This window comes from Podarcis pityusensis, assembly GCF_964106645.2.
Source record: "Podarcis pityusensis genome assembly, chromosome: 6".
NCBI classification, from domain to species: Eukaryota; Metazoa; Chordata; class Lepidosauria; order Squamata; family Lacertidae; genus Podarcis; species Podarcis pityusensis.
The window spans coordinates 59,343,340-59,631,697 of record NC_138030.1 but is presented as its reverse complement, the minus strand read 5'-3'; the positions used below and the strand labels follow the sequence as shown (position 1 = coordinate 59,631,697).

The following is a 288,358-nucleotide window of genomic DNA, read 5'->3' as shown; positions in this document are numbered from 1 at the left end:
TCAGAGGCAGCCTGGATGAAAACAACACTGATTTCTCCCAAAACGTTCCCCTTAAACTGCCTCTCCTAGATAATTAAAGTTATGGGATATGGGGTGGTGGTGCTTTTATTACTCTGCTGAATTTTTCTTCTGGCTATCATGCTTAGGGTGCAAACAAAGGAATTAGGGAATTAATGCCAGGCCAGGCATTCTAATAATTGTGTAATACGGGACACCTGCCTACTAAGAATGTTGCTGATGTCAGGAAGCCAAGTCAATAGGCCAAATCATTCTCTTCTCTCCCCTCCTATGTTATTAACCTTTTGTCTGCAAGTGCAACCTAGGCCTGCCTTTTTGTTCAGGCCATTGTGGAATATCTGTTCCACTGAACAAAATGCTGATTTGTTCTCGTAGTTATAGCACATGCACACTTGAATGGCATCTTTTCAGTCTAAAAGTATCCGGCACCTTTTCTGCAAAGATTGGTATCTCACACAAAGTTGTTGCTTGTTAAATATTGGTCAAGAGAACAGGACGTTCCCCAGTTCTTTTGCTTGCGTGAAAGCAATAAAAAACAATAGTCTCATCAAAACAAGACTGAAGACGCACGCTACATGTTGTCACATGAAATTACAGGCTTCCTTGATTAGATCTGCAACATCTCATTTGGAAGAAATATGCTTAGTTCAATGATGGGGTGGGTGGGGAAACAGGGTTAAGGAAGTGGGAGAGCTTCCTTAAAAGCAATAGGGAAGGACCAGTCTTATATGGAATGCAAGGTGGACAGTCAACAGACTATATCATGCGAGAGTGCAGTTGCACACTTACTATGGAATCACTTATGTCTTCCTAGAGTGATTCATCCCTTTAAAGGACAGATTGCAAGGTGTATATAGAAAACTAGTTGCAGTATCAGGTCTGTTGGAATCATCCAGCATATTGATTAAGCTGCATTTATTTTGTAAGTAAAGGTAAAGGGACCCCTGACCATTAGGTCCAGTAGTGGCCGACTCTGGGGTTGCGGCACTCATCTCGCTTTATTGGCCGAGGGAGCTGGCGTACAGCTTCTGGGTCATGTGGCCAGCATGACTAAGCCACTTCTGGCGAACCAGAGCAGTGCACGGAAATGCCGTTTACCTTCCCACCAGAGTGGTACCTAATTATCTACTTGCACTTTGATGTGCCTTCGAACTGCTAGGTTGGCAGGAGCAGGGACTGAGCAATGGGAGCTCACCCCATTGCGGGGATTTGAACCACCGACCTTCTGATCGGCAAGCCCTAGGCTTTGTGGTTTAACCCACAGCGCCACCCGTGTACCATACCCCAAAAGTAGCAGTAGGGGACCTGTGGCTTCCGCATTCTGGTTGACTGCAACTCCCATTGCTATTTGCCATACTGCCTGGTGCCAATGGGTAGTGGAGTTCAACAATATCTAGGGGGCTGGGGCACAGGTTAGCTGCCTGTGCCCCAAACAAAAGGTTCTGGACACGTTATAGCCTAGGAATCTAGTGACCATAATGCATTCGCTTCAGTATACACTTTGGGAGGGGGCTAGCCTAGACAATTGGAGGGTGCAAGTGGGTCTTTCCTGCTGACAGGAGCAAAGCCCCAGTGCTTCCAGATCCTCACTGAATTCCTGATGTCCTACGGGCAGACTAAAGGTGACAATATGGGACTTCCGGGTTAGCCCCTCTGGCAATGGCGGAATTCCTCTGATCGGGAGGAATCCGCTCCGTGAAAATCAGGGTCTGGCCGCCACGGCGAAGGCGGAGACCCACTAAAAACCACAGGCGGGAGAAGCTTGTGGACATGGGATTCGGCTGGCACCTTTTGCGCCTCCCCTACTCGCGGGGAAACCCGGTTTCGGGGATCCGGAGCGACGTGGGATGAGTGGCGCGGTGCTTCGAATCGACTGCTTCTTTCATGGAGTGAAGCCGCATTGCTGTTGCAGGAGAGCGCTGACTTTTTCCTGTGGACAATTTGATCTTAAAACAACTACCCGTGAGTAGAATGGAAAATTGGATTTTTAAACGTCTTAATTTGGCATCGAAACGGGGAGGTTTCAAACAGGAAGTCCGCCTTCCCCTTTTGTAAATAGATTGAAGCAAAGAGGCTGCAAGCTAAAGCCTTGGAAAGTCTCTCATAAAGGATTAAACTTCCATCGGTTAAATCATCAAACCCCCCTTGGAAGCAGGAGAAGAGGGGGGAAATTTAAGATCGCGTAAGCCTGCAGGAGAGAGTGAAGAAAGTCAAATTACCACCGCTCTGAACCTGGAAACGGGCTGCTAGTAAGATTGAAGTTTTGGATATGCTCATTGACAGTGAATAGATCGTCTGCTGACAGTAAGTTAAAGAAGAGAAATACATTGTTTCCATTGTCTCCTTCTGCGTTTAAAAAGGAGTAAAAGTAACTGAAAATTGAAACTAACCTTATTGTTTGAACTGTGCTTAAAAGGATTGATACAAATAGAAATTGTTTCCCCCTAGAGGAAGCCTTTGAAATTGTTACAAGAGCTGAGCTGGGGGAATTTCCACCTGCAAGATAAAACTGTGAGAATCTGGGATTGACCTTGAACCGTTAAGAATGTTGACAGAAGAAGCCTTAGTGGTTGCATTTTGTAAGATTAATGATTCACTGGAACAGCTTCATAAGAAGACGGATGCGAGCACTATAAAAATTGATAACTTGGAACAAAAAGTGACTAATTTGGCACAAAAAGTCAATATTAATACAGAAATTATTCAGGAATCGATACAGGGATCTATTTTGACATGGCAAATTGAGGAGAAGGTGGGGGAGAAAGTTTTTGCTGTGGAACCTAAAGTGGCACAAGTGGGGAGGGAGAGAGTCCCAGCCTTACAGTTGCAATTTGATGATTATAAGTTGATGCCTTTCAAGACTGAATTTAGAGAAAGTCAGACTTTTAGGATTGGAGCCCCGCTTGGACTGGAGAAAGAAAGTTGGATAGATCCCCTCATGCAGGGGTTTATTTACCTTTGGGACCTGGACTTGGGTCAGGAGGAGACTGGAGTTGTGGGGACTGCCAGACTTGGAGGAACTTTGAAACACGACTGGAAATATCTTTTGAATTTCAGTTCTAACTATGGAGATTTGGCTGACTTGTTGAGAAGGAATAAAAACATTGCTAGATGGGAATTTCCCGGAGATCTACTTTTCAGCATCAAAGGAAGGAAAATAAGAACAAGATCAGGAGAAGACAAAGTAAAGTGCATGTATAAATATGAAGAAGACTTGCAGAAGGGACCTGGAAAAGAGTTAAGAGCCTCGGACAGAAGATCACCAGGTTGATGGGCTATATGGAATTGACGGAAATGACTGGCAGAACCCGAGACCAGGGAGAAGAGACGGTGGAAGAATATTAGAAAAAGTTTAAAATCTATATATGGAAATAATGTAAAATTAATGAGTGTTAGAAAAATGTTGGAAGGGAATTATACGGCTTTAGTAGAAATATTTTAAGGAATTAAGTATAAATAAGTATTATAGTATTAATGGAAAATAAGGTTAAAATATGTTAAGATAATTACATGACAGAAAATAGAGAAAGATGGAAAGGATTTGCTGAAACAATTAATAGAAATGGAATACAAAAAGGGAGGTCGATGAAACAAGGGAATGAAAGAGAGGATATTGAGATGGTATGATGTGTGTTTTTTGAATTGTTTTTGCTTTTGTTTTGTTTAATGTGTTAATGTTAATGTTGCGTTCTGTATTGTATTGTTTTCTCTTTTGCTTTTCTTCTTCTTTTCTTTTTTCTTTTCTTCTTTTTGTAAGGTTTAAAAGCAATAAATATTATTTTTTTAAAAATAAAATAAAGGTGACAATATGGACAAGCAGTGCAAAATAACAACAATGTATCACAAGTGCTACAGGAAAACATATAAATAGGAAGAAAAAGCCTAACACTTAGTCTCATATAACAGATGCTCATTCCAATTTAATTCTGGCCACTAAACACCAACCCCAAAAGGGAATTCATGTAGTGCTCTGGGTGGTGCCTGAGCTTGATGGAGTATCCTAGAAGACTGCCAAGAACACCTGACAATCTAGCATCATGTTACATTGATGCAATATCAAATATGATGTTGTTTGGCCATTTTTAGACACTGTAATGGGCATAAGGGGAAGAAGCAACTCCTTGGGTGCTCAAGTTGCTGGAGCCTAGTGGGTATCTTCAGCTACCATAGTCAGTATCTTCAGCTGTGCCCAGGAGACAACAGGAAGCCAGATAAGACCTTGTAGTGCTAGTATTACAAGCTTCCATTTGCATACACACCTGCCAATTCCGCTGAAACCAACAAGGCTTACCATATGTCCACAGAACTGTGAGGGAGTGGAGTGTTCCAGAATAACAACGTTTATGTGTGATATCCAGAGAACTTTGGTTTTGTGGTGGCATATGATCTAAACAATAAAAATATGAACATAAATCAGTAAACTCAGGCACAAGCAGGCTTTAAAATTTCAACAAAACAGAGAATGGATACGGTCACTCTCCCACATCTTTCTCTCCACAGAAGTAATTCCTCAGGGCAATCAAGGCAGTTTCAGTCCCAAGACCAGGCCTAAGTCCAAACTGAGATGGATCTAGAAAGCAGAATTACAACTAAACTAGTTTTTAAGCCTACAGCCTACAAAGATATTCGTGACAAGAATTGCTGGAGAGAGAGAGAATATGTGCATATGTAGTAGAGAGGATGATCTAGAGCAAAAATTAGAAGCAGAATAGCTATGGTGAAACAAACATTTTATAAAAAAGAAACACCTGTTAGCAGGAGGAGTAAGTATACCTCTGAAAAAGAAATTTATTTTAAAAACATATGGAGTACAGTTCTGTATGGATGTGAAGCATGGGATATAGATAATATGGAAGAATGGAAATGAGAGGCATTTGAAATGTGGTATTTGAGAAGAATGCGTGGAGGTAGTTGGATAAAAAGGAAAAGAAAAAAAAGAAAAACTGGATTGAATAGGAAAGGGATAAGGGCTGGTGTAAAGTGTGAGGAAGATGCTATTAAGGATAATAGGACACATTCTGAGAAATGGAAGGATAGTCAAGATATAACTGAAGAGCAGTTGGAATGAAAAAGAAGAGCTTGGTCTAATAACATAGAGAAAATTAAAGGGACAAAACGAGGCAGAAACACGCAGGTGTGAAGAGGCTGACAGAGATGAGTGGAGAGTTGGCACGTGCAAGAGGGAGGAGTATTAATAATTGTGTATCTGATGTCTCTGTTGCCATTTTTGACGAAAAAATAAATAAATGTTTTGTCACTGGATTGTCAGAGCACACGTTTCTTGAGAATACGTGTGTAATCCCCAGGGATCCAATTTGTAAACCAATAAGGAGACAATCCAAACTCTGGCCACTGACCAAAAGGGCTCACAGTGGCCAGAGCAGAAGGTGGGAGGGGCAGAACAACGTGATCAGACTCGGAAGGGCCTGATACTGTCATGTAACAGCAGTGAGACCACATCACAATCCAACTAATAGCCCATGCATTTAACCCCTACACTGTCTCTGCTTTCAAAATTCTGAGCAGCTCCCAATGCATCATTAATTCCCTTCCTGGGGTTTGGTGTGATTTCTTATGCCCGAGTTTTGGTTTTTTCCCCCAAGGAACTACGGGAAGTTAAAACTTAATAAATTCCATGTGTCTCTTTTTTAAAACCTCAACCCATGCTATCTTGTTTGCTGTTGTGTCACCACACAGTGGATTGAGTAATTTCTGACAGCAGGTTGGCCAACTGCTCAGAGGCAGCCTTTGAGAAACCATCTCCTACATTTTGGCTTCTGCTCTGCTGACATCTGTTGCAGAAAGGGAGTTCACCACACCCTCGTGTCAGTATGCAAACACTTGGATCCCAGGAGAAAGCTAATAAAGGGAGGGACTGCAGCATTTTGAGACCCATTTCTAAAAAGATAATTAAGTCTCAAGGTCAACAAGGGGGTGGGGGGAGACCACAACCCAACATAGAGAGTTAGCCAGTCTTGGTGATTTAAATGGGACTTGAGCTGCAGTCCTACACCTATTCAATTGGATTGACTTCAGAGTAGACATATACAATGGTACCTCGGGGCGACTTCCGGGGTGGCGCCATCGGCAATGGCGGACTCCGTCTGAACTGGAGGGACTAGCTCTGCGTGAAACGGGTCCTTTCTGCTACGGCGAAGCGGTGACCCTGTTAAAAATCACAGGCGGATGAAGCCTGTGACCGTGGGACTTGGCGGGCACCCTTAGCGCCCCCCCAACCCACAAAGGAACCCACTAACGGGCTCCGAAGTGAAGAGGGGGAAGTGGCGCGGTGCTGTGAGTCAACTGCTATTTCCGTGGAGTGAAGCCGCATAGCCGTTGCCGGAGAGCGCTGCCTTTTTCCTGGGACAATTTGGCTTCTAAAATAAGCACCCGTGAGTACTTAAACTTTGAACAATTGGACTTTAAATAAGGACTTGCGAGCAGAAAGGAATTGGACTTAAAGATTTATTTCAATTTGGTACTGAAACGGGAAGGTCTAAACAGGAAGTCAGCCTTCCGTTTCTTTGTAGACAGAATAAAGCAAAGACAATGTAAACTAGAGCTTAGAAAATCGCTTCTAAAGGATTGGCTTTCATCATTTAAAATTGTCGAACCCCCCTTCGGCAGCAGGAGAAGAAGGGGGATCTTTTTTTGGACTGTTTAAACCTGCAGAAGTGAGTTTAAAGTAAAGTAACTTTCCACCGTCCTGATCCTGGAGCGGGGTGTCAGGACTGACGTTTGAAGCTCATTGACCAGAGACAAACGTTTTTGACAGATAGTTAAAAGAAGAGAAACATAGTGATTCCACTGTTTCCTTTCGCACTTTAAAGGAACAAATATTGACCAAATATCTCAAAAAGGATACTCTGTTGCAAGAACAAATAGAAGTTCTCCCCCTAGAGGGAGACTGTGAAATTGTAACTAATTCTAGGGAGCTTGCAGCTGTCACAGATTACAATCGTGGGAATGGACTTGTGACCTTGTAGGACAATGTATTCAGAGGCTCTGTTGTGTGCTCTCTCTAAAATAAGTGCCCTACTGGGACACTTAAGTGAGAAGATGGATTTGATGACTAATGCAGTCAGAATTTTTGAACAGGCAGTGGGAAACTATGTGGAGCCCACCCAGGAATCAGATCAGGAGTGCGTCCTGACAGAGCAGATGAGAGAAGAGGATGTTGCTGAATCTTGGGCGCCAGAGATGGAGGGAGCTGCGGCCTTGCAGGAACATGAGCTTTTGGATTTGACAAATGAACTTGGAAAAAGCCAGATTTGGAAAGATAAAGTTTGGATTGGTTTGGAAATGGGGGGTTGGATAGACCCCCCTCATGCAGGGATGTTTGGACTTTCCGAGTCTGGCAATGGGCCAGGAGATGTTTGGAGCTGTGGGGGCTCTCAATTTTGGAGGGATTCTGAAACATGTTTTTAAATACTACATGGAACTGAGTCTGGACTATGGAAAAGGGGCTGATTTGTTGAAAAGGGTCAAAAACATCACCAAGCTGGAGTTCCCATGATTGAAGGGAAAATATGAAGAAGAGCTGCGGAAGGGACATGGAAGTGACTTAAGGGTTACCAGGTTAATGCGCTAGATAGATGGGGAAAAAGGACTGACAAAACCCGGGACCAGGAGGAAGGGACGCTGGATGAAGATTGGATTGTTTTTATTTCTTTTTTTCTTATTACCAGGGTTGTTTTTATAAAATGGATGAATGTTAGAAAAATGTTGGAACGAAATTACTTGGCTCTAGTAAAAATGTTTAAAGAATTAGGTAAGAATATTATGGTTGTGAGAAGTTGGTAAAAATAAGATTTAAGTTTAAGTTTTAAGGTTTTTTATAAGATAAGATGAAAATAGATTAAGGTAATGTAAAGACAGAATATTATGAAATATGGAAAGGATTTGCTGCAATAATTATTAACTAGGATACAAAAAAAAGGGAGGAGGAGGAGGTCAAAGAAAGAAGGTAATGAGAGTTGAGGATTTGAGAATGATGGATTTATTTTTGTCTGCGGTGTATTTTTGTTTTTTGAATTTGTATTGTTGGATGTGGTTTGTTTTTTCTTTGTTTTTTCTTTTTCTTTTTCTGCTTTGTTTTTTCTTTGTAATTCAAAAATTTTTCAATAAATATAATTTTAAAAAAAAATACAATGGTACCTCGGGTTAAGAACTTAATTCGTTCTGGAGGTCCGTTCTTAACCTGAAACTGTTCTTAACCTGAAGCACCACTTTAGCTAATGGGGCCTCCCACTGCCACTGCACCGCCGCTGCACAATTTCTGTTCTCATCCTGAAGCAAAGTTCTTAACCCGAGGTATTATTTCTCAATTAGCGGAGTCTGTAACCTGAAGCGTATGTAACCCGAGGTACCACTGTATAGAGTTGCACTGTTGAATGCTTGTAACTTAATTGAAGTTGCTGAACATAATATACCATGGGAAACCAAAATAGTTCAAAAGCAGTTGGCCCATGACTTATATACGCTTCCATGAGTAGGGATTGTGTCAACATCTATGTCTTGCAAACATTGTTGACACTGTGGAGCTACAGTATAGAGTAAGGAGAGTAGCGGAGGGACATGGGGGAAACAGGGCTTCACCTTTTCAACAGCTGCATTGCAAGCAGAAAAAACATCACAGCTGCTTTAAGCCTAGAGATGCAGTAACAGGAAAACTTTGCCTGTTGAATTTATGCATATCATTTTACCCTTAAAGTTTAACTCCCATTGAGGAAGAAGGAAAGAGGAGGGAGTTGGAAACCATAAGCAGTGGTAAGCAATACCAATTCCACTATGGTTAATTAAATAAAAGGCAATATTCCTTTTGTTTTGTTTAAAATCCTTGACTCATGTCATAGCTGACTTGTATTTAATCCCAGCCACCCTGCCATGCTCAAGCTCACTCTTAAATCTTCCTGGAAGCAGGAAAGAGGCAACAATAAACCTGAAAGCTTTAATACTGTAACAGCAGGTAAGCTGGCAGATCATCATTAAAACTTATCAGTCGTGTCCCTCTGACTGCATTGTCAAGCTGTAAATTCACTCTGGATGTAAAGCATGTGCCTGCTGGTATATGCCTGAGGGGGTTCTGGGAATTAACTCTGCTCTCAAAAACTATTCCAGTTATTCATGTGACTCAGCTGCTGAAATCAGGATCCTTTTGTGGTCACATGGCGGCATGCTGATTCAGTCTCTGCTAGAGCAGCATGGGATATAGGAAAGAGACACCTCATCAAAGAAAAAGCCACTTTCTCTGTTCGTATTAAAAGGAAATCATTTCTGGTTAGGGATCTTTTAAAGAAGAAAAGCCACAGCACCGTCGATTTGGCAGCATGAACGCTCCAGGTTGTACAGATAGAGGTAAATATTGTTTTATGTTTTCTGGAGGAGGAAGAACTCCACAAATATAGATTCGTTTCTCAGCAGCTTCTGTGCTGTATTCTCCCCTCCCTATCTATTAAAGACATGGCAGGAGGATGGAAGCACCAAGCACACTCGCTGCCCACCTGAGGGTTGGTACTCTGTGCTGGATGCATCCTCCTCAGATGGCTCTGAGGATTGCCTCTGCTGACTATGCAGCCTTTTTATAAAGGGCACAGCCTTCCTCAACCTGGTGCCCTCCAAATGTTTTGGAATACATCTCCTATCTGCTCAAGCCAGTGCTTGGGTCCGCCAGGTTGCTGAAGGCTGCTGCAAAGCACCGGTCCAATCAAGGCAGGGGAGCCGATCTCATGCTCTGATTGGTTCCAACACTCTAACCACTATGCCACTCTGCCTCTCCCCACCACATTAGTTGCCTTAGTTTTGCTGACCCAGCTCTGGATTCTGCTAGGCAAGGCCCGCTAACAGCTCCCTAGCTCTTACCAGTCAGCCCCTCCTGGACAGCTGTTCCAGACCTCCGATTCAGACCCTGCTCTGATTTATGGTGACCTCTCATCTGTGTATGGTTAGCAGTAGTGGACATTCCTGGAAAACAGTCTTAACAAGTAAACTGCACCAAGGTGCAGTAAGGATCAGGGTTGACATTTCCTCTGCTGATGACCTGTCACCAGAACCACTGGTTCAAGCCTAGTGACATATTCCATGCCTAATTAGTGAGGTCTCAAGCTCCACTCCCCAATTTTTTCTTGCTGGAAATCCTAGCTGTCTGTCACAAGCTAGAGAAGATTCCTGTATTTATAGTGAATGAGGGCAGCAGAGTCTTTGTGGAAAAGAAGCGTACGAATAGGTTGAATGTTGTAAAGTGTGTGCGCACACTCATGTTTAGAGACTGGGGCTGCATACTCACCATACAGCTAAAGCACATTACCCTCCAAGAAAAGAATCTTGGGAACAGCAGTTTACCTATCATAGCACTACAATTCCCAGCACCCTTAAACTACAGCTCCCAGGATTTTTGTGGGGTATACTTTAAATGTATGGTGTATGCAGAGCAGTAGAATATTACTGTCATAGTTTTATTTTATTTTTTTTAATTTTATACCAACTATTCTTCTAAGGAATTCTATGGGATCAGTCAACCAGGGTTCCTTGTACATTTCAATATTTATCTGAAACGGCCGAGTGACATGATATGGTGACTTGGCATGCGATGCTGTCAATACAGCAACTGCATACGGGCTCATTACCCCAAAACCAAGTGAAGAACAGAGTTTAGCCTGGTATCATTACTGCACGCTAATAGCAGCAACAGAGTCCAACTCAGCCAGGGTTATTCTGAAGGAGGAGAATAGTGGAAGAAAGCAAACCTTCTTAGACCATTCCCTAAATGCAAATCTGTAAAAAAAAAAAGGAAAGAAAAAGCAAGCATATAAGTACAATAGACATTTCAATTGCTCTGGAATATGCATTTGTATTAAAAAGCCACGAGGTACTGGAGAATTTAAGACATGCCAAAAAATCCTTGCCTGGGAAAATTAGGGGATTTCCATTCCTGCTGAAAAATGCAATGAGTGAAAGCTTTGAACTTCAGAAGGAGGGAAGTCCTTGAAAGGCAAGGGATGTCCAGATTTCTGAAAGAGGGGGCCTTTCATTATTAAAGCTACTGATAAATGTATCAGGAAAAGTGGGGGAGGGCTCTAGGTAAATATTAACTGTATATTAATTATTAAACCAGAAAGTAAATAGAAACCCTCTTAACCAACGAGAGAGAGAGAAGTTTTAAAAATACCCACTGCTGAATGCTCTGAAGGAGAAGGAAAATCCCTAGAGGGAAAACAATAATTGTTTTTGACCTTCCACAGTTAAGGAGGCATTGGTAAAGCCTAGACATAAACACAACCTGACAACCGTGAGCTCCAATGAAATTTAGAACTAGACGGAAATGGGATAAGCAAATTCCTTTTTGTTCATGACCCTTGTGTTGCTTTCTTTTCTGCTTCCACCCACCCCCTCCAGCCACTGCCCCCCCCGGCAGAATGACACATCAGAATCCCTCTTGTGCCCCATAAATCACTCTCGAGACAGCACCAGCCTTTGAAATGCTGCCTTGCATTACACTCTGATTGCCCAGACAAGCCACATGAGCCCTGCCTCTGTCTACTTTGGAACTGCAATGTTAGAAGCAGCACAGGCAAGCCAGCTTCAACGTGCAATAAAGGAAGCCGCGTGGTTCCTTTATTGCTGGATTTAGCACGATGTGTAGTCTCTGAATGCAGGAGCAGTAGTCACCATTTCTGGAACAAGAATCATAGAATCATAGAAATGTAGAGTTGCAAGGGACCACAAGGGTCATCTAGTCCAACCCCCTGCAATGCAGGAATCTTTTGCCCAACATGGAACTCAAACCCATGACCCTGAGATTAAGAGGCTCATGCTCTACAGAGTGAGCTATCCCAGAACAAAATGTGCTTTAATTCTGGTAGCACAAATTAGTGATGCCCCCCTCCCCAAGTATCACAAATATAGCAAATAATAAACTTGCTTTTATCCAACTGTATTTTTAACCAAAGAGCATCCTTTCCAATGGCCTCCTGCAGTTCCTCTGGACAACATCCCGCCTCTTGTCTGCGAGAGTCTTGATAGCACAAGGATGGAAGACTGAGGAAATCCCAACTAAAGAATCATGGCAAGGGAAACTGATGGACTATGCTGAACTGGCAAAATTGACAATAAGCTACAGGACAAGGACAACTGTGACTTCAAAGAGGAATGGGAACCCTTTACAAAGTATTTGAAGATGCAACAAAGTGAATTGGACTCCTTGGCAGGTTTTGAATAAACACTCACAAACGTTTTATTGACAATAATCAGTTAGACAATTTAAGGATTTATACAATTTTATAACATGCAGAGAATAGCATTTACAGAGAAACCAGAGATTGGAACTGAGGGAAGTCAGGGGGGTGGGATGGGGGGGGGTTTCATGGGAGGGTGGGGGGAGGGAGAAAAATGGGGGGAAATTAAGGATATGTTTTCAGATAATATGTTTTGTTTAAATTCCTGATAAAAATTAAAACAAAAACAAAAAACATCCTGCCTCTTGTTTCAGATTGCTTGGCGGACAGAGCATCTACACTGATGTCCATGGCTCCTCATATGCTTCTCACCACTTGAACATGTCAATAGTCACCGTTGCTCAGCCATGTTTTGAGGGCCTGCTGCCATCTGTTTTGCTAGACCACCATCGAAAAATTGCATCTAACTACTTGCTAATCGCATTTGCATCATACTTTTAAAGCACTATTATACCTCACAAAGAATCATTGGGAATCAGAAGTGGGTTGAGTGCTGATGTATTTAGGTCCTGATTGTGAGCTTTCCATAGGCATCTGGCTGGGCATTGTGAGAATGGGATGTTGGACTCGATGGGCCTTTGGTCTGATTTCCTTATGTCCTTTATCCATTCCTAAACAGGCAACTCTAGCCATAAAAACTATAGCTTGGGGGAAATTCCTTTCCCAGATTTGACCAGATATGACCATTGAACCACACATAAACTAGGGGAACGTCTTATCAGTTGATTAAAAGCTTGAAATTCATCACACATGAGAACATGTGGAAGAAAGAAAAATTCCTGACATGTGCAAATAAGACAGATGGTAGTGACCATGTGGTAACCAGAATGTTGTGTTGTATTCAGCATTGTCTACTGTCTAATACTTGCTCACAACATCATATATATATTATGGGCTAATCCTGAAACCCAAAGAAGCATGAATAGTAAATAGCTAAGTCCACATTAGTTGTGAGCATCTGACAAGGTCAGAATTCAGCCAATTTTGTTTTTCTGGGTTGACCAACCAATCAAAATAGGTTTGGCTGGTTTTGAGCAATTCTCAAAGTGGTGTCTTCTCAGACCACGACCACAAGCAAGTACTAGATGTATGTAAATAGTGAACTCAAAAGGTGTATCATTATGCCTTCTGCATTTGACTGATTTGCTGTTTCAGAATTGGCTAGATATTTCAAAAATAGTTAGAAAATGGTTCCAGTGGTAGATGAACCACCAACACCAGCCAATAGATGCTGTCCCTAACTAACTTTTTTGGAGTATCAGCTGACTAGGGGAGACCACTAAATTTTCCCCTAGCTGCAGCACTGCATTTTCTAACCTTTCCTTGGACAGAAGAAGGTAATTTGTGCTAAATGCTGTGTTAAATACACTTTCAAACAGTCCTTAGGGCATTATAGCCTATCTATTTATGAACTTGCAATAGCAAGTGCAGTCTGAGCCACTGCACATATCTGAACTGTGGGGTTTAGGATACCTGAAAGACCCTAACCAGCCCCCTAAATGAGTGCCTTTTGGAAAAGCTTCTGTTTGTAGTTCTACTCCAGATAACCTAGCAATGGCTAGAATTGTCACATTGAGATGACAATGTGAAAACAGAAATGATGCCCCCAATTTCTTGGTATCTAAAAGCAAATACAGTGGATAAAATTATAGCATGTACGTCTAAGGAAATCATTTTATTTGCAAGGAAGGTTTGTTTAGGAGGGATTAAGAAACGTTTCGCGCTGAAATGGAAAAGAAAGAAAAGATAGCTCAAGAGACTTAGTCCTGAAGACTCCAGCTTATAACTTGAATGTTTAGACAGCACTATTTGTTTATCTGTTGGGAGGCAACACTTGGTTTTGGCAGCGAACTTTCAACAGGTACCATCAAGGTGTCCTATAAATAGAATACGAACAATAGGTGTCTAAAAAATTCTGGGGAAGAAAAACCAAGATAAGAGTCATGAGCAAATAAAGCCTTTTCCCCATAAAGCAATGCTGAAAATAAACAAACCAACCTTTTCCATAAAAAAGCATGAACATTTTGCACCGCCATTAATTGTAAAGCAAATCTTAATAACTCTATGTCACAAGTCATTATGCCTCTTAAAAAGAACAAATAGTATCCTGCACCATGTCTCAAAACAGCCACTACTTCCAAATCTGTGGGAGGAAAGAAAAATAACCTTTTGAAAACAGAAGGAATGTGGAAACAGTCAGCTTGTCAGAACAGTCCTACACACTGCTCTGCTGTTCACTTCATTAGCTATGGAGGATAATCTGAAAAGCACACAAAATAGTTATGAAACTGCCACCACCACCCCTTGAAACTAAGGGACAAAAGTGATGCGATGTTGTTCATGCAACAAGCACCTGTGCTGTTTGAAAAATAAATAGTTGCCCAGAAGGGGTGGGGCAGGAGAGGAAGAAGACGGATTGCGACCCCAGGACTTTAACTCTTTGTCTCTATCTGCAGTTCTGATGAGCCTGGGAATTCCTTATAGCAGGGCAACATTTCTAAATCTGGAGAAAGAGATGGCTACCCGTATTTTTCGCTCTATAAGACGCACCAGACCACAAGACGCACCTAGTTTTTGGAGGAGGAAAACAAGAAAAAATATATTCTGAATCTCAGAAGCCAGAACAGCAAGAGGGATCGCTAAGCAGTGAAAGCAGCAATCCCTCTTGCTGTTCTGGCTTCTGGGATAGTTGCGCAGCCTGCATTCGCTCCATAAGACGCACACACATTTCCCCTTACTTTTTAGGAGGGGGGAAAATACGGTAATTGCCTCATGATTGTTATTTTCCGAGGCTGGGCTAAAAATATTAATCCAGCATAGAGGTTTTGGGACACTTCACTTTCTTAGTCTGTGGGCCATGCCTGATTTGTAAACTGACACATATTTCTGAACATGTTCAATGCTGATTGCCCCACTACCAGATGCACAACAGAATATTGCATTTTGTGAAGTCATCTGGGGATATAGCCCAGACTTCTGGACAGGCTTTGCATGTTCCCCTGAAGAAGTGTGCATGCAAACGAGAGCTCATACCAGTAACAAACTTAGTTGGTCTCTAAGGAAGGATTTTTTTTATTTTGTTTCAACTACGGCAGACCAACACTGCTACCCCCTGGAAATAGTCATTGTCTTGGTGTTTGTTGAACAGAGGCATTCTGGGAAGGAGAACTGCATGTCCCACTCTTGCCACCCTGGACTCCTTTGGGTCAGGACAGCAATAAAATGAATATGGTCTACATAAATGCATTCAGCAGATGTTGCATTACTCCTCTTTTAAAGAGGTGTCTACAGTCCATCTAATTCAGCGATGGCCAAACTTGGCCCTCCAGCTGTTTAGGAACTGCAACACCCTTCATCCCAAGCTAACAGGACCAGTGGTCAGGGATGGTGGGAATTGTAGTCCCAAAACAGCTGGAGGGCCAAGTTTGGCTATCACTGATCTAATTCCTCTTTTTCAATAGGAGACCCCCCCCCCCCCCTTTTGGGCATTCCACCTGCTAAGCATGAAGGAAAATGCAAAGATTAGATGTCAGCTTTACTAAAAGTGCAGGTTGTTTTTGGGTTCTTTAAGACTGCTGCAGCCTCCTAAAATTGGGCGTGTCCTTTTAATAGCAAGAGATACACAAGGAGTTTGTTTTGGCATACTGTACTACCAAGGAAGAAAGCCAAGACAGCTGAAAGCTAATGTGGTTTAAAATACTACGCATCAGTAAGAACACTGAGGACATTTCTCATTGGTCAGTTTTAAATACAATTGTTTAGGATCTTCTCTCAGGGTTGTACATCTATTGTAGGGAAATTGCGTCTTCCCTTCATTGAGCACCCTATACTTTGCACCTGGGAAAATGTGGTTTTTGTCTTGATAAAAGTGTGCATATTCTTCTGCTGTAAAAACAATGGTGAGAGTGGCTTACATCATGTTGAAACAATCAACAAAATAGATAATAAAAACCAGCCATAAAACCAGGGACAGGTCAGCTCAATTTAAAAAAGAGGCGAAGAAACCCAACAGGATAAAAGCATGCTAAAAGAAAAACGTCTTGGCCAAGCAGCAGAAGGCAAGAAGACAGTGGATCACACCAATCTTTCTAGTTAGGGAGTTCCATAACTTAGTTGTGGCCATCAAGAAGACTCTCTCCCATGGACCGGCAAGTTGCATCTCCTTTAAAGCAGAATGTGGCGACAAGGTGGGCTTTTCTAGGATATTGCACCTATCTTGGAGTACTTGAATTGGCATCCAGTTTGTTTCTGGGACAATTCTGAGTGCTGGGTGTGACTTTTAAATGAGGCATTTGCCTCATTTGTTGCCTGAACTAAAGGAGAGGATGGTACATCTACTTCACATCAATGGGTCTGGCTGGACTAGCTATGGAATTTTTATTCAACATGGGCAATGGGGTAGCTTCCTCCACGGCACTTGAGGGCAACACGCTAGCTCAGGGGGAAGGGCTGTAACTCAATGTTGGAGCATCTGCTTTGTATCCAGAGGCCCTAAATTCAATCCCTGGCATCTCTAGTTGAGGGTGGGAGAGACTCCCACCTAAAACCATGGAGAGTCATGGTCAATCGGTGTAGACAGTGCTGAGCTAGATGGCCAAGGGTGTGACAGTAATCCAATCGATTTGTAACTGTCACATCATTGCTAGTGCTGAGAGATAGCTCAGTTGGTGGCTCAGCTTCCATCTCTACCTATGAGTCAGGGCTCTCTATATTGGGCAATGGTAGATGTGGCGTCATAAGGCCTGGTAGTCCTGGTTTTGCTTTACTGCTACCTGACCCCACCTGTTCCTCTGTAGGGTCCCCCTTTGTAGAGGTCCACATCCTCCTCTGACCTGAGTAGACCATGGATCCAGAGCTGGTTTTTATATGTGACATATGTTTGGCCACAATCCAAAACAAAGTCAATTCTGCTGAAATCAATGGGGAGATGGTTGCAGCCTTACTCTGTGTTTGGATTGTGGCCTTTGCTTTTATCACATACAGCTGGAGTGTAAGTGAAGATCATTTACCAGTGAGCATCTGGGAGACGTGCTAGATCGCTGGAAATTATTTATTTATTTCCTTGAGACATTTCTCTGACACCCTGGGCTTGCAACAATTTTAAATCACTATGTCATGAAAAATACAAGGGCAGAGACCACACATAAAATGTGACCTTTGCTGCAGAAACTTAGCAGCAAAACAATAATAAAGTTACTAACTAGCAACAGACATCCAGAGAGGAGGGCCATCCATCTCCCATGGGACAAGGTGTTCCACAATATTGGCCCAGCCACTGAAAAGGGCCTATTGTTGCTATTAACTGTGCAGTGGGAAGCAGACAAAATCGTGTGGGAGGAGGCAATCCGCCGGGTATCCTGGACTTTAAAGATAAATCACAAATACTTTAGATTCTGCCAGAACAAAATTGGCAGCCAGTGCAGATGGTGCAGGATAGGTGAATTATGGTCCCGTGGGCATACACCCACCCATCATTGCCCTTGCAGCTGCATTCTTGTTCAACTGTCGCAACTTTATTAATATGGTTCTCCAGTTTGATCAACATTATCAAAGCCAACTTTTTATGGAGTAGAATATTTCAGCACAGCTGATCTGAAAGGAGAAGTGCTGTTCAGCTGTTCTTCTTGCACTGCTCTGTTTTTGTTTCGTTATGTTGGCATTGGTCAGCTTGTTACACTATGAAGCTGCAAAATGAGTAACAAACAGCTCTTTTAGGCCCCTTTTAAAGAAATACTCTGTTTCCATCAATGAGGACCAATATTCATTGAGTTACAAAAGACCATACAGTGGTACCTCGGATTACATACGCTTCAGGTTACATACGCTTCAGGTTACACACTCCACTAAGCCAGAAATAGTGCTTCAGGTTAAGAACTTTGTTTTAGGATAATAACAGAAATCGTGCTCCTGCAGCGCGGTGGCAGCAGGAGGCCCCATTAGCTAAAGTGGTGCTTCAGGTTAAGAACAGTTTCAGGTTAAGTATGGACCTCCAGAATGAATTAAGTACTTAACCCGAGGTATCACTGTATAGGAGGTAAAATAGCCATTCATAGATGTGCTCTCTGGCCCAGGAACTATTCCATTTCCCATTCCTGGAACTCAGGCTGAAGGCATCTCATCTGGAAGCCTCCAGAGTTCATGTAATTGCTAGTGTTGAATAGCAGAGCTGAAACAGCCAGTGTACAGCAAGCATGGCTAGGCATGAAGAAATTCATGTCCAGAATCCACACTGGCTTTAACTGAGTGAACAGGCTGGTCCCCATTCTTGATTAAATCCCCACTCCCATTTCCATTGGCTTATTCCAGGCTTGCCTTCAGGTTTGTGGGAGGCCTGAAAATAGTAAGTGGGTATCAGCATCCCAGATGTCATTCTTTCAAGTATAGATATTAATACAGAAAAGTGGGCTTTTTCTTTGTAGATTTTGCATGATCAAGCTGTCTTGTTATACTGAATGGTGACAGAGTGCTGTTTACCAAGGTCTGGAAAATACTAATTTTATATAAGAAATCTTCTAGCATATGATAGTGGTCTTGTGGAACAGAAATATTTACAAGATCACTTAAACCTGCAAAATATCATGTGGGAAGGAACTGTATAGTGACCTTTTCTATATCAAAAATAACTGCATAAATTGAACCTCCATGGAACCTTTTTTTAATTTTGGTCTGAGCAACCTTCTGCATTTTTCTTTCAGGCTTTAAAAATTCATTTTGTCTCTCTGTTGGTTCTTAGCTTGATGTTCTTGCCTGCTACTTTGATTTTTCTGTTTTAATAGGATTGATGTTTTTGTATCTATTGATGTTAGCCACCTTTTATGCCTTTCGGGAAAGAAAAAAACTTTCTAACAAAGCAGTCATGAGAATAGATACATTAAGGAAATTTAGAACAATACAGTGGTACCTCGCAAGATGAATGCCTCGCAAGACAAAAAACTCACTAGACGAAAGGGTTTTTTGTTTTTTGAGCTGCTTCGCAAGACAATTTTCCCTATGGGCTTGCTTCACAAGACGGAAACGTCTTGCAAGTTTGTTTCCTTTTTCTTAACACCGTTAATACAGTTGCGACTTGACTTCGAGGAGCAACTCATAAAACGCGGTGTGGTAGCCTTTTTTGAGGTTTTTAAAGACTTTGGTGATTTTTGAAGCTTTTCCAAAACTTTCCCGACACCGTGCTTCGCAAGACGAAAAAATCACAAGGCGACAAAACTCGCAGAACGAAGTAATTTCGTCTTGCGAGGCACCACTGTATATAAAGCATTATCCTTTAAAACTATAAAACTACAATTTAATTAATAAAAAGTAACATACAACATAGTAAAAACCATAAAACCACAGTCAAAGATAAAACAGTACCAAAACTGATTAATTCTTAAATTATGGGAAAGAGGCAGGGAACAGGTAAGCTTAAAGGGTTAGGATGGTGGAGCCTGTCAAATCAAATGTGGAGTTCCACACATATGGAGTCAGTGCCACAAAAATCTGTCTCTCTTCTGCCTAATTATTCTCAGAATCAGAAACTTCCAAGTAGGGCCTTGGAAGCAGATCTCAAAGCAGGCAGATATGGCTGAAGGTGGTCCTCCCGGTATCCAGGTTCAAAACTATTTAGATGTTTAAAGGTCAGCAGGATCCAGAAATGTACGGTCCACCAAGGCAACTGGATAATACAGGTGACACATGTTCCAGGAAGCACCCAGATGGCTGCATTTTGCAGCAGGTGTTGTTTCCAAATTGTCTTTAGAAGCAGCTCAATGTGGAGATCCATGTCCAGCCTGGATGACACTAGTGTATGTATAGCTGACTCAAGGTCTGCCTTCTCCAGATAGAGCCAAAGATCTCTTCCTCCAGGCCCAGGAAAACATGGAACCTTCAGAAGTTATAGTTGGGCAAATCATCACGGAGCTTGAGAAGACATGAAAAGAGTGAACCTGGATCACAACTTCCAGCCCAGGAGCTGAGTTTTAAACAAAGGGCAAAGGACAATGTCCACCCTCCCCATGAGAAATCATAATTGATCATGAATCTGAAGTGAGACCTCCAGATTTGTTTCATATATAGCTTACCTCTTTTTGGTTTTTTTTTAAGGTTGTGATCCATACCCAAGTACTTGGCCCCCTTGAATTCAGCTGAAAGTACTTCTGAATAGATATGTGTATGATTGCACTGTTAGTAATTTCCCCCAAACATTAGAATTTGTCTTTGGCTTTTTAACCTAGAATGGTAGTGACTGCATCAGAAAAGCATGGAGGGCTAGTCCCTGTGCCCCCATCACTTGTGTTTTTAATGCATGAAATGTTTCACCTGAACCCCCATGAAGTCTGCATTCTGTTGCGAAAAAGTTTCACTATTTGTGTGTGTCAGCCCTGATGAGTGCTGAATTTCTGTGACATTTCTCCCTACCATTATTCAAGAAGCCATGAGAAAAGAAACTGATTTTGGAATTTATCAAAGGGGAAAGAACATTTCTGTGAAAATATAATGGGTTGTTGAGGTACCTACTTTACTTATGGGGTGGCCAAGGGATATTCAGCCTGTCATTATGCACATCATCTTACTGGTGGTTTGCATTCTTCAGCCTTCCTGGGTGCCCACACTTGAGTCAGAACCCAGTGGATTATATTGTAAGGTAAACTCCTCCCATGGGGCTTTTCCAGATGGGGAAGCAGCCAGGGAGGTTGTGGGGTGCTGGGGAAATGCTCACTTTAAAAAAAAAAAAGCAGACACAGACCACCCATGGCCACCTCACAGTGATATTGTAAGCTCAAAACCTTGCACTTTGAGAAATTCTAAAGACATTCTAACGTGCTCCAAGAATGAGGCAGAAAAATGGAAGCCTCTTTCACAGAGTGAGGGGGGGGGGACTTTCAAGAAACTGAAAAACAGATTTCCTCACAGCTCTAAATTCTACACAGATCTCCTCAAGTTTCATTCTCCACATGCACCCCATGTAACCCTCAGCAAGGCCAAGAAACATCCTCAGTGTTTTGAGGTGTCTGCAAAGGGTTTGACATTGCTCTGTTGCCACTTATCACCTTCAAAGTCCATAGGGGGTGGTGAAAGGTTTTCATTATGCCATGGACAGTTTGCCTTTTGAATCTGAACTCAGATGAAGCCTGTTATTTTGACGGTTTCCTTGGCAGCAACACATTCTCCTTTTGGGGTGTGGTGTGGTGGAATAGCCTGCACATCTGTCTACTCCTCACAAAGTTTGTACTCGAAACAGTAAGGCCACACAGCGAATGTGGAGCATCTGGCTCTGGCAGGCCCCAGCTATCATACCTTACTGCCAAAACACACAGATCTGCTGTCTATGTTTAGGAAAATCATTTGGTGTTTCCCTCTTTGATTGTGTTTTCCCCACGATGTTCTGAACCGCAATGACAAGGGAGGATCTGGTACAATGAAAAGCAAAGGGCAGGGCAAGTGAGAGGAGCGGGCTTGAAAGAGTGGTAATTTCAGGTTCAAGGGAAGAGGGTGGAGAATGTTTCTCGTGGCAGCGTCCAGCTGGCATAAAATGGGTCATCTGAATTGCACAGTAGAAGCACAAACAACTAGGAATGTATGAAGCTGTATTTGACAGGCAGCTGCTCTTGAAGGCCTCAGACCGTTGGGGACTGGTCCATTAGGGCAAATGGGGTGCTGCCCCAACAGCCTCTGCCTGCCTGCCTGCCTAGTTATATAATCAGTCCAGGGGAATGGCACCACCAATCAGCGTCCACCTCCTTTGTCTCTGTGTTGCACTGGTACAACTTAGTTGGGAGGAGGATGGGGACAATATTAGAATTTGTTGTCTCTATCATTGGTTCTGGATTCACATACTGTTGGTCTTCCTGCCTTCTGCCTTACTTGTCTCAATAGGCATCAGCTGCCACTGCTTCAGAGAGGGGCTTTATCAATTACAGTGATACCTCGGGTTACATACGCTTCAGGTTACATACGCTTCAGGTTACAGACTCTGCCCACCCAGAAATATTACCTCGGGTTAAGAACTTTGCTTCAGGATGAGAACAGAAATTGTGCAGTAGCGGTGCAGTGGCAGAAGGAGGCCCCATTAGCTAAAGTGGTACCTCAGGTTAAGAACAGTTTCAGGTTAAGAACAGACCTCCAGAGCGAATTAAATACTTAACCTGAGGTACCACTGTACTTGATCTTTTTAACTGGAAATGGCAGGGGTGTAGGACCTTGTGAATACAAAATCTCTGCCACTGATTTATGGCCCTTATCAGACTGCCATAGGGCATTCTTTATGGCAGACCATAAGTAGTGGAACTGTGTTTTCACAGAGGTGCATCTGGCATAATCCTGAGATGGGGAATCTATGGCCCTCTGATATCGTTGGACTCCAACTCCCATCAGCCCTAGCCAGCATGGCTGATGGTCAGGGTACTCAATAGCCCAGAAAAGTCTGGAGGATACCAAGATTTTGTGGACTACTCTTCATCAGATGCAGCCCAAAAGAATTCCTCCTCCATGAATTGTTTCAAGAATATATACAGGCTCTGCTATCCAAAAGTTTGTTATACGAAACATTCACTTATCCAAATACGAGGAATCAGTACCCAAACCCATCTATACACACCACAGATTCAGGTATCCTAACTGCTGGACCTGTGTGTAGTGCTGTAAACAAATAAGCAGCATTTAACAAAAGCCTTAGGTTTGTTTGTTTGTTTTTTGTTCTGTTGGTCTGCAGCAACCATTTTGCCAGAAACCATGGTGGGTGAGAGGGAGGGGAGAGACTGGGCAAAGATGGGAGGAATTTTCTTCCTTCCTTATTTGCATCTTGCAAGGTTCCAGAGGATTTTAACTTCTTTTTTGTCATTTTGGGGTCAACATTCAATGGTCAGCATCACATCGGAAATTTTCCCATAGGTCTCAATGGAAATTGTCAACTCATTGCACAAACACTCACTGAACAGGCAGTTTCCATAGAACATATTGTGTTTGGATAGTGGGACCTGACTGTATTTTGCAAGAAACTGTTTAAAAACCATTTTCACAAGTGCAGGACTAGCGCAAGACATTGCTACCTGAAAGAGCAATCAGAGATCAGGCCAGAGTATTCCTACAGTGTCCCAGGATGCTGGGCTCGTCTCTTGGATTGTGTCTTTACATTTCTTAGGTGATTCCGGGGGCAATCTTCCAAGTGTCACACCACTTCCTTGGCACTCCTCATAATATTGTTGATATTTAGCTGTAATTGACTCTAGAATCCTTTTAGAACTGAAGTGCGGAAATACGGTAAGTGACTCGTGCTGCCTCAACTGAACACTTCAGTTGCTTGGGTAATGGGGCCAGGCCTGCACTGGGCTTAAACCTGGAATTTAATAGCGTAAACCTAATGTAAAGTACATTAGATTTCAGTTCTTTGCTCTGTACCACATTCACAATGTGGGGTAGTGGTTAGGGCTTGGGAGATCATAGTTCAAATCCTGATTCAGACATGAAACTCCCTAGGCGTCCTTGGCCTAGTCACTATCTTTCAACCTAACCTCCCTCGCAAGGTAAAATTGAGAGTGGGAGAACCACTTTGAACTGAATAAGCGACATTTGTATGTGGCTCAAATTAAGATGTGAGAAGTGCAAAAGGCTGTTTAGTGTTGCTTGTGGAAACAATCTTAAGTTACAGCAATATCACAACAGTTGTGATGATGAAGAGTTTAAAAAAAAAAAGAAAAAGCCAGCCAGGCCACTCTCTTCCCCTTTAAAGGGCAAGACACTCATTTTAAAAGAATGGACGTTCTTCCAAAACTAGATTCAGTGTTGCTTTGCCATGCTCAGAAGGAAGGCAGAAAGAAGATGCTGTCCATTGCCTTCTGTAGCTTTTGCCAAAAACGCTTTCTCACTTGTAGGAACACAACATGGTCTTCAGCAAGAACTCTCTTGGAGTTCTTCTAATTATAAAGCACAGGTAACAAAAATAATACTATGTGACTTTAAGCACTGGAATATTATGAGTAATGAGAGCTGCCTGAATGAACAATTCTTTGAGAATTTCTGTTTCAGAGGATGCCATAATTAGTTATTTTTTTAGGAATGCAATTTCATCCTGTTACTCATTCTTTATGAATGATTCACCTTGCTCTTGATCTGCTATAGAACTGCTGGATAAATTGCCCCAGAAACCCCCTTCTTCCATTTCTTGCCTCAGATATGGCACCACAGATAATGCAGTGTTCCACAGTTGCCAATTATAATGTACAAACCAGGATCTTGGGAACACGAGTGACGGCTACTATACAAGCTAATCACCACTTAATTAGCAGCTAATGTATCTTTCTGGTGAAAAAAAACCCAGCTTATTTTTTTGAAGCTTCACCAGTTTAAACAGAATATAGTCATTTTAATTATTTATGAAGCTGCCACAAACTTTTTAATGGGGTGGAGAGCGAAAGCAACTGATACTCTATGGGTTTAAGACACTTATCTCGTTATTACTTTCACAGATTAAAAAAAAAAAATTATTCCCAGCTACATCAGCCAAACATACAAAATAATATAGAACAGAAAGTAGGGTATAGCAGTCAGAGTATTAAAAAATTCAGTGCTCGCACCCATATTTCCCAAGCTGGTGTGGATGGTGAATGCTGAGCTGAAGCATAGGAAATAAATATAAAATGGTATAAAAGCATATTGGATCCTCCATCCATCCCCACCCCCCGAAACATGCAGTTTATGTGCAATCCCCCCCCCCCAATAGCCAAAGTCTGTAAATTCTTATACCACAAAGACAAATGTGGATTTTTTTCAAGGACAATTCTTTCCAATATTGTTTATTTCACTCTCAAAAATAACATCTCTAAGTTTTTGTGTAAGATTTAGAAAGCATTTAAATGAGAGGAGCTTTATATTCAATCTGGGTGGGAAATACAGTGAAGTGGAGATGGCTCAATTTATTATTTGCAGATTTTGTATGAATCTGCTTTCATAATCATATTGCAGTAACAACAGTTTGCTTTCATGTGCTCAGTTTTCACTTACAAGTATTGCGCAGGCATTGGTAACTTCGCAAAACCCATCCAAAGGATTAAGAGAATGAAAGTAAGAACTAAAGATCAATGACTGCAGTCACTGAATACCTCTGAGGTTGACCGCAAAGTAACCAAATTTTGATGGGCTCTATGGAAAAAAGTGATTTTCAGAATTATTGTCAAGATTAAGTTGAGAGCCTTAAACTCCCAATCTGTCTCAACTGCTTGCCTAAAAGCACTGGCAATTCCAGACACTACCAGACATTTCTAGTAAAACATAAAAGGGGTTTGTGCATTGCTTGGAGCAAAAACATCAACAATCAGAGGCAACAAGAAAAAATGAAATCGTTGCTTAAATATTTTCCATTCCTCAGCTGTCTCGTGTGAGAGGGATAAAGGACACAGCCCTCAAATGTTCCATCATACCTTCACACAGCATATTTCTCTCCTAGTTCTGTGTGTCGTCTTCTCCATGGAATTCCCAAAATCAGTAGAGCAATTTAGACCAGATATTAGAACACACATAGATATACAACAAGCTTACATGGCTTTTTGAGCTCAGGACCACTCTCTCTTCCATGAAAACCATAGATTTCCCAGGCTCAAAACCTCAGAAATCCTCTGCCTTTCTCTACTGTTCCCTGGCACAACTGGTCACTGTCCTTTCATGTCCCAGTTTAGACATTCCCTGTCAGCAGGCTTGAAGGGTGCAATGAAGCACCTCCAGCGTGCAACTCAGACACACTGCCTTGCATTCTCCCTGCCCACCTTGTCTTTACATATTGGGACACACAGGTACTGGACAATGTTCTCCAAGCCTTGGTTAGATAGACACATATGAACAGTGACTGGGGGCAGCTGAAGCCAGTAGAAAATTGCTGGGAAGCAGATTTGCAGGATGAGAACAGGTAACAGACACAGTGTCTAAAACCAGACCCAGGACCTAGCAAACCATGGACAGCTCCAAGGGTAGAAGACACTACCTCCTTTCCTAGCTTTGTAAGACCTCCTTCTGCCCAAGAGTTCTGTTATCCACTCCTTCCCACCAGGCTGATCAGGAAGACCTATTTGAAGGAAACTGAACTTGGCTTGGCTTCCTGTCCACTTGGTGAGCATGTGTAGCTTAGTGATAGAGCACATTATTTGCATACAGAAGGTTCACCGCCCACCTCCAGTGCCTCCCTGCTAATGATGTGTCTTTCCCTTCTAGGGAAGCCTCTTGAGAAATACCTGGCTCCAAGCTGGCTCCAACTCCACCCCATATCCAGGGACACAGTGGCTTCACCATAAATTTCACAGAGCCAGCCTCTACAAGTAGCTCCTTGTTTACCCAGTACTGACACTCAAGGTGTAAACCACATGGATAGAAATCTTCCCTCTGCTCTTTAAAAGGAGAGTGCAGAGGGCATGTCAAGTGTTGGACTGATGTCTGAGATATGCCTGGCCATGTCCCGTTTTACTCTGCCATGCTTCACCTGTTTGTAACCGGTAGACTCATGTTAGGATGTTGTAGTGCAGGCTTCCTCAAACTCGACCCTCCAGATGCTTTGAGACTACAATTCCCACCATCCCTGACCACTGGTCCTGCTAACTAGGGATCACGGGAGTTGTAGGCCAAAAACATCTAGAGGGCTGAGTTTAAGGAAGCCTGCTATAGCGATTTGCTCAATAAACCTTTCAAAACTTCTTTTTTATAATATAATTTTTTATTAGTTTTTTTATCATTTTCAACAGTAATTAAACATACTTTTACATCTTATTCAAATTTTTGACTTCCATCAATCCTGTCTGAAAATTTTCCAATCTAATCTCTCAGTATGCATTTCTTATCGTCCCTATTACATTTCAAACTCATTTTATACTTTTTATACTTTTTATACTTTGTAACACTTCGTATATTTCTCCTTACAAAACTTCTTGTAATCCTACTAGTGTAATTTGTTGATTACAGTTGCTCTTCAAATAATTCATATACTTCTTCCAATCTTCTGTAAATCTCTGGTCCCAGAGATTTAAAGCTTTCAAAACTTCTAGATGTGGTATTGAGTACATGTCCAAGTCCAAAGAGGAAAGCCAGGACAATGATAATTCATGATTTTCTTGCTGTATGACAAAGCCATAAAGCCATAAAGTCAACTGAGAGTTAGGGCAATGCTTCCTGAATTCACGTTACACTCATGCGAATAACCAACTGAATGTGCTTGCCTATTACAAGTAAGGGCCAGAGGATTCAGTATTTCCCCCCTAATCTGGTACTATTTTTTATATTCTTATTGCAGTTTTTAAAAAAATCATTAGTAATGGGTGATTTCTTTTTATAATCATTGCACCATGGAAACATTCTGAGAGAAAAAAATAACGACTCTAGTTTTGCAGTGTGCTATATTACCGATCTTAAGATGTGACCCTATTTCACACTTACCGGAGAGTTAGTCCCATTGACTTCAATACCACTTACTTCTGAGTTGACTGTCTATAACTCTCTTTGTAGGAGCATAGTGGGCCCTCTGAAGTTCCTGCTTCAGAGAGACCCTCTCTAGCAGCTTACAAGACCATATGTTGGAGCATATACAGCTGTCATTCTCAGCACCACTGGTCTGCTGAAGTATTCATACCACACATGACAGCCTTGACATATTAACTATTATATTGTAAATTACTCTGGGATGCCTCGTGGGAAGTGATTCATAAATGAAATTGCTAACAACAACAACAGAAATAATAATAAATCTTTTTTTAACAGGAAAAGGTTTCAGTGAGTAAAAAAGGAATGACAGCAGTCAGGAAGAAGGTCAGCATGAGACTTTTGTGCAGACCGACTTCAGGAATAGTTGCTAGCATCTCTTGAAATATGTACAGTTTTTGCTTGTGGGTGTTTTGTAGAGGACTGAGCAAAACCAGACCAACCCTGCCAGTTTGGAAGAAGCAGCCTTTGTTATGGAAGCCCATCTGGAACAGGAGCAACCCTTATCCATAAACATAAAACAGAATGTTCCGGCAGCAGAGAAACTTGTACCATGGGAAGAAAGTGGCTTCTTGGCCATTGAAAAAATCCGATCAGCAACTTCCTCTTCCACTGCAGAGAATGAAACCTGCCCTGTCAGATGCCAACCAAGCTGCTGCTTGTTTTGTTGTGCACGTTGCTAAGCAACAAGGCTGTTTTTGCTTATTTGCCTCCCTTGGGCTGTTTCACAACACTTAGTAACATATGCTGCTCCCCTCCTTTTTTTCCCTTCCCCCCTGCACATCTGGTTTGGATTTTTGGATTTTTAGTACACTTTTTGCACAGTGGGCTATTAGCTTTCCAATCCATCATCTGGGCAATCTGCAACAGATAAACCACCCCAGCCACCCCAAGGGAATTCTTCCAGGACAGCACATTCAAATTTGACAGGAAGTTGCAGCGCATGTCACAAAAAGCTGCTCCTCCCCAGTCAACAAAGCCAAGAAAGCAGAGCAGGCTTAGAGCCTGTGATTCTACTGCTAGCCTCTATTACTACTACTTCTACCACTGTAGACTCTCAAGACAGGTTTTCTTGGGTACATTAAATTAATCAGGCTTGGGAAGCAACTAAATTAATAATTGTTGTCAAGCTAGGAAAACCCACACAGCCACAGCTGTAGTGGGAATCAGGGGAATTGCCTCCCACTAGGAAACCTGGTCACTGGCTTTTGTCTCCATGCACTGGAATAATCAGAAAGGGCACGTGCCAAAGCATGAGAGCCTGTGCTTACATACTGCAAAAGCATTCCCCAGTACCTCTTCGTGGGATTCTCCTTACCCTGTTAGCACAACAGAAGGCCTGGGATGCCATATCTTGCAATCAGAGCCTCCTAGAATCCTGGCAAGGAGTGAGCCCATCCAAAACACCACAGCAAGTGACACCATGCTAGAACACAGCTTTCATTTTAGAAGCAGCAACTATTCCGTCCACATGGCAAGGCAGAAAATCTTGAGACACTGTCTGATTACTGGTAAGTTTCAGAAAACAAAGAGAAGGAGAGAGGGAGAACAAGAATATTTGGTGCTACAGAAGGAAACAGTAATAGGTTTTTCATTGCTATACTAGCACACTGTTGCTATACTAGCACAACTTGGTAGCCCCAAGTAGCCTATAAGCTTCATTCTGCTTTATATAACATCAAACCATAGCACAACCTTTCCGAATTCTTCTCCAAAATGCATTTCAAATAACTAGATTTCAGTCGTGTACATCGTGTAGTTCCATTCCACATGTTAAGCTTTCTAGTTACATACCTACTTTGCAAGAGCTGCAGGAACAGTAGTGGCTCAGGCAGGCAAGTGGGTGAGACCAGGGAGGTGGGCATGCACAAAAGTGGGCACCCACCCCTTTACTACCACTGAGAGAAGGAGAGAGGGAGGGAGGGGAGGGAAGAGAGACATGGGGAACCAGTAGGCAGCAGAGCTGAATACCCATCCAGGATGTTGCCTCAGGAATACAGCATTTGAAGGCTTTACTAGAGTCTTTACTGTATGAAAGTTGAATTCTGAATGTACTTCTATTCCATCCATGAGCCAAGATGCGTGTTTTGAACTTCAGATGGTGTAAAATGAAAGGCTTGGCTTCCCCTGGGAAGTAGATAGCAAACAGTGTTCAAACAAGTTTCCAGCTTTCAGCCATACCTGTTGTCCATACATACCTCTGGGCATTCCCCTCCGGTATCCAACCAGGTCTGTCTGAAGTTTGAAAGGTATGTTGTTGGCACAAAGCAACAACAACAACAACAAAAGTTTTCACCAAGGGTAGCTAACTACCGTATTTTTTGCTCTATAAGACTCACTTTTTCCCTCCTAAAAAGTAAGGGGAAATGTGTGTGCGTCTTATGGAGCGAATGCAAGCTGCGCAGCCATCCCAGAAGCCAGAACAGCAAGAGGGATTGCTGCTTTCACTGTACAGCGATCCCTCTTGCTGTTCTGGCTTCTGAGATTCAGAATATTTTTTTCCTTGTTTTCCTCCTCCGAAAACTAGGTGCGTCTTGTGGTCTGGTGCGTCTTATAGAGCGAAAAATACGGTAATTGCTAGGTCTGAAAAGAGCAAAGCTGGCACTCACTACAACGGTAAACAATAATATTGCTGTGATTGTGAACCGTAAGCTGTCAAGCAGAGCAAATAAAAGTTAGGTACACTTTTCACTTCCTTTCAAAATAACTAAGGATATCACCTCCCCACCCCAACCCCCCAAAATAGTTTTCAATAGGTCATTTAGGCTGCAAACAGATACATTTTCAGAATGTTTTACCCCCTACTGCTTTGGGGGATTTAGCCACAGTCTTCCTCCAACAGCTGCATAACCAGGCAAACATAATGAGAGAGAATGGGAGAGTGGGAAAGTGTGTGTGTGTGTTGCTTTGGTTGTTGTAGTTTGGATGCAAGGAGAGATGAGTACATGGAACAGGGCCTATTTTCTTACTTGCAAAAATTTTACATGGCAGTCGATGTTAGTTCTAGTTCTGGAAAGGTGAAACTGCAATCTCTTCATTGGAAATATTTTCGAAAATGACCAAATAAGAAAACTTTTTAAAATAGTGGGTCATTGGTATGCAGGAAACCAAACAAACTTGGCTTGTTTCCATCTCTTATCTTTTTAAGAACCACAAACCATGTGCACATGTGTTCATCCTTCACTTTACTTTACAAAACACCCTTTAAAAAAGTTTCAAAGCTTTAAAAAAGCAAAAGTAAGTTTGTTGCTTGGTTCTACTGATGTCATAGTTTAGCTATCCAATAGATGCATTCTTCAGCCATGTCATCTCCCCTTCTCTCCCCCTTCCCCAGTCATTTCCTTGAAGGAAGGAGGGAGATATGTAGCTCAGTGGTGGAGCATTTGGCTTGCAAGCAGTGGGCTCCAGGTTCAATCCTCACCATCTCCAGATAAGGCTGGGAATATTCCCTTTCTGAAACCCTGGAGAGCTGCTGCCTGTCAGTGTAGACAATACTGATCAGGATGGTCCAGTGGGTCTGAATCACAGCTTGCTATGTTCCCTCTGAAAAGGAGAACTGGCTTTGCTCAGACAATGAGAATATGCAAAATTCGTTTAGTCTGCAGGATAGGCAAAAAAAAAAAAAAAAAAAGGTTCTTGGTTGCGGATAGAAAATGGCATTAATCAAGGTGTCCCTAGGTTCTAACTGAGCAGAAGTATTATTGCATAAAGATACAATGCAAAAGCACAAAATACACAATAAAAACAAGACCAATACACGATAAAAACAAGACCAACAACAACAACCCCACAAACCAACAAGCCCCTCCCCCAGGTGGAAAGTTTCATGCAACTTCTGGGAATAATCTAAGAGGCGGATGTTCTGGGAAAGACTTGACCTGTGCCACAAATTCACGGAGACTTCTGTTATGACAAAGTAGGTATTGTTGTCACCCATTCCAAGAAGAGTGGAAAAGATGGGCACAGTATATGGCATCTCATGGCCCTGGACTAAGCTGTGCTTGTCTTGCATTTCCCAGGGCTTCCAATGCATGGATGAAACATGGAATGAATCTGCTCTGCCAAGACTCCACGGTAGATTATTGAACCTGGAATGGATTTCACAACCCACTTTGAGCTTCATTACTTCATAAAATCACTAGATTTGCTATTATGAAGCCAATAGTACTTCACAGTGTTGCAAAACACCTTTACAAACCTTTCTTTCTTTCTTTCTTTCTTTCTTTCTTTCTTTCTTTCTTTCTTTCTTTCTAGTTAGAACTTCCTTGTGACCCAGAAAATTTTATTTTCTTATCATACCTAGGGTTGCCGTCCATATCTAGGGGTTTTTTGGGGGGGGTGGGGGCAAAATTGTTGACCCCAGATGCATCTGCAACCCACATCTCCACAGCAGTAGGTTCCCTGACTTATTGACCACGTTCAGTCAAGGACCTTCGCATGATTACTTTTCTCTGTTCATAGAAAGATCTTCACAAAATATGTTGCTGAGGTTGCCCTCAGGAATCTTTGTAACTAGCCAGCCCCAGCAACTCAAAACCTAGGCCAGACCATGGTTAAGAAACAAACAACATATATTTACAGGGTTTTGGGTGGAATAGAATAACTGATCATTTTTTCATCAGTTTGCCACCAGACATGGGATTAAACTAAGAAAAACCTGACTCTGGTTGGCACATTGAACCAAAATAAAGAAACAATAAGTTCCCCCAGATTTCCTTGCCCAGAAGTATCAACAGCAGCATTTTTTTAATATTAAAAAAATCATTTTCAAGAAGATTTTACACTTGTAACAAAGAGCAGCAATTCTCTTTTCTTCAGTGCATGTTGATGTAGCAATCTCACACTCAAACTGCAGTCTTGAGCTCATTGCATACACACTATACCTTTGAAACACATGCAAAACACATATTCACGCTCAAAGAATTTTGAGCATTCTGTAGATTAATCCCCAGCAACTCTAAACAAAGAAGGGAGCCTTTATGAATCGTAAAGGCTAGTTCCTATCTTGGCTTATTAGAGTGGTAGCCAACATGGTACTGTCCAGATGTTGTGGACTACAACTTCCATGAGCTCCAACTAGCCTGGTCAATGGGTAGGGATGATAGGATATGGAGACCACAGATAAAGGGAAGGGAAGGGACCCCTGGACAGTTAAGTCCAGTTGAATTTGACCATGGGGTGTGGGGCTCATCTCCACTTTCAGGCCAAGAGACCCAGTGTTTGCCTGCAGACAGATTTTCCAGATCATATGGCCGGCATGACTAAACTGCTTCTTGTGCAATGGGACACCGTGACAGAAGCTGGAGCGCACAGAAATGCCTTTTACCTTCCCACCACAGTGGTACCTATTTATCTACTCATGCTGGCATGCTTTCAAACTGCTAGGTTGGCAGGAGCTGGGAGAAAGCAACGGGAGCTTACCTAGTCACACGGATTTGAACTACCAACCTACAGAGGTTGTAGTTCACAACATCTGGAGAGCATCATGTTGACTACCTCTGGCTTATCAAGCTATGATTTTCCAAATTATGCCTTTGCCAAATAAGCATTACATATTACTAGAAGCATTTTATATTCTGAGTCTAGATTCACTTTTGCCTTAAATGCACAAATTGTGGTGAAGTGGCAGTCAGAAGACCAGGTCCTTCAGATTTTTAAAGAACAAGTGGGTGCCTAGTCTACTCCAAAGGCCCAGCCTGCCATTTAGTCACAGATTGATGTGTTCCTACTGAAGATGCATAAAGAAGGTTCTGGGAGAGACCTGGGTTAAGCAAAAATCCTTAACATTCCTCTGTCATCTCTCTCTTTCTCCCTGGCTGTAAATAATAAAAGCAGCCCACATTTCAAACACCCTTGAGTGTCATGCCTCTCCTCTCTTCTTTTGTTTTTTCTAGAGGTGTGGCGATTCCTTTTTCTCCCCACCCTCTGTCAGCAATTCCCTTCCACACCCCAGAAAGAAAGAAAGAATCCCTGCCCAGAATGCCGTCCCTCCTGGTGGAGTGAGCTCACTGTGAATTTTCCATTCAGCACAGCACTTCTTGACTGTTTACCAAGACTCTCCTTCCAAAGGGTTATTTTAAGCTCCTCATTCATTTCTTCTTTAACCTATTCTTAGTCCCATTTCCTTCAGAAACCATTCAAATTGAGGTTTAGGCCTGGTTATGGCACAGAAACTGCTCTGGTCGCCCTGTAAGATGACCTCTGTCAAGAGAGAGAGAAGGGAAACATGTCCCTGTTAATTCTTCTCGACCTCTCAGCGGATTTTGATACCATCGACCATGGTATCCTTCTGGAGCAACTGTCCAAACTAGGGGTGGGTGGCACTGCTTTACGGTGGCTCCAGTCGTACTTGGATGGCCGTTCCCAGAAGATGTTGTTTGGAGAATGCTTTTCAGCCCTGTGGAACCTTCACTGTGGGGTTCCACAGGGCTCAATCCTATCCGCTATGTTGTTTAACATCTACATGAAACTGCTGGGTGGGGTTATCCAGAGGTTTGGAGTATATTACCAGCAGTATACTGATGAAACTCAGCTCTATTTCTCCTTTACATCTGCTGGGGAGACAGTGGAAGTGTCTTGCCTCGGTAATGGACTGGATGAGAGACAACAAACTGAAACTCAATCCAGATAATACTGAGGCACTGTTAGTGGGTGGTTCCCTAGATTGGATGGGAGGGAGATCGCCTGCTCTTCATGGGGTTACACTTGGGGGGTGTTATTGGGTTGTTGTTTTTATTTTGATTATGTATTTTGTGGTTTTATATTTTGATTTTATTCTGTGAACTGCCCTGAGACCTCCGGGTATAGGGTGGTATATAAATTCAAATAATAATAATAATAATAATAATAATAATAATAATAATAATAGATACATGGTCTTGCAGAAGCCAAATATCTAGATGTTTAGCATTTAGAGAACAGAAGGTATTAGCAGTGCTTTTCTTCTAGAAAGAGAGGTGCTGGTACTCACCATGAAGTTATTACAGTAAGTGCCACATTTTTAACCAGTGCTTTTCTTCTAGGGAAAAAAGGTGCCAGTACTGCGTACCCTGAGTACCCCCAGGGGGGAAAGCGCTGGGTCTTAGAAAAATTGCAAAGTGAGAAATACTGGGAATGATTCAGCCACCTTTGCTAGGAGGGTGGTCACAGTATGCTCTACTCATGATTTCTACCTGACTTGACTCCTTCTCCTGGGACAGGGTAGCATGAATGGCACTTAGGTAGGCTAGGCTGTTCCCTTTGGACAGCACAGGGCTCCTCTAGCTATTGAAGAACAAAGATGGGATTTGAAGAAACTTTGATTTCCAATAACGATTTAGGTCTTGTGCTCTAGGAAAGAGGCGGCTCCCACCGATGCTGAACTTCTCTTCCTGGAGAGCACAACTCTGTCTGCAATTATTTATAGAACACCCCAAAGACAAAGAATGAAAATGAGACATTTATATTCCATCAAGTGTCTGTTTCTTTAAATATAGCTTTTACATAATGTATGCAATACCAAAATCATTCAAGTGCAATACAGGATGTCTCAAAGTTCCTTCTCTTCCTAGATAGCACACAAGGAGACTCCCTCAAGAACTTGCTGGTTGGTGGCCAGTGACAGCATGGATTTTTCCTTCGCTGACCAACTTGCAAGTGGAAGACTCCACTGGCAACATTTCCACATTTCATCCTGTGCAATTGCAAGCAGAACCACACGTGTCTAAAGGACCACCTGCCCCATATGAATGTAGGATGCTAAGGCTAGCTAAGGACCTTCTCTGGTCACCCCCTTCTTCAGATACCATGCAGAAGACAACTGGAGGAAAGGCTTCTCAGTCGGCAAACAGAATACTCTCCATGGACAAAGTTGTCTGGCACAGTTTAGAGCTGGCCCTCCCATTAAGCAAAATGAGGAAACCACCTCAGGGAGCATATGTCAGGGGACGGTGATGGAAGCTCCCAACCATTCTCTTCTGTTGGAGGTCAGAGGTGTGTGTGCCATGTCTTGCACCACCTAAACCATCTGGCTTTCCTCAGGTGCAGAGGAGGATGCTAGTCCAAAGCCAATATTGAAGGAAGATACAATTGCCAAGCCAGCTGACCTCTCTATATGGAACAGGGGTAGAGAGGGGATGCCATCTTCACTTCACCTAAAGCAATATAATGTCTTGGACCAGTCCTGAGAATTGTATATCGTGTCAGTCACAAACCTTTTTATTTCCCCAAACATTTCAAAATATTTATTAGACTTAGTGTAGAAATCATTATATGATTTTATGGTGCTGCTGTTTTAATAACATTCATCATGTTTTGGTCTGTTGTCATCTTAAATTCAAGTGGCAAGCCAATTAAGAAGCAGAGAAATGGAAAGGGAATACTCTCCCCAGGGAAATGTGCCTGGCACCATCACAACCAGTTTTTAGGTGCCAGGTGAAGACAGTTTTGTTTCCCCAGGTGGATAAGTTAGGCTCTGCAGTAGGACTTGCTCTTCTTATTGCACTGTTGGGTGAACATTTTCGGAATTTTATATTCTGTGTTGTCTATAATTAATTATTTTTGCCTTGCTGTTAAGTAGCTTTGAGATTTCTTTTTAAACAAATGCAGGTGGTGGTTATGATGATGGCAGAGAAAGAGTTAGATCCCAATTCATGCACTTTTCAGGCATCCAACATGCATGTAAGGCAGTCACTCCACATAAAAGGCTTGCCACTTTAGGTGCAAGTCTGATTTATGCAATTCTTTCCCCTCAAAAGAAACAAGGTGGAGATAGCTGACAAAACAGGGTTATGGGGGTGGAGGGCTTCTGCATGAGTCACCTATGTTATGTTAAATGCATGGAGAATGGGGTACAGGTCCACTTCCTCACCCAAGAATTTGCATCATCGCCAAGAAAGAAAATAACAGGCCCCAGAGATGGGCAAGGGAAGAAGGAAGATGTGGGGGAGGTAGACCTGCCAAGGCTAGTGGGCCCCACCATGCTTAGCCTTGATTCCTCCAAGCCTACTTGCCTTTTTATTTTCAGCCCGTCCAGGGGGTGTCTCCCATTGCCTGCTTTCTCCTTTAGTCTCAGTGTTGACCTTGTAGATCTCAGAAGGGAGAAGGGCAGCAGCAGCAACAGCAAAAAGAATTAGTTGACTCTGCTTGTCACTGGCTCCTTGTCTCCCTCCCCGCCTCCATTTTTGTCCTAGTAGTCCCGGTGGGTTTAGAAATGTATACTAAGACTCATTTCCAGCAGGAATCCAAGGCAGCTAACAAATCAAGAAAAACGAAAAAAGGTCATAAAAACCACCGTATAAACATCATAATGTACTCTAGCAAGCACACACATGTACACGAAACCAAAGGCTGCCCAGGACACAGCCTCAACTCCGGATCTGGGAATCTACTTTCAAAGATGAGAGGAGGAAAACACACACTTCTGCCCAAGGCAACTTACAAACCTCTTGAATGACACATGAGCCCAACAAACGGCACCATGTTGCCCACTCTGTGCCTCCCGTTTTCCTGGGCTGACACAACAACGGCAACACTTTTCAGGAAATAAAAAACATGCCTACACCCAAAGCTTCAGCAGCAAACTCTGCTTTTCAGAACACACTGTACTCTATTCAGTGTGACCACAACAGGAACCGGAGCCAACGATCTGAGCTGGAACTGTGGCATGTGGGATGCCAATTTGGGATGCACGTGTCTGGGGAATGCACATGTATGCATAATATTTCTGGATCAAGCAGTCTTTCCAGCCAGGATCATAATAAGACCTTGGATGGTGTTTGATTCAAGCAGAAAACTACAAGGCAATAAATATAGGTTTTGTGTAACTAATGGGATTAGACTCTGCCTTGTTTCCCCAGGTCCCAGATTTTTCCTAAGCAGAATCTCAACGCAACACGGCTTCAATCTCCTGAAAGCACAGTGTTGCGGAAATGCATAAAAATCAGGGATGTACTGAAAAGGTCCTCTAGTCCTAGCCTTTGTATACCAATATAGCCCAAGGAGGTTAACCAATTTAACCTATTACAGTGGGACCTCGTTCTGGAGGTCCGTTCTTAACCTGAAACTCTTCTTAACCTGAGGTACCACTTTAGCTAATGGGGCCTTCCTCTGCCGCTGCACCGCTGCCACACGATTTCTGTTCTCATCCTGAAGCAAAGTTCTTAACCCGAGGTACTATTTCTGGGTTAGCAGAGTCTGTAACCTGAAGCATCTGTAACCTGAAGTGTCTGTAACCCGAGGTACCACTGTAATATACAAAATGTAATAGGCAACAAAGCAAAGAGTGACTGGTAAAGCAGAACTGGTGTGGTCACTGCTGAACTGAGATCTGAATTCAAATTGCCCTTCAGAACCCTCAGTTGCCGTTTCTCAGGTGGTTCACAAAAAACAAAGTAGCAATCAAAATTAAATAGAAGCGATTTCAATTATGACTAGCAATTCATTCCAGTAAATGAAAGCAATTTAAAATTACAGATGATCTATGTAACAGCCATCAGTCCAATAATAATAATAATTGTGGGAGACAAAGATGAATCTCCAAAAAAAGTTACAATGAGACTATTTATTTATTTAAAGCAAGGATGCTGAACCAAGGGTCTATGGTGCCTGCCAAACTGTTCTTGATGGCCTGCCAACCTACAGTCACAATTAATCAACAGTGGTGTTGAAATCAGTGGCAGTGGAAAAATTGGCATCTGTTCCCCCTTGTGCACTGTGTCCCTGCATGCAGGTCAGAGCAGTCAAAACAGGAAGGAGCACTCTGATCTGCCCTGTTGTTTCCTGGACCATCCTGAGAAACTTTGGAGCTGATTGGAACACTCCTTTCTTCCTCTGGAGCCCTCAGACATATTCACAATGGCAGCACCCAAGGGGAAACAGAAGACTCTGTGAAGAGGGTGGGGGAATAGGGCAGTGAGAAGCTATCAAAAGGGAGGAGACAAAAAGGTAACTTGTCCCCCTCTACGTCCTGGTACAGCAGTGGGGAGGGAGGAGTTGTCAAGTATCTGTGTGTGTGTGTGTGTGTGTGTGTTTGCCCAACACTGACATGCTGTTGGGCAAACAGTGAATCCAGACCCTGGGCCAAGTAGGTTCTCCATCCTTGATTTCAATGTTCATTTAGTCCACCTTTTAGCCAGAGACTTACTAGGTGGCTCACAAAATGTGAAACTGTTCATAACAGATTGGATGGACATCAGATAGGAGATAACAGTAAGACACAAATACAGCAGCAGCAAAAACAGCAGTGCAGCGATCAAATGACAATGTAAACAGGAATCAAGAAGACTAGAGACAGAAGAGCACAATTCAAAAACAACAAAACTAACAGCAGCAAGAAAAGAAACGAAAGAAATGAAATGAAATGAAAAGCTCAGAGTCAGTGCCAGATACCAGTAATTATTCTTTGGGAGAGCTTTCTTCCAGGGCATCGCCACTAAACAGTATCCGGTAACACTACCTTCTTCACTTCTGGAAATGGCACTAGAGAAGGTCCTCTGGTCTTAATGGAGGGACAGGCCATATGGGGACAGTTGTTCCCCAGAGAAATTGTGGTGGACAGTTCCAAGCTGTCTCAGAGAACTTGATTCATGCCAAGCAGAGACTAAGTTACAGACATTTGCTCACAATGATCCAACTAATCATAGTCAACCAAACAGAGGTTTTGAACATTGGAATATTAGCCCAGCCAACATTTAACGAAGGAAAAGATCACTGGGGCCAGGTTTTTGTGTTTCAAGGTGCACAACGTATTTGCACTGCTGACTTTCATACCGGTTTCCTATTCCGTCCTTGCTCCATATTAGTTATTCCTATGCGCACAAGGGAAACACAAGCTCCAGGCCAAATGAATCAAATCGGAGTCCAAGGGAGGGCTCTGTTCATTCCAAAATCCAAGTGGCCTGAAAAGGAAAGAAAAGTCAATTGCCAAGCTTGGCGGTATAAACCAAAACACATCTCTAGCCACTGGAATTGATTATATGCGCATGAAAAGCAGTGATATGTAACATTCTCCTAACCATCAGGAACTGATGCCACAGTGTGTACACACTGATTTGGCATCTGCTTGACCTTTTCTGATTGAGAGGGAGGAAGAGAAATGCCAATAGGCATTTCAATATAAAAATATTTGACCCAAAATTTGGGGGAAAGTTTAGCAATGTATACAAAAGAGCAAATATTTTTACACACAATAGCCAGATTCTATGCATGCTTTCAAATATGAAAACCCAACTAGCTCCACAAGACTTACTCCCAAGTAAGTGCTTGCAGGACTGCAGCCATGGAAAGTGCCATAAGAGATGTGTGTTAGGGAGTGATACTGTTATGAGTCTGCTATGGTTTCACCGACAAGCATGAAATATTGTTGAATCTCAGCCCCAGACCTTAGTGTTCTCCTGCAGCTTGAGACGCATGCAAGGTGCACCTCTGCCTTCCAACATTTTACATGGCAAGCAAGGCGCACCTGCCATCCCAGAGATACTGTGGGGTAAAACAAATTCAGGTAACTCTCAGGCAAAGTGTGTGGAATTTGACAGAGCAATAATAAAGGGGGGAAAAAGGTGGGGACAAATATATCCAGTTTGGCCTGAGAGAAAATTCCTGCTTCAGACTGGGGAGTGGTTAAATAATCCTGAAAATGAAACCAACACCCACTTCTTAAGCATAAAATAAAAATAGCTTCTAAGCAGCCTGGAACCAGTTTCTTTCATCCAATAGACCACCACAATTTGTAGCAGACAGTGAGACGGAGGAATTCTTAAAAGTTGCGGTGGATTTTTCTTCATCCATTGCTTTTGAGGATGTGTGCAGCAGACGGTCACTTTTGCTTTCAACTCAAAATTAGAAGTTAAATTGTACAGAACTGTAAAATAAAAATATTTTAAGGTGATGTCCATTTACTTCCATTTTTACCTTGGCCACTACTCTCATAACCCGACAGAATTCCAGCACACAGGGTGTGAATTTTTCTTTGCAAATATTGCAGATAGTATGCCTGACATTTGGAGGGGGTGGGGGGAGGGAGTCCACTAACAAACACGTATAGCACAAAAAACCACAATGGCATCATATTGGTTTCTGAAAGATCTTCCTTACTTCCTGTGCCCGCTTTTGCTAGTTTTGATGAAGTCCCACTTGTCATCCCAGTGCTTGCTTTCCACCTCCTGATTGCATTGACCATCTGTTCCAACCATTTCCAAGATACAGACTCGTTGCCCGGAGCATATTTATTCACTATCAATCAAGTATAGATGTAATTATTACAAACTGTTCTTTCAACAATCATGACTTTTTGTTTTCTCTTGACTCATGTTTCATCTCCCTTTGGAGTTCTTCTATTTGACATTAGCAGTCTTACAGTTTTTCTTCACAGCATCATCTCTACACCCAGCAAACCTACAAAGTCAAGATCTTGATTTTCTTAATCATCCAAAGGTGGGAAAATGACAGCCCACCAAGCTATATCCAGTTTGTGGGAGCTTTACACCACCTGGCTCCTAATTCACCTAGTTTGCTCCTGGCCATCTTTTCAGTGGATAAAGGACCCAAGTTGTTTCCTCTTCAGCTTCATTCCCACCACCTTTTAAAGCTAGCCCAGGAAACTGCACAAGAAGCCTTTGCACAAGAAGTTTTTGCACTAGGCTGACACTATCATTGCTGTCTCTGCGACAGAAGTAGATGCTGCCAATACAGAATCAATCACAGCCAGGTGACTGCCCCTTGGTCTGCTCTGGAAGTCAATCCAGGCTGGAAACCACCCCAGCCAGCTGGTTTATGATTTTTCCCCAGTGCAGAGGTTGGGCCCTTTGCCATACAATTTGCATATCAGATGTAGCCTTCAGGCTGAGAAGTTGGCCTGTTCTTCAATTAGTACGCTTTCGCAATGCAGAAAGAAACATTTCCATAGATTGTGTAGTGAAAAATTAACGATTGCCCATAACTTGAAGTCAACGTGCACCAAGCGTTAATGATTGGCACTTCGTTAACACAGCTGATTAACAAAACACTTTATACTGCAAGTGTCTTCAGCTACAGCGGAATACCTTCCTTTTTGCACAGTCTTTTTTTATGGCTACATAGTATTTCAAACATAACCTTTCACGTAACCCACCATACATAGTAAACTCTTGTACTCTGTATATAAAATAAGCTGCCCAAGTAGACTCATTTTAAAAAGTGATTTCTCCACAGTACCTATGACAATTATCACCACCAGTGATTCAGCCAGGTCAGTGAGATCCAGGAGAAGGCTCAGTGCAAACACAGCTCTTCAGAGAAAATGGAAACCAGTCATTGACTTAGCCTGTGTTCCTAAGTCTCAAGACCCACTAGCTTTTGTGTCTTAACTGGATTCATCTTCGTTTGGTGTATGCCTTCCAAGATTGGGAAATTTTGCCACTCTAGATACATGTTATAGAATTCAGCACAATGGGGTTCTTAATGACACACTTTTGGTCTAAGTTGGGAAATGTGAAACAAATTTTAAGTAAGCAAATTTTAGCATAGATCTATTCCAAAAACCAGTTTTCCATGGCATAAGTTAGACCTCAGCCAGTGGCAGGACTGAGAGACTTAATCAAAATTTGGCACTGAAATGTGTTGCTAACTTGGATTTATTTTGAGTGGTAGGAAAGCAGCCCAAGTTCAAAGAGCAGTATTGTTATTAAGAGAGGTGCACTCTTATATATGCCTTTGCTTTGCTTTGCTTCTAAAGTCAAATGAGCAAAGAGAGAGTAGATGAAAATATGTCATCTGAAAACGGGTCCCTGAAATGATTGGGGCCACAAGGAAAACATTAATTATGATACATTTTTTCGGCACTCATCTATCACAAATTTGGACTTACCCTCATAATGGCTTATAAAGGTAAAGGGACCCCTGACCATTAGGTCCAGTCATGGCCAACTCTGGGGTTGCGGCACTCATCTCGCTTTATTGGCCGAGGGAGCTGGCGTACAGCTTCCGGGTCATGTGGCCAGCATGACTTCTGGCGAACCAGAGCAGCACACGGAAATGCCATTTACCTTCCCGCTGGAGTGGTACCTATTTATCTACTTGCACTTTGACGTGCTTTCAAACTGCTAGGTTGGAAGGAGCAGGGACCGAGCAATGGGAGCTCACCCCGTCACGGGGATTCAAACCACTGACCTTCTGATCGGCAAGTCCTAGGCTCTGTGGTTTAACCCACAGTGCCACCCGCATCCCATATAATGACTTATACTGACATACAAAGAAGGACTGGGGATGATATTACAATTCAGAACTCTTCCTCTGAATTATCAGTGTTTCTCTCTCTCTCTTCTCTATATGTACATTTGCTGTTGCTCTTGATTCCAGTCAAAAGGTCAGAAAACCACATGGGAATCTAAGTGACTATAGCAGCAATCCTATACCCACTTAGTCTGGACTAAGCCCCATTGAATTCAGTGGGACTTGATGCTGAGTTGACATGTATTGGATTGCACTGAAAATATCTCTTTTGGTAATCACTAGTGTGCCTCAAGCCAAATGTAATTTAGATGAAAACTGTTATGGGGAATGTACTTTGCCTGCCTAAACAGAAATATTATAGCAACCACTTAAAAGATAATTGATAAATGCATAAAAATTATTATCATTCAAACTGCAAAATCAGTTAGCAAAATCCAATGAAAGCTTAAACATTTTATTGCGTTAATGATATAAATGCATCAATTTAAAGCAAACGACAACCAAGAATTTGGCAGCCTTCCACAGTATTTACTTAAAGGTGATAATGCATTTTAAAAAAGCACTTGAAGCAGAATTTGTATTAAACACCCGTGAACTTGCATAGATTTATTATCAAATGCTTTTAGACTGTCTGTACCCTGCAGCATTTTTTTTTATTTCTAGAAATTAAGGACAAATAATATATCATTTGGAGACCTCAAGTAGCATGACAATCTCTCTCTCTGCTCTCCCACTCCTTCTCAATCATGCTATTTTCTGTTGGGGCGGTAGTGGCAAAATTCACTTATGCAACACCCACAGATTGGCACGCACTTTGGCAAATGTAAACTCTACTGGCATTGCAAACGTGTGCCATTGCTTAATGCCTTCACCTTGGCCATTTCACTTCCATTTCAGGAGCCTTCTTTAGGAACCTCTTGTGGCCATATACCCCTTACCACAATCATCTTCCCTTCAGCTGCTGCAACTTCTGTTATGTCTCTTCTCTCCACATTTGGCTTTATCATTATGAAAGGCTGAGACCATGGCAACAAACATGTGTATGCAGTTTCTGAACCTGTTTTTTAAAGTGGTTGGGTCAGATCTCCTTCTTCTATAACTGAAACCCAAGCGCTAACCTTATTTTTTTATTCCATCAGTGAACCTTTTATCCACATCAAGTGCTTGGAGGCACATTCATCCATTGGCTGGTATCAAATTGTGTTTGCATGCTTGCACAATGGATTTCCATTCCCACAAATGGGGTTTCCCCTTCCTCTCCTCCCCCAGCCACCACAGCCCTGAAGTCTATAGCTATCCCACATGGCTGAAAGTTCTGTGAAACCAAGCAATGTGTCTATACGTGATAGTAGATTGTAGTACAAATCATTCTTAGACAACTCATACTCTAGCTGTGTCGTGTGCACAAGGCAAGAAGTGAAAGAACACAAGCATGTGAGTCCCACCTCTAGGTGCGTGCATAGCAAACTTGTATGACCAGCGCATGGAGGCATGCATGTGGAAAACAAAAATCAACAAACCAATTAAAGAAACATAGCATAGAAAGAGTGAAGGGGGGGGGGATTAAAAGCATATGGTGACCAGACAAAAACTCAGAAAAAAGCAAGACAACTTGGCAACTCTGAATAACAGCCCTGGCTTCACCCACAACACTGGGCTTTCACCCTAGCTCTTCATTCAAGATAAACCTTCGGCAGGGCCATTTTCCAGCACAGACTGGCACCACTAGACTATTGGGAGGGCCTTGATATTGTATATATCCCAGCAACTCGGGACCTACTCTTGAGAGTCCCACCCTGTTAGTTTGTTTTTGTTGCACTAGCTCAGACCTGATGTTTGCTGTCTTCTGCCAGCTCGCTGATGAGCCAACAAGCCTCAAGGCTTTGGTACGAGGCCACCAGATTCCTAATCACCACTATCGTTCTGCTCAGATGATCACTTTGGTAGTCTGAAGACATTGTAGTGCTGATCAAGAAGGTAGCCAGATGCCTATTAAGTGGTTATTATGTTAAACTCATAATTAATAAACCTGCATGACAGATGCACAGATCTGTAAATAAAGCTAAAAACATTGCTGTGAAGTCGGTTGTCTTGATTGCTTTGAATGGGCAACTTGAGTGGGCAGGGGTTTGAAAAAAGAGCCTTAGTGTTCCCCAGTGTTCCCTTCCAGAGTGCCTCAAATCACCCTTTGGCTTTTGGAAAGTGACACTCGCCAGCTATAAGGAGGGCAGAGAGAAGAGCGGAGCTAGTTTTGCAATCGGAATTTAGGGAGAGGCAGGCGGAGAACTGAAAGCTTGGCTAAAGCTAGCCAAAACTGGAGTGGTACAAAACACTGCCCCATACAGAAATTTTATATTATTATTTTTTATGGTGGCAGGTAGTGCAATAAGTCATAGACCAAACTGGAAGACTCTGACAGACACTGGAATCAGTAGTATTGTATGGAGTATAGCTCTTGCATGAAAACTAGCCAATCAGGTAAGACTGGCAAATGGACAAACTAGCACTGACAACTGCAATGCTTTATAGTATACAGAAATAAAAACAACAGACAATTGTAGTCACCAGGCACTCATGGCAAGCTATGGACAGACATTTTGGAACAAGGATAAGTAGGCAATACTATAAGAGACTACAATACTTTCCCCCCCAAATGTACAATGCAGTGAAACATGCAATGGAAGTCTTTGTATCAAGCTATTAATGTTTCATGATTTTTTTAAAAATCCTTTAAAAACCAAGGTTCATGCAGAATCAGTAGTTCTGTCCTCTGTTTTTAGGAGCCTGCTTGTATTATAAGGACAACACAAGTCTCCAGTGCTTTCTTATCTGAAGAAAGCATAATCCTTCAGTACTGTACATCCATATATGCTGCAATATATTTGAACTGGGCAACTTGAACAGATAGGCCAACATGTATCAAAACCAAATTTATCACCTGTATCACCCTTGGTCTATTTTAATATTCATTATTTCTTAGTAGTGACATAGTTTCTTCCGATGAATGGACTAGTATTATCTAAACATAAAAACCTGCATTTCAGCTTTCAGTTGCATTTTGGGATGAACATATTTGCAATAGTGTTTGTAAGACATTAATATTTAGGTCAGATTCTAGGCTGAGAAAAATTGCATTTCCATCATGTTTGTCTCAAGTACCGTAATTTCCAAATATGATCAAATGCCAGCCAACCTTTTAAGCAGAAGTGTGAATGTTCAGCTGTGTTCCCTCACCTGCATAACACAAGGTTAATTGCCATAATGGGCAGGTGGAAAGCAAACCATATTAATGGATAGCTGCCTGCTCCAAAGTCTCATGATCCCCACTGGCATCATATTACCAAGCAGGGTTTGTAGCTAAATTGTGCCCTCCCTAGTGATTTCACAATTAAAATGTACATGGTGTACTCTGGATCATGTTAATGAAATCATTGTCTGGGGAGGGACCAAATTTCTTTATGTCAAAGTACCAATTTGACTGTATGCCATTTATATAATAATTTCTCAGAGCTTCAGCCAGTCATCGTATTTCCCAAAATGGAGCTCAGCCAGTGCTGGTTTTATTGCAAGCAGTAGCTACATGTTCATATGGCAGTAAATTGGTGGACAACAGAGGAAAGAGGATAGAATGGCAAACATACAGAGATACATAATTGGCATCTTCATACTTGGCTGTTGAACACTTGGCAAACGATACCAGTCAGAGGGGTTATTGGCCTAATCTAGGTTGAATTTTGATCCTGAGACTGTAACCATTATTTGATTATTTAATTTCTATACCGCTTAATATATTAAAAAATATATCTAAGCCGTACACAAAAAACTGAGGCAACAACAGACAAAAACAAAATATTACAAAAATTCATAGTTACATATAAAAATGTAACATTAATGCATATATATGAATCAATATCATAGATATGCATTAATGTTACATTTTTATATGTAACTATGAATTTTTGTAATATTTTGTTTGAATCAATATCAAGGACCCGGGTGGCGCTGTGGGTTAAACCACAGAGCCTAGGGCTTGCCGATCAGAAGGTCAGCGGTTCGAATCCTCGCGATGGGGTGAGCTCCTGTTGCTCGGTCCCTGCCCCTGCCAACCTAGCAGTTCGAAAGCACGTCAAAGTGCAAGTAGGTAAACGGCGGGAAGGTAAACGGCGTTTCCGTGCGCTGCTCTGGTTCGCCAGAAGCGGCTTAGTCATGCTGGCCACATGACCCAGAAGCTGTACGCTGGCTCCCTCGGCCAATAAAGCGAGATGAGCGCCGCAACCCCAGAGTCGGTCACGACTGGACCTAACAGTCAGGGGTCCCTTTACCCTTTACCTTTATGAATCAATATCAATTTGTTTTCCTTCTGACACAAATAGATTTTGCTCACATGGCCTATTGAATTCAGTGGGACTTGCTCCAAGGTAAATGAGATTTCAGTCTTAGTCCATCCCATTATCTAGTAGGTGACAAATAAAGACTTAGACTAAAAACTGTGCTTCCTGTTGCTAGCTGATTACAGTTATTACATGCTTCAGGGTTAGCCAACATGGTGCCCTTCAGATATTGCTGCACTACAACTACTACGTCTCTGATCATTAGCCACACTGGTTGGGACTGATGGGAGTTGTAGTCCAACAAACTCCTGGAGGCACCATGTTAGCTACCCCGTCTGTAAAGAAGGAGGTCCTGGTATTTACTATATTATTCAAGGTGCACATTGAGGCATTTGGTATGCAAGAGGAACTGGGTCCTTCTTGTGGTAAAAGCCTTGGAAACAGAAGCTCAATGATTAGGGTTGAAACCCCAAGCACACTTACTAGGAAGTGAGCCCCACTGAACCATGATCACCTACACAGGATAGGGCTGCAAGACTACGAGCAGGAAAACCCCATGTTCAGTTAATGAGAAACTCACTGCCTTTCCTAGCCATTGACCTTTGGGCAGGTTGCTGTTATCTAAGGTTCAAAACCCGCCCCCTCACCTGCTCTGCAAAATGGAGATAGTACTTTAACTGGCTGATCCTAATTAATGACATGATTGCATGACATACTTTGGATACTTAGGAACAGTGCAGCGTAACCTATGACGTTGATCTGCCTACTTCTATTATGTAATAATCATCTAGTGCATGAATACTTGTGAAATATCGAAATACAGACATTTGCATATTTCCTCATGCTCAGGGATATGTTGTCATCATTATCTTACAGATTCAGAAATGAAAAGACAGATGGAAGTGGATGGCCTTGCTCAGTCATACAGGAAATCTGAAGCCAGACTAGAAAGTAAATGAACCCCCTGACCTCTAGTCTTGTTGGTAAGCCTTAAGCACAAGACACTCTTGCTTAAGAAGTTACACAGCTCTGGAGATACTGTACACTGACAAGGGTTTCTCTCTCTTTTTTTTAAATAATATTTATTAGAGTTTCAAAGAAGTTACAAAAAAAAAGAAAAAGAAAAGGAAAGGGGAAAAAAAAGGAGAACAAAAAATACAAAATACAAGAAAGTATAAACAATTAAAAACAATTCCATCTTTCCATGTCTTATCTTTCATTTACTTGTTTCCCTGACCTCCTCACACCTCTCTTTTTTGTATTCTAGTTCAATTAAGTATTTCAGCAAATCCTTTCCACTTGGTTTTTATCCTAATAATTTATCTTAGTGTACTATAATTTTACATTCTCGTTTCACCACATAAAAAAATCAATTTTTACCTAATATTTTATATCATTTCTGCTAAAACCACATTGCTTCATTCCAACATCCTTCTAGCATTCCTGGATCTTGCAATGTTTCTGTAAATATATTTTAATTTTTTTCCAATCTTCTTCCACCACCTCTTCACCTTGGTCTCGGATTCTGCCAGTCATCTCCGCCAGTTCCATATAGTCCATTACTTTCATCTGCCATTCTTCCCGAGTGGGTAAATCTTGTGTCTTCCAGTATTTTGCGATGAGTATTCTTGCTGCTGTTGTTGCATACATTAAAAAAGTTCTATCCTTCTTTGGCACCAATTGGCCGACCATGCCCAGGAGAAAGGCCTCTGGTTTCTTCTGGAAGGGATATTTAAGTACCTTTTTCATTTCATTATAGATCATCTCCCAGAAAGCCTTAATCCCACTGACAAGGGTTTCTCAGGCCCAGTGTGCTTTGGAATGAAACCTTCAGGAACTCTCTTGAATAACCATTGTTTGATTTAAGTAATATGAAATTCTCTAGAAAGCAATAAATCAAGGCCAACCACTCCACAAGACAATGCTTGAAAATTTTGCTCTAAGGAGGACAACAGCGAGATGAAAGGCAGACTTTGCCCTCAGCCATAGCCAGAGTGATATAGAAGATAACATTCCTCCTCTCCTGGAGACAACCAAATGGAGCCATGTCAATAGAGAGAGGAAAACCTCTTTTGCTCTCCTCTGTGTAGTGATGCTTGGAAAGTAACGTTTACTTTTTTAAAAAAATAATCACTGCTTTCCACTCCTCTCCAGTTTAATAAACCTCCTTATTCCCAATGGATTAGGAGATAATCCATTCCTCATCAACAACACTCTTGGCTATCATCATCAGGCCATTAAATTGTTTGACTGAAATATAAAGGACTAAATGAGCCCTTTTAATTTCTGCACATCAGCTGGTTTTGTTATGAATGAAGCAAATGCCTCACCATTATCAGGTCATTAATCTTATCACAAATATTTTTCTTACAGTTACGTTCAATGACAAACTTGAATCATTGCGAGCTAAAAATGCGTCAGGAGGAGTAAGCAGCATCCAGACATATCCGAGGCAGGCTGGCAGGATCCCATGTCAAAAAGGTAACAAATTAGCTAGGCTCACAGTTTTTCCATCAGCACCCAGGTAGATTAGTGGGCAATCATAGAATTGAAGAGTTGAAAAGGACTCCCGAGGGCCCTTTGCAATGCAGGAATCCCTGGGTGGGCTTGGACCACCAACTTTCTGGTTAACAGCCAGATGCACTTCCCCTTGCAGTCTTCAGAGTCACATCTCATGATGCTCTGGAAGGTACCCCCAAACCCCTCAAGGCAGATTTTCAGGGGCCACAATGGGTTGCGGGGTGGGGACGGAGGAGAATCAGCAACAATGGCCTTCCCCTGTTTTGGTGGCTGGAGCATCAGGTGAGTAGAACTCCACCTTGAGGATGATCTCACCAGTGGGAGCAAACCCAGAATCCCAGTCCAGAAGCACTCCTGTAGATCCACTCCATATATATATATATATATATATATATATATATATATATATGTTTTTTAACATAACATTTTCAACAATTTTTAAACATACTTTTATATCTTACCCACTTTTTTTTTTTACTTCCATCATCACATCTGAAAATTTCCAATCTTATCACTTAATTTACATTTCTTACTTTCACTATTACATTTAAATATTATAACTAATGTCTCTCTACTTTCTCTTCTTTGCAATATTTCATATATTTCTCCTTACAAAACTTCTTGTAGTCCTACTAGCGTAATTTGTTGATTACAGTTGCTCTTCAAATAGTTCGTATATTTCTTCCAATCTTCTGTAAATCTCTGGTCCTTCCTGTCATTTTATCCAATTCTGCGTAGTCCATTAATTTTGTCTGCCATTCTTCTTTCGTCGGTATTTCTTCTTGCTTCCATTTCTGGGCCAACAATATTCTTGCTGCTGTTGTTGCGTATAAAAACAATTTAACACCCTGTCTATTAATATCCTCACTTATAATACCAAATAAAAATGCTTCTGGTTTAATAAAAAAACAACAACCTGTAGATCCACTTCCATATGATGGCCACCCACATGTCCACCCTGATTCATGTATTCACAATGGCTATTTTCCGAGCTGCCATTACATGAGTATTGCTGATGGGCTGAAAACAGAGCAATAGACACCCCCCCACCGGATCCTAAGAGACAACTTTGAAATAAGAAGTTGAGAAAAAGAGCGTAGTTAGGCTTGACATTCCATTTGCCATTCTCAACATGATCAGTGTAGGGCTATAGCTCAGTGGTAGAGCACATGCTTGCCGAGGGTCTCAGGTTCAGTCCCTGACATCTTCAGAGAAAAGGGGTCTGTATGATTTCCTGGAGAGCTGCTTCCAATCAGTGTAGACAGTAGTAAGCTAGATGGGCTAACGGTAGAAGGCAGCTTCTTTTTTAGGTACAAGTCAACTTTAGAAAACAAGAGCCCATGTCAAAAATTTTGGCCAACAGTGGGCATGCATCTCCCACTATTAAAGCAACTGGTTGTAACTTAAAAGATACATCCCATTTCAAGCCAAGGACTCCTTTGCTGGAAAGCACACCCAGAGCCCACACTGGAAAATCTACTGAAGCATTAGAAATGAGAGAGGGAGGGAGGGCACTTTAGAGCATCTTTAATCTTCAGGCTTTCTAATGGTTTTCACACGTTCTGAACAGACTTTCACCAAGAAGCTGGCTTTTGATAATCCTGAGAGAACGTCTTGGACCTTGTGGGTGTGATAAATGAATCTGCGCCTGAAATCTTTTGGCAAGCCTTCCTGCACTTGGAGCTGCAGGGCTGACATGGTGAGATTGTTGCTTACACTTCAGAAGCCAGGTGCAGAAAGGATTCTATTGGCATCACATCCATGCTGGATTCTTCCCCCGGTATGAAGGAGAGTGAATTGGATTATATTTTTATTGGTAAGTAATACCCAGTAAAAGTGGATTTGAGCTGTGAGATCAGCTGTTTTTGTCAGCTCAGCAGTATCTATATATTCCTTCATCTCCCCACCTTAAAAAATAAATAAATCATGCATTGTTTGTACTGGTTTGTATTTTAGTATCCAACTGTAGATATGGCAATCTTAGTTGAATGAAGAAATCACATTTATGGTGTCAGAAACCAATGCCTGACTTTTGTGTGTCACCTTTCACCATAATTCATTGTGCTAGTGGAAATTTGTGACCATCCAGGAACTGCTTTCTCCTCACCCATTGGCTTACTAGCAGCATAGAGGCAGTCTTAAGACCATCTTGGTTGTGAATCCTGGAAGACCTGCTCCCTGCCATTTCCCACCTGTCCTGGTAGGGTGGGGCCCTGACTGCCTCCAGCTACAAAAGCTTAGGCTGAACGGAGTGAAAAAAACCCCCAGGAAACATAAGACCTTTCAAACACCACCCACTTCTCATGCAATTGCAACTAGATAGAATGAGGCATATCACAGATTTGCATAAGAATTACAGTGTGCCCCATGCACAGTAATTGCAGTTGTGGAAAATACCAGCACAGTGATTCTTTGCCAACCAAAGGGAATTACAACCCTTTGGGCCATCTGAAGTTTCTGCAGGACACTGTGGGGTCGTTTTTTTTTACTTGAACTTCTCCTAATCTAATATTACTTGCCAAAATTAATTTTAAGTTGATGTACAGTAGAGAGTGCAAGTGACTGGCATTCTTTGTCAGATCCTGCTATACGTCAGTTCCTTCTAACCGTATTGCCAAGGAATCTGTAATATTATATACTTCTGAAGAATCCTGCCGTATTCTAGGTCTGACTCTTCTCTGGGACAGGCTATAATTGGGGAGGGAAAGCAGCAAGGATGGAACAGCCAGATGCTGAAGGCCTGATCAAAGTCAGGCTGAGGGTCAATTCCAGAGGAGGCAGATGGGAAAAACAAGTGCCAGAGACAGGCAACATGGACAAAGTCAGGCTGAGAGCAAAGAAATAAGTTGCTGAGACTGAACTGGCTTGGCCTCAAGGGTGTTAAGTGGCCTGGCATGTGCTGATTGGTTTGTGCATCTCGGTGCCATTAAAGGTGCTTCCTGGCCTCATCTGCTAGGTGAGTCAAAGTCATGTTTTTTTAACTTGGCAAAGCAATGGGAAAGTCCACACCGCCAGCTTTGGTTATGAATTGACATCTCTAGCTGCTAGGGAAACCCTGTGTTTGTCCTTGGATCTCACTCAGTTCCTTCCAGTCAAAGCTGACTTTATTCTACTGCATCTTTTTTGCCTTGATGGGAAGAGGGAATATAGAATCTGTAGCGCGGCAGTGAAGTCTCTTTGGCGTTCCTCTCTCTCTCTATATACCTCTTGCTTTGCATGCTACTAACTTCTTACACACGTTGCACAGACTTTTGCAGTGTGTTAACAACCGTGATTCTGTGTTTTGGATCCTAGCTTTGTGTTGAAGGCCCTGCTCATGATCTCTAAACATCTCGAGGCTCTGTCAGAAATACCACAGGCTTGAGCTAGCCTAGAGGAGGACTAGCGAATGAGCAAAGTCTTAAACATGCACACACTCCATCCCTCTGACCAAACTAATGCACAGAAGGCAGCAGCGCCTCAGACTGCAGGTTGCTATCAATTTAAGTCTTCTAAATGCAAAAGACACACTCTTCCCACAGTCAAAGAGCCCCATCAAAACTATCTTAACAGTGGGATGGAGCCATATAGAGTCTTCCACCCAAGTCATGCAGCTTAATGAATGCTGTCCACCCTTGTGAAAAGGTATGTTGAGAGCAGTTATAAAATGTCACAAACAGAGTTATTATCCTGGATTTATTAATAAGCCTATATATAATAGCCTATATATATTATTCTACACTGTGTGCATAGCTCATGGCATCCTTTTCTTTGTCTTGGGCTATTGGCTAAATAGCCATTTTCCAATTATGAAGTATTATATGTGCTTTTGTGTGCATGGCTTCAATTATAGCCACTTCACTTTAATTTGTCTTGCTGTGGAACCTTAGACAAAACGACTGCACTGGGGGCTTTACGTCAGAGGCATGGTTTTCTGTGAGATGGCTATCACACATCTGCATTCTTCTAAGCCTTGAAACACAGGACACACCATTTACTAGGCATGGAGATAGAAATCAGTTGTTGCTAAATAGCATAGAGTTGCAAAACCAAAACCAAACCAAAATGTAATTATTTGGTTTTTTTTAAAGGGATTATCCATGAATAATATAAATCCTTGGGAGAGAGGGACTGCCCAAAGTCCCTGTCCACATCTATGCAGTTTCTGCTCAGATCAAAGCAGACACTGTTGACATGCTTATGATTCCATAAGCACCTCCCTGTTAACACACAGCTGAAAAAAAATGTGTGATAGGATGTCACTATGCTTACATTTTATTGCCCCTTCTCCACTACATTATAAGTCACGTATGTGTGTGTGTGTATGTGCACGCAAGCACAGGAGGAGGGGAGGATGTGGAAATGCTAACACAATTATGCCACATCACTTTTTATATAATAAACATTGCCAGGGAGGCGTGGGTATATAGGTGTGGGCAGTTCAGATGTGGTTTAAGCAGCACACACAATTCTTCCTGTAGCATGGAGTCTGGAAATTAGACACTTCCCATGGATGAATTTTTCTTTCAGGAATTAGCCTTGCTATTACAATACGTGGAAAAATAAAACTGCCAGAATTTGGTTCAAGCAATGGTATCCTGCCATCTCTGGATTTAAAAAAATTCCAGCAACCATTCAAAATATGCTCTGCTTTGGCATAACCCACTTAAGAAATATGCGCAAACAAGCACCACATATTCTGGAGGCTATTCCTGCATTATTTCAACCTTTGCACACCAAGCCTTCTTCAGTTTTGCGTTAATTAAAAATTTAGAACAGTGGTGAGTATTACAGACTAGGCCTATGCAATCCACCACTCAGAATCCAGAAACTGAATGGGAAGATAGAGAATTCAGTACATTTTTCACTTGTGCAGTAGGAAATTGTGACCATTTCTCAGATGTACAGAGTTTCCCTAATATTTAAGGTAAGTATACTTTATTCAAGTTGGTTTTGTTGGCCTCTTTCCTATTCCTCTGTAACAATGGAAAGGGGGAACTTTTTAATTGTTAATAGAAGGCTGTAAAGTATGTGAAAATGTTAACTTGTCTGCACTTGATCGTCTGCTCTCAAGACTAGCCTTTTCCATTTCCTTCAAGCTTTCCTCCTATGTACTGCCCAAGTGGAACACGAGACATTTTTAAGGATGTTATCAGTCAACCCATCTGCCAAATGCCTGTCTGGTAATAATGTCCCTGTCTGCTGAATGAAGGCTAAATAATGCATCATTAAATCAATTGTTAATAGGGATACAGGTCAACAAGTTCATGATTGTTGCAAACGAACCTGATCCAAGTGAAAGCTTACCTTTTGATTGGCAGCCCCACTGAGACAGTAGCTTTGTACTGTAATGGGGACAAAACTCCAATGAAGAAGGCACAATGAAGTTAAGTCCATGTTGTGCCACAATTATTCACAGAGGGTGCAAGCCACCAAGGGCTTCCTGCTCGTATTTAATGAGGATTATGGGGTAGGAGGGCTTGGCTGATTGTGCCCAAGGGCAATCTATTAAAACAACAAATCACAGGTTTTGGAATTGTACTGTTTTGAGACACCCTTCTATAATAGGCACTAAATGAGAGGTGGCCACTATCTGGTTCTAAGGGAAAGTCATCTGTTCTATTTCTGTCTGGAGCATTTAATGTGGGATGGCTTATGCACAAACAAATGATTGCCTGATATTGAAATCCAGGCATGTGCAAATAAAGAATATGCTCTGTCTTGGGAGCATTTAGCATGCCGCTTTGAGGCATATTAGTGAGAATTCTGTACCCATTGTCAGTACAGCATCATAAGGAGCCACACTGGTTCTATAAAATAAATCTGTTGCATCTCTGCTTTTTCCACCTCAGTAAAGCCAAGCATACCTTCACACATAGCCCCATAGAGCAACGGGTCCTCGAAAAAGACCCAAGGGATACAGCACAAATTGTTGACAGGCTAAAGCAGGGCACTGCAAGAGCCTGAATCCAAGAGCAAAGAGGTCTACTCAGCCAATTGTTTTTGGAATTCAGTCTCGTTATACCTTTTAGTCTCCAGGAATCACTTTTACAAATGGGGTGAGCAATCCTTTTTAGAATTAAAGCCAAAAGGTGAAACTGTAATAATCAAACTGGGCAAGACACAGGTGAAATCGCATGGCTGTACTGTAACTGGAGTTGACAGGTCTGCATTCCTTAAGTACTAAATTTCATTGCTAAATCTGCAGACTGAACCCTAGACTAAATGTAAGGAATTTAGTACCATCAGAATCTGATTGCTGGATCAGGACATCAGCTTATGAAAACAAAAGCACAATCCTATTGTGTGGACTCTGCTTCTTCTTCTCCATGTTTTGTTTCCTTTTATGTTGGAAACTAATTACAGAGGCATCCTTGTAAAAGAACTATGTGTGAGCAATAAGGTATAGATTGTTTTATATGGCCTAAGTATGTTTATATATAATTTGGCATCTGCTCAATCCATCATGTCAAGTCCAATTATCTTTGTAACATAAACATAACCCTATCTACTGAAGAGGAGCTATCTAACCCATAAGAGAAACTTAAAACTGAAAGTGAAAAAGAAACAGTTGGTTTTGATTATTATTTTTTAAATTGCAGCATAGGTTTGAGGCACAGTCTCTACTCAGGTTCAGAGGAAGACTAGCTGTATCGGTGGGAATTGAGGTATGAAAGATACGCTGGTGGAACTCTTCAGAAGTGCTGGGAAGGAGTTTATTGTGCTTCTCATGCATGCAGGTTTTTTTGTAGCATCTACACAATGTTGTTGGCATCAAGATGTCAATCTATCTCTCACCCATCCTCAATTTTTATCTTGACATACCCTGCCTGAGGGGAAATCAGATAAGTTGAAAAAACAAACAAACCATGTTGCAGATGATCTATTTGTGGTAGTTCGATGACCTGTTTGCAAATTAAGTCCCTGTCTGGAAGCACCCTTGGTTTTTATGTTCTATTTTGGACACAATACGGCAAATGTTAGCCATAACTACCTTCCATTGCAATTCATGGGCCATTTAAATTAGTCATTATGACTAAGTCCCATTCTGTTTCTTTCAGTAGAGGCTTCCAGATGACCTGTTTATTGAGCATTCATCTTGATCTGTTAGCAGGGAGGTGAGCGAACACTGGCTATTTAAATCATTCTGATTTGTTTGCAGGGAGGTCAGACAATGTAGGGTCAAAGCAAGTGCTATCCCACACTTCTCCCCCACCATTTCCTGTAACTCAAAAAGTCTAATCTTTTGGGGGAAGCAGGTTTGTTGCACAAGACCTCCCAATAGTAGTTACGCTGAAAACCAACAAGCAAAAATTTCAAGAAAAGACCTCTTATGCCATTTATACCTTCCAGTTGGAGTTATGCTTGATTGCTTTGTTTCTCGCCCCCCCATCTAAAATTCTACCACCATTACAGTGATTCTGCTGAAAATATAGATAATATATCCTAAGACATATCACCCACAAAGGCTCTATATTTCTCCAACAGATGCTGGAAAGAGCAGGGAATAAAATAGTTCACTCTGGTCTCTTTTTTTGCACGTGCTGCCATTTGAGCTGGACTCCTTTGTTATCTACCCATATGTTAGCTGGGATTATTCTTCTCTATTCATGCCTCACAATCTTTTAATGGATTTAGGGCACAGCCCTTAAAAATGCATAAGTGGGACAGGCATCGCATGATTTTGCTATGGATATTTTATGAGCAAGTCTGGGTGCATGCTGTGTTCTCGAAACAAAAGACCAGATGATCCACTGCTGGACCAGAATGCATATTAGCATGGACTGTATGCAAGGTTTATGAAAGCTTTGGGCTACACATGGAAAAACACAACAGCCAAGGGCATGAGAAAGACTCTCTGTTCCAGCAAGTGGGTCAGCAGGCACCAGTCTGCCATATGTGCTGCCCCAAGGAGCTGTAATTCAATCGCTCAGAGAAAACAGAGATGGAAAGAAAGAAAAAAGCAGAATTCGGAAATCACAGCTTCCTCCTTACCCTCTTATTGTGTTTCAGACGGGGCTTGAATAGCACTGAACAGACCTAAATCCTTAACTTGCACTACCAGCATGGAAGATCAGATGCTGGCTTCCATCAAACTGACATCTTTCTCTGGCTGAGAGTGTTTCCCTGCTGCAAAGCTGCTGATTCAGTAACCAAATGGAGAGCAGTTGAGTAGATAGCCCTGACCCTTGCATTTGAGGAGGGACAGGGTATGGGATAAACAACATGCTTAAGTCCAACTGATGCATGAAGGGGTTAATGCCATAGAGTAAGCTGCCCTGCCAGGTTTAGCTAGGTCATTCCCTCTCATTTTGGCTGGAAGTCTCCCAGAGCAGCTCAACGGGTGAAGAGGGTTTGAGTTAGTTGCTGAAGCTCAGACCGCATGGCTCTTACAAGCCATTATTGTGTTCCTAGAACAATAATTTAGGAACTTTCACCACTGTAACTAAGCCAAGTTTTACTGCTTGCAGCTCTGTTCATGGAAGTATTTAATGGTCTAAGTTTTATTGTGCTTAAATACTTTGTGGAAGCTACCCAGAGTGGCTAGGGCAATGCAGTCAGATGGATAATGATGATGATGATGATGATTATGATAATCATTATTATTATTTCTGAATGCTGTATGGAAAAGCACATGAATCTGACCTTCAGAGAGTTTGTAAGTAAACAATGATTAACTTCCCAAACATGTGGTATTTTTCTATGCTATGGGTTGAGCATTCCCTGAGAATGTGAGCCCATTAAATATATTCTGAAAGTACTGAATGTTGCCTTGTCCCTGCTTCCTACATTTCTGAGATACAGGGAGTTACTATGTGTTGTCCAAGGTGATTAAGTTGTACTGCATTTGCATCCTGCTTTTTTAAGAGCTATTGTATTTGGACGTAAGAAGAGCTTGCTGGGTCAGGCCAGTGGCCCAGCTAGTCCAGCTTCATGTTCTCACAGAGGCCAACCAGATGCCTGTGGGGAAACCTACAAGCAGGACCCGAGCCCAAGAGCGTTCTCCCTTCCTGCAGTTTCCAGCAACAGGTTTCCAGAAGCATTGTTGCCTCCAACCTGCCTTGGGAACATTGTTAAGTCTGGTTTGCAGACCACAATAATGAAAATCAATCAATCAGTATTCAGAGCTGTGTAGTACTAAGTGAGGATATATAGCTTGATTCCATTAACAGTGACTGGCAGAAGTCCTCTAGGATTTTAGACAGATGTCATTCCATGTGCAGCTGGCTGAGGTCCTTTTCAAACTTGATAGGCCACAGACTGAACCCTGAAGCTCATCCATACGAAGGATGTGCTTTGGTGCTAAGCTTTGCCACTCTTCTGCTTCTCTTCGATATCCCCACTGCTATCTTCAACTGCTTATCTGTGCATCGATAAGGACAGAGCCAGAGCTGATGCTAATAAATCCATAGATCTCACATACACATGAAACTCAAAGCACCTCTAGGCTGTCAGCCCAAATTAATCTCTAAATTCAAACGCTTTTGGAGATAATGAGATCCATTTCTGCTTATTGGTAATAAAGAACATCTGCAGTTTGTGTTTATGTGGGGCCTTTCAGACGTACAAAGGTCAGTAATAATAAATATCTAAATGCTAATGTGCAACTCATGTTGTAAGAGGAAACATATGACTTGGGAAAATCACAAGCAAGTCCACAATCTTTTATATGTTAGAACAGAGCCCCAAGAGAGCCTCTCAGCACTGTCTGCTGCCTTATATTAGCAGACTGTATGTCCACTTGGCCCAGTATTTGCCTGGTAGCAGGGTTTCAGGCAGAGGTCTTTCTCAGTCACTGGCCATCAGATCACCCTTTAACTGGAAACACCAGAGCTGGAATCTGGGACCCTTCAGCATGCAGATAATGCACTCTACCACATATTTTGTACATTTTCTTTTCCATTTGTTGGTCACAATCCACACCTCTTCCTTCAAAGTGTAGCAGAGAACAGAGAAATGTTTCATTCCCACCCCCACCCCCCAGATGCTGCAACTCATTGTTTCTAACAAAATGCAGTAGTCCTTTTCCAAATGGTTTATTCATTGTTATTGTGATACTGGGTTGAGGAAGCACATCACAAGTTCTTGTTGGATACTGTGTATCAGATCATTAGGACCCCTCCAGACTGGTGGGGTTTTTTGCAAGTAAATTCTGAAACGTGTCACTGGTGGAATATTAGTACATTGGTAGTGGCTTTAAAGCAACATGATTAAGCAGTAAATACAGTTTTATTTCGGGTTAAGAATTTAATTTTTTCCAGAGGTCTGTTCTTAACCTGAAACTGTTCTTAACTTGAGATACCACTTTAGCTAATGGGGCCTCCCGCCACCACCACCGTGCGATTTCTGTTCTCATCCTGAAGCAAAGTTCTTAACCTGAGGTACTAGTTCTGGGTTAGTGGAGTCTGTAACTTGAAACGTCTGTAACCTGAAGCATCTGTAACCTGAGGTACCACTGTATCTAAACAAGGTACATACGTAAAATGAAAAACAAAAGTGAAATATACACAAAACAAAAATAGAGCAGTGGAATTAAGCTATATAGCTATAGAAAATCACATGACTATTACAGAAAAAAGCATCATCACATGGAATAATTAAAAAACCATATAGTCATGCCCACTCATTCAACTCATTGAACCCATCACATCACTCCATCCACTCAATTCTTACTTCAGCAAAGTACTCAAAAATTTAACAACCTATAACCATGTATAAATCCAACAGGCAGAAAGCCAAAACATCAACCAGTCCCTTCTCATCTCTCACCCTCTTCCCAACTCTCACCTAGGGAGATGAAGCACAGGAGGTCAAGCACAGCCACCAACAAATGTGACCCTCAAAATTTTGCAGGGAGTATTTCAGTCAATCAAATCCAAACAAAACACTTCTCTCTTATAAGAGCAATAATGCTCCAAGAACAACAAACTGAAAACAGGACAAATCCCAGTAGGACTAATATTACACACCCTTTGGCTAAACACCTTATTAGATATCAGTTGCAATAGAAACTTCATTATTTTTTTACTTTTGCTGACTTTCACCAATGCTGTCCATGGGCTGAACTGGATGCATGAACACCACCCCTTGCCAAATTCTGAGTTGAGTGATAAGGAGGATCATTTTGTCTGCAGGTATAGGTGTTATGGCATGGTTGGCAGAAGAAATTGCCTAGCTCAGTGCTTATCTACAGGAGAGGCCTTTGGCTCATGCCTTTGTGCAAGCAGATCCCAGGTAAGTATCTGCAAATGGGTGACAGCAGCCCCCCAGGTGTTTCCCATCAAACTTCAGCCCTCCCCAATGCTCCTGATTATGCTTGCCCCAGGACTTTGCCCCCAGAGTCTTATGAAGAACATTTTCTTCTTCTGTTCAGGCGCCAGGCTAAGACAGGGCTTTGGATCCTAATACAAGGTCTCTGAATTAGCCTAACTGTTCCCCCCACACACACTTCAGCCCTCAGATCCCATTAAAAGCTGCAGTCTTCTGAAATCTCTCTCTCTCACCCCATTATCTAAGTGCCAGATCTCAGTTTTGCTAATAGTTTCACACATTTTTATCACTGTCATTCCTGATCCTGCACAGATGCTGCATATTAGCATTGAGATTAGGAATGTAGGAGTCCTTCCTCCTCCACACTCCATATGTCTTGCTTGTTTTGGTGTGTGTGGTTTTTTTCTCCAAGGAGTTGTTATTTGATTACTGGTGTCCCTTTTACAAACTCTAGTGTTTATCTGAAGACACAGGAGACTTTCCCAAAAATTAACAGAAAGACTACCAAGAGCTTGGAAACAAAGCCCATAAATACCTACTTAAGTTCTCAGGCAGGACAATTAAAAACTCAACAGCTGGGAGTAAAAATGCTCAGACATGTTAGGTTTGTCAGCTCTTAACATAAGCTTGCAACTCCCTCTTAGAGCCTCAGCTGGAGCCCAACTGCAGCAACAAGCAAGCAGCCTCCAGTTTCAGAGGCCTTTTAATAAAATCTTATTACAAAATTGGCTACCTTCCAGTTTTGTTGCATATATGTTCAAAAAAAGCAACTATGCTCCTTTCTTAAAGGCTTCCATCCTCTCTGTTTACTTAAAATATCACACATTAATTCAGGAATGTTTACCCATCAGAAGTTGAATTATGATTTGATGGGTGCCCTTCCCCCTTTAAGGTGGCCCCTTCTTGCAAAAGGATGTCCTGTGTTTCAGGACACAGAGCCTCCCCATGCGAAATAACCATCTCTGCTATTGTATTTAATTTTACGACGTACATGGATTCACAGTTTCCCTTACCTTTGAACTACTCTAAATTGATTTAGGTCTTGTTACACTGACCTCTGCCATGTATGCCTCACAGCATCCAATCAAAAAGTATTTAATGTTATTCTGCACAGTAGCCTTTATCGCATAGGATAGGGCAGGTGGGATTTCTTCTACCGATTGTCTTTGTGACATTGGGATATAGTCAGAGCCACAACAAAAATTTCCTTCCTTGATGGCTCCCACAGGACCAGTCAAATGCCATCTTGCCTTGAGGGGAAGAGAGAGAGGAGGCAAAACAGCCTGCTCAGCTGCCCTCCCTTCCATTTAGATATATGGAATTAGATGCAGGGCATGTGGGCGTGGCTTGGCCAAAATGGCCTCATGAGCCTATCGGGGAGGCCCACAGCCTAGAGGTTACAACACCTTTGCTCCAGCTTCTAGTGTTCCAGCTGAGGTGACCCTGCTTTCTCCCAGCTGCCACCACAGGGCCACTTAAGGACCATCTTGCCCCGAGGGGGAAAGATTGAACTTTCATAGTGTTTCTTCACTATTTTATTATAGGGCTTTATTATCGGTATTTATCCATAGTGGTGCCCGCCCTGTGGAATGCCCTCCCACCAGATGTCAAAGAGAAAAATAACTACCAAACTTTTAGAAGACATCTAAAGGCAGCCCTGTTTAGGGAAGCTTTTAATGGTTAATAGGTTATTGTATTTTAGTGTTTTGTTGGAAGCTGCCCAGAATGGCTGGGAGGACCCAGCCAGATGAGCGGGGTATAAATAAATTATTATTATTATTATTATTATTATTATTATTATTATTATTGATGTTCAGTTGTATTTATTTATTTATACACCTACCTACCTACTTGTTCGACAGTGGAACAGACTCCCTTGGGAGGATGTGGAATTCCCCTCATTGGAGGTTTTTAAGCAGAGGTTGGATGGCAATCTGTCATGGATTCCTGCATTGCAGGGGGTTGGACTAGATGACCCTACAATTATATGATTCTAATATTTTAACTAAGTTCTACTCAGAGAGGATCCATTGCAATTAATAGGCCTCAGTTACATCAATTATTTTCAGTGGGTCTATACTGAGTATGCCTTACATTGGATACAGTCCTCAGTGTTGCTACCCAATAATCCAAGTTTCTAAACCGACAATTAAAGCATTACATAAATTTTCCAGTGGTGAGATTTACCAGACCACCATTTTAATAATGAAGACTTCTCTGGAACGCGTGTATTGAAATAAGAGAGATTGTATTCAGCTGCAGCAGTCTAAGATATAAAACATTCCTTACGTTCTGTCAGTGGCCTGGCTGAACTTGTCTCTGCCTGCTTTTGGAAAAACGGCATGACATTCCTTTTTCAATACCATTTTTTTTTACTTTAATTTTAAACAAGTGATGGTTTGGATAATAAGAATGTGGCTAGTATGTAGTTGATCGTAAGTAGATGTAGTGGAATGGTTTTTCTTTTCTGCTCTCTATTTTTTATGTTAGCACTTTAATTTCATAAGCCAGTTGGAATCCTGAGGGGAAAATTATAAAAGAAGAAGAAGAAGAATCACCCCTAAGGCCATCCCATGGACAAACTCAGAATGTTGTGTCAAAAGTGCCATTGTGTGAAATACCACTATATTATAGAATATGTCTGCTCTTTGTACATTATAAGCTAAAACAAGCAATATCATAGTGCTGAGTTCAGAGGGATCTGTGGGCCCCATTGAGATGAGTCCACAGGATGCCAGTTTTGTGCTGTAGGCATAACAACATGAAAGGATCCGAGGGTGAACAATGTCTCGATTAGGTGGCATGATGTTTCAAAGGGAGGATGTTTCAATAGCTATGCTTCAGAGAGAATTCCTTTGATGGGTCCTCTTCAACAATAGTTTGGGAACCAAAGAAACAGAGAGTGAGAGAGAGAACACGTAACATTTAGTTTCATTAATTTGCTCTGCAGATCCTTGTTCTGGCTCATCCATCATCAGCTGTTGTTTAGGAGTGCAAAGTATTATTTACATGAGTAAATTCTGCCCTTGGTCAAGCCTATTCAGCTCTGATAGCTGGTGTTCATTTTTTTACCTGGACTGCTGTCATTTATTCTCACTGCACCCTATTCTTACTGACACCAGTTCTACATGAGTCACACTTTGATCCTGCCCAAGAAACCCTCGCAGCTTGAAAGTTTTTTGGTAAGGTTTAAGCACCTGCATAAACCGAACGGCAAAGTCATGCTATTACTCTCTTTGCAGCACATCAATCACACAACAAATGGCACATTGTTGCTTTTGTGCAGAACTCCCACGTGCTTATTTTCATAGCACTCATTCTTGTAGCACTCATTACTTTTTAAATGAGGAGAATTAGTTGCTCATTCACTTTAAACCCCCATCCGACCCTGAACAAAAAGCAGTTTTATTAGTTCTGAGAAAGAGACACCATGGCAGATTCGGTATACTCCATTTCAGAAAATCCTCATTGTTCGGAAGTACGCTTCATGGAATTATTTTAACATTTCGTCTTTCACACAAAAACTCGTAAGTCATCTTTGAACTGAAGAGGGAATTGATCATCAGATGCCTGAAATCTGCCCCCTTCCCTTCCCATTTTTTGACCAATCTCCATCAATTAATGAGAAGAGAATCTGCATTTGAGGATTTGCAAAGGGCTGAGAAAATGTTGGTGGAGTTCTTAAGGTCAGGGTGCAAGTGTTACTGTTGTGCTTACCTTACTTTTGAGGTGGTCATGGGGTGTTTGTATTTCCTCTTTCAATCCTACAAATCATATCTCATGGTCAGCACTGTGCAGCCTTCCTGGATGCCCACATTTCAATTAAAGCCTAGTTGAAGGCCTCAGGAGGCAACTCCTCCCTGGGAGATTTTTCAGATCAGGAAGTGTGGGTAGCTGGGGAGGTTGCAGAGAGCTGGATAAATGTTTACTGGAAGGAAAAATACACCGCTACCCTCAGCCACATTGCAATGGTAAGGAAACCTCAAAAGCCCACACCCAATGAAATTCTAAAAAGCAGAAAAATAGAAGCTTCCTTCAGAGGAAAAAGACTTTTGAAAATTGGAGGACAGGGTTCAGCTCAGCATTGTTGAAAATCTCAGGTAAGATGTTACTTTTCAGGATTAAGGGGGAAAGTAAGTGAGGAATCAAACTGCCTGAATCCTTACTTCTAGAAATGTGAGGCTACCCATGTTTCCTGGCCTCTGACTGCCTATCAAGTTGCAGACACAGAGGGTGAAGTGTGTGTGAGAGTCCAAGTTGAACTGCTATGGCCTGGACGTGAGGCATTTAACTCTCTCAGAATGGAACCCAAGCCTTTTCTGGTGGGGTCAGGGCCTGCTATTGTGGGTTTGACAGGTTTCATCGCTGTGACTCAGTAGTGAGGGCATTCAGAAAATAATGTGAATATTTCTTTATGAATGTGGCTGTTCTGCTGAGCAGAAACCTGCTGGGATGGCATCAGACTAGTATGATGGAGAGTAAAGTTTGGCGTTGGAAAGGAAGAAAGAGGGAGCAGAGAATTTCCAGCTGGAATTGGGGTTGCTGCACAAGTTACCTCTGGTGCTAAGGTATCTCCTGAAGGAGAGTATTCTTACCTCTGTTATGCTCTGCTTGTATATTTGTAAATGAAGTTAATATTGCAAAGAAACAGTACTGAGGAACATGCAACGTAGGGGAGGTTCAGGTGACCCTGCCCCCAAGGCAGTCAGAAAACACTTGAGGGGGTCTGTGTGTGCTAGCTCCTGGCCTTGCCCACAAGTACCTGTGTATGCACGCAGAACTCCTCAGTGCAAAGAGGATCCTTTCTTTGTGTACTTCAGTAAGTGAATAGAGCACCTTCTATGCCTAAAAAGTGGGTGGGAAGAGGGCTTAGCATGCCCACAGTGTGGGGACTAGTCTGTGCCCCCTGGCATCTACTTTGAGTACATAAAAGGGGTCAGCCATTTGTAGCTTCCCATTGTATTATGCTTAACTGTAACAGGTTCAGTGAGAGGGGTTGAGGCCCGACATTGCCGGACATTTCACATTTTGACTGCTCAAGCCTTTACGCATTCCTTTCGGCAGCCCAGTTATCATTTACAAGTTACCATAGCTTCCGCTTGTTCAATGAAATAGTTATGGACAACACGTCATTCCCTGTTTTGTACTACCATGTCTGAATGCTTTAACAATGACAGATCTCATGCATGTTTACCTGACAGCAGGTACTTGCTTCTGAGTGAACTTGCTGAAAACTGAGCTGCAAGCCACATCTGAAGTGGTTGGTAGCTCTTCATACAAGGATACGGCTTGAAAGAGCTATGCGCCATCTGTTCTTGAATGTTCTTTCTTACCCAAGCTGATACATGTGATTCAGATATGAGCAGCACAAAACAAGAATTGCTAAGCACTGCTGTCACAGTGATAAAGGCACGCACACAAAAATATATGTGGGGGAGTTATGCATAAAACACCAGTCATGGTATTTGTCATGCCCATTTATGTTTGCACAAACTAAACCTGTGACCTTGCCATTGAAGATTTCAAAAACGTTCAAAGCATTGCTAGAAATGCTTTAACTGCAGTCATTTTAATTTATTCTTTTTTTAGCCCAAATTAGTGACTCAGCGTCAAAGGAAAAACCTGATTTAAACAATACTTTAGTATTACAAAAATCCATGGAAAGATAAATTAAAATGGTTCTATAGTCCCTCAGAATGACCACTCCTAGGACTATTCTTGGACTTCTTGCTGCCTGGAGATGGACTGGTAGTGGCAGTGGCCAGAAAGTATGTGAAATGACAGGAATGGGCCTTGGATATGCCTGCTCTAGTTACCTCCAAACATGTCGTGTTTAGGTGTGATGTCGTATTGTGTGTGTGTGTGTGTGTGTGTGTGTGTGAGAGAGAGAGAGAGAGAGAGAGAGAGAGAGAGAGAAGTTGCAGGACCATGGATAGCTCCAAATGAACAACTTCCTCAGACAAAGGTTGAGAACAGAGGAGCTTTTTAAAGCCCTTGCCCTCCAACTGACTCTTCCAGGGTCAGCCCTATTGCAGACAACTTTAGGATCTTAAAGGGCCAAACTTCTGGCTTGAGGACACTTCTCCCCCTCTGTTCCATTGTCTGCCTCTAGGTGCACTCCCTGTGTCGCTGGACTGGTGAGGAGCTGTAAGAAGCATTAGGTTCCTCAACAGAAGATTTCCATGAGGGTCCTGGCTATGGTCCTGCAGACCTTGGTGATCTGGGAAGTTGCTCAGTGGGCCCCCATCTATCTGCTCCAGATCTAGTGACCCCTAAATCTCCATAGGCAGACTCCGAGCCCCAAACTTGGTCTGATGATTTAGCAGGAGACTTTGCAGCTTCTGACTCTGAACCTTGATGGCTAGACTCTGACGTCATGATCGAGTCTGCAAGCATTCACAGGTCTACCAGCAACACAAAATGTTTCAGTCAGATATTTCTAACTGTGCTTTCCCTCCTCATAGGCAGTGATCATTGTGAAAATGCAGGCTGGGGTTGCTTTTAATGGGTTCCTGTTGAGTTTCACAGGTTTTCAGACTTCTCAGTCCTTGAGAGGCTCGATGAGTAGAAGACCCACGATTGATCTTTGGCCTGCCAGTGGAATCCAGGGCAACAAGAAACACATTGCCATTACTCCTTCTACGATAAAGGTACATAGATGAATGAGGGTCGCTGAGTAGTAGGAAGAAAGGGATTGTAAATTAATTCAAAGGCCAAAAATGAGGGTCAAGTCATATCACCCTAAGACTTGACACTAGAATTTCTACCCCTGACCTGGACAACCATTTCTTTAACCCTGGTTGTTACTCCCCATGTAGAAAACCAAGCCAAGGAAAAAAGAAGCAGTTGCCTGAATGATACATTTATGTACATAAACAAAGCAGCTAACTGCTTAAAACAACATATTTCATTTAAAGAGGGTTGATTTGAAATAGTTGATTTATTTATTTTTTTTAAAAAAAGATTAACAAAGAACACTTTGATCTGTTTATTTAAGGATCTATCTTCTCTTGTTATTTCATTTTCATCCTCCCCCCTTTTTTACCCGTAATATTTTCTATCCTTATTGTGATGCATTCTTGTTTTGCTTTCTTATTTGAAATCTTAAAAAATAAAAGAACAAAGAACAAGTTTGTTTTTGGAGAAACAAATCAAATTAAGCAACTTGGGTCAAGACACAAATCTGCAACATCGGTAGTAATAAATTCATAAAATGAGATGTGTGGGCAATTAGATTTCCTTGAAAGCCACATTCTTCACCTTGCTTTTGCATTCCTGGTGTGTGAAGGCAGACTATAGCTACTCATTGATGCAGGAACGTTACTCCGTTCAAAGGTAGGTTCCTTTACAATTCTCTCCAATCCTTCAAATCTGAATGCTGGCAATTAAAGTTATGTGACTTAGCTGTGGTGAATCTTCACTCAGAATCAAAAGTTGCAGGAAACACGTGACATAAAAATAGCTAACTGGCTGCAAAAAATAATAATAATATATCAGTCTTGTAGTTAAATCATATAGCATTATGCACAGCAATGACCACCATTTGCCACCATGCACAGAAGTCCCACTTGCATGTTATAAACTTGTTTGTAAGTGATGCCAGGTGAGTTTGAGCTTTGCAATTATTTCTAGCAGAAACTTCCCCCACACACACACAAAGAGAGAGCAAGAGAGAGAGAAATCTGTGGGTAATATATTAGGTGCTGAAAATAGTCTACTGAGTGTGTACTTCAACTGGAAGAGGTGAGTGCACCTTCTAAATTTCAAGGGTTGCCATTTTCTTCAGCCTAATCAGCCGCAGTATATGATGCTATAGAAGCCATTATAGAGGCAGTAGGTGATTATCAGAGGGGCCTGGCTTTCATTTTATTTGTACAGGTGTATTGTAATGTAGCCTGTGGTGTGAACATTTTCCACTTCGTTACTCCTGGCACATGCTCAAAACTCTTCACATGTTTCACCAAATCGCTCAATTTGTTTAGTTTCAGTGTTCCATTTTTGGTGTTTGTTTAAGCATGAACCAAGTCGTAAATTAGAAAGTTGTTTGACCCTTCATAATTAAATGAGAGGTCTACTAAATACACCTTTTGTCTGGGAATTCAAAGTTTAGTCGTCTGGCTCCCTTTGCCTTAACACCTCCTTTGCTCGAAATAAACAGGCTCCACACCACCTGACAAGCAGGGCAGTGTCTTCTCAGAGTCCTGCCCATGAAGCTCAAGGGGACTTGCTCCCACCATGGCTGGGTTGCCAGCTGCAGACATTCTGAACTAGGATAGATCTGCCACAGTGATCCATGTGCTGGCATTCTTACTGCAAAGTACTCTACGGAAGCCTGCGTCTGAAGATGGTTCAGAGGCTGCGGGCACCTCAGCAACTCTGTGGTGTATTAAGTCAAAATCATGAGGCACCAATTCCCTGTGACCTGCACTGGCTGCCTGTTCAGTTCCAAGCCTACTTAAAGATATTGATATTGGCTTTGGGCCCAGGTTTATTGATATAAATAGCTCAGGGCCCAAGTACTTTATGAAATGCCTCTCCTGACATGCACCAGCTTTTGAGATCTGTGGAGGGGGTCCTCCTTGTGGTCCCACCCTTGGGCGCCCTCCGTATGGAATTCCTTGCCTATGCTGGTGCATCAGGAACCTCCTTCATTTCAGTCTTACATCCTGCTTAAGATAAACCTTTCAAAGTCTTGAGAGCTTTGTGATGGTGTGGCAGGAGGCCTTCGAGACAGCTGATTTAATAGGTGGTGTCGTCTGTTGGATGCTGTTATTTCAGCTGTGTGTGTGTGGTGTATTTTAATGCTTTTGTTTGTGAACCGCTCTGTATTTTTAAAAATGAAGCGTGGGGTAAAAATGGAACAATAAATGCATAAATAAATAAGCCCTTCCATATATTCTTGTTATTGGATTTTGTAGTTTGCAAGACATTTTGAGCCTGTTTGTGAGCAACATGGGAGTAGCTTGGGAACAACAGGATGATGATAAATAAAGGCCAGTCTCAAACTGGAAGGGGAAGGAGAGAGATGAAACTCAGGAATAAGTGTGAGATCACTTGTGAAATAATGATGGAATAGGCAGAAGAAGTTCACTTCAGTATATTAGCATTATTGAGAGTCACAGAGGAGTTGAAAATGGGAGGGCATATCTCCAGATACTTGAGTATTCAGTGGTTGTGCTGATATGGTTAAAATCACCATGGGGAGCTGCTCACAGCAATGGTTCATGACACAGATATTTGGTAGAAGCAGCTACCTATGTGTGTGGGTGCACACGAGAGAGCCTACAGTACAGTGAGGAAAACCGTATGTCACCATATGCACACCATTAGAGCATAGCCAAAAGAGAAAGAAATGAAAATACTAGTGTATATGAAAACTGATGCTGAATTTTGTGTTAAAAAAGGTAAAGGGACCCCTGACCATTAGGTCCAGTCGTGACCGACTCTGGGGTTGCGGCGCTCATCTTGCTTTATTGGCCGAGGGAGCCGGCGTACAGCTTCCAGGTCATGTGGCCAGCATAACTAAGCCGCTTCTGGCGAACCAGAGCAGCACACGGAAACGCCGTTTACCTTCCCACTGGAGCGGTACCTATTTATCTACTTGCACTTTGATGTGCTTTCGAACTGCTAGGTTGGCAGGAGCAGGGACCGAGGAATGGGAGCTCACACCGTCGTGGGGATTCGAACCACCGACCTTCTGATCGGCAAGTCCTAGGCTCTGTGGTCTAACCTTTGTGTTATCAAGGATTACCGTATTTTTCGCTCTATAACACGCACCAGACCATAACACGCACGTAGTTTTTAGAGGAGGAAAACAAGAAAAAAAATATTCTAAACGAAATAGTGGATATATGATTTTTGTGGTTCATGCTGTGGCCACAGACATGTGATCTGACAGTGAGTTTGGAGTAGCCCAATGCAAAAATCCTGAGGATCCATGTGGATCCATGCTTTGTAACCACAGAGGAGGGAAGGAAGGGGAACCATGGATCTGCTGCTCACGACTGCAGCAGATCCCCCCCGCCACCCGCAGGCATTCACTCCATAACACGCACAGACATTTCCCCTTACTTTCTAGGAGGAAAAAAGTGAGTGTTATGGTGCAAAAAATACAGTAAATGCCCAGCTCACTGCTTCTCCTCAGTGCCAGAGACAGGCAGTCAGAACCAGGAAACATCTAGAAAGCAAGGAAATACTATTATTGCAGGTAAAACTCCAGCCTAAGCAGAAAGCCTTTATAGCCACTGGACAGCTTGGATGGATGGAGTCACTCCAGCACCTTGGAGGGGTGGTCACTTCCAACCTGCAGCTCCTCATGCAGAACAGCTTTACAGGGTTTCCAAATCTAATCTAGGCAACTCAACCAAGAAGCACCTGGTCAACTATTTTCTCCGCACTTGTTCTTCTAGCTGGTGCAAGAATGTAATTCTGAGACAGTGCTGTATCTGTGCATTTGGTTCAGTTGCTTTAGAGTGGTCTTACCTTGTGCAAGATGGTGCCACTGAAGAATAATTACTCTAGCAAACTTGTGTGCAGGAGATAGGAATGGTGCCATCTTGGAAGTAATTCCGAACATGTATGTTCTTATGGTTCCTTTGTATGACGCAGGAGATAACTTGTTTGAAAAGCATACAAAATCTATCTACCTCCACAATGATGAGCAGGAGATGACTACAGTTTATTCTCATGAATGAAGTCCTAGTCAAAGAGTCAGGCATTGGAATGCACCCGTGGACATTCTACTACTTACTAACTTTCATTTGTAATGGGTGGTGCATTTTCCTTTTAATATTAAAAGATACCTACAGCTTGATTGGAAAGGAGGACTAAAAAGATAGGTAGAAGAGGAGCCCAATGGAGAAGTTAAAAAAGCTCAAAACCTCACCAAAATGTTCCAAACCCTGCGTATTCACGTAGCCTCAGCATTAAGCCGCCCCACTGTGGCTTGTTACCACAGAAACAGAGCAACAAATATTTGGAACTATGTAACACCTTCCACCAAAATTCCAGACAAGAATATTTTGGAAAGCACTGCTGTCAATCAGATCACTCCTGTTCATTGAATGGAAGCTTTGTGGGGCTGTTGTCTGCTCATGCCATGGCTTAAAAATGGAGAGCTCCCTCCCTACAGAACTCTTTGTTATTGCTAGGGAATCTATTTGTTCTGCGGCTATTTCCCAAACTGACAAGGCAATGTGAACGAACCTCTTGGAATGCCCAAAGTAAAGAATAAAACATGTTTGTATAGTTCATATTTTCCCCATAGCTGATTTGCTCCGCACTGGCAGTTTCTCAAACCATTTCACTTCAGGTGCCATGTGATCAATCTGGCTGCCTTCCAATGTTTTCTTTTCATCTCAAAAGTCATGGCCAAAGGTTATTTTTAATCTTACTGCGATAACCTGATCAGTCTCTTTATTATACCATCAGGGAGGGATTGCTGTACGCTGCCACATATTTTTTACCTGAGGCTCCCCATCTGTCTAAATTTATAGTCCTGGGTGGGAGGCTGGAACCTATAACAGGTGCTGCTTTTGTCAAAATTAAAATTGCACCCTCTGATCTGTCCCTTCTCCTGCAGGCCACCTTAGCTGCACTCTCCTTAAATGGGAAAAGGATGCCGAAGCATTTTTCTTCATTTTGATGCTGAACTGGATCCAGGGCCCCAATAAAACTATGTTTTATTACTCACATGATCCTAGCCATTATGATATCACTACAGTTAGCCATGCCTTAGTAACAGGTCAGCTTGGTCACTGTAATGTGTTATAAAAGGGTCTGCCTCCAAAAAGTCTTCAGAAACTTCAACTCTTTCTAGCACTTTGCAGCCAGATTGTGCACTTGGTCCTGCTTTAATGAGCATGTTTCACCTGACTGTAAATAACTTCCTTGACATCCACTTTATTTCCAGACAGCCTGAAGGGTTGGTTTCCCCCAATAAAACCCTACATCCTCTGGCACCAAAGAATTTTAAGGACCGTACAGAGGAACTTGCCACTGAGCTGAGACCTTCATTTAGAGCAGTGTTTCCCAAACTTGGGTCTTCTTCTGTTGGACTACAACTCCCATGATCCCTAGCTAGAAAAGCCAGCGCTCATGGATGATGGAAATTGTAGTCCAAAAACAGCTGGAGACCCAAGTTTGAGAAACACTGATTTAGAGGCCTTTATCTGAATGGTCTTGTTTTTAAAGTTAAACGAGTGGCTACTGGAGAAAATAGCATTTTCTGAGGTTGTACCCTATTGTGGAACCTTCTCACCACAAATAATGTTGTTCGGATATCATCTTTGCTATCTTTCAGCCGTCGGGTGAAGTCTTTTCAGTTAGCTTGTGCTTTTGGTGGTTCATCAAGTTCTTTAATATAAATGGTTTTTATGTTTTCTTTTGAACTGGGTTATATTTGGGGCTGTATGTTTACTTTCATGTGTTGGATCTCCCTCTAATATCCTCTGCAGTCGAGTGCAATTAGCAGTAGTCAGTATGAAGAAATTATGAAATAAACCAGGGGTAGACAGTGTGGTACACACCAAATGTTGTTGACTTGCAGCTACTTTCATCCCTGACTCTTGGCCATGCTGGCTGGGTCTGATGGGAATGTGAGTCCAATAATATCTGGAGGACATCATATTGGCTATGCATGAATCACCAACATAGTGTCTCTCCCAGCTGCTTATGCTCTTAGCAGAGATGGATAGATTTGCACATAGTTCTTCCATCTCAGTTGCAACAATTAATCTCAGATACATAAGAAAAACCTGGCTGTCTGCTTTTAATATCCTATCCACCAGCTAGCTTCTCACTGTTGCAGAGGCACTGCCCTATGCCCTGTGAAGGAAGAGCAGAATACTACTAAAACTACTAGTAGTATTAGTACCAATAATAATAGGAGCTGGACTTTTTTTTGTGGCACAGCATTCCTGCTAAAAATAGGACAGGCACCCACTACCTGCATTTTCTGGAAACAACTGAAGACATTTCTGTTCCAACAAGCTCTCCCAGCTGAGTGAATGGGTCTCTACTTCTGTTTTTAAATTTATCTGATGTTATTTTCTGTGTTGTTTTAAACTGTTTAAACTGCTGTTTTTATTGTATTTTGTACATTGTTTTGAGACAGGTGTGTGAAAGGCCATTAAATGATAATGATAATGACGACGATGATCTGTTTTGTTCTGTTAAGGAGTGTGTAACCTTCTCAAAATTATTGCTTCAACAGCAGAAAAAGACAACCCTGACAGCCATTATTAAGTTCACTGTCCTATTCCTTGGGAGTAAGCCCCATTGAATCATTTCAGAGAAAGCATGCATTTTTTGAGCTGTAACTCCTTGCAGAGTCCCTTATAGCAAGTGAAGAGAGACCTGTCTTTGTCGGGTGTTATGATACATACACTGCAGAGGGAGAGAGCCATTTCTTGAGAACTAGGAGGAAACTGAGCCAGGTCTCTGGCCTTGGAGTGGCAGGAGGAATTCCAGTGACTGATGCATGGCCCCATGGTTGAAAACCACTCTGCTAAACTAATCCACTCCTGGCAGTTGTTTCTCCAGACTCCCCTTTAAAAGTGCCAGTGAAAGAGATTCCACAACTTCCATAGGCAACTTGTTCCGTTGGCCAGGTGTTCTTACTGCTAGGAAGTTCCTTTCATAAATCTACACTGTAGCTATTCACATTCACTGTCTCCCGTCCACAGTTTCTGCATCAGTGCCCAAACCTCTGCCAACATCTAGATTAAAATGCTGCATTTGCACTATATTTTGATAACCGTTTGTACTTGCAAGTGCCAGCTGAAGCATTAGTTTAATGGTGCTCCAAGGTTTTTTTGGGAGAGATAATCTTATCTGCTGACCACAAAAATCAGCTGCACATATTGTACCAGGGCAATCTTTAGTAATGGAGAGGAAATAATACAGCACATGTGCGCTCCAGAAATAAAATTGCTGTATTTTGTGCTTAGCCGGTGGCGGAGCTATTGTGCAATATTTAGACATCTCCAAAAACCTTGGACAATCTGTCATTGTAACTCCTCAAACCATAAAGCGCTAATTAAAACCTCATAAAATGTTTTTCAGCAATGTTTGAAAATGTAAAGTAAAACTGCTTTTATGGCTTCACTTTATGAGCCTGTATAGTTTCTAAGGCTTCTCAAAAACATGGAGTATTTCCCCCCCCCACACACACAAAAATGCAACTCATGAACTTTGGAGATATTTAGTAGATTTTGACACTTTTTTTTCTCCATAGGTTTTCACCAATTGCTACAACCCAAACCACAAATAAAGCATTAAAATTATTGATGTGAGCTAAGCAGTCAGGCCAGTGCCAAGAAAAGCACTATTCACTTTGGCTTTTTCTATGTAGCTTTGGAAAATTATTCCCAAGGCTGTAGCAAAGATCACATTTTTCCCTTTCTTCGCTAATAGCAAAAAATATTACCTTTCATGTGCTCTGCTATTTCTGCAGCTGCAGGGGGTGGGGGACTTTGGATGGAGCTGAAGGCAGCTTGCTATGTAGCCAAGACTTGCCAGTCATCTTCATAATTCATTAACTAGCTCCTCCCGCCTCATTTCTTGGATTTGGTAATCAGACTTTTCATTGAAGAAGAAAATCATCAGGTGAACAAAAGGCATCATTTTATTTATTTTTATTTATTTCCTAAAACTGATACCCACACCATACATTTAAAGCACTTTTAAAGCTTCCCACAAAGAATTCTGGAACCTGTAGTTCACCCTTTACAGAGCTACAATTCCCAGCACCCTTAACAAACTACAGTTCCCAGAATTCTTTGAGGGAAGCTGTGCGTTTTACATGTGTGGTGTAGATGTGACCTTGTTCTCTGCTGCTACAGGGTGAAAAAACAGCTCTAATGGGCTTAAGTTAGAAGGGGGTAAATTTCAGCTGAGCATCAGAAGAAACTTTCTAATGGTAAGGATCGCCTCCCTCCATATGAACCTACCCTGACCCTTTGGGTATCATCTGAGGCCCTTCTTTGTGTGCCTCCTCAACGAGAGGTCTGGAGGGTGGCAACATGAGAATGGGCCTTTTCTGTGGTGGTTCCCCATTTATGGAATACTCTCCCCAGGGAGGTTCAGCTGACACCTTCATTATATACCTTTAGGTGCCAGGCCAAAACATTGGTTGTTAACCAGGCCTTTGGCTGATTGACATCCGATGCCCTTTTAAAATGTGTTGTGGAAGTGGGGGGCATTATTGGGTTGTCTTTGTTTTTGTTTTAATTATGTATTTTGTGGTGTTTATATTATGATTTTATGTTGTGCACTGCCCTGAGATCAATGGGTATAGGGCATAATAATAATAATAATAATAATAATAATAATAATAATATCAATTTGATGATGAAACTCACTGGTGATCTTCAAGCAGAAGTTGGGCAGCCATTTCTTGGGGATGCCCTTGCTCTGAAATGCCTACCCACAACAGGCGGTTGGGCTTAATGGCCTACAAAGTCCCTTCCCCCTCCATGTGCCTATGAAATCTTGGAAAGGAGCAAAATGCCAAATCAAGAACAAAACTCCATGAAAGCTTAAAGAGGACTATTCCAAAGATCTGGTGAGCAGCAATTGCTTCTTGGCTCCTGCACCAACAGCATAAAAAGAAACACATGCCCTTCATTATTGTGGGCGTATCTCTCTCTCTCTCTCTCTCATTATATCAAAAGGACAGCAACCCCAGCAATCTGGCATTTGTGGCAAGGGCACAGCTGTTGAGAGTGGGAGGCTATCCAGTTGGGCAGCAACAAACCTTTGGGGAAAGGAGGAAGGGATAGCCTGGGAGAAGGCTTAATGAAGGGTGGCTGTTAAGGGCAATGAAAAAGTAAGCACTGGTTCCATTGGGGCTATAGGGAGCAAGCTTGGTACACCCACTACAAGCAAGAGAGTAAGTTATGGAGAGCAACGTGTCCTGCAAGGTTACAACGTGTCTTGCAACAACAGATGTGTTGCTGAGGGATGTGGCCGTCAGTTACATTCTGAATGGCCAAGGGGAGTGGCTGATTTTTAAAGAAATGTTGCAGTTCTCAAGGACAGCTAGCCGAAGAAACTTAAGTCATGGGGTTGGAAACTGGAAGTAAGCTCAGTACTGCCTGACAGCCCATTGACAAGTGACTTTTGAAGGAACCCCTAATTTGGGGTGTATGGGAGCTGGCTAATAACTCAGCGGAGCAGAATAGGCACTCTGCACATGACCATTTTATTTCACACCTTCCGAGACCTCTGGCAAAATAGGCTTTTGGACTGAGCCCTAGCTGGGCTGCCATTTGGCAACCATGGCTAAAATTGACTTCAGTGGGAGCTGATGTTTGGCATTTGCAAGAGGAGACTGCTTCCATCAAGATCCAGCTGCTCAGTCCCAGTCCCTTGCCTCAGAGGGAGCTGTTGTCTGGCAGCTACTAGCAAGGAAGACTTGACTCCATCATGAGCAAAGCCAAGTGCCAACTGCTCCGTCACAACCTTTTGCTGAAAATGCTGCCTGAATGATCCTGGTTCCATATGCATGCTGTGCAATTGCTGTCCCTTTACTAGAAGTGAGTCACAGTGTTTCTTACTTTTCATAATGTTGCGTAAGCCACTTCAAGAGCCTCTCAATGCTACAAGGTGGAATATAAGTATAATAAATCAACAAATAAACACATCTCTTAGAGAGGAAGAGCCCACTAAACCACAGCCAGGCACGGTAGTATTCTATAGGTCCAATAATACTGAAGAATGAAAACGAAATAATTGAACTTCAGGTAAAATAAATGAATCCTTAATAACCTTCCAGCACAAAATATCTCATCTGCCAGGGCTAATAGTTATTTGTCTGCAGCTTGAAAACAAATGTAAAACTGTTTGCTTTATCTGTTTCATTAGTGACAAATCTCTGTCTAAGGTTTCGTTTCTCTTCTTCTCCTTTGCCAGTGCTGAGCAGATAAAACTACTACATAGTAAAATTCCACCCAACCTTCCAATGCTTTCAATCACAGCAGTAAATGTTACTGTGTTTCAGCTACTGGCTTTTGCTAAATGGTCTTTCTCAGCACCTTAATTATAGCGTACACATCCTGATGGACTAGAAGGAAGGTTGACTCTCAAAGAACATAGATGTTGCAACTGCGGAATGCAGGGTTTTGTTTTTTTCTTTTGCGCTCTCTCTGTGTGTGTGTGTATGAAAGAGAGGACTTTGTAGAACAGAAGCAAAATAGTAAACAATATTGGTCTAAAAATATCCAGGACACAAGACACTACTTTGCATTTGCCCCATCATTTTTGACATTAGCAAATTAACTCCTGGAGTTGCTAGTAGGATTCCTTTGCCTAAGAGCATTGGTGGAATGTGACAGAATTTCTTTGAAGCTGCAATGGGTTTCGTGTGCTAATGTGCAACCTGTTTTCAGGGTCATCAGAACGGAGGTCTGTGTAAAAATATATATATATATATATATATAATGCTTCAGGACATGTACAGATGGCTCCCCCTGCTCTGCGGAAGAAATAATAAACAGTTCCAATATAAAGAACAGAAAGGGTTTGTTTGTTTGTTTTTTAAAAAGCAAGCTTGAGAGACCCAGATTTATTTATTTTTTTAAAAAGGCCCCTCAAAATTGTGTTGTTTTAAAAAGTTGTTGTTGTTGTTGTTGTTGTTTGGTAATCAAAATATGCCCCAGTGTGTCTATTTGGCCTACAAAACCACAGGCTGTTCCTGGAATGATTTTTATGGAATAACTTAGTTTCCAAACGACTTATACCAAATCATATACAGGGCAATCTATGACCACTGTGAGCTGATGACAACTCCTCACCTTGCACCAGCTTAGGCAGGGAAGCTCCAGCAAATCCTAAACATGCTGGGAAGCTGAATGATCCACCTGCCTCTCAACAAGAAGCCCTGAGGCCATTGCTACTTGTCTGTGACGGTTCCTGCGAAGAATGGAGTGCCACGGACCTGCACTTCCTAACCAGGCATTGTCGAAATAGCAGCGATCATGGGACATAGGGTATTACATAACCCAAACCTGTTTGGAGGACCCCAGTGACTGACTGATTCTGCCAGAACAGAAACTTGTTCTTTCTCCTCCAGGTCATTATGGCTTGGAATTATGGTCTTTGAGTACAGCAGAAAAGGATTTTGGAGTACAACTTCCATCAACCACAGGGAGCGGTAGTTCAAAAATATGTGGATAGCACCAGGTTGGCACAGGCAGCCTTGTGATGGTTTAACTCATACAATTAACAGAACTGTTTGTAGTTTCATGTAAACGTATGATATATATATGCCTCAATTTCTAGTTTTCCCAATGTTTTGATTATCCGCCTGTGCCATTGAGTCAAGTGGCCGGATCCAGTAGTCCCAGGCTGAATTCAAGTACAGATATTTAACTGCTGAGGTCAAAACAGCAGCTGACTTTGTGTGGTTTGCACATGTCGTCCTGTTCTGGCAGATGGCTTAAGATGTGCCCAGAAAGCATCTCAAAAACATTTCAACAATTGCCCATGGAAACTCATTTCCTAAGGATTTTTCCTGGCCTGTGGATCTGTATGTCAAGGCTTTCACAAGACGAGTGAAACTGCTAGCTTTGCCTGATGCAAAATGTCCATGTGAATGACATGCCATGTGAATGACAAGTTCCACAAGCCAGAGCAGATGGTTTCAGCATTACAGACTTGTTGCATCAAAGACCCATCGGAAACGAGCATGGAAACCTCCACTTCATTTAGCTGCTATCTGATCGGGTCCTCTCTGTCTGTGGAAAAAGACATTCCTTGCACCGTTAACCGGCATGACGCTGCAGCTGACGAAAACCCAACGGACTAACCAGCCAAACCAGGGCATTATTGCTTTGGGACCTTGACGCTGTAGCTGAATGCCCCCCAACCTCTTTCCATTCTCCCCTACGGAATTTTAGTAGGTCAGATCTAATATAAGAGCAAAGAGCATTTATTGGAAAGCCGTGTTCAACCTAACTCTGAAAACCACAAGGCCCGGCAGTTCCAATACTTGGACTCTTTTTCTCATGCTTAATGGCAGGGGCTTTGGGTAGCAAGCCCAAGCTATCCTTGTCTCCTTGGCAGCCTGCCAGCTCCAAATAATAATCCATTAACGTCTGCCCCACTGGCATCCTTGCCAAATGCGAAGGATATCTTTTAAATAAACACTGGCAGTTCCCAGTCAGACGAAAGCAAGGGAGGAAAGGAAAAACAATCCTTGACATTTCAGTGACTTTGCAGGGCTAGCTGACACCTGGTACTACCCTGATCTGGTGGTGTTTATGCTGAGCTTCTCCTCTTGGCTCCTACACGGACTTTAAATAGAACTGGAAAGGCATAATGATAGCAGTATCTTTCTTGGACATCCACCGCAGCTCTCTCTCCCTCTCTCTCTTTTTCCCCAAGCAAAAAGGAGAGCCTGATGTTAACATCAACATCTGCGTTGCTGTCTTCCTCTGAAATTCAGAAAAACAGCTTAGCTGGCCAGCATGCCCCACGCCCTTTGTCAACAATTTCCCATTTTTTCCCACACTTAGCAGCTTGGATGGAGTCTGTTTTCACATGTTTTCACATGCTTCCTGTTGGACTAGATGACCCTCGAGATCCCTTCTGACTTACAATTCTGTGATTGATTCCTGCCTGTTGGTTCTCTTAGCCTACCTAGCTTAAACAGCCACACAGATCGTTCTCAGAAGACCAATTACCGTAGTATCTCTGCACATCTTCAGGGGTTCCCCAAACATATCACTCCCTTCCCTTTCAGTTTGTTTTATTTACACACACACACACACACACACACACTCCTCATTTCGCCCTTGGTGACCTTTTAGAACGGTTTGACACATAATGCTCAATATTGGTTTTTTGCTTGAATTGGTTTGCAGCACAAGTTTTAAAATGGCTAAGAATGTACATTTGACTTAAAACGTCTCTTTTCTTCTTGCACAAAAGGTGTATTGGATACAATCCCATCTAATTCATATGTTACACCCTAGGAAAGGGTGTGTGTGTGTGTGTGTGTGTGTGTATTAGCTACTGAGAAATTAAAATTATATTTACAAACCAAAGACACGTGTTCTCATACAATTTTAATCCAGCTGAACATAAATAAATAAATGCAGCTTTCTATCTTCTATTAACATCATTCACAACAGCACAAATGCTTTTCATTTAATGTGTGAAAAAATGCCACATTATCCTAGCTCTTTATGCCCTTCAGTAACAACAAAATGAATTTTTAACAATGCTTGTCATTATAATAGGTGGAATGGGACAAAAGAAAGAGCTTGCATTTTACCAGGATTTGAGGTGGGAGGGAGGTGCAATCCATCTATGATCACCCTCTGAATGGAAGTATCCTGCTTCAGAGATCTTGAACACAGAGTAGAAAAGGATAGTTGCGTGGTAAATAGCTACGCTGAACACCAAAATGGGTAAATCCTGATAGCAGATTTATCGCTATTTTCGGTGTGTCACCATCCCAATTACTCCCCCATATGACTCCTATTTAGAGCTTTTTATAAAGATTCCTGCAGCTTGACAGACACATTGAACATCCCATGTAACTTAGTGCTTAGAATCCCATCTGATTTTTCTTTTAAAGTTACCAAGTCTTTTCTCTAGCATCAATGATTTCACTTCTTCACTAAACAGGGTTAAATTTATGCCAAGGCTCAATTGGACTTAAAACTTGTTTGGAATCCTATGGCTCAGTTGCAGAAATATAGTTGCTCTAAGCATGAGTGTCGTATCTCTTTCACAACCAGGTTAACAGCCTTGAGGGATCAGAGAGAAGAGATGGGGAGAAGATTAACAGCAGAACGAGGCAGTGCATTGAAAGCTACCCTTCCTCTCACCTCCAAAAATACTAGAATAGGCAACTGCTAATCCCCGTCTCCTTCCATTCTCTTCATGCAATTCTAGTTAATGACCACAGACCCGCAACTCCAGGTCCTGCAAACACAGAAAACCTCCCAAGACAGGGGCAGAAGGAAAACCCAGAGTTTGTTGATATGCTACTCCAGTTTTGCCAAGTGCTTTTTGGACAAATGAGCCTGCTCAGCCCCACCTATCTCCTTTCTGAAATGCAACACCGCTCACTAAATGGGAGGAAAGTGTCAGCAGCGCTTGTATGAGCAAGTTCTATCATTGCCCCTCACCTAGAAGCTCAGCTGCTGCCTGGCAGGGACTGTAGTTCTGCAAGGACCACAGGCATTGGGCAAAGCTTCTAGGGCATGCACTAAGGCAACATAAAATTTGTGGGCGTGTGAAGCAAGGTCATAATAGTGCAACTCTCTCTGCAAATATGGCATACCTTTGTGTGAAAGCTGAGAGGCCAGCATTTTATTTTTATTTTTTTAATGACACAACTGCTGGAGTTAGAAAAGGAAAAACAAGACAGCAGTGGCTGTTAGTACAAGATGACTGAATGGAATTTGTCTTTGTTGTCAGTTGGGTGTAGCCCCTCAGTCAATAATATAGGAGCCTCCCTGTTGATGAGAAGAAGAAAAAGTATAATCAGGGACAACAGTGGACTGGTTTCCCCCAGTTCTGTTGACCCACAATCAACACCATGTATTTAAAGCACATTCAGTGCACGTTTAAAGCATATTGTTTCCTCCCGCAAAGATTCCTGGGAATTGTAGTTTCCCTTCTCACAGACTGACCATTCCCATAACAAACTACAGTTCCAGAAGAAGCAGATGATCCTTAAGGGTTTGTGAGACAATACAGGACCAGGGCAACATGGGGCATTTTTGCTGGTCTCAGGCACTCCATCATCCCCATCTGGATTTGGGCCTGAGAGGCCAAGGGAAAGTGGGGGTGCTTGTAGAGTAAGTTGTAAGCAAGCACAATCTGTGACATTGCACAGCATCATTACTCAGCATGGTGCATGTCTAGTAAGGCACCAGCCTTAGCTTACAATCCCCAGACTTTCGGAGCTTGGGCCAATACGAGATAGCCAGTTAACTCCCAGTTAACCCTGGCAGGGTTTTTATAACTGGATTTGGTTTTTTTGGTTTCGAAAAAAAGAAATGTATCCATATACTGTATTCTGTTAAGCATGAAAGATGTTGCTGGACTCCCATAAGCAAGGCCCATAGGTTCCACAGTCGTGGATTACTTGCATGCAAGCTTTCAGGTTTCACAAAACCCTGCATCAAACCAGAGATAGCAAAATTTCAGGAATAAGGGGACGAGGAATGAGACAGGCTTTTATTTCTTGTGTTGCCTTTCCATTGTGCCTGTCTAAAGCTTGCGCCAATCTAAACTGAAGTAAAATGCATTATTTTACTAACTTCGTAGCCACAGTTATGCAAGTTTTCAATGAGAGGAAACAAAATGCTTCCTTGCTGAATGCCAAGAATGAGAGATTATATTTAATGCCATCGAAGTGTAGAAAGTAGGAATTGAGCCAAACTGAAAATAGAAGGCAGCTACATATCGCTGTATTTTTAGTCTGAACATGTTACTCCACACCCTGTGTGGCCCATATATGGCAATCTGTGTTAACTTCCTGTTTTGGTTTCTCAATACTGGTGTCACGTTAGTTTCAGTTTCTGAGGTAACACAAAACAGAGCCGGTGTGGGCAGAACGGAGCAGCTGGAAACATTCCCAAAAGATAACAGATTAGTCCCCTCTATGCACTTGAGAGATCTCTGATGGAAAAGAGAGAATTTGCAGAGTGAATACCAATGTGCTGAAGTGAATTGGAAGTGGTCTGGACAAAGTTTTGCTGTATTCTGAAAGATCTGCTTTCAAGGCAGAGAAACATCACTCTTGGTCTGCCTACAGATGCACATGCTTTGTGTGGTGAGATCTCAGTGCATCTACACTCCCAACCCACTTTGAGTCAGCTATACAACCTTCCTCAGAGAACTGAGTTCAGGAGGAATCACTTATCCAAGTACAGTGGTACCTCAGGTTACATACGCTTCAAGTTACAGACTCCACTAACCCAGAAATAGTGCTTTAGGTTAAGAACTTTGCTTTAGGATGAGAACAGAAATCGTGCTCCAGCAGCGCAGCGGCAGCAGGAGGTCCCATTAGCTAAAGTGGTGCTTCAGGTTAAGAACAGTTTCAGGTTAAGAACGGACCTCCAGAGCGAATTAAGTACTTAACCCGAGGTACTACTTTAGAAGCAAGCAGAATCTTTCAGCTAAGACATCTCAGTGGTCTGAATTTCTGCTAAGGAAGCCAGGCAGTCAAAAGCTGTTGCCTGCAGCCGATGTGCATTGTTCTGTGAGGGTTTGGTTTATGGTCACCTCAGGATAGCAGTTCTCCAGGAATCTAGTTATCTCTAATCTAGTAGTTCTAATCTTCCAGTTCCTGGAGGGCCAGTGCTAGCTAACTGATGTCTGTCCATGGTCAAAGAGTACATTCTGTGCCATGCCTGTCATCAACTCACATTCACATGGGATCCGTTCAAATGTTTTCCTCTTTTTTTTGCAGATGTGAGATTCAGCCCAGGAAAACGTACCATGCAAAGTGTCTGTCAGAGCTGCCTCACTGGCTGTGCACAAATCATACACTTAAAGCACATCCCTCCTTCACAAAGAATGCTGGGAACTGTAGTTTACCCCTCACCGAGTACACCTTCAACAAGGCACACTTCCCAGGATTCTTGGGGGGGGGGGTGCTTTAAATGCATGGTGTGTACACAGCCACTGTCTCCTCAATTGGTTTCTTCATTGTACATGTAGAGCATTTTCCCATTCAAAGAAGGGAGACTTGAAAAAGCTCAGTGGTAGTGGGCATGTTCTGTGTGCAAAAGGTCCCTGGATCAATCCCTGACTTCTCCATGTAGAACTGGGAATACCTCCTGCCTGAAACCCTGCTGGTAGTCACTGTCAACACTACTGAGCTTGATGGACCAAGGATGTGATTCAATATGAGGCAACTTCCTATGTTGCTGTGAAATGTTCTTGTATACCAGAGCACAGCTCTGTTCGTCAATTCTATTTGGAACTGGGACCTTCCACAAAACGTTGTAGCATGAAGTACTCTTGTTCACGTTTCCAGCCAGCAAACCATGCCCCATTTCAGGATATTTATTTATTACATTAATATGCCACCTTTTCTTCCAAAGAGCTCAAAGTGCTGTCCCTGGTTCTCCCCCACCCCCCGCCATTTCATCCTTATGACAACCCTGTGGGGTAGGATAAGGCTGAGAAATGGTGGCTGGCCCAAGGTCACCTAGTGAGCTTCATAGCTGAGTGGGGATTTGAACCCTCGTTTCTCAGGGCCTAGTCCAACACTCTAACCATTATTCCATCAATCTCCTTGCAATATTCACTCGGCATTCCAGTGCCAGCCCTGAGCATGCTCAGTCCTCATTGGGTCATTTTGAGGCTTGCCATAAGATTTTCTATTTTCTATTTCTGCAAACCTTGGAGTTTCCCCAAGCCTACTGACACCTCCGTCTTTTGTGCGGGTGTTGCTGCTTTGGCTGCCGAAAGAGAATAAGTTTGCTGTTAGAACAGGCTGAAGGATTATTGGTTCTCTATTTGTTCCAGGGCTAGGCTTTGGCACTGAGAATAAATCCCGAGCCTTGCTAAATCCCAGTTAAAATGTGACACTGGTCAGTGTTTCAAGAACACTACTAGTGTTTTTTCTTCTTCAGAAGGGTAAGTTTCCAGTTCAGCAGAACTTACTGACCTTCCAGATTACAGCAACAACAGCCTTGGTGATGAAGTGGCCAGTGTGATAATCGGAGGGAGATAAAGAGAAGTGTTTGACTGGAACAGCAATACCAGGAAGCGACTGAGACACCACATGACAAAGGATGCTTGCTCTGCAGGGAAGGGAAGTGTTTACTTAAGGGCTAGACTTTTACTAGTCTTCTCCAAGGGTGGTTTGAGTTACCTGACCCACTTGCATTAGCAAATTGTAATGCAGACACTGTAAATGGCCACCACACCCTTGAGCGGGCAGACAGGTTGTTTGTCAAATGGATCCAGCCCAGCACCTTTCAGTTTCACTCTAAATATACAGCTGCTCCAGGGCTAAGTGACACTGCAAAGTCAGGAGAAGCAGCTTGTTTTCCAATCAGCTGCTCCAACTGCTGCCAAACAAACCAGAATGGAAAAAAACACTGAAGAGATGGCACCCAGTTAGCCTAAAATTCAATGCTTGAACCCTATTTTCATCAGAGAAATGTTGGATGACATGCTATTGAGCATTACTGCACAACTGACCCCCAGAAAAAAACAAAAGTCTGGAGGGGCCTTTCCCCGCAGGACTTCTTCTATGCTTATCCATCCTGACTTCTGTTCCTTTGGACCTTTGAGCATCATACCTTTTGTTTATTAGGAACCAGATATTGTAGGCCTGAGTCAGAAACTCCTGGGGTCTGAAGACTGATCAATGTATTTTGCCTCCCCATGTCTACATAGATTTCATGATTTGTGTAGACTGCCGTGCCCCCTCCCGCAATCACAAGCTGGCTTGGCACAATTATTCTTGCATAAACACGATTTGCAGGTCCTGACAACTAGAAGCCCTGTTTACTTGTAGTTCATGTGGGTCCCCCCACCCTTCCCTAAATGTACCTCATCAACCAGTCATTACCAGGCATGGTATTTGGTCTGATGGCTAAATTCCAAAATATTCTTCTGTTTCTACTTAGTCCATCCCTTTACTTAAATGATTACTTCTCTACTCCAACATTATTAAAAATATTCCTTTCTTAAGCAAAACAAAAGCGCATTGTTGGCTTTTTAAAAAACGATAAAACAAAAGGTTATTATTCTCTTCTAATCTATGCAGAACTCTTTGCTAGGAGACAGGTTGTTTGTTCCATTTTTGTTTTACTCCTTTGCAACTACAAAATGCATGCATGTATGTGTGTGTGTGTTTGCACTTTCTATCCACCCCTCCATACAATAGGGAGTGAAGTTTCAAGGAACAAAAGCGGAATGTAATTTGACTTCAGTGAATGCTCAAGGCCTTTTGTAGGTAGGCTTCCTTTAAGAACTTAATCTGAGGACAACAAATCAACCTGTGAAACACTACTTGTGAATAGCAGCTGTAAGCAGCAAGAAAACAAGAGAGACCCTCTCAAAGTACACACCTTTCCTTGCATCAGGCCCTTGAATCGTTGAAGAAGGGGTGTAGCAATCTCACAATCCTCAGACTATTTGATCCAATTCTCTGCAAGGGCAAGGAGGTGAAAGGGGAGGGTTTTTGCATCTATTTCCACTCACTCTGTAGGCAGAACCACAATTTTTCTTGTTCCTTTGAGCACTCACAGCCCATTCATGGTGGGAAGATTTTCAAAAGACACTGTTTATTGAATGACACAAGGTGTGGATCATGAGTCACACTGCCTAGGTTACATTTTTAGAAATATACTATCGGCAGCCCGTCTTTATTCTCCTTGCTCCCACATGAATGAATAAGATGATTGAAGGTGCCACTGTAACTCTTTACCAGGTAACACTTATGCAAACCATATGCAAAAGTTACCAGGAATTTGATTGCATCTATAAGTTACAAGAGATAGGGACTATGAGAAGTGCAAGTGTGCATAAGACAAGTTCCACCCTAATTGTGGTTATTGCCATCACCAAGATCTTGGTCAGGAACGTATGTCAAAGGAGATACTGCCATTGTGGTATCAAATGACAATGGACAAGGTGAAGGGGAAAGTTTGGGACATGAGGGACTCTTGGGAAGTATATTTTTGAAGAGGGGATTTAGAAAAGAATTTTTCAAGGTCAGACTTAAAGCGACCCAAACATCTGGTTCTAAATACCACCTCCAAGTTCTTAAACTGCATACAGCCCCAAGAGTGGCAGGCTTTGAAATTCATCTCTGGGATATGACAGCGCCTTTGACATGGTTTATCCAGATGGACTTAATCTTATGTTCCAATATGATCACAGTATAAATATCTCCATCTTTCCCGACCTCCCCAGTGGTATGGTAGATTTCACTATAGAGCATGTTTTCTGTTTAGGGATTATATCCAGGTCTCTTAATGCATTGGGTTGGCTTTCCAGCCCCCCTTTTGTTGAACACTATAGGAGTAGTGTCACTTACAAGGGAGTAAGCCCTATTGGAGACCATGGGTCTTAATCGTAATAAATATGTCTTGGATTGCGTTGCTGCTGCTGTACAGCTTCCAGACAGGTAAACTGTAATTAGACCTTACCTATGAGATCTGAGAGTATTGGCAAGAGAGCGATAGCTCAGCTTGTTTGGCCTCAGATGTATTTGCTTTGTAAAAGGTTTAATCCATCATCAGGATTCGCTCCTGGAAGGCTTAAGAACATAGTGTAAAAGTAGAACATAACAAACGTCTCCTGCTGGTTCTGAGATTGCAGTGAATTCTAAAGAAGGGCACTTGAAGCTTTGCATCCTATGCATTCTAACTTAGAAGTAGTTCTTAATTTCTAGAAGAAATATGCCTGGGCTCAAGACTCATCATCTGATAGACCTTTGTGTTGTGTGGAGACTTGTAGTGAAGGAAATGCCGAACACATATAGCTGTATCTGTTTCATGGGTTCCAAGGTTAAGGCTGAGCACAGAAAAGAGATGCTGGAACAGAGCTATGGCAGAAATAAAGCTCTACTTAATTAGTTCATCAGAACTACCCAGTGCTGTGCAACATCTGTCTGTTCACTTCAGAACTTGTCTCATTGGCTCAGTTAGTGTGTTGCCTGGGAGGCTAGAACAGTAGGGCTGACTTCATGCTTCACCTTAGAAATGAAATAGAGTCTCATCTTGTTTTCTGAATTCTCATTTGTTATTCCCACTTACAGTGGTACCTCAGGTTAAGTACTTAATTCGTTCCGGAGGTCCATACTTAACCTGAAACTGTTCTTAACCTGAAGCACCACTTTAGCTAATGGGGCCTCCTGCTGCTGCCGCGCCGCTGGAGCCCGATTTCTGTTCTCATCCTGAAGCAAAGTTCTTAACCTGAAGCACTATTTCTGGATTAGCAGAGTCTGTAACCTGAAGCGTATGTAACCTGAAGCGTATGTAACCTGAGGTTCCACTGTACTAAGATGAGACATCAACAAACACCTGCATCTTTTTAATTGTTTGGCAGAACTGGCTGAAATTTGCAGGCATAGTAGCCCCTTGTGAGCGGATGAATCCTGTTAGCCACCCACTGAGCAGTGGGACACCATGTCCCAAGTAGTGGTGGCTTCAAAGCCATTTCTTTGGGAGCCTTGAGCATCGCTGCTGCTGCTGCTTCCAGAGAGATTCAATCACCTCAGACTACTTCAGACCCAAGTTGCTTCAGAAGCAGTCCAAATACCTCCAAAGTGAGGTAATCTGTCTCACATTCTTGCCTCGTCCAAGGCTTTTGCATATGGTATGCATAAGTGTGCATATGGCTGCAACTTTAATTTCAGTTACTCTTGCCATGACTCTCTATTCTCCTTTCTTTAGCCACTGAGCATACTTATTAAATATTAAGATCTGGAGATTTCTAACAGCTTTTTCCCTCTCCCCACATCTGGAACAAGCTAATCGAAGCTTACTCTTAGGTTATGAGCATACCTTTATGTTCAGAGACGTTATAGGTCCTTCTACAAAAACAAAATTTGTTTAAGGGGGGGGGGGAGAGAATGAACAGCTCACTATATGTACAGTAAAGCTGTTTAAAATGCCTGCAGGTGTTACATAAATAGGTGCTTGGTTCACAGAGGTTGCAAACAAAGCTACTGGGGCTAGGCATGTAAAATACCAATTTCAAAACATGGCAGGCATGTTTAGGCATTGTTATAGGGCACCATAAATACTCAGAAGATGACAAAAGATTCTCATGTGCTCCGAGGCTTTCTTGCTGTGCCACATGATACACCCACAATCAGAGGCAGAATGACTCTCAATACCAGTGGCTGAATTCACAGGTGGGGAGAGTACAGCTGTTGTTCTCAGATCCTGCCTCTGGCCTTCCAAAAGGCCACTGTGTGACTAAAGCTGGTCCGTTGCCTTGATCCTGCAGGCTCTTCTTATGTTCTTAAATAATATGTATGTATTTATTTGTGACATATTAGAATGCTGCTATTATTGGTTGGTTCATTTTGGTTGCTTGGTTTTTGTTATGCTATTGTATGCTGCTTTGTGAAGGCTTGCCTGAAAAAGCAGGGGATAATTATGTAAGATTAATAACGTCAATAAATACCCATGGTCTGTTGAGTAAATACTTGGGAGTTGTTTTGTACAGTGTACACTGATGATCCTCTGATCTATTCAGGGTGGATGGTGGTAGATGATCCGATTTACTGGGCGAAAGCCATTTGCTTAGAGCACTAAAACTTCCACCCTGGACTCACTTACCTGGAAGGAAGTGCTTTGAACATAATGGGACTTATTTGTGAATGTTAATTATTATTAATAAGATTAGACATGCATAGGATTTTGCTCTCATTTATAAATATGCGAGCCTTTTTCAAGCCTTGATAATGAACCTCAGAGTCTTTCACCTTCTACAAAGCCCACTAAAAACCACAGCCTTTAAGCATAGGTGCCCTGCAGCTCCCACCAACTGCACCCCAGGGCTCCAACTATTCTAGATTTCTTCTCATATCACATCAGTGGTTGTACTTCCTATTAAGTCATTCTCTAACAATTATTACATGTTTGAAGTTAAGGATGTGGCTTTCCAATAAGAATGTGCTTTCAAATTAAGAATATATATATATATATATATATATATATATATATATGATCAAGTAGTAAATTCTAAAGGAATAAAGGCGCCCTTGCAGCTAGGCTGTAGCCAAGGCACTGGGTGGGAGTCCTGTGACAGCACTCCACAACCGACAGTATTAACACAGAACAATGTATCCTTTCCGCACTTCAGTTTTCCTGTTTGATAAATGGACCTCACTCTTGTGATGAAAACGGGACATAATGAGGCTTCAGGTGCCTTTTGATTCCCACATTAAGAGGTGATGTTCCAGTTCAAAGTGTGCGGCATTTGTAGTGGTTTCCAATTTCCTGAAAACATGTTATTCGCAATAACATGTGGTTAGTGGAAAGCGAGGAAGTATTAAATCTTGGACTCATATCAATTTGGCTGAAAATACCAGCTAAAGACATCCTCTTTGAGTATTTATTCCAATTTCCCACATCCAGGTAGCCCCAGCAGAGCAATAAAACTGAAGATCTATGGAAACGTGCCTGACAACAACAGGCCGTTCTCCAGCCTGCAAGCAGCTGGCCAACTGAAGACACCCTGGACTTTGCTTTTCTTTTAAAAAATGAGTGAAAGACAGGAACATTCCCCTATGTATCAATCCCACGTGCTATTTCATGCCTCCTATTTACCAGAAATGGTTGCTATTTCCCCCCCCCCCCTTTTTATATCCCTAATCTCAGACTGGGTGGGAGGGGTGGATGCATTGGGGCTCTAGTGCATATGGATATAAAATGCAGCCTGGGTGCAGAACTATGGAGCAATATATTGAGTAAGTCATAACATTTACTTATCTTGAATAAGAAAAGAAAACACCTTCTTTACTTTTAATTTTTTAAAAAATCCTTATGAAAATTAATCAGAATTTTAGTGTGAAGTTGTAATAAACACAATTTTAGATGCAGTTTTGACTATTAGTCCTTTTCTTTTTCATCTGAGAGGGTAAATTTCAGCAAGCAATTTTCCTTACTATAATGCACGTTTGTATGCCATATTCACTATTGTCTCCATTATTATTATTATTAGTAGTAGTAGTATTTGCACACTTCCCAAAATATATGCATTTTTGTAAATGTCAGTTGGAGAGCCACACTGCAAAATTAAGTGTGACTATCAAAGATTAGCTGTGTTTTGGTAAGTATATTGTTTTGGAAAGTGCGAATTTGATAGATTCGACTTCAAATGTGTACTGAATTGCATTTCTCCTCCACCCCTAGAAGATGACCAGAACTGAAGTGTGCAAGTCAGAGGCTGGCAAACTGAAGGGGCAGGTGCTAGGTGCAGGTCTGTGTCAGACAAGATGCTAACAACTCTGGTAGTCAGCAGCCAAACTGAGGGGACAGACGACATTCATGTGTGTTCCTGGGAACCGCGTGTCCTTTCAGTAGTCCTGGCTGGCACACTTTGTACTACAAAGCCAATGTCTGCCCTGAAGCACAGTGAAGAAGAGAAGCAGACAGCTATGAGTGGTTGAAAACAAGCTACTTTTACATTCCTACACTGTGTTTTTCCTCCCAGAAGTCCTTAAGGTGAGAGAACATTCCAAAGCGTGTTCATGATGCTTGAGCAAAGCACAGCAACAAAATACTGTGGTACCTCGGGTTACATACGCTTCAGGTTACAGACTCCGCTAACCCAGAAATATTACCTCAGGTTAAGAACTTTGCTTCAGGGTGAGAACAGAAATCGTGCAGCAGCGGAGCAGCGGCAGCAGGAGGCCCCATTAGCTAAAGTGGTACTTCAGGTTAAGAACAGTTTCAGGTTAAAAACAGACCTCTGAAACGAATTAAGTATGTAACCAGAGGTACCACTGTAGTTGTTAACAGTTGTGGCATAGTGTAATTAAGGAATTCCAAACCCCCTTCTCTTTAACTTGTTGGTTTTCTTTTTCATCTGAGGGGGTAGGTTGACATATCTGTATCCCTATGAGTTGGAAACAGCAATTGAAAAAAGGACTGCGTCATTCAAAGGTTGGGGGAGCACTCCCCACCTGAAAACAATGTGAAGTCAGGACCTTGGAAACCTACAAAGCCTCTTTTCATGTGTGAATTTGCTTGGCGGGGGCAATACCAATGAAAAAAATATATACGGGGTCCTTATCTTCCTGCCAAGATCCCTGAAGTTCACTGGTGACTAACATGACTTGGGACTTGCACGTTAAAATCACCCCTAGATAAAATTTCCCCTCCTGCTCCAAATCGTAATGAAAATGTATAAGCTTCTACTAAGCCACAGGTTGCTTATACTGGTCAGAATGTGAATTAAATGAATGTGATAATTTTCTGATTTCTGGTATTTCCCCACTACCAACAATCTTGGATTAATGCCGTAAGTTGTATTTAAAAAACTAAACTGTCACCATTTTTAAAAGAGAGTGTTAAGAAACAATATTTATTATTTTTCCATGTACAGCAGACCCCAAACTGCCTTTTCATCCTATGTCAACACTTTTCTTGCTTTCCCATAAACATATACAGATGAAGGCACAGGAAAATGTTGATGGAGAAGGAAAATATCATTACAGAAGCACATTAAGTCATAGCAAAGTAATGTGGCTACCAGCTGTTTTCTGTTAATGCCTGTGGTTTATCTCACTCATATAGGGGGTAGGTGCAAATCAATGTCTGCACCTCATTAATAATGCCACTTGAAATCTAATTGCTTACATTAAGTGGAAGTGAGCTTATGATGCAATGAGAGCCAAACTAGTTTTAATAGCAGACTTGGGGATGGGGAGGAGGGAATTCATATCAGAATCACAGCACAAGGGGATGAAGGAGGTTAACCCAGTAGTGGATGGAGTGGTGTGGCGACAGCACTCAGCTGACCTCCTCACAGCTGAGTCGCTGCTGTTTACTGGGAGGGGGGCAAGGCGTCAGGGAAGTCAATGTGGTGCAAATGCACCAGCGGTGCCAATCCAGTGCTGCTGCTGATGCATTTGCACTGCACTGATCTGCCGCCACCACCTTGTCCCTCCCTATCCTCCCTGTAAGCAGCAGTGACTAAGCATTGGGAGGCTTGCTTTTCTCCATGTCTGGCCCTTTTCTAGGTTCAGAATCCACTAGAAGGGAAATTTCATGAAAGGCGCAAGAAGTTAATATCAATAATAAAATTTTATTTGTACCCCACCCTCCCCAACCAGAAGAGCGGCTAACATCATATAAATAATACAATATGCATAAAAATAAGCAATCAATTGATTAAAATACATCCCAAAATTAATTCAAATGAATTAAAATTAAAGTTAAAACTGGACAAATGGCAATCCTCAGGTTAAAATTGAAAGCGGTTAATACTCGCCAGGACCAACTGTTTCCACTGATATAATAAGGTCCTGTGAGCGGGCTGGGAAACCTCCTTCATACTTGTTTTTATACAAAGAGAAAATTAGTCAGACTGAACCCTGACCAAAGGCCTGGCAGAACAGCTCCATCTTGCAGGCCCTGCGGAAGGATGTCAAACCTCGCAGGGCCTTGGTCTCTTGTGAGAGAGCGTTCCACCAGGCTGGGGCCACGGCCGAAAAGGCCCTGGCTCTGGTCAAGGCCAGTCTAATCTCCCTGGGGCTCGTAATCTTCAGGGTGTTGTTATTTGCAGACCGTAAGGTCCTCCGTGGGACAAACCAGGAGAGATGGTCCCGTAGGTACAAGGGTCCTAGGCCTTAAGTTGTGGAAGGTGGGAGAGGACGGTTTAGCAACCCCCACCAATTCACTCCTTATGCTCTAAAATCGTCCCATCTACTTTTATATATGGCTGTCAACATAAAGTGTAGCTTGAGCCTTAGGCCATCATACATTAAAAGCTGCATCGCACCACTTTCAACAGTCATAGCTTCCTCCCAAGAATCATGGGATAATCATAGCTTGCTAAAGGCTGCTGAGAGCTGTTCGGAGATCCCAGTTCCACTCACAGAGCTATAGTTCCCAGTGTGGTTTAGCCATCAATCCCTGTCTCCAGGGAACCTTGGAAATTGTAACTCCTAACAACTCTCAGCACCCTAAACAAACGACTATTCCCCGGATTTATTTGGGGGGAAAGCCATGACTCTTTAAACTGGTATACTAGTTCTTTAAATCTATAATGTGGACATATTGTATTATGTGCTGAAAATAGCAACTTTTTCCTCCTTTAAAGGACAGATCAGGACAGGACTATGTTTGAGAAGTATTCCCTTATCTGGCTGATATCCGATGAGGCCAGCATAAATCTATGTGAATTTCCACCCAGATGGAATCTTATTTGGCCTAATCCTGTATATTTGGTTTCTATCGCAAACCAAATATTTGCTATGCTGGGAGCAGCCAGCACACTAATATCCTTTGGAGCTGTTTTGCAATCCTAAAGATTTCCATATGTACTTTCCAAACTGATTGGCTAAGCAGTATTCACTTTATTGTTCTCCGGGAACAAAAAACACACTGTCGATAAAATTTCTAACAAAGACCATTAGTGGCGGAGAAGATAGCAAGAGATAAGACAATAGAAGGAAGCCATTAAACCATTCCCTTCAGCCTCAGAGATGGGGGGGGGGACTCCATTGTGCAAGCCAAACCTCCCCGTTGCTATTACAAAGGGATACGGTTCAAGGATGGCCACAAAATATCATAAATAATACAGGCTTCAGTTCAGGCAGTTTAAGAGAAGCAGAAAACACTGAAATTTGCTTCTACTTTCCCCTTTGCTTTGCATTATGTCTTGCAGGAGAAATAGCCACCCGGGGAAACGTTCTAGATTCAGATCCGCAGACTTGGGGCACATGTGGGCGTTATGGATGTGATCAAGAGGGAAAGGCTATGCCATTTTTGTTATAGCCACATGGGAACTGCTTTTCTGTTTTGTGCGCCTACATGGTTTGGGGAATGAGGCAGCCACATGGGCAGGGTATATCATGGCTTCTTTCTCCTTGGCACCAATGGTTTGAATAGAGAGAACCTTCCAATCTGCCCTGTCTGTATGGCAGTGCCAGATTTAGTGGGGCATGGGCAGGTACCCTGCACAGGGCACCAAGCCAAGAAGTGCAAAACGACAATAACAACACCAATATTTATAGAGGTACCTATTGAAAAAGTGCATAAAAAGCAACTGTACCAAAATGAATTATTGTGAAAATAAGATGGGGGGGGGGATTTTGTCCTCACTCTGGGCACTATATTACCAAAGTCAGCCCCTACATATGACTATGTCATTCATAGATAAGCTCCAGTCATACGGGATTGAATCTCAGCAAAAGTGGCTCCTGTACACCATTGTCATGGCTGGTCACATAACAAAATCTATTTGCATATAAGTGATCCTTAAGTGTCCATTCCTCTAATGTTGATGCTAACCTTGCCCTCTATATAGTTGTGAGTTTGCGGGTTTGTGTGTGGTTTGAGTCCTTTGTAATTCCTGCATCCAGCAAGGATTCAATTGCTGGAATAGCCAGGACAGCTTCTTGGTAATGGCCTCCTAAGTATGGGTCATTAGGGTAATGAAGGAAGTGGCTGTGTGCCAGAGGACAAATGGATGAGGTCCCCTCCCCCAACTGGTCCCCACCCCACTCAGCTCTAATCTGTGGCTCCTAGAATCTGTCCACACAGCAGCCACACCCCAGGAACAGCTTCGATTGGCTGGCTGAACCAGGTGAGGGTTGCTGATGGATCTCAAGCCCTCAGTAAGTTTGGGACTTCCCCTGTATACAGACACAGCTTCCAGTGGATTGACTGGATGAGACCAATAGTGGGTCTAATGGTCAAGAAGGTGGTTTCTTCATGTGCTTTAGAGGGAAGTGAGGGGCAGATGGGGCTCATCAACCTGGGAAGGCAGACCACACAGGGGCAGATAGGCTAACTTCCCAGGTTGATGAGCCCCATCTAGGAGAAGGAAAACTCTGATCCTAAATCTCTGCTGCCTTGTGGGATATATTTGGGAGAAGAAAAGGCCAAGGAGTAAACCCTACACAAATATGGACTCCCTAAGATGGCTCAATGATGCCTTGTATGCCTCCTTCCTGCAATTCCTGCAGCCAAGCTAATGCCAAATGTATTGTTCTGCTTTCCTTTAGACCACATGAGTGAGACCATGAGGAGGCTTGTGCCCCAGGCAGGTCACTTCCGTACTGCTAACACAGTGGTTTGACTTCATCCCTAGAAGAGCACTCCATTGTCTCCCGAGACAGAAAGATGCCAACAAAAATAATATCTGACTTTCTGACATTCAGTGTACCTTAGGAACATGGGAAGGGAGTTGTATTATACTGACTGGCAGGAGGTATCATGCTCGCTTTGACAGCACATATACTGAAATGGGAATGATACAGAGGAGGTATCCAGGGTTTCAGGCAGAGTTCTCTCCCAGCCCTCCCTAGAAATGCCAGGGAGTGAAACCAGGACCTTCTGCATGCAAAACAGGTTCTCTACATGCTGAGTGACAGCCTTTTCTCCACTTAGAGCACATCTGTAGCAAATTTCAATTTTCTGTCTGTCACAGAAGTACAGTGGTACCTCGGGTTACAGACGCTTCAGGTTACAGACTCTGCTAACCCAGAAATAGTACCTCGGGTTAAGAACTTTGCTTCAGGATGAGAACAGAAATCGTGTGGCGGCAGGGCGGCGGCAGCAGGAGGCCCCATTAGCTAAAGTGGTGTCTCAGGTTAAGAACCATTTCAGGTTAAGAACGGACCTCCAGAACAAATTAAGTTCTTAACCCGAGGTACCACTGTATTATTCCAGTTTTAATCGCCCCTGCCTACCTCCCAGGACACATATATGGAACTGAGAAACCCACCTTTATTCCCTGAGCCCCAAAAGATTGGGTTTTAGGCCCCTCAGTCTGTAAGGATGTGTACAGCAATCTGACTTCAAAACAAAGAGAACTTCGTGAAGTTGGAGGCAGCGGAAGCCTTTGAAGGATCACGTCGTGCGTGTTTGTTTGAACACTAACACAAATTTCAGATTACTCTGGAAACGAATTCCATTGCAAGTGACCAGGAGCCACAGCAACCCGTGATGAATGAAACAAGCACTTCAGAGGTTAACCGAGCTTTCTAAAGAGGAAGCAGGTTTTGTCTCCCAGCCCCACCACTGGAAAATATTAAAACAATAAAAATAAGAAGCAGAGGAGTATGTTTTTGTAAAAGAAGCAAATTTCCTGCCTGCTGCGGCTCTGATAAATTTCAGTCAGGGATGACAAGAGAAGGGGGCTGGGGGAGACAAACGGACTTCCTGGAAAACCAGACAGGCTAGAATTAATTGAGGACATCTTCATCAGCAGAACAGCTGGTTCTGGGGCCTAATCATCAGCAAAAACAGAGCCATAAATTGAACAGGAAACAGAAAAGTCTGAATCAAACTTTCAGGATCCAAATGTGCAAAAGAAAAAGTAAAACACAGCCGAAGAACCAAGCCTTCCGGCAGGAAGGCAACCACCAAAAGGAAGTGCCAGTGGCCTGAGCAATGAAACAGCCTCTCAGGGCTCCCAGTCCTCATGCCAACTGCTGGCACACATTCAGCAGTGAGTGGATGCCTGGCCCACTAAACAGAGGCTGCTGCTGGATGATCTTGACAGTTCAGCATGAGTCACAAAAGATGCCTTCGATCTCCACAGCACCAAGTATAAGTCACCCGGCTCTTGGGGCTTTTTCTAGTAGAGGAACAAGAGCAGCACTTCCCATCCCAAATATTTCAAACAGCAGTCGGAGAGACAGTAGAAAGTGAATTGTTTCAAAAAGGAATGGCAAGATAAAATGTTAAGAGTATATTGAACTGGTTGGTTTAACAGAAGCAATTAGAGATCACACTAGTCAAGAGTTTCAAAAAGCATGGGGGAAATGCAGAGAATACTTCACAAAACAGTGCCCTAAAATACATACCTGGACTTGTTTCAATTAATGACTGCAGGAGACTTTGTGGATATTTAAGTTATAATTAGAAAAATCTTAATAATTATTCATAAAGGACACAGTTTATAAGAAGTAAATAAGGAGGCCAGATACAGGATAAAGGAAGTCTTTTATTTGGTTGTTTGTATTGTTGTATGTTATGTTCACTGTATGTTATGTTCACATTTAATGTGTATTGGGGGGTGGGGGGTGGGGGGTTGTGTTATGCTGTAAATAAAATTCCAATAAAAATTAAAAATTAAAAAAAGAAAGTAAGTGAATTGTTTCAACTTTCGTTTATTTTATTTCTTCAATTAAATGTCTCTCCCGCCTTTCCTCCCAAAGGAGCCCAGGCAAGGTGTCAGAGTAGTAAAACAATACAACTGAAGATAAAATAAAAACTTATTTAAAACAATTAAGAACATCTAAAAACAATCACATCTGCCCCACAGCTAATAATTTCAGGTTGCCGGGAATATCATTCAGTCAAAAAAACGACTGGGTAAATGAAAATGTTTTTCATGGGGTACCTTAGCTAGAATCATGCACACTTCCATGGAAGTAGATCCCACTGAACACAATGGGCCTTGCTTCTGGAAAAACAGGTTAGTGGCCCTTATCTCATATGGATGGCCCCCTCTCTTTTATCCTTTAGAGAAATGCTAAGGTTGTTGGTTTTAAAGAACCATTTGATTTTCCTGTTTCTTTAGAATATCCTGTAGTCTATCTTATCCAAAAAAAGAAATCAGCTAAAAGAGCATAGCCTTGCCTTGTCGCAAGGATTCAGGAGCCTCTTAGCATATCAGGAGCAAAGCTATTATATTAGTGTGGCTGGCATACCAAGGGAGAATTCACATGCACCATGTATCCTGTTTCAGCCAGGCTGCCATCCCACAAGGGACTGAGCTGGAAGTCACACAACAACAATTAGCTAGAACAGGCTCCAGAAACCAAGGACAGGTCCTTCAGGACCTAGGATAACTCCCAAGGAAGACAGGTGCTGCTTTGACTCTGGCCTGAGCTTTGATGTGCCTGAAGAAGCAAAAAAAAAAGCAGGCCTGTTCAGAGCCTGAGCCCTGTCCCTCATCTGAGTGCTAGCAAGAAGGCCTTGGCTTGGAACTATGCATTTCCAATGTCACTGGCTGACCTTCAGGTATTCTGCTTCTCTGCTGGAGAGTTGACATGCCTTTGGGTAGTCATGGCGGTGCCAGGGATGGGTAGGGGGCAAGTGCCACCCCAGGCAAGCAACACTTAAAAATTTATATGTGTTTTCTCTTGCTTTTCGCTTGACAAAACATGTATTTTTTTTTGTTCCTGTACTTAGGTTTTCTAAAAAGTGAGCTTGCAGTTAAACAAATGACTTTAATAGTCTTTGGTCACACAAGAGAAGGTATGCATCGCTGCCATTTAAAACCAGGCAGGTACCTTTTTTTTGTACTATGTCTACTGACTGCTAAAAACCTTTCTGTTTAGGCAAACCTACCCAGATATGAAATATATATATTTGTAATTTATATATTTGTTATATATTTGTTGATCGTATCTATATTTTGATAATTTTATTATGTCTTCTTTTCTCAGTAAGGTTTTATCAGTCTTTTCTGATGACTGTTTTTATATTATTTTATGTAAACTGCTTGGAGCTTGTAGTATGCTTTTTAATCAAGCAGCATATAAATTGGGATAAATAAATAAATCACGGCCTGAGGTCTCTATTCAGATTTTCTGCCTTAGGCATCAAAAACCTATTAGGACAGGCCCCGATGGTCTGAAGGTGCTGCCAGTTATTCAACTCAGTGCTAGGGGTGGGGAACCCTACCTTTAAGTTGTTCAGTTGTGCACTGTGAATAGTAATACGTTCCTGAACTGAGCTACTCCGCCAAGATAAACTCAGGAAACAATTGATGACGGATCAGAAGTGAAAGCGGGGGCAGAGAGTGGAGTACCTTTGGCATTAGTCACTGAAAGCTGTTTGTGCAAGAGCTAACTTATTTCCAAGGATTATATTTCCAAGGAAATTCTGTCTCCAGTGCCTGCAGAACTGAATCACTTTGTTGTGTTCGGCCCAACAGGTGTTTAGTCTTCGCTCCTCGTCTTTGGTTTTGGTGGCATGCGGTTAAACCACATCCTTTTGAGCCATCAGACATTTTGCTCCTCTTCAGAGTGATGTGACAGAAGTTGATCCTGCACACTGATTAGTCATTCCTAAATAGAAGAGAAGCTTACAAGAAAGCCCCGATTTTTACGAGGTCTCTGCAAACAAACAAAGCAAAAGTTTTGCTTCAATATTTCTTGGTGTTCTGGTCACCCAAGTGAGTACTTTCTCATGAGATGTGAGATTGTAGAGGATCATGAGAAACAATAACCTCCTTTTGTAGTTGTGGTTTTGACCAAACCAAGACTCATTTCCGTTTTTTAGAATAATAATAATAATCACAGAACATTATCTCTGCATCCTAAAACAATACTTCTGAAAGAGGAAAAAGAAAGTTTACTCAGAGTCCATTTGATGTTTCAAAATTCCAGACACACTATGAACAAAACCACAGAGATGTAGTACAGCACCCCCCCTCCACCCCAAGCCCTCCTTTTCCCCCCCTGCTGCAGCTTTGATGGACCACCACTTCAAACCTTAGCATTACTGACTGGCTTAGCAATTTGTTCCTCGTATCATATGGCAAGTTTCTGAAGCTTCAGATGTGTAGTGGCATTTGCTTCTTGTCTTAAAAGAGGAAGGGGGGGGAAGGAACACAGGGGTTGAACATGAGGATCCAATTGTCTGATAAACAGAAACATCTGTTGGAATCATGAACAGTTGATTAGTGGAGTTCATTTCCAGGGTACAGCTTTCAGTGAAACTCTCTCTTTTCTGAACGTTGCATGTGTCAGCAATCCCCAAATGGTGGGTCAAGACTCACAGCCTGCTCATGGGAGCCTTGTGGTCAAATCGCCAGGTTGTTGGAGGTGTAGGGTCAGTGGAAAGGGCTTCAGCAAGGTAACTGTAGCTGTGTGTTGTGCACTGTGGGACATCCCCTTCTGCTCTCTTGGAGCGGGACTTCCACTTCTCGACAACGAGTTGGTGAGACTTCGGGCCTGTGATAGCCTCAGTCCAGATTATAGGCCCCTGTGGGACTTTCATCTGGAATTGTCTAGACTTGAAGGCCTTACTGACAGCTACTGTAGAAAGCCTGGCAAGTAGGAAGATCATCTACTCAGCATTTGTATGGCTCATTTCAAGTTTTCGAAGTTCTACGCAAATTTATCTGGGTCGTCCTTATGACTCAGTTCCTTTCTGACTCCTGATTGGCTGGCAGCCATGTATAGCCCTGTGTAGGATAGATCAAATTCCAGTCAGGGAAGGGCCACAGCTTTGTAGCGGTTCAATACGAGCTTTGTAGGCAAAAGGTCCCTGATTCAATCTCTGGCATCTCTAGATAGGGCTGGAAAATACTTCTGTTTGAAACCCTGGAGAGCTACTGCTAATCAGTGCAGGCAGTAGTGAACTAGAAGCAGGAAAAGATGATCCAACTCAATATAAGGCAGTTTCCTAGGTTCCAGTACTGCGCATTTTTTAAATATATACTTTTGGTGACGTAGGCAAGCAAGTCGGGATGGCTCTGCTGCTTAAACTACCTTTCTCAGCCCAGACTCCCCTACTCCCTCACCTGTTCCTCAAGTTCCAAATGGATCCTGACTCCAGCTCTTAGCACCATGGGCTACCATTGTTTCTAGCTTTCTACGCCAATTCTGCCTGTGGGAAGACAGGCCTGATACATAAACAGCCTGCCTATTACCCCAAACCCCACAAGTGTCCCGGAAAAGCATGGCACATCCCATTATTTCCTGTGAGAGCATGGCAGCCATTTTGGGCACCATGATCTTGTGCAATTTTGCGCCAAGGATCTCGCTGCAGAAAAAACACTTTTGGGGGGGCGCAATCTCACGCACGGCCCCAAAAATGTGTGTTTTGGGGTGCTGTGAGAGCACTGCCCTAAAAAGCATGCCTTTTGGGCTCTGTGGTCTTGTGTGGGTCACATGACTCGTGTGGGAGCTCAGACAGGAAGACACGCATCCCAGTTTTGGGGACCCAACATGCTGGAGGGTATGCTACCCAGTAACGGAGATTAACTTCAATATTACAGCTGCAAGAAACCAAGCAAAACGTACTAATCAAGGTTACTTTTTTTTTATTTGGAACCAAGCCTTGGAGAAGCAGGCCACAACTCTACCTTGGTATTATTGATCAGAGTTCATTACCATGCAATCATCCATATTTTTCAGTGTTTTGTATTGTAGTAGTTGCTGTTAATAATTAGCATTTCTATTCCACCTGGTACAAAGCCAAAACAAATGCTAACACAAACCTAAAAAGCATAAAAAGCAGTAAAATTATTTAAAGCAACGAGGAGCAGCAGACACTGCAAATACAGTGGCAGCCAGTACTATGCTTCCAAGTGTCATTTGGAAGAATGATTTTCAAACATCCTTTACATCAGAACAGCAGGAAGACGACAAACAGGCTTCCCAGGGGAAAGAATTCCAAATTCTGAGAAGGCTGTTTCCTGTGTGGTCAGGAAAACATGGAGCAACAATCAGTGTGACTGGGCAGGCTTAGATTGGACGAGAGAGCCCTTCAGTGATTCTGGGACCAGGCTATTGTATAGTTAATTTATTGTTCTCTAAATGCAAAAGTGGTTCTAGTTTAGAAAATGCACAACAGGTTAGTTCCTCTGTGTGCATACTAATCCTGAAGTGAAGAAATGAAACAACACCTCTTATTATTTTAGATTACAATGATTACAGTGATAACAAACAAACAAAAAACCTTAGAGGCTGCAGATTTAAGAATCTGAAGCAGCAAAGAGACAAACTGTTCTTAATATCAGTTAGTTATTTGACCAATTTCCTTTTGACTTCCAGAAATAAAGAATGGAAAGGAAACAAATTATAAATGCTGAATATTGCACACTATTTTATACATTGAAGTGACCCAACTCATCTATTATCCCAAAGAGACCAGATTTTTAACACAGTTCTGTAAATAATAATCAGATATTGTTTGGATTGTGGTCTGAGCAAAGCATATAATGGCTTATTATATTGTTTGTGTCATTTATTGTTTTCTCCTGAATGTTGTCTGCATCTCTTTTGATTTGTGAAATGTCAAATTGCAATGAGCAGCACTGATCTGTTGTTTAAAAACTTAATTTGTGAGATTGCAAAGGATAGTCCCTCACCCGCTGAAAGTGTAGTGATGGTTGGCAGCAATCCAGAGGCCTGTGTATTATAGCATAATACTAGAGAAGACGTTTCAGAAACATGGGGTCCCAATGATTATGGAGATATGCTAGCATGTGTGATGGTGGGGTCAGGCGGTGCTCCCAGAATGGAGACCTCTAGTGCCACCTTGTCATTGCTCTTTCACTGGAAGCAGTGTGCAAAATTCCAGTGGATATATTGCTTTGTGTGTTTGCCTAGCCTGCCAAGTAGTCCTCGCTACTGTTCAGGATATAATTGTGAGGCGTGAGAGAGGCAATGCACCTGATCATGTCCCTTGAGCAGTTGGTATCAGCAGTTGCCGATTCTGGTCAGCATTTTTAATTTGCTAAAACTAAATTGTCACCTACAATTCTCACCAGGTTTAATTAAAAAATAAAAAAAGACAAAAAGGTAAGTTGAAACTGAATCTTTACTAACTGATTTGGAACAGATGCTACATGTTGAGTCCAAACAATCCCCCCCCCCCCCAAGGTATGAAAGGAGAATAAAAAACTATAATCTTGACTGCCTTACATTTTAAACTAACTTCACTCCTAGGAAAGCTTGCACCTCTGAGGTGTTACATTCCACTACGATGGTACCATGAAAAGGAAGAACATGCAAAGAAACGTTTTGTTGGCCTCTGCCAATAATACTGACATTTTCTGCTTCGTACCAAGATTTCCTAAGCATCTCTTGGCACTACAATAACATCTCCAACACAATATTCACTCATTTCCTCCTCATACAACCAGCAGGAAGCAACAGGCAGCTCTTGGGAGAAATCCAGTCTGTGGGTGACTGATTTCTGTCTTGCCAGATTTGTCTGCTGCTGTTTCGTACCTGGAAGTGACAGAGAATCTGCCATTTCACAAACAGCCTCATTCCCGCCCCCCAGCTTCCTCTCACTTGCTTGGAATGGTTTTTGAGCCAACTTTTGGGATTCTAGCTTTAGAGAAAACTAAGGCTTTGGAGTGTGCATGTGTATGTAGATTGGGATGATAAAATAATGTAGTGGAAAAATGAAGGGAGGCAACTGCTTGTCCTTGGAAAGTACATTTTTCTAAGTATTCATTAGTTCAGACTATGCCTTTCATTAGGATTGTAAGAATGAACTTCAGTGTGGATCCTCAAACTGCCATTATGATCTTATAGGAGGAAGGAAGCTGTTATAGGAGGAAAGAAGACAAGGACTGCTGTGTTGAGTCAGACCGGTTCTTGCTCAATGTTAGCTTTCTATCAACAATGAGGATGAGATGGAGGAATTCTAGGAAGCAACAGTCAAAGATAGCCTATCTCTGGAAATGAAGACTGCATTTTTGGCAGTCATGGATTATAACCATATATGTTAGGTGGGCAGAATACATCCTAGGGCAGTTCCACAGATAAAACCATGCATGTGTCTAGTAAGCATTTCCTTTTGCTGGGTTTTTGTTGACCTTGTTCAACCTCAAGAGTTTTGTTCTGGATTACAGTGGTGGAGAGAGGTCATGCTCTACATTCTGGTAAAATGCATGGAACTTTGCCTTGCTATTTCTTTTAAGCCTTTCCAAGAGCCCATTTATCTAAAATAGGTCAGGGCAGTATAAATGAAGTTTTCAAAAGCAAACAGAGCTGAAGGCATGACACACTGGTAATGGTGGTCAAAGGTGAATACACAAAACCATTTCTCAAACGGAAAGCACTACCATATATGTAGCACAAATGTGCATCTTATCTTCATGCTACGCAACCAATAGACCATGTAGCTATCTTGGAATCTGACTGTGTTATCTTAAGTGCACACCCTTTGAGGCGGTGACCCAGAACGTGTCCCTCACCTATTGACTTAATGCAAATGAGTATCATGATGGAACTCCTGTTGAGTTTCACCTATGCCTTCCTCCTTTCTTCTTCTAACATTAGGGTATTCCTTGTGATGTGGATATTAACCTGTGGCATGGTTCTATTGGCTGATATGTTCCGTGACTGTGGAACTGCTCCACACAGGGCCAGAGGCGGGGGGCGGGGTGGTATGTGACTGCTCCACTTGGGACATATTAACTGGGCCACTGCCACAAGCTGTCTACCCAGAGGACAGTGTTCACTCATACCGAACATGGTCCTTGAGGTGGGTTAGGATGAAAAAAGACAGTAGGTCAGAGTTGTGCTTCTGCTTCTGGTAAGCAGCAAGGAAATGAGATAAATCCAAAAGGATGAGTGAATGTGGAAATGCCAGTTATGATGCCATCACATTAGAGTTTTACTCATGAATATATAGTCACATTAAAATGAATTTGCAGTAATTATATTGGGAAGCTTATTGCACTCAGAGCATCCTTCTAGAAACCCTGACATCCCAGCATCTTCCATTTCACTTCCCCACAACTGCTGCCCGAAATACTTCCTGTGTTGTCAAAAATAGGTGGCTTCTATTTTTGGTTGTCATTGACACTTGACAGGGTCTTTTCAGTGGTGGTTCCCCATTTGTGGCATGCCCTCCCTGGCAAGTTGTGTCTGTCTCTGTCATTATTGACTTTAGGAGGAAGTTGAGCGGGACATTTTGCTTCAGGCAGCAAAATGTCTAGGGCTGCCCCTGCAATTCAGTATAAGGCAGGTTCCAACATCTGTAACTGAGATAAAATTTACCAAGTAGCTATCAGAAAAGGGAAGCTGAACAACTAATGGGGGGGGGGGGAGATGCCAATAACCGAGTTCCGCCCAGGAAACAAGACTTGGTTGGAGATTGCTCTCTGTCATGGCCCTTAGCTACTGGGGCTGGGAAAGGTGTCCCAGGCAACTGTGTATTTGATGCCTTATACACACTTACCTGGGAGTAAGCCTCACTGAACAGCATGCGATTTATTTCTGAGCAGACATACACTGGGATTCAGGTGCCTTTGAATCACTCTTGTGACTCGGCAACAGTCTTGTGTTATTATTGTGGAACCAATATTGGGAGAAATACCATATTTTTTCGCTCTATAAGACACACTTGACCACAAGACGCACCTAGTTTTTGGAGAAGGAAAACAAGAAAAAAAATATTCTGAATCTCAGAAGCCAGAACAGCAAGAGGGATCGCTGCGCAGTGAAAGCAGCAATCCCTCTTGCTGTTCTGGCTTCTGGGATAGCTGCGCAGCCTGCATTCGCTCCATAAGACGCACACACATTTCCCCTTACTTTTTAGGAGGGAAAAAGTGAGTCTTATAGAGCAAAAAATACGGTATTTTAAAATTATTATGTTGAATTTTACCATGCACGGCAGAGGCAGGAAATGCAAACTAAATAAGGAAGTGACAAGCACACTTTCAAGCCAGGGCTGCTTGTGATAAACCACTTAGGTAGGTTGTCCTCTTTCTCGAACTTGAGCAAACTCCACAAAGCCTTAAGAGTACAATGAGCAGGGGAAGAAATTCTTCCAGTGAAAACCAGGCTGCTATCAGAGCTCAGGAAACCATTGTGAGAATCCCTGCCTCGTGTCTTCTCTCGAAGTTAGCACTGCAGACACATCCGTACTACGTGCAGTGGCTCAGCTAGGCTGGGCTGTTGCAATCCTGTTGCAATCGCCACTGGGGAGAAGGAAAAGCTGTTAAGCCCAGCACGCTTACTCACACACTCTTGTCTTTGGAGGGAGCCTCTTCTCTTCTAAACTTCAATCTGTGGCACCTCTGAATGCAACACCCGATTTATTGACACAGCACCAAAGTCTCGAGAAGGGCTTTTGTTTAGCTAACACATTGACAGAATGCTGCTGCTGCTAGCCAAGATGCTGAATAAACAATGAAAGGGCAGAGCAGGTGGTAGGCAGGAGGGATGAAGATGATCACAAGCCTGGTGATGCCGCAGAAATTCGGTAGGGAATGGGTGGGTGCCCAGGAAGCTCAGGGATTGTATTGCAGACAGTTATTTCTGTGGGGGAATGGAAGAGACTGTCGCCCAGACTGCTGTAGTGGCACTGGCAGGATGCAAGTTATTCAAACATCATGGGGGATGCAGAGGAGAGAACTGCTGATGTGGGAGAAGGACCCTGGCTCCTCTGGATTCCCTCTCCCCCTCCCAATAACAGGCACTATTGGCCTGGGGTAACTGACAAGCCTGGCTAGCAAGCAACTCCTTCTTCATCAATTTCACATCCAAGGGACGGTTTGCATGGTTCCCTACTCTCTTTTCTTTTAAAAATGAATACCTGGGTGAATATTTATTTATTTAAAAATGTATCCGATACAGGGGTGCCAACTTGAATAAAATATTGGGGGAGCAGGTAAGCCCCCCCCCCATAATCGATCACATGACACAGTGCATGCATACCAGTTGAATGGCAATGCCCCTTCAAATAGTTTATGGGGGGGCTGCTGAAGACCCCTTGCTGATGGGAAGTTCTGCTTCTGCACATGAGTCTGGCAAACCGCTCTAAGCTGAAGCATTCCTTCCTCACCCACCCTAGAATGTTTAGTTCACATTGAGTTCATGAAACATCGTACCCTGACCTGTTCTTAATGCATGGTTGACCACATCTACGGAATGCGATAGTTATGCTCTTTTAAGTTTTGCAATATCACTAGTAATTGTTTAATAAGGAGGTTTTCATACCTGTCCAACCATGTGTTCCCTTTCCCAACCTTTAATCTATTGATGATTAATGCCTATATGCAACCCTTGCATTGTATTTGTGTTAACCAATCAGCAACAAGCACATATGTGGTAATGCTGTAATATTCAATAAAAGGGACTCCCCGAGACATGCTCGAGAGATGCCTCCCATATGACACTTGTCATTCGTCTGTCGTTTATTTCAACCCAACACCTTGCCCCCTTGGAGTTGGCTCCGATGAATTACTCTGGACATTGCAGGGGGAATGGGTTATTGTCGGTCCTCACGAAGTAGAGGTAGTGATGGCTACCAACTTGGATGGCTTTAAAAGACAAATTCATGGAGGATAAGACTGTGAGGAGATACTAGCCACTATGGCTACTGGAGGCAGTAAGCCTCCAAATACCGTTTTCTGATCATGTCTGTTGCACTGAGGTTCCGCTTGCATCTTTCTCATAGGCATATGGCTGGCCGATGTGCAAACGGGACCTTAGGGCTAGATGGGTCTTTGGCTTCATCCAGCTGGGCTCTTCTTATGCTCTGGTCATGTTTTTCAGAAGAGTCGTCTGTGTTGCAGGGGAAACAGTAACAACGAATTTGTTGCTCGCTTCATCAGAGGCATGGAGTGACACCCTCAGCTGCAAGTACCGAGCAACGAGGTCAGAGGAAAATGAAATGTGACAATCCCAATGTATAGAAGGAATGTATGCAAAGAAAGCATACAGTGTTCCACCGCAGTTGTTATATTAACTCCGCATTACAGTGGTGCCTCGCAAGACGAAATTAACCCGAAATTAATTAGCGGCTTAGCGGCTATTAACGGCTTAGCGGCTTAGCGGCTATTAATGGTTTAGCGGCTTTAAGAAAAAGGAAACAAACTCGCAAGAACTCGCAATACATTTCGTCTTGCGAAGCAAGCCCATAGGGAAATTCGTCTTGCGGAACGACTCAAAAAACGCAAAACCCTTTCGTCTAGCGAGTTTTTCGTCTTGCGAGGCATTCGTCTTGCGGGGCACCACTGTAATAAGTTGAGTGTTTTTATCACTTTTCGCTTCTTTAGAAAAGGGTTGCTATGCTTATTTTGCATGCATTCTAGTCCTAATTGAATTGTCACCATCTGCACTTTTTTACTTTTCCTTTTCCCCTGATCACACTGCTTCCACACCCACGCACACACACCACGGTCTATATACACCGACAACCAAGGATTACACTTCCTGCCTCATTCAGACAAAGTGGACACTAGACCATGAAAGTTTATGCCATAGTAAAGGTGCTTGTAAGGTGCTGCAAACCTTGCGCTTGCTTTACTGGTCATGGGCATTATTCCAATAAGTGACTGCTACTGTCACTCCAACCAAAACTGCAGCACCAGCCGTGTTTATGGGGGCAATTTTAGATTCTCCAGCATCCAGCTTAAAAACCCTGCAAAACTGGTTTGTCTAGAGACACAACAGCCTCTAGCCAAATAATGGAGCATGGCAACAATTCAGTTTCCAGCATGAACCTGTCGACACTGCTGCTCCCAGACACAACAATATTACAACAAGGAGCACAAAAGCAGGCCCTGACAACATCTGGTTCCCAGAAATTTTGTGTGTGTGTGTGTGTGTGTGTGTTTCTCCCCGAAGGCTAGAGGAGAGGGCTGAAATCTGTATACGGCTCTGCGGGGCAACAGTAGATAGCAAATATGGGGCTCAGTCTCTTCATTGATTAAAGGTAAAGGGACCCCTGACCATTAGGTCCAGTCGTGACCGACTCTGTGGTTGCGGTGCTCATCTCGCTTTATTGGCCGAGGGAGCCGGCATACAGCTTCCGGGTCATGTGGCCAGCATGACTACGCTGCTTCTGGCGAACCAGAGCAGGACACGGAAACGCCGTTTACCTTCCCGCCGGAAGGTTATCTACTTGCACTTTGACGTGCTTTCGAACTGCTAGGTTGGCAGGAGATTAATAACCTACGAATCACCATTTCCAGCCCTAGAGCTCAGTGGCTGCCAATCTAAGCTAACATACAAGGTTAACATTGTTTATTATTTTTAATAAGACTATCAAAATCTTTTGAGCAATGAGAGACACATGCTTCTTTCCCTCTTCATTTTATCCTCACTGTGACCCTGCAAGGTAGGGACAGTAACAGGACAAAGGTCACCTAGTAAGCTTCATGATTGACTGGAGGTTTGAACAGTAGCATCTACCAAAACTTGCTCAGTAGCATCCATCATCACACCTGCAGCCCACAAGGCAATTCTTGGTTACTTGCAATTGGCTTGTAGCTTAATTTAAATCAGCTTCCTTGTTTTATAGAAGCTTGGTTGTAAGACTGACTTCAAGAAGGATGTTGTACCATGCAACAAGGGATACCACAAACTTGAACTTATAATCTGCATCAGCAAGGGCCTTAGCTTCAGTTCAGGAAGTATTTCCAGATAAATCGTTTAGGCTTGTGTCATCAAGCATCTCTATTAAAGCATCATATATACTTCCAAGATGATAGCTCAGTGGTTTCAAAGCATCAATGCGACTCTCCCAACTTGTTTCAATCAATGGCTTAACAGTTATGCCTAAGTCTGATACATGGCCAGTGCAAAGAAATAATTATAGACCTGTTGAACCAAACTGAAGAAACCATTTGCTTCCAGACAACATTTAACAGGCATCATTGACTACCAAGTTTAAAAGGTGTGCATTACAGGGCACAAAAAAGTCCTGTGGACTCTCTTTTGCACACTATTTTCTTTGCCTTTCATGTTACTTCCATTATCCTAACCTTGACCATGTAGGTTCTCAATTGGTAATCCCATTTGCTCAAGCCGTTCAAGTAGTTTGTGTTACTGACTGCATTCAGGATGGGGAAACTTTGGCCCTCCCTATGTTCTTCAATGACAGTTCCCATCATCCCTGACCATTGGCCATGCTGGCAGGGTCTAATAGGAGTTGGAATCCAGCATTTGGAGGTCCACAGGTTTATTTCCTGCAGGCAGGGCTGGATTTAGGTTTGATGAGGCACTAAGCTACTGAAGGTAATAGGGCCCTTTATATGTCTAGCTGTCCTTTGTCAACAACAAATTGTTGCTGTTTTTTGTGTCGAGTATATGCTATATGGTAGCATATACCATATCTCAGCACCTACTTCTGTCCTATTATCACAGTACCATCGAGAGTGTCTTAACCTATAGTATATTATCGTGGTATGGGAGCAGCTCTGAAACGGATAAAAAAGCTTTACAGAGAATAATTAAAATTGCCCAGAATGTTATTGGGCTCCAACTACCAACCCTGGATGAGATCTTCACGTCTCGCACTTTGAAGAAGTCACACAATATCCTGAGAGATCCCACCCATCCTGCTCACAACTTCTTTGAACTGTTGCCTTCGGGCAGAAGATATAGGACAATGAAAACACGAACCACACGCCTTCTGAATAGTTTCTATCCAAGAGCTCTGATTGCACTAAATAATGATCTCAGGGCCAGTTGCAAGAAATAGCAAGCAGGGAGTAGGAAGGAATGAGACAGGTTTTTAGGTTATGTTATGCTTTTAATAGGTTATGTTACATTCTGGAGTATGATATGTTTTTATAGATTATGTCTGAATAGGATGAGAGTGTTGGAGATACGTGCAAATGTGTATGTGAACCCGGTCTTTGGGTGGGTGTTTGATTTTCGTTGTTGTGTATACTGTGTATATACGGACAATGACAATAAATTTATCTTATCTCTTATCTTATATGGTAATTTATGGACCTAATAGGTATCTAAAGCCATTTGTACATACATAGGAGCCTACACAACACAAAACACTGTTGCTGTATGTAGGTTTTATTTTATTTGTTTTTTATCTAATACTTTGGAAATGTACATCCAGTGGTTTTTTTCTTTAATTTTTTTTTGCCCCCCCCCAAGAGAGTGGGGCCCTAAGCTATAGCTTGTTTAGTTATACGTAAATCCGGCACAGCCTGCAGGCTTCAACCATGGAACTGGCCTTGTGACTTCCTTGATGATGTCTACCTGAAAACAACTGACAATAAACTGAACACCTGTGCCCTGGACATTTATGCTGGATTGGCTGGCCAAACACCACCCCCACTCCATGCTTAATGTAAGGAATTAGGAAAAGAGAAAACAAAAACCAAACATGTCTTAAAATGGAACAAAGATGAGCCATGCTATTTTCCCCCAGACATTTACCCTTCTCTATGGTTTACCTAGCCTAGGCCAGCCTAAAGCTGAATTAAAGAAGCAATGAAGCGTGGCACCTTACAAATGATGCCCAGATATCTGAATGTTGTACTTTGTTCTTTTTTCAGAATGTTGTCTCCAAGTCACTGTCCTTAAAAATTAGACAGACCATTTTTGGGTGTCTCTTCTTGTACTGCTTAGTTCCACCTTAAATACAGGCAGAGATTTAGGCTGTATCCAGATGCGGAAAGGCAAGTGAAATGGCAATCGACTTCTCACATTATCAAGAGTATTATGCTTTTTCCTATAAGCTGGCTTGCACATAACACAAAGCCAAACCATGACTTAATGTGTTTACATTAAGTGTGAGGGCTCCTGGAAAAGATGGAGGTTCCTGCACTCCTCCCCAGAGTCTCCTGCTTCTAAGCCATGGTTTGGCTTAGCTTGTCTCCTCCATCAAGTTGTAAACTCAAGAACAAAACTTTGCTGCAGGTGGAGTAAAGGAAGAAGACAAACCTTGAGCCCAGGTTGAGCTAAGTCAAACCATGGTTTCACTGACACCAGCAGCAGGACCAGAGCAGGAGCAAAGCTGCCACAATGTCGTCTTTAGGTCAGCATCAGGGCTTTTTTTCAGGGGAAACTCAACAGAACGCAGTTCCAGAACCTCTCAGTTGGGTGTCATTGCTATTCTAAGATAAAGAGGGAGGCATTCATGGTGAGAAAAATAGCACTGCAAAAAGGGCTCCTTATGTACATCCCACTTTTTTTCCTGGATGGAATGCTTGAACTCTGATGGTGACTCTTACTTGCTTGAATGGAAGACAGGAGGGCTGTCTGAGTGAGTGTTGAGTGCTGTGCGCAGGTAAAGCATATGTTATGTACTGAAGTTCTCACCCTGGGCCTGCAGGGGGATACTGTAGATAGTTTTCACTCAGGTCCACATATGCAAATAAGGAATTGAAAGTGACGTTCAGTGACTGGATAGTTATAGAAAGTGGTTACTGTTGCGTTGTAGTGGAGCTCTATATAAGCAGGCTGGCTGATATAGTTCAGTTCAGTTCTGTTCTGGCCTGTGAATAAACAAGAGCTGTTTGAAGAATCGCTGTGTCGTCTGATATGTTCACCCACAACTTAACAGTTTACATTCATTACTCCACTCACGTTTGCCTCTGCCCCTGCCCAACACTGTAATGTTGCTCTCAGAAGGTTGTGCAGCCCTCAGGTTTTGCCACCCCTACTTTAGACCACACACGGACTTATAAATATTCCTGGTTAGTGAAATTACAATATACCCAAAGGGTAGGAAGAAATGTTATCTGCCATTTTCACAATCTTTTGTCGCCAGGTGTAGGGCAGGCTACTGAAACTGTTTTGGCAGGTAACTATAATCCATGTGAGGTAATCCTGAGTGCCCACCTTGAGAACGTGCGTGCTTTTCAGTGTCCGTGTGTCAGCATCAGGTAACGAAGGTATAATCAAGAGATCAGCCAAGTGCAGCACATGATTATAGGTTTCCTGAAGAGCCAGCCAAGTGCAAGTAGGTGGAGAAACCCACTCTGCAGAGGCCCCACCACATTTCCAAGTGAACAATGGCTTTTAAACAATTATATGAGCCCACATTTGAACCTGAAGCTCAGGTGTCAAGCTTCATCTATGTGTGGAGGAGGTGGCAGGTTCAGTCACTGCTGGTTTTTCCAGAAAGAGCTGGGGAAACCCTCTATAGACCCAGCTAAACTAGAAGACTGGGAGCAAGGTTAACTTCCTTTGTTCAGTGAAGTCAAAAGGTTCACAACAATGACAAACAGTTTTGCTTAGGAATCCCTCAGGCTGCAATCTACAACTGCATCCTCTGATCTCACAGAGATTTACTTCCTTCCCTGTTTTTGGCTAGGCACAGTGCTTCCTTCCTGGTTGTCAAGAGTCCTATTGCTCTGACAGCTGCTGCAACAGTATGAGGTGTCAATCTGGACAGGATGCCAAATTCTGTTGAAAAAAAGAATTTAAGCATTCGGGAATCTTTCTGGGCCGCTGGCTAACTAATCTGAAAACTGACAGGATCTTTCACTATTGAACTTTATCTGTTGGTAAACCAGATAAACTTAAAACTTTGCAAGAGGTAAAGCTGATTCTCCATTAGGGAGCACACTAATAAATACAAAATAAAAATCACAATAATAAGACAGCATAATGATAAAATAACAGCCCCCCCCCCCACCGCTTTAACAAGCCTTATATGATTTAATGGCTAAAGACCAGGGTAAATAGGAATGTTTTTGCCTGGTGCCATTTTTTTGTTGATGATTATTGAATTTTACTGTGTCTGGTTTATTTAAACCAACTGTCTTATTGCAATTTTAATGGTATACTGTAATGCTTTTTATATGTTTGCTATTAATGTAAGTCACATTGGGAACACTATGGTCTTCACATACTTGGCAAATAATAATATTTATAAAATTATTATTATTATTTAACTTTTACTTTCCATCTTAAGTAGCATAGAAATTCTTTAGTTTGCTGCAACAGAAACAGAAAGAAAAGCAAAAAAAGACAACAGAAAACAAAACACTTGCTACACATAAATTCTCTTCTGCTTATACAGAATTATTAATGCATTATTATCCTTATATCCTGCCTTTCCTCCAAGGAGCTCCAGGTGGAGCACACACATCTCCCCCTCTGCATTTTATCCTCACCACAACCCTGTAAGGTAGGTTTGGCTGAGAGATGGCAGAAGCGCACTTATTTCACTTCGTATACTAAAAATGGTATATTTGTATATTATGAAGGAATATATGTAGTTTTGTATGCTACCTTTTTATTTCAGTGCTCAGCATTATTATCTCTGTTTAGCATTAAGCTGTTAAATCAGGGTAGCTTATTAGTATTGTCTTAGACAAAGTTATATTGATTTTTTGTAATACTTATTGATATTATGATTTATAATACATTTTTAGGATGGTTATATTTCTTGTTGTTACAAATAAACAGGTGATGGTGGTTGTGTTCTCTACAGAAGGATGCACAGCTGCCCACGCACAGGCTTACTCAGACATGCAAGTGGAGGCCGTCTGCAAAAGACTGAGTTTATGCTCCATTTCAATAAAAAGAATATTTTCTTTAGCATTTGGCAAAAACATACCTAAAGGAATAGATTAATCATGTAGATTTTTATGGTGCTTTTAAAAAATTGAGTTGCATGGCAGCAGGCCACAATTTCTTGATATTTTTGTCTTTAAATTTTACTTTCCTTGAACTACTTTTGTATTATAGCAGGCATAGGCAAACTCAGCCCTACAGCTGTTTGGGGAATACAATTCCCATCATCGCTGACCCCTGGGTCCAGTTAGCTAGGGATGATGGGAGTTGTAGTCCCAAAACATCTGGAGGGCCAAGTTCGCCTATGCCTGCGTTATAGCAAAGGGAACAGAGGGGATCTGCTGAGTGGAAAGCTGAGATTTCCAAGACTTTCCAAAGCCAACACTGCCTGATATTTCAGAACACGATAGCCTTGTACATGACTGCATGCCATATTAGCACATGATCCCATTCATGCCCCACGTCCCATTTTTCAACTTTTGCATGGAAGTAACACCCTTTGATATGCCGAAACAATAGCACAATAATATCAGGTGTGGAGTTGCAACAGAGCCAATTGCCTCATGGTGCTCTGTGGTCCTGGTATTGGGTCAACACTGTTTCAATGAATGCCTTTCTTCAGCTAGCTATTGAAGGGGTGATGATGTGCAAAAGCCACAGGTAGGAGATATGCGGGTACAGAAGGGGCATGATGGAATAGGCCTAAGGGCAGGACTCATATATGCCCTCCTTAAGAGCCACTGTAGAAGAAGCCATGTTGGCCCAAACCTACATGTCTCAAACAGGATAGTACAGATTAGCAGGTCTGCGCCCATATGATGATTGATAGTATTACACCTTAATTGGACATGAATTACTTGGCAGTGTTACCTTTTGCCTACTATAGATTGTCACAGTAGCATGCAAGAGACCAGTACTTTCAACTGACCACATAGCTTCCAAATAATTAAGAGCACAATTAATGGTCTGAAATTTCATCTGCCAAAGGTACAGGCCTACATCTTGTCCTCAGAAGACTTGGAATGACCTGCTTTGGTCACACAGTCAACCCTTAAACTTCACATTTGTATATGAGAGAGGAAATCTCTGTCTCTGTTACATTAAGTGCTTACAAAAGGGAAGCAGTGGGTGGTGAATAAATGGATAGCTTACTCCTGAGGTCCAACAAGCCCAACAGATACCATTTCATTGATGGCAGCATTGTACTGTTAGAAACTGAAGGATCAGTAACCACTTCTGCGTAGTTTGAATCTTAATGTTAACGACGAAGCTGGGGGATGGAAAAAACAACAAATTCATAAAGTTGACGTAACAGAACTTGCAGATGGAGCAAGAAAGTGAACTAATTGCTAGAACAATTGGGCAATTGACTGAGAAAGAGCCTATCCAGGCCTTCACCCAGGTAGACATCCTGAAAAAGTCCAGGTCGCTTTACTCCTGTTCTGTTTCCCATCCACCAAGCCTCCAAGGCAGCTGCTGAGAAAGAACAGCTCTCTTCCTTGTAAGCATGGCTGTGTGGGTTGCCTGCTGAGAAGACAGCAGTCAGAATGCTGTACTTGCACCTCGCATCACTGCTAGGCCCAAGCATGGGCATAACCAGGATTTAAGGGGCGGGGGCAGAACCAAGTTAACAAACTGACTAATTATGTCACACATAAGTATTTTTATTTACTTGCTTGATTTGGGAGGTAGGAGCAGCTGCACCCCCCCCCCTTGCTATACCCATGGGCCCAGGCTAACCATACCATTTCGAAAGGTTTGCAAAGTTGAACTTTTGACTCTTCCTTTACACTTTCCTCCAGTTCCACAGGCTTGGGGCTGTATCCCACAGAACATAAACTTCCGAAAGAAATACTTGCATGTTTGGGGGTAGATGCCTTCAAATGCAAACTAGTCTTTCAAACCTGAGATTTTCTGCCAAACAAATGATGTGTCCTGATGCTTTTATTATAATACTGGGGTTGTTGTTGTATACCACCTTATTTTTTGTATGAAACTGATTTATAAATGTATCCCACTGTAAATGGTTTGCTTTGAGAGCCATTGTTATCTGCGATTGTTGCTGTCATGTTATCGTGGAGGAGCCAAAGGATGTTCACAAATTTATCTGGGCAGCCAAATCTTAGAAGAACAGTCCACAGGGCATTACAATTTACAGTGTTGAAGGCCTTAGGTCAATAAACACCATAGACAGGGGTTGGTTTTGGTCTCTGCATTTTTCTTGAAGCTGTCAAGCGGTGAAAATCATGTCCACTGTCTCACTAGAAGGTCAAAAACCATTTGGGGTTTCAGGATTGAATCTGGGCCCTTCTGCTTACAATGCAGTTGCTCTACCACAGAGCTATGGCACTCTGCGCACCTATGCACACTTCTAGGAGAGTAAACCCCACTGAACACAGTGGAACTTCTTTGCAAGTAAAGATGGATAGGATTGTACTGTGTTGTTATGAACAGCTCCATCCAAGCTGAAGGTAGACTCTGTTTCAGAAATGGGCACTAGTTGCAGATCCTAATTAGTGGGATCTCTTCCAAGCTAAAATGAAAACATTTTCATTTCTCATGGTTGCAGAGAAGTTTCTTAACAATAGTGTGCCACTTAAGCTTTCCAAAACATCAGCTATGAAATAAAGAAGCCTCAAGAATCCAAATCCTATGCACCTTTGCCTAAAAGCTCCTTTGATGCTGATGTAGCTTATGCATAAATTAAGCATCTGTTGGACTGTGAGTACAATCCTATGAACATTTCCTCTGAAGTAAGTGCCACTGCATTTCTTTATTAATATTGTTCAAATGCCACCCAACAACCGTGTTATGTGTGCTGTTCATAAACCAAACACTAAAGTACAACAATAAATTACAGCACCACACAATAAAACCAGTAAACAAACCCCAGCATTAAAAATTCAGCATCTGAGTCAAACACCACAGAGAAATAATCAGAGCCAATTAACCTATAAAAGCAATCTAAAGTTCATCGGAGTCAAAAATTCACAATTTAAAAGCAGGGAAATGGGGAAAGCTGTTCAACAGGACTTGCACCCAAGTAAATGTGTTTGGAGTTGCCTCTGGAGCTTATCGTGGGTTTTGCTTTTGCTTTGTTAACATCTCCGTCATTCTTCGGCTGCTTGCAGAGTATTGAGATTTAAGGCAGCTTCTGACCCTGGGATAGAAAGGGTTAAGCTATGTGGCTCGGTAGCCAAAACTGGCCAGGTGAAGTCACCTTTCATGCGCCGTCACGACTGGGTTGAAGCCGACGCTTCTCTTCCCGCTGTCCCCAGCATTTGAAACTAAGCACACCGATCTGAACCAAAGAGGGAGAAAAATAAAGGAGTGAAGGAAAAATTAGCAGGGATCGCGCAGACAAAGTGTTAACAAGTTCTTGGCGGGAGCTGGCCAAAACATGACGATTTTTGAACGTAAAGGGAGCGGGGCGGAATTGCAAACAAGCCGGAGATTTTTAAGATCTCTCGCAAAGGTCTATTGCACCAGTGGGCTACGAAGGAAGCCTTTTCGGCTGCACGCGAGTTTTCCTTTTTAAAAACAATGTCACTGATTCAAACACACACACACACACACACACACACACACCGGACCGGCCCCGCCTCGAAGGAGACTATCGCGCTCCGAGAGGATCGTAAAGCGGCAAAGCAGACGGCCCGGCGCGGACACAGCTCTGCCCCAAGTACCCACACCCCATCCCGGGAAGTTCGCTAAAGAAAAAGATCCTTCGGGGCAGCGGCGGCAGGTGTGTTAAGGAAGCGAGGTTTTGAGCCCCCTGCCCCCGATCTCCTCCAGCCTAATGTGCGGGCTCAGAAGCAAAGAGGCAGCGAGTTCCACAGGACTACCCCTCTCTCCAGCCGGTGAGCGCAGGACATCCCGATCCCGGCTCAAGCTTCCTCGGAAGGAAGCCGGTGCCAGCGGGATGCGCTTCCAAATAAGTAGGCAGCCTCTCTCTTTCTCTCTCGCCCCCTCCCTCTTGTCCCCTGCCTGGAAGCTCTTAGGCTGCTGGGGAAGGACGCCGGAGGTGGGGGGGGAGAGCCCGGCGAGGCGGAGGAAGGAAAATCACGTGAGAGTCAGCCCATCGCACCTCCTCCCACGGATCCATGTGCCGTGAAACAGCAGCAGCAGCCCCGGAGTCCTCGTTAAAGGACGCGATTGCCGGGCATGGCAGAGGCGGGAGGGATTTCTCAGAAAGCTACTTAGGACAGGACTGAAATCCCATTTAGCCAAGTCCAGTGAAATCAGATGGCATCAAGCCTGGGACAAACTGCCCCTATTTCTCGCGGAAAGAGATAATTAATAAATTATTTTTTAAAATAATTGTATTAATAATTAATATTTTTTTTTTAAAAAATCCTCCCCAGCACTCTGCGTAAAGTTTACCCTTTTGAAACTCTGCGCTTGATGAAAACGATGGATTATTATTATTTCTACCCCATTACCTTTTGCCTAAAGTTGCCCCTTTCGAACTTTGCGCGTGTCGTCCCACCCCTTCTATTTCCCACTTGGTATCACCAGCGCCCCCTCCTCTCACATTTCCCACTTGGTATCTCCAGCCGCGTCCCCCCCCCCCCCTCGATCCGCGCGCGCGTATCTATCACTGCCCGGTTCTTCCAACCCGGCCAGAGCTCTTAAGCGGGTAACCAGATATTCAAAAACAATACGTCAGCCCACAATGCCCTGCACCGGAGCCCAGGCATTACCTCATCCCACAATGCCCCGCGAACCAAAGAAGGGAGAAAAAAAAAGAAAGAGGGCTGGGAAGCTTCTGAAGGGGGTGGGGTGGCCATGGAGATGGGCTGCTCTGCAACAGGCTGGGCCCGGCCGCCCTCCCTCCCCCTCCCCGCGTGAGAGGCGGCTGCAGCCAATGGGAAGGCCCCGGGGTGACATCATGGGCTATTTTTAGTGGGTTACTGCTCGCTGATAAGTGTTGGGCTCCACGCTGGGAAAGAGCTCAGAGTGGGGCTGAGTGCGCGGCAGAGGAGGAGGAGGAGGCGGCGGCTTAAAGCGGCAGCGCGCCCAGCAAAGCGGCACCGGGAAAGACACCCGCGAAAGCGGCAGCGGCAGCAGAGACCGGGCCGGTTGGCGACGCGGAGCGCTCGAGAGACCCTCCCGTTGCTCCCCAAGGGAAGGGCGAGCGGACAGAGCCTCGCTTGGGCTGCGCGGCTGGGATCGCCTGGCTGGGATCTTGTCCGGACGTGTTTGATCGGCCGCCGCCGCCGCCAGCGGAGCGACAGGTTTCCGGAGCCTGGGTCCCCGGAGGAGAGCCGGTCGCGCGGAGTCCGGGGACGCAACTTCTCGCCGCAGCTTGTGGATCGGAGCCCAAAGTGGGGAGCGACCGAAGTTGCAGCAACTTCCCCCCCCCCCCACTGAAAAAGAAAACACTTCGTTCGGGGCGAGTCAGTGACTGAGAGCCACTCCGGTGTTGGTGGGGAAGAGAGACTGGAAAAGGAGGAAAAGCGGAGAGGACGCGAAACAAGTGTGTTTGAAAACTCGCGAACACTCCGGCGCAGCATAGGACCCTCCCACGAGGAGGAGGGAGCCATCGAGGAGTCGCGGGGGGGAAAGGAGGACTTTTCCAAAGTTGTGGGACTCGCGAACCTTCATCCCCCCCCCCTCCAATTCGGAGCGATAAGAAGCCACGTTTTAACTCCTGGGATTCCTTGGCCGGGAGTGGGAATTCCGCACTTCGATAAAGAACTTCAGTGCTCTCTTTTTGGGCGAGTTGTTTTTCTGGAGCTCCGCACTCTTGATGACTGCGCTGAACCTTGTTCTTAGCTGAGGAAGCCTCCGCTTGTCAAATCCAGATCTCCTTTTCGGAGTTTGGGGGCGGAAAACGGGGACAGGCGAGCCAATGACTTGTGGCAAAAAAGCCAGACTTTAATTCATCACCTCTCTGTGTTCTTCTCCTCTCGGAAAAGCTGTTTGAAAAGTTTTTTTTAGAGGGGGGAAAGGGTGGTGTACGCTGTGGCACAGCTTCCTCTCCTTGTTTGTTTGTTTGTTTGTTTGTCCTAAGTAGGACCAACTTGTGGACTGTATTCTATGACTGCAAAGATGGAACCTACATTCTACGATGATGCCATCAATACGACGTTCGTGCAGCCAGAGAGTGGTACTTACGGATATAATAACCCCAAGGTGCTGAAGCAGAACATGACTCTCAACCTGGCTGACCCTTCCAGTAACCTGAAGCCCCACCTGAGGAACAAGAATGCTGATATCCTGACTTCCCCAGATGTGGGCCTTCTCAAGCTGGCCTCTCCTGAACTGGAAAGGCTGATCATCCAGTCTGGCAATGGGCTGATCACCACCACGCCAACCCCAACCCAGTTCCTCTGCCCCAAAAATGTCACCGACGAGCAGGAAGGGTTTGCCGAAGGGTTTGTCAGGGCGCTGGCAGAACTGCACAACCAGAACACCATGCCCCCCAGCGTCACCTCCGCTGCCCAGCCTTCAAACACCGGCATGACCCCCGTCTCTTCCATGGCTGGAAACAACAGCTTCAGTGCCAACTTGCACAGTGAGCCTCCGGTCTACGCCAACCTCAGCAACTTCAACCCCAACGCACTCAACACGGCGCCGAGCTACAATGCCAGCAGCTTGAGCTACCCTCCGCAACATCACCTGAACCCCCAGATGCCTGTGCAGCATCCTCGGCTTCAGGCTCTGAAAGAAGAGCCTCAGACTGTCCCAGAAATGCCCGGGGAGACTCCTCCCCTGTCGCCCATCGACATGGAATCCCAGGAGAGGATCAAGGCTGAGAGGAAGCGCATGAGAAACCGAATTGCGGCCTCCAAGTGCCGGAAAAGGAAGTTGGAGCGCATTGCCAGGTTGGAGGAAAAAGTCAAAACTTTGAAAGCCCAGAACTCAGAGCTGGCATCCACTGCCAATATGCTGCGAGAGCAGGTTGCACAGCTGAAGCAGAAGGTCATGAATCACGTCAACAGTGGGTGCCAGCTAATGCTCACACAGCAGTTGCAGACTTTTTGAAGAGACTGGAAAGTAACTTGTGTGATGGGGCAAAACTAAGCAAAAAAAAAGAAGGAAGTTGGGAGGTGGAAAGCTTCACTTGGGGGGCGGGCGGGAAGAAAAGTCTGAAAGGCATTGATTCCGGAGAGTGCCCCCCTCTTCCCCCAAAGCATGCGTGGAGAGAGACTGGTGTGCCTTTTGGTTTGAGGTGGTGGCAAACCAGTTGACAGTCCAGCTCCGCAAGAGGGCTGTTCTAGTCAGACGAGGCATGAAGAAGCCTTGTGTTACCGTTTTCTTTTAACATTGACCAAGACCTGCATGGACCTAACATTCAACGATCATTCAGTATTAAAGGTTAAACTGCAGTAGACACTGTAGATTTGCTTTCTCTAGTACTCCTTAAAAAAAAAAAAATGGGGAGGGAGTTTGTGGGAGGCTAACAGAAGCTGAACTATACTGCCTGCCTTCAAGTCGAGTTGTGTATGTACATATATATTTTTTATTTTATGACAGCTGATTAATGTCAATAAAACTACTTCATGACTTTGTAAGTTATTTTTATGTTCATTTGGGTTCTGCCCAGTATTGTTTGTAAATAAGAGATTTTTTTTAGCAATCTTCTGAGTTTTTTCCATTTGTAATAAAGTATATAATTTTTTAAATGTTTTTTTTTTTGTTCTGAACAAGAAATGCATAAAGGGTTGGTATGTTTTCTTTAAAAAAAACAATAAGTCACCCACTTTCTTTGATTAGTACCATTAAGACAGGCATATACAGAATGAACTTGTGGTTAGATGTTAAACTCGTTAACTAGTGCTGTAAAGGGGGGAGGGGGAAGCCCAACACTTCTGAAACAGTGCAAACCTGTCCATGCCTACTCAGAAGTAAGTCCCATTGAGTCCAGTGGGACTTGTTCTCAGAGCTATATCCATAACAGGATTGCAGCTTTAGCAAGAACAAAAAATGTCTTTTGGCATTCCTGATTTTAAGGTGCCATAAGACTGTTTCTTCTATCCTCTATTCAGTTAATAGAGGGCACATAATAGAGGGCACATAAATGACCCCCTGTGTTGGAAAGAAACATAGATCCTGCCTGTTTGATCAATTGAACTTGCAGTCTGTATGGTCTACAAGGAACTAGTGACATAGTTTTAAAAACTAACTGAAGTAAAATAGGATGGGCAAGAGTAGAGTTCTGTTGCATCCACTGCTCTGCACCATGAGTTATCAAATGTAACTGGTCATTCCCAATTTATGTGTCCAAGTTAAGCAAATATTCTTTGCCTGAAGACAAGGAAAAGTTTTCAAAAAGGGAACGTTCATCTGGCAATTTGTCACCTTCATGTTTTTGTTACCTAAAAGAGTCTCTGTTCATGAGTATTTATTGCTATGCCTGTTGTCCAATAAAGTCATTCTATTACTCTTTCAACAGATTTGAATTCCTTTTCCTGCTTATGACTTTGTTTCACCAGAAAGGGGGGGTGGGGATGCAACTTAAACTGGTTGGTGTGTTTTGAAACTTGAGCCATAAAATGCACTTGCATTTTGGGCAGAAAGACATTAAGATTATTGCTCTTTTGTTTTTCAATAGAAGATCTTCATATGCAGCAAAAAGAGGACTAATGTGATCCTCAGTCTGCTGAAATGAATGAGACTTACTTTTGAACATATATGCCTAAGAATGTATCTTAAGGTTGCTATCCTATGATCGAACTGTGTTTTAACTTAGTGGGATTTACTTCTGAGTGAACACATTTAGGTCAGGCTGCACGTCCCAGTTGTTTCTCCGGGGAATACAAAGAATAGTGTCCTCTAGCTAGGTTTATTTGGAAGCAAGTCCCACCCAAGTTGCAGTCCTATGGAAACTTGCTAGAGAGCAAGGGTTTTCAAACTTGGAGCTTGTTTCTAAGTAAACATGTTTAGGTACATGAAGTCTGTTCAACAAGACACTTGAGTAATGCACAGGTTCAGTGTAATTCTAAAGACATTTATTTGGAAGGCAGTCCCATTTATTACAATGGGGCATCCTATGTAGTAAACATGGGATTGCAATCTTAAAATGCACCTTTATGCACAATTACTTAATAGTACCACTAAATGTGATAGGACTTCTCCAAGTAACCATAAGATTGGGCTGTCAAAAATATTTAGCTGAGACCAAGTGTTACTGCATTTTTTGGGACTTAGAAAACTCAAAAGGCAAAATGTTTTCTTAGGTTCTTCAGATTTCCAAGAGAACCTTTACCTCGGCTGAGGAGAACATCCCTTGCATGCAATAGGTTCTGTATTAAATCTCAGCATAAGCCTAGTGAACAAGATCTCTTGTCTGAAATGACCACATGCAAGGTCTATCTAGCTCTCTATTGCTATAAGGCAGTTTCCTATATTCCTAACTTTCCTCAATATTGACCTGTGTAACTTACACTTTCAAAATTCTAAAGCTATTTTTGAATTCAATTACTTTTGATCTTATTAAACCCCCCCACCCCTCTTTAAAACTCAAGACATTAGCAGGTAAGAGGTATTGGTCCATTAAAACATAATTCCAGTAGTGCCAGAGACTGAGTCTTGGGAGTTAACCGATTCTTGACTACTGAAGAAAAGAAGCAGGTTATGTCTGTCTGATGAATGGAACCAACCAGGCCTGTATTAGAGTTGCAACCTTTTTTTGTTTTTTAGAAGGTGGGGACAAGATTTGTTTGATTTTACTTCCTGACAAACAGAAGTTCAATGGGTGTAGCTCTTCCTTGAAAGTAGGAATATATCCTTGCATGTCCGTCAGCTGTTCAGTGTATAGAAGGTCCTTAAGAACAAAAGGTGACAACTCTAGCTGAAACAATATGGCAAAAATCGAAATTATTTTCTTTAAAAAGTTTCCTCAGTGAATCACAACTCACAAGGGGTTCACTTACAAATAAATAATGTTTACCTCAAACCTACTAGTGGGATAGGAGAGCTGGAAAAAACCAACATCATCTGGCAACAAATGCACCTCTTTGGTTTCAGATAGTACATCGGTGGACAAGTCTAAAAAGCCCAGGACGCAAGTTTTCATGGCCTTCTAGTGGCTATGATGGCTCATTTACCAGAAGTGATGTATTTAGCATTAACTCGATGTGTATATTCGATTCTGACCAACTAAGCCTCTTAGAGCAAAACATACAACAGGAGGCTTAGTTTGGTCAGAATTGAGTTTATACTTCCAGAGTTAATGCTAAATACATTACTTCTGGTAAACGAGCCATCATAGCCACTAGAAGGCTATGAAAACTTGTGTCCCAGGCTTTTTAGACTCTACCCATATACTATCCAAAACCCAAGGAGTGCATTGGTTGCTAGATGTAAAATCTATTTGCATTATTTTCAGCTCTCTAACCCCACCAAAGGGACGCGGGTGGCACTGTGGTCAAAACCAGAGCCTAGGGCTTGCTGATCAGAAGGTCGGCGGTTCAAATCCCCACGAAGGGGTGAGCTCCCGTTGCTCGGTCCCTGCTCCTGCCAACCTAGCAGTTCAAAAGCACATCAAAGTGCAAGTAGATAAATAGGTACCGCTCTGGCAGGAAGGTAAACGGCGTTTCCGTGCACTGCTCTGGTTCGCCAGAAGCTACTTAGTCATGCTGGTCACATGACCCAGAAAGCTGTCTGTGGACAAACGCCGGCTCCCTCGGCCAGTAAAGCGAGATGAGCGCCAGAACCCCAGGGTCGTCCGCAACTGGACCTAACAGTCAGGGGTCCCTTTACCTTTATCCCCACTATAATTCTGTAATGCCTTCAGCATTGGGATGAGGGGGAGAGCAAATCAACTTTGTTATTTCATATAGGCTTCACCCGCTGGATTTCTGCCTGTTGTGCAACTGCTAGAAAAGAAGCTTGCTGCCAAAGTTCTGAAGAGTTCGAAGCTATTTTCCTCCAACTCTTAGGAGCCCAGTGCCCCTAAGTGGAATAATGAAGCAATAATGTTTTGGGGTGGGTGGGTTTGATCTTGTTCAGATTCTATATTCTGCCATCCTTGCATGAAATAGAATATTTTAATAGTGGATACAGACTTTCTGTTTCCAACTCGTACATACTGGCAGGTATAATGTTGGGGCGTATTATTTGCTTACTGCTAAGTAGATGTATACGTTTGTATCAATAGTTACCAAACAAAGAGTTACTGGGAGGATCACAGACTGCTTTGCTGAGTGTACATACTGCTGACATAGGCAACCCGGAAGGTAGATGATTTTGACCATATGTGGAAGCAGGCAGCAGAGGAGTTGCACAGCATGGCTGGGTGTGGCTTTGCAGCTACTTAGCAAGAGCCAGCTAGCAAAATAAGTCCAGCTACCTGGGGAGGTAAAAGGTGTAACTCTCACCGCAGAGATCTATTGTGAAAGAGAGTTCTAAAGCTCTCATGCTGCTCTGGAACTGCTCTGTATACATTTGGCACACCCAGAAGTTGAGCATCTTCTTGCCATAACACCCCCATTTTGAAGGCTTTTGGACTCTTAGTGTTGCTGCAGTCGGTTTTTAACAGCCTTACCCATGTGCAAAAACAATCTCCACACAAATCTAAAGAAGGAATTCCTAAATGTACCACGATCTTCTTTAACCCCCCCCCAAAAAAAAACATTGCTAGAGTGTCTCCAAATGTAACAACTAAATGTGCCAGCCCACTTACTGGTCTTGAAGTCCAGGAACAAAAAGAGACCCATTGGCAGGGGAGGGCTTTATTTCTAGCAAGCCGCCTCCGACTTTGACGTTATGACAGACAGAAATCCAGTATATAAAGTCCCAGCATTGAGAGGAGTGATTGCAAAACTTTATGGGTTGAATTTCTGCCTGCCATGCAGCTGTTTGTGTCACAGTTGCCCTGCCAGCAGTGGTTAGTATAGCTTAAATAAAGAGTGGTTAGTAATAATAATTTTTATTTGTACCCCGTCCTCCCCAGCCGGAGCCAGGCTCAGGGCAGCTAACATCATAAAACTAATTACAGTTAGGTAGCCGTGTTGGTCTGCCGTAGTCGAAACAAAATAAAAAAAAATCCTTCCAGTAGCACCTTAGAGACTAACTAAGTTAGTTATTGGTATGAGCTTTCATGTGCATGCACACTTCTTCAGATACACTGAAACAGAAGTCACCAGACCCTTATATATAGTGAGAGGATGTTGAGGGGTATTACTCAGAAGGGTGGTGGGAATGGGTGATTGGCTGATAGGTGTGCTAAACCTGTTGACTTTTAACGACTGCAATTGGTCTTACAGAAAAACTAACACAGCACAGTGGTACCTCAGGTTACATATGCTTCAGGTTACATACGCTTCAGGTTACAGACTCCGCCAACCCAGAAATAGTGCTTCAGGTTTGCTTCAGAATGAGAACAGAAATCGTGCTCCATCAGCGTGGCGGCAGCAGGAGGCCCCATTAGCTAAAGTGGTGCTTCAGGTTAGGAACAGTTTCAGGTTAAGTATGGACCTCCGGAACGAATTAAGTACTTAACCTGAGGTACCAATGTATACAAAGAACGTAAGAACAGGCAATCAATTAAAATACATCTTAAAATTAGTTCAGAGCAAATTAAAATCTGGACAGATGGCAGTCCACAGGTAAAATTGAGAGTGGTTAATATTCTCCAAGGCCAACTGTTACCACTGGTCTTATAAAGGATCTGTGAGCGGGCTAGGAGGCCTCTTTAATGCTTGTTCTTATACAGAAAGAAGAATCAGACTGAACCCCGACCAAAGGCCTGGCGGAACAGCTCCGTCTTGCAGGCCCTGCGGAAAGATGTCAAATCCTGCAGGGCCTGGTCCCTTGTGAGAGAGCGTTCCACCAGGCAGGCGCCACGGCCGAAAAGTAGTAGTCATGGATAGCTTTATCCTCAATGAAATTTGCCCAATTCCATTTGAAAGCCAATGGGATAGGTGAGATTAGACCAGACATTTAAAAATCCCACCTTTAGCATCATTGTATAGGAATTTGAGTGGTCTGAAACATTGTTAACATGGAAACAGCACAGAACTGATGAATGCACATGAAATTAAGTACTTTACGTGAGGTAGCCATGTGGCAAGTGCCCCCTAAAATGTAGCTGTCTCGTGTGAACCCAACACAGCCAGTCAGTCAACACAGCAACGTGTCTAATAATCATCTGAAGAAGACAGGTAATCCTCGTTTTATAAATAAAATGTTAAGTAGCACATCAGACAAGTGGGACAGTAAGTAGGCATTGAGAAAAATGCCACTGGGATCCCGTGATAGTTGTATACCATTCTGGATATCTTAATGTCAACTGTACAGTCCCCTATCAGTCAGAAAGCATTTTGTATTTAGTTATCACACATCTGAATTGCTTTTCAATCTAGCTGTCAAAGTCCACAATACTTAGATGCCTGTATTGCTATTATATAATAGCAAGGTACCAAAGCAGAAAACTGCTCCAAATCTTTACCCCATACGCATCTATAAATTTGGAACGCTAGGCTGGGAAGTAGGCTTTTGCTTCCAACCCAATCCATGTACAAAGACTGATATGAAAGGATCAGGGGCAGGTTTCTACCTTCTCCAGTAAAAGACTATTCCCCCCCCCCCCAGTGGTTGCATATTTTGAGACCTGTTTGCCAAAGGGAGTTTCTTTAGCCACCTCCTGCACCCAGGGGTGCTTTCTGGAGAAATCCTTCATACCCTGCAGGGAGTTTCTACCTAACATTCCACGAAGCTGACTTCTCCTTGACCCATTATGCTACATGACTTCCAGTTTGCTGCGCAGTCCACAGTGTTGCCTTCACATACTGAAAGTGGTCAGGTTTTAGAAAGAAAAGCACCTATTCTTCCAGAAGACAACCCTTGTGTTTCCAAGCGGGACAGTGGTCACAGCTTAATGGTGCAATGAAGACTTTCAAAGTCCCTAATGCCCGATCCTTGATAAACTCCACTTGGAAGAAGTTGTATGGGCATGCCTTGCTTTATTCTAAACAGCAGCCCTGCAGTGTAGATTACGCTAGCAAAGAATAGCACATCCAAAGTCATCCAGAAAGCTTCAGTGCTGAGTGGGGATCTGAAACTATGTCCCCCTGACCCAAGTTCAATGCCACATCTCAATACTGGTTCTGGGTTAGGGAGAACCATTGTCATTAGAATGGATGATTGTAGGCTAGGGGGACTATGGGTTAGTCCCAGTATAAGGAAGTCTTGGCCAACCTGGTGCTCTTAAGACCTTTCAGTCTAGGGCAAGCATAGGCAAACTCGGCCCTCCAGCTGTTTTGGGACTACATCATCCCTAGCTAACAGGACTAGTGGTCAGGGATGATGGGAATTGTAGTCTCAAAAACATCTGGAGGGTCGAGTTTGGGGGGTGCCTGGTCTAGGGCTCCCACCAGTCCCAGAATGCACTGATGCACTGGCTGAAGCTGATGGGAGTTGTAGTCCAAAACAACCAGAAAGCACCAGGCTGGCTAAGGCACAAGGCAACTCCTTATTTTGTTTTGTAATTTTCGCTTTAACCAGGAATGTAGGCAGCTGCCATCTGGACATGATGTGAAAGCCAACACTGAAGCACATGGGCTGTTCTGTTTACACTTGCAGCATATCAGTGGAAATTTCCACATGATGGCTCTGTTCCATCAGCCACTCAAGATGTGATTTTTATCAGAGGCCACCATAACCGGGCATTGGCGTTTACCTTATTTATTTGAAACATTTTTATACCACCCTTTTAAAAACCCCAGAGTGCTTTGTTAACATTTGACAATAAAACCAGTCCATTAAAACCTAAGAAATGCAGTTGAAACAGCAACATCCACAGTAACCAGACAATTCAAAATGGCATTGGTATCAGTGACCAGGATAGGCCTGAGTGAACAGGTATGTTCTCAAGATGCACCAAGAACTCAACAGAGCTTGTGCCCACCTCGTTTCAATGCTCCAGAAATTGTTCCACAAACTAGAAAAGGCCCTGCCCACGTCCTGAAACCCTGGCCTACCTGGCAGCAAGTCAGTGTGCCGTGTCCAAAGTTGAAAGTCTGAGGGCCGATCCACACACATGAAGCCCAGAGTCCAAAGGTCCGAAACTGAGGTTCAGGGTCAGTCCAAGTTGCTAAGTCTGAAGTCCAGCAGTCAGGATACAGGCCAAACCCAAAGCACAATCCCATAGAGGCCCTGAAGCACCCAACTCCCTCAACATGGACAGTTGAGTAGACACAGCACCTCAGCTCCGCTTCCCTCTTTGTATTCTACATGCTGATTGCAGCATCTGGGCTTAACGAGGCATGTGACCCTCACCTGTTCTGAGCCTGCTCCAGCTGAGGAATTACATAGCGAGCTCCACCTGGCCAGCTAGGGAGCTGGGCTGTGGGTTATTGCCTTCCCCAGCCTCCTACCTAGAGAGTCTCTTCTGCTGCTCCCCACACTTCAGAGCCTGCATTGTTTGTGGAGACAGAGGCCCTTCTGACTCTGGTGATGGGTCCTGCTGATCTGGTTCCTGTGCATTTACCTCCAGCCCCTCACCATCCTCTGTCACCCCATGAGTATTTCCTACACCAACCTCAGCTTCCCCATTCCCAACATGCCCCAGTCCCAATCCCAGCGACACCCCTTGCTGGGATCTTCCTCCTCCTCCCAGTTCATGGCACCCTGGTTACCACCAGAGGGAATTCTTCAGGATATGGCACCACCAGGATGGCCTTTTCGGTTGTAGCCCCTCACTTGTGGAATGAAGTAACGTAGAGATTTAACAGCCAGAATTGAAACCAACAGAGTGAGAAAGGTTCCTTTAAAGGTATATATTTGAAGAAATGGATAAATCTGCTAGATATACTATGTTGCACTTAACCACTATCCCCACCTCGAAAGTTGTGGCAGCAGTGACATTTATTTATTTGTTTATTGCATCTATATCCCACCTTTCCTCCATGGAGCTTGAGGTGGCATGTATAGTTCTCCACCTCTGCATTTTATCCTCACAACAAGCCTGTGAGGTAGGTTAGGCTGAGAGTCAATGGCTGGCCCTTCATGGCTGAGCCCTGGTCTCCCAGGTCTTAATCCAACACTCTAACCACTACACCACACTGCCTCTCTGGCATGTCTGGATTCAGCTTCTGCCTGATGCCGAACATTTAAAGTGACACTGCATATCTCCACAATGAGGGCAGGGCTGCCCAGGCAGGATTTTTTGTGCTTCTTCCCATCCTTGCTGTTTTGTTCTCTGTCACCCATATTTGGTGCTTATTTTTACATTCATTAACTAACCATCATTTCATGAAACAATCAGATGTCTGCAGTGACAGTCAACAATCAATAGTTAGAAATGATAATGAACAGAAGTCACACATTTAAGTAAAGCATATGCATTTTATACATCCCTTTCTGAATATCTGGAATTGAACTTTCTTTCTTTAAGGAGTCACTGCTCTAGCTGATAGTTAGGGACCATTTTGCAAATAAGCACATGGTGACTATGTATTTTGTTGAACTCGAGTGTTGTCAGCAGATTCAGGAACTGAAATTGGAAGAAAACAGGAGTATGGACACGACAGGCTCTACATCCAGGTAAAAGGTAAAGGGACCCCTGACCATTAGGTCCAGGCGTGGCCGACTCTGGGGTTGTGGCGCTCATCTCACTTTATTGGCCGAGGGAGCTGGCGTACTGCTTCTGGGTCATGTGGCCAGCATGACTAAGCCACTTCTGGCGAACCAGAGCAGCGCACGGAAACACCGTTTACCTTCCCGCCAGAGCGGTACCTATTTATCTACTTGCACTTTGATGTGCTTTCGAACTGCTAGGTTGGCAGGAGCAGGGACCGAGCAACAGGAGCTCACCCCGTTGCGGGGATTCGAACAGCTGACTTTCTGATCGGCAAGTCCTAGGCTCTGTGGTTTAACCCACAGCGCCACCTGCGTCCAGGTAGGAAACTTTAAAAATGAAATCTAATATTACTCAGAGTATTGGAACCAATAACATGTTTAAGCAGGAGCAGAGCAGTTGCTTTGAATCCAGGGCGGCAAGATGTCTGCCTATGGTCCCTGACTGCACATACATTGCTCCAGTCTTAGGTCTGAACTTTCCTTCAGCCTGAGGAATAAATGATGCTGGTGCTGCTGTCACTGTTGATCAGCTGTTTGGCTGCCAGAGTGATTTGCTGTTAAACAGCTGCTTACTGCCAAACAACTGCCTTGTGATTAAAGCAGCAATATTCTCCCATCACCCACACTGCAAGATAAATTCCAAGCAAGTTTTGGCTAAAACTCATGCAGCGACCACCTGAATAATGCTAAGAATATAATCTCTTCACATTAATACAGTAATGATAATTATTTGTCATTACTTGTCTCATCATCATCATCATTATTTATCTAGAGACCGATGTCCCACCCTCATCAGAAGTGATCTCAGAGCAGATCACCACAATCTAAAACACAACAAATCATTTAAAATGGAAAATAAAATATATTATCAGACCTTTCTACCTTTTCATTAATAGAGTGTTCCAAGTGGTCCACATAAATTATTGTAGTAAAACTAATGAAAACTCAGTAATAACAAATTGAGGGGAGGTCCTGTAGTTAGTGGCAGCAAATATGCTTTGAAGGCAAGAAGATTGACGGATCAATATATGACATTTTCAGTTAAAAGGCAATCGGCAAAGCTAGGAGCGGAAAAATCCGTCCCTCATGTCCCTTCTGCAGGTCTTCTTCATGTTTATACCTGCACTTTACTTTATCTTCTGCTGATCTTATTCTTAATTTCCTTCCTTTCTCTCGGGGAGACTCCAACTTCACAATATCTTTATCCCTTCTTGACAAGTCAGCCCATTCTCCATAGTCAACACTGAAATCCAAAAGATATTTAAAGGCATGTTTCAAAGTCCCTCCAAAATTGAGGGCCCCCACAACTCCGAACTCCCCCTGGCCCAAAGCCAGATCCGAAAAGTCAAAACATCCCTGCATAGGGGGGTCTATCCAACTTCCCATCTCCAGACCAAACAGTACTCCATCTCTCCAAATCTGACTTTCTCCAGGTTCAGTCGTCAAAGACAGCAACTTATGTTCCTGCAAGGCCGCAGCTCTCTCCATTTCTGGTACTTGAGGTTCAGCAACTACCTCCTCCTTTATCTTCTTCACCACTTGCTCTGTCAAAGCACATTCCTGGATTGATTCCTGAGTGGTTACTATATAAGTATTCACTGTTTGTCCAAAATTTCCAACTGCAACAGTCATCAAATCCATCTTCTCATGTAGCTGTTCCAGTAAAGCGCTTGTCTTGCAAAAAGCAAGAACTAAAGCTTCTTCTGGGCACATTCTTGTTCAAGGTCGGTGTCTAGTTCCCACGATCTTTTATCTCTACAGCTGTAGAATTCCCCAGATCGACTCCAGCAACAGTTTCACAAGCTCCCTCTAGAGGAAACAATTTCTATTTGTATCCGTCTTTTTAAAAGCAGATTCTAGCAACAAAGTTCCTTTCATTTCCCAGATATTTCGTTCCTTTTAAATGCAAAAAGGAACATTGGAATCAATATGTTTCTCTTTTTTAACTATCTGTCAAAAACGTTTTGTCCACAGTCAATGAACTTCCCCAAAGTGTCTGTCTCTGACACCTCGCTCCCAGGATCAAGACGGTGGAAATTTATCTTTCTTTACTCTCTCTTCTGCAGGTTTAAACAGTCTAAAAAGATTTCCCCCTCTTCTCCTGCTTCCAAGGGGGGTTTAGTGATTTTAACTGGTGGAAATTTAGTCCTTTACAAATGGCTTTCCAGACTCTAGCTTGCAATGTCTTTGCTTCAATCTATTTACAAAAGCGGAAGGCAGACTTCCTGTTTAGACCTTCCCGCTTCGGTGCCAAATTAAAAAGTTTCTTAATCCAATTTTCCGTTCTACTCACGGGCAGTTGTTTAAAATCCAATTGTCCACAGGAAAAAGTCAGCGCTCTCTGGCAACAGCAATGCGGCTTCACTCCGTGAAAAAAGCAGTCGATTCAAAGCACCGCGCCATTCACCCCACGTCGCTCCGGATCCCCGAAACGGGGTTTCCCCGCGAGTAGGGGAGGTGCAAAAGGTGCCAGCCGAATCCCACGTCCACAGGCTTCTCCCCCCTGTGGTTTTTAATGGGTCTCCGCCTCGCTGCGGCGGTCCAGACCCTAGTTCTCACGAAGCGGATTCCTCCTGGTCAGAGGAAATCCGCCATTGCCGGAGGCGCTAACCCAGAAGTGGGGGCATGATGGCTTTTGTCTCCCTGGCAGTATCCCAACAGGTTGGGCGTGTGTGTGTGGAGGGTGTTTTTTCTTTTCTTTTCTTTGCTGCCATACATGTTTTCCACCCATAATTGTTTTAATACAAACTAGGAAAGGTTTTAAGACACCCAAACTAGGAAAGGTTTTTTACACCAGAAACAGAATATCTCAAAGTGATGGAAAGTTTAATTAACAGAGCACTATTGTATGGAATAAGAGAGCTCTCAAATCAATAAGTTATATATTTATTAATTGGGGGGACGGACATATTACTGATGCCACAATTCTAAACTTTTTCACAACGAGTTCACACAAAGGGCTGGATTCAACTAAATACTTGTGCTAGTGGGAATCGGCACAATGAGGCTTCAAGGTATGCAGACCCACTTAGTGTCTCTGTTTTCCAGGGACAGTCCCTGATTTACAGAAGCCATCCTGGTTTCTGATTTCATCCCGGAATGTCTCACTTTTCCTTAGCTTAGGGCATCCCTTTTTTAAAGGAGAAATGTTGGACGGTATGGAGTTATCCAACTCCCGAGTCTTCTGAAGACAGCCCTGTATAGGGAAGTTGTTTAATGTTTTATTATGTTTGTTATATATGTTGGAAGCCACCCAGAGTGACTGGGACAACCCAGTCAGATGGGCAGGGTATAAATAGTATAATTATTATTATGGAATGGGACATCCCTATTTTCATCGGGGAAATGTTGGAGGGTATGGGTAGGGGGTAGTGCACATACCTTGCATATAGACACTCAGGTTTGCTCCTGGGCACTTCTGGTTGGCTTAAACCCCTTGAAAGAATCTAAAACCCCCCAGCTAAAATAGTTTTAAAAAACAGTACAGAAACAACTGAAAATGGGTTTCAAAACAAGACAACATGAAGTCAGAGACCTTTTCATTAAGCTAGGAAAGCTTGGTTTGTCTCTTTAGAAGACAGCCTTATGTATATTCATAAATCCAACCAAGGTCCTAGGTTAATGTACCCTGCCACTCAATAGGCTTAAGGATATCTTTTGCAGTTGCTTTTAGTTCTCCTCAAGCCCCATACACTCATTCTCTTATAGTCTCCAAGTTGTATGCATAATCTTTTCTGCCTTTGGGAAACACTCATTACCTTTCTCTGTCCTGACGAGCTCCAAGTTCACAACACCTTAAAGGGTGGCATTGTTTTCGAAGACAGCTCAGCCACTGCAATGAGGCCTCACTTAGGTTGCGGTTGACTTGAGGCACACCTTCATTTCAAAGTTACCTGTAAAAAAAAAAAAACCACACACACAAACAAAGCCTGCTACCTATAAAAATAGCCCTGGTCTTTGGCATGAATGCCTGTTAAATATCTTTTCAAAGTATGCCTAGCACACCCTTAATTGCTTTCAAGAGCTCTCTGGCACTTTTTGTCTATTCGTTCCTACGTGCAGAAATGCAGAGCTCTCAAAATCAAGCCACTCCCTTGGCTCATGCAAGGAACCTCTGCTCTACCCATTGTGGCACTGAAATGTACATGGTAAGTATTTATTATGTGAATTTTTAAATGGCTGAATACCAAAGATACATCTGCCCCCTACTCTTTAAAGAAGGAATGGGATAAAGGCAGGGGGCTCCTCCAGAAGACATGTTTATTGAGCATCCTTCCTAACTGGTTTGCACAACACTTATGTGTAGCTGAGCTTGTATCCTGTCTTTATTGAGCTTTCATTCTGATTTGCTTGCAGGGCAGTTATACAACAACAAACATTTGTCCTGCATTCAGTTGTGGGGCATTCATACATCTTCTGTTAGCCATTTCTTCATGCCACACTTTTTGATGCATTTCCCCTTCAAACTGCAAAAAGTCTTATTCTTCTTCAACATGGATTTGTTGCATGAGGTTGACAGAGCCCTTTATAATAATAATTTAATAATAAAAAGTTATTATTTATATCCCGCCCATCTGGCTGGGTTTCCCCAGCCACTCTGGGCGGCTTCCAACAAAGCATTAAAATACAAGAATTCATCAGCTATTAAAAGCTTCCCTAAACAGGGCTGCCTTCAGATGTCTTCTAAAAAATAATAATAATTTAATTGGCTTTAACTGCTCCAGGTGTGCACTTGGATCCCCACCACAAAATAGTCTGGAGCCACCCATAACACATACCCATGAGGAGGAGATGGGGAGCAGGGTGACTCTGGTTTTACTCTTCCACCTTTGCTCTTGAAAAGAGATGCACACAGCTTGCAGATTGACTCCTGGTTGCCTCTTGACCCTCCTGCTTCGGTCAAGCTGTCCACTTTTCTTCCTGGTATGTTTACTCAATCAACCGTACGTCTGGTATTTTTTTTTAGAGCAAATGCTTCAGGGTTTCCTCCCATCACCACAGAACTACTACAGTGCCTTCCCTTTTTTAAACCTCTACACAATAGCATTCTGAAGCTTATATAAAGCAACAGGAAGGACTTATTTGAACACCCTTCCAGCCACAACCACCACATGCTGAGGGCAGCTGTGTGCAGGCCAGTGCCACATGGAGAAGACGGTGTGGGTCAGCATTTTTGCAGACCGCTATGAATGGTTCTCATCTTGAGAGCAAGTCCAAACCGCTCTAGGGTAAGAGTCCAAGATGCCTAGGAGACATGTCTGTGCTCCTGGGAGAGTAAGAGAAGATAACAAGCCAACTGATTTCAATGCATTTTCTCTGGAGGATGTTGATTCTGTGTTATGTCTTTAACTAAACTGAAATAACAGGTCTGACATCCTTTTGGTGGGGGTGGGGATAGAGAAAAACAACCAGATCCAGTTTGTCCTTTTGATTGATTTCCCAGCATCAGCACTGAACTCACTGACAACTGGGAGCTAAAACAATCAGCTTAGCTCAACCCAACATGCTGATAACTAAGTTGCACTGCAGCTATCTGCCAAAGCAGAGGTTTCCTCCAAAATGATTTCTCTTTTTTTGATGTGTATGCGCGTGTGTGTGAGAGAGAGAATCTCTTTACCCAGACAGAAAAGTATGATAAGAGGTAGCTCTATGTACAAAGCAGTTGTGCTCAAATTCCAGGGTTAAAGTCCTGCCGAATCGCTCTCACGTTTGACCTGTTCTGAGATACGGCCTTAAGATCTTGTCGTTGCATTCTCCAAAGCAAAATAAGTTTAATTTCCTATTAAGAATGGATACCAAGGAGTCACTGGAAAACAGGGCTGTTGATGTTATTTCAAGTTGCTGCTTAGGGCCACCAACAGGTGAGCAAGTGGCTTCAGGCATTTGAAATGGATGCAATGCCTCCTCCTTTCATGTAGCAATTCTTGAGCATTTTGCAGTAAACTGCTAAAGCCACTGAGAGTTATACTAGGGAAAGGGTTTGCTTACAGAGATTCCCAAACTTATTTGGCCTACTGCCCCTTTTTGGGGGGGAGGGGGGATACTCAGCGCCCCCTGGAAATCTACCTTCTTTAAGCAAACAAACAGAAAGATGAAGACAAATTTGAGTTGTTTAATTCTCTTATTTCTTTATGCTTCCACCCCCCTTATTTTTATTCAATGTCCCCCCAGTTGCAGTGGAGGTTACTACTGCCCCCGTGGATCATTCCAGTGTCTCCCCAGGGGGTGGTATCGCCCACTTTGAGAAAGGCTGCTTAAGAGGAAGGGTGAGAGGTAAGGAGCTGGCCACTCAGGGATCACTTCCCATCAGTTGCAAAAGCAGGAAAACAAAAGGTTTTGTCACTTGTGACTGGAAAATCAAAATATTCCTGCCACCCCGTCTCTCTCTCTCTCTCTCTCTCTCTCTCTCTCTCACACACACACACACACACACACACACACACACAACTAAACAATTATCTGCTCCCCTTTAACAGTGTCTCAAGTATGCCACCAAAGGGTATCTCATAGTAAGGTGGCTCCTAAGTTGCTCTTCACTCAGAAACACAGCTGCATCAAGGAGGACTGCCCTTTGCACCCTCCCCCAAATTGTGCAGATGTTTTCCTGTCATGTCCAAGTGTCCCTCCCAAGCAATGTTTTCCAATGTGTTGAAATCAGCCCTCTCAAGTTATGCTTCTCCTCCAAAGCAGAAGCTCTGACCTGAAATAGTAACATCTAAAAATATTCACTTGCCCTGGTCGGTTCCTCCACATTTTTCAACGAGCCCAATGGACAGGATTTTGTGCTTTACTTATTAGCAAGGGCTTTTTGTTAAATAATAAGATGATTAATAAAGCATCAAACCATCGCAAAGCAGGAACCTTCTTTAGTGAGGGGCAGCTCTTGTTTGAGCTTTTATAACGGGGGTGTGAGAAATAGTCCCCAGGCAAGCAGAAGATTCACACAGTTCAACGTAGAGTCTCAACCTCTAGGCTGGTCAAGGAATGACAATAGGGTGAAAAGTGCTGCAGTATGGGAGAATGGGAGCCGGTTGTTCACCTGATGCACACCTCATCCTGTGTTCTCACAGGCATCTTGAGATATACCCCAGTTTGATAACTGAAGGTTGGTTCACACATATACATGCAACGTTTGATGGATTCATTCAACATTTGAATATGCGCGTGGCAGTCCTGTATGCAAACTGATCCCATTGAAAACTGGTGAAACAAACATTCTACCTGCGGTGTTAAATCTGGGGGTGAGCATAATAATAATTTGGTACTGTAGTCATTGATCAATGATTGCGATAGCACAAGCCTTCCCTGAGAAGGAAGAGGCCTTGAGCCATGGGTGTAGCCAGGATTTTTGTTAGGGAGGGCAGGACTTTGGGGGGGGGCAGAACCTACGTGATTAGTCAGTTACTAATTTCTATTGTTTTACTTGATAGCTACACCTGTGCCTTGAGCTGTTGCTGGTAGCCATGAATAGGGTGGGGGAACCTTAGCTCAGTGCACAGGAGCCAACTCATAGGGGCTGAGGTCCCTTCGCCCCCCTCCAATAAAATATTTGAGGGGACTGAGCCCCCCCCAATAGATGGGCATTGCCATTCAAATAGCGTGTGTGTGTGCTGCGTCTTGTGATCAGTTATGTGACGTGGGGCTTACCTGGGCCTCCTCAATATTTTATTTAAGTTGGCACCCCTGGTTCAGTGACAAGAGCGTATGCTTTGCATTCTGAAGATACTAGGAGAACTGTTGGCGGTCCAAATGCACCAATGTAGTTTCCTCTAACTGTTGTGGACCCCATCAGTCTCAACATGTATTAGTCATTGGTGAGGGATAATGGGAGTGAAGAGTCCCACATTATCTGGAAAGCACCGTAAAGGCCTGTAGTGAGCATCACTAAGCTGGATGGACAAATAGTCTGCCTCGATATAAGGCAGTGCACTGTATCTTAGGAGTATACTGGGGTCTCGGGGTGTCTTCTTGAGTATCCAAGACATACCAGAAATCAGTAGATTTCAATGCGAAGGAAGATGCCTTTAAGGCCACAGCAAGAAACAAACTGACATTCCGGCAATGCAGCCATCTTTTGGTCCCTGCATGCTGCACATAGTGCAATACAAAGGAATGGACACGGGAGAGCAGCAACTGTTAAAGGTGATGACCTTCAGATGAGATATTGAACTGACCTCTGTTCTGGTGGCTGTCCAGGTGGAGATTAAGAATTACACAGAGCACTGCTTACAGAACACCATCTTCTGCTCCAGATCTTCTGCTAATGCAGTTTGGATTTCAGAAGCCGAACTAGCAGGCCCAAAGGAAGAAGCGTCCCGGTTCACTCGATGGAATGCTACAAGAGGAAAACAAGCCGAAACCTGTTGTTGTTGTTTTAAATGGTTAAATATTAGCCCAGGTCACTAAGCTGAATGCAACCACCTGTACTTGATGATGGAGGCTGAGATAAGGAAGCCTCAACAATACAAATGCAACCGGTGGAGAGGCCAGTTTGGGCAGGCTGAATTGGAGGAAGTCCCAACTGCACCCAGAAATGCTACATGCGCAAATGCACCAAAGATGCTGACATTCAGGAGCACCTGAAGAACTGGGGGTGGGGGACCTCAGGCCTGGCTGGCTAAATGTGGCCCTGCACACCTCTCTATCTGGCCCTGAGGACTCTCCCCAGCCACACCCTTTACTGGCCCTGCTACACACCATCCACCAGTGCTTTTGCCTGGCTGGAATATGTCCTTCAACTCTGACAATCCCTCTTGCTTCCCTGGATAAGAATAATAGAATCATAGAATTGTAGACTTGGAAGGGACCACGAGGATCATCCAACCCCCTGAAATGCAGGAATCTTTTGCCCAATGTGGGGCTTGAACCCACAATCCTGGGATTGAGAGTCTCATGCTCTACCAACTGAGCTATCACAGAGGATAGTGTGGGGTGTGAGAATGCTTGCAGAAACAAATTCAGTCATTGCTCCACCTTCTTTTTCCTCTGGCCATGCCCACCAGCTACATGTGGTCACCAGAAGCTTGTAGAGAAGGAAAATATATATTTTTTATTTTTATAATTTTTAATTTCACTTCTATACCACTTTATATTTTAAAGGAAATAATAATAATCTCACAATGAATTAAAACTTCTTCTTCTTCTTCTTCTTCTTCTTCTTCTTCTTTTTATTATTATTGTTTTATTTATATCCCCCCCTCCCCGGCCAAACTGGGCTCAGGGAGGCTAACATCAAAGTATATAATACATTAAAACATAAAATCCAAATGAAACAAACCAGAATAAAACATTACTGAAGAAAGTCAAACATAAAGTATACATTCAAAGCAACAAAACTAGCAGGAAACTAAAACGTTTTCTTAAAGATTTCCAAATAAAAAAAATGACAAAGGAGAATTACAACCACGGAATGTGCATTTAACACAGCAAAGTTACCAAAAATGAAAAGAAAAATTCCTTAAACATTTCAAAATAAAACATGACTAAAGGAAGTCAAATATAAAATACAAATAATTAACAAGAGTATAAAATATTATCTCAAGCATATCTGCTGCTGTTGCAGCCAGTCCTGCTCATGGTGGTTCATGGCGGGCAATGGCTGTGGAAGCTCAGGCTCACTTGGGTCTGCGTGAAGCGAAAGCCAAGGTGGCCTGCGTCCCCCAGGCTGTAGAAGGCTTCCCACCTCTGAATTGGGCCAAGCGACACTTTTGTCAATGAGTTTTTTTTAAGAATGACATCAGGTGCCTGGATCACCTCCAAATATTTTAACCAGAAGAAGCTGATCTGCCATGCTTTTTTAACCTTGCAAGTTTCAACCAGGCAATAATCCTTCATAACAAGAGGTGAAAACTGGAGCAGGGGCACTGAGGCTGGGAATGATAAAAAGAGAATCTGAAACTGGTGAAAAGTTAAAAGCTATCTACATCCCTATCCAGACATTCTCCTTTCTTTCTAAAGAGAAATTAAAATTGCATCTTTTTTAAAAAAATTGCCACCGAAATGACATTGTACGCTGGATTAAAATGCTGAGCCCATCTTTAATTTCCTCCTCTTTACATGCAAGTTCATGACTGGCAGGTTGTGTCGCCCTGTTCTTATCATGTTAAAGGCCACCATGGCAAAAAGCCAGAAAGCGCTTTCATAGTCTTTTGACACGGTGCTGGGGATTTTTCTTGTCTGAATAGCAAGGCCTTATTCTCCCCGTTTCCTCTGTTCCCCATTATATAGCCCAGCAGCCATTCAAATCAAATAATGGTGTGTTGTGTTTTGTTTGTTGGCTCTGAACACACCAGCAGCAGTGAAGATGTGTGGGGCACACTCACAATCCTTGGAAACGGTCGATGAAATACAAACTCTTGGGGAGGGGTGCAGTGCGGGTGGAAGCACACAAAAGGCGGGTGTCAAAAGGATCACTTTATTGAGCCACAGGGCTTTTGATTCCGGCCACCAGTACGAAAGGATGACTTGCTGTGAGACATCAAAAGGAAACAACCTCTCCCGAACGCTTTCTGTCACGGCTTGTGCAAACAGCAATGTCACAGAAATGTTAAATGCTTGAGAGCCATGTGCCACACTGCCAGAGCCAAATCACAAGACACCTTCAGCCATTACACGCAGACGCAACCCAAGCCTGCAATCCTAAACTCCCATTATTGGGGAGTAAACCCCACCAAACTTGGTAGGGCTTCTAAGAAAGCATGTATAGGTTTGCACAGTTGGTTTTGCCAACAGTGCTTCAGCATGCGGATAGAAGATCAGAGCCCTCTCGCACAATCCCCACTCTTTGTGGCTGTGTCTAGAAAATGCTCAGTGTGCACCTGGGATGTTTAGCACATCAGCACAAAGCCTATTTTGGTGGTGGTGGTGGCAGCAGCGGCATGCTGAAAGGTTAAACCGATCTGCATGGAACTCTGTGCATGCAACCGTCTTAGCATGTGGCTATATCACAAGCATATCACTTCACATGCACCTCTTGTGAGTGATCGTAGAATCATAGAATTGCAGAGTTGCAAGGCACCCACAGAATCATCTAGTCCAACTCCCTGCAATGCAGGACTATGCAACTGGGACTATACAGGGATAGAACCTGCAACCTTGGCATTATCAGCACCACGCTCTAACTAACTGAGCTATCTAGACTCTTTTGTGAATGGCCAGAAACCTGAAAAGTCCCCATGTCTAGGTTTTTATTGTTTATTAATGAAATTTAGAATTATTTTCCCAGTCTTGTCCTCACGCATGATGCACCAAAACGCCTTAATTAACAAAGATGACACTTAGTCTAAAAATAATATAAAATCCAGAATGTACCTCAATTGTAATGAGCTGGATGTGGAGAGGATTGCCTTATGTTTTGAATACTGAGGACTATCACTTTATTTTTTATTTAATGCCCTCCGTGCAAATATATCCTAGGCAATTCACAGTAATATTTTTTAACACCATACAATTAGATAATTAAAATGCTGTTGATGTCCTCCCCAAACAATTAAAGGCACTTCCCAAATTCACTATGCCTTCAAAACCAACTTCGGTGACTCAATTACAGCATTTAACATATAAGCTTCCTTTCCCATCAGAACATTTAAAAAAGCATTTCACTTTAAAAATCAACTAGCTGTGATGTTTACATTGTACCTCCATTCTGGGAGGCAGGATACCTCTGAATGCCAGGTGCTGGGAAGTGAGAAGAGTGATGTTGCCTTCTGGTCCTTCTTGCAGGCTTCTCATAGACATCTGATTGGCCGCTGTAAAAACAGGATGCTGGACCAGATGGGCCATAGAGACCTGATCCAGCAGGCTCTTCTTACATTCTTAACCAGATGCTTAAAAGACAACAGCACACACACCAGACAAACTTCCCGGGGGGCGGGGGGGATTATATAAATAGAGCAGCACAACTCCCCCCCCCAAAAAAAGCCTTCTGCTCTCTTACTGCCAGCCATTTCTGAAGGTGGTTGCCTTCCAAGAAGGACCTCCGTCTAGCTTCGCTCCCATGCAGGTTGACATGCTGATTTATATGCAGGGATGACTTCTAAACTCAAGGTATTCTATAGGCTGTGACCCACTGACATGTTCGAACTTTTGGAAAGTTCTGCTCTGCATGCAAAGTGAATGGGGCACTTTCGGCCGGTGGGGAGGCAGCCCGAGGCAGTGGGGAGAGGCAGGGCTTCAGCCAGTCCTGCAGCACCCTCATGAGATCCCGTGGGAAATTGTAGCATCCCATGCAATGGGGGTAGTAGAGGGTCAAGTGCAGTGGTCCCCAAACTAAGGCCCACGGGCCGGATAAGGCCCGAGGGACTCGTTTATCTGGCCTGCGGCAACCCCCGCCACCTGGTGCCACCACCCACTCTTACTGGCGCTGCGCTGCACGGCTGCCCACTTCTGGGTCGGAGGAGCATCGGAAATAGCTTGTGTGCATGCGTTATTTCCGGTGCACATCCGGGTTGGAGGAGGCCCGTGCACATGCGCACAAGCTATTTCTGGGGCTCCTCCAACCCGGAAGTGCGCCGGAAATAGCGTGTGCGCACGTGTATGGGCACGTGCTCCCCTGCCCTCTGCGCGATTGGCACTGGAGACACTGGCCTGAGGCGCGATAAGTTAGCTGATCCCTGGTCAAGTGCTTAAAAGCCTCAGCCACAAAGAGGTTGGGGCCATTTTGCCCTGTGTGCTTTCCCACATGCTTAGTGAGGCCTTGTTAGGGCCTGTCTGTGCTCTTTGGGTCACTGGTTAACAGGTCCAGAAATGATTCCCCCCCCCCCCAAAACCTCAGTTGGCTCTGGGTTTCCCACCTCTTTCCCTCAGTGAGCACTTTGACATGCTAGGCGTTCTCAATCTTCTGCCACTACTTCGTGCACAGACAGCATTGGGCAGGATCAGACTAGTAAGGATGTCCCCATAAAGGGCCTGGAGGGGATGATAGGTTCAAGGCATGGTCCTAGCTCGGATGGGGCCCTGCCTGGCTGGGAGTGGACCTCTCCCCCAGATGTCCAGTGGGACCCTGTGGCCAGCTCCCATGGGCTGGTTGGGTGCTTCCCAACCATCAAACAAAATGCCACTCCAATAGCAAGGGCTGGCTGGAATGAAGAACTTGCCTTTGCCCTTGTGCCATGCCAGCCCCACTGACCTGCCATATAATCAATAAAGCTGCACTTGTTTTCACCCAACACTCTTGAGCAGCGCATGCTATTCCTACAGAAACCACGAGCCACAAACCTGAGATTTCCTGGTTGGTTAAGCAACTTCAAGGCCCTTGCTCTCCATTCTTATTGTTCTTTATCCTTCTACAAGACAGCCATTCAAGTGGAGAATGCCTCCAAATAGAGGACAGAGCTCTGGAAAGTAGGACACGTGGCCATGCTGGCTATATCTCACGTAAAAATGGGATTCTGGTTTCCGATCTACTTAATTTAGTTTTCACAGCCTCAAATAAGTAGGACAACTGCCTAAGTGGCTCATTTGTGCCAGTTTTCTCCTTCGCCTTCTTTATACAACTGTTCATGTTTGGATCGGAAGCACAGGAAGTGTGTACAGAAAGGCCTCTTCCTCCCTGATTTATGAAAGCTTTTCTTGGATAGAATGCCAGGCTGCGCTTAAAAAAAATCACACTGGTATCAATAATATAAGCAGCATCATAGGCATATACTTCTTACCAAGCATAGGCATAGCCAAGAGGGGGCAGAGGGGACAGCTGCCCTCCCCCACCCCAGATCAAGTAAAATAATAAAAATACTTAACTAACTGACCAATCACATTAGTCCTGTTTCCCTCTAACAAAAGTCCTGGCTATGCCCATGTTACAAAGCCACATACAAAAACACACACAAAAAGCAAACCTCAAGTTAGTAGGCCAGTTTCTCTCCACCCAGCAGGCTGCCAAGGAAGAGACCAATCATTTGAAATTAAGCTAAGGGCTGTATGAAATCCTAGGGTAAATGATTGCCCGTCCCTGATGTTATGCAAGGGACTCCTTCACTTTCCCGCTGCAAGCCTACCTCCCCCCTCCCCCCAAAATGGCACTGAACAAAAGCCTTCTATTAGCTCCAACAATTTTTCCCTCACGCCTAATTCTCAGCAAAGGAAGGGAAGGAGGTGAACACTATAAGCTAGATTGGAAGGCCCCACAGTTCCCTGTCTAGTTGCATCAATATTCTGATTCGGTATACATGCTTGGCTGGTTGTGATGATGGTCCCAAGAGACTGCCACCACCCGGTTTGCCCCTATCACTTAGATTAGGAGAAAGTCCTTTCCTTTCAAGTTGAGACTTTCACAACATGTAAGTGATGGAGAATCTGAAAGACACCTGTGGCTGCTGGGTGTTTTGCTGAAGTTAAAGTACCTTCTGGAAGTTTGTTTATTTATCAGATTTCTTACCTGTCCTTCACTGCATTGGCCCACATCCTGCCCACTGCAGCCTCCAAGCTAGTCTGGCTCCTGATGTGCCTCTCCTGATTCAGATGACAGATGGCGGGGGGGGGGGAGAGAGATGGTGACACTTCATTCCAAATTCCCTGCTGACAGCACTCAACAGTTCCAGATACAATGGTACCTCGGGTTACATACACTTCAGGTTACAGACGCTTCACGTTACAGACTCCGCTAACCCAGAAATAGTACCTCGGGTTAAGAACTTTGCTTCAGGATGAGAACAGAAATCGTGCTCCAGCGGCACAGCAGCAGGAGGAGGCCCCATTAGCTAAAGTGGCGCTTCAGGTTAAGAACAGTTTCAGGTTAAGAACGGACCTCCGGAACAAATTAAGTACTTAACCCGAGGTGCCACTGTGAATGTTAAATAGCATGGTGTAAAGATGAAACTGCATAGGATGCCACTGGACAATTCCCATGGTTCTTACAATCAACCAATCCCTCAGCCCCCCAAGTCCACTCTGCACTCCATCTTATGCTCATTACATCTCTACAGTTTGTGCCTCACTTTTGGTGTTGCTTTGCTGGCAACCCAGTTCCTATCCTCATCAGCGGGAGGAGGTTTGTAGCTCAGCGCATATGCTTTCCACACAAATGTTACCATTGCTTGCAGGGAGAGCTAGGGAAGAAGCCCATATGAAACTCTGGAGAGAAACCCCAACAGTCAGTGTAGAGACAATGCTGAATGTTGGCCGAGCCACTCATTTGACTTGGTGTAAGCTGGGCCAGCCCTGCTATTAGGCAGAGTAAAGCAGCCTCCTTAGGTGGCAGATGCGGACGGATGGAGAACAGATACTGTGTGGATTAAGCAGCTTGCCCTGTGCCTCTTAAGCTTGCCTGCTGGCCTCAGGTGTGGTGGAGGCTCTGTCCCATTACCAGTGCTGAAGTAAGATTCAGCTGCCAGTCCTAGGCTTGCCATGTGTCCAGAATTTCCCAACAACAAAAAGTCTGGGAAAATCTGGACGTGTGGCAACCCATGTCGGCAGTGTCGTTTTGGGCAATTTTTGTTAAAAATTGCTCAAAAACTTCATTATTTTTTTCTGCAGCCTCTTGTGTTCTTATGAGACAGTATGGAAAGTGAGCATGACTTGCAAACACTGTTCTGTATTTTTAATGGGTGCTTGGCTTTTTAAAAAAATAAAGGCTAAGAGATATAAGATAGCACAGCTATAAGTAGCAGAAGGCTTGTGCAAGTTCAGAAGTGCTGTGAACTAGAACAAATCATGTAACCTCCTCTTTTCCTTTTATTACACTAGGCAGGTACACTTGAAAATGTACTGGGCATGAGTAATAAATTAACTAAATATCAGTGTTGTCCAAGTAATCTGCCAGCATTCAGGAGGGCAGATTGATAGATAGGTAAAAGCAAAAGGGTACATTATCATTAAGCTGCAATTACATTCTCTGGTTGGAGCTATCTAAAAATGTAGCAGAACCTGGAGCAGAGAAAAGTGACAGATGCTACAAGCAAAAAGAAAAAAAACCACCCTTGATTTCACAGCAAACTCCTTTTTCATATAATTAATGCAAAACGGTAGCTAGTAACCATTCCACTTACTCCTCCACAGTGCAATCCTATGTTCCTCTTATTCTGAAGCAAGCTGCATTGGATTCACTGGCGCTTACTCCCAGGTAAAGATGCATAAGCTTGCATGCTGAGACCATTAACAGTGCAATCATACGTATATGTGTCTACTCAGAAGAAAGGCCAGTGGTTTTCAGAAGCTGGCATAGTGTTGCAATCAAAATGGATTAATGTGACACGCCAGCTATAAGGTGCTTAACTTCCTTGAGTGCTGCTGTGGTGTGCAGGCTTGTGAGTTAGGGAAACATGGCACCTAGGGCGTTCTAGGACGGTAATGTAGTGCAGATGTTTAAAATGCATCTTTCAACCTCAGATCTACTTTCTACTCATAAAATGTACATGATAATGAGGTAAGGAATTCCTTTCACCTTGCTGAGAAAAAAAGGCCATGTAAATAAATTGAAAATGAAGTGGTGGTGGTGGTGGTGTTGTTGTTGTTGTTATTGTTGCTGTTGTTGTTGTTGTTGTTGTTGTTGTCTGACTTATCCAACAGCTTATCCAATAGTCATGTCTGCTGCTGTTTTATTTTTTGTATGTACATTTATTTTAGCTATATGTTATTTGGACATTTGAGGATATAAAACCCAATAAACAATAGCTCAGGCCTTGTTGAGCACAACCAAATATTGGCTTCCATTCATATTGTACATTGAACAAGCTTTAAATCAAGTCAGCGGCTGGTTTCATAGGCAAGTTACACCTGGAAAGAATGCAGCCACCCATCCTTCAACCATCAGTTCCAGGAACACCTGCTTGGGACTGCGTTTGGCACAGGACAGTACCCACCAAGAAAGTTGCTTTAGATCAGACTTTCCCAACCTGATGCCATCCAACTGCTTTGGACTACATTCCCCATCAGGCCCAGCCAGAATGGCCAGTGGTCGTGGCTGATGGGAATTGTAGTCCAGCAACATCTGGATGCCACAGGAGGCTACAGTGACAAATTCCAGATGTTAACAGAGCTGGCTCAAGATATGCTTGAGATATGGAACAGCAAATGCCTGCCCTACCCTTATTTCAAGGTGATTAGCCATAGTACCCTAGGTCAGTCCAGTTGTTTTGGCACCTGAAGCAGATAAATCACCCAAATGACTCTCCTGCTCCCAGTCAGTAAAAACACAACAATGAATTAAAGAATTAACAATTTGCTGTCCTTTTATAGCACCCCAAAAAAATCTGACTGAGGAGGCTCCTTCACTCTGCCTCACAGGAAGGCTGCCCAGACTAGCACTGTGGGCTATTTAAACTCACCACAGAATAACCCCAAGACAAATTGGAAAGTTTTGTTGTGTCCTCCCCTAGCACCAATCAACATCAGTGAAAGCGTCAGCCTAGAAAATTAATAAATCTATAAACAGCAGGAAGAACCTTCCTTTAAGAGGTTAAAGCAGGAAACATCTTACTTTCTGCAAAAATTTTCTGACAGTGCCTCATCCTGACTGAAAACCACAGGAGGCCATTTGTGTTGAAAATGGGAAGGAGGAATTCTGGCCATTTTGCAAGGAACTCAAGGAGCTGTCTCATTTTGCTGATTCTTGAAGCTGCCTCAGCATTTGGTAACCTAATATCTCGGCATCGCTTAAACATTATGCTAATGAAAGGCTTTTGTGCAACTGCTTTACATTAAGCCTTGCCCACAGGAAAGTACAAGTTGTCATGTATTATTATTATTATTATTTTAAGAAGACAGATGGCAACTGTTATTTGTGAACAAGCCTCCGACTCAGCCTAGTTCTCCTCAAATCCAAGCTGCTCCCCTGCAGTGGCAGCGGCACGGAGACGGCAGCCAGAGGGAGGCTGCCAAAATCCACTGGCTGCCTAAGGCGCTCTGTTGCTCTTCGAGATTTCACAGGATGCGCTGCCGAGAAAGTGGTTGTGTGAAAGCTCCTATGGGGGGCCAAGCCACCGAGCTTCCTGGAGGAAGTGGTTGCTCATCACTCTAACCTGAGAAAAGAGGAAAGATGATTGGCTGTAACCCAGTCCTTCACCAGCCCCCAGTAGCACCTCAACTCTGGGCACCAGGAGACCACAGGAATATCCACACACAGATTGAAACTTTTCCATTGCCCACTCCAGCTCCCTTCTGCTTGTGCCTCTGCTTCCCAACCCCTTTATAGTCTGCAAGATGCCTATGCTCTTGGCTTCTAGGCCCGGCCACTTGATTTCCAGACAGCTGTTCCAGGACATCAGTACTTGTCTCATGTCTTCCCCAGCCCTCAATAGCCCATTGGCTTTGCTCCACTCCCTTGGTGCCGTTTTGCCACAGCTTTCACACAAGGGTGGGGGACTTCTAGATGTTTTTGGACTCCAGTTCCCATCACTCCTGGCCATTGGCCATGCAGGCTGGGGTTGAGAGGAGTTGGGATCCAACAGGCTCCCCGTCCCTGTTTTACCATATCACCTCCTATGGTCAGAAGGCATCAAGGAAGGGCAACAGGTCAGCTGAGTGGTAGAGCATCTGCATTTGATCCAGGATGTCTCAAGTTCAAGCCCCGGCATCTTCAGGTAGTGTTGGGAGAGGCTTCTGCCTGAAACCTTGGAGAGCTGCTGGCAGTCAGTGTAAATAATACTGAGCAAGATGGACCAAAGGTCCGACTCGGTATAAGGCAGCTTCCTATATTCCTAAATACAGGGCCAGGCCAGCCATTAAGCAGGGTGAAGCATCAAGGGGTGGACAGGACACACCACTCTTGCCTTTTGGTGGCACTGAAGCTTCCCAATGGTCACTATTGGGACTGCTCCTTTTTAGCTTGTTCATAAATGACTTGGACTGAACTGATTACGCCCAATTGTTCAGGTTGGTAAGAACAACAAGGGACTGTGAGGAACTCCAAAAGGATCTCTCCAGGCTGGGCGAATGGGCATTCAAATGGTGAATGCTGTTCAATGTAAGCAAGTATATATATTGGAGCAAAAACTCCTAACCATATACCTACACGGCAGCTACAGGCACACAAATGTCTAGAGAGGCTTTACCTGGCCCCCCACTGAATTCAGACTTAAAACAAGTGGGGGGAAGCTCTGGCCTGCTGGCCAAATTTGGCCCTCCTGGGCTCCCCATTTGGCCCACGTCACGTATCTGTTTCAGGCAAGCCACACCCACTTGCTTTATATCTGATGTCGTTGATGAAGTCTGACATGGGGTAGGGAAGGGCCAAAGGGGGCTTTGCAGGCACTGTCAATTGGGAGTGCCTGCAAAGCACTTTGTGCAGTACTTCCCAAGCAGCAGATAACTAGCTGATCGTTGGCCTTTGAGAAGTGCTGTCAAAAGGGCTTTGCAATCCCTGTGCTTGGGAAGTGCTGCGTACAGGGATTGTAGAAAAAAAAAACAAAATAAAAGTGCAGTGCTTCCCAAATGTGCAACAAGCTCTTTGACAGGTGTCACTCATCTGAATCATTATGACGTCAGATAATGTAATGATTTTGATGCAAAATCTGCATGCATGATTTACCCCTGTGGCATAGGACAATATGGATCTGGATTACATGAGTTACAATAGCTCACATGTGCACCATTTGTTCAATGGGCACTGGTGTTATAATTTTTCTCATGAGTTAAACCCCGCCCCCACTTCCTCACCCTAATAGTACAACACTGGTCATGCAGATCAGAATCACCATCTGTACAAGTAAAGACGAACTCCTTGTACAATTCGTTTCAACAGTTCAGTGGTTAGTTGGACAGAGAGCTGGTGGCAATGTACCACCTGATCGCAGTGACCTCTAAGCCTACCTCCCTTGGTGTTATCTGGATCACTCGCCCCATAATGTGTCCTTGTTGGGGCAGGGGGCTTCTAAGTTCTAAGTTGCTTTAATTAAGTTCAACTTGAAGTAATATAAATCTACCATTTTTTCCATGCAGCACAACTTCAGACCGCAGTCCTAGTACACTTTGAAGAAAGGTTTTCTAAAGTACAGGACATTTTTCCACATAAATATGTTTTAAATCTTAACATTCACTCTTAAAACACATTTATGTGGAAATAAGTCCTGTTGGTTTTAAGCAGCTTTCTTCCAAATAAGTAAACACTAAGAGAGAGGTGAAGGTTACAGTAACACTGCAAGGGACATATAAAACATTTGGATAATCAGCTGCGAGAGCTATATTTACACTGGGTTACTTTGACATAGAGTTGCATAGGAAGCAAAGTGATAAATAACAAAGACTTGCTGGCAACTCAATATTCACCATGTTTAATCAGAAGTCCTGTTGATTTCAATGGGGTTAACCTCCAAACAGGCAAAGTTAGGATTCTGGCCTTAAGTAGCAAAATCCACATGAGGATTCAATAATGAACACATTTATGCAATGACATTTTACGATCTAAAATGTAGTAACTATTTGAGACCCCAGCACTGCCTTGCGATTTGTTCTGGCAAACTGTTATGGTCAAAGCAATCTGTAAACATTTGGGGCAACTCTAAGGAAGAGCAGCTTTCTGCTCATCGAGTCCTATGGAAAGTTGTCACCCTAAATACAGTAAACTCTATGCCTGTTTTCTGAGATCAGTTACACTATACACAGGGCTTAATCAAAGATATAAGTTGGTAGGACTGCTGCCTTAGTTGGAAGTGGATTCCACTAGAATTTGCAAAGTGTACTTCTGTATAAAGCTGATTAGCACGGATGGCCCAATTCTATAAATACACATAGGAAGGCCACTTATGCATTGCCGGGGGGGGGGGGAACCAAACAGGAAATGCATCACCAAAAGACACACTTGTTTGAAAGTGGAACTATCTCCCTCAGGAAGTTGTGGACTCTCCTTCCTTGGAGGTCTTTAAGCAGAGGTTGGATGGCCATCTGTCATGGATGCTTTAGCTGAGATTCCTGCATTGCAGGGATTGGACTACATTGACCCCTGGGATGCCTTCCAACTCTAAGATTCTCTGATAAAATGTGCATGCACGAATTTATATGTATACATCCACAATCTACTATATATCTTGGAAAGTTTTTGTTTGCTCAGAATTTGGATGTCTCTTAAGTTATCATGAACGCATTTTGCATGACGGTTCCCGAGAATAAAGAGCAGGTTTTCACTGCATGTTTGGACGCAGCTGGACACCATTTGGAATCAAGATGGCAGACTGAACCTTTCAAAACTGCCCTGAACTTTTGGTTTCTTAGCACTCCTGAGCAAATACTGGATACAAGGCTGCTAGTTAGAAACAATCACTATCCTTTAGATAGAAATGAAATGGGTGGGATTCAACATCACGCTATTGTGAATGTTCCACCTGCACAGGAATTTCAGCTGCTCCCCCCGTGCACTCTTCTGGGGGTTCCCCCAACCCACCCCAGTCAATTTCAGGGGGCGTGCAGAAGGAAGCCCCATTGCACATGTGGAAGTTCTTAAGCAGGGCTCAGGAAGTGAATCCTGCCCAACACATTTCACCAGGGTACAAAAAAACTAGCCAAGTGACCTGTAGGCCTGCTCAATCTGCTGCCCATGTACTAATTGTATATAAGCAATTCAATACTCCTACTGCTCTTCCTTCTTAGGACTCGTTCTCTTTAAATTGTGTTTGGATTAGCTAGCCCTTCGAATAGAAGACTGTAAAGGAAGACACATAGACACTGTTTTGGGCTGGCTCTACCATTAGACAGAGTGAGATGGCCTCCTTAGGCAGCTATTTCTGGGTGTCAAGAGACAGCAGACAGCTCTTAGTAATTTGATGGTTGTAATTTTTTTTTCCTGCCAGGAAGGGGCAGAGGTGCATGTTGAATTTTCTCCCTCAGGTGCCAACACAACTTGACCAGCCTAGGCACCTTGGCTTGTGGGGGAGGGCATCATTTGTTGTTCTGCCTCAGGCAGCAAAATCATGTCTTGGGCAAGCCCACAACACACATTTTCATAACTGCCCCCTCTTTTCTAACTTTGAAAAGGTTGTAGACTGACTTTTCTTTAGCTGACCAAACCCTGATCAAGGTAAAAGTAAAGGACCCCTAGATGGTTAAGTCCAGTCAAATGCTACTATGGGGTGTGGCGCTCATCTCGCTTTCAGGCCAAGAGAGCTGTTGCTTTCCGGGTCATGTGGCCAGCATGACTAAACCACTTCTGGTGCAACGGGACGCCATGATGGAAACCAGAGCACACAGGAATGCCGTTTACCTTCCCATCACTGTGGTACCTATTTACCTACTTGCACTGGCATGCTTTCAAACTGCTAGGTTGGCAGAAGTTGGGACAGAGCAACGGGAGCTCACCCCATTGGGTGGATTCGAATGGCAGACCTTCCAATTGGCAAGCCCAAGAGGCACAGTGGTTTAGACCACAGTGCCACCCTTATAGTCTTTGTTAAACTCCTTCATAAAACTCTTAATGTCATTTTCTGCAATAGTTTGGGTCACTATGTTGAGGCAAAGCACTTGTTCATAATGCCACCAAGTAAAACGAAAACATTTGACATCGTCGTTCCAGAACAGGCCACTGCCTAGCTTGTAAAAAAGATGAGGAAAAATAAAGTTATTGAATGTTTTCAATAAAGAGCTTGGTTGCATTATAGATAAGCGCTGTGCTTCAATGGCTGAATCTGAAATTAAAATGCATGCTGGGAAACATTAATAACACAACTTCACTCACTACTGATATATTTATGTTTATTTATTCCAGCTGTTATGTCAGGCCAAACACCCTAGAGAATGTAAAGAAGGCATTGGAAACCATTCAGTTACATTCAACCCGTTTTAACAGGTTCCAGGTCTCTTAATTAGTTTAAAGAGGACCTTCTGCCAACTGCGGCTGTTGAAAACACTCAAAAGAGAAACAGTGACCTCTTCTGGATTTTGTAAAGAAGTCAAAACTGTATTTGGCAAGCGTCTGATATAATATTAATCTAAGAGGAGGGTTTTATTTGCTCTCCTTTATATGGGAAAAATGTAAATAAAGGATGTCAAACACATTTCATGTTGACAAAGGATGTTGTTTTTGAAAACTGACTCTTTTATTAATTAAGAAACATCTTCATCTTGGGAAAGCCAGGAAACCATACAGCTTCAAAGCATGCAGAGCTTCAAAGCCAGATATAAAGACTAAACAATTAGTTGAAAAACACTCATCTCCCTCTTTCAAGTGAAGATTAACTTGACTTACTGGCCCAGTTATTGGACCAGAATTGCTAGATTATACAAACAAAACGCCTTGGCATGGTTTGGCGGTTACATTTCACTCCAATACAAAGGATCAAATAGAGAGTGCATTCAAATGTTAAATGTTCATGTGAGCATCACCAAAGCTCTCACTCTCCCCCCCCCCATGCTCCCTTATGCTAGTGGTTCACAGGGAAGCCATAAAACTTATAACATGGTTGGGGCAGATGATGCAAAGTGCCTTGATTCCATCATTGCAATGACCACTAAAGCCAGAAGATTAGGAGTACAGGAATTAGACTTACCCTGAATCACATCATTGGTCAATATAGCTCAATACTGTCTACAATGACTGCCAGTGGTTCCCCAGAGGTTCAGACAGGAGACATTCCCAGCCCTCCTGGAGATGCTAGGTATTGAAACTGGGACCTTCTGCATACAAAGCAAATGCTCCTTCTCTGAGCATGAAAATCTATCCCACTGGGCCTCTCTGCTTTATCTACCACATTTAACTTGTTCAATTCACCACCTATAGATGGGCCACCACGTCTTGGGGTCAAACGATACATTACGTTAAGTATGCATTCTTCTAAAGTGTGCACAAAACTGGCCATTTCCTTTTCAAAAACTACAACAGCCATTTGGGCCCATTGGCAGCGAGGTTACTACTTTCCTCTCCAAGTGCTATCCCAGCCAAAAATCACACGCGCGCGCGCACACACACACACTTTTCCCTTAAAGGTGCTGCTTACTGCAAATCCCTAAGATTCCAGGAATACAGATCCTACCTGATCCCAACAGCATTTACACAGTTCTGTTTTATTTTGCTTTGCATTTCCCAACTCTCTAATTAATATGCAAAACTTTCTTTGGCTAGAAATTATTCAAAGCATTCGTTCCGGTTTCAATCCTACTTTAACACAAGCTGCACATTCCAGACCAAAAGACACTTTTATTTATTTGTATGTATTTATTATTCCATTTATATCCTATCTTTATTCATCCCTGTGGGGATTCAAACCCTGGTCTTCCAGGTCATAGCCCAATACTCTAACCACTATGCTACACTGGCTCTATAGGAAGAAATACAAAAATGCTCTAAGATTGTTCTGGATCCCAGTTAGCCACTTACTCTCCTTTAGTTATTCAATCAATTTTTCCAAAAAACCCACCAATTTTCTACTATCTGCCTATGATTGTTCTAGGAAAAACTATATTCAGGACACAGTCCAGTATTTGACCATTGCTGGCTGAGGATTTGACAGAAACTCAGCACCATAAGCAGAATGCCAGGGATGGTGCAGACATGACAGATACGCTGATGAAATCTGACATCAGCAGAATAGTGGGGCTTGTGTAGGTTTTCTGCTAGTGAAGATCTGCCTGTGGGCGGGGTGGAGTCAGGATGGGGTGGCCCAGAGAAGTGCACAGTTACATGATATGCTATACTCCTCTAGGCTCCAGTGACCATGTCATAAACAGTCAAAGATGCAAAGAGTTTCCCTCCTGCTGACGCCAGTGGGAGAGAAACTTCTTTAAAAAGATAAAAGGGGAAAAGAAAACCTCCTTGTGTCAATGACCATCCTGCTCACTTTGCTGGGCCAGGCATAGGATATGGTGTAACTCATCACCCAATCGCAGCACACCAGGTAAATAAATCCTACATAGGGAGACTGCAGCTGAAGGCACGTCCCCACTTGCCCCATGCCTAGAGCTCCCAAAGGCCAGATGGGGAAACTGGGAAAGAGGTGGGGGGATTTGCAGACACAGGAGTGGTTTCCAGAGACCTGTTTGTTGGGCATTTGGTCTCATTGGTTTGTACGACATTTCTGCAGAGGTTATACAACACTGCCATCAAGTGGAAATTATCCCACACTTTCTACTTCTTCCCCCCCCCCATCACATTTCTTACTGCAAAAAGCCTACTTTTTAAGCGTGAGAAGCCTGTAGTGCTGTTGCTGTTTACCACGATGTACCCATCTTCTTGGAAGTGGGTTAAGAAGAAGGGCCATGTTATTTCATGAAGGAGCATAATTGGCATCTATTCTAATGGGTGAGAGATCCAAAAGTGATGGCAGTCTGGAAGCGTCCACAGACAACCGGCTTCCAGAACATATAGGGGAACTTGAGAACCTCACTTCTAGGGGGGAACCTCGAAACCCAACAATAACCCCCACTCCGATCCAACAACCACATCGCACACAGGCAAGCAAAGGAAGTGGGAAACACTGGCTGCAAAGTGTGACAATTGTGACCCATTTGTTCTATGTGAACATTTCTTTTAAAATATATATCCCACTTTCTTTGAGGAACTTCCTCCACAAATGAGGAACTGCCCTCCTTGCGGAGAGCTGCCTATTTTGTGACCGCAACATGAAGCTGTAATAAAAAGACTATAAATCTATCAACTGCTTGTTAATTCTTATCTGTGAAGTTATCAAAGGGAGGGGAGGACTTTCCGAGCTTGACACTCTGTGTTGTGCCATCCCATTCTGTGGCGTTCCCACCCCCACCTCAGCACTGCTTGTGAGCAGCATAAGGAAAATGGAGCCCCTGCCTGGAGGGATGCTGGTAGAAGGAGGAAAGTTGTTGCTGCCTGATGGTTTTGGGTAAGGTTACCAGATGTTTTTCCAATGAATCCGGGGACACTTTTCAACTTCAATGGATTTTGTATGGGGACTGATTTGTAAATCTGGGGACTGTCCCTAGGAAATGGGGATGTCTGGTTACCTTAGTTTTGGGTGCGGTGGCATTCTTTCATACCTTGTGTGGGGGTGTATCAGAATATACCCCTGCGCAGCATGCAAAAGAATGGCACTGTGCCCAAAAGCATGTCCTTTTCACTGTGAGTTCACTGGCTTCCTCTGTGTATGGTTCGTGTATGGTGGATTTTGGCTATTTGTTCACGGATGCAGGGGCCTATCTTCTGCTTTTATGCTATTTTTGAATTTTCTGTTTTGTGTGTTTTCTCTTCTACTCCGGGGCTGAGCATGTATAGCCATCCTACCTGCTTAGCAGAATGCTGCTGACAGACCTATGCATTTATTTATTTATTTATTTATTTATTGAGTAGCCAGTTATTTTAATGATTATTCCATACTGCTTTTAAAAAAATATTTTGTTATATTGCTGTGCACTGCCCTGATATTTTGTGAGAGGGCAGACTATGATTATGTCCATAAATATAAAATAGAAGTGATGCAACTTCACTCCTGGTGCAATTGCTATGTAAGATTGTTCTGCTAATCTTCTGTTTATTAGAAGCCGTCATTATAATTTGTCCATATCGCTTTAATGAAAATTCCTCAGTTTTTAAAATATTCCACCTCGAGGACAGATGTGTTTTCAATGAGAATTTGCCTTTATCGAAACACCATGAGCTCACAGCACTGATTAAATTATTACATGTTGCGAAAGGCAAAATAAATGTCTTCTTTCTTGATTTTCTTTCATGTTTCACCTATATGGCCCTTTCATAGCATGCCATTATGTTGCTGTCTGAAAAGTTTTATTGTTGTATGTACATTGCTTAGGATAGTCTTTTTTTAAAAAAGCGGCTAATGCATTTTTCTAAATAAATAAAATAAATGTGGGATCTACTTTTTTTGAAACATTAAACTCATTCTTAGCTACTTGTCCTGCAGCTTTTGATCACTGTGTGATATGCCGCTGTGTAACTAACTGACGGGTATACAATTTTATCTTAATGTTATACAAAGGCTAATTACATAGCAACAGTTACTAGCCTGCTGCTTTTCTTCTGACATGTTTGACAGATGGGTCACACATGCCAAATACATTTTTTTTTTAAAGTTTCTATCCATCAACAGCTTAGCTACCAACTTTGAAAACTTCCTCCTGATTTTATCTTGCAAGTTCTTGCAATGCGACCATTTTTACCGGAATATTTTTACTGAGTTTTGTTTTGTTTCAATTTGTCAACTCCAGTCTGTTGTTAAGGAATAGAAAAGAGAATTGGAAGGCAACAGCGTTGCACAACGAAAGGTGAAAAGTTTATGCTCTCCCTTTCCCCCCGTGTGTGTGGTTGTCGCTGAGATTTCCAGTTGGACCACCAGAATATTTGTTGGCAGAAACTGGAGCAAACTTATGTAACAATCTGCACTTTCTCATGCTAAATGCCGAACTTCAAAGGCATGTTTAATGTATTGCGGGTGCATAATCTAAACACATCATGTATTCAGCTGGCATGTTCACAAATCCCTATGCCACAGAAGTACTGAGAACTAAAAAGGACGAACTTGTAGATGGCATAAGGAACCCTGATCAGCTTCTGAACTGGCTGATAGAACATGGCATTTTTACACCAGAGAAAAAAATGGTCTTATCCTACTACAGAACAAGAACTGCAAAGAACTCCCGGGTCCTGGATATATTGGTTTCTCAAGGTGAGCGAGCTTGCAGGCTCTTTTTTTACCCATGTCTGAAACAGATTGAGCCACAGCTATATAACAGCATGAGGAGTTATGTCAGCAATGTGAATGAAAGAATTGGTGATGCCAGAAGGCAACTGATAGGGTATCTACTGGAGAAAGATAAAGGGTGGGTTCAAAAGGGTAAAGATCCTCACCAAGAAAAGAAGGATAGCCCCAGACAGGTTTTAGCTAAGCCAGAAAAGCTGACTCAGATCAAACGTAAAGTAAAACAGGATTCAGCTGCTGTGAAATCCCAAGACAATTCTTTCAATTCTCTTTCCATCTTTGATTCTGTGGCTAAAGGTAATGTTTCCTATTTAGAAAAGATCTTAAAAGAGAATGATATTAACGCAGTAAACTCTGAAGATGAAACCCTCCTACACATTGCAGCAGCTCACGGGCATACAGAAATAATTGACTATCTAATCGGCAGAGGGGCTAAGCTGGAAGTTAAGGATAAGAAAGGAAGAACCCCGCTACACAGAGCTGCTGAGAGAGGTCACAGCGAAGCTGTGAAAATGCTGCTCCAATCAGGTGCCAACATGTACACCTTGGATCAGGAAGGCAAGAGCCCCCTTCATTTGGCCCATCAGAACCACCACACCCATGTTCTGAAGAGCATCCTGAAAGAAGAGGCGAGGCGACACAAGAACCAACACAACTTCCTGCACATGGCTGCTCTCAGAGATGACAGTGAGCTGGTGCAAGCCATCCTAAAGAATGGCGCTTTGAAGGATGCCAAGGATGAGAGAGGACAGACCGCTTTGGGCTATGCCGTGTCTCGAGGGTTTGAGAAGACTGTCCAGGTTCTCCTGGAAGCTGGAGCCAACATTGATTCCAGCATCATTGATGTAGCCTTTAACAGCAACAGTCAATCTCTCTTCAAGTTATTGCTGGACTATTCCAAAGGCATGTCCCCGGCTACGATGGTGTCAGCTCTCTTTAAAGCCATTCAAAAGGACCTGCATGGCATCGTAGCAGCTTTAATTGATAAAGGTACCGACAAAAATGCCCTCGACGAAGCGCAGTACACACCACTGCTTGTGGCGTGCGAGATGGGCAAGACCGAATCAGCAAAAGTTCTCATTGAAAAGGGAGCGAGCCTGAAGGACAAGACCCCAAACTCAAGCAGTGCTTTACATCTGGCAGTTCAAGCTGGAGCCTCCTCCATTGCAAAGATGCTCCTGAGCAAAGGATTGGATGCCAACATTGCCGGGCAGGGAGATCAAACCCCCCTCCACGTGGCCGCATTGCACAATAAGGGAGGGCTAGTTGACTTATTAATTGACGTAGGTGCGAAAATTGATTCGGTCACTAAAGAACTGCTCACTCCCTTGCACGTTGCAAGTTATAAGGGCCATGTGGAAGTTGCGCAAAAGCTGCTGCGGCGAAAGGCTAATGTCAATGTTAAGGATAAGCAGGCAAAGACAGCTCTGCATCTTGCCGCTGAAGCAGGAAATCCTGCTATGGTAGAACTGCTGCTGAACTACAATGCTGACTCCAATGCAACAGACAAGGAGAAAAAGACCCCGCTTCATCTTGCAGCCATGGGAGGTCATCTTAATGCAGTGAAAGCGCTGTTAGCGAAGAAGTCCAGGTTTGGTGCCAAAGACATGGACGGATGCACATCTATGCACTATGCCACCATCAATGGGAATGTGGAGATACTACAGGCCCTTCTGGCTGCTGGCAAGAATAAAAATATCGATGACAAAAATATTTGGAGGAAGACGCCGCTACATCTTGCAGCAGAACACGGACACAGCGACCTAATACATTTCTTCTTGAGCAACGGTTCAGCCATTAATGCTCTGGACAACAATAAGGACACACCATTGCATTGTGCTTGCAGAGCCAGTCATTTTAACTGTGTGAGCGCACTGGTCAGCTGGTCTGAGGGGGGTAAAGCAAATCTACAGGCCACAAATAGCCTGAAGAAGACTCCACTTCAAGTAGCAGAATCCAGCCCAACTGAAAGCCAGGCTCAAATTGTTACTCTTTTGAAAAAGAAAATGTTATTGATAAGATAAATGTGCTAAGAAGAAATTACGTAAGAAGCACAAGTTGTTTCTTATTGCTGTCTAGTGCCTTGTTCTCACCTGTGTCTGGGCTGCTCTATTTCAGGGTCAATGCAGGAAATCAGTGGTTGGATCTCTTGATTATTATTATTTTAAATCAAAATCTTAAAGGAGGGAGGGTTCCTATAAACAAGCCCACAAAAGGTCCTAGCCTTAAGAAAACAACTAGTCCGTCCACTGGAGGCGGTTGGCAGAAGTGTTTCATTCCTCCCGAAGCAAGCCTCTCTGCATTCCTACAGAGGCAGGGCTTCCCTCACCTGCCAGTGCACTTGGTTTCTATTCTGAGCACAGAGGAGGGATGGGGCCCTCATCCCTCCTTCTCCTCAAGCCTACTCACTTGCCTGCATGCAATTCCATACTGCCTACAGGTACTAGGCTAGTCCTTAAATACAGTCATGGAAAGGTTAACCTTTTCCTGTAATGGCACCCAGCACACGGAATGCCATTCCATGGAGGGACTAAGCTATCTCCCTCCTTGCCAGTGTTGTTTTGGTTTGCTCTTCAAAATTATTTGGTTGGATTACCGCTTAGCATTAAATTTTAGTTTTAGATTGCCTGCCTATCTCTTATTGTTCCTGATTTGTTTTGATGTTTTATTGTGCTGTTTTATTACAATTGATATTAGCTGCTTTGGACATAAGCTTGTCGGGGTGTGGTTGGGATTACAGATATTACTGTACTAGGAGGGTTCTGCCCATGGGTGTAGCCAGGATTTTTGTTAGGGAGGATAGGACATTGTTGGAGGGGCAGAACTGACGTGATTGGTCAGTTAGTTAAGTATTTATATTGTTTTACTTGATCGGGGGAAGGGGGGAGCTGCCTCCTCTTGGCTACGCCCATGGTTCGGCCCCCCCTGCTCATTCCATTGGGCAACCCCCAATGCCCCCACATTAACCCCTTTTTCTTTCCTTTTTCACCCCATGCAATTGCTAAACCTCCATTTCACTTTCCCAACTATATTTCTGAAGCAGCTACTCTCTTCTGTTCTGCAGCCCAACTTTTCACCCATTTCCCCCTATGTCCATGCTTCCCCCTCCATTTTGGCACCCCCATTCACACAGCCCCCGCTCCATGTCTCCTTTCGTCTCCTATTCTGTAGTCCCATTTGCACACATACCCTTGTGATTATATGTTATTGTATCTTTAAAACCTGGGGCACGGGTGGCGCTGTAGTCTAACCCACAGAGCCTAGGGCTTGCTGATCAGAAGGTCGGCGGTGAGCTCCCGTTGCTCAGTCCCTGCTCCTGCCAACCTAGCAGTTTGAAAGCACATCAAAGTGCAAGTAGATAAATAGGTACAACTCCAGCGGGAAGGTAAATGGCGTTTCCATGTGCTGCTCTGGTTCGCCAGAAGCGGCTTAGTCATGCGGGCCACATGACCCAGAAAGCTGTCTGCCGACAAATGCAGGCTCCCTCGGCCAGTAAAGCGAGATGAGCACCGCAACCCCAGAGTCATCTGCGACGACCTAACGGTCAGGGGTCCCTTTACCTTTACTTTATCTTTAAAACAAATAAAACTTTAAGAGAAGTTATGTCAGTTAGCTTGTTCAGTTAGATAAGGTTAAGTTTATGGTTGTTGTTTATATATGGGTGTTTGCTTGATAATAAAATATCTGAATTACTGCATTGAATCTGGAACTTCATGTTGAAGGCAATACATGGTAAGAGTGAAACACTCTATGGGAACATACTATGAAAAATTTGTGGGATCCACATCCATTATCTCTCTCATATAGGGTAGCTGAGGAATGGAAGAAGAAAAGTAAGTGAAGAAGTGGGGGCTCTGAAAGGGGGAAAGTGACTATCTTAAGCAATGGCAGAATGGAGAAACACCCAGAGTATTACCTGTACTTATTTCATAAAATTTCTTCAGTACACTGCTTGATTGTAAAAACAAAAACCTTCAAAACAATTTACAAAAAAAGATAAAACCAAATTTGTATTTGATGGCTGTACCTGTTCTTCCTGCTATATTGTTTATTTATGGAATTTGGGTCCCATTATTCCTTCAACAAGCTCAGAAGAGGCTTACATCACGATAAAGCTGAGTCATGCTGACACCATTTAAGGCAGCTGACGTGTTGTCTGCTCTCACACAATTCTTGGTGCCTCAACAACTTTATAGTCGATAAGCCGAAAAGCTACTCCCAAATTTATTATTTTAGTCCTCTCTTTAGTCGTAAATATGAAATTTCTTGTTAAGGATCTGCGAAATGCGTGCATTTTACAAATCTCCTATACCTGAGCAATAGGGCAATACTGTAACCTAACATAGGCAGTGGCTACTGGCGTGTGACAGACGTATTTTTAACTGAAGTAGGACCGGAATGTTACTTTTCTCCCCAGAGCTCTCCTTCAACTTCTATCCTTTGCTTTTGATCACCATCCATGGCTTGCAACCAGAAGAGGTCATTTTATCCCGTTTTAGTTTCTCCCCGAGGACTCCCACTTTCCCTGCAAAATTCTGCTTTTTGTATGGTTACGCTGCGCTTTTACGTTTTCATTTTGGAAGCTTCCCCTTGTCATTCAGCTATGTGTGTGTGTGTATAGAGACAAGAACATACCCTATTCTAGTCTTCCTACCCTGCTTCTTCTCTCTTCCCATCGCGGTCCGCTTCCTACCAAGCTCTCTTCCTATTCCCACCTCGCACCCCCCCCCCGCCCAAGCCCGCCGATTCCCCGTTAGAGCTTGAGGGCAAAAGGAAGGGCGCCTGCAGCTTCGCAGCTTCGTCCGGCGCATGCTCACAACTCTCTATGGTTGAAACGCATTCCCTGGGCCGGCCTTGGACTCCCCGTTTCCTGTTTTGTTCCCGCGACTTCCGGTGTCGGCGGCTGCGGCGTCTGCGGGCGGGTGTCGGCATGGAGGCCGTGGAGGAGCTCGACGTGGACGTCGAGGGGGACGCAACGGCGGGGGGCGCCGGGGAAGCGGAGCCGGGGTGAGTGCGGGGAGAGGCAGGCTTCGGGCCTTCAGCCCGGGCCCCGCGCGCTTCATGCCAGGCTCCCCACGGCAGCCCCTTCGTTGGCGGCGGCTGCCTCAGGCGGGCCATGGCTCTGACCGGGGTCTCTGTCGCCTCAGCGCCTGGCAGGGGCCTTTCGTGGTGGGAGGGAGGTTTCTTTCCCCTCCCGCATCTTTATGGAAGCGCTCAGATCTCGCTCTGGCCTCACAGCCGCGGCCCTTAAGTCAACCTAAAGGAGGAAGAGAACGTGTATCCTACACCCGAGTGGCTTCCTCGTGTGAATGCTACCAGAGCAAGGCATGCCTCCCCGTTCTTCTGGGGGCAAGACAGAGAGTGGTCCTCTTGGCACCCTCACGCGAGGAAGTGTCATACCCTCCCGACATTTCTCCGTTTAAAACAGGGACATCCTATTCCAGGTCCTCCAACATTTCTCCAGTTAAAATAGGGACATCCTATTCCAGGCCCTCCCAACATTTCTCTGGTTAAAAGAAGGATGTCCTAAGGAAAACCGAGACATTCCGGGATCAAATCAGAAACCGGGATGGTTTCTGTAATTCCAGGACTGTCCCTGGAAAATAGGGACACTTGTAGGGTTTGTGATGTTCCCCTCAACAGTGTGCAGGTGGTCCAGGAGAATGACATGAATGAGCTCCACAGGAGTAATTTCTGACCTGACCTACCTAACAGCTGGTCGGTGGTTTTCTCTCCTGGAAATCTTCTGGAGGAGAAATGAAACAAGAGTTCTGACACCTTGAAGACATTTAATGGATTTATTATAGCACAAGTTCTTATGGACTTCAGTCTCACTTCATTAGCTGCATTGAGTGCCACCAGTTGCTTGCATGCATAATTCGTGGGAGAGGGGCTTCTAAAGCAGCAAGATCAGAGGAATATGAAATGCAAAAAGTAGACTTCAGTTAGGGTTTCAGTGTGTGCCACTGCTGACTTAGATTTATTCCTTCCTAATTTTGGCACACACCAATGCATAGTCACAGCACTGTCAAAAACGTTTAAATCAGTATCCTTCCTTTCAGTTTAGATGGATCTGTCTGTAGTGCAGGTGCCACAATAATAAGTATCAACTTTCTACATTAGTTCCTCTAATGTAGATCACTTTCCCTCCCATATATTTGACAAAGGGAGGACTTTTTCAAAAAAATAAACACTTCCTGAGTCTCAGGATTTGATTTCCTACTTGTGAGAATTGTGAGGTAAAGCATCATATGGATACATCATATAATAGCTTAAAAATTGTCTCTGCTTAAATGTTTTACACCTCAAATTTAATATTTCTTGTACTAGCAAAAGGGGAGTATAGGATTGGGTGCAAAGCTTTGAAGCATTGCAACATGTGACATTTACCAAGCATTAAAATGCTAGTAGAACTTCAGCTTCTGAGAGGATCAGTTTTTAAAGTATATGTCTTTTTTATTTCATTTCAGAAGCTATGAAAATCCTTCATCCAGCTTACTCCAAGATCATTACCTTGATTCAACTTGGCGAACTGATATGGGTCTTGTAAGTGTCCTATGAAATGGGCTGTTAACTGAGAGAACGACCAACTTTTTGAAGACATCTTAAGAGGTCTTTCTATCATAATCACTTCAAAAAATAAGTTGGGATTCGAAGGGCATAATAAAAATACAACTTATTCCGTGGAAACATACTGAAGTCTTTGAACGATCTGTTCCCAGCTAGCTGTGTAAAACAGCTGATTGGAACCTGGATTTTCTATACACAGATCTTCAAGTGCTTGCACAAGGGGTATTGCTGATCTGTACATGACAATGGACCTCCAGATTTCAGCCATGAGATATAAAGAGGTGTCATGCCTGTGTTCTTTACAATGTGCTTATTGAAATTCTTTTCCATGTTCTTTTATCATAGTTTTTAAGAAAGGTATTGGATTTTTGGTGCACTTGAGATTTCTGTTAATCTTTTAAATTCATTATTTGCCACAAATTCCCTGGGAGATTTTGAAAATTTACTTCTTCAGTTCAGCTCTGCATCTGAAAATGAGAAGTATTAGCCTCTTTTCTGGGGTTGGGGTTGGCATTAATATATAAAACAAGTGTTCCATAACTTATGCTTTTCTCCTAGCCATGGAGTCTTGATAGCACAATTAGTGAAGAAAACAGGACTGCCATTGAGAAGATGTTGTTGGAAGAAGAGTATCCTTTACTTATTAATCAGCATGACAAAATAGAATCCTCACCCCAGTAAGAAATTAAGCTGTAGTGCAGAATTATAATCAATCGGCTACACTTTGTGATTAGAAATTGCTCCCTGACTACCTGATGGAAACTCTCATTAATCACCAAGGTGCCAGACATCTCTGGCTTCTTTAACAAGAGAGCCTTGCTGTTTCTATCCTTCTACTTGTGTCTGATTAATAATTAAGGTCTGGTGAATTAACATGGCTCAGTCAGCAGGTTTTTGTGCCCCTTGAGTAGTCCTTTGTTATTTATTCGTTTTCAATTACAGTCCAATAATAGCCTCATTATAACAATACCAATTTATAATACAAGTATTAATACCAATCATTCAAATACCAAATTATGTAATTTAGATAAAGTGACCCTCCGCATGCTAAATTTGATGAGTTTCTTTATTTCTGCATTCCAAAATCTTATTAGTTTCAGTAACATTCCAGTCGTAATAATAATCCCTTATACAACAACTGCAATATTAATAACTTCTATTTGTGATGACACATTAAATGATTTATAAAACTGCAGGTGAGGAACTCAGAACTATATCCTTGTTCTTCCTGTGTATGGCAGTTATTCTGTCCGTGGTTCTTCTTCCTGTCCTTGTAAGATATTATGACTTTCTTTTCCCCAATTGTGGCTGTTATCCATCATGCCTTGGGCAGAACTGATATCCCATTGTTGTTCCAGAAATTTCTGCATCGCTCCATCCCGTTCTTCATTGTTTTGCACCAAGAGCTTTAACAACTGCTGCAAAAGTTGCTCTGTCCCAGTAAATAAACTGTTTGTCACCATTTTTCCTCTCAGCCTGGAGAGTGGTCTGTCAAACTGCAGATGACTCAATAAAGAACCTTATCAGTTCCTTGGCAGTTTGCAGACTCCTTTCACCCTTCCTTCCCACTGAAGATATATGAGCAACTATACGTCCAATTAAATTCCAAGCCCTCTTAGCGTTATTCAGTTCACTTTGTAAATAATAAAGGCATTAGAGGGTTTTCTGCAGGCAAAGTGCTTTTGTTCTCAGCGCCTCCCTGCCCCCCGCATTCCATGCTAGAGCGAGAGCCAGGTACCGAGACGAACGGCAAGTGAAGCCCATTCCCCCCATCCCTGGGCAGAATTTGCAAGGATGATTACCCGTAATCATCCTTGTTTTTCATTTGCCAACAATATCCTGATGTCATGGGGGCTGCCTTCATTAAGGCAGAGCGCGGAAGCCCAAAAAAACCTTTCCATGTGTTTATTTCTTTGAAGTTATCCCAAGACAAATGTCTAAAATAAGTTTCAGGAAATTTTGCCCCTTTTGGTTTTTCTATTGGTTTTCTTTTGTTTGTTTGTAATTTTGTAATCCCAAAACAGCTGAGCTTAGCTTGTATTAATTTAAGAACAGTGACCTATTTCAAGAAACAGCTTTTAAATTCTCATGTTGATATTGTTGTTATTTAAATGGGCTTGTAACTTTTGAAAGATCAGTTGCAAGGTTACTGTGGTGAGTGCTTGCTATTTCTCTCTCTCTGTTCTTCCTCCAACCTGTTACTGAAAGTTGCACAGTTGGTATCAATTTTCTGGCTTTAAACTGTAATCGTAGACATGCTTAATAGGGAGTAAGCCTCATTGGATGTAGTTGGACTTACTTCTGACCTTTGTATTTCTCTGCATTAAATAATGTTCTACTAGTGTTTGCAGTTAGTTTATAGCTAATCCATGTACTACAACTTACAATCCATTGGACTGCAGTTACAGATTTTTGGTATGATAAATTATTAATTATGAGAACAGTAGCATGCAAAGAACCTCATTAACAGTACTTTAGAAAATCCTTAATGAATTCCAGATACTATCTATCTAGCAAATCCCTTCCAGAAAAAATTTGGCATGAACTGAAGGAAAGTGATAAAAAGTGCACAAAAAGGTAATGTGGAGTGTAATATTTCAAAGAGGGGGGAATTTGTGTTCAAAAGACTCGCCATCTTTACAAACTTGGCTTTGTCTTGTTTTGCACTTTACAGCCACAAGAAAGAAGCAAAAGTAACGTAAGTACTTCTAATGTCACGGCTAAGTATTAAGTGATTGTACTGAATATCTGAATACCTTTAGGACTCACGTTGATGCTTTTTTAAAAAAAAAAACAAAACCCTGCAAAAATTGCATTTTTTACGCTGGTTTCTTTGTTGCATACCCTGATGCTACCTCCCGCTTCTTTTAAAAAATCTAGTTTTCTATTTAGGCAGTTGACTAAAATGCCTATACCCAGTTTCGAAGTATATTTATGTATATGTTATTTCTAGTGATTGAGGTTAATTTTTTTTAAAAAAATGTATGTTTAGATACCGTTTCCTGGCATCTTTTTGTTTTACACAAAGGCATTTTGCTTTATTTTTATGTAAGGATACGCTCACCTACAAAATCAGCCAGTGGATCGCTAAAGTGGACAGTGAAAGAAAAAGAACTATTTGAACAAGGACTGGTAAATATTTCCTGTGGTTAATATTTTTAGTAGTAAATGCCATTAGAAGTGGAAATCTCAATGTTCTTCAGGTAATTAAAAGTGTTTAAGATACAGTTGTACTGTATGGCATGTTACTTGTTTTAAAATGTAACAAAGTGTTATACAGTGTACCTTTAGTGAAGAATTTTAATACTAAAATAGTTTCATGCTGGATGAGATTCCTATGCAAGCCAACATGAATTTTTAGATGAAGTGGATTATTCATGTATGGTATTTGTGCCTAGCTACTTAATGGGATTTTTTTAGCCAAGGGCTCAAGTACTTTTCCTTTTCCTTCACTTTCTCAAAACTCTTAGCTGCTATCTTAACACATTTCGCTTGCTAAAAAGCTGCCCCAGAATGGGAGAGAAAGAGGTTTTTAGTGAGCAAGTAACTTAGATGGGGTAAAAAAAAGCAGTGGAAGCTTCAGATGCTATAATAAATTAATTTGTTTTGACTTAAGAGCTGAAGTCATGTTTATTTTCCATTAGGCTAAATTTGGCAGAAGATGGACAAAAATTGCCATGATGATTGGAAGTCGCAATGTTCTCCAAGTAAAGAGCTTTGCCAGGCAGTACTTTAAGAACAAGGTAAACTTGATATAACAACTTTCAGTTGACAGAATGACTTGGTAGCAAACCTTGCCAACAGATAACTAAAAAAGGATTACTTCGTTTGAACCTTGCTTTGTTAGTCTCCCACAGCAAATGATTTTTGCTTTCATTTTTAATTTCCTGTAATATTGACCGCCTGCATTTTTCAAAAAGGGCTTTTAAATTTGATTAAACTTTAAGGGATAACTCTACTGTTCTTTGTCCACTGTCGACAAAGATCCACAGGGTTATCCCCTATCAACCTTGCTCAGACATGAGCAGCTGAGGTCCATAAGAGGAGGACTCTTACCGTACATCACCATACTGTACTGCTAAATTTACTTAATAGAAGCTTCTTAAAGTCTGAAGCAAGAAGCACATTTTTTTTCTTTTCCACAGTCAAAAACAGCTGGATAAGTTTTTAGCTGGCAATGCTGAGCTGTGATAGAAATTCATATTATTATTTGGTTTGATAAGCTGTATGTTTCCCTTGTGAATGTCATTCTCTGGTGAATGTCATTCACCAAAATCGGCAAAATGAAAGGTCTTTTGCAAGAGGGCCCAGTTTTTATTAAGAAATTTAAGGAAACAACAAGCAAACATGACTTAAAATTAATAAATGTCTCTTTTTAACTACTGTTATTCATTTAGACTTTATTACTTTGTCATACTTAACTCATTTTAATGTACTTCTCTGTTAAGGCAAAAACGGATGGCTCAGAAAAAGTGGAACTGCAGCCGTATGTCAATGTTCCTCTTCCCAGCGTCAATCAGGATGATGAAGGGAAGGTGGTGTCATGGGCACTCTTAAGAGGTCGGGCAGACCCTAATCTAAATGCAGTGAAAATTGAAAAATTATCAGATGATGAGGAAGTAGATATTACAGATGAGGTGGATGAGCTACTTTGCAATGTACCTCAGCAAGAAGCTGGAAAGTCTGATTTATTAGATATTCCAAAAAGTCCATCAGGCGAGAGCAGCTGGACAGAGCCTATCTTGGATTCTGCTGGACACATGCCTTCAGTTCTGTTAACTTCAAGATTAATTCCAAAGCCAGAGCAGAGCACAGTTGAGAGTCTAGAGACTGCAATGTCATGCTCTGAGAACAGTGGTCATGGAACCATGGTTTCAGAAAATCAGAAATGTGATGGGAAAGGAATTTCTGATGATACAGATTGGTTTCCTAATCCAGAGAACTGCAGAGAACAGACAGACTTCACTGAAAACAGTCTTCTTTTCCATCCTTCCAACCAACTGGAAGAGGAGAATCAGATAGATGCAGAGGAGCTCAAGCCACCAGATCAAGAAGTAGAAATAGATAGACAAACCGTACTAGAAGAAGAAAAGCAGGCAATACCAGAATTTTTTGTGGGACGACAAGCCAAAACACCTGAGCGTTACCTGAAAATTAGAAACTATATTTTGGATCAGTGGTAAGCATTATAAGCCTGTTGGAAAATTATACAGTAAGGGGAATGTATGCAAAGCAACGGTGTGGATATTTAATATCCTTTCTTTACGCAATCCATTTTCCAGACAAGTGATAGGCAGTTCCTATATTGACTGCAGCTGGTTGATTGTATCTTCCTCCTTTGGAGCTTGACCAGGGTGGGTCATTGGTTAGCTCAAAATTACACATGGTGTGTGTTGGCTTGCTTAGCCCCCAAAGTAGGGAACCTGCCAGACCCTCGTCATTTAGCCCATAAGGCTGTGTTGGCCAAGCCACACCCACATGTCCTACACCTGATATCATATATGATGTCATGTATGAGGCATGAAAAAAGCCCTGCACACAGCAAGACAAGGAAAGTAGCTGACTGTCGGGGCTCACATAATGCATTGCCTTTACCTTCATGGTTTGATTTCAAAGCATGTGGTCAAAAATGGGACATCTGACATGAGGTGATGGATAGGTGGGCAGCTGTGCCCACTTGTTAATACTTGGCCCATGGGGGGTTGGGAGATAAGGCTCTGGCTTAGCCCATCAGAGACGAGTTCTGACCCAGGTGGGCAAATCTCTGCATGGGTGGAATGGTTCATGTTTAATGAACTCTTACTACTCCCACTAATGGGGTACATCAAGAAATATCAAATGCTGCTAACTTAATTGCCCAGGTAATGCTTTATTTTATCATTTGTGGTGGTCTTTTATTATAGGGAAAGAATCAAACCAAAATATCTGAACAAGACTTCAGTACGCCCAGGGCTGAAGAACTGTGGGGATGTTAACTGTATAGGACGGATACACACATACCTGGAGCTAATAGGAGCAATTAACTTTGGTTGTGGTAGGAAGAAAACTTCAGTCTGTTCATTTAGTTTTATATTTTTATTCTGCTTTTTCACAAGAGTCTCCAAAATTGCTTGCAACGTTCATCAGTTCTATCATAACACATTTACTATATAGAAACTAAAACCAGAAAATAAATGGGCCATGGAAAGTATATGGGGGCACATTTAGAAACATGTATTTTAAAATTCTGAACAGAAAGAGATGGAAAACATGACCAGTGTGGTTGTTGGTTGAGGCAGAAGTTAGTCCAGAAGGTGCCATGTGGCAATCCTTCACTTTCTCTTAATTATAAATTTTACCCCAAATATTGTCCTTCTACGTTGTAGCCTATACACCAGATTTTAAAAATGTGCTTATGTAAAAAAAAAGGGGGGGGAGGACTACTGTTTAATATTCCTGTTCTTTAGAGTCTCTTATGGTTACCATGGCTGTAGTGGTGTCTAGAAACATGTGACTTTCTTGGACAGGTGATGATTAGTCCTCCTAAGTGTTAGATCTGTTGCCATGGCAGCAGACTGTGGCCAGCTAACCTCCTTTGACGGCCTGCATAGATGCTCAGAATCTACATGTAGTTTTGTTTTTGCGTCCATTCCCCTCTGATAGGCTTCAGAAACCCTTCCTTTCCCTCTTTTCTTACTCAAGTTCCTTGTCTGTGGGAAAGCTAGAACAAAAAGCAAAGCTTTAAGCTCAAACCTATCCTCCAGTCATGGTCAAATGGATCCCCCCAAGAACCACAGAAAGAAGTTGTACTGGGTCAGCTAAGAACTGAACATAGCTGAATGGAACATAGTTGAATGGCAAGGGGAAGCTCTGCCATTATGTGACCCAGTTTGCTTGTCACATTAAGTAATGCTTCTAAACAAACTATGGTTTGAATACTGTGAACAAGCAGCATGCTAGTTCACACTGTGCAGAAGACTTACTAAATGTCCCTGAGGGACCCAGCCACCTGATCTACACCATTTGGGCCTAGCTTCATTTTTGGATAAAGCCATTCAATATTTTTTCACATTAAAAAAGGAGAACTCTTTGTCCTTTCTTTTCTTTCTTTTCTTTTAAAGCTTTGAGAAATAATTGGACCGGTACTATATATTCAGTGAATGGAAGCTAAGAGACACCTGCTGAAATAGTGTATCGTTCAATATGGCCTAAATGCCACTGCCACCTGATATCATTCATGTTTTTTTCTCTTAATTTTCCTTCTAGTGTTGTCTGTGTAGCTCCCTTGGCTTGGTTGGCTCAGGTGGCTAAACATTAGGTGGCATCATTGTTTTGTTTGTGAGACACTTACTTAGTCATGTCATCAGTTACAGATGGGTAGCCGTGTTGGTCTGCCATAGTCGAAATAAAAAAAATCCTTCCTGTAGCACCTTAAAGACCAACTAAGTTAGTTCTTGGTATAAGCTTTCGTGTGCATGCACACTTCTTCAGTCATGACTTTCATGTTGTGAAGAACAATTTAAAAGATTTATCTTTAACTCTTGGTGATTAGAATTTAAAGACATTCAAGAGTAAAGCCATCATTTGCTTGTGACAACCAGGTAGCTCACTTTTTATGCATCTGAGTTAGTTCTCTTGCTCATTTCTACAGAGCAGGCGATATATAATAGACCACAGCAAGTTGACAAAATTCGACCCAGAGAAGGCAAAGACACTATAGAAGCATATCAGCTTGTGCAGCGTCTACAGTCTATGGTATGATGGAAATGTAATTTATGTGTCACATTTCTTCTTTTACTGCCTTTTGATCACATTCCTGCAGTGTGTGACTATAGTATTGCTGATTGGGAAGCCAACTAGAGTACCTTTTCTCACAAACATTGCTTAGATCTTTCAGGGCTAAATAAATTATGTATTGGAGTTCTGCACATTCTACTATTTTTGTATGGGGCTTTTTAAATTATACATTGCTTTCAGGAAAGAATGTTTGTCAAATACATAAAAAGTGGCTCTTTGGATCCAGTGCATTTCAGTTCATTGACTGAAACCAAATAACCCGTCTTTTAAGAAATCAAGTGAATAGGAAAGAAATGTATATGCAAGAAGTGTGTTTATGTGTATGTCCCGCAGCTGTAATCAGACGCATTTTTACTTTGATTCAGCATATACTTTCAGGGGTTCTTAAAGCTCCACTGAGTATCTCTACCATAAGTAGAAACCTTCCAAATGATTGGTGCATAGAAGCAGAAGTACTGGATGCTGTGCTTTATGGAGTGAATAATTGGCAGTGCTGGTTCTTTAATTCTTATAAAGCATGTTTCTACGCTATCTATTGCCAGCTTGGAATTGGCCCACATCATTTTGGAGTATAATAATGCAACATTCACTACGGGCCTAGGTGGCTGATGGCTTGACCTAGACACAAGTTCAAAAAGTAGGTTCAGACCAGTCCAAGTAGACCAGTGATCTGTATTCAGAAGCTTATTGTGAGCATGCCAATCCACATTCTGCTACTCCACAACTATATGTGAATTGCTTATACAAATACTGCTGACTTTATGCCTTTGAACAGACCTGCACATATGTTTCTGTTTGCCACAGCGTACAAGGAGACGGCGCGTCAGAGACCCCTGGGGAAACTGGTGTGATGCCAAAGATTTGGAAGGACAGACTTTTGAGGTAACATCACTTTTAAACTTTTCTGATATTTTTCAACTCCTTGCGAAAGTCAAGCTGTTCCTGCAGTGATACGCTTTCATTTAATTATGTGAGCTGTAACTGTAACCCACCCTTTGAGGTTTCAGGGTGGCTTACAAAAATTTAAACTTAAGTAAAAATATTAAAAATAAAAAAATCCTTCCAGTAGCACCTTTAAGACCAACTAAGTTAGTTCTTGGTATGAGCTTTCGTGTGCAAGCACACTTCTTCAGATACACTGAAACAGAAGTTACCAGATCCTTCTATATAGTGAGAAGGTGGGGAGGGGTATTACTCAGAAGGGTGGTGGGAATGGGAGATTGGCAGATAGCTGAGATGAGCCTGCTGACGACTCTTAACGACTGTAATAGGTCTTACAGGAAAAGGGAAGGGGTGAGAAGGTGAGAAATGGCTTAGTCATGTATAATGGGGTAAGAATCCAATGTCTTTGTTCAAACCAGGTCTCTCCATGGTTTTAAGTTTGGTAATGAGTTGCAACTGGTTTGAGACCTGGTTTGAACAAAGACATTGGATTCTTACCCCATTATACATGACTAAGCCATTTCTCACCTTCTCACCCCTTCCCTTTTCCTGTAAGACCTATTACAGTCGTTAAGAGTCGTCAGCAGGCTCATCTCAGCTATCTGCCAATCTCCCATTCCCACCACCCTTCTGAGTAATACCCCTCCCCACCTTCTCACTATATAGAAGGATCTGGTAACTTCTGTTTCAGTGTATCTGAAGAAGTGTGCTTGCACACGAAAGCTCATACCAAGAACTAACTTAGTTGGTCTTAAAGGTGCTACTGGAAGGATTTTTTTATTTTGACTATGGCAGACCAACACGGCTACCTATCTGTAACTAAAAATATTAAAATATTGCAAAATAAAAGGATAGAGGATTGAGAAGTCAGGGAAAAAAACAAAACATTTGCCTGATGTCAAAATCCCGTGAAGGTAAGAACTGCATGAGCCTCTTTGGGTGAGCCCTAAATCTGGTGCTGACCTCTGTCATGTCCCCCATTACTTGCCTTTTTATAAACTAAAAAGTTCCACGTTTTGTAACCTTTCCTCTTAGGGAAGTTGCTCCAGCTCCTTGATCATTTTGTTATTGTGTCCTAAAACATGATTCAAGAGCCATTGACCTAAAGTTCAGAACCAGAGGTCATCCATGAAATTTATATGCTGTAGGTTTAAAACAGGCAAAAGCATGATGTGCTTCATGTAATGTGTGGAATAAACTGTTGCAGCAGTAGCATAAGTAATAGATCTAAAGTTCGTGAATGAAAGGTCTTCATGTAAATAGGAGATAAAATACTTGGGTTTGGGACTTCTGTGTTTTGAACCAGCATACTTCTTAACGTCAAATACCACTGAGAAGCCATATTTCCTGTTTCACAAGCTTCCCTAGAACATGTAGTTGGCTACTCTGAGTGCTGAAGTAGGTGAACCTTTCAGTTTGACATACTATAGCTATACAGTGGTCTTAACAGAAGCACCATGTAGCAGGAAGGAAAGAAGTCCCTTGTCTAGAGGTGGAGTGACAAAATCTTATGCTGTTTCATAGTTTGCTTGAACTTGGAAAGTAAATGGGAAAGTGAAGGAAGTTCTTCCAGCTTTTTATAAAAACAAACAAAACAGCTACTTTTGGTCTTGGTTCCCTGAGGCCCATCTTAACAGTGACAGCAGCTGTGGGCACCTACTAAATTCAGGACAACTGAGGTTCATTGTGCTTAAGCCCATTGATTGAGCTTCAGGCTGTTTTAACTAATCAAGATGTTTTGTTTTTAGCACCTTTCTGCTGAGGATCTAGCTAAGAGGAGAGAAGAGGAGAAGCTGAAACCACCAAAAGCATCTAAAGGACAAAGGCAGCCCAAAAGGTTTACATTTTTTGTATATGCCTACAACATATTTTAGAAAAAGTAGCTTATGTTACTTTCAGTATGATTCCTGCTTATCAGCACACTTACGTTGTACTACTTCACTGAGCCCAAAGCGCAGTTCACAAATGCGGAGGTACTCCTGTGACTCTTAAAAACTACCACATAAGTCTACAAGTTCAAACAATTTGCTAGTTTTGTATATAGTAATTAAAACTTCAATAGAAAAGTGATTTTTTTAAAAAAATGAGTTTCCCCCTTTATTAATTGTATATTTTCAGAGCAATTTTCTTTCATTTTATAGTTCATTTGATCCCTTTCAGCTGATCCCTTGCTGTTCCTTCACAGAAGAAAAACCAGTAAGTATGAGTTAATAAATAAGCAAGAGCACACCTTTGTTTACTTAAGCAGGCTTTCCTTATCATTTTTATCTTTTCAGGAACCATTCCAAGTAATGGTAGCTGCAGAGGCACTTCTCATCATGGATTTGGTAAGAACTATACTTTATACCCACTTTCCTGATTTGTTTGGGAAGGCTTGATCCATGCCAAAACCACAATTACCCTCCATATTGCTGCTGTGAGACTACTGCTATACCATTTGCACCCTTTAACTGGCCAAGCTTTTTTTTCTGGCTTACCTAAGGCATGGGTGATGGCTGTAGCAGCCCATAATTTCTTGTTTCTGTAGAAGATGATAACCGTGAGAAAATCCTTAACCAGGTATGGGAATAAGCTGTCATAAATGTGATGCTGCTACACATTATAATGCTTCTTATGAGCATGGGTGATTAGTCATGCCAGAAGAGAAACTCATAATGTTAATTACCTGCAAGGGAAAAGTAAATTCTATCTTTTAACACCTTTCTTGCTGAAATGGGGGAATATTTGTACTTTTGCTTTTTTTATCTGTTGTTGACCCATAAGTAACTGTTAGAGCCTCAAGGCCGCTATTTAGTGCTTTTCCTACTAAGTAAAGGTGGCTGCGTAATTTTTGATCTTCACAGTCCCTTTTGGGAGCAACTGACTTGATTTTTATCAGCACTGGCCAAAATGCCCAGGTAATGACCTGGTTTAGCCCCAGGAAAAGGGAGGGAGTACATAAAGCTCATTCATTCACATAGCACTAAACCACAGTTTAGGGTTGGACCTAAGTGCAGCATCTGTGTAATTATTGGTGGTAAAGCAGAGGTATGAAGAGCTTTCAGGGTGTGGGTGGGTGGGGTTATCATACATGGTTTCACTACAGAACTCTTCAAGATAGCCAAATGATTTTTTCTTATGTCTTTAGCATGCCCATGTTTCAATGGCAGAAGTAATAGGACTGCTAGGTGGAAGATACTCTGAAACTGATGGAATAGTTGAAGTAAGTATCATGCATGTTTAAAATTCAGTAACATGAGAGCAGGCCTTATCTGGGATGGCTCCCAGAATGTGGAATGCCCTTCGCCTCAGAAGAATGGCTGGTGCTCACTGTATTGCCCTTTCAGCACCAGCTAAGACCCATCTACTTTTCCAAGGTTTTGTGGAATATTTTTTTTTGAAACTACAGTATTTTTAAAAACTTTATTATTATTTTTATCTGGTTTTATCTGCTCCTTTGGGACATTATTATAATATTTATGGTTTAATATGTTTGTAATCTGCAGTAATAAACATAAACACAAAACAGCCTTAATCTAGTCTAGTGCAATAGGCATTAAACCAGCCTATTACAAGGACCAGATCTTAGTACCTGCTCATGTGCCCAGAGGGATTAGAGGGAAACAGGATTTTCTTATGATTTATGGGGGTATCTTTGACCCCAGAGGCTATTGCAACATCCGTATATAAGCATCCTTTAAGCATCTTACTATATCCTTGTAATACTTTTCCTGTAGTCATTATGGAATTCAGGATGCTGTTAGTTTTTTGAACAATGGAGCAATCCTACACCCAAGAAGCTGGTTCGAAGGAAGGTGGTGAAAAGTATACCAGATTTAAACTCTCTTCAGGAGCAGGGCTACATATGGCTAAGTTGGCTTAAGTGTAGCAGCGGGGAAACAAGCCTTTAAGATAGTGTTTGAGTTCTATCACCCTTTTTGCTGTCTTAACTGTAATCTCTTGTCACGCCAGCCTAAGTTCAGCCAGGCTCTGGGGGGAATATGCCAGCGTATGTATTGCTGGACCACAAGGATGAGGAGTTATGTCAGCATACCCTTGACTACCCTGAGAACCTCCTGGCTCAGGCGACGTTACGCTGGATCCTAGCCCTGTTCATCCCAGCAGATCTTGCTCTATCAGATTGCTCCCTATGTGTATTGTCCTCAAGAATCAAACACTACACCACCACTAAATTGTAAGGCCTCCAATCTGATTGATTTATTACAGATTTGCGCAGCAGAACCGTGCAATAGCCTCAGTACAGGATTGCAGTGTGAGATGGACCCAGTATCTCAAACACAGGCATCGGAGACACTTGCTGCTAGAGGTTACAGTATTATTGGGTGGTATCATTCTCACCCTGCCTTTGACCCTAATCCTTCAATACGAGATATTGATACGCAGGCAAAATACCAGGTAACAACCCCCACCCCCACCCCCGATGTGTGTGTGTGTACAAGGGGACTGACTTTGCTTTATTGATGTTTAATTTAATAATGTTGAGCAAAGGAAAACTAGAAATGATGTAAATGGTAATATTTCAAAGTACTATCCAAATAATTTATTGACCCTTTACTTTAAAGTGACTACTTCTAATTGTAAGATGGGGGTTTTTCAGAAAGCAAGTTTGCATTGCATTCTTGATTATTTTCATAGACACAAACTTAAAAAAAATAAAATTATTGCCCTTTTATATTTTTCCATACAGAGCTATTTCTCCAGAGGTGGGTCAATGTTTGTTGGTGTGATCATAAGTCCTTATAATCGAAATAACCCTCTTCCGCATTCCCAGATTACTTGTCTGGTAATCAGTGATGAGACCAGTCCTGATGGATCGTATCGTAAGTGTTTTAAAAAAATTTTTCCTAACGCCTATTTGCTTCCTATCTTCATCATTTAAGTTACATTTTGAAAGAGGAAAAATTTGGTGACTGGTAAGACAAGGGAAATAATATATATAATTTAAAAGAAAGAATAAATATAATACAATAGGCTGCAGCCCTAACCCTGGTTACTTCCAAGTAAGTCCCATTGGATCCAGTAGGGCTTCCTTCCATGTATACATGGTTAGGATTAGAAACTTTTGGAATATAAGATTTGCACTGTAAATAATATGGGGGTGTTTTACTGAACGGCGATCATAATGTTGATCCTCACAGAAAGAAATGACTGCATGTTTTAGGGGGTTGTGGTAAGGGTGTCTTTTAAGAAATGAAACTAGTAATAGCACAAGATGATCAGGAATCAAGGATTCATTTGAATCACTCCGTTAAGAAAAGAAATGTTTTGGGGTGATACACAACATTAGAGTGGAATTGTTGAGATTAGTGAATCTAAGTAATTTATGTTCACTGACTGCAGTGAATCTACGCTACAGTAGATGGATATTGCCTTCTGTGTGTAGCATTCCATGGCCTGGTTGGGATGGAACAGTAGAATCAGGATTTAGGGGTTCAGATTGCACAAATTCCTCGCACCCACCTCATGCATGCAAATTCCCCAACCCCCCTCTACCCAGATGCTGAAAGGTCGATTAAGAACGCTCCTGGGTTTGTTTTAACTAGAGTTAATAATGACCACTTGTAGATAGAAGGGTCAGGTAGGGAAGGAAATTCATGCACATGGTGCGGGGGTGGAGGCAGCACGTAGATTTGAGACTATTCCCTGAACGCTAGGTCCTGTTACAATCAATCTGGCCCAGCTGTTTAACCTTGTGCTCCTCGTTTCTACTTGTATACAACTTTCCTCTATGCTGCAAATTGCTTATCCTATAAGTTGGGGGGGGGGGGGCTCATCAGTATCCATGAAACGTCTGAGAGTCTATAAGTATAGGAATCACTTTTTTCTGAATTTGAATAATCTAGTTAAACCTGAATCTTAGAAAATACTATTATTCACAAAGCAATGTTGATAAATGTGAGGAAAAAAATCTTTTAAAAATAGAAACCTGATCATATGGAATAGGGTGAAAATCTAAAAGTGCCAAAGTTAGTCTTTAATCTCTCAGTGACAAAGCCGATCTTGAAATCTCTCTTTTGATATTATCATTAATACTTTCCTTAGCAGATATCCTGAGCATGAGGACAATTGCAGTTTGAATAAATGAAAATGCAGATTTATCTTGCTGTGGAAAGAGGGGGAGGAAAAAAAGTATTGTCAATTTCAGCCATTGAAGGTTTACATGTGCAAAATGTTGTGCATATGAGAGAGAGAGAGAAGCAGCCTAGTGCTCTCCAGATACATTGAACTACAACTCCTATCAGCCCTGGAGTAATGGAAGTTAAGGTACAAAACATGTGGAGGGCACCCAGTTGGGGGAGCCTGGCTTAAACAGACATTTGTCATGTGATACAGGACCAGAAATAGAAGTCCAGAGCACTTTGAATGAACAGGAGTTGTCCCGTGCTTCAGATCAGTCTAACTTTGCATTCAAACAAATATTTCGCCTTCACAAAATATTGCTGTTAAACCTTATTCTGGGATTGAAGCTACTTCAGGCTACAACTAGGCTAAATGGGCTCACTCTTGACAGTACATTGCTGTTTTATGTGCGCATATTTTTGCTCTTCCCAGGGATGTAAGATACGCATGTCAAAAAGTAGGAAGTGTAATATTCCATGCATAATATGTTTTAATGGCTTGCAGGCCTGCCATACAAGTTTGAAGTGGGACAGATGTTGGAAGAACCTAAATGGGAATTAGTACTGGAAAAAACACGATGGATAATTGAAAAATACAGGATGTCTCATAGGTGTGTGGCTGCTTGCATTTCAGAATCTTGTAGTAAGCCAGTTCCAAATTACTGTATTTGCATTTCAATAGAGAATGTTTTTATATATCGACTGATACAGTGTTGTCATATTTTTCCAACAGCTGGGTGCCCATGGATAAAATCTTCCATAGAGATTCAGATTTGACCTGTCTGCAGAAGGTAATAATTGTAAATACATTTGCTTCTTGCCTATAAATACCTAAAGAAGCCTAATCTTGTCTACTTATAATAGAAATCTTAAATATTCATGGAACTGGGTTGGAAGCAACAGGCATATGCAAAAGCTACCCAAATGTAACTAATGTTTGTTGGCTACTAATGTTTTGTGTTTTCCTTCAGGGTAGCTTGTTGTTTTGGTTTTTGCAAATGGATTTCAAAATGTTTTCATAAAAATGTCTTTTGATTTAATTGTTACATTTGAGGATGGGCTACAGAGTAGGATGTTTTCCTGTCATGGGCATCATTTTAGGTGCCTGTCTCTTAATAGAGGAATGGGTGTCTTACATAGGCAGTGAAAAACAAATTTTAGATGGTGCTGTGCGGAATTGTTTTTCTTGAACTGTAGATAGAGATATCCACAAATTACAGGGGTTCTTTTGCTTTGGTCACTTTTGCATGGATTTTGGTAAAGGATACATATAGAGTTATGAACGTTTGTGACAAGTTGCACATATAATAATACATGTTAGTAAATTTTAAAGTTCAAATGTGTTAACACACTGTGGGATTATTCACTGCTTTGACAGTTCTTTGAACAGAAGCCAGCTGTTGAATGAATGAATGAAAGGTCTGTGTAAGTGGTCAGATACAGTTCAGTTAGTGCTAACATATATAAAGTAAGTCTTCAGGGTATTTGGATTAAGGAATACCAATAGATTTGTGATGGCTTTTCTTCCTAAATGTTGCTTCAATGCTGGTTTGTTTGTTTTTTCTTCAATCTGAAACTAGTTGTTGGAGTGTATGAGGAAGACTCTAGGCAATGTGGCAAATAGTTTCATCGCTGAAGAATTCCTGGCACAGCTAGAAAACTTATTCCTTTCAACATACAATAGTGAGAAATGGAATGATACTACTGAAGAAAATAGCATGTGTCCAAATGACCTGCCAATATGATAGTGCTGAAAAGAATAAATGCTCACTTTATTATAAAGTGTCCATTCTTGAACATGACAGCATCCACTGCGGGTCAAGAAAATGACTGTTACTGAAAGACAGTGTGAAACAATCATGACAAACTATCTGATCTCTGACATAACTTCTAATCTTCTGAAATTATGGTTGTGTTGCAAAGAGATGAATGAACTTGGCAGTCCACCACTTGGATAAAACAGTTGCACCATTTGTTGCCCCAAATAGCTGAAGTGATAGTGTTCTGCTTGGACCAAGAGCTATTAGAAATTTGATGTTAGCATAAATTAGTTATATTGCCTACTTTGTGCCATTTTAGGGAACACCCCTGTGTTATACATTTCAGTGTCTAATGTATCTGCAAGCACATTTTGTCCAGTGGATAAACTGAGTTGTATTGCATATTGCTGAAATCGGGAAAGGATGGAAAACCACAAGACAACAAGGATATGATTTCTCATTGAGCATCTCAGCCTTGAGTTTCTCACTTGATGCGTGCCCAGCCCATTCAAGAGGCTTACTGCTTTCAACAGAAGTCTGCAGTAGCAAAACAATATTGGACTAATAAATCCTTCATATCAAATTCTTCTATCCAGATTAATTGTATAGATTTGCAGAGTTTGGGTGGCCTTGTTCATTTCTCAACAACTAGGGAAAGAAGGCTGAGCCTTTCCGAACAGAAATTATGAATTGTGCTTAAAACATTCCCTTGACCCTTGGGTATCACAACTCAGAATATGTACTAAATATGAAAGACATACAAAGGACTAAGAAATTTTCTGAAGGATTATATAACTTTATTCTTGAATCCCAGGTGGACTTTTTTTTTATTTTTACCCTGTGGAAGTTATGGATGAATGTGCAACATGTTCCACTTTAGCCCCTTTAGTTCAGTATTAGAATATATTTGACTCAGTAATCATCTGCATGCAAGGGACCCTGTATCATAGTGCACTAGGTGTATTCGCATTGCTTTTGAAATATTACCTGTTACTTGACTCCTTAGACCATTACGACTTCCAAGTTGCATGTGATCCAATGTCTCATCTTCCCCATTGAAATTCTAGCATATTGCTAAATAATATCTGGGAATTCCTCTGGATTGGAATATCCAAAACCATAGTTTATGTTTTACAGAGTTATGTGATAATCATATTGCAGCTTCTAAATTTTATTGTTTACATCCTTATTGTAAATCTGCATATTGCCATATGACAGCAATGTAAATATTGTATATTTGTACAGAAGAGAATTACTCGACTATTTGACCCTCATATAAAAGCACAATACAGGTATATTTGCCCGTGATGTCTTTATCAGGAATTGAGAAGGATTTTATCATTAAAACAATGCAAAGAACTCTTCTTGCTCACATTGCCCCTTCAATAAATTGTGTGAAGATGATTTCAATGTTGTTTGGCTTCAAATTAGTATTTCTGTACATAAAAAATGAAAAAAAATCCCATGAACATTGCAGATTTATTTGTTTTTCTCTCATAGATTTGCATTTAGGAGCATCATTTTGTATCAAATAATTAAGTACTAAATGTCCTGGGGCTCAGCTAAACAGTACAAGATCACATTTCAATTTCTAATTGCACATATTTCGAACTTTGGGTCAAAAAGCCAGGCAGACTTTGTTGCTTGTTCATTGTGTGTAAATATTAAGGTTTTGAACCAGCCACAAAATTTTGTTTTCATCCTGATTTGGCATTTATTTGGAAATTGGACTGCTTCATTGTTTGTGTGAGTGAGTTCTGGGTCCAAATTTGCTTTAGAAAAATGAAGCTTAAGTCCCCCTATCGTTAATCAAAAGTGGCTGAGGAATTTTTTCTCCTTTTCTTTTGACAGAATTAGATAACATCTTTAGGCAAAGTAGCCCCTCCAGCGTGCATATAGCCTGCCAAATCAGAAAAATTGGTCAGGGATTTTTTGTGCTGGGCACCTTTACAATTTGATAGATTTTTTTAAAAAGAGAAACATCTATAGTTTTTTTGGGGGGGGGGATTGGATGAAATCTACAGGTATGACAGACTCTTCTGAAGGAATGTATGCTGCTAAATTGCGTAAGGATCACTCCAGTGGTTTTTCTGAAAGGGGGAAACCATTTTACAGTTTGGGAAAGGTGCCCCTCCGGTAAGAAACCTGCCCAGTCGCAGACAAATAGTGCCAGGGGGCTTTGTGGTAGGCACATTTAAAGTTGATTTTTGTGGAGGAGAACTATACATTGCAACCACTTAGTTTGGTGTGCAATGGTTTTTAATGGAAACAGCACACATAAAAAAATTGCACCATGGAAAGTAACCTGCAAAATTTCAAGCAAAGACCACAGGACAGAAAGGAGCAAGGAGATAAATTTGACATCCCTTCACCAAAGCACTGTGATTGGAGAGCCTTGGTATAATAATTCCCTCTGATTTCAAGTTAGGCGTGTCTGTCACAAAAGAGCTCTCCACATCCTGGTGTTATGTCAACCCTTGGGGAAAATGCTTCAATTTCTGGAGACACAATGCCATAGTTTAACATCTCAATCTCTGAAGTGTTTCATCAGACCTCCGTTCAGGATACATTGAAGAGATGCCCCTTTGGCTCAGACAAGCCCAGAATCTTCCTGAAGCAGCCCCACTTTGGTTCTTCATTTGGGAGTTACCTGAATTGTTTGCACGCCCCTAGTAAATACTCCGTCATTACAGCATTTAGCCCTCTCTGACACAGGAAAAGAATCAGTTCCTAAACAATTATGAGCAGGCTGTTTGCAGTATCTCTTTGCGAGGGCTCTATTTTGCAAAGCAAAATAAACCGTATGACATCTTTATTTTACAACATCTGAAGATGAGAATTATCACTTCTTAGAACCATACATTCTGGCACCAGTGAGCAAGTTCAGGCTATTTTTATTTTCCTACTAATTTCTTTTTTCCGGGGGGGGGGGGGGATTAAAATTTTGTGTAAATATTACAATGGCTGAAATTAGTTGTGGTTGAAACCTGGATGAAGCCAGCAGAGGGAGCTATGTGACAACTAATTTAAAGGACTGATGCCTTAATTTATAGTAATGTCCCAGTTATCCCAGCATTGAAATACTTTTGCCTTTGCAATTACTGGTACCTACATAGAATCATAGTTGGAAGGTGCCATATAGTCCAAACTGCAATTTAGGAATCTTTCACCCAATGTGGAGGCTTATATGGACAGAAATGCTCTTTCTAGAACTACAACAGTAACGTGCTGAAGTAGTTAGCATTTTACCAGTGATTGCAGCTACTTGATTCTACCCCTCTGATTTTTCTGCTAATAATAATAATGATTAATAAAACAACCACCCATCTGACTCGGTGTCACCCAGCAAAATATTAAAAACACAATAAAACGTCAACCATTAAACACTTCCCTGAACAGGACTGCCTTTAGATGTCTTCTAAAAGTCAAATACAGTGGTACCTCGGGTTAAGAACTTAATTTGTTCTAGAGGTCCATTCTTAACCTGAAGCACCACTTTAGCTAATGGAGCCTCCCACTGCCGCCGCTCCACCGCCATGCGATTTCTGTTCTCACCCTGAAGCAAAGTTCTTAACCTGAGGTACTATTTCTGGGTTAGCAGAGTCTGTAACCTGAACTGTCTGTAACCCGAGGTACCACTGCAGTTGTTTATCTGTTTGACATCTGATGGGAGGGCGTTCCACAGCTGTATCTTCAAACCAGAGAATTTGGACCTCAGCAAATTCAAGGCTGCACCCAAGTTCTGTTAGGTTCTAACTAAAATTCAGGCTGCAAAATCAGCTTCAATCTGTTTCGCTGACCCTCCCCTTAGGAGGAGGTCGCCATCCAAAGACTGGGGAGAGATTCCCAGCCATCAGGGGACATAGGTGTTTTTGTTTTTTGTCCACTCTGTTGCCCAGTAATAGGCTTGCTCACTCACAGTAATTAAGCTGGTCAAAATTCACAGCACTAGTCTCTTAACTCAGTAATAAAAGGCTTACATAAGCTTAGCATCAGTGTGTCAAAAGATAAAGAGGCCGGAAAAGATAAGGAGTGTAATAAGCAGGAAGTCATCCAAACCGCCCTGGCTCACTTTATAAGCCTCTGACCTAATGGAGGTGAGACGCAGGAAGATGGGAGGCAAGAAAAGTGGTTCAGTGGCTGTCGCTTTTTGGACATGCAGCTGAATATTAGATCAGAAGTGCAGTAACAAGCAAATGATCAGATGTGTAGTAACATTTACTCAAATCCTGGGTAGTAGGCATAATGAGGAGTGGTAGCTGGTTGCATTAAATCTAAATAGGTGTGTTTGTGGGGTGGTGGTGACTAGTGAGATGGGTTCTTCTGTTCCTCTGCCAGGCTGGAAGCCACAGCACTGCAGCTTCATCCTGCACTTAACATGGCAGCACAAAAAGGCCAAGAGACCTTCTGTGTGAAGGTTCTTCCCCATGCCAGCCCTTGCGTTTTCCAGCAGCTTGATGCTAGTGTGGCATGTTATGCTGCTCACACATGCATCCAGAGCTTGTTACGCCAATAGTCTGGGGCAGGAACTGTCTTGGGTTTCAAAATAGCATTAAAGAAAGGTGGAAAAGTCAAGGATACAGATTAGCCGTTCATAGCCAGCTACTGGACCAGACATTCCCAACCTTTGGCCCTCCAGATATTTTGGACTACAATTCCCATCATCCCTGACCACTGGTCCTGTTAGCTAGGGATCATGGGAGTTGTAGGCCAAAACATCTGGAGGGATGCAGGCTGGGGATGCCTGTACTGGACCAATGCTTCAGAGTTATTTAGGCTGCAAGCCAGTGCACAGTTACCTGGGAGGAAATCCCACAGAACTCAGTGGCAAAGCCTTCTGATGGATGGGATTCAGCTATTAGAAATATTCCTGATGTGTTGTCCCTTAGCTTTGTGTTCTCCATCAGATAATGTAATTGAGAAAAATCTCTATGTTTTTTAGCAGAAATTTTTGAAAAGGAGCTTTCTGGAGATAAAATGGTATTGTTTGAAGGGCAAAATTCTACCAGCTCTTTCTAAGGGCTAAAGCAAGACCCAGGTATGTCAAGTGTTTTAATACTTAGGGTGATCTTTTACTTAAGTGTTGCTTAGAATTAATGAATAAATTAATAAATAAATTAATAAATTAATTATGCTGTTCAATGAATTCTATGCATCTGCTCTGATTAAACTCCACCCTTAGTGTGTCCTAGGTGAGATTTGCACCACTGAGCCGCATGTTCTTGACCACTGTGGTTGTTTCCAGACAGAAGCTTGATATCTGAGAAAATATGGGTTGGCATTTTGATTCAGATGATGTATGGATGTGCCAAGCCTGCAGTAAACACCCATCTGCAAGTCCCCTGTATTATAATGGGCTCTTAAATGGTAGTGTCTTCCGTGGATTATTCTTTCATGGGAACAGAAGGGGAGTTTGTAAAAACGAATTAGGCTTGCCTAATCATAGTTCAGGATTGGATTGAGTCCAAAGTATAGTATTATCCAGGATTCATGTAGAATGAGATGTATTTACCAAGCCAATTGCATCTTCCAATTAATTATGGTTCTCACTAGTTGCTGAGTGACTTGTAAAAAGGAAGCAGAATGGAGACCAAGCCATCTCATTCACTTCTCGACTTCACCCACTCTTGTAAAAGTAGATATATGGATCTGGACCTGTTAAGCCAGAATAAGATAAATTGCACACATACTGACAAGCTGCATGGTTAAAACAATTTGGAAAGCGTTTACAGTGAGCCCTGCCATGTGTGGATTCAGTTAAGAGCACACCCTGGGGAAACCCCATAGAAAGAACAGCGTGATATTGTTGCAAATACTTTACTTATTTATATGAATTCTTATCCACTCTGTACCACAAAGGCCCAGGAAGAATTACAACGATAAAATACACCATTATAAAACAAAACAGTGACAAACCACAAGAAAAGTGTAAAAGCTATTAAAAACAGTTCCACATATAAAAAGGAAGGAAGGTTTGTTTCCAATGCTGGTCTTTGGAGACTCATTGAAGTTAATGAACGTGGCTACCTTAGATTCATGAATTTCAATAGGCCCACTCTGAGTAGGACTAGCAACCCAAACATTTAATTTTATATATAAAGTGCTTAAAAATAGTTTGAATGCAGATGCAAGCTGGCATACATATCTCCACTTAAAGGCTTGTTGAAAGAAGATCTCCAGCAGGCACTGTTAGGATGGTGCCGCAAGACAGACAGCCAATGCTATTCTCTGATCCTGGTGATAGGATCAGAACCACTGTAAAACTGCCTCCTATGCCCATCTCACTAGGGCTTATCCACACCTCTGTTTGCCCCATTGCTTTTGCCCAGGGGAACCCGATCTTTAGCGCAGAATCGGAATAAACAGCAATAAGGTTTTCTGTGGATTGCTGTTTGTTCCAATTTAGCACTAAAGAGTGAGTTTCCTATGGGGAAATGGTGGGGCAAAGACAAAACCACTTGGATTTGTGCCTAGAAAGTGCAGGTCAAGCAGAAAACTGCTTGGACCTGTGCTTTCTAGGAACAGGACAAGTAGAAGTGTGGACTAGCCCTTAGCTGGCTCATAAGGATACCAGGAGCAATGGCATCAAATATCACTAAGATACTGAGTAAGAATAACAGTGCGACACTCACCCTCATTTTCTTCCAATAAAGGCCAACCATCCAGCCAGGGCTGATTCAGTTCCACAGTCAGGCCTGAACCCAAATTGGAGCGGGCCAAGCTACTCTTAGATGAAACATCATTTGCTTGCACCATAGCCCTCTCAGTCAGCTTTCCTCCAGTGTTGGTATTTATGATCAGGCAGTTCTTCTCAGAAACCGAGAGGTCCAGGCAGTGCTTTTTCAGAAGTACCTGGGTTTCAAGATGACCAGGGCTACTATCTCCTGCAAAGTTGCATTGACCACCTCCTAGATCCCCCTGGCCACCCCCCCCCCTTGGGAAGATTTGATAAACTAAGAGGGGCAAGAATCAAGGAAACATGTTGTTTGCTCCGTCATCATGTCATCTGACCCCAGCAGCTGAAACTGGTCCCACAATAGTTCTGCAGACCTTCTCACTGAACATCTCACTGAAGATGTAAATGTGGCATCAGGATTGCTATGAAGGCGAGTAACTTTACCCTGAGTGCCTTATAAACAGATCACAGCGGGCGTCTGAAGGGTCTAAAACTCCCTGGAGTAGATGTTAACAGGCCCTGGACATTGAGAGCGCTTGGTGTTTTGCATGGTAAATTTGTGGAAGAAATAAGACTGATCTCTCCACCCTTTTCCATCTGTTTTCTTCTGCTGGCGATGTACTGTTGGTATATTCTAGACTTTGGCTTATTTGCCTCAACATGTACTTCAGAAATAATAATACTCAACATTTGCATAATGCTTTCAAGGTACTTCATAAGCATTATGAACCTGCAATCGGTGAAACAAACTTGAAAAGTAAGTCATTATAATTATTTCCCCATACTACAGGTGAGGGAACTGCTGATGACTGAGTGAGTGGCCTGCTAAAGGCCACCTATTGACTTCCTCAAACCGGGGACTTCCTGATGGCAGTCAGTCATTTAATTACCATGCTATAGTGCCAAAGTGGCAGAATAGACAAGTACCTCCTCATATTCCTCCTATATATCCGGTGGGATATATGCTTGGTGGATGGCGGTGCCGTGCAAAATAGAAAACCAGCACTGTGGTCGAATTTTCCTCCATGACGTGGTAGGTTTCTGTTTGCAGGGAGGGCTTTTTTATTTTATTTTAAAGAAGACAGAGGACCTTTTGCTTGCAGTGGTGCAGTCAGTTCTGCCACCTTAGCAGTTTGTCACTTTATCCTGCTATGTGAGTACACCAGGACTGTGACCAGGGGCTCATTTTGATGGCAATAAATCTCTGATGAAGTATGAAATGATCCTGTTGTCCTGCTTCTCAGCTCTCTGGCTGCTGTTTCCGGTTACTCCTCTTTTTTTACTGTCACTCCCTAGACACCTTTCATCAGCAGATGAACCCTAATAACTTTGCCTGGTATTCCCCTAGCATTTCCTGGCCCCACCCCTATTTTCTACCTACTCTCCAGAGAACGTTGGTATCTGTGATGTAAAAACACACCCAGACGGCTCATAGAAAGAGTCGTCTCCTGCGGAAAGATTTCCGTGGCTCCAACAACTATGAGTAGAGCAGGTGGTGCCCTCCATACATTTTGGAGGGCATATTCACTGGGGTTGATGGGAATTGTGGTCCAAATTTCTGGAGAGCACACAGTTGGGGAAGATCAATGGAAGGATATTCAAGAGCTGGTTTTGGATATATTTCGTCCCATACCAATATATGCCAAAGTCAGTTCTATGAATTAACTGGTTATGTACTTTACCCCGAGCCTTTAAAAAAAGAAAGAGCAGAATCTTTTGTTAGTGATTACTCAGTGCACAACAGAAAGCATGTTAGAGCAACCTTTAGCACACATCCACCACCTCTGCAGAGGTTGTGTAAACTTGGTCTTGGGTGAGTTGTTGTGACAGTGGTAAGTGGAAGACAGGTTTTCTTAGAGTGCAAAAACCCCTTAGAAATCAGAATCCCATTCAGTTCAGTGGGGGTTCATTCCCAAATAAGTGGCATTGCAGCCTCAAAGAGTGCATGTGTGTGTTTAATTTGGTGTACATGCACTATTTTATTCTAGAATCAATGGAGCCTTAGTACTTTTTTCCCTATGCAGTCCACACACAGTCTAGATCTACTGCATATTTCTGCCTCCCAGAAAAGGGCTTCCTGAGAAACTGGTTTCTTTCAAAAAAATAAAAATATAAGCTCATTCCAGGTTGGCTTTGCAGTTTGTCCATTTGATAAGAGGTGAAAGCAGACATCAGCAGTCCTGGCAATGGGTTGTGTGTGCCCACGTCTACACCTGCCCAATGACATTGTGGGTGGGCGTATGCCAGGATACCAATCACCACTTCCTTCTTAAGTCATCGGGGGCATGTGCATGGAGGAAAAGGTGTGAATAACCCAACCAAGGGAAGAGTTTGAGATGCTTATCAAGTAACCATGCCCATCCTTGTGGAAGGTAAGATCTAGAATAATTTGGACTTAATCTAAGTGGAAAACAACATGTTGAGGATAAGTGTGAGTAATTCTGGATTGAGAAAAACCTACATTTTCCCGCCATAAACGGGTTAGTGTGCATGCAGCCTATAGTTATCACCTTGTCATCTCTCCATGTCAAATTTGGCCCGCAGGGGGCAAGGAAGATAAGTGCCTGTCAGCTGATCCAGCTGATGCCTAACATATGGACTGTGGATTTCGCATTAGGCTTAAAAGGGGGCATAGGTAAAGGGACCCCTGACCATTAGGTCCAGTCGTGGCCGACTCTGGGGTTGCGGTGCTCATCTCGCTCTATAGGCCAAGGGAGCCTGCGTTTGTCCGCAGACGGCTTCCGGGTCATGTGGCCAGCATGACTAAGCCACTTCTGGCGAACCAGAGCAGCACATGGAAATGCCGTTTACCTTCCCGCCGGAGCGGTACCTACTTGCACTTTGACGTGCTTTCGAACTGCTAGGTGGGCAGGAGCTGGGACCGAGCAACAGGAGCTCACCCCGTTGCGGGGATTTGAACCGCCGACCTTCTGATCAGCAAGTCCTAGGCTCTGTGGTTTAATCCACAGCGCCACCCGCGTCCCTGCAAAAGGGGGCATATGTGTATACAAATACATGCAGACAGGGCTTCTCTGAGCATGTGGGAACCTTGACTGGCCAGCCCTGTTGGAAGTTCAGTGGGGACCAATCCAAAGGCAGGAGCTTCTCCAACTTTGTGTGGAGCAGTTTGGGAGGACCCTGAATAACTGAATGGGAGGGAACTGCTTAAAACCAAAGTGCATGTCTGGAGGTCCATATGCAGCTCTTTGAATCATGCTCCACATCTGAAATCCCAGCAGTCAAAGGGTGGCAGTTTTCATTGTGTTTTTTGACCACTTTGAGATCTGTAGCCCCCACCCAAGCTGCTGTCTCCATGGTTCCTTTGGGGGGGGAGGATGACTATTTAACCAGACATGCTTGCTGTTTGGATCTTAGCCTTTCTGTCTGCTAGAATGCCACCTATGAAGTAATTACTCAGAGTTTTGATTGCAAAATGCCTCCTGAAACTTCCCAGATGATATTAATCATTGTATTTTTAACTTTGCAAAGCTCAAGTGAAAGTTACTGTGTCTTTCATTGGCTAAGCTTGGAACTTTTCAAAAGGAGCAGGTTATGTAGTGACCATCCACAAGGAGCAGAAACATGTTTTGTTTTAAAATGAGATGAAAAGCCAACCCATCAAGGATGTGCAATAACACCAATTTTGAAGATCGTATTAGATAACAAGAACCCTACAGGAAAGACAACCTTAAGCCGGATGCCCTAGTGGTTTGACACAAAAATGGACCTATAAGCCCCTGGAGTAATGTGTTTTCTGTGTACAGAGAGCAGGTTTGGATGGTCATAGCAGAGGACAGTGGTAAAGAATCCTGAAACCTAATAGAAGAATAAACTGTAATGGGTGTTATTGTGTTAAAACAGCCTATTCCAATATGGTGCCCTCCAGGCGTTGAAACTACAACTCCCATTAGCCCCAGTGAGTATAGCCATGCTGCCCAGAGATGATGGGAGTTGTAGGCCAAAACACTTGGAGAGGACCCTGGTCAACAAAGGCTGAATGCCCCTCACTGATATCATAGGGTTATTTGTGCTGTTGTTTTCGATCTTAATCCCGCTCCCCTGATGTAATTTCAGGACTGGACAGGGCCTCTCCATGAGGGTCAAGGCAACAGACATCAATGGTATGGAGAACAGCATCTCCCAAGAGATGATTGTGAAATGAGGGCCACTTCACACATTACTCAGAGGGAAAGCCCAATTTGACACTCATAGGGCACACTTAAATAGGAAGCTATGGCCACAGCTACCCCAATCCACACTTTTGGTGTACTGTACAGTTGAATTTTATTAGGTATACACTTTTAAAAAGTGATAGAAGGCAGTGAAACCCACATTAGAGGAAGGCACTTACCGTGGCTGGTGATGGGAGTTGTCATCCCAACAAAATCTACAGAGGACCAGGTTGGGATTGGCTGCTTTGGGCATTCCAAAAATTTTAGGTATAACACTGCTTCCAGAACTGTCCTATTGTCTGCTCACCCCCTCTGCTCACCCCCTCTGACTTTCCTACCATAGTCTGGTGGATTATCCATGGAAATGGCTCAGCATTACATCTTAAAGACATATAATGAGGATTCTCCAAAAAAAAAAAAAAAAAAAAGGACAGAGAAAAGAAAAGAAAAGAAAAGAAAAGAAAAGGGGGTGTTCTAGAGGCTGTGATCTCTTCCACTTTACCTCCTGTCTACTATGAGTACTGACCACTGGAGCTAGTGTTTGTCTTCCCTGTTTAGTAGGCCTCCTGGGCTGAACCGAACGGAGGCTGACTGGGCTTGGCCTCACAGTAGCCTCTAACCCAGCACTTATGCATAGTTTGGCCCATGGGGTAGGCACGTTTCTATTTGCAAGAGCTTAATGTAGTATTGGTTTCTGTGTTTCTGGCATGATGTGCTTCCTCCTTCAGTGGGAGGAAAGAAAAGCAGGTGGTGGTGGTGGAAGTCTTGGCCATTATTGCTGGAATTATCTCACTTGTGATTACCAGGAGGCGAGGCCGAGGGTAGGGAAGTATGAGAAGGCAGAGAGTTGCTGCCACTCCCTACTGAAGAAGGCGCAGCTCTCTTGGTCTGAGGGTTTTCTGTGTCACCACACACCTGCTTTGTTTGAGCGTCACCAGCCAGACTGGTTGGGCAGGTCCGATGGTAGAAAGAGAGGCAGCTGTCCCGCCCTATCACTCAGAAACCGGGAGGCTCTTGTTGTGGATGTGTCTTGTCTTCAGGCTGCTGTGTTGCCCTGTCTCTCCCTAAAGACCTCTTTTGCTCATCCTCCATGGAGTCTGCTTTTGGGGCTGCCCTGGTGTTGATGCTTGTGGCCACATCGGCCGCCCAGAACGACTGCTTTTGCCCAACGAATAACCTGGCGTCTTGCAGTTCGGAGTCTGGCAGCTGCATCTGTACGGCACGCGGTTCGAACCAGAGGCTGGACTGTTCAACACTGACTCCAAAATGTCTGCTGATGAAGGCGGAAATAAAAACCAAAAGAGGCAGAAGTTTTCCCAGGCCCGAACATGGGTTTGTGGACAACGATGGACTTTATAACCCAGAATGTGATGCCATGGGCTTCTTCAAAGCCAGGCAGTGCAATCAGACAGATACTTGTTGGTGTGTGAACAGCGCTGGGGTAAGGAGGACGGACAAGGGGGATCTCAACATGAGGTGCAATGAGCTGGTCAGAACAAGCTGGATCTACATTGAGATGAAGCACAAAGAGCGAAAAACTCCCTTGTCTGAATCAGAAGTGGCAAACAGCTTCCGACAGCTCATTGAAAACCGCTATATGCTCCATCCGAAGTTCATCACAGCTGTTGAGTACAAGGAGCCATTAATCCATATCGACCTAAAGCAGAACATTTCGGACAAGTCTTACACAGATGTAGACATTGCAGATGTAGCTTACTACTTTGAAAAAGACATCCAGGGTAAACCCATTTTCCCACCCGATAATATGTTTGGTCTCTATGTCAATGATGAACCTCTAGATATTGAAGAAATCCTTGTATACTACGTTGATGACAAACCACCAGAGTTCTCTATGCAGCGCCTGACAGCAGGCATCATTGCAGTGGTGGTGGTGGTAGTCCTGGCCATTGTTATTGGGATAACTGTGCTCGTGGTTACCAGGAGGCGGAAGACGGGCAAGTATGAGAAGGTTGAGATTAAAGAGATGGGAGAAATGCGAAGAGGACAACATGCATAAGTGCCTTAATTTGACTGTAGAACTAAGATGACATGGGCAGAATGGAAAGAAGATGACAAGATTGCTACCATGTCTTTTGAAGGTGGGGAGGGCACTTGGTTTTCTTTTTTAAATTAATGTTTAATCAAAGATAAAAGAAACAGCTTTGTAAAACGTCCACAATTCCAGATTGGAAAATATTGGGATATAGTTAGCATTTCCCTTTAACTATAGTGTACTATGTGATAAAAATAATAATAATTTGAGATGAATATCAATGTGTTAGGGACAAAATCCCTGTACTGTACCCACTCCTGAACTTTTCCAGATCTATAGTTTTTTAAGAAAACAATGTTCTGTAGCTACACGGTTAGTTTAATTTATTTTAACTGCATTTCTACATCTTTTTGGGGTGTGTTTATGTGTAGCTATCACCCAATCCCCCGCCCTGTTCTCTTTGGCCCATGCTGCTAAGGTGTGTGTGTTCTGTCTGTGCATTTGAGACAGACTTTCTATTATTAAAAGTGTTGGAAAGGTTCCCTTCTTCCATTTAAACCTGTTTGTTTTTTGTCTCTGATCTAAAATATTTCTTTTGTAAAATAGTAATACCTTCTGTGAACAAATGTCAGGTTTACCATGGAACTGGTGTGTGTCTGTGTGTTTGTGTGTGTGTTTATAATGTAATCTTCATTGAAATAAATTTTCTTAACTTTAAACTGTTGCTAAGTTTCATGCTGTGATTCTATAGGATTTTTCCTCCCAGCATAGATCAGGCTGCCTGTGGTCCTTAACTATCTCCTGGTGTTTTACTGTAGGGGTAAGCTTTTTCTGTCCTTGCTGAATTCCAGCTCTGGGAAAACTACTTGCCAGTCATGTACTGGGTGGTGTGATATAATCAAATCATTGCCAGCCATTGCCATTTCTTGGAAAGTATCACCCGTTTTCATCTGGTGACAGCAGCTGCTGGTAGTAAGTGCACTGCTTGCTATCTAATCTTTGCCATCACAGTCTAGCTGGCAAGAAACCCCCGAAAACCTCTCTACTGTTTTAATAGACCTAAAATGACTCAGTACAACATAGTTGCATATGCTATACAGTATACTCCTCTTGTTAACTAACTTGTCCAGGCAAAATAGGATCTTTCATGCTGTTGTGACACTATAGATAGGTCATCTTAGCCACAAAGCCTCTCCCCCAAAGCAGTAAGTCACTACAGGCTATTAAAATTGTCATTACAAACTATGGTAGTCGTTACAGGCCACCACAATCTTTGCACCATAATCTGTAACCACTGTTGCTGAATGAACAAGCACTCCTCCATATAGCTGTGAGTCACATATAGCTGTAAGCACAATGTTCCTTCGTTGTAGAGGCTGTCAAGTCAGAGGTACCCAAGTGATCTTAGAGCTTCTTTAAGACGTTCTGCAGAAAGGTTGCAGAATAGTTGAGAACATCTGTACTTGGTCCTGCTCTTAATTTTTTCTTTTTTCTGACAACAGATATCAAGGCTATTTTGACCAGGGACAGAGTTATCAAATAAGCTAACAATGCCTCGGGCCCATGGTTTTCATAATGTGGGTGGCAATGTTGCGAATATACAGAATGCTCCTATTTCACTCCCCCAACAAGCAAGTGGGAGCAACAAACCTTGGTTTAGTGTTATGTCCAAACCAGGGATTGTGGTTTGTTTTGTTCCAAACAAACCATGACCATGATTTGAAGCCAATGTTTGCTATTTACTCACCAACTGCGGTTTATAAGTTTTGTTCAGAATTTTATTTTGTTGAGAATTTTGTTCAGAATTTTATTTTTGTTTTAAAATATATTCTTTGTATGCATCTCCAGATAAGATCAAATAACACCCCTGATACACGAAACAAACCACAATCCCTGGATTGGACATAACATTAAACCAAGGATTGTGGTTTGTTGCTTCTGCTGCTAGCAGGGAGGACTAAAGTAATCAATGTTCATGGTAAACTATTGGCCATGTGACTTACTATGAATTGTAAATGTAGCCAATGTAGCCAATGGCTAATGAGTAAGAAAACAAGTGCAAGTAATCATAATTGTTTCAAAAAAGCAGAAAAAATAATTGAGATTTGATGGGTTAGGAGAAGACTTTTGTTTCTGTGTGAGAGAGTAGACTAGGCCATACATAGCTACAGATGTATCAACGTTTCTATAATTAATTAACCCCATCTAAAAGTGGATGGGCTTTGGTATTTCTGTGTATGCCGTCAAGACTCAGTTGTATACGCTGCTAAGGGATAGAGAAAGCTCAGAGGTCATAAATGGGGAGGGATACAGTATATGCCAGCAATTAATCAAAAGAACAGAAAGATTAATTGCAGCAAGACATGCAGAGAACATCTCTGGCCATATGCCATTCTAGCTGGCATAAAGACGCAGGAAGAAACTGACTTTGACAAACTCCATGTCCTTTCTGAGTCAGGTTGCATTCCTTTATTGCAATTTCAACCTTCTCACCACTCCTACTTTTCCTCCTTTACCTACCTGTGGCTGTTATTATCACATTCATTTTTAACCGAGACCTTGTGATGACTACCAGTGTTTTACCAATAATGTTCACAGAGATCTTTTAATTTCATGGGAAGTGCATGAAAGGGAACCATAGACTGTGAGCAAATTCAACTTACCCTTTCAATATGCTGAGTTGTAGACCGACTTCAATCCATACTTTACTGAGTACTCATAGGACGAAGAAGCTATCCAATTACATCACCCACATACCCAGATCAGGTTCATTAGAGGTCTTATCACAGACCCATTCCAGTGTGCGATTAAATCAACCCGTAACTTGCTCTCTGATAAATTAATCCATAATAGGCATTGGAAAAGTCAAACGATTTACTGAGGCAGGCATGCTGATGGATAGCTGAAAGGGCTGGCTAGAGGTGGGTTTGGGGGAAACCACTTTTATTGTATGTTTTTAGACAAAAAAACTGAAAATAACACTACAGGAGAATCCTAGAAGCTCTTTCCTCAATCTTTAGCCTTAACAACTTTTGTGTACTAGCAACTCTTGCTTTAATAGCCAGACACAGTTCACACTCCTTGAAATTGTTTATTCTTTTTCACTGAATTCTTGGTTAAAGCCTCTCTGTTCTGCTTCTACTGTAATCTGGTGTAGTCGTTTGTGTTAGTGGAAACTGCTCTTACCAGGACATCATTGGAGGTTGGTTGACTAGGGGGCATGGGGCACTGCCCTCAGCCAGCCCTCTTCACCTGCATCCCTACAGTCCAGGGGGTGACCGGAGCTGTTAGCTGCCTCTTCTTTAGCCTCAGCTTTGCCCCTGTAGAACTCAGCAGGAAGGACAAGGAGGAGAAGGGGGACAAAAGTAGAATTAGTTGACTATGACTGAGCCTTCTGTTGGCTTCCCAGTTTTACATCCCACCAGTTCCAATAAGCACTAGACATCATCAACAGAACTCCTGTGCATGACAGTTTCTAGCCTGTCATTGAGTTGGGGAGATTTACCACAACACACACACGATTCAGCTTTTGGTGTACCACCTGCCTTTTGAACAAAAATTGTCAAAAATTGAACTTGGTGGTAGGCCATGGGTTCACACAATTGGCTGATCACTGGCCAGGATGCAGTGCAGAGGGTTCTCAAATGCTTTTTCTGTGGCTACTATACATCCAGTGGGTCATGTTCTACTTCTCTGATCTATGTCATCCAAAAGCTGCTTTGTCCGTGCTTACCCAGTGGGCAACATTCACTTGCTCTACGAATGTGGACAGTCAAAACGGTTGCCTCATTAAACATGATCCAGTTGTCGCTAGAGCTGAAACCATCCAACAAAAAATATTTCACTTTAATCACCACATAGTAATAGGTTTTGCACCCAGTTTCAGTAATAAGAAAAAATAGTGATGATTGTTTTATTGAAGAATGAAAGCCTCTTTTTTTTGGATTGTTTAAAGAAATATTATAGTATGAAGAACCCATGAGCAGGATTTGAACTATGAGCAAAAGGAATAATTAGAAATTATTGTATTGTGATTGTAATATAAGAGACAGAAGATAGGGTGCAGCAAGGGGCTGAAATAAAAAAGGGGAAGTTGATAAAACAAAAGAAAAAAATTATTGTGTATTGGAATTACATGTGAAATTTGTGGAACTTTAATAAACATATTCATGCTTTCTGATGAAATGGAATCTGGCCCGGGGGCCACCAGGTGGCGCGTTGGAAGATGGCCGACAATAACATCTCTCTGACCCATACGAGGTACTAAGGGGCTACTATGGGAAGTATGTAGCCTTCCTGAACTCCTCCAGGATGTGGAGGAGAACTGCCCTGCCAGCGGTGTTCACAATGCACCCCCTGAAACGAGTGATGGGGGTGCCGAACACTTGGCAAAAGGCCCTTGGTGAAGTCAGACCTTCCTGACGCCGATTCTAATTAGCGCGTGCTGGTTGCTTCAGCTGGAATTATAATTGGAAACATATGATTGGAAACGAAGCTGAAAGCACATACATCAAGTAAAGCTCGAAGATAAGACTGCTGATTAATGGATCTCTGCGACCAGGAGTGACGGATGGATAAGTAAATCTTCTGATGAATCACCATAAGGAGACTGTATGTTTGGAACAAAGGGGGGGGGGGATGGAGGAAAAAACTCTTTTCTTCTTTGCATGATGTGACATTAATAACCCTTCACCCCAGATAGAAACAAGATCGTCGCATTTCTATGAATCACAGGCAGGATTTTAAGAACTATGTGGGACGGAAAGAAGACTGCAGAACGGTGAGAAAGGAAGAAAATTTTTATGAAGCAGTTAAAAAATGGCGTCTCGCCATGACAGGTTTACCGAGGAAGAAGGACTGGGGGAGGAGAATCAGGATTGTTTGAAAGAGAAGGAATGTTGGAATGTAAGTTTGACCTGACAGAACCCCCAAACTCATTTGTTATTTGGTAAGCCTGAGAAAAATAAAGGACAGATCGGAGATTAACTTTGTTTATGGAAGCGTTGTACAGAGGCTGTCCCGGATCAATATGATTTTTGGAAAAGTACAAAATCCACATAGAATGCCAGCTGTTACCCTGCTTGTGAAAATCATCAGAGATTGCAAAGAAAGGAATTTATGATAACAACAAGAAGAGAAAAGAAGTAACAAAGGACTTTCCGGATCAAATTGGAGAGAACTGTCTAATTAATGCAGTAAGATAAGTGATGCTGTTTTGGACTCGAGCTGAGCTTGATGTATGGGTACCCCCAACAAAATTTAAAATTTGGCTGTATAATTTGGAATCAATGTGATAATGTGATGTGATTGGCCTGTTAATAAAAATTATTTTTTAAAAAAAGAAATGGAATCTGGCCCACAGAAGTTTGGGTGACAATAAATTTAATAGTTGTTGAGGTGTAAGAAAACTCTGTTGTTTCAGCAGCGCAATCATACTGTATATAATGTAAAGTGATCTCACCACACTGGAAATGGTTTTCTTGTCCTTTGACATGCTTAGGAAATATATAGATATATCTAATCACAAGTGCTTTACAAAAAAGCTAGGTACATGACAGTTCGAACAGTTTAAGTAATTAAATAATCGTGATAAAATACTGATAAACACTACATAATTTATATCTTAGGGTTTTAACCACTTCTTCAGAGAATGGGTTGTAATATTAACAAATTGCCCCCTCAATTCCCTATTCCTTAATTGGGATGGTTAATACTATTACAGCAATAATCTTTCCCATGCAGGTACAATTACCCTTTTCAAAGCCTTCCCATTGATCTGTTTCAGGGTTTTGATAAATTTCTAAGTGCCGCAATTACTTCATTTTAATGCTAAAATTAATCTTGAGATGTTACAATTGCCTATCAGAGCAGGAAGACTTGACTTTCCCAGGTTTTATATATATTTATATATATTGTTTGGCAGCCAGAGCACTATTCCTTATGCCACAGTTTTGCCTCGTTAAAATTTTGCACACGCTGAATAAGCTGACAAGATCCTCATTTTATTTTCATGAAGGTCTTTGCTCCCTGAGGGACAATACACTTAGAATCCTACTCCAGTACACTTCACTACCTAGGAAACAATTATGGGGAGACACATGGTTGTTATCTAAATGAGAGGCAGAATGAGAATGGATTTGTAATCCTCCTCTGAGGTTTTAGAGATGGACCCCAAAAGAACCGGTGACATTTGCTCCCATTATTTCTCAGGCAATTTTTATTTGGAATAAACGTCTGTCCCCACTAGACTTGTATGTGTGTGTGTGTGTGTGTGTGTGTGTGTGTGTGTGTGTGTGTAAAAAAAATAAATGTCTTTTTTCTCACCGGAGGAAATATGCTGAACAACAGACTAATAATTGGATCTTTCTAGTAAATGCACAAAGGGTGGGGGGAGGGGAATCCTAGTTCTAATTCTCTCTCTAACCTCTGTCATTCCCTGAATATTTACACAGATACAGTACAGTTTCTTTGTACAATAATGTTAAAATCTGTTAATTCTTTCTGGGGACTATTGAACAATATCTGAAAGCATAAAAAGGTAGAGAAAAAAACAGTAAGTTTTCACCTGTAATCTTTTAGTAAGCTATCACACTGAGGGACCTGGCAGCCAGGAAAAGTTTGTATTTTAGGTGTATTGTATAAACAGCACTCCTTGGAGGTAAGGTAAATTCCATTTGGGCTTGCATTTACAAAAGCCATGTATCTGTCATACAAAGGGACTGCAATTGTTTTAGCAACATTTTATTCAGCCATTTCAGGGTTTTTCACACATACTCTCCAAATCCGCATTTTGACATCCATAATCCTATGAAATTTTAATTTTGGAATTGCTACGCATTTCAGCAAAATACAATTTCAGCTCCTCCTGCTTTTTTCTGCCTTTTCTAGACACGGTGTTTGGTAGGCAAAGCAGGCCTCCTGTTAATGAAATGCAGATGGTGTTTTTCTATTTTCTTTTCTCTTTATCTCAGTAGCAAAATGCTCGAAGCATATTTTAAAGGGCTGCTATATTCCTGGATATACCTCAGAGCTTGCCCTTGGTAAAACCCGTAGCAGCCAAGGTCTATGTACAATATAAGGTGTCAGGTTTTTTGTATAGAAAATAATGTTAGTTCAATTGTCCAAAGGTTGACCTAAGGCCAGAGTCTCTTGGGAACTTTATTTTAAAAAGCTCTTTTTGATCCTTTCCTCAAAATAAAAGGTGCTATATCTTCATTAAAATTCACGAACAGCCACAGCCTTTAATAACTACTTATGTCTGTAGATCTAGCTGCCTATTTAAAGAAAACCAGCACTTACACATTTCTAATTGTATGACTATACATGTTACATTTCTATATTAAGAGGTATTCACTGTTGGATTTCAATGAAGCTATCCTGTAATTACTCATGCTACATTTGGTGACGACTTCAGAATATTAATATGTAGGATTGCCAGTCAGGGGTGTTTTAGAAAAGCAGGGTGCATAATGTGAATTTAGTACCATAACATAAGCTTCATACACCCACAATTGACAGAGTATCTGTGCAGCAGCCACATTTGGATGGCAAGCTAAACCATAGTTTAGTGTGACAAGAATGAGTCGCAGCAAGCTGAGCCTCTGGCATGTTTGAAATGGCATGTCAGAACCTTTCACTCTTCCATTAACTACAGTTTAGTGTGTTTCCCTAAACCAAATTGTTGTTCATTTTAACTGTGGTTGTTTAAACAAGCCAACTTCATAGCTCATGGTTTTAAGGTGCCTTGTTTCAAACAAACCATTATTAACAGCAATCACAGTTGTTTGTTGTTTCTCACAATATGAGAAGCTGGAGCTAAGCCCAAATGGATGTGAATTCCTCGTAGCCAGGCTGGAAGAGGGGCAAGCCTGAGGCTCACTGTGGCTCGTTCTGGTTTAGCAATTTCCAAAGAAGGATTATGTGTCAATACAGTGGTACCTCGCAAGACAAATGCCTCGCAAGACGAAAAACTCGCAAGACGAAAGAGTTTTTCGTTTTTTGAGTTGCTTCGCAAGACAAATTTTCCTATGGGCTTGCTTCGCAAGACGAAAAACGAAAACGTCTTGCAAGTTTGTTTTGATTGCAATGATTTTCAATGCATTCCTATGGGAAACTGTGCTTCGCAAGACGAAAAATTTGCAAGACGAAGAAACTCGCAGAACGAATTAATTTCGTCTTGCGAGGCACCACTGTATCTGCAACTGCCAGGTGATTATGCCAAACTGTCTTTGCTGCCATTTTGAATCTGGGTCTGCCCCATTTTAAGAACATAGGAAGTGCCTGCTTGATCAGGCCAATGGCTCATCTAGTCCAGCTTCCTGTTCTCACAGTGGCCAACTATGGGAAAGCCTTAAAGGACATGAGAACAAGAAGTCTCTCAGGGTGGGTGTCATACGTCCTGTGAAGACATCTTGGCAGGGCTGGTCCAAGGGGGATGACGAATGGGAAGAGTGCCTGACGTTGGGGAGGGGCCAAGTGGTTTGCTGGGAGAAAGCACCACCCCAGTGGCATTGGATGTTCCAGCTGTGGGAGAGACATCTAATCCAGTCTCCACCCTGCCGTGAAGCTTTTCCCACCTCAAGGAAGGTTTCTGAGCCTAGGTCAGACCATGAGATGGATGCACTGCTCCATCTCTAAGGACATTCCATTGGCCATGATAGCACCAGCAGAGCCAGCCTACTTGCAGGAGCGCCTGCTTGCCTGCCCAGTCTTTGGTAAGAGAACAACACAAATGACCGCACCTGCCCTGCTCTTCAAAAGGTGGGTCAAGCATGTGTGTCAAGTGTTGAGACATCTTAGCCATTCGTCTTAGAGAGCTTTTGAACTCCTGACCTGTGTACCTGTAACCTGACCTATTTTTAGACCCTGCAGAGAATTTTGGAATAAAGCCTTTGGCAATAAAGTTGAAAGTTCAAGTACTGTGTCTATGAGTGGGAGCCAAAACAGTGGGTCTCAGTAATTTTCAGTTGTCTCTGGCGAGAACTCTGGTATCTGAACCAGGCCAGTCTGCAAATGTGAAGGTGTGGATTGTAATCCTAGGTGCATTTGAAAGCACATTTAAAAAAATGGCTTCCCCTAAAGAAACCTGGGAGCTGTCATTTAACCCCTGCAGCTACAATTTCCCAGCACCCTGAACAAATGAGAGTTCCCAGAATTCTTTGGGAGAAGCAATAGGCTTTAATATATGGTGTGGATGCGAGCCTATACTTGTTTGCCCTGGAGTATGCCCCATTGAGTTCAGTGGAACTTTTCCCCAGAAAGGAGCGTATAAGATTCAGCCTGAGTAGCGGGTGCTAAATGAACCAGGGAGTTTTAGTGTCAGGACTGGCAGCTTGACAGCTGCAGCTAATATTTTATTGCAAGCCTCATAATTTTATGCCACAATTATTTTTGAAGAAACTCAGCTCCCAGAGCTACTTATTTCAGGTTCATGGGCAATATCTCCTTTCTTGTTTGCAAATGTCATCTTCAAAAGCAATGCATAAATATATCTCTAAATATTCAAAATCTCAGTTCCAAATCTGTAGAGTAAACCTGTTCCTTACTGCTCTATAAATATTTCACAGTGGTTTAACATTCTTATTATTTTATGAATACTTAATGAAAGATAAGCATTTTTTTGAAAATAGAGGAGCTAATGACTTGTAAGGTTATGCCATCCGTCTGGCTGAAGGGCTGACAGGATGCAAACATGACTTGACAATGGAGATAGTGTTGTTTGCTGTTTCCAAGATTCCCTAGAATAACTATCACGGCTTCATATTTCTGAATAAGGCACAGGAGAATGCAACCCACCACCTTCCTTTTAAGGTGATTTGAGGGCCCTAGTTCAGTTCCCAAAATAGCCCCCCTTCCTCCCAAAAGGAACAAATGGAATAAATTCTCACAAAATAAGTCTTGTGGTTTATTATCACAAAAGCTTTCATGGGCTACAAAAAGTACTTGTGAGTCTGTTCAGCTGCACAATCATCAGCAAACCACAAAGGAAAAGCATTTTCCCAACCCTGATAAACAAAAAGAAAACACCATGAGCATGTGTAGTTTCACATTTTAAACTCACTTAACTTGTCCTTGTTTTTGCTCACTTCCTACCTTAGGCTATTCACCAACTCTCAGCCTAACCTACGTCATAATGGCTGTTGTGAAGATACAGAAGAAGGTGTAATACAGCTGCAAAAGGGAATTTAGTGCTTGCATCATTTATTTTGTTTACATATTTATAAACCATACTTTCCTATGAAAGATCACAAGGTGGCGTTTTGAGTTTGCTCCCAGGTTGGTGGGGGACTGTGGAGAGCAGAGTGATCTGCTTTCATGAGCCACTTTGGGCAGGGGTTGGCTGCGCTGCCAAGTTCTCCATGGGGAACTTAGTAGCACAGCTGAACCCAACAGAATCACTCTCATTGCCAGTGACAAGCCGCCTCCCTTGCTGGGGCACTTTAAGGCTCCTGATTGTGCAAAGGCAGCTGTGTTTCTACCAGCCCCCCTCTTCATGTTGCAGGTGTGGGGCAGGTGGGCACGGTTTTGGGAAAATGGCTTTGTGCCCCAAACTGGAACCCACGCCGAGCCAAATTAGTCCTGCAGGTCAGAGGTTTCCCACCCCTGAGCTGAGTGAGCCTAGTGCAGCTCTGCTTTCCAGCCCCTCAAAACTTTTCGCAGCTCACTGCTTGGTTCCTTTAATGCCGCCTTAGCTCACAAGTAAACTCTGGTTCTGTACTGGATGACAGGTCAAGGGCAAGAAAGTATAACTGATGTGCTCCTCCTAGGCTCTAATTACAGTATGCTCTGGACCCTGCAGCCACCAAAAAGTACCCTCTTCACACAACAGTCCATTATGGCATAACCTGGCCAACCACTTGTTTGTCTTCCCCTAATTTTGAAATCCAGATGTCCAGAAGGAGAAAAATCTCTGTCTTCCCTTGCAACAGGAAAGGCTGTTGATGAGCCACCTTTTAAAGGTTTCTTCCATTTGATTTATCCAGTACCCCTGGGCTATAGGAAAGCCACCACAAGTGGACATTTATTTCCCAGTGTTACCTAGTTGCATGTAAATGCACTTGCAATACGTGTGTGCCCATTTGAGGGTAGTGTAAGTGCCCCAAGACACTTCTGAACCATCCATCGCTGGTGTACTAATGGAAGTAGTGGCAGATCCGCATCTGGCAAGGATGGGCGTAGCCAGGACTTTTGCTGGGGGAGGGGGGCGAAAAACCGAAGTAATTGGTCAGTTAGTTAAGTATTTCTATTGTTTTATTTGATCTGGGGGGCATAGCTGCACCCCCTTGGCTACGCCCATGCTGACTAGCACATTTAAAAACCTGGTTCTACACATGCCACCGAATATGGCAAATTTTGTGCATTGCAGGGGGTTGGACTGGATGACCCTCGGGATCCCTTCGTTACGATTCTATGCATTCCATCACTCCGGACTGCCGGTAGGTAGGTGCAGAATCACATCTCTGAATCTCCTCCACGCTCAACTCGCTGATAGTAAACACAGGGCTGGAGGCGGCCTTCTCTCGGTCGCGAAACAGGGAAACTCCGCCACCGATTGGCTCCCTCCCCAGCCCGGAAGGAAAGGCAAGCGGCCGCCCCAGCCGTAGAGCGCAAGGGGAAGAGGCCTGGTGCACGGGGAGGGCGAAGGGCGCGCCTCTCCGCGGCCAAAGGGTCCTAGAGGTCGCCATTGCGTCTTTACGCGCGGCGCCCCTTCTTCTCTCCAAGGGTCGGGCGGGCGGCGAGTAAGGGGAAAGCGCTGGTATCTCAAGCCCCCCCCCTCCATTACGTCTTCACTTGCTGGAGGGATCGCCAGCCAACGGAGCAGGGGATCTTGCTCCTCCCCTCCTCCGCGCCTCGTCTCTGACTTGAGCTTTTGGCAACCTCGCCTCCTCTTCCTGGAACCAGTTTGTTCTGTCGCGGCTGGTAGGTGACGGGAGTGGCCATGGCGGGGGAAAGGCAACCAGCCTTGTGGACGCACAGCTCCCGCTCCTCTGCAGGCTTGCGTTATAAGGAGGCGCCCCGCTTGCTCTCTGTTGGCTCCGGTTTCCCTGCTTCTGCGTCTTCTTCGGAAGGCGTTTCCCCTTCCTGCCCTCGCAGCGTCTTTTGTTGACGTTGGCCAAAGAGGCTCAGGTGGCGCAGGGTGGCGGCGGGTCGGTTCCCCCGCGGCTCTTCTGCGCCAAGGGAAACCTGGGTTCTCTCGCATGGCTTGAGGCGCAGGAGAGAGGGTGTGCGTGTACGTTGCATCGTCTCTCTGGTCCCTCAGGCCTCCACTTTGTGACTGCTTCTGTGGGACAAAGCCACCCAAGTCACAAGGCGAACCCCCTGATATGTACTCATATAGCAGATAATATGGTTTAGGATTCCCACCTAATCCAGCCGTTCATTGCTGGTTTTAATTAGCAATGGAAATTTGACTTGAAATTTAAGTGAGAAATGTCCGTTCTATGAGGGAAAGAAGAATGGCTCTACTTCCGGGAAAGAACACCTGCCTGCTCCTCATTTTGCTTGCCCCGGTGCCCCTTTTTTGACATTTGGATAGTCAGCCTTAGTTAAAGCCTCACCTATTTCGTTGTGTCATTCTCTCCATGCAATTGTCTCTGGGTTTGAATATGACGGCCAGATCTTCCCTCACAGGGAGTTGGCTCCTGATATTGAAGGTAGTACATGAACTTTCATGAGGGTGTTTTCCATGGGCCACAAGTGCATTGTTAATGAATCTGTCCTGGACAGGATAGTGCCCAAGCTTTTGACTTCTCAGGCTAGATTAACCTGGTGCCCTGTAGATTTGGGCTGTAACTCCCATCAGTCCCAGCTACCACAGCTGTGCTGGCAGTGTTGCGGATGGGAATTGTAGTCCAGAACTTATGGAGGGCACCAGGTTGGAGGAGGCTGGGCTAGATGGTAAAGCAGGGGGTTAGCTGCTAGTATACTACTTCGTGCTTATAAAGCACTTCAGAGAGCTCGGGGCATTTTACTTGGAATCTCTCAATAATCCTTACAACAAGTCTGCCAGGTAGATCAATATTACTATCTCCATCTTGCAGGTGGAGAATAGGGGGTGAAGATGAGAGATTGTGGCTTGCATAAAGACACCTAGTGATTTAGTGATGGAGGTGATATTTGGAAACTTTGAAAGGGAAGCCAAATCAGAGAGTTAAGGGAGGGGTTGACTGTTGGCCTGAGGGAAGGAGTTTGCTGCTGACACTGAACAGAGAACAAGGTAAAAAGGGTGGACAGAGGGCCATGGGCTACGGATGCCAAGGAAGTTATGTGTGTGCTGAATTTCATGTGGTGGGTTGTATTCAACTATCTTTTATTCAGAGTAGGCGTCTTTAAATTAATGGCTGCAATTAACTTAGGTCCAGTAATTTAAGTGAGTACAAGTTAATTACTCTGAGTAAACGGTAGTTGACGGCAACCCAGTGATTTGAACTAATCAACCAGAGAAAACCAGCTAAAGATCAGAAGTGGGACCTGCATTTACTGCAGTGGGATATTACACCCAAATCAACTTTTTCAACTCTGCAATCACTTCACTGTATCTCAAATTCTGGTTGGAAACCAAGGTGTCACATATGGAAAATAAGTGCCAGTGGCTGTGGTCAGGATTCTTACATTGGTTCCAACCCTTGATGTTCTTATAGGGACCACATATTCTCTCCCACTCTATGTGTAAATGGGGTTTACATGCAATTCATGCAAGTTTAAAAAATGGGGTGGATGTATTATATAAGTCCTACTCATACAGGTGTGTCCTGTTGGGAGAAAAGAGTGCAAGGCTCACTCCCACACATTGTCGTGTACTAACTGCTTACCTGAACAATGTGTGATGTAGCTCATGGATGTAAAGATTCTGTGTGACCCTTTGGCTTGGTTTGGACTATTTTTCTGGGCTTCCCAAAATGTGGTTCGGCCCAAAGTGGGGGAAGTCTGTCTTAATAGTTTGTGAACTTGGGAACTAGCAATGGGATAGGGGAACTGTACTTGTTTTGACCCTCTTTTCCTCTTCAGTGTGGATTTTTTTCATGTTTAATAGTGTGTCTGTTCAGCACTTCATTTCTGGCTTTTACTAAGCCTGAGTTCCCTATTATATCTGGAGAATTTTGGCTTACTGTCAGATATTATCCTGCTTGCTAACTAACTGACAGATTTACACAGTTTTGGACCCACAACTCTGGCTTTTTGTAAATCAGAAATGAAGCAGAACAGTGGAAAGGGTTTAGGTATTTGGCCCTGGCTCATGCTCCTAATTTAATACACCATAGTTTTTGAAACCTGGAACAATTATCTGAACTAGGCCATTGTCCCCAGCAACAGCTCCCAGCACTTTGGGAGAACCATGCTGAGGTTTTCCCAGTACCCAGTACTGAGTTCTAGTGAATACACACCCTTAAAGAGCATAGTGTCTCATAGCGTTATCATTTGCTATTGCATCATTTAAAAATATATACTCTTGATTTACATTTCTAGGTGTAACACGTGAGAGAGAGAGATGGCTGCTCTTAGTGGCTCAAGAAACTGTCTTTTAACTAGATTTACATCTTTGGCCTGTTGGGGAAAGTGCATTAATCCTTACAAGTTTTCCAGTGAAGCATTGAACAGACACCAGCATCAAGTGACTAAGTGCCAATCATGGAACAAAAGTAAAAACAGAAGGTGCTACTTAATGACTGAAAGTTCCAACACCTACAGTAACCTCATTAACAAAAGTCAAATGCGGCTTTTGAACCCTAAGAATGCAGGAATTTTCGACGTTGCACACAGCTGTTCGAGGAGGCCTTGTATTCTCTCTGAGCAAAGGGCAAGAGGACTTGCTTTTCAAAAATCTCGACACTTGACTGGTTCTCAGAATGTCCAGTTTCACAGGCCTTTTCACAGATCTTCAGCACTGAAGGCGGCTCCCGTTCCAGTCTTGTGGATTCTATTGAAGCCAGTTCAGAAACTATTTGCTGTCATCCTTGGGAGGTAAACATTAATATTGCTCTGCTACACACTATAGCAGTATAGAGTATACTACATTGTTGCAATGTAAATTTAGATGCAAGCTTAATAGGATACTTTGCAAACTTCACATGAGACTGTCTGGCATGCTCCTAATGTTGGAAAGGAGCCTTGCAAATACAGTGGTACCTCAGGTTAAGTACTTGATTCATTCTGGAGGTCCGTACTTAACCTGAAACTGTTCTTAACCTGAAGCACCACTTTAGCTAATGGGGCCTGCTGCTGGAGCCCGATTTCTGTTTTCATCCTGAAGCAAAGTTCTTAACCTGAAGCACTATTTCTGGGTTAGCGGAGTCTGTAACTTGAAGCGTATGTAACCTGAAGCGTATGTAACCTGAGGTACCACTGTAGATGGTGAAAGCTCACTTTTTGTGAGAATGACTGCTGATTTTGTGTCTCTGCTCCCCTCCTCCTCTCACCTGTTTTAAAGCCTGGTGAGGTAGCTTGAAAGAACATGTGTAACTTGGATAAAAATGGGTAAAGTACATTTCTATGCTGTTTCCCAAACTGTTCCCCCAAATACGTGAATATTCTACCTCTATCCTCCAGCAAAGGATGGCATTGTGGTACTTTCTGGTCCTTTGTCCGCCCTCCCAGTACTGAGGGATAATGTCTCCTGGCTCTAGGCACTAGGTTGATGTACAGTACCACTTTTGATTCTTGTAAAGAGGATGGGGCAGGGGCTGTAGGAAGGAGAGAGTGAGTATTGTCCATTCTCGGCCTGGAACCCTGATAAATCGCATCTCTGTTTCTGTGCTTTCCCATGAAAGCAGCCCCTGCTTTGGGGATATGTTTTGGTTTTTATTGATTTTCATTTACCTTAGCCAAGTTTTAATTACTTGAAAGGCCAACTGCTTCCTTGATTTGAAATCTGCGAAGCTCTGAAACACCTCTGAAGTGGAGTATGCAACTCTGTTCATCACTTTGGTGGGAAGGTGGGAATGAAGCAGAAGAAATAAACATGCTTTAAATATGCTTAGTTTGAAATGGCATCAACTTGGTGGCTTAGGTGCAGAGTGTTCTTCCTGTGCTTTTAGTTCTGTACTGTCTGAGCAGTGCCTTTTTCTCCTAAATGCCACCAGCAGTTAGGCACTTTATTACCCTTTAAAAACATTTCCTCTTTATAATAAAATAAAATTTAGAATGTTTTTAACTGTGTTGCCAAGACACACCTTGTTGTGTAATTTCCACCAAGGAAGTAGTTGCGTCTCTCAAGTTTTTAACAGTGACTCAGCGCAGTGAGTTTCGTTCCTAGCTTGCAGACCAATCGGTTAACGAAATTTGGATCTTGGTAATGCACTTCTAATATTAGGAGCACATCCTCATCTCTAGTCACCTTTTAAAAGGTAATTTGGCTACTAATCTCCAATCTAGATATCATGTGCACATCAGAGGGCTGCTGCAGCACTGTCCCCATGCATGTACCAACCTGCTGAGGAAGCCACACCTTTGCAAACTTCCTGGGAAAGGAGTGGAAGGTTCTCAGAATCTGGGGCACTGCATATATAGGCCTGCGTCGCACTTGGATTTATGAGCGGTGGTAAGGGCATGTGTCTGATGCTTCACCTTGTAAGCTGTTTTTCTGGATTGGAGGTTGAGTAATTTGGGCTTAAGAATAGGTCAATCACAAAGCATGCATCTAGTTTTCTAGTACAGTGGTACCTCTGGTTACGAACTTAATTGGTTCTTAACCTGAGGTACCACTTTAGCTAATGGGGCCTCCCGCTGCTGCCGCGCTGCCAATGCGCGATTTCTATTCTCATCCTGGGGCAAAGTTCTTAACCCAAGGTACTACTTCCGGGCTAGCGGAGTCTGTAACCTGAAGTGTTTGTAACCCGAGGTGTTTGTAACGCGATGTACCACTGTATATATATAGTTCGTGATCCAGAAAGTTGAGGCTTGCGGTAGTGCAGTAGAATTTTTGACTTTGAAGAGCTGACGCCTTTACTTCCCCATGCCACGTAACAAATCACTTTTGAAAATTATCCTCAGTTTTGGAAGTCCTCAGGTTTGCCTTGTGGCATAGAGGGAGGACTTCTGTTTGAGGAAAACAAGTATAAAATCCCTCTTGGAGCTGCTTTTACAGTGCTCTGGATTCTGGCCATAAACTTTACATATTCACTGCGCAGGCCAAAACAGCAAATGATGCTCCACTTGTGCTTTTGCAATATGGATGTTCTGTTGCTGCTCAAGGAACCATCTATTAAATTTAAATTGTATATACAAGTTAGACCCTGTGGAAAACCATCATGGTATATGTGGTAAATCCCATCCCTTATTAAACCTTTTCTTTGTTATTAAATGAACACATTTTTCTTACTGTAAATAAGGTGTCTCAGTGTTTTGAAACTTGGTTCGTATTCTTATTATTCTCCAGAGCAGAATGTTGTTTTTTAAAATAGAATATAATAGTTAATGTTTTCTCAGCCTTTAAATATGCATTAGATTTTTGTTTTGGCTTTCCTTTTCCATTCTCAAAGGCTTAATTGTAGCCAGATTTTAGATCTGTAGAAATTAACTTTTAAAAAAAAGTTTAGAAGGAGAATAGCATTAGATTATTTAAACTGCTGTTTGGTTCCTCAAATTTCAATTGAGCTATCTCCCACTTTTTTTTTGTATGCAGTGCAACCTCGGGTTATGTACCGTCCTGCTTACGAACGCTTCAGGTAATGAGCTCCACTAACCCGGAAGTAGGGGCTCCTGGTAGCGAACTTTGCCCCAGGATGCGAATGGAAGTCGCGTGGTGGCAGCATGGCGCAAGTGGGAGGCCCCATTAGCAAAAGTGTGCCTCAGGTTAAGAACGGTTTCTGGTTAAGAACGGACCTCCGGAACAAATTAAGTTAGTAACTGGAGGTACGACTGTAATATCTTGCCTGGCATTATATTACCTCACTTTTGCTTCCTCTTCATTTGAAATGGAAGTTCTTTCTGTACAAACATGTGCATGCTACGTAGGTACTGCCCCATCTCTCCCTATTCATTTATTTGTTCTTGAAATCCATCTTCTTTTTAAACTCACCTTCTCAGCCTATGACTCGCCTTAACCTGGACACCTTAAAAGCTGCCTGATCCACCTATGGGTTTAATATGTACAGAAGCAAGACTTTATGTAGATCCCTAGCTTTGTGGGCAACTGTATGCATAAATGGGTCCTGGGTTCCTGTCCAGCTGTGGATATGTGCACATAACCTTTTAATTCCCAAATATGATGCTGCCCATTTGTTTGATGAGAGTGATGGTGGTTCCACACTCTCTGTTTGCCATATCTTCCTCCTGTTCACTTCCCATTCAGCTTTCCTTCTTCCCTACACCAGCTCTCTCCCTCACCCCTCCTTGTTGTGCTTATGCACAGCCCTCAGCTGCCTTTCCTCATCTCTCAGACTCCTCATAACGCACAGCTAACCAATCTCCTTAGTTTGGGAGGCCCCACACTCTCTAGGTGTCAGAGACCAAGCTGAGGAGTACTGCTCTGGTGAGGAGTGGTGGGACCCTCCCCCTGCTCCTGGTCAGGATCCTGAAGCTGCCCTGGAGCAGTAAAGATTTGGAACAGTGGTTTGCAGAGGGGCATAGTTCTGACGACGAAAGTTGGGAAGAACTGGGGGGTGAACAGCAAAGCTCTCTCACTGGAAAGTATTCAGCATATCAGTCCAAGGTCACGTAGAGCAGATAAGATGGCTACACAAAAAGCATGGTGGTTGCAAGATGGAAGTGAGTGGGGGGAAGCCTTAATTGGGAACACCTTCCATTCTGATAATGAATGCTTTGTTCTTTTGCTGTGATCATTAAAGACTCTTTAAATGGTAAGGGACTCTTTGCTTTGTCCTGCTTATCTACGGGTAAAGGGGGGGAGGAAGCCAAGTCCCCGGAGCCTGGCACCGGGTTAACCAGAAAACCTCCCTAATTCCCCACTTCTCTCATGTGTACAAGAATGTGCAGCATATCCGTTTTACTCTTGTAGAGTGAGGTATCAAAGTGAACATTGCTGCAGCCTCATAGCTTGTTGTATCTGTGTCACATTAAACCATAGCTAAAGACAACTAACAATGTTAACTATGGTTTAATGTGAGCACTAAGCATGTTAGTATATGCCACTGAAAAGGTTTTGCTCTGCTCTTTTTCTGTTTCTGCTGCTGCTAAGCTTACAGGAAAGAGAGCCTGGCTTGTTGTTATGTCCAAACCCAGGCCTATGGTTTCTTTCTTTCCAAATAAACCATGTGGCAATCAAGGTTTGTTCTTGGCATACCACTTGTGGTTGACACACCATGAGCCTCAGGTTGGGCACTCAAAACAAGCCAGACCATGGTTTGTTTCCTGGTGGCACAGCAGGCGAAAGAACTTTGGGGCATCATTCACTAGCACGCTATTTGTTTGCATTAAGCAGAGAAGCTTGCCTTTTAACTCAACCAATTAACTGAATGTGATGCTAGCCTCTTCGGAATGCATCCTGTGGCTTCAGCATGGCAAGTATGGTTTTTAAAACTGGTGATTTTGTACTCTCCTGTTCTACACGCAGGGTGCTGGTAGCATGGCTATACATGCAAGCCTGCCAGGTAGGAAGAACACATTCACTTCTGCTGTTAAGTTTTGACATTTATAACACATGCTGGTAGCACTGACGAGGGTGCAGCAGTCGGGGACACTTGCGATTCGCTCTGGCTTCCTCGAACTTTGCTATATTTGTGCCTTACAGGAGCATAAGAAAATGGTGGAGGGCACTTCCTCCAAACAAGAAGGAGCTGTTTAAAGAATCTGCAAGAAGAAATAAATGGAAGATAGCCCTGGGTCTGAGCACTTTAGGACTTGTATTTATCCTGTTTTATTTTACTCACTTGGAAGAGACACCAATCACCGGACGTTCTCGGCTTCTGGTGTTTCGGAAAGACCATTTTGCTGAATTGTCCCAGATGGAGTATGCCATGGTGGGTAGCTGTTCAAAAAAGCAAACAATAATAATAATAATTCCCCTGCCCCACTTCGCAGTAACTGAGATGACTCACAGTAATAGTTCAGGGTCTCCAGCTCTACTACTTGAGACCTTTATTAATGCCCAATGCTGGTGATTGAAGATGGGAACTTATATATAGCATATATCCTGTTTTCTGGCCTTCCCACATAGCTGAGGGAATTTTTCTTCCATTTAAGGAGTGTTGGCAGTGCAAGGATTGAGAATATCTGTTTTACTGCTTATTACATGAGGAAGATGAATATTGCTTGTTAGTAAATAATATATGTATATATATATATAATTGCTGATGTATTCCATGTCATTAGGTCACCTTTCCTGAGTTAAATATTTTGCTCGAGCACATCTTTAAATTTTATTCCCTAAATGGATATCGTACAGCAGGGCATGTCATTTTAGGGGGTGAAATTTAATTTTTGCAAATTTCTTCCATGAGGGGGTCTTAAAAATATGTTTTGGGTGCGAGGGATTCAAATCTGCTGTTATATTTGCAATTGGACAACATTTAGCTTGCTAAGACTACGTTTACTTAAGAAGCAAATAAACTGCTTTTGGAAAGCCAAAGAATTTTAATTTTGCCTTCTGAAAGTGTCAGGTAAAATCATAAATATACATAATATAAGTAAACAAGAATAATATTAAAATATAAGTACTTGGCAGTCATTTTTAAATTGTTTCTATGCAATTTTACACACATTTTATTTACCAAACAAAATTAGATTAATGTAACCAAAATATCTTTTGAATTCGCAAGTCATTCTACAACTTTTTAGCACCCTTCATTTTGGGAATTTGGGAGTTGAAAAATTCATCATACCCTAATAGTATGGTGTATGTCTCCTCCCTGCTCTGAATTAGATTGTGTCATATGTTTTTTTTACTTATACTGACCTCTCTTCCATGGATATTCATGCATATTGTATCTCTTAATTGCAATTTTACTTGCCTTGAATCGGTCAGTATGCTGCATCTTCTTTTTCTTCCAGTGGGTCGAAGAATTTAAAAGCAGAATGTTGCCTGAAACAGACCCCCATTACCAGGAGGTCAAAAAAGTCTTTTTGCATTTGGTTGACAGCAACAAGGATTTTCCAGGACTCTCTGATTTCAAGTGGACTATCCATGTGGTGGAGGGACCAGATGTTAATGCTGTTGTGCTTCCAGTAAGTAAAAATTGAACACCAAGAGATGTAATAATTCGGAAAGAAGCTACTGACAGCGCAGTCCTGTTGTCCTTGGGAGGACGTCTCAGAGGCCGAAGGATTTTGTGCTTCTCTCTCTTGACGGTGAGGGGGGAGGTCTTAGCTGAGAGGCAGAGCATCTTCCTTGCTCTTCCAGATTCAGTCCCTGGCTTCTGCACGCGGCTCTCGGAATGTCACCAAATCTGAATCCCTCAGGAGCCTCTGCCAGTCAGTGCAGACAGTACTGGGCCTGACTTGGTACCGCTGTCCTTCCTCTGCCCTTATTGCTTTCACAGTAGAGAGGGCAAAAAGGTGTTGGGGAGAAGAGGAGCTTCTGGGATCCAGCCTCCCCCAATACACGGGTTGAGAGAAAACATGTCCTGAAGTTTGCGTGCTGATTTTCTCTCCTTTTCTGACCAATGTGCAGGAAAGTCTCCCTTCCTCACCTCGCCCCCCAAAAGAAGTGTGCTGACGAAAAGGAGGAATAAAGAAGAAACACAACTTCTCTTTTCCCCTCTATTCTCTCTCCCCCCCCCCCCATTTTTCTGCTCTGCTGGTGCTGGCCTGGCCAAGCTCTAGGTTCACCCCCACCCCCACTTTGGATTGCTCTGTGAAACCATTTGTTTGCAGTGTTATTTTTCCTCTCTTTGCCTGCAGAATGGACAACTGTTTGTTTTCACTGGTATGCTGTCTGCTGTGTCAGATATCAATGAGCTGTCTTTCATTTTGGGACATGAACTTGCCCATGCTGTTCTGGGACACGGGGTATGTATCCTGTTTTAAATACTGACGTTGCCAAAGCCCTCTGAAACGAAACACATGCTTGTAGTCATAGGTGACCAATGTGGAGACCACCATATTTGAATGGAATTATTCAGCGATGCTCACAGCCTGCCTCTTAGGGCTAGTAATCTTTGCTCCAAACTCCTCATCTGTGGTGTTAATTGAACTGACATAGTCAGAAGTTAGGGGTGTGTCATACAACTGAATAATTCTTTATAGGCCTTCCTTACCCAGGGTTGGTGCTTTCCAGAATCCAGTGTTTCTTCTGTCAACATTGTGGTTTCACACAGTGTTTCTCCAAGTTGGATCTCCACCTGTTGTTGGACTACAACTCCCATAATCCTTAGCTAGCAGGATGTGATGGGAGTTGTAGTCCAACATCAGCTGGTAAACCAAGTTGGAGAAGTAACAGCAACTTCACGTTTTGTAAAAGGGGTCGGTAGACAGTGCATCGTTTTGAATACAGAAAACCTTAAATATCCATGTGCAAGATCAGGACATAAATAGGTGGTTTTAAAATACCGTTTTCCTTGTTTTAAGGCAGAGAAGGCGAGCCTGATGCATTTTGTGGATTTCGTGCTCCTCATTCTTCTCATAATGATTTGGGCTGTTTGCCCTGCAGACAGCTTAGCAATCATAGGCCACTGGCTCCAAGCTTGGTTTCAAGAGGTAAGATGATCACCGTTCTACAGAGCATTCGTCTAGCTCCTGCAACGGGGGTGTTCTTTGTGGGGGAAGGTCTCTGTATTACAGGACACAATGCTTCATTTAATAGACTATGGACCTGATATAGCAGTAAACTTACGGTCTTAAGTCAGCTTGCGTGTTGGATCTAAGAAGGGGAAAGTAACTGCAGTTCAGCCTGGGTGAGTAGCTAACTACAAGCCCGGGCTTGCCTTTTTGCCATGGGAAGCAGGTCTTGATCTCACTGTTTTAAAAGTAAGATGGAGTCACAACAAAAGTAGGTCATTTTGTGGGTGTATTATGCATACTGTCATAGGTATGGTTTGTTTGTTTTTAAAAAACACCATTGGATTGATTCACCGAAGACACATATATTGCCTTCTAGTTTGTAAACTTCAGACTGTTGTGAGCTGGGAGTCAACGCTAGGAAATGGAAGTACTTTGTTATTTCCCTGGCCGCTGCTCTGAGCCAGTAAACATTTTTCTTATAAATTCGTTCTGCTGGCCCTGGACATACTACTGAGTGGAGCATACTTACCTAGAATCAATAATTTAAATTCTACTGTAGCATTCATCACCCACAATGTTCAATCTCTGGAGGATGGCATGCATTTTGCAGTAGAACTTCCTTCTCCTTTTATGCCTTTGCATTTTTAAAGGTTAGCTTGATCACCCGGAAAACGATTTAAAATGCAATATTGTTCTTCATACATCTGTTGAGCCAATATTGTGCTATTTTCATATCCTTGGGTGAAATCCACAGATCTCCCCAAGTGATCCGAGAACCTCAGATGCCCTGAGATCCTTCCACTTGGCTTTCTTTCTTTCTTTCTTTCTTTCTTTCTTTCTTTCTTTCTCTTTTGCTCCGTGCTACAAGGCTCATTAACCAGGAACTGAGAAGAGAATAAATGGTCCTGCTCTCCCTGCAAAGTTTCTTATTACACTTGAACTTCCTGCCAGTCAGGAATAAAATCAGAGATGTAGGAAAAGGCAGTTCAGTAACCTAACCTAAAATGGCTGAGAGAACTGTCAGGATGATCAATGATACTTCAGCACCAGGCTTGCTTTATAGTACACAAGTTGCCAAACCCAGTTCTTCGCTCTCTGTCACATTTGGCAGTTTCTTTCCCTTCACGTTCCAGAAGTGTAAAATGCCTGTGGTAGCTCTTTTCTTTTTAAAAAGGGAGGTGCCAGGAAAACTTCTGAGGTTGCAGAAACGTGGTGATTTTATTATTGCTGTTTCTTGGTTTCCACAGCTGTCTGGGCTGGGTATGGTGCTGCTCCCTCTAGCAATATTCCATATTATCCTCTCAAGTCAATGTTGTAACTTTGTATTATCACTCTGACAACCGGAAGTCAATAAGTCGCATAATTATCGTATTTTTCGCACCATAGGGCGCACCGGACCATAGGGCGCACCTAGTTTTTAGATGGGGAAATCAATTAAAAAAATCCCCCCCCCAGCCCCAAAGAGCAGCGTACAGGCTGCACACAACCTCTCCCTGCCAGAGGGGTTGCGCGCGGCTATGGAACAAGCCAAGGCAACAAGTGGGATGGATCCCGCTGGCTGCTTTGGCTTCCTCTTTAGCCCCGCGCAATCCCTCCCTGCCAGGAGAGGCTGCGCAGGGCTAAAGAAGCCATAGCCCCGTGCAGCCTCTCCATGCCGGAGGGGTTGCGCGCGGCTATGGCACAAGCCTGCATTCGCTCCATAGGACGCACACACATTTCCCCTCAATTTTTGGAGGGGAAAAACTGCGTCCAGTGGAGCGAAAAATACGGTAAATGTGATCTCTGGTGACCCACAAGGCACTGAGCAAGACTATTTTGCGATACCTCTTTGAAAAGATTGGCTTCTCAAATTAAAATTTTTTATTTCATTTGGTAGTGTTCATAAACCACCTTTCGTTGTGAAAAATAAGGCGGTTTACAAAATAAAACCGCTACAGTAAAGTAACAATATAACATAGTTAGTGCCTTGGAATAACCGTGTGGCCAAGTAGTTTTTTTACCAGCTGGTGAAAATATATTATTGCAAGATTAATACATGATTAATACAAGATTTGAAAAACCACATCCTCAGAGTACTGAATTAAAAAGATCCCAATTCCACTATTGTCAGTGACACTCTGGAAGGGGAGTAAGTTTATGAAACCTGTGGTCCATGCAAATTATGAGGTATTTCAAATACAGTTGGAAATATGGTATCAATTCAAATGGACTTTGGTCCATTACAGAACTAGGGCAAGGGCCCCTGTGGCCGTGCAGGTGGTTCCTGACCACTGGGTATGCAGACTGGGGCTGATGGGAGTTGGAGTCTATCCACATCTGTAGGTCCCATGTGCTCCCCATGCCTGTAGGGTTAAAACAAAACGAAATTTGGCAGTATTGTCAAATATCGGGCGGAAAAATCAGGTTTTTTGTTTGTTTGTTTTTTAAAGGAACAAACATGGAAACTGAATAAACTCTATTACAGCTGAGGAGAGTCTTGAGGCTGTAATAAGGCATGTCCATCTTTCATATCCACAATTTACTTTCAGTTGGGCTACTGCACAGAAAACCTGATATCCAAGTTTTTTTGCTGTCATAATTGCACTGTGAAGCCTTACAATGTGTGGGTAATTTCCCATGACATTTTGGGAACTGGGCGGCAGGTAGATTGGAGCTGGGCAGGGCTTTCCTTGGGGCGAGACAGTGCCTCTTCTACAGTCATCCTAAGTTGTTACCATCCGCCCTCATCACCGCTCTCTCTGACTTCGATCTCTGTGCTCTGCTGTCACCGCCAGTCGTTGGTTTACACTGTATTATAATTCATGGATATTTGCATTACATTTTGCATTGAAAAGCTTTAATATGAGGGGGAAAGCACTCTGCATATGCTCTGAGGTGCTTTTTTCCTTAAGTCCTCTGCCATGGATTTTTTTTTTTTTAAATCATATTTATTAAAGTTTCCAAAAATATAGAAATACAAAGAAAAAAGAAAAAGAAAAAAAGATATTTAAAAACCTTACTTTCATTGCCTACTTTCTGGGACTCCCCCCTCCCCCCCCGACTGTATTCCCCTTTCCTTAATTTGGTTCTACAAGCTCTCACTCCCAATTTGAAGCTTAATTTGTTTAACCCACTATCCAAATTGAATTGTACAAATCTTACCACCGTCCCACGTCATTAACAAGAAAAGAAAAAAGATTTTCCCCAAGATCCACCCCAGTTCCTTCCACGAATTCCCTTTTTTTAAACACGTCCAATCAAAATAAAATGACATGCGTAAGTTATGTAAAGAAATAGAAAATAAGAGATATAGAAAAATTCAAAAGATGGTTACACAGCCTTTGGATTCCAAATCTCCCCCCCCCCCCTTCCCCGGTTTGAATTCCCCATGTCCATCAGTCTATACATTTATCAGCTTGGAAGTCTCAATTCATGACCAGATTTCTCCCCGATTCCATCTTGCCGGTTTTCTTTTAATTTATTAATTTTAATAATATTTAACTTCAAGTGTCCAATCTAACAAAGGCCTTTAATTTCCTTGATCTTTACCACTCCTCCCGTTGTTCTTTCCGTGTCGTAATCAGTCCTTTGTTCTTCTTATTCCTCACTTTCTCAGGTTTCTTGTCCTGTTCAGCTGCTAAAACTTTCTAATTCAGAAATCTGGTATCTCTACAGAGGTTTGTTATTCAGGAACAAAAACTTACGTCCAGTCCCTTCCTTTCTTCAATAGAAAATTCTATTGTCTCCTTTAATGTAAATACCTCTGTAGACAAAATACTATTTCAGTTTTGCAGCTTTCCCAGAAGATAACAAGTCCTGTGCGAATCCCAGAGTATTTTTCCACTTACGACCGTTCTTGTAATGTCCCGAAACCCCTCTAGGGGGATTGTAATAACTTTGTATCCTCTAATCCAAAAGTCAAATTGTTGCTTATTTTCCAACAGTTTATATCCATATTATAGCAAATTGTAACAAAATTAACCAGCAAAGTCCTCATAACAAAGTCCTCTTTATATTCTCCAGCTTTGACAGCTACTTTGACAGCTGTCAAAGTCTCCGTCTCTCTTCACCAGGCTCCGCGAATTGCCCCGGTTCCCGGGGGGGGGGGTTGCATTTTTCTTCTCACCCTCCACTCTTCTCCTCCAGCACAGTTCTTATAATTTCCCATCGTGAAATTAATGATTTTTATCAGGAGTATACTTCCCTTTGGACCTTGGTTACCCAGTCCTTGTTTTGGAATGCTTACAGTAGGGGGGGGGATTGACTTCCTTTTTAAATCGCCCCCGCTCGTGCCAAATCCGAAATTTTGAACCCGGTTTCCCAATTACTCACGGGTTGTTGTTAATAGTCCAAATTTTCAATGGAAGAAGTCAGCGCTCTCCGTCGAATGGCATGCGGCTGCGCTCGGCAGGGAAAGCAGAAGACTCAAAGCACCACGCCGCTCCCCGGCACCCGATCCGAAGCCTTTAAAAAGGCTCCTTCACGAGTCGGGAGGGCGCTAATGGTGCAAGCCGAGTCACCCATGTCCACGGACTCCGTGCCCGTGGTTTTTAAGGGTCCCCGCGTCGCCGGCACGGTAGGACCCAGCCCCTGCCGAGCAGACTCCCTCCGGAGCTTGGAGGGAGTCCGCCATTCGGCGATGGCGCCAACCCGGAAGTCCCCTCTGCCAAGGATTTAAAGGTGAACACACATATTGCGGTGCTTCAGTGTTTTTTGTAACCTCTGTAAAATGGGACCAATGACAGCTAAATGGTCTAAATGCAATAAAGCACATAGATGTCTCTTTATCTGTATCTGATGTGTCTGCAGCATACCTCACTGCTTTTATTACCCATCTGGCTGCATGCATTTTAGTTTCCTTTTTTCACCTGTGGCTAGCTCTGGCCTCTTGTCATTATTTGCCAGGCCATGCAAATACTCCCCGCTTAGCTGCACCCACTACTTCAATCTATAAAATGCTGGAGCATATCCTATCATTCTGTCTACTGTAGACCAGAGAGAGAGAGAGAGAAACGTGAAGAAGCACCGCTGGCATGCATGGCTTTTATTGGAACCAAACTCTAGAATGCAGCAGGTCCTCAGCCAGGCTGCTAATGCAACTGCTGATTTAGCTTCTTCCTAAATTCACCAGGAAAAATGTACATCTACAGCCACTTCTCTAAGCGCTTTGCAGAAAGAGTAGGAGGGGGAACGCTTCTGCTGAAACTTGTCTGTTTGTTGCATGTAAGTTAGGAAAATGCTTACTTTGGTTTCAGAAACTGGCAAGAACAAAGTTCTGATGTCTCTTTCCTTTCCCTTCTAGTTGCTGTTCAATAGGCCATATAGCAGAACATTGGAAGCGGAAGCTGACAAAATTGGGCTTTGGTTTGCTGCTAAGGTAATAGTAGCTTTTGGCAACAGGATAGAAAATGTTCCTTTGCTTCATTTTAAGTAGACAGCGTTTTTCACAAATGGTTTTCTGTGTATACTTGCAGCACCTTTTAAATGTATTTGCTGTTTTTGTGTTTTTAAATGTTTTTGTGTGTAAACCGCCATGAGATGGTTGCTTCGAATGTGATTAATAAAAATGATATTATGAATAATAATTTGGGATTTCAGTATGAGGCTCATCAAAATACAAAAAATCCTTACCATTTCGTATGTACAGGAATGGGATAACTGTACCACCACTGCCACCTAGTGCTATTATTATTATTAGAATTTATTATTAGAACACACAAACTACAGTGGTACCTCGGGTTAGGTACTTAATTCGTTCCGGAGGTCCGTACTTAACCTGAAACTGTTCTTAACCTGAAGCACCACTTTAGCTAATGGGGCCTCCTGCTGCCACCGCACTGCCAGAGCACGATTTCTGTTCTCATCCTGAAGCAAAGTTCTTAACCAAGGTACTATTTCTGGGTTAGCGGAGTCTGTAACCTGAAGCGTCTGTAACCTGAAGCGTATGTAACCTGAGGTACCACTGTAGTTAGCTTGACTGCTGGGAGAGAAACAAAGTTAGTGGACCACTTATTTTCACAGGCATTTTTGCAAACAGTGCTGTTCACAAGAACTTTTATTCCTCTGGGTGAAAATCCATCAAGCTTCTTTCTAGGGTTGACGATATTGCCAATGCTTATTGGTTTATTACAGTTATTTATATTTGGTCTTTGAGGATACAGAAAAGTAGAAAGCATTTATGCCCAAAGGAGAGAATGATGCTTCAGCATGTACTTAAAGGGTGTCTGGATGAGGGAAAACGGCCTTTATCATATTTATTTATTTATTTGCTTGTTTGCTTTTTCACCTCACTTTTCTCCATTCTGGAACAAAGGGCAGCTTCATATAACAAATTGTTAAAACCACCCTCTTCAATGAAATATAAAACATAAATAACAAATTACTCCTTTATAATAGATACCACAGTGCAGCTGCTTTATTAGCCATAGGCGCTGGCTTCTGACGGCTGAGACACTCCCCCCATGTGTTCTGTGTTTTTGGAGTGGACCAGGAGCCCTCAATGTTCAGAGGGCTGCATGCACGATGTCAGGATGTCGCACAACATCTCCTCAATCTCCTGGAGAAGCTGGTGCCTCAGATAAGGGCTCACATCTCCCCAGAACACAGTAATATTTATTATCCAAATGCCTGGAGCATCTTTAACCTGGTACGTGTGTATCTCTCAGTTCTGCGTCCGCAGCTATGGAGACCTCTAATTTGCCCTGGAGAGGTGTAGGTTTTGGATCATCCCAGCCTAGGAAGCTATTTGAGTACTAAGCCAAAGCAAAGGGAAAGGGTTAATCAGATCTTTATTGGAAAAGTGTAGTCACTGAGAAAAATATTTGAAAAGAAATGTAACTTGAGATGAGAAATTTCAGTCTATGAGAAAGAGACGCTTTGTAGTTGTAATACAGAACTACTTGTTCGAAAAGGGAGAAAGAATGAGAGTGGTGGAGACCTGTGTTGCAGTTATCAACTTGAACTTGTAACAACACCAATTGAAACAGAGGACAGCCTGGTTCACATGTAACAGTGAGGCATACTGGGACCATGTAAATGTGCTGGTTGCTGGAGAGACCCAGATTTGTGAAACCAGTGCTGCTACAAATGCTTTGATTGTTAACCAAAACTCTTAAAAACAACAACTAACTCTCTCTCTCTCTCTCTCTCTCTCTCTCTCTCTCTCTCTGTGTGTGTGTGTGCATTAATTCAGAGAAGTATTGGGTTTTAAGCCAAATACAGATTTATTTATTTATTTAAAAATAAGCTCTTCCCTTCTTTCCTTCCGTGGCGTGTTTATTTGTCTCGAGCACTTTGTAAGTCTGTTTCCATTTCATCCATTTTGCTACAGCAGCTCCTTCTTTGCCTGTAAAGGTCAAGAACTTAACCCAGATGGTTTTGCTTCTATTAGCATAATTGGTATCTCCTCCTCTTGCATTGGCATATGTGCAGAAATGCCACCTGTTCCGTTTCAAGAGTTGTTTGCATTTGCAGGCACTGTGCAGTTTCCCCATGACTCGAGTTCCAGCTTTCAATACTTTTATTAAAAAAAAAAATCAATATAGGTTGTTGTTGTTTTAAAAAACAATTTCCCAGTGTTAGTTTGCTAATGTTAAGCAGTTCTTCCTTTTACTCTTCCTTTAGCATTTAGCATATGCTACAGAACCCAGTAGTTCCATAATTTTAATTTTAATTTATAACCCAGTACATGCCATTAGCAAGCTCCAGCCTTTCATTTGATATAAATGCTCATTTATTTTACTTTTTTCTCTTTCCCATGGTTTTCTCCTTTAACCATGGAAATAAAACAGTTTTCCCTTGATCATTGATATCATAACATTTATGATACTTTGCCACTTACATTTCCCTTCTAGAAAATGTATTTTTCTGCTGCCAGCTCTGACTATTATCGTCTCAGGTTTCCTGCATGGTGTGTCATTGTTTAGAGTTGCATCTGAACCAGCTCACCTGCGAAGCACTTTTTTGCTCAGCCCAGAAATTAACAACTTGATTTTATTTTGTTAAGGCTATACCTGTTGCTCCCAAGAGTTTCAGAGCACTGAAGACGTAGAGAAACCTACTTATCTATGCTTTTTCTCTGCTTTTGATGTGAAGGAAACGGCCAGTGATGTTTACAAGCATCTTAAGATTGCAGTTCAGTATCTTTCTGAGATATCACCTTCTCTTTCTTTCTAGGCTTGTATGGATGTAAGAGCAAGTTCTGTATTCTGGCAGAAAATGGAGCTAGCTGAGACTCTTACAGGGCAACCAAGGGTGCCAGAATGGTTTTCTACACACCCCTCCCATGAGAATCGAGCTGAGCATTTGGACAGACTTATTCCAGAGGTGAGGTGGTTTGGGAGTTTTGGTGTGTTTAAACTGAGTATCATTTTTCACATGTCTGCCCTATCCTTCTTTGAGTTGCCAAGGGCAGTGTATATATAGGATTGATTTCACACACTCACACACTCCAAATCTAATGGTCATTATGGGTTGCTTTCTTAGCTGCCAATTTTCTAAGACAAAGATACTGTAGAAGTACTTGCTGTATATTGCTTAGATTTACTGAAATCTATCTTGGTCCCCCCAAGCGGCAGACCTTCAGCTTTCTTGCAGGAACAAATGTGCCTCTCTCTTCAGCAACTCTTATCCTGTTCCCGTTTCCTATTTATCATTTATACATTTGCAAACTGCTTTGTAATCTTTGCCCTCAAATGATCCTGTCATTGTTCATCTTTCAGTCATGTCTAGGGCCATACAATAATCCTATGGCAAAGGTGAGATTTGAAACCAGACCTCTTAGTCCAGGCTAAATGTTACCTAGTATTGGAGCACGTTTGTCTGTAAGTAATCTTAATGGAGTGCTTTAATGTGGCCTCAGTCTCAATGCTTTTGGATTTTTAGCAGTGGACACTAGTCCAGGCGATTATGAACAAGCTGTTCCTCTAAGCTTCTGTCAAATCTGCCATTTCATAGGATTTGAGCTCAAGTGCAACTGCTTGTCTCTTGGGCCCTAACTCGCAGGCACTAACTAAGAACTGTTTTGCATGCAATGTTAAACCATATTTAAACAGAAGCTAATGTAGAAGGGACGCGGGTGGCGCTGTGGGTTAAACCACAGAGTCTAGGACTTGTAGATCAGAAGGTCGGTGGTTCGAATCCCCGCGACGGGGTGAGCTCCCGTTGCTCGGTCCCTGCTCCTGCCAACCTAGCAGTTTGAAAGCACGTCAAAGTGCAAGTAGATAAATAGGTACCGCTCCGGCGGGAAGGTAAACGGCATTTCCGTGCACTGCTCTGGTTCTCCAGAAGAGGCTTAGTCATGCTGGCCACATGACCCGGAAGCTGTACGTCGTTTATCTTGCACATAAACAACACATAAAGTGCAATAACATAGACGGAAGTCCCAATAAATCAGTTCTTTCACAAAGACCAAATATCTGCTGGTTTCTGTTCCACATATGTTCATAAAGTCCAAATTGGAGCCTACTACAGTTCCACAGTGTTGACAAGGATTTTCGGAATAATGCCTTGTTTTGCTCTCATGGGCTTCATCAGTGGTACATGTTCATATGTAGTATATCAAAGTCATGGAACTTGCACTCCTGGGCTTCATCATATTCTAAGTAATATAAATTAATATAATGTCATAATTCAACATATTTTAACAAATTAAAATTATATAAACAATTGTGCTATAGAAGTACATACCATATATGAAGTATCAAGATAATAGAACTTATAACAGCGGTTTCTTCAGTGAACAACAACTGTTACAATGTAAGATTATATAGACAGGCGCAGCATTGATTTTAGTTACAGGTGACAGCAATCTGCAGCTGTAAGCTTTTCTTCTTAAAGTGACCCCTTTAAAACAACAAATGTAAAGCAAACTTTATCCATACACAGGTGTTATACATACAAGCATTAGTAATGACTCATAGAAAGCAACTATAATCAATTTCAGTATTCAAACCTGAGGGATGCAAAGAATCAGGTAGGAAAATAAATCTAGTTTCTTTTTGCATAAGAACTTTCTTTGCTCGTTTTACAGGTCCTAGATATACCCAAATTACGAAAAATGTCATATCTTCATCTGAATGTGACGCTGTACTAAAGGAGCGTCAATGAAGCAGGAGTTGGGAAAGAGCAAAGCAAACACCTGTTTGCATTAAACTATAGGTTGGTTTTTTAAAAAAAAAACAAACAAACATTAAAGGGGCTTTAATATTTTAGGAGTAATGTTTTCTCTTCACATTCTGGTTCTGATTTCGTGGTACTCTTGGCTTGAGTCCATACCAGTGAATCTCTGGTGCAGTAATAATACTTATTAGTGCTGTGGTCCCCAGTCTTTTGCAGCAAACATTTCCTGAACCTTGTATGCTATGTTCTGTTTGTTCTGTAATATCAACTTTTCTCATCATAAATTGGTTTACTGTTTAGGGATGAGATGAAAACCAATTTATACAGAGCAAGTTATGTACTCCTTTTTATATGTTTCTAAATATGCTGTTTTGAAAGGCATCAGTTGACATGCTTAGTGTTTTCTTTTATTTTTTTAATGAGAACAACTACCAAATCTGAAAATAGAGTGCAAATTGCAAATACACATATTAGATGCAGAGTCTGCAAAATAATGGTGATATATAATGAAACAAATTTATACACAAATTGGCCAGTACAGACATAATCTTAGAGGGCAAGAAGATAATTTATATTGGTTATCTTCCAGTCTCCTCTTCAGTCAAATATTTCTGTGACAGGAATAGTAAGTGGATCACTAGAAGTGTGACATGAAGGATCTTCTCGCTCTGCTCACTCTCCTAGCCAGCAGTATCTGGAAAGCTCATTAACCGTTTTTGTTGTCCTTGGATTTAGGAAGAGAGTTGTGGTTTGCATGTTGTTCTCCTTTAGAAATGGCATGTATATTGTGCATTTTGTTCGCTGACAGTTAAACTGAAGGTTGCTCTGCTTTATTTGGAGACATACCATATTTTTCGCCCTATAGGACACACTTTTTCCCCTCCAAAAATGAAGGGGAAATGTGTGTGCGCCCTATGGGGCGAATGCAGGCTTTCGCTGAAGCCTGGAGAGCGAGAGGGGTCGGTGCGTACCGACCCCTCTCGCTCTCCAGGCTTCAGGCAGCTCTGCGCAACCCTCAGGAGACCGGCTCCGAGGGTTGCGCAGAGCTGCCTGCAGTCCCGGGCTCAGCGCAGCTCTGCGCGGTCACCGGGAGCCGGGCGCAAAGTCCCGCCCCGCTCCCGATGGCCGGGCAGAGCTGCCTGCCGTCCCGGGATCAGCGCAGCTCTGCGCGGCCACCGGGAGCCAGGCGCGAAGTCCTGCCCCGCTCCGGATGGCCGCGCAGAGCTGCCTGCCGTCCCCGGCTCAGCGCAGCTCTGCGCGGCCACCGGGAGCCAGGCGCGAAGTCCTGCCCCGCTCCGGATGGCCGCGCAGAGCTGCCTGCCGTCCCCGGCTCAGCGCAGCTCTGCGCGGCCACCGGGAGCCAGGCGCGAAGTCCTGCCCCGCTCCGGATGGCCGCGCAGAGCTGCCTGCCGTCCCCGGCTCAGCGCAGCTCTGCGCGGCCACCGGGAGCCAGGCGCGAAGTCCTGCCCCGCTCCGGATGGCCGCGCAGAGCTGCCTGCCGTCCCCGGCTCAGCGCAGCTCTGCGCGGCCACCGGGAGCCAGGCGCGAAGTCCTGCCCCGCTCCGGATGGCCGCGCAGAGCTGCCTGCCGTCCCCGGCTCAGCGCAGCTCTGCGCGGCCACCGGGAGCCAGGCGCGAAGTTCCGCCCCGCTCCGGATGGCCGCGCAGAGCTGCCTGCAGTCCCGGGATCAGCCCAGCTCTGCGCGGCCACCGGGAGCCAGGCGCGAAGTTCCGCCCCGCTCCGGATGGCCGCGGAGAGCTGCCTGCAGTCCCGGGATCAGCCCAGCTCTGCGCGGCCACCGGGAGCCAGGCGCGAAGTCCCGCCCCGCTCCGGATGGCCGCGCAGAGCTGCCTGCAGTCCCGGGATCAGCGCACTTCTCCCCATCGCCAGCCCCACAAGCTCGGGGGACAGCGGGGAGGCAGAGTGCGCCTTCCCGCTGTTCCCCGACCTAGTTCTTCCAGCCCCGCACCTGGGGGGGGGGGAAATAATTTTTTTTTTCTTTATTCCCCCCCCCAAAACTAGGTGCGTCCTATGGGCCGGAGCGTCCTATGGGGCGCAAAATACGGTACTTTGTTTTCGTTTTATTCCGTAATGTTGCATGTTTACATATAGATTTGCTTTAACCAGGCTTTGTTCCACAAATCATAAGTTGTCTAATAGATGAGAAAATACACCATGACTCCCCAACCCCTCCCTGAGCTTGCTTTGTTTTCCAGCTGTGCTTGCCTTATGCCTCTTGTCTGGGGCGGGGTGGCTGAACAAACCATGGTTAAGCAAAGTTTATGGATTTGGACATGATGCCAAACCATAGTTAAAACAAACCATGGTTCTATGCCAACAACAAACTACAGCTTCACGTCATGTTTTGTTGGGAACTCCCATTAGCCTTTGGGCTGGATTGAATGTTCAAACCATAGGTAGGCCAAACAAACTATGGCTTAGTGTTTGCGCAAAACCGCTCAGTATAGCTTAGAATTCTTACAAACTCCTTAGGATGTCAGAAATTATGATTAGTCAATTTTTGATGATGATGATGATGATGATGATGATGTGTATACTAGCTTTCATCCAAGACTGGTTCTCAGGTGGTTCATAACATGTCTGGTATAGTGTGCTAAGGGTTGAGTCAGGCATTTGATGCTAAGGAGACTGTCGATGAAGAAGTTCAGATGATCAGTAGAGAAGCTGACTCTGGAATACAAATGCAGCCTGCTATGGATTGCTTTGTACTCCATCCAAAGTCCCAGTGGGTTCAGGAGCTGGCATAGCTCCTTGATATCCAAGTGGCTGTTGTGACTGGGAATGCCTTTGCCCAGCTTCAGCTGGTGCACAAGTTGCACCTCTTCCTGAAGTACCAACACCTCCCACAAGAACTGGCCCAACAGTTGCCATTGATATTAGGCAGATGCCTTATTTTTTAGCATGAGCTTCAAACACCTTTGTTTAGGCAAGTCTACCCTAGTTTTTAATTACCGTATTTTTCGCTCTATAAGACGCACCAGACCACAAGACGCACCTAGTTTTTGGAGGAGAAAAACAAGAAAAAAAATATTCTGAATCTTAGAAGCCAGAACAGCAAGAGGGATTGCTGCGCAGTGAAAGCAGCAATCCCTCTTGCTGTTCTGGCTTCTGGGATAGCTGCGCAGCCTGCATTCGCTCTATAAGATGCACACACATTTCCCCTTACTTTTTAGGAGGGAAAAAGTGAGTCTTATAGAGCAAAAAATACGGTATTTGTTTTTAACTGTAAACTGCTTAGAGATTTTGCTACAATCAAGTGGTATGCAACTTTTGTTGCATAAGAAGAAGAAGCAGCAGCTGTGATTGTCACCAAAATTCCTGCTCTGTGTTCTGTTGCCAAGGGAGTACACTAGTCAATGACACGAAACCAGGGCTTTTTCAGTGACAGTACCCGGGTTGTGGGACTCTCTCTTTGTAGTTCAGCTGGTCTTGCCTTTATGTCTTTTAAGCAGACAGTCCGGACCTTTTTATTCTGCCCAGCTTTTCATGGTTCTTAAGTGGTTGTTAATTTTTCTCTCTTGATGCTTTTTTTTATTGATTTGTTTTTAATATTTTTTATTGCTCTCACTTTATTATAGGGTACGGCATGTGGCCTTATGGACTGCTGGGAGGTGGAGTGAGTCTGGGAAAAGCAGAGAGAGAGAGAGAGAGAGAGATTTAGTAGGGCCACAGTTGCTGCATATGCACATCCCAGTAAACCATGGTTAATGGCTTGCTGTGAGCGTGCCAATTGCTTTCACTTCATTCTTTCCCTCTAGCAAGTGGGAGCAGCAGACCATAGCCCTCTGCTTACTTTTATACTTGAACCAAGGATCATGGTTTGTTGTTGTGCTCCTCACTTTCATGACCAACAGTGGTCCCTTGTTTGCAAACGCAGCCATGCGGCAACTTAACTTAAGCATCCCCTGGTTTGTGACCACAAGGCATGTGATACCTTCATCATCTTAAGTACCGTGCCTTCTTTCTACAAATCTACTGATCGAACAATATACAGTGGTACCTCGGATTAAGTACTTAATTCGTTCCGGAGGTCCGTTCTTAACCTGAAACTGTTTTTAACCCGAAGCACCACTTTAGCTAATGGGGCCTCCTGCTGCCGCCACGCCGCCGGAGCATGATTTCTGTTCTCATCCTGAAGCAAAGTTCTTAACCTGAAGCACTATTTCTGGATTAGCGGAGTCTGTAACCTGAAGCGTATGTAACCCGAGGTACCACTGTAGCGTGAGAAGAAGAAATACAGAGTTTCCTAGAGATGACCTAAAGTATTTCTCCCCCCCAACCCCCCCCCCCCCATATATGAGAGGGGGAAATCCCAGCTGTTTTCAAGCCTGTGGTATTGGAGCCTTCCAGGATTAAAAGCAAGTGCTGACTCTTATTGAAAAGCTGTGTGATCCATTCTTCCTGCAAGGCTGACTGTTTTCAAAGCACTGACACATTTATGTAAAGAAAAGCCATTCCGGCTTACCTTGAGCTGTGCAGCAAGAAGTGGAAAGGGGTTTTAAATTGGGCATGGGAAGGGAGGAACATTGGTTTTCAGGGTGGTTGGGGAGATATTTTAAAATGTAAGGTTAGGTTTCAGAGATTTAGGATCAGAAGGAAGTCAGATGGGAAATTTAACACATGGATAGTCAAAGGTAGAAAATGCAGAGAACCAATAATTTTAAATGCTCTTTTTGGGATGACTTTAGGTTGCTGTTGGACCCATGAGTAAAAAGCCCCCCCCCCCCCCCGGTTAAGCAGCTGACATTAATGGCATTAGGGAGGGGTTCCTATGAAGACGTTCATTGAGTGCTCATTGTATTAATTTCAAATTTGTCCAAATAGTGTATATAACATAATTTCACTGCAGCTTTCAAGGAAACATTTCCTCCTTAGAGTTGATAATGCAAAATGTGCCATTTAAAAAGAAATTAATTGAAAATCCAGAGGAATGCATGCATAACTGTCTGTGCTGCTACACGTGTCTGCATGAGAGAGATAGACAGGGGGAATAGCAGAGATATATTTCAGTTTTGTATCTCTCAGTGGTAAGATGAAGATTTTCCAAACTGTGGATTATAGCTACTTAAATTATGATGAGTGGAATGTTGAAAGCAGCTATAGTTGATACTGAAGCCTAGGAAATACTCTGTTGTGAGCTTAAAAACACAACAAAGCTTATTTTTATTTACTGTTCTCTTTCATTTGATGTCACTTTGTGAATTCCATTCTAAACTAAGTGTTCAGTGTTTGGGGAAAGATTTTCAAAAGCAAAAAGTGGCATTTACATCTCATTGAATATTGCTATGTCGCGCTTTGTCACTGCCTGGGAAATGCTGTCCCTTGGGTTTCATTCACATGCCGGCCTTTTAAAAGGTGATTGTACTTCCTGGCTACCAAATCCCTAAGTAGTTGCAGTGACTTCCCCCCCTACATCCATAATTAATGCAATAGTGGCATCTGCATTGGGGGTCATAAGAATATGTCACAGAACACAATATACTGATTCTGTGGGGCTGCTGCCACAAGATACTAGACAGTTGAACTTTCCATAGGCATGATTTACATGGTAGGACTTGCATCTGTCATTTTAGAAGTTCTCTCAAATGCCACAGCTCTTTCTGCTAAGAAGCTCAGGTGGTGTATGCATGTGATTGGGGACTTACCAGTGGGAAAGAAATCGTTGCCTGGTCCCTAACAAAAATGCTGTTCTACCTGGTATTTGCTAACCCTTGTCTCAGGATAGTTCTAGGTATTTCAGGCAATTCGCATTGCTGTGTCCCTTTGCATGCCCATCCAGATTAAAGGTCATGAAGGCGCTGTGCTGAACCATATTAGGGTTTTGTTACAGAGGCAGGGATAAAGACACACACAGCCTCAGCCCAGTCATGTCTTTCCCCTTAAATCCTCTGCAACACAAGCAATACTGTGTGCTTGGTCAAGCAGCATAGCCCGATCACGTTTCCAAGTTACATGTTGATAAAATCATTTTGCCACTGGAAACACAGCTGAGGCCTCTCTATCTTGTGACCAGGGACCACTTGCTCTGCTTTGAATTGTGCCCTTCGAGGACTGACTCTCTTTTTTCTGGCATGCCTCCTTGAACATGCCAGTACAGGCAGAAATTCAACCAGAGCAGCTTTTCCTAGCAGGCCTCTTTACCTTTTGTCTGGCTGCTTTCATTGCAAGGGCTCCCAGCGACAGCAGCCCCTGGTGGGCAATCTTGTTTTCCAAACCTCTTCCATAGGTATTCCCCAAACGTGACAAAATCCTGCTCAGCAGCTTATCTGGCATTTAGCATAATGGTTAGAGCATACAATCAGGGCTTGTTCCAAAGCAGTGGTCATTCCATCCTAGGGTAGCAAGGATAACTTTATGGAGCACCCACCCACTTGCTAAAGGCCATCGCTGCTGAGGCCTACGTATCCCCCTTGGATGTGGAGATATGAGCTCAAGTGGCTGCCCTGTAGATTTTTTTCAGGGGGGTGCTCTTGTGGAATGCAGCTGTGGTTGCCACCCCCCCAACTGAGTTGGCAGGGATCTGCAAGTGTGAGGTCTTAGCTTTGGCTCTGAGGCCCTGACCATGCAGACGTTGGGCAGGACTATGTCTTGATCTCTGTGGAAACTGGTGTTAACCTTGAGTATGACGTTGGGGTCTGGTTCCAGGAGCACTTGGTTGGGATGAAAGGTGCATAGCTTCTACTTGGCTGAATTAATATGTGGTTTAATGAGATTGCCTGTGTTATGACACAGTTTAAAACTTTAGAATTTAAAACTACTCTCAGTTTAGCATTATGTGCAAACTAGGGATTTTAGTTTTAAATAAAGAGCTATCAGTTAAGGCAGCTTCATACCCCCTGGTTTAAAGATGACTTGTTTAGAATACGCTGCAAGTCAGTGTCTGATTTCTTGGTAGGAAACGTGTGAATAATTTTGGACAACATGGAAGAATAAAAGAAATGCAGATTGTACCTTTAGAGGAGAGATTTTCCTCAAGACCACAAAAGGGGAGGGAAGTGTTAAATACCCCCTCTGTATTGGTGTGATCCCTAAAATAATCACACATACCCAAATGCTATCTGCCTGTTAAAAAACCTGCATGTTAAACTCAAAGGCACTTCTTTATTTAGGGGCCAGTGGTGTAAATAGACTGTCCCTGTTTGACAGGAGTAGGACATAAAGGTAATCTTAAAACAAAACAACACAGTATAATTGTCCAATGTTCTGAATCACAAGTATTTGCTATAAAGTATGCTCCAGGTTTTAGATAATTTATGGAGAAGCTGCTTGCTCTGTACAAACATCACTCATTCTCAGTCCAGATTTCACGTTGCTTGTGACACAGACAAACTCAAAGGTAAATATTTTACTAGCTGGTATAATTGAATTGGCCTTGAAACTGCACGGGGCTAGAAAACCTAACATTTTCAGAATTGGAAGAAAAAAACACCCCTTTTCTTGGATTATACGATGTGTACCTGCTGTACAGTAACGAACAGGCTGTCAACTAAAGATTGCATTTGTGAGAATATGTATTTTCTCAGGAAACCTGTTAGAAGAGAATGTGGCCACTTTTATTTCTACTTCTAAAGCATTCTTGTTCTAAATTACCTGGCAAACCCTCTCAAAGCTGCATAATTTTAAAGCAGCTTGCCTTTCCATAGTATTTTCTTGTTTTTGTTTAAAAAAATCTGATAAAGTAGATTACTTTGAGGACAGAATTCACACTTTCCCATGAGTTCTGTGGGTTTCCTTCCCTCAAGTGCTTTCTTGCTATGAATGAGACATGATAGAGCAAATGCCCAGATGATCTTCCGTGGTGCATTCTAAGTATATTGCCGTGCACAAGTCATTTGGCTGTGTTTTCTAAATAATATCCAGTCTTTGCCTCAGGGGGAAAGATGCGGATATTTTACATGAGTGAGAAAGAGAAGTTCACCATCACATAATAGGAACAAGCTACATAAAGAAACTTCTGCCATGAGCTCCCGTGGCTAAAGAATTAAATTGAAAAATATTGACTTATAGGTCACTACTTTAGTATACTTAAACATACAATAAATTAATGTGTTTTCACGCTATCTAAAGCACATTTCCCCCCAGGGTATGGCCTTAGGCTACACTTAGTGAGTAACCCCCACTGAACTAAATAGAACCAAGTAAACATGCATGGGATTGAATTGCTATTGTTATTTCTGCCATATATTCATATGAGGGGATCTCTGCTGTTGCGGCACACCTTAGGTCACGCTGCAACCTATTAGCAGGTCCTGACCCCACCAGTTGCAAAGCAGTGGCATATGTTGCCAGTAATGCCAGCGCACTGCTGGCCTTAAGCAAAACATCAGTAGCCAAGGAAGGGCACTCCCTTAATGAGACTTAACTTTTCCCATAGCGGTTGGAAATTGCTGCAAATATCACTCTGTCTGGAGTGTGGCTGCAGGAGAGGCCATGCTGAGCTCACCCCTCCCTCAGCCGTGCCTGTAGTCTTCATCTTGTATTTAATGGAGTATGAATCAGTGTGGCGGGTGTTTAATCAGCCACCTTTCGCCCCCTCTAACTGCTTGATGTGGAATAAGAAAGCAAAAGGAGGGGAATCCACCTCCACGGGGTACGAATGTTTTCTCTGAACCGTCTTGTGGCTCTTGATGGTTTTCCTTCTACATGCACCAGTGTTTTAGATAAGTTAAAGCAGAGAAAGGGGAGATGGACACTATATAGTTAAAAGAGAGAGGAGGGGGAGAAGCGTAGAGATTTAAAAATGCTAAATTAGTTTAAAAGCGGATTACATTGCCCTTTTCAAGATACAACCTAAATCTTTAGATTTCTACTTGGCTTGAATAATGCTGTTTGACATTAATGCAGTCTTGCAGTGGCTTCTGTTCAGCAAGAAGAACAAGAGGAAACTCTGCCATTGCGAATATCTGTTAAGGAATTGATTGGTTGCTGAAGTGGAAACGGCTTGATATACATCTTGTGAATTTCTATGGGCGATATTTGGAGGGCCATCTGGAAAACAAAGTTACATTTTTTAGAAGAAAAATGTACTCGCAGCAGGGGAGGGAGGAGATGGGAGCATAGTAAAAATAAATAAACGGTGTCAGAGGGGTATGTGCGACCCTCAGCTCAGAGTGGTTTTGGTGATGAGTCAACTATTCTTTTCCCACCTTTGGATTGTGCAAATAAATAAATTAAAAGTTGTTTGGCTGGAACTTGTTTTCAAAAGCTGGTGTTTGTTTCTTGGCTAGTTTTAGAAAATAGCATTTATTTACATACTAAAAAAAAAAGGCATTTTTTTGTGAGGAGAAATATGGCTTCAATAGCCAGCTGTGTGAGGGAAGCTTTTTATTCCTCTGTATCTAGGGGAAGTCACACAGACACAAAATGATTCTAAAATTTAAACTTAAAATAAAAATTGCTTCCTCACGGCAGCCAGAATTGTCTGTGTACTTAACTATGGCAACAGGAGATGGTCTCTTTGTGTTCCAGTGATGTGTATTACATGAGGGGTAGGCTGTGGCATTGAGAGCGTGATTGGTTTGTGCAAACAGGTGATGTCTAAACTACAGTGAGGGTTTCTGCAAAATGCCAGCAGAAGCTACCTAAGCTTGACCATGAATCTATTGTGAAGGTGGGGCGAGTGGGTTTTTATGGCATTTGCTTGATAAAGGCGCTCCACTTTTGCAACTCTCACTGCTCTGTAATATGGCTGGCACCTACCCTTTTCTGCAGTGGCTCCCCATTTGTGGAATGCTCTCCCCGGGGAGGCTCACCTGGTGCCTTCATTACATATATTACATATATTGAGGTGATAGGCAAAAACATTCCAATCTATTGCCTTTTAAACTGTGTGTAGGTTTTTTTTTATTGTTTTGGTTTGTTGCTATGTTAAGTATTTTGTGTTTTTATATTGTAAAATGTGATCCTTGGATGAAGGGCCGTAAGAAATTTAACATTTTTTTAAAAAAAATAAAAAATAGCCACCACCTAAAGACTTAGTTATGTGTCCTGGCTTTCAGTAATATCTGGCACCGATATGAATGATTTTTGGTTGACTGGTTGTGACTTACCTGCCTGGCTTTTAATAACTGTGTTGTGAATTTGAAACTCTTTTAGTAAGTAACCCTTCTGAAGTCGCTGTGCAGTGAAGTTGGGTAAGAAATGTTTTGAATGGGTTTATTATTTTTTTAAAAAAGCTTGATTGCACAGCATGTATTTAAGCCACTTTTGCAGCACCATAGCTGAATCAACTTTGAGTAATGTTGCAGTGATGCAAATACGGTTTGATGCTTGAGCAGATGATGAAACATTCAGATCCTTATTTTTAACTCTGCACAGATACACTGTGCCAACAGCATGCCAGTCTGGACAATTCCAGTTTGCCCATCATGTCAGTGCCATTTAGAACAATATGGGATATCGTGATAAGAATTTCATGACCAGCTTGACTTTTAAGGAACCAACTTATTGGAAGCATTTCTCTCTTTTTTTACTCTTAAAACATTCAGCATGCTTTCATGCGCAGCCAAAAAAGGAATTGCTTGAAGTCAGCTGGAGGACAAGGAGAGGACAGAGGGTGAAGAAAGAGCTGTGAGTGGAGGGTGGACTTTTCCCATCCTTCCAACCCCATGGGAAATTCAACAAACCTGCTGTGGTCCATGCCCCCCAGGGGTTCCATGGATGGGGTGGGAGGACTGGGCACAAAAAATGATTTCCCCAATGCAATAAAATAAATGCATGCAAAATTGTGTGCGTGCATGGATGCATTTTCCTGGGAAGGGTTTCCATCAGCTTTCATCAGATTCTCAAAGGGGGTCTGTGACTGCCTCCAAAAAATGTTAAAAACCACCGCTATAGAGTCGTCTGCTATATATATATGCCTGTATTTTTATATTTTAATTAGCTGATTATAAATTATTAAAGCTATTCAAATAAAGTTTTGTAATTTAACACTGGCATCAAACCAGTATTCTTCTGGGTCAGAGAAGTATTTTTTGGTCTACGATGTGATTACATATTAATGACATTGTTTCCCTCGGAGGCCTCTGTTTCAGTGGACACAGTGGATTGGATCCAGAGAAAATGGGGCAGTAGGGAGCCAAAGAAAGCTGACTTCCCTGCCCCTTCTTCCTCCCCACCCCGCCATCCCTAGCTCTCCTCAAAGTCTCCCCTAAGGGTTGGGAGTCCTGCTGAATTGGAAGGTAGCCTGGGCAGGAAGGGAGGCACTCTTCAAAATCAGACTGAGGCAGTATGTTTAAGCAACCAGTATTAAACTTTATGCAGCCAAAAGGATCCAGTGCACTCCCAAGTGCACAAACCCTGACCACTCGTTAAATTGCTCTATATTTCATTAGTCTTTGCATTGTAGCAATCCTGGGAAGAAGCTCGTCATTTCCATTTTAAAAAAACTGGAGTTTGTTCTCCCACATGGTAACTTTCTTTCTTTGGTCTTTTTGTTGTTGCCGCCGCAGGTAATTAAAATCAGGGAGAAATGCAATTGCCCAGCTTTGCCTGGACAGGATCCACGCTTTGCTTTCAAACTGGCCAAGCAACAAATTCTGCAATCGTCTAAAAACGAGGGAGGCCTAAACCTCACTTACGATGCTCTTTACAGAACAAAGGAGAAGACACACGCGGACATAGTAGCTGGGAAATAACTCTGCAGGTGAAGGCAGAAATGCTTCATGGATTAACGTTATCCAAATTCTCAAGGCAAGTACTGTGCTTTTCAGGAAACTGCTTCGGAAATTTGAAATGGCCAGACGGACAGACAGTGCTATTAATTTATGGCCACAGTGTTTGACAGTGATGTGCCTCTGGAACCCGGCTCTTGAATGGATTTGCAGAAGAATGCTTCACATGCACAAGGAACACGAGGAGCAGTTTCCGTGATGGAAGAGAACAGGAAACCTTTGTCTGCATGGGGGTGGGGGGTGGGGGGGCGGTGTTCAGCAGTGCCCCAGATGGCACTCGCATACATACTGCATGTATAACCAGGCTGTGATAGCAAATCCTCTTGTACACCGAAATGCTAGTCTGACTGTCAGAACTATGTTTTCCCCCAATCATGTTATAATCTCCTCCACACCCTGTTTCCCAATGGATGTTTCAAAGGGATGTCCAGCTGTGTGTGGTGGGGAGGGCAGGGAGGGCTGCATATTGGAAAAATGGAAACATTGCTTCTGTCTAAATGGCTATCCAAGGGCAGTTCTTGCAATGCAGTTTTAAGTTGTATCCCCAGGCTCAAGTTGGATACAGATCTGTCCCTTTGTCGCAAATAATGAAATAGTATCCCTTACCTGTGTAAATCCTCTTGAATTTGTTGCAAGCTCAGTTAGTTTTGTCCAATGATATTTATAAAATATTGGTAAGAATTCACTGCCTTTTACAAGGATCAAGATGCAATAAACTGACCAGTGGTCTGGTTCGAATATCACCTAATTGGTTGACCTGCTGTTGGGATTCCCTCTCTTTGTACTCTCTAAAAGACAGATTGAGTCAACATTTCACTTTGAAGCAATCCCAAAGGACTGTGGAGTTAACCTTACAATGTAAACATGTTTGTAAGGCACAAGACAAAATTTTATTGGATAAAATCTGACATACAGCACTAAGGAGTACGGTAGATTATTTGTCGGTGTCATTTAAGTAAACAGAATACCACTTGGAAAGGTTAAATTAGTTACAGTAGACTTTGTCCTGGTCAGATCAGTGCTTGAAAACCCAGTGATTGATGCTCAAGGAAACTCCCTGGAGTTGGATGATGTGCTGTGAGGTGCCTGCTAGTGATTTATAAAGCAGCAAGGCATGCCACTAAAGCCACATAGTCCAGACTCAGTGATTCCAACCCCCCCGGTTCCTTGGGTAAATGTTTTGAGGCATAACTTCACTGATGTCTCTTACTGGACCATAATACTCCTTTGCTCCTTGTTGTCCTTGCAGATTTCCTCATTTTCACCACATGTTCCTGTTCTCCTGCATATGCCTGCATTAAAGTCTCAGCCATGGTTGCTAGACTGCATTTTGCTGCTATCTAACACTGAAACAGTTCTCTGAGTTCTAGCCTTTCTATGGACTGCAGACTATTGGGAAATATACACCCCCCCCCCCCCCCGTTTGCTTACTCTGGAAAACTGAAATTCCTCCACTTCATACTGTAGAACAAATATTAAATAAGAATTACTTGACACAGTACATCAGAGAAAGGCCCATGGCTTTCCACCTTTGGTCAACAGCATGGTCCTGTAACATTTAAAAGTTATTTGTATGTTCTTATATGAAAACCTGGGGAAATGTGGGGTGATGGAAGCTCTATCCCCCCCCCACCCGATGAAAATGTAAAAACATGAAACAATGCCACATACACAATATTTCCTCAAATAGGGGTCCCTGGTTCCATGTCCCCACTCATTGTAGAGCACCGCAGTGCCACAACTCTTATATTCACAAAATCTGCCAGTCCCATAGATGCCAGCTCAGGTCCTAGTAGGATAGTGAAGAGGGCCAGATGAGGCTTCAGATCGATCTCAACTTTTAAGGGAGGAAGACTATCTTCCATTACTTAAGAAAGCTAGGGGTTGCCCCCTCTCACCCCTTCTGCTACCCAACAAGCCTTCAGGAGGCCAGTCTCTCTGCCATCTACCATTAGATTGCAGCCATAGTTGTGCCCACTAATTTCAGTGGGTCTTCTCTGAGTCTTACTTGGTTGGGTTTCTCCCATACTCGTGGAACAAACGGAAGGAGATGAAAAGCTGCTTTTAATTATTGCAAAGACTTCCAGACTTCTGAAGTCCATGAATTGGCAGCTTTGGCTCTTTCATACACTGCTTCAGAGAAACAAAAACTGAAATGATCAACATGAACCTTCAGTCGCAGAACCAATAAGACTGCAGTGTTTTATTAGACATAGAGATGGAATCCGAAGCAGTCACCTTGTTAAGGGCAGAGCTGCCTTGTCTTGTGAGACAGCCCAACACCATATTTTTGCTTTTAAATTGCCTCTTTGTTTTGATTTCACTAAAAGAAAGCATCCAGTATCGACTGGACAAGTGTGAACTAACAAGCTCGTAAGTTGTAGTTTGTTTACTGACTTCAGCTGAAGAACATCAGCTCTCTGAGCAGTGCCAACACCTACCTAATTTATCTTTATTTGTAGGAGGTATTTTCAAGGTTGGCTCTGCCTCTGATTGCCAGACCTGATTCTTTGTGTCTTGATTTAGTGCATACTGCTCCTAAGCCATGTATAGATCAGTATGCAAGATGCCAGCAACAGGTAAAAGCTCACCTTGACCATCTCCTGCCACTTCATTCTTTTCATTTGTAGTGACAGGAGATGTTTGTTTTTTAAACAGAACAGCTCGGAAATTTGGCCACTGTCACATAAAGTAAACAGAAAAAAACACACTATGATAGTTCTTCTCACCCCTAGATTTGTACAACTTCTTATCTCACTGAGGAACATGTTGCAGGTGAATTGCTGTAGAGCACAAAAGGCAACTAATTGCAAAGGCCTTTGTGAATGTGCAGAGTTTTTACTTGGTTTTTAAAGTCACTCAGCATCCCAGAAAGCTGGTGGCACTACCAAGAATGCCTTGTTCCTAGTATGGCACCTGTGAAAGTCAGTTCTTGAAATTTATTGTGTTGTCAGCTACATACCGAGGAGGCTATTGTTTAAAGTGTCTAGGCCCCAAGCTGCTTACAGTTGTAAAGGTGACACCCAGCACCTCCTAAAAGGGAGCATGGAAAACGCCTCACATAATGCAGACTGGACAGTTCCAAAATAATGTGCTCAGTCTTTTCCAACAGTCGGATAGCTGCATTTTGGTCCAATTGAGGTTTCTGGGCATTTTTGTGAGCTTCCCCAGGTAAACTCTGCTACAGGAGTCTAGTGAGGAAGTTAGTTAAGCATGAATAACTGGCTAGGTCTGGCCTTTCCAGGGAAAGACATGGCTGGTGGTAAGAGCTGGGTGAGGGTACCATCTTAAATGGATGAGGGAGGAAGAAGTGCCTATACATAACATTAAACTTCTAAATAATGTGTGTTCTTATGTGTGCTCTTCACATTTTCAGAGGCTTTTAGTGCCTCTAGGCAAGCTTCCAGGTATATATTTTATTTAAAAAAGGACTTTACATTTCTGCAATATGTGTTACTCTGTGTCCTCAGAGTAATTCCAGTCTTTACTGCCCTCTGTGGTAGGATTGAATTGTAACTCGTGTGAATGAGCCATTACTGTTTCAGCTTAGAACAGGGGTTGGCAAGGTTTACCTCGCCTGGGCCGGTTCACTCCAGTGGAGATCCCTCCGTAGGCTGGATCGTGTGCGTGCGTGAGCATGCACGGCCATGATTTCCGGCATCTGAGCATGCACAGATGTGATTTTAGGCAATGTGGAAGCGAGTCCCCGCACTGCATTGCGCTGAGCTAGTTTAGCACAGCGCGCAGGGACTCGTTGAGTGGGCAGTTTGGTTCGGGGGCCGGTTAAACAACCCCCGTGGGCCGCTTGTGGCCCATGGGCCATAGGTTGCCTACCCCTGGCTTAGAAGAAGGAAATCACCCTACAAAGAAAGAAGCAACAGGCAAGTTGACCATAGCCTTATTACAAGGTTTAGCATTTCACAGTTGCCTGCATATCCTGTGCAGCCTTTGTTTGAGTATTTGTTTGCTGGGAGCAGACTAGAATAATTGTAGGATCATCTAGTGCAGCCCCCTGCAATGCAGGACCCTCTTGCCCAGAGTCCGTCCCCGCCCCTGCCCCCGCTAATGGTTCAAAGAACATGTGGAGGCAGCAGAAGTGGCTATGCTGCTTTCCCACCAGAAATTGCACTTTTTGACCCAAAGGTATTTGTGTCAGGCAGTGCTTGTTGAGAAAATGAAACAAATGACAAAGTCAACCCCTTTCCTGGTCCCCAATCTCAATCTTTGACCTCCCCCTACACTTTTCCTAGGGCTTGTCCCCACCGGGCTTTGGTGATGATGTTTTCAAGGCCATTTGACCTGTAAAATCAACTTTCCTTAAGTACCTTTGCTACTTCTGTCTTCTTGCCAAAATAAATTAAGAGCCTTGTTATGTTCCGAAAGCATGAAAAAGCCTTTAGCAAAAGCTAGAAACTATCATTTTGACCCTTAATGGAATCACTTCTAAAATCCCCGCTAAGGAACAATCACCTTGATTTATTGCAATGCATCTCCAAGGCACAATAAAAGCAAGAGTTGCCATGTTGGCCCATAAGAAAACAAAACCAAACCCTCCGTTACTTTGCTTAGGATCCACTAAAGTGCCACAAAAATAGTAACAAAGCTCTTTAGTTCTCTGGAATTCATCAGGTGAAATATTAGGAAGTGGAATGAATGAGGAAAAATAAAAAGCAAGAAAATAATAATAAAAAGGCTGGATGTTTAGGCTCACTTCCGACATGAAGACTGCAAATTCAATAGGAGTATCCAAGGTGTTATAGGGATCAATCGCACACTAGGGGAGTGGTATGTGTGTGTGCCTCCCCAAGAATCCTGTATCTTACAATATTTTGTCTACACAGGACGCCCACAGTTGCTTGCAAGATTAACCAACATAACCAGAAAGTTTTGAGAAGAGAAGACTCCCTGGTAAAGACCCTGATGTTGGGAAAGATTGAGGGCACAAGGAGAAGGCGACAACAGAGGATGAGATGGTTGGACAGTGTTCTTGAAGCTACTAACATGAGTTTGACCAAACTGTGGGAGGCAGTGGAAGGCAGGAGTGCCTGGTGCACTCTGGTCCATGGGGTCATGAAGTGTTGGAGACGACTAAATGACTAAACAACAACAACAATGATAACAAACCAGAAAGTGTAAAGTAGCCATTAAATTTGAAGCCTTGCTGAATTACTTTCTCTTTGTTCCTGTATAAGATCTTAGTAGTACTTGGTTATGTGACCTTTTTGTATTCAGTTGCAGGTGGAAGGGATAAAGGATTTTCTGTGCATCCAAAAAGGAAGAAGGAAATTGTTGTGCAACAGAATACCTTGTAAAATAACGCACCACTTGACAAAACCCAGCTTAAGTGCAGTGAAAAATAATGAAGATTTTGAACTCCTTTTACATCCTTGGCCATCACTGCTTGGTGGCCAGTCAGCCCACTTCAATTTCAATACCTACTCTTTTAAACAATTTTCTTAGATGTGCTGGCGGAGTGCATTGGTGAGGTTTTCCTCCTTCGCTGGCTTTTCTGTGCAGTGCTGAGTTTTAGAAATTTGTTTTATTTGTTGTATAACAATGTAAGTATCATTTTACCAGGGGCTATAGGAAGTTTAGCAATACCACAAGAGGTCTAATAGCACAATAGTGGCCTCCCCATATAAAAATAGCCCTGCAATAAAGCAGCACCATTGCCACTTGCTAATGAATGGCCCACAATAAGGAGATTACCAAAGCCTATTATTGGCTTTCTTTAAAATAAAAACTCATTGCATTAGAGAAGCTGTCTGTAAAACTTGCATTGTTCACTCATTGTCCGGTGTTCTTAAAAACTTTAGAAGAAGAGTAGAGGGGCAAGTGGAGGGACAAGCTGGACTACAACTCCCATCATTCGTGACCATGGCTCATTCTGGAGGGCCAAATGTTTTCCATCTCAGAATTAGACAATGAGATCTGAACCAAGGTATTCTGAGCCTGGTATATATGAGCCATCATGAATTTCAACAAGCAACAGAACAGCCGTGGTGGGAAATGGATGACAAGAATGGAAGATGGCAACTCTGTGCTCCTTTTGGCAAACTGCTTGGAACCTTGACTGAATGACGGAATCACGTGAGACGTGATTGATAAGAACTCGATGGTTGATAAGAACTCAATGGCAAGGTTAAAGAAAACATTATACCTAAAAAAATGCCAAAGATAACAACAAGGGTGTTATAATGGATGTGGAATTATCAATACTGTTTTGTTTTGAAGAAAAATATTGGAATATGGCAACATGACCATGACTTTTGAACATGTCAGAAAATCAGGGGTCCCAGTTAAATTTTGGACACACCTGTAGTCTGCATTTTGTGTGGGTTTTGCCTATTTATGCAACGAAGTTACCTGAATTAAATATAATAAATGAATTACCTAATTAAATGAAATTAGTTGAATGAAATTATGCATGAAATGAAATCTTCCATTGTAGTGCCCACCATGTTGAGATTAAATAGGTGAACTCTGATGATGAGAACTTTTCTGCTCAGCCAGTTGTCTCCTGATGGTTGCTACCAATTCCTGATAAACAATTCCTGTGTGGTTGTTGTTCTTAATGTTTATTTTATTCAATTTTAATGTATTTCAAGATTCCTGCATTGCAGAGGGTTGGACTAGATAACTCTCATGGTCTCTTCCAACTTTACAATTCTATGATTCTATGATATATACATAAAAGGTGGAAAATTCTGTGCTAGTTCCTGATCAATAGAAAATGTCTACAGAAAATCATTCCCCCTTGTTTCTTTCCTTGTTACTGCCTTTTCAACTCTTCTTCATGTGCTGCCTCCATCCCCAGATCTGGCTGGATGATTATGAATTTTATTCCAATAGGCAGGTATTCTAGGAAACTTAGAAATTCTGTTTCATAACTAGGCAGGCTAGAAGAAGAGACCAACTCTTCACTCAGTGTGGCAAACAGAAAGCCAAATATATTTATTCAAATGACTCCAGTTGATTTGTCAATGCAGTTATAATGCTGTTCTTACTATTCTTATATGATTTTCTATGTACCATATACCACTTTATGTGCCTGTTTTGCTTCAAAGGTCATAATATCTTACATGGGAAGGTAATAACATGTGTACAGCATTACACCAATGGATTTGTTTCAGTTACAGCCTTGAGTCTGTGCTCTTTAATCACTGGTTATACTTTACTCCCTGAACCACTGGGTTGCTAATCTGGAAATATGAACCTGTATTAAATCACCAAATTTAACACAAGTTACCACAAGACATTGGGGCAGTTGAATGTGTAGAGGACAAAATAATAGGAGAGTGGGAGCTCAGGTAAGATGAGGAAAGGCTTGGGTATAGATAAAGCCTGGAATCTAAATAGCACAGAGTGAGGATTTTATCCATATTCTGTCCCCACCCATGTATCTCCATTTCCCTCTAGAGTCTCATGAGAAACACCCGTTTTCTGGAAGGTAAGGACAAGCAATGTGATGTTACAGCACCATCAGGTTAATGAGAAGGGAGGATTCGAGCGCCATATGGTAGCAGCAAGAGCAACTGACAGTTGTTAAATGTGCTGAGTGCCTGACAAGCCTGAGATACACCCAGCAAGATCCCAGCATCCTTGCATCCATTTTGAGAGGTCCAGTACATTTTTGACTTCTGTTTCTGAAGCAGCAAGAGGCAGCTCCAGAAAGCCCGCAGAAAGCCGTGATTTCTATCCCAAATATCAAACGAAAGTTGGTCACAATGAATATTTCTGTGCCTTTGACGGCTTAATTTCTAGGACATCTCTGTCAGATTCCATTCAGCTCTCTGCCTGCCAGTGTGATCCTCCTGCGATTCCTCCAAATCACTCTTTCCTACTCATGTTGTAGCCTGTTTACCCCATTATCGGGTAGTTGTGCGAACAATGTAGCACTTAGGTGGCCTCTGCCCTCCTCAAACACTTCCTCCCCCACTGTCTTCTGCATTTGGTTTAAAGCTTGAGGTAATTAAATTTCTCTCTTTTTCCCTCTAGCAACATTGATCTATATTGGATATTTAGACTCCAGAGAATCAAAGCTCTTTATTCCTGCCTGGAATATGTTGCCCTCAGATTTATTCCCTACGTGCATGGAATAAATGAGGAAGGACTAATGTACTGGAGTCATAGCAGCAAGATTTGTTAACCACAAGATGGCAGTTTGACTGCCTCGGCTAGACTTTTGTAATTGATGCATCGAAGCAGCCTCAGATTTTAGTCTGGCTTTGGCAGAGGATCCTGAGCATCTTCCTTTGGGGCTTTTAAATGGTTTGAAAAGTGAGACTTTGCTTTCAGTATTAAGGCTGCCATGTTCTTGGGGAATGCATTGTATGGGACATAGTATATTTCTGATGGCCTGTATATTTCTGGGAACTTTTCAGATCCGCTCTTGCTTCATCAACTGTGAAATGTCTGTAGGTGATCTGTTTGTGCAGAATTACATCTGCCATTTAATAGAAGATTAGGAACATAGAATAACTGCCTTGGATTCACATAACTCAAGAGATGTGCTAATAACAGTAGGGTTATTATAAGTATCTTTTTTAAGTATTCCAGGGCATTGTAGTTAAAAGATAATATATTAAAACAAGCATAAATGAGAGTAAGCACCATGGTATACAGTGGATTTTAGCCCATGTTGGACTTACTCAGAGTAGGCCCATTCATATTAATGGGCATGGCAAACTTATGCCCATTATTTTCAGTGGGTCTACTCTGAATGAAACTCAGTGGGTCTTGTTTCCATAGGATTGTGTTGGATGCTAGTCTTATTTTCTCTAAAGAGGGGATACTCCCCTTTCCAGCATAGGAACTAGGCTCTTTTCGTCAACTCCCCTGTTCTCCTCTCCCACCCAATAAAGTGAGGAAGTTGAGTGCAACCATTCTGTAGCAAGTCTTCCAAGGTCATCTAATACATGGGGATGCTGTATCAAGCTGCTGTCATTGGGTTAGGGCTAGCATTATTCCTATCCTGACCATGAGATCAAAAATGCTCTCAAACAAGTGGCTCAGACTAGGACGTGTCATGGGTGCTTTTTGTTTGTTTAACTGTTACTACTTTGGTTAAAAAAGAAATGGCACTCAAGACACGTTCTAGTGTTAGCTGCTTGCTTCAGAACAAAAGAAGAAGAGACCTTGAAGGGAAACTAAAGTGTTATAAAAGCCAGGCACAGGGAACCTGCCTATGCTATTTATTCACTCAGAGTGATTTACTCTACCAAATGCCTCTTGAAACTTAAATCCCATCATTTGGAAATGACAGTAGTTCAGCAGACAGGTATTAGGTTTTTCTTGTCCACCATATGTGTGTGTGTTTTAAAGAGAGATTATTAGCCTATTTATTTAAGTATTTTGAAAATTTCTAAACTGTTCCTTCATCCAGAATGGATTCTAGTGCCCTGTTCTTAAAAATCAAATTCCAATACAATATTAAAGCAATGACAAAAAAACACACCAAAACATCTGACACTGAAAACTGTACAAGCAGCAGTACACTTTAATAACCTTAGCTTCCTTAGCTAACTTGCCAAGCGCAGAATATAGAAGACACAATTTTGACATGGGTTCTCGATGAAGGAAAAAAGCAAACAAAAGGAGTAATTCAAGAAATACATCGAAATACTGCTGGGATGGTTTCTTTCATGCCTGTAGCTTTCCCCCTATATTTTCAATGTGATGATAATTCCAGTGACAAATGTGGAAGGGAAGGCACCAAGACACAGGTGGAAATTTATAACTTGCGGCCCCAAAGGACTGATGGTCCTTTAAATGAACTACCCTTAAGAAAGTACTCCCTTATACTTTATTTTTTTAAAAATAAAAAACCCACAGAACAAAACCTTCTGTAGAACAGTTGTGGCAGTTACTGTTCCTTTCATAAATGCACTCTGGTTGTGGCTGTTGTCTCTCCCGCCTCCCCTGCCATTTTGATTTACACCACTGCTTGGTTGAGTAGAAGTCTTCCTCTTATTTATGACAGTAACCGAACTTTGTACTATGGATTTAATTTGGGATGTGAACTAAAATATTTTCCTGGCTTTGGGTATAATCCTTCACTGTTTGCTGGCATTCTTGAAGATGAGATCTGAGCGAGTGTTTTAAGGAACAATCTCTGAGGAAAACTCCTCAAATTACATATGTATTCTGGATGAATACATGCTTGACTCTGAGTAGCGCACAGTAAGATGAATCTATCCATCATACATGTTTAGTGTAAAAACCTATATTTGCTTTTCTTTCTATCCGTACAGATTCGATCACCATAGCTGGTTTGTCATTTGCTAAATACATGGGCTCAGCTCTCTGCGACCCCAGCTCATCAGTTACCAAGTGAGCAGGCTGTCATAGAAGCTACGCATATCATTTATTACTGTCAGGTATCCAGAGATCAGAATCTTCCCAGAGCTTCTTATCCTTTGATGGCTTGGAAATAGAATGACTAGGAAAATCTTGTGCATGAGAATAGGAAATGTGAAGCCTGCAATCCTGCAGGAGTCGGGCCAAAAATGGGGTTGGATAAGCTTGATTTAATTTCAGTTTTGCAACCTGTTCTGTCGTTTAAAATTTGCTCTGCATAATGCATCTTGGCTGTTTCCGGGAAAACCTAATGCAATACCAACGTTTCAGTAGGAACAGGTTTGGCCTCCAGAATGATTGAAATGGTGTGTAATCACAGAAGCTGGAATGTAACTTGCTTCTGAGAGGCTGTGGCTATATCTATGATGGGAGTCATGAAATGTGCTGGTTCACCTTGTGACTGTGTCCCTGGAGGTAGTTGGGATACATCATGTGGAAGAAAATGCACATACCTGAACTGCTCCTTCATTGTAAGGTTTTGAACTAGATGACCCTTTGGGTCCCTTCCAACTCTCTACAATTCTATGATTACTGGATGCCCATTGATAAAAGTTGATTTCGACTTGGGCTGGAATTTTATTTACGCAGATGTTCGTTCTTATTTATATAGATTTAGCCATGCAGGTCTCCATAAGTCCCTCAAAGTGATTTACAGAATAAAACAATAACATTGTGCCATATAAGAAAGGAATCAAATACCATTATTAAACATTAATATGAGCAGCGCATTAAAGCTGACAAACTTAAATGTTCATAGGACCCAATTCCTAGAGGCCAAGGTACCTTCACCCCCCCTAAAATATTTGATGGGGCCAGACTTCCTCAAATTTGATGGACAGACAGTGCCATTCAAATTGTGCATGTGTGTCGCATCTTGTGGGGTGGGGCTTACCTGCCCCCCCAGTATTTTATTCATGTTGGCACCCCTGTAAAGGTTACAGAAGACTTGGCAGAAAAGGTCTAAACCAGAAACTTGAATTTAACTCAGATATAGACTGTGCGATAGTAAAGGAATTGCTGCTATATATAGTGAACAACTAGCTTCAAATAAAAGCCGCATTCTGGGCAAGCTGAAATTTCCAAACTGTATTCAAGGGTGAGGCCTACATATAGTGTATTATACGGTAGTAGTCAATATTCAGTAATTCAACGGTGATTTTTGGAGGCAAATGCTTCTAATACATTATATTTTAACAATATGGTTTCATTATTGCTTTTCTAAGATGGAATAGTGTAGTCTTAACTTCCTCAGTCATTTGTCTTTCTTTCATCTGATGTGCCTCTGCTTAATAGACTATAGGAATAGGAAAGCATTCCCCCCCATCAAATAAATATGTAAACACTGGAAATGTCAGTATAACCTGACACGAGTTGTTTAAATACAGTAGTCTGCACTTTTCTTGTTATTTTCCCATTCTGCCATGTGGCCGACTGATAACCAGCAGATTGTCTCTGACTATTTGTTGTTGTTTAGTCGTTTAGTCGTGTCCGACTCTTCGTGACCCTATGGACCAGAGCACGCCAGGCACTTCTGTCTTCCACTGCCTCCTGCAGGCTGGTCAAACTCATGCTGGTAGCTTTGAGAACACTATCCAACCATCTCATCCTCTGTCGTCCCCTTCTCCTTGTGCCCTCCATCTTTCCCAACATCAGGGTCTTTTCCAGGGAGTCTTCTCTTCTCATCAGGTGGCCAAAGTATTGGAGCCTCAGCTTCAGGATCTGTCTCTGACTATTACCCTACTTGAACCATCACCCCTTGACTGAAATGCTCGTTTTTGACATTGCAGCATAATATGCTCTGAGTTGCACCTTAAGCCACTTCTCTTGCTTCTCCCAGTTTTGCTTTCTCTTTCTCTTTCTGCATGGGGGAGAACTAACCAGCTCTGCTTATTGAAGTGTGTTTGCTCAGCAAGAAGCCACTGGACTTCCAAACAGAAATTACTGGGGATTTTCCATTTAGGCTGCTTATTGCAGACTGAAAGCTCTTTAAGCATATATTGATAGTTGCTCAGTTTTATCAATACACCTTAAGACATCCCTAATGCTATGAATGCTCCTTTTGGAGTCCCTGCAGCCCGTCAGTGCAATGATCTATTGCACTGCACATATTGGAATAGCAATGTCTCCATTGGGCCCCAGGATTCAGTTAATTGTCTTCTGTCACATGAGACACCCAGGGATGTTATCTCAACCATTTGGAACTTGGTGCAGGTCAGTTGGTTGTGTTTTGCAAATGCTAAGATGGTCTGCTTACAGGTGCTGGTTTTAAGGATACCTTTGTACAATACTTGCATGATTAGTGATACAGTTCCCTTAACAAACAGTATTTTTCCAAAAGCAGGAACCCAAACTTCCAACGCTTCTGTATTTTTCTGAGCTCCTATGTCAATGACCAAGCAGCATGATCCACTGTAAACATCCCATTAACCTAACATGTGACATCTATGGGGGGGTTTATTCACTTAGCTTGAAGCAACTCAACAAAGAGTATACCCTCTGCTTGGCAATCATATCACGATTTGATAAATACAAAGCTGTTCTTGTTCTCTCTCTCTCTTTAACAAAATGGCTAATTATACCCCTCCATTTCCATCTTACTGCTCCTAATTAGATTCTTCTTAAACAAACCAGCTCTTCCCTGGTGCCCCTCAAACGCATGAGAGGTGGTTATCATGCACTCCAATACCACTTGTTATCTTCCCTCATGTCAACCCTTTTGGCTCATTAATAGCTCTACTTTTGCTCTTGCCCGAATTCCCAGTCCACTCCTCCACATCTTTCAGTGACAGCGGAAATGTGTTTCCGAGGCAAAGGAGCCTCCTCCACCACCACCCTATTGCTCCTTCTTATAATTATATGTATGCAGTTTCTCAGACGTGCATAGGATGTCCTGAACATTGGATGGTGCCAATTTCAAGCATCAAGTTGGAGGCCAAGAGAGAGGGTTACAGGGTCTCTACCTCAAATAATGGAATCCATATAATCCATAAATTAATATCCGTAGCATTCTACCTGCATTAACGCTGAATATCTCTGCACTTTTCAAATCCTAAATGATCCATTGGCATACTTTTTTGCGTGCTAATTTTAGCTAATAGCTATCTAGCTGGAAGAAATGAATTACCTTCAAGGTGTATGTTATGCCTCTCACACATTGCCGACACGGTGGGCTGTTTAAGTCCAGCGTAACATGCAGTCACACTGTTTTTATTCTACTTGCACGTCATGCCGTGTTCCCTGTGAAGATGCATTGACTTAGTTTCATTTTCACATTTTACCAGTGTGTGTACAGCCTTGCATTTAAATAGTCTCATTTCCTTTTGATGCAGTGACATCTTCTCAGGAGAGGCACCATCTGACTGTCCTGAAAATTTAGCGATGTCACAAGTCATAATGGAAAATCGAAAGCGCTGTGTTCTTGGGAGAGCTTGTTGGCTGGGCGTGCTGCTGTGTGCTGCTTCGCGGAAAATTCGGGGGGGGGGGGGCTTTCTGAATGATCAGTTTCTAATGCATTAAATGCACAGTTTTTGTTCTGAGTCCACCCAGGTTGCACTTCATTTTCAAAAAGATCGCTTTCCCCCAGAGTAACATGTGCGGTATTTTTGTGCTTGGAGGAACAACACAGAGCTGTCTTCTGGTTACAAGTTTCATTGCTATAGTGATGGGCATGAGGAATGCAGTGATGGAGTGTCATGGGATCCTATTGAAAACATGCCCTCCAACATTTCTCTGATGAAAATAAGGATGTCCTATATAATAATAATAATAATAATAATAATAATAATAATAATAAACAACCCCACCCATCTGACTGGGTTGTTCCCGCCCTCTGGATGGCTTCCAACGTATATAAAAACATAATGAAACATTAAACATTAAAAAACTTCCCCATATAGGGGTGCCTCCAGCTGTCTTCTAAAGGCTGTATAGTTACTTACCTTTTTGGCCCAAGGGTTGCATAACTCCACACCCTCCAACATTTCTCTGATGAAAATAGGGACATCCTAAGGAAAAGTGGGACATTCCAGGTTCAAATCAGAAACCAGGATGGCTTCTGTAAATCCAGGCTTGTCAGACACAGCTCCCTCATTCTTGTGGCTCTTGTTTTGTGCTTTTTGATCTTGCCACCAGTTTGTATGTTCTCCTCTGATACTCCATTTCTCGGACAGCAAGAATAACACCAATAAATTCGAAACCTGAATCTTGGGAACAGAATGTGTTATATTATAACAAACTGAAGTAGGTAAACCTTCCTTTTGTGTACCTTGATAGCAAAGCATGGTACAGTCAATTTGGATTATTTGGTTACAGAATACTTAAAAGACTTATTTATGGGTTCATGGCAGATTACTAAGGCACACCAAACTGCTTGTAGTCAACGCATGCTGGTTGTGGAGGGGGAGCAGGGAGACAATATTCACTTAGCAGCCTTCTGTGCAATGTTTGGCATTGATTAAAATTGCCCAGTGTGGCAAGGGGAATCAAAGGAGAAACAAGCAAGGTAAAACAGACCTTGGGATGCAGTTGACAGAGAAAGCCTGAGTTTTACTCTGCTGGGTCCCAGAAAATGCCCAGACTTCAACAAAGGATTGCCTCCAGCTTCCTTGTATATGTATGTGGGATACATAGCTCTTGCAGTGCCCTACAGCATCTATAATGCCATGGAAACAGCAAGCACTTCCAAAACAGTAAATGTCAGCCCTCTAACAGCAAGCCATGAAGATTTAGGAGCTTTCACAAAGAAATTATAGTTCCCTGCCATCCTGTCTGCATTTTTTCAAAGTGAGCTATATCAAAATATGGATGTGAGACTGGTGCACCCCCCCCAAATGCTGGGCTAGTTCCATGGCTTTCAAATCATATCTCTGTAAACCTAGGAGCGTTGTGTTATTGTGTTCTTACAGCAGTCTGCACTATTTGAATTAAAAACATTGGGGTTTTTTGTGGGGCTCTAGGAACCTGCTGTCTCCTCTGGAAGGCATGCCCAATAGTTAATACCTTCTGGGCAGCTATAACCGGCCTGACATCTGTGGGTATAGGTTTATATATAAATATAAATATTATTATTATTATTATTATTATTATTATTATTATTATTAATGTTGCTATTATGGTAACACTGTACACATGGGTCCATCTTTATGCCTTCTCTCATTTTCCAAGGGTGACAAGTCTTCTGTTGTGCTGAAACCACATGTTGGTTGCCACATGGCCCGTAGTAGCACAAGGGTGCTATTTTTTTGTATGTTGTTTTCATTAATATAAGCATTTTTGCAGACTTTAGTATGTGGATTTTTCTACATATTATTTGCCTGATAAACTGCAGTGGAAGATTTAGAGAAGTGTGAATCTTGAAGAATGGCTGCATTTTAGTTTATGCATTGTTTCAGAAAGTACGAATTACGTAGGTTTGCCTTAAAATGAAAACTGCGTAGAATCGCTCCCTAATACCTAGTGAGAAGTAAATGTGTTTCATGTGTTCAGCCAGCGCATGCCTTTTTGCTTAGTTTTTCAAAATCAATTTACGTGCTTTTTGGAGCATGAGTGAATTTTTAAGCGCCTTAACTCTTTTCTTAAAGTGAAACCTTTTGATCCTAGATATATTGATAGATATCCCTTGAACTGTTTTCTAATCCACTGCTAAACTTGTTCCTCTCTCCATTTATTCATATTTGGCTGCTTGCAAGTATCTTGGTTTATTTGTATTGCCTTGCATGTTCCATACATACTGCGTGGCTTCCATGGCTAAGTCAGTGTTGGAAAAGGTGAGTGTTTAATGCTGCTTTTAACAAGATCTGATAGCTTAAGTCCCTGGTGGAATTATTTGACAAGCCCTGCGTGGGCACGTTTTATTATCATTATTAATTGTTGCTGTGTGAGTCAGGATTGAAGAGTGGTAAGACAGACTCACCTGCCTGCCTTCATTCTCTTTGCTTTCAATCCTGCGCCTTTGATTAGCCTTCCTTTCAGCCATGTGCATTTTTGTCTTATATTAAAGGTTACAAAAAGCTAATTACTGTGCAGAGAAGGTTACTGGTACATTTTCTAAAATATAACTTGTGTGTCTGACCTTGCATGTACTTGTATCGTTCTCTGTTATTTTTCATGTCAGGATGGCAAACAGGAATGATAATAGGGAAAGCAGATGCCACCTAGATTGGCTGTTGTAAGTGATGTGGGAGACGTGAATAAAGATAGGGCACAGGAACTCTTTCTTAATTTCCCATCTGCATCTTTCTTCTACAAAGGGCCTCCTGTATGATTAATATTACTGCATTGCTTTTGGAATGATAAACCAGGAAAATATATATCTACAAACCAGAGGTAGCACACCTGGTACACTCCACATGCTGTAGACTACAAATCCCGCAGTTCTTTCTTATGCTGGCTGGGGCCAATGGAAGACAAATTCCACACCTGGCAGGCATCACCTGAGCAGCTGCTCATGCATAGCTACAGCTCAATGTTAAAGCATCTTACTTGTATGCAGCAGGTCCCAGGTACAATCCCTGCCATCTCTAGGTAGGGCTGGGAATGTCCCCTGTCTGAAAACTAGAAAAGTGCTGCCAGTCAGTGCAAAGGCAAAAAGGTAAAGGACCCCTGGATGGTTAAGTCCAGCCAAAGGCGACTATGGGGTGCAGTGCTCATCTTGCTATCAGGCTGAGGGAGCCGGCGTTTGTCCACAGACAGCTTTCTGTGTCAAGTGGCCAGCATGACTAAACCACTTCTGACGCAACGGAACACCGTGACGGAAACCAGAGCGCATGGCAATGCCGTTCACCTTCCCACTGCAGCGGTACCTATTTATCTACTTGCACTGGCGTGCTTTCGAACTGCTAGGTTGCCAGGAGCTGGGACAGAGCAATGAGAGCTCACCCCATTGCAGGGATTTGAATTGTCAACGGCAAGCCCAATAGGCTCAGTGGTTTAGACCACAGCGCCACCTGCATCAGTGTAGATAAAACCGAGCTAGATGAACCCATTGTGTGACTCAGTATGGTATGTGTGTGTTCTTCCCATTTAACATTTCCTTGATGCTTGACAGCCTCCTTAGCTGGCTGTACTTCTGAGTTGTGGGGGGCAGGGAACCCATGGAACGAGTTACTTCCGGATGGTTTTAAATGAAGTGTGGAAAGCCAAGGAGGGTAGTGTCAGGGAACTGCCATCGGAGCGAGAGGCGGAGAGAAGGCTCCAGAGGGATGCCGGAGAGGGTCCCAGTAGGGAGAGAGGCAGCCCATCTGCTGGGGAAGGAAATCAGCGTAACACCAGTAGAGAAGGGGGGCAGATGGGGGAATCGGAGAGGAGGCTCCAAGACTCCTCACCGGAGACCAGCGGAAAGGGTACGGGTACTCCGCTGCCCACACCCTCCCTGCGCAGAAGGCTTCCGCGCAGGGAGAGTAGGAGGAGACTTGACGTCAAAGAACTTCTATGCTGGAAGAAGTTCAAGAAACGCCCACTGACGGATTCTGCCAGCGACTGAGACAGCCACGAAGCTAGAGGCTGTCCAGTCAGAAAGGGTTCAACCAGGTAACCTAGCCAGGAGTGGCGGCAACTTACGCACGAGCAACCCCTAAACCCATTACAGGTAGCTTACTCAGCACCCAAGATCAGTGCAGTCATTGGTTTTGCTTTTAAGGGTAATACTTCATTTTACCATTCAATAAAACGCTTCTCTATTTGTTTATTTAAAACTAACACACACACACACAGAGAGAGAGAGAGAGAGAGAGAGAGAGAGAGAGAGAGAGATCTGAGCACCTGGAAAGGCTGCAGAGTGCAGACCGCTAGAGATATACAGTGGTAACTCGGATTAAGTACTTAATTTGTTCCGGAGGTCCGTTCTTAACCTGAAACTGTTCTTAACCTGAAGCACCACTTTAGCTAATGGGGCCTCCTGCTGCTGCCGCGCCACCGGAGCCCGATTTCTGTTCTTATGCTGAAGCAAATTTCTTAACCTGAAGCACTATTTCTGGGTTAGCAGAGTCTGTAACCTGAAGCGTATGTAACCTGAAGCGTATGTAACCCAAGATATCACTGTAGAATCATAGAGATGGAAGGGATCCTGAGGATCATCTAGTCCAACCCCTGCAATGCAGGAATAAGCAGCTGTCCCGTACGAGGATCGAACCTGCGACCTTGGTGCTAACAACACCACACTCTAACCAACTGAGCTATCCAGCAGTAGAATAATAGAAAGGGCACTTTCAAACAACCCTTGACAACTGTAAAAGTAAATTTACAATAAAGCATGCCCTACTGATTTTTTTCTATCCCCTTTGATGATTTTCAATGCAATTTATTTCTGCATTAATTGATGCAGAATGGTTAAAGAAAAGTAGAAATGGTTAAATGAAACTGGGATCTTGACGGATAAATGACCTGCCTGATCAAGTATAAGACAGTCCCTTGTGTTCACAAGAAAATGGTTTAACTTAATGATGAGCGGCAGTACTATGATGTCACTGGTACTAATCCCCACAAGGTGTGTAAGCCGATACATGTACTAACAATGATGCTATACTGTAATGCCATGTTCAGCATTTTCTATGCTGCTCAGGTGTGCATCCCTCAAGAGCATTTATGTTTTCCAGGAGCGCAGGGCCATAAGGTCTGGACCTGGAAATCCTACTGCTTCACAAGTGCTAACTTTGAGGGCTGGGGCTGCTCTCATTTCTTGCTCTCCTCTAATCTTGCAGGCCCTTGGATAATGAGACGATGCTGGTGCAAGTCAAAAGAGAATGTTGCCCTTGGTCTTTAACAGCTCATTAAGGACAAATAGGCTTTTAGCTAATGAAAATCTAGCATTTGTATTAAAGGCTTCATAATGATATATAGTCAGAGGTGCTATACTATCCTGGGTAATTGGGAATTTTATTTGTCTTTTTCTTCTGGGGGAGCATCGTAGACAATATTGGAGTTGTTCTAAACTAAAATAATTAATTGGGCTATAAAATGTAAGTACCCAGAGCTTTTGGGGATAGAGAAGCAGCTACTGCGTGAACATTAATGCTTCTCTTAGTGCTGACCTGAGATATGACCAGGGCATTATGAATTGGCCAAATACACATTAAATAATGCATATGAAAAGAAGCACTCCACTGGGGGGGGGGAGGGGAATGAAGTTATTTTCTCTTATTAAGGAGAAGGCGGCACATAAAGGCAAAGGGCATGCTATTTCCATGGGACAACTCTGGAATTGACACAGTCATAATGGATTTCACTCATACGATGTGATCCACCAGGATTGCAGGAGCCCTGTTACAAGTGAACGGCAGAGTCCACTCCATTCACACAAGATAATCTTTGTAGCTTTAGCAGTTGGAGAAGTGGAGAAAATCACTGGAGGACATTTCATTGACTATAGCAGGGTCAGGCCATGAACTGTCTTAAGGAAAGTCCTCCAGATGTTGTGTGCAACAGACCCATCTTTGGTGTGGAAGAGGCATGAACAGTGAAAATGGTTGGCTGTGAAAACGCTTGCAAGGTATTGAATTTTTGCTTTCACAAAATGGTAAAAATGGAAATAACAATTCTTCCATTTTATTATTATTTTTAAATGGTTTTAGAAGCCACACTGTCATAAAATAAATAAATAACAAGGCTGAATACAGCATATAAAATCAAAATCAACAAAGGCTTCCATAAAAGACACAATAAATTCTGACCAGATTAGAAGGGAAATTAATGTTGCAAAGGCCTGTCCAAACAAGAAAGTCTTAAGATTCATCTGAATGGATCTGGTGAGGCAATGTATCACCAGAGGAAATTTAAGTCTTTTTTGGCTGAGTTTAAAGAGGTACTCTTTTCTTAACACCAAGGGTATGTTAGTATCATTCATCATAGTACCACTCTCCTATGTAGCAGAAAAGCTATAGCTTAGTTACTACTAACAGTTAAGGTGATGCTCAGTTGTATAAGGAGTCTTGAAAGAAATTAGCAACAGAGGTTATACTAGAGATGTTTTAAGCACCATAAAAAGCCACATATGAGGTCTTGGAAGCTTGGAATATGTTGTTTGCTTTGGAGCTCACAATTATGCAAAATCCTTTTCTCACCATTAGTGTGACATTCACAATCTGCCAGCACAAACCTCTAGTAGATTAAGCGAAATGGGTTTCTAAATTGTATGTTATTGACTTTTCAATTATGCAGGCAATGGTGGGAAAGCTACCGGAGGAGATATAGATTATAGGATCTCTGTCCCAAGGAAGATCTGCAAACAAAGAGAAGCAGAGCAGCCTGGGATCAGTCTGATGAATATTGATGGTGTGTTGACGAGGTGCAAGGTGATGTACAGATAAATAAGCAATGTCCATGTGCCAAGGAACTGTTTGGTAGAGAGACAACAGTGGTATTAAAGAAGAAATCATCCTTGATGGCCATGGGAAGAGGGGGAAAAATCTTTATGGTTATGGTATTTAGCCTCTGAATGAACACATTGAAATCATCATGTAGTACAATTACTGGAACTTAATTCGTTTCTTTGTTGTGTCATTCTTCACATGGGCAAGCCTATTTTCCTTTTGTAATTACATTTGCTCGAAAACAGACACCCGAGTATAAGCTGACACTGGGATGACAAATGGACACAAATGGACCAAAGCAAACAAAGTATAGATTTGTTAACCCTTCATTCTCCCCTCTGTCCACTAGCAGTACCTTGGAAAGGGCCAGGTAGGAGGATAGTGCTTTCATTCTGGCTGGTTGTTTGCTAAACCAACTCTATTATTGCACTCCAGAGAATGCCAAGCTGAATTCCAATTAAATCAGTGGGACATTGTAACCAATGGGTCACAGTCAATTGTTGCATATTTATACCTTGAACACACTACGCTGAGCAGTGAGATATTTCCCTTGGAGATACTGTTCTCACTGTGTCTCTTATCTTATACAAGAACCATTCTCATACAGACTTGCTCCAAAAGTTTATTATGAGAATGAAAGCTTATATTGACTAATTATTCCAATAGTTAATGCAGAACAGCATATGGGCATTGGTAGGAATCATGGGCACCTTTAACTTAATACATTCCTACCTTAAGATATGAAAGAATCTAGTCTGAGAGAGGAAATAAAGTGGGTGAGCGTAGCATTACAATATGATATCTCTATAAAATAGAGAATATAATAGAATAATCATTTCTTACTTGTACCCCAGTTACTCTGGGTAGCTTCTAAGAGAATATTATAAAGTCCCAGCTCCCTATAGAACAGTCTATGGTTGGACAGATGGATTTAGGTCTGGACGCCAAAAGCGGGCTTGAGGTTTCTATGCCTGAAAACAGTAAGCTCTCTCCTTCTAATTCAGATCTTACGAACCCCAATACCCAGTGTCCTTGAGAGTGGTGGAGTTAAGGACTATGAGAAGTCATTGGAACCAAATATGCTTCTGAACCCATGGAAAAAATTGATCTTAAATAGGATCTTGAATTTCACAGGAGTGTATGTGAAAGGGAGGGGCTTCATGATGTGGAAGGGGAAAATAAAAGAGGGTCTTTGGAAATAAGAGTTTGCAACTTTACTTCCAGATGTGTTCCAGGGCCGTCATCTTGCCTGCATTGCTAATTTTCATGTGCTACGGAGTAAAGATACAGTGGTACCTTGGGTTACAGATGCTTCAGGTTACATACGCTTCAGGTTACAGACTCCGCTAACCCAGAAATAGTACCTCGGGTTAAGAACTTTGCTTTAGTGATGGACTATATGGAATTGGCAGAAATGACTGGCAGAATCCGAGACCAGGGAGAAGAGTTGGTGGAAGAAGATTGGAAGAAATTTAAAGACTATTTACAGAAATATTGTAAAATTAATGAATGATAGAATGATGTTGGATAGTAATTAAGCGGTTTCTAGCTGTAATGCTTTAAGAGAATATGAAAAAAGGGTTATAAATGGGTTAAAATCTAATGGTAAGGATTTGCTGAACCAGTAAATTGAAGTGGAATACAAAAAAGGGAGGTACGAGGAGGTCCGGGAAACAAGCTAAAGGAAAATAAGTAACTGAAAATATGTATGTTTTTAACTGTTTTTATTTTGTATTTTTCTCTTTTCTTTTTCATTTTTACTGTAATATTTCAAAAAACCTAATAAATATCTTATAAAAACAAACAAACTTTGCTTTAGGATGAGAACAGAAATCGCGCAGCAGTGGTGCAGTGGGAGCGGGAGGCCCCATTAGCTAAAGTGGTACCTCAGGTTAAAAACAGTTTCAGGTTAAGAATGGACCTCCAGAACGAATTAAGTTCTTAACCTGAGGTACCAGTGTACACTAAAATTAAATGCTAGCAATTAGCTGGTATAAAAGTGCTTTTTTTCTAAAAAAAATGTTTAGGGGTACTCTCACTTTCCTACTCATATTGAAATACTGCCCCTCAATGAGGTCAAACTTAGATTCACAAAATGTTTAGGGGTATGTGTACCCCTGCATCCCCCCCCCCAGAAAAAAAGCACTGGGTATAAACATTTTAAAAAGAACTAGCACATTGACAAAAATTCCTCCCACCAATACAAGACCATACTAACCAGTCCTACTCTGGATCATGTGGCATCCAGCATTTTCCTATCTTCAGACAAGCCAATGGACAAGTTGGCTGACAAACTAGAAAGAAGCACTTGCCATAAAAAAGGTGGGAGGGGGAGAGAGAAAATCCAAAGTATGTTCCTGGGGAGAATGGTTTGCCCATGCTACCTGAGCTGCAGAATTAAAACGGAAAATATAATTAAGCGTTTAGACACAATAGGCATTGCATTTATGGGCAATTGCTAACCCAGCATACCTTCGGTTGTGTAATAAGGCCAGGTGGGTTTTATAGCCCACAGAGTACAGTAATCACTTTCAAATGAGCTGCCTGGAGAGTATTATTGCATGATGTGAAAAAGAAATTATGGATCAAAATAATAAAACAGTCAGATGTGAACACTAACTAGGGTCATATTATGGCCATGGATGAATATGAACAATGCAGGTTAATCAGATGGCATTGATAGAGGATAAACGAAGAGGGCATGGGATTAGGACATGTGTATAAGCTTTATTTCTAATTCAGACTCAGATTCCTCAAGCTGATTTGACCTCTTTATACTCAGCATTCAGTCAATGGTGATGACCAACTGTCTCACAACACTCAAAGGTATTTTGTAGAGCATTAGAAAAAGTTAAAATCCCCAAGTAGGGATATTGAAGCAAGTATGCACAGCTAGCTACCCCAACCTGGGTCCTACTTGCTTATTCCCTAGCCCTCTGACTCTAGTTATAGGTAGGTAGCTGTGTTGGTCTGCCGTAGTCGAAACAAAATAAAAAAATCCCTCCAGTAGCACCTCAGAGACCAACTAAGTTTGTTATTGGTATGAGCTTTCGTGTGCATGCACACTTCTTCAGATACACTGAAACAGAAGTCACCAGATTCAATGTCTCTATTCAGAGCAATTGCAACTTGTTACCAAACTTAAAACCATGGAGAGACCTGGTCTGAATAGAGACATTGGATTCTTATCTCATTATACATGTTAAAGCTATTTTTAGCCATCTCACCCCTTGCTTTTTCCTGTAAGACCAATTGCAGTCATTAACAGTCAACAGGTTTAGCACACCTATCAGCCAATCACCCATTCCCACCACCCTTCTGAGTAATACCCTCCCCACCCTCTCACTATATATAAGGGTCTGGTGACTTCTGTTTCAGTGTACAGTGGTACCTCGGGTTACATACGCTTCAGGTTACAGACTCTGCTAACCCAGAAATAGTGCTTCAGGTTAAGAACTTTGCTTCAGGATGAGAACAGAAATTGTGCTCTGGTGGTGCGGCAGCAGCAGGAGGCCCCATTAGCTAAAGTGGTGCTTCAGGTTAAGACCAGTTTCAGGTTAAGTACGGACCTCCGGAACGAATTAAGTACTTAACCCGAGGTACCACTGTATCTGAAGAAGTGTGCATGAACACGAAAGCTCATACCAATAACAAACTTAGTTGGTCTTTTAGGTGCTATTGGAAGGATTTTTTAAATTTTTGTTTCCTCTGACTATAGATATCCTGCTCCCGTCCTCCAAGAGGAGGGGAGCTTCCCACTGGGTCAAAGAGACAGTATAATATGCCTGCCTTCTTTCAGGCTGTGTAAGGCACACCTAAGATGTAGGGGGTATGATCCACAGTGGCAGGGGAATAGGGGCGACACCACAGTTGCCACTGTGCTGTAAGTGGGCTGGTTCACATGATATGGTAAGTCAAACTATGTATGCTGTATAGTAACTTGGATCCTCAATGGTCCTTTTTACTGTCACATTGCCCTAAGCCAAGGTCTGACTATGGGTTGTATCCAATGCTCAGAGTAGACCCATTGGAGTTAATAAGCATAACTAATTTAGCATTATTAATTTCAATAGATCTTGTCTGAGTAGAGCTTAGCTGGATAGCTGTGATTCATGCACTGGACTAGCTGACTCTTCCAGCTCTACAGTTCTATGATTCTAACCCTTAGTGTATTGTCCGAACCAGAGCCTCATGGCAAAGCAATGACCGCAAGCTGTAGCCCAGATGTCTTCTTTGAATTTAAGCCACCTTCTTCTCATCTCTGCAACCCCTCCTTAGCTACTGTTGAAAAATCAGAGCGTGCTTTGCTAAACTAGTTTTGCAGACATCTCAAGGGATGTTTGGAACCAAGCACTTTACACTTTCATCCAGGCTTGCAAATAACTGTCCAGGGTTGTTGGAAGTGTAGAAATTGCTCCCCAGGTCAATGAGTTCTGGCTTAGACCCTCTGCGGGTCTCCAACAGGAATTTAGCCCACAAAAACAATAATACCAGGTTGAGTCAGACTCTGGCAGACATGCATGGTTTACTGAGTCAGCACTTTTCCTGCCAGAAACCTCTATCTTTTGTTCTGCAAGCAGCATTTTGTTAATCTTTTCATCCAGTTATTTGCAATAGTATCATAACATTGTAAAAGTTTAGCTGGACTCCCACTGGCAGGAGAGCAGAGGAGATTTGATCTGATCCTCTTCTCCTCCTACAGGCAGCAGTGCTGCCTTCCATGTTCTGCTGGAGGTTACCCCAATCCTCTAGAGCAGGTTTTTCAGGGGACACTGGAGACTGCAGGGAGACAGGGGGAAGCACTTGTTCGGAACTGACCATTCGGCAAGCACTGACTCTCATATCTAGGCACAAGATCTAGTCAGTGGGAGAAGACAGGACATGCCTGAAATGGAATAACTGAGAGCATCCCTAGGTATGAAAGAAGCATGATATTTTCTTAAGCAAATATACCATAACTTGTCTTTTTACATATAACCCACAAAGTTACAACGAAGGCCAACTGTGCCCTATGCATTTTGGTCTGCAAATTCATGTCCAGCATTTATTTTGTTGGTATGCACGTTACACTTTAAAGAACTCACCATTCCTTTCTAAAAGGCAAGGGCTATACTGTTTGATACCGCATACTGTTTTTACAGTGATTCCATCCCACATCACACTGAGGTGGGGGTGGGACCTGGTGGTCCGAGCGCAACCTGGTCCCACTCGGAAGCGGAACCAATTTGTTGTTATTCCCAAAAGGAAAGCTTCTTGGTTTTTAGGAAATATTCTTTTAAACATTTCTTAACTTGGTTATAGACCATCTCCCAGAATTCTTTTATTATTCTACAAGACCACCATGAGTGATAAAATGTACCTATTGTTTCTTTACATTTCCAGCATGGGTCACTTTTAGTTCTAAACATTTTAGCTAGTTTACTTGGCATCAAGGACCACCTGTGGATGATTTTTAAATGGTTCTCTTTTAACGCATAACTAGCAGTGAATTTTAAATTTATTTTCCACAAATGTTCCCACACGTTCAGATCAATATTATGACCCACATCTTGTGCCCATTTGATCATAGATGATTTCATGAGTTCTTCTTTAGTTTCCCAATCCTATACATTTTAGATAAATTTTAACTCCATATCTTAATATTCCTTTTTTGAATTATGATGGTTTTTCTGCAAATCTCAATTTCTTATCTACCTTAAATTTTGATTTGATTTGATGATAGTTTAGCCATGTTCTTTAATCTCTTCACCCCCCCCCCCCAATTTCTGGTTCTCCTTCTGAAAAGTCTAACAAATCATGATAGGTACCCCAGTTATCACTCATTTTACTATTTTTCCTTGTCTCAGCTTCTATTGGGGATAACCACCATGGTGTTTTGTTTTCTAATAAAATTTTGTATTTTCCCACACTCTAATTAAGTTTTTTCTAATAACATGGTTGGCGAAGCTTTTACGTATTCCCACTTTGCTATACCAAATATAGGCATGCCAGCCGTGTTTGGCATCATGACCCTCCAAATCAAGCAACTGTGTGTTTTCTAGCAAATCCAGTCTTTTATCCAACACAGGCAGGCAGCTTCAAACTACAGTACAATTCCAAATCTGGGAGTGCAAAACCTCCTCTGTCTTATATCAACAATAATCCTATGTTTTATCTTAGGTTTCTTTCCCCTCCAGATAAACTTAGACAGGTCTTTTCTCCAATCTTTTAGGCATTGTGTATCATTAAGGATTGGGATTGTTTGGACTAAAAATAGCATTTTTGGGAGAATATTCACTTTTATCACTGAGATTCTCCCCATTAAGGATAATTGCATTCTGCCCCATCCTGACAAGACAGAAGTACTGTTTCGGGGGGACAGGATGTTGGCAGGTGTGGAGGACTCCCTGGTCCTGAACGGGGTAACTGTGCCCCTGAAGGATCAGGTGTGCAGCCTGGGAGTCATTCGAGACTCACAGCTGTCCATGGAGGCACAGGTCAATTCTGTGTCCAGGGCAGCTGTTTCTCAGCTCCATCTCGTATGCAGGCTGAGACCCTACCTGCCTGTAGACTGTCTTGCCAGAGAGGTGCACGCTCTGGTTATCTCTCGCTTGGACTACTGCAATGCGCTCTATGTGGGGCTACCTTTGAAAGTGACCTGGAAACTACAACTAATTCAGAATGCGGCAGCTAGCCTGGTGACTGGGAGCAGCCATCAAGACTACATAACACCGGTCTTGAAAGACCTACACTGGCTCCCAGTACGTTTCCGAGCACAATTCAAAGTGTTGGTGCTGACCTTTAAAGCCCTAAATGGCCTTGGTCCAGTATACCTGAAGGAGTGTCTCCACCCCCATCATTCTGCCCGGACACTGAGGTCCAGTGCTGAGGGCCTTCTGGCGGTTCCGGTCTGTTGTGAAGGAAATGGCGGCGCACTCCGTGTCATTTGATTAAAAGACGACACAGTCCAGGCTGCCAGGGTTTTGGGGGTGAGTGCAAGGGCTAGGCACCCCCCCAAAAAAACTCCCCATGGGAGAGTGGGGACTCCAGCTAGATGGGCGGGGTATAAATAATAAATTATTATTATTATATTATTATATATCTAAATCTCTTTATTCCCCCCCCCCCCACATTTTCACATAGTTATCTTTGTAGATGTTGTGGTTGTTTGTTGATACCCACACTCCTAAATCACCATTTTCTCTATTTTCGAGCCAGTAAAGTCCCCTAATTTCATTTTAACTTGGTTATCTATGTTTTTAACTAACATTTTGGTTTTATCTTTATTTATTTTAAAGCCTGTCAATTTTCCAAATTCATTTATTTCTTTTAATAATTCTAGTATACCTTCTAAAGGTTGTTCCATGGTTAAGACAATACCATCTGCAAAAGCTTTTGTTTTATAATGTTGTTTGACCACTTTGAGGGTATGCTATAGCATATGAGCTATTGATATGGTCAAGCACCATGTTTCAAGTACCATCCAAAATGATCATGTAGTATCGACAAGAGGCGATGCTCTGTGCTATGACAGTGAAAGTAAATCCACACTTTCAGTGATGTAGTTGAAGGTTCAAAATCAGCACCGCAGACACATGCCTACCTTTCCCCACTGAATCTGAACAAGACATGCCCCGTGTTTCATTTTGCCTACTGCATAGCCTCATAGTTTCCTCCTGTAAGCCCCAACCGCCTTAATCTGTTCCATAATTTATAAGGCAGCTGACCTTAGCATCAGCCAAGCTATTGAGCAAACACTGGAGAGTATTAAACTCCGTTTAGCCAGTGTTCTTGCAGAAACCCTTGGAGTACATGAATACTGTTCAACACTCAAGTGGCTATCTGGGGACTGTTGCACTTGTCTTGCTAAAAACCATCCCATTGTCTTGCAAGGCTGACAGATTCATTTGTTACAGTTCCAAGAAAAGAGAAAGAGAGAAAGGGAGGGAGGGAGAGAGATTGACCAATTGCCCCCTTTTCCACATCTACGGTTAAAGAGATAATGCAGATGTACCTAGCCCCTGTTTAAGTACTCTGTTACTAAGGAAACAAACTTGTCAAGCATGAGCCATGTGGGAATAATGGTGATTTATTTAGAAAAGGGAAGGTTTGTCATTTTGAGCTCACTACTACAAAATTGCTTTTTGATTACCTTCAAGCTTATTGCATTGTCTTGTCACAATAAACTATGGAAACAAGTGGAAAGGTTAATAATTGTGGGATCTGTCCTTGTCAATTTCTTCTGAGGAAGGTCACCCAGCAGGCTCATGCCCCTGGTAGAACATGCTGGGAAAATACAAAAGGTCCCAAATAGGAAGCTAGAACATCATCACTATTATTGCTATTGTCTGTGAAATGACATGACCCATCAACAATGGGGGGGGGGGGGCTTACACCTGGATTTTCCAGATTCCTTCCATATGTCTTCTCCCCACCCCCTCCACACACAGTGGCATGAAATGGAATATTATTTAACAGAATTCCGGGCCAGAATTGGCAAGGGCACTGCCAAAATGACAGGGCACTGTCCATCTCTCTCAATAAAGCATTTCTGTTGTTTGTAAAAATATACACATTTGAACATAATGCTAAACCATGGCTTAGCATTTTGTGGTTTACCTGCAGCAAGCCTTAGGCTGCCATGCTCCTTCCTTCACAAGGTATTGGAAGCATCTGCTTCTGCCTTACATTAGCCTCAGTTCAGTGTTATATCTAAACCCTAAACTGTGGTTAGTTTTGCCTATGTTTTCTTGAAGCAAGTCAGCTTCATAACCCATGGTTTGCAGTTAGTTGGTTTAAAAAAACTATAGTTAAGTTTATCAAGGTGCAAACTTTACAACAAGCTGTGATTAATTTAAAACATAAGCGAACATGTAGTGCCAGAGGAGGAGGGGAGAAATAGTGAAGCCTGTGACTTACGGTAGCTCATCCTTGTAATGTTAAATTATGGTTTATGGCTTTAAAGGTTAATAACATCAGCACCTTAGATTGGGCCTGGAAACAGATAGGTAGGTAATGTAACAGTTGTGGCTTCTCCCAAAGAACCTCATGAACTATAATTAGTTAAGGAGGCTGTGAGTTGTTAGGATACTGCTATTCCCCTCATAGAGCTACAGCTCACAGAATTCCATCGGAAGAAAAGGGATTGGTAGTTAAGCCATTTTGAGGGGAATAGGAGGTCTCTTAAAAACTCTCAGCACCCTTGACAAACCACAGTTGCCAGATTCCTTGGGGTGAGCCTATGTCTGTTTAAAGTGATATGATACTGCTTTAAATGTAGGGCCAGCTCATCCCATTTTGCTACTTGAGGCAAAACGGGAAGTACTGCCCTGCCCTGCCTTGCCACTGCCACCCTGCACTTTGCTGCCTGCCCCGCTGCTTGTGCTACCAGCAGAGAAGTGACACGGTCATCGGTACTGATTTCTCTTGAGATCTCTCACACACTCCATGAGACCTTGTGAGATTTTGGTGAGATTTCACTTGAAGTCAGTGCTTGTGGCAGTGCCACTCCTCCACCAATGGCAGAGGTGGCGCCCATGGGGGCATCGCCTCAGAGGCTTTCAGTGCCCGAGGCAGCTGCTTCAGCTTGCCTCATGGGTGGGCTGGGTCTGCTTAAATTTATAGTGCAGATGCGGCCATAGTTCTGCAGGTTTCACTATAGTGCACTGACTTGCCAGCAAAAACTTGGAGTGTAAAGATCTGTAGCAGGTAGACTTTTTGCTGGCTTGTTTTAATAAACATTTGAGAAATAAACAACTTGGATATATTCACCTTCTACCCAAGGGGCCAGGGAAATCAATGAACAAATTTAAGATTGACATAATTTAGTTGTATTTGAAAATCATTTTTATTTTAATCATTTTTGTGAGGCATTTTCCAAAATTATGGGATTTGTTTTATGTGGCTTACGTAGGAGTGCATGAGAAACATTTCCCCCACTGTGCACCTTGAGTGTGCGCTGCTCTGTTCATTTGGTCTGTCAGCGTCTAAGGCATGTTTTCTGGTTATTCTTCAAAATGGTCATGTGGAGTCAGATTATATTTTTAAAAGGTTCCCTGAGGTCCCAGCATGCTTAGCTCCACTGAAAACCTTTGCATGGCTAGTACATTGAAAACTGCTGACTTTGGGAGAAAAAATGACCCCTAACGGTCTACCAGGCAATGGTAGTTAATTTACATCCTGCTTCTCAGAAGAAAATGCATTTTTTTAAATGTTTGGATTGTTCTTGTACATTTTCCTTGAGAATTCTTGCACATTGACTTTAAAAAAATCACTTTTTTTTTTAGCTTGGTTGCTTGCAAAATGGCTACCTCATACTTGGTAATGGTTAATTGGTCTTTGCCCTGCGGAAAGCAAAGACTATTGGGTATTGCATCACTGTCTCATAGCAAAGGTTATAAAAAGGGCTTCCTTCAGACTACAAACTGATAAGTCAAAAATAATTTGGTAGACAACCTCTTTTCATATTTGCGGGATTTACATTAGTGTCATGGTGTTAATATTGTTCTCAGTGTGTGTGTGTGTGTGTGTGTGTGTGTGTGTGTGTAATAGCTGCCCAGCTGTTTTATGTAACAAGAAGACCAGTCTCTTAACCTAGATATTTGTCCACATTAAAGCATATTCTGTCATCGACTGTCAAACATCCTGTGAATATATTTTTAAAAGGCTTAAATGAATCTCAAGAGAAAAGGAAGCCCTAAAGCTAGACTTGATAATCCAGAGGATTCTTCCAACCATCTGCTGCCTAGCCTTGAAGGACACTATCAGGCAAATGGCTTCTCCCTTCCCACCCAGCATCATATTTATGGCAACTGTGATGTGTTAACTATTTTTAAACTTAGAAGTTCTGCTTTTACCTTAAGCAGTTATTTAAAAAATTGCATTCACTTGGCTGTCTTGACTTTGTGTCTGTGTGCTTATCTCAGAGTTCCTTGTTCATATTTCATTTTGGAAGCAAGAAATCAGCCAAATATATGTGGCTAGAAGGGCTCATCCTGAGTACAATATGTCTGAAATCTGCAGAGCCAGAAGAATATTTGGTAAGACAAGAATCTTACATTTTATGTCTAAACCATTTTTTTCCTGATGGTCTAAAGATATTTAGCCATTTCTTCCTCAAATTTAATCATGATCACTCAATTTCTCTGCAAACATATGAAACTGTTTTACATAGATAATTGGTTACTCTCATTGTAATTCAGGGGTCACGGCGATACCTTCTGTGGGTGCCAGTGTGCCCAGTAGCAGGGGCAGATTTCGGTCTTTCAAATTTCAGCAGCATCCTATGTAAGTCCAAAATTTGGCACCCCCCACCCTCCACTCTGCTCAATTCACGATGGCATAGTTGGATGCCATGCAGCCCCCTAAGCATGGCACCGAGTGCAGCAGAAACAGTTGTGCTGCCCTAAATCCACCTCTGCCAGTAGTAGCTCCTGCATCGTAAGAAAAACACTGGGGCCTTATTTGAATAGTAAAACGTCTGGCATCTGGTGGGCGGGGCTTTTGTGTTGTGCTCTGGAATCAGCCCCTCCCTTCGGGTGTTCAGTTAGAGAGGCCAACTGTCATTCTTGCCTCATGATGTTGTTTTAGTTTCTCTCAGACAGTATGATACTGTGTTAAAATTTTCTTTATTATTAAAGCTTTGTTTAACATGTGCATGAGCCGCTTACTTTGCTGAAGAATGGTGGAATATCCTAACCTGGGTGAGGGAGGGGATATTCCCAGTCTGACTGGAGGATTGATTTTTTTATATAAAAAAATCACCCCTACCCTCCACAACATGCATTGACCATGATAGGTCTCAGTAAATATTCCCTCAAAAATCCACAATGCATGAGAGAGACTCTTATCTTTTCCTGCTCAGTTCCTGTTTGCACTGGCTCAGCCACCCTTACCCTAAACACACCCCTTAAACATTTTCTCATATTGTTGAATGCAAGCATTGGACCCCCACCCTCTCAGCTGTGGATGAGTGTGGTGGTGTAGTTACCTTTCCCCACCCTTGATGGGGTAGCTGATGGTGGGGGAGGGGGGCATGTCTGGACTATTTTGGAACCTTGTCTCTTTTTTGGGCTCTTTTGCTTGCGGCAGCCATTTTGTGTCATGGCACGCCCCACAACAGCCATGTTGTATTATGGCATGTGGCCCACCCACATGGCCGCCATTTTGTGTCTGGCAGCCAGTGCAGTTGTTTAAAATCCCAGATGTGCCCACTGGCACACAAAAAATTGGCAACTTTTGGAGTGGCTCAAAATCGCTGACTTCTGTGACCATCTAGGAACTTAAGCGCACAAGTCTGTATCATATGAGGTAAAACCATTCAGAGAAGAAGCTCTGAATTAGGCTCTGCTAATGAATGCACAGTATGTTTAGGAAGTGGCTGAAGTCCCTCTTTGCTGCTGTCAATCAGCGTTAAGTGCCCTTTCATGCTCTCTTGTTGAGTTCTGCAAGGTGGGGCAAGAAAAAAATATTTCCTCACTTGTATCTGTCTTTAATCTCTTCCCTGCAGGGACTGCTTGCCTGATGTTTAAGCAGAAAATGAATAATACAAAGATAAGAAGATGCAGCATAAATTACTAATGGCAAATTAACAGCACATCCCCAGGACAACAGCAGTGGCAAGAACATGGACGACACCTGTTATGCTCCACGTTTAAGAGCACTTCGATGGAATTATTTATCAGCATAAGTAATTTCCATTAACTTTAACTGAATAAAAATGCAGAGAACACATTAATCACAGTATATTAAGTATTTCATTCAAATTAACCCTAATTGCCAATCTTATTTGATGCACTAAATTTAGGTTGCTTAATACTTATTGTAATGAATATTTTAACCCAATTGTATTGCAGCATCCATGGCGGTATACTGTCATTACTGGAGCCACATATTTGGAACTAATGGGTTTATGCAGTAATAAAAGCAATGGCAGACAGTATGGCTTTGTTTGTGATGGGGTGGTAAGCACTTAAGAGTTCCAGGGGACTCTAGGTCATGTTGAGCTGCTGTTTTTTAAATAGTACATAGTATAGCATTAAGTAGCATCTTGTGTGTGGTTATAACGGGCAGCTGATTATTTCAAATTAAAAGCACTGACCATGCTGTGCACATGTATTTGGCTATGTCTGCTGCTTATATTGTTCATTTCCTACACTACCATAAATGAAATTATGCCAAGACATCTAGGACAAAGCAACTGCAGCACTGCAGTTGTCGTATCCTGGACATCTTGGCATTTATTGATGCATAGAAAATTAACAATATAAGCAGCAGCCATAGTACTGCCAAGGTGCAGTAGACTGCCAAATGAATAGTGCTAGTATTGCCAGGCACGGTGGCATTAGGGACTGATTTCTTATTTCCTGTACCAATGTGACTGCTGCTCAGAGGAAAGAACTGCAGCAGACAGTTCAAGAGAGGATATAGCCAGTATCTTCTGGACCTGGCAGTCAGGTGATACCAGGCAGCCACTCCTGTCTGCAATAAATTCAGCAAATCTACTGCTTTCCTTTTAGTCTGTCTGAACAACATTGGCCATGGAGGACAACAGCCTATCCCTGTGTCACCCACCCATCCATGGCTACTACACTTCTTTGTTTTTGGCTCTAAGCTTTAACTGGCTTAATGGTAGCTCACTTATATATGGTGCGAGAGTCTTTGCTGGGGAGAGAATTGGAACAGAATTCCTAATACTCTTAGTATTTTTTCCAAACTACAGTATCTGTTCCAAACTACAGTTTCCACACCTGTGATAGAGGGGCGGTAGATGAAAAGTGAGATTTTTTTTAAGCTTACCATTTATTTATTTTATGAAAGTGAGGTATGGATATTTTCATGTCTAAGAGTTTTCTGTGGTATGATTGTATAGTTACACTTCACTTCACTTACTGTACTATTTTATTGACTTGCTTTAGATTTAGGATCAATGAATTACGGTATAGCTTTATATAAATTTACATATATTTTATCAGCTTTGTTAAATTTTAATTTATAATAAACTTTATTATACAGATGAGGGGGTGGAGACTTGCTGGGAAGCTAATATTGGCTTTCTGGCACATTTAATTCTAAAACAAAACAGACATTCACATGCGGTTCTATTAATACTTGTCAGGAACAGAAATGTGCAAAGCAATTCTGAGCGGAAAACATTTTCTTTGCTGTTCTAGTGGAAATGCATCTTAGCAAACTTTCTGTACAATAACTGGCTACGGTAAAAAAATCTTGATAGCTTTGGCAATTTCAGTGCCTTGTTGGTATGCACTGGGAGAGCCATCTGAGAAAAGGACCTTCTTTGCACCCTGTTGAGGCTGGGAACACTGCAATCTGGAAGTCAGACTGGAGTGCATGGGAGCAGCAATCTGCTCATTTTGAGAATGTTGTCATGAGAACACTGCTGCTCCTCTTCCACTTCTGAGTGCCTTAACAGAGTGCTGAGCATTTCAGTTGGCTTCCTCTCATTAAATGGTCTTAAACTGTAGCTGTTACATATGTAAGGTTCTATACTTAGGGAGGAAGAACCAGCTGTCCAAATATAAGTTGGGCTTGCCAGAAAGGGATTTAAGGGTCTTCATAGACTGCAAACTTACCATTGTGATGTAGCAGGGGAAAAACCCTAATGCTAGGTTGCGTCAACAGAAGTATAGCGTCCTGATCAAGGGAAGTAATAGTCTCACTCTATTCTGCCTTAGTCAGACCACACCTGGAGTAATATGTCTAGTTCTGGGATTCCCTCCCTCCCTCTCTTTCTTTTTTCTTTTCCTTCTCCTCCTGCGATGAGGCTACATTTTAATATTTTAATGTTCCATTATTTTAATGTTGTATTTTATTTTTGTTTTTAAGTTGTAATCATTCATCTTGTTTTTATTATTGCTTGTAAGCCGCTCTGAGCCCGGCCTTGGCTGGGGAGGGCGGGGTATAAATAAAAAATTATTATTATTATTATTATTATTACTATTTAAGAATGATATTGACAAGCTAGAATGTGTGCAGAGAAAGGCAACCAACATGATTTGGAAAACAAGTCTGATGAGGAACGGTTAAGGATGTTGGCTAAGTGTAGCCAGGAAAAGAGGAGACAGAGAGGAGATATGATAGCCACCTTCAAATATCTAAAAAGCTGCCACATGGCAGATGGAGGAAGCTTGTTTTTTCCTGCTCCGTGCACGGCTCTGGTTCGCCAGAAGTGGCTTAGTCATGCTGGCCACATGAACTGGAAGCTGTCTGTGGACAAACGCCAGCTCCCTCGGCCTGTAAAGCGAGATGAGCGCTGCAACCCCAGAGTCGTCCACGACTGGACTTAACAGTCAGGGGTCCCTTTACTTTTACCTTTACAGGGTAGGACCCAAACTAAGGGAATTATGTTACAAGAAAGGATATTCATAAGTGTTGTTGTTGTTGTTTTATACCCTGCCTATCTGGATTTGTTTCCCCAGCAGCTCTGGGTGGCTTCCAGCAGAATATAAAAACATAATAAAACTAAACATCAGGAAGAACTTTCTGACAATAAGAGCTGTTCAGCAGTGGAACAGACTTCCTTGGAAGGCAGTGAACTCTCCTTCGTTGGAGGATTTAAAGCACAGGTTGTATGGCTATCTGTCTTGGATGCCTTAGTTGAGAATCCTGCATTGTAGGTTGGGCTCCCTTCCCGCTCTACAATTCTATGATTCTATGAGATGCTTTTCTGCAGCACTCATCTCCATCTCATGTTTTTATTGGTATGTTTGAGTTCTAAACCATTTCCTCTATGGAAGGCTCTCTCCAGGGATATTTTTTCAGTGCTAGGTGAATACATTTTACAGTTTAATTGTCTCATATTGTGCTTTGCTTTGACTTATTTTGTTTTTTTGCACGTTATAGTTTATTTATAATATAAGTTACTTTGAGATGCTAATGCAAAGCGACTAATAAGTTAAATAAATAATAATAACAACCTGCAAATAGTTAAAATGAACAAATTTTCTTGAACTATACGTAATGTAAAGCAGCACAGTAATTGCCCACAAAGAACAAAGTGCATAAGTACTTGGTTTTAATGTATGAACAATGCAAATTTCTGAATCCAAAGAAAAAATTAGAAAATTGCTGCTTACAAACTTTGTAGTCAGCCAGTTCAAACTTTTATTCAATCCACCAATGTGCTGGGTACTTCAGAGGAAACCACTTCAGTCCCAAAAGCAGTCAGCCAACCACAGAAAATAGATATGGTACATGGCATCATATCGACATTTAGAACCTAACAAAGGTTTCACTGTGGAACCTCCTACCAGCTTTCCCTCACTCATGTTTCATTCAGGTAACTTTGGGAAATAGAAAGAAGCGAGTCCGGAGTCTGATTCACACCAGACCTAATTTAGGGGCTGGATTATTTCTTCAGCTACATAAGATGGCTTCCCTGATTTGATATGAATTCCCTTAATTATTTCTGATAGCGACTGGGAAACAAGGTGGTGTGGCGTGGGTGTTGCCTTTCACTACAGAAAACACTTTAAGGTCTCAGGCTTAATGATGAGCAGATGAAAATATACAGAAAGTTAAGACAGATGGCTATGGGGCAGGGAGCACAGCAACACACGCACAAAAACACAATAGCTCATGGATGCATTTAAATGCCATTCTTTTCTTTCGTATACCTTTTTATTTTCTGCAGTATAAGCCTGGACATTACTTCTACTGCCTATTACCAGACAACCCTTTGTTTTAAAGGAATGCCCCCCTTTCCTAAACATTACGGCTCCATAGAAGTAATGGATAGCCTTTATTATTGAACAAACCAACTCCTCAGCACTACATCAAGCAGAGGCTGAAGCTCCAGGGTTATACTTTGCAGTGGCCCTTATATCTGGGGATGTCGATCTGACAATCCTTCTTCATCTTTTGAAGTGGTTGCCTGTAAAGGGGCTATTGTATGGCCGTGGTTGAGCTTATAACGTGGATATATCCAACAAAGCCATCTAATTCTGAGAATAGAGAGGATTGATGGTTACAGTAAACGGTATAAAAGCTTTTGGAAATCCAAGGAGTTCTGGCTTGTGCACCTCATAACAAGATATAGCATTGCTGGACAGCTTCTTCCTCATAATAACAGAAGCAAGGTAATGACCATCACCCCAGTCCTGATAACTGACCCACTAAGGAATATATGGTTCTGTGTACACACAGCATCTTTACACCCTCCAGAATTTATATTTATCATTTGAATATGTTACGTTGCCGAATCTTGTAGCTGTAATTGCAAACTATGAGGCAATGCATGATTATATTTTCTAATTTCACTCCCTGCCTTATCTCATTAATGCAAGCCTGAGGGAGAACATGCTCACTTCATCCTCCAGAGCCGATAAATGTCCAATCTAGTTTTTGCTGTCATCAGGTGGTTCAAAGGAGCCAAATGTATACATCCCTCCTTTTCCAGGTCTCTAGCCCGAGGGAATGGAAAGGGTAGTAAGGCAGCCGCTGGCCAGATGGGGTAGTCAGTTGCTTCAACAGATGGTCTCCCAATCTATTTTCTGACAAAGCTACTGTTGATCGCACTCCTATGAATTCAGTCCAGGAGGTCAAGAAACTAAGTTGCTATGGAAATTTCCCTTGCATAATTGCAAGTTGAAAACAGTTAGAATTCATGAGGCAATGCAACTCCATACTCGTCTCATTAAACAGGTGTTGCATGTTTCATACTAAGCAGATGCCATGTTACAAACACTAAAAATCAGCCTCTGGGTCAAGAAAGCATCTTAATTCAAGACATGATTTAAGGGCATTTCTAGGCTTCCTTGTCCTCGGTGGAATCTGAACATTCCGTGAAAGTTAACCTCCTATCTAAAAGGCTGTCCTGACAAACATACAAACTTCTCCCTCATTGCAAGGGAACGCATCCTTCATAGCTACATTCATTTTGTAGAACTACCTTGCATACTAACTACCCAGACAGATCTGCTTATTCTTTGAACGTATAGGGGGAGGGCTGTAGTTCAGTGGTAGAGCATCTGAGCTGCATACAGAAGGACTCAAGTTCCATCCTCAGCATTTCAAAAGAACTGGAAACGTCTCCTGTCTGAAGTCTTGAGAGCTGCAGCCAGTCAGTATAAACAATATGCAGCTAGATGGACCAATGATCTGACTCAGTATGAGGCAGCATTTTATGATCCCGCCATCACATTTCTCCTGGTTGTTGACAAGAGGCTTTCTTATCCTCTAGAAATCTGAGGGCTTCTGACAGTGCAGAAAATTTGAAGAACCTTTGAAGAACCTTGGTCTGCAGCCCACCCTGAACCTTAGGCTCTCAAGTCACTGCAAATATCTGAGATCTTGCCCACTGTGAAACAGGTGAGTACTTCATTGCACTTGGGCTCCCATTGCAGCCTGCCGGAACCCTAATGTCCCTTCCCCTCCTTGTATGCAATGGTAACACTCCTTGCCTCCATCTCTCCACAGAGCAAGTCATGTCAAGCTGTTGGTTTAGAACCCAATGATTGCTAGGCAGAGTTGAGAAAGCCTCCAGAGTGATGCCTCCAGGAGCCACTGCCAGTCAGTGTAGGCCAGGGATGGGAAACATGTGGCCTCTAAGATGTTGTTGGACTGCAACTTGCATGATCCCTAACAACTGGCCTTGCAGGTGGAGGGTGATGAGAGCTGTAGTCCAACAACAACTGGAGGATCACAGGTTTCCCCATCCCTGGTGGCAGACAATGGTAACCTAGATGGACCAGTGCTCTAATTCAGCTTCACGGGTGCTCAGGGCTTATCCTCACCTTTTGCCCCACTCTTTCAAGGCCCACAGGTCTACACTTTAAAGCTCTGTGTCTGAGTGTACCCCACTTTTTCTGCTCTGTAGTTTCCCCTGCAAATCGAAGCAAACGGCACTTCGGGTTTTGTGTGGATTACCGTTTCCTCCGACTGAAAGCACAGAGGAAAGGTAAGCGTGGCCTCCCTCAGTCTGTGATTTGGTAGACTTGCAGGTACCACATGTTTTGACACACATTTATCTTAGTTACATTTTGTGCCTTTAAAACGTTAGGCATCCCCCCTGAAAAAACATAATGGGTGAAGTTAAGTATCCCTTACAGAGCAGGAGGTGAGAGAAAATCACTGAAAAAGTTCTTTTGGACTGCAGATTCAGGAAATAATAGCTCGTACCTTAGGTGCACTGTAAAACCTCCATATCTTATTACAGTGCAGTCAAGAGCTGAGCACTGTGTACCTTTGGTGGAGGTATGCCTACTTTTTCCCGTTAAAAAGTTATGCTGTCAGGGAAATGGGGAGACATTTCACAGTGACTTAAATTTATCTCTCCAGCCCTTTTAGCCTGTGAAAATTGTTATCTAAAGATTTGTGGTGATTTATTGAAAAATAAAAATCTACCTCAGTGAAGCTAGCTTTCTTAAATTTCTTACGTGTTATTTCATAATCTGGATGGCATCTTTTCAATATCTTTATGGTAGCAGAGCACTAAGTCCAGCACACCAAATAAAAAGGGAACACAATATCTCAGAAATAAATCTAATTAAATTTATATAGAGGAATGCAAGGCATTTTATTTACACCAATATTAACAGGAGACCAAACAAAGAGCTTTTTCCTCCCTCCTGTGGTACTATACTCTTAAAGCTGTCATCCAGAAGCATCTTCTGTACTAAATGTTATGTAGCCATCCATTTTATACAGCTCTTTCCCTTGCTAAGCCTCACTAAGTGTAGGAAGCTAATGTCGAATGTAGTGATGTTAGGACTACCTTGCTCTACAAATCAGCATGATAGACCATCATTCATTTGTATCAGAGTGAACTTTAAAACAACAAACCATGACATTTTGGGCATAAATCTACCAGCAGATAAATATGCCCACTACTTCCCTTTGTGGGTCAGGTGATTTTGGGATTGGCTTTAGCTTGTCCTGGGCCCCTAAAAATCCGTACAAAAGAGAGTGAACTGTGTCATCCCCCCCCCCCCCCGCTATCAGTATGATGCTCACTTCTCCAGGGATGATGCTCAGTGCAATGTATACATTATCAACTAAATATCCTTTAAGAGAAACAGCTATAACCCAGGAGGTCACCTTGGTGGTGTGACTTGTCTGGAGAAGTTATTACTGATCTGTAAGCTCTGAGACCTCATCCAAGGTGGATCTACACATAGGAAAAAATGCTATAAATAAGTCAGGAATTGGATCGTTATAACAAAAGGGGGGGAAACCCCTATGGAAAACTGTGTATAAAAATTTCCTGCTTTCTGGTGCCATCTGCTGTTGTATGTTTCTAGTGCTTTCAAATTGTTGTTTCTTTATTAATGTAGCTGAGTCCCATGAATGAAGTTTAATTCTACCATTAATTCCCCTTGTAGTGAATTTCTATGTAAACAGCATACAACAAAACACTCAGTTCCCCAGGTTCTGAGGTCAGGTTCACAAATTTCTTGATCTCCAATAACTTGATTATTCAGTACTTGACAACTCTCAGTCAAACGTGTGAAAAATATCAGTGAAAAAGTATTGTGCATATGTTCTGTCTCTGATTACTTACTTATTTATTTCAATATTTTTACCCTGCTCTTCATCCTACAAAAAGTTTGCAGAGCAATATGCAGGAATCAGGGAAAAGGTAGTCCCAACCCTCAGCCTTATAATCTGAAAGACATGACAACAAAGGAAAAGGAGAAGGAGGAAGTGGGGGAAGCAAACTCAGCTACTAGCTCTTAGTTAAGACTTCTTGTAACAACCAGCTGAATTGGAAAGAGTTCAAGGAGAGGAGGACCTAAAAGTTGCTGGCCTCTTAGCTGAGCAGGTGAAGTGGCCCAGTAGTCCTTGTACACTCTGCCTACTATGGGCTGATGAAATAGCTGCTGCTATTACTCTTTGGTAGCTCACCCATCATGCTTGTGTTTGCTGGATACAACAGTTTTAAATAGATGTGTGAACTGGCCCTAAACTAGGCTGGTGAAAGGGAAGCCAATGCAAAAGAAGCAGCAAGAGCTTGCTAGCAACCAATATTGTTGAAAATGATCTTGGAATAAGATTGTAATTCATTTTTACAGGCTAAAGTTAAAAGTTGCTCTCACAATTAAAATAAGACATGATGTCAGTCTTGTGCAAGTGTGTCAGTCATACTTCCTCTTATCAAAGGTTACCCTCTACACTGCCATGGGGGCAGGGAGAATCTTAACTAGGAGATACTGAACTAGGATACTAAATTAGGGGATATTGAATAGGAAGCCTTTTTTGTTGGTGGTGCCTCATCATAGCAGAGAAGCATACACATGGAAAATGCAGTAATGGGACATGATGCAACTATGGAAATAATACTGTTACAGTGGTACCTCGGGTTACAAACAATTCAGGTTACAGGCACCGCTCACCTGGAAGTAGTACCTTGGGTTAAGAACTTTACCTCAGGATGAGAACAGAAATCACGCGGCAATGGCGTGGCAGCAGCGGGAGGCCCCATTAGCTAAAATGGTACCTCAGGTTAAGAACAGTTTCAGGTTAAGAACGGACCTCTGGAACGAATTAAGTTCGTAACCCAAGGTACCACTGTATATGTTGTTGGGTGTGTGTGTGTCACTCTGCATGATTTCCTGGCCTGTGATTCTGTATCTAGTGAAGTTACAGAATCTAGTAGAAGAATCTGTTTAAAAAGTCAAAGCAGTCTGTTTGTAAGGTATTGGTCTTAATGTGGTAAGCATTGCCCCCTCACCTGGCTTGACATATCATCCTAGGATGGAGAACAGGTAGGAGGTGGTCTGTGTGTTTGTGTAAGAGAGAGAGTTTTGGTTGCTACTGGAAGCTGGAAAGACAAAGGCTTGTCTTGCTCTGGGCTGTGGCTTGGATAGGCAAGATATATTGGAGTGTTAATGCTGCAAGCCCTTCTATCCTGTGTTCAGGCTTTATGTGCAAAGGTTGTATATATATCCTAAAGACTGGTGTCTGATTTTCATTCTTGTGATGACTCTCACAAGCCGATGCCTTCATGCATTTTGGAGCTGATCGCTAACATATGAAGCACCGTTGGACAGACACTGACTTGCTTCAGGGCCACCCATGGCTGTGCTGTGGGAGTTGAACCTTCTTTGATCAAACACAATTCTCTGTCCATTGCCCCACCTCACATGCACCCTGTTATGATGTGCTAGCACACAGCTGTGGTTCTTTTTAGAACCTAGTTTATTCTCATTGGACAGGGTTTTTTGTTGAGAGGGAGAGGGAGAGAAAGTGGCTCCATCTGTACTCTGTCTGAAAAGTGCCAGCCAGCATCATTTCACCTACCAGCTGGAGTTGCCATTGGAGACCAGAAGACCCTTACAGCTGAAGCACTTTATAGGAAGGTTGGGACCTCTAATGTAAGACTGCAGTGTCAGCACTGGCAATGAATTCAGACCCCAATGTAGGCCTGGCAACCGTGACATTCTGGGACAGAGGTGAAAGCCCTCAATGACTGAGCCAAGCTGACAATTAATTAAACCCTCATTAACAGCAAAGTGGCTTCTCACCACCTCTCCCCTCCCGTTTAGGAATGTGATTTTTCTGTGTGAGGACGTAGTCTGCATATTTTATAGCTTGTGTACTTTAGACCTTCTTCTGATCTTTTGGAATGGCTGTGCGTGGCATATGTTCCCTGCAGATGGGAGCTGGGAAAGAAAGGAAAATGCATATTCATTATTTTCAGTGTATGAAGCACATATTTCCTATAAAGGTGTTATTTATAAACCATTATTAGGAGCCGGTAGATTGTTGGAAGGATTTCAACAACTATAGAGAATCACGGGTGCTAAAAGACCAATAGCCTGCTATAGAACAGCCTTCCTGAACTTGTACCCTCTAGATGTTGAGCAGCACTGCTCCCACAAGCCCTGACCATTGACCATGCAGTCAGGGTCTGGAGTGCACCTTATGGGGGAAGGCCACTTTATAATAACCTATCACATCTTCTATCATTGGCAAAGCCATTTCCCACACAAGCGGTTTATTACTGTAGCGTCGCTTGAGCCTAATTGTGCTCAACTGTAGGTGACACATGACTTTGTCTTAAGTGTGTATATAACTGGAAATGCAGGAAGTTGCCTTCAAATCAAGTCATACCATTAGTCCATCTAGCTTCATATTGACTGGAAATGGCTCTCCAGGTTCAGAGAGCAGCCTTCTTTTCCAGTCTGTCTGAAGATACCAGGGAATGAAGCCACCATGTTTGGCATGCACAGCATGTGCTCTGCCATTGAACCATGTCTTTCCGAAAAACAGCCATTTACCCTAGGGCTGCTGAAGGCATAAGCTACATTTCATCAGGCCCTGTAACCATTGTACCTGTTGTTTGTGTGCAAGTATAACAGCTTTCTTGCATTAAGAAAACACAGTCTCCTGTTCTTTTCCTTATCATGCCACACTTCTCCTGTTTTCATATTTCCAAAATATTGCATGGTGGAATATAATGCCTCTTGGGGAAGTGTGTTGAGCACCTCATGGAGCTGGACTGTTCCTTACCTGAACTTCTCCTCCATTACTGGTCAGGAACGGTGGCCACTTATTGCTGTCTGCCCCAGTACAGCAGCAGCCTGGCACTCACTTGCAGAAACTCTTGTTAGAAAGTGTTGGCATCTCAAGTGAGTGAGCAGCAGCACCACAGATACTGATTTTCTATTAGTCCACCGCGTCTACTGCATATTGATTTTCTTATCCCCTCTCCCATGCTTTCCTCCAAGCCCCGCTTTCTCTGATTGATGGATCATTGATATTACCTGCTAAGAGGAGTTACAATTAAGCAGATGTTAGATAACTTCCCCCTGTATTTAATAGCACTCTTAATTCAATTGTATTCTTTACATTTCCTTTTCTGGCTATAGCCTTAACCAACTTTCATCCTGTGCATTCAACAAAAGAGGTGCTGATTACTGAAGGGAGACCCTTTTGCTAGAATCCAATCACAGCCACAGATCTATTGTAAATTTTCTTACAGAAAGAGAAGTTTATTTTGCTGCTCACTTAGACACAGCAAAGGAAAACCATGTACAATGGATGGTTGTTAACATTCACAAATCCATTCAAAGCCAGTGGTTTGGATCCAGAGATTCCACAAGGGGAACTCTGCTCATAGGATTTCTCCACTGTTGGAAGTGGAGAGGGGAGTGATTTTAACCAATTTGTCCTACACGGTTCCATGTGCGCCTTGAAAATCTGGAGGGTTGTGTGGGAAGCCTGAGTTAAAAGCTGTGGCCCTCCCAATGCAGTGCAGATGTTGCTGGACTAAAACTTCCATCATCCTTGGCCACTGTCCATCCTGGCTGGGGATTACTGGGCACAAGAATGTCTGGGTGGCCAAATGTTTGCTATTCCTGGCTTGGATGATTGAGTCTCTCAAGGCATCTGTTTCTTTTCCCTGAGCCCTGTACTTTCTTATGTGGCACTTCCTATTCTGTATTAGGGCTCTGGGTGTCATCTCATCTGATTTCTCCAGTGAACTATTTCACTTGTGGATCCCAGGCATTAGGGCAAATGGTGCGATGTCCCACCAGCCTCGGTCTGCCTCAGACAACTCCCACCTGCCTACCATCTTGCTTAACATCCAGCCCAGGGGGTTGACATTGGCTGTCAGCTTCCTCTTCCTGAATGTTGCCATCATAGAACTCAGTAGGATGGAGGACGAGGCAAAACTGCCATTCACTCTGCTTGTCATTGGCTCCGGCTCCCATCTACTGTTGGCCTCACTGTCTTCTGCCCTACTGGTGCCAATGAGCATCAGCACCACCAGTTCTGGATCTCTGCGTGATGGGCCAAGCTCACAACTTCTTGCTTTACAGTCGCTGCTCTCTCCCACCCTCAGCTGTTATTCCCTCAAACTGTTGTTTGACTACTCAGAAGGAAGGGGTGGAGATATGGAATCTGCTGAAAGGAGTGTGTGGTAGCCTGATGAATCTTCTCAGAAAGTTGATTTGAAACAAACCAGCATATTGGTTGCCTTGTGGTGAAGCAATAGTTTGTGCACCTAACCACAAGTGCAGGTCATGAGTTGGTACATCTATGCCTATTTCCCAAAAGTGTATTGCATGAGGACGTTAGCCAAACAACGGTCAGTATCATTTTCAGCCCATTTTCTGCCATCCCAGAAAGTTGTGAGGATTGGCACTTAATTACTATGCAACAATAGGCAGAAGCCAAATTAGCATTTCTGTCTCTGATGTCTATAGATGCTGCTGTTCCATAGTTTCCTCCCTGGCAAACTTTTGCATCCACAAAGCTTGCAGGAGTGCTGAAATCCCAGAACATATATTTAGCCCTTCTTGACAGGCTCCTAATTACAGAATGATTGATTGAGGCTGAGACTGCACCTGTCTGTGTGAAAATGTCTTCATATTGGTTTCACGACTTAAACCAGGAGAACCACAGAAGAATGATTATGAAATACAAGCGGCAACGTTCAGAGATGTACAGAACATTCACTCATTTCGATGTTCAGATCAAATGTAGTATTTTCACAGGAGCAAGGAACGGTATTTCCCCAAGCTCCTTAAATGTGCAAATGCTCTCCTTTTTTCAATGCTGTTTGCTGCAATTGTTTTACAGCAATCCCTACCCCCCAACTGCCTGAAGCAGATTTGGAAATGCCAGAGAGAGCTCAGAGGAAGGAAGACTGAGAATGAATTTAACTCTTTTCTAGCTACTGTTTGGATTGGTGATTAGTGGGTACAGGATACCGACCCCTCTCTCTGAATCTGCTTGTGCTTTCCCCACACCTAACCCATTGGCATGGTACACAGTGAGACCAACTTCTTCTAATATTTGCAGATAATACCTGATACATACCCTCCAATACGATGAATGGAAAAACCATCTTCTGGGGCTGCACTTCCATGTGAGTCACTTGACCTGTGCAAGTTTGTGGCCCTGGAGAAAAAAATTTTTCCCCCAAGCATGGCAACCCCAAAATGTGCATTTGGGAGTGGCACACAAGATGGTGGCTTCCCAAAAAGCTATTTTTCAGGGCAAGATCATGTCCCCAAACTGTGTGGCAGCACGGTGTCCAAAATGTCCATCATGCTCTTGCAGGAAAAAACAGGATGTCCCTTTCCCCCAGGACAGTTAAGGGGTATGCTAATACACATAATCTATGGCACGGATGGGGAACTTGTAGACCTCCAAATATTGTTAGACTCCAATTCCCATCAGCTTCAGCCAGCACAGAGCCTTATTAGCTCTGTCAGGCAGGTAAGATGATGTGTCTGTGTGGTGAGGGTGTAGAATCAACATCCTAAATTCAGGTTGGGGAACTGAAGCCCTCCTGGCATTCTTAGACTACAGCAATCATCCTCGCTGGTCATTGGCCATGCTCTAGACCAGCTCACAAAATCTGTCACAGGGTCATTGCAAATGTATATGAAATCAATTGTGGCTTCCTCATCTGACTTTGCCTTGCTGCATTTAAGTACATTCCATAATGAAGGAAACAAGCATAACATATGAGAAAGTAATTTGTCGCTGGCGTACCGTTCTTTGCTAGGGAGCTGCCACCTGCTGCCATTAAATAATCTGAGAACAAATCAATTATGTCCACTCAATATATAAACCATAATATTCCCAAGGCTAATCGCTTGAGCACATCTAAGTGTGTACGCACACAGCCACAGCAAAGCAGAGGTATAAGAGAAAAGAAAGAATGGAATTAGTCACCAAAGGCAACCAGTCAGGAAAGCTGGTGGGGAAAAGGAACATGGGGACCTGCCTTTATACCATTGGTCCATGTAGCTCAGTATTGTTTACACTGATTGGCAGAAGCTCTCTGAGGTCACAGACTGGAGATGCTTCCAGTCTCATGTGGAGGTGTTAGAGATTGAACCTGGCACTTTCTGCATTCAAGGCAGGTGCTCTTATATGGAGCTGCATCCCCTCCCCTAAGAAAATATGTGGTCATCATGAGTAATTTAGGGCACATCCAGATTACCTTTTGTGTCGTGTTTCTAGGCACATGTCTGCAACTTAAAGCACCATGTCCTTTCCCCTGCTTGTCTGGGCCTGACGGTTGCCATCAAGGTTGAGATAGTAGTGATCAGCAGTGGGTAGGGCTAGGGTGTGGGCCTCTGCAGATACCTCACAATGCTAACCCCTGATGACCCTGATGGTTACTTCTTGGGGGGTGGGGTGGAATGTAGGTGTTGGAAAACAAGGCAGAAGCAAATACATCCCTTGCCATTTGAACATTTGGAGAGAACTGTTGCTAATTGTACACTAGCATTTCTCCCAAGGGTGCCTCCAGACTCAAAGTATTTTGCAGGAGTGAGTCAAAAGCATGTTGATAATTTAGATCTGTGCAAGGAAAGTAGCTTAAAGGGCTCTGCTGCCCTAGCACAACAAATTCACTTTTAAATAGAAAAGGCTCCTCCAGAGGACCTGTTTATTGAACATTCATCCTAATTTGCTACCACAAAGCTTACACGGGAAGTTAGATTATTTATTTATTTATGCTTGCACTGCCACCCCCCCCCCCCCGCCAATCCCTGGTAAACCAGCCTACTCATGCACATAGAATGTTAATTATGCTTGACAAAAGAAGATAAAGACACATACAGTGGTACCTTGGGTTACAAACACCTTGGGTTACAGACACTTCAGCTTACAAACTCCGCTAACCTGGGAGTACTACCTCGGGTTATGAACTTTGCCACAGGGTGAGAACGG

The 288,358-nt window shown here is 42.6% G+C and overlaps 6 protein-coding genes and 3 long non-coding RNA genes across 16 annotated transcripts in view; 6 read left to right on the top strand and 3 right to left on the bottom strand.

Moving 5' to 3' along the window:
* Positions 1 to 81,079: 81,079 nt before the first annotated feature.
* LOC308480424 lies at positions 81,080 to 107,468 on the bottom strand. 2 transcript variants are annotated; one of them, XR_013988102.1, is made up of 3 exons: positions 107,319 to 107,468; positions 87,025 to 87,104; positions 81,080 to 82,440 (listed from the first exon to the last, which is right to left on the bottom strand). It is a non-coding gene; the product is annotated as an uncharacterized lncRNA (long non-coding RNA). The 2 variants fall into 2 exon arrangements; XR_013988103.1 differs by lacking the exons at positions 81,080 to 82,440; positions 87,025 to 87,104 and adding an exon at positions 101,115 to 101,791.
* Positions 107,469 to 117,506: 10,038 nt separating this feature from the next.
* On the bottom strand, positions 117,507 to 164,365 carry LOC308480406. Of its 2 annotated transcripts, XR_013988076.1 has the most exons (5): positions 164,285 to 164,365; positions 146,482 to 146,555; positions 140,282 to 140,442; positions 135,866 to 136,000; positions 117,507 to 118,878 (listed from the first exon to the last, which is right to left on the bottom strand). It is a non-coding gene; the product is annotated as an uncharacterized lncRNA (long non-coding RNA). The 2 variants fall into 2 exon arrangements; XR_013988077.1 differs by lacking the exon at positions 135,866 to 136,000.
* On the top strand, positions 120,523 to 123,975 carry JUN (Jun proto-oncogene, AP-1 transcription factor subunit). The gene has a single exon (XM_081011852.1). It carries the CDS (start codon positions 121,620 to 121,622, stop codon positions 122,565 to 122,567), a length of 948 nt encoding a protein of 315 aa, XP_080867978.1. The 5' UTR covers positions 120,523 to 121,619; the 3' UTR covers positions 122,568 to 123,975.
* LOC308480702 (CARD- and ANK-domain containing inflammasome adapter protein-like) lies at positions 159,041 to 163,305 on the top strand. Its single transcript, XM_081012424.1, has one exon. The coding sequence runs from the start codon at positions 159,403 to 159,405 to the stop codon at positions 161,671 to 161,673; it is 2,271 nt and encodes a 756-aa protein (XP_080868550.1). The 5' UTR covers positions 159,041 to 159,402; the 3' UTR covers positions 161,674 to 163,305.
* A 157-nt stretch (positions 164,366 to 164,522) lies between the features above and the next one.
* On the top strand, positions 164,523 to 184,220 carry MYSM1 (Myb like, SWIRM and MPN domains 1). Of its 3 annotated transcripts, none has more exons than XM_081009168.1 (20): positions 164,523 to 164,656; positions 166,120 to 166,195; positions 166,778 to 166,848; positions 168,719 to 168,796; positions 168,894 to 168,917; positions 169,273 to 169,351; positions 169,864 to 169,962; positions 170,668 to 171,398; positions 172,123 to 172,253; positions 173,850 to 173,953; positions 174,800 to 174,877; positions 176,686 to 176,774; positions 177,079 to 177,133; positions 177,214 to 177,264; positions 178,065 to 178,139; positions 179,144 to 179,332; positions 179,625 to 179,640; positions 181,562 to 181,667; positions 181,790 to 181,847; positions 182,637 to 184,220. In XM_081009168.1, the coding sequence occupies exons 1-20, from the start codon at positions 164,580 to 164,582 to the stop codon at positions 182,799 to 182,801; spliced, it is 2,352 nt and encodes a 783-aa protein (XP_080865294.1). In that variant the 5' UTR covers positions 164,523 to 164,579; the 3' UTR covers positions 182,802 to 184,220. The 3 variants fall into 3 exon arrangements, with proteins under 3 accessions (XP_080865294.1, XP_080865292.1, XP_080865293.1); XM_081009166.1 differs by having other exon boundaries at positions 164,524 to 164,656; positions 179,625 to 179,757; XM_081009167.1 differs by lacking the exon at positions 168,894 to 168,917 and having other exon boundaries at positions 164,524 to 164,656; positions 179,625 to 179,757.
* Positions 184,221 to 194,641: 10,421 nt separating this feature from the next.
* Positions 194,642 to 196,376, top strand: TACSTD2 (tumor associated calcium signal transducer 2). Its single transcript, XM_081010572.1, has one exon. It carries the CDS (start codon positions 194,755 to 194,757, stop codon positions 195,679 to 195,681), a length of 927 nt encoding a protein of 308 aa, XP_080866698.1. The 5' UTR covers positions 194,642 to 194,754; the 3' UTR covers positions 195,682 to 196,376.
* Positions 196,377 to 205,583: 9,207 nt separating this feature from the next.
* OMA1 (OMA1 zinc metallopeptidase) lies at positions 205,584 to 240,805 on the top strand. 3 transcript variants are annotated; one of them, XR_013988072.1, is made up of 10 exons: positions 207,127 to 207,576; positions 210,124 to 210,618; positions 215,345 to 215,573; positions 216,604 to 216,777; positions 217,453 to 217,560; positions 218,119 to 218,247; positions 223,553 to 223,627; positions 226,426 to 226,575; positions 228,281 to 228,408; positions 239,841 to 239,958. XR_013988072.1 is itself a non-coding variant. In XM_081011828.1 (9 exons), the coding sequence occupies exons 2-9, from the start codon at positions 210,146 to 210,148 to the stop codon at positions 240,024 to 240,026; spliced, it is 1,524 nt and encodes a 507-aa protein (XP_080867954.1). In that variant the 5' UTR covers positions 205,584 to 207,092; positions 210,124 to 210,145; the 3' UTR covers positions 240,027 to 240,805. The 3 variants fall into 3 exon arrangements, 2 of the variants coding, with proteins under 2 accessions (XP_080867954.1, XP_080867953.1); XM_081011828.1 differs by lacking the exons at positions 207,127 to 207,576; positions 228,281 to 228,408 and adding an exon at positions 205,584 to 207,092 and having other exon boundaries at positions 239,841 to 240,805; XM_081011827.1 differs by lacking the exon at positions 228,281 to 228,408 and having other exon boundaries at positions 207,134 to 207,576; positions 239,841 to 240,805.
* A 13,714-nt stretch (positions 240,806 to 254,519) lies between these two features.
* Positions 254,520 to 271,739, bottom strand: LOC308480421. Of its 2 annotated transcripts, none has more exons than XR_013988098.1 (3): positions 271,592 to 271,739; positions 256,333 to 256,407; positions 254,520 to 254,623 (listed from the first exon to the last, which is right to left on the bottom strand). It is a non-coding gene; the product is annotated as an uncharacterized lncRNA (long non-coding RNA). The 2 variants fall into 2 exon arrangements; XR_013988099.1 differs by having other exon boundaries at positions 254,524 to 254,617.
* A 509-nt stretch (positions 271,740 to 272,248) lies between these two features.
* The window catches only part of DAB1 (DAB adaptor protein 1), a 644,236-nt gene continuing 628,126 nt past the window's right edge, over positions 272,249 to 288,358 (top strand). The window contains exons 1-4 of the mRNA XM_081011790.1: positions 272,249 to 272,406; positions 273,213 to 273,392; positions 278,904 to 279,031; positions 279,540 to 279,620. The gene's annotated coding sequence lies outside the window, so the exon portion shown is untranslated. The remainder of the gene's footprint in view (positions 272,407 to 273,212; positions 273,393 to 278,903; positions 279,032 to 279,539; positions 279,621 to 288,358) is intronic.

Coding starts and splice junctions, on each gene's coding strand:
- TACSTD2 (XM_081010572.1), top strand. CDS start 194,755: ATGGAGTCTGCTTTTGGGGCTGCCCTGGTGTTGATGCTTGTGGCCACA.
- JUN (XM_081011852.1), top strand. CDS start 121,620: ATGACTGCAAAGATGGAACCTACATTCTACGATGATGCCATCAATACG.
- LOC308480702 (XM_081012424.1), top strand. CDS start 159,403: ATGTATTCAGCTGGCATGTTCACAAATCCCTATGCCACAGAAGTACTG.
- OMA1 (XM_081011828.1), top strand. CDS start 210,146: ATGGCTGCTCTTAGTGGCTCAAGAAACTGTCTTTTAACTAGATTTACA. Junction 216,778..217,452: donor TTAATGCTGTTGTGCTTCCA/GTAAGTAAAAAT, acceptor CTTTGCCTGCAG/AATGGACAACTGTTTGTTTT. Junction 217,561..218,118: donor ATGCTGTTCTGGGACACGGG/GTATGTATCCTG, acceptor CCTTGTTTTAAG/GCAGAGAAGGCGAGCCTGAT.
- MYSM1 (XM_081009166.1), top strand. CDS start 164,580: ATGGAGGCCGTGGAGGAGCTCGACGTGGACGTCGAGGGGGACGCAACG. Junction 169,352..169,863: donor AACTATTTGAACAAGGACTG/GTAAATATTTCC, acceptor ATTTTCCATTAG/GCTAAATTTGGCAGAAGATG. Junction 172,254..173,849: donor AGCAATTAACTTTGGTTGTG/GTAGGAAGAAAA, acceptor TCATTTCTACAG/AGCAGGCGATATATAATAGA.